Raw genomic sequence first — 229,825 nt, 5'->3', positions numbered from 1 at the left:
TCAAAGAGCCTTTCAATCAATAATGAATAAACAAAACAACCTAATGCTTAAAACAATTTTAGATGGCTGGCCAAATATTACTGAAGTTTTCTCTTTCCTTAAGTTAACTGGATACATACTTTCAAAACATATAAAATTAATAGTATACCATTTATAGAGAAGCTACACAAATATATATAGCAGAATCTTGGTTCTGCCATAAACGACAAGGAAAGTGAAAAAATGCTGATATATGAAACTCTCCTACCTAGGCTAGGTGCATTATAGCCTAAGCTGCTCTTGTGCCAATAGCTTTAAAAAAAAAACAACAATAATCCATCTTTGAATGGAAGGTTGTTCGAACATAGGGTGTAATGGATAATCCATCATTTTTTGTAGTTTGGTGCTTGCCCATATCTCACATCTGGCCGGGCAATATCAGCAAGGGTGTATATCTTGACTGGAGTAGCCTTTAAGTAGCTGGTTGTCAGAAGGTAACTGTCATTCATTGGTACTTTTACCTTTACATATGTGGAGTGGCACCAGACTGGGCTGGCACAATCAGCAGCTGAGTAGTATAATGCCAGGGCAGCTCTTCTTAAGGTATTAGGCTGTGCACCCCATTTTGAATTTGTTAGTTTTTTTAGAAGATTATTGCATGTTGCGACCCCTTCTGTTTAATGTTTTTACGGTGTTTCTTTATGTTAAGGCTCGGTCTAGCGAGATGACCAGATTCTTTGGGGCATCACAATGTTCCAAGGCAATACTATGCCACTTAATGTCCAACCTATTTTTGAGAGCTTCAAGAAAGGTTGTTTGTTGTTTGGTTTTCAGGAGCATTAGCAACTAAGGCCATATTGCTCCAGGGATATGCGGTGGTCATTCCCTGACCTTTCCGCATCCTCTGTATTTGGTGGTGACAGGCTTGAACCCCGGTCTAATCAAGAAGCGTGTGCTACACACTGCTGCTCCTTCTCACCTGGCTATGGAGGCGCCTTGAAGAAAGGAGTTGTAGTTATATGGAATTGAGTCGATTATAGTAATTGCATTATCCAACAGGGTGGCAAATTTTTCCTGATTTGCTTTTGAAAAAATGCCTTATTTCATGGTTTATCTATAAAACCTTCAGTACTTATATAGACTTTCAGAATAACAGCAACTTCGGGGATTCACAATGCCATTATTTTGATTTTTCAGTTATCTAGAAAGCCTTATTTTTAATATATATTTAATGCAGAAATAATGAGGATAAATAAGAAATAGATTGAGAATGCAATTTTATTAACTGCACATAAAAAACATAAACATGTTGAAGATCCAGTGTTGTATTCTGCATTAATAGACTCTTACTTACACCCGTTCTATTTTATACCATTATATCAAGTTTGTCACTAAGCTTTAATGTTCCCTAATTATTCTTCTTTTCTTCTCTATAGGAGGTTTATTAATTTTAGCAGCCATAGTGGTTTTTAATTTAAAATAAATGTAAAACAGCGGTATAATCCATAATATCAGTACATAATTCACTTTCAAAATGGCGAATTTAACAAATAAAGTAATCACGTGACTTGGTGTTTTCTTTTTTTAGGCGCTGCAAGAGAGCTGCGCTGTATGTAAACATCCGATCCCAATGTGCCATTATTTGGGATCCGTTATTTCAAAAATCTACCATATTTCATTTTTGTTTGTTTTGTTATTTGGTTTTTAGGAGCATTAGCAACTAAGGCCATATTGCTCTGGGAATATGCAGTGGTCATTCCCTTGACCTTTCCGCATCCTCCATATTTGGTGGTGATGGGCACGAACCCCGGTCTAATCAAGAAGCATGTGCTACGCACTGCTGCTCCTTCCCACCTGGCTACGGAGGCGCCTCCATATTTCATTAGTTGCTTTCTTTGTTGAAGCATTTTCAGTTTCATCCCTACATTCAGGTGATGGAATGTTTGATTCAGTTATGTTCTCATTGATAACAGGAATCAAAAACTTCATTTGATTGTAGTACATGTAATGTTTTCTTTTTATTGCAAGTTGTCCACTTGTGGTTTTGTTTCGAAGTTTAATGTTCTTACAGAATTATTTCAAATAGATTTCCAATATTTAATTAATTAGGTCTTTTCCTAAATCAAAACATAATTAAGAAATTAATTATGTATGAAACTATATATTGCATTAATTTTACTTTGGTTACAGATATTTAGCACCAGCAATTATGTTTATGGACTTGGAGTGTGATTTCCACATTTTGAGGAAAACCATACCATTCATGACAAAAGCAATTTGGGAAATTTTATTACCTCTAGAAATGCTAGTTCCAAATGAAGAATTATGGATAAAAATTGCACAACAATTTTTTGATACCACCCAATTTCCAAACGGCATTGGAGCAATTGATGGGAAACACTCAGAATTAATTGCTTTCCCAACTCAGGGATCAGTTCAATTTTAAAAAACTTTTGTTCTATTATGTTGTTGGGGGTTCACTGCAATAGATACTGGTGCTCGTGGATGTTATGGTGATTTGAACATTTTTTAAAATTAAAATTTTGGAAGAAGACTGCTAATGAAACAACTTAATTTGCCATTAAATAGAGCTCTTCCTGGTATCAGTGAGCCAGTAATGCCATTTGCTTTTGTAGTGGATGAAACATTTGGACTGACTGAAAATTTAATGCAACCATACCTATCAAAAAATCAGAGAAATGAGAAAATAATTTTCAATTATAGATTAACTTGAGCAAGGCGACTTGTAGAATGCACATTTGGAATACAGAGCATGTGGTGGCACATTTTTCACTCTGGCATATTATTGACTTCCCATTTTGCTATTGACAATAAAAAGTTGTGTGTTGCATAATTTTGTGAGAAGAAGAAATGGATATGTTTTTGAAGACATTAATTTGTGACATGGAAGAGGGAATGGAAACAGCAGCAATTGGGAGGGCAGTCTTCAGGAGTGTCAGTAAGGGATTATTTTTCTATATATTTCAACAGTGTTGGTACCCTTTTGCATAGCACACGTTTCTTGATTAGACTGGGTTCAAGCCCGTGACCACCAAATACGGAAGATACGGAAAGGTCAGGGAATGACCACCACATATCCCCGAAGCAATATGGCCTTAGTTGCTAATGCTCCTAGAAAAAAAAAAAACCCTTTCATGGCAAAATAATATAGTTACAATAAAATTTATATTTTTTAAATAAATCTATTTAGTAGAAAATTATGAAACTATGTACAACGAATTTGAATTTAAACGTATGTGGAAATCACAATATTTTTAAAATTATTACTTTCCCTCGCACATTAGCAAAGGCACATGATGCAAGAAAGCAAGCTTATATAGCATCAGCCAAAAAAAAAAACCCTTATTTCACTCATCCACTTGCTCCAAATGTTTGTCACGTTCTGCCTTGAATCTATTTAAGCAATCATCTTCTACGACAGATGGAAGTTTGTTCCAGCAATCAACCACCCGCTGGCTAAAGGCAAACTTCTGCACATCTATCCTGCAACTGTCTTTCCTCAATTTGAATTTATGCCCTCTCAGGCGATTATTCTGAGCAAGAGGAAGAATCCAATCAGCATTGAGCATGCTCAAACCATTCATACACCTCAATGAGATCACCTTGCAGGTGCCTAGTCTCCAGACACTGTAATTTGCAAAACTTAAGCCTTTCTTTGTAAGAGCAACCCTTTGTTCCATTCACTTATCTTGTTGCCCTTCTCTGTACTTGTTCCAACAGCTCTACATCCTTCTTAAAATAGGCGGCTCCGTAGCCAGGTGGGAAGGAGCAGCAGTGCGTAGCACACGCTTCTTGATTAGACCGGGGTTCGAGCCCGTCACCACCAAATATGGAGGATGCGGAAAGGTCAGAAAATGACCACCGCATATCCCGGAGCAATATGGCCTTAGTTGCTAATGCTCCTAAAAAAAAAAAAACCAAATAACCAAAATAACCTTCTTAAAATGAGGCCTCCAGACCTGTATACAGTAATCAAGGTGTGGCCTGACCATTGCCTTATACAAAGGGATAATCACCTCCTTATCCCTGCTAAAAAAAATTCATTCCTGTATATCACTGACAAGACACCATGGGCTACTCATGACAAGAATGTTAGCTACTAATGAAACTGGTTGCTTGTTACTTGCAACCTGTCAGCCTACAATCTTTGTATCACCCTCTGTTGGAGGAAGTTTAACTGCAGCATACTACCACTTCCATTTATTTCAAAACATGACCACAACAGCACCAATCTGGGAACTTTATTGCCATACAGTCCTGTAAGGGAATTCTTACTTGCAACTTAACACATTTCCTCCCAAAATTATCATTAACAAAGGCTTTATGAATATTATGCTGACTTTTAAATACTTAGTTAATACAAAAATAAAATAGTCTATCTGAGATTATAACATTTTCAGAGTACTTTTATGAAGTAACTCCAAAACTATATAAACTCATTATTACATGTGGGATGTTTAAATTAAAAGGCACCAGGTCCCTGCTTATTTTTAGGTTATTTTGTTGTCTGTATCTTTTTCATATTTGAGCTAAAATTTTTAAATTTGATTTAGTGAGGTTATGGAAGGCCTCCGTAGCCGAGTGGGCAGGAGCGGGAGTGCAGTAGCACACGCTCTTTGAGTAGACCGGGGTTCAAGCCCCTGCCTGCTGAATACGGTCTATCTGCCAACCCGCACTGGACCAGCGTGGCAGATTATGGTCCATTTCCCTCAGCATGAATCGTTGAGGAGGCTTCCACCCTGCAGTGGGTTGATAATGGCTGCACTTTACTTTACTTTTTATGCAACAAACTGCCCTCTTTTAGCCAGTCCTACAACTGAATGTGCATACTGAAGAGTGAACATCGTATACAAACATTTTTCTCCCTTCAAATAAAATCAATTTGTTTCGGAAGATATTTTTTGACTAAACAGATGAGTGAACATCGTATACAAACATTTTTCTCCCTTCAAATAAAATCAATTTGTTTCGGAAGATATTTTTTGACTAAACAGAGGATGTGAAATAACTTTTCCCATTCAGCTGCTTTGAGAACCAAGCAGCTGAATAGGAAAAATTTTAAATTTAAAAATCATAAAATCTAAATAATATTTAGTGCAATATTGACACATAATTCAATAATTTCACTCCAAATGACAAAGAAAAAAAAGTCAAGACAACAACCTAAACCTAAGGTGGACTCTGTGCCTTTTTAACTGAAATATCCCACCCTTGTAGTACCAAGTGTTTTCTTTTAGGCTTGTTTTCCTAGGTCCACACACAGATGTAATCATATATGTTTTCAGGTTTAATGCTGTTTATGAAATGTGAAAATGTGTACGATTTCTCTTTTTATTTTATTTTAGCTTTTAGGTATATTATAGTTGAAACTGATAATGCATATTTATGTATAATTTGTGTTTGTATATGCCAACACCACAGTATTGACATTTTTGTTTGGTATTAAAATAATGGTCAATTGGAATCAAAAACAGTGCAAACTGTTTTGCCATTTTAAAGTTGTTACCATAAAGAATATCATTTGTGTTAAAGTTTAAAAAATTTCAAGATTAGTTTTGTATTTCAAATTGTATAAGATGCAGGGTTATTGAAAGATACATACCATTCATAAAAGTAAAATTTTATTGTAGCTGCACAGAATCTGATTATCCCATGAGTTACATTGCATTAGTGTCATTTTTCTGAAATTTTCTCTGTTAAGTGTTATCTGAAATATCAAATCCATCAAAGATTTGTAGTAGTGGGGCAATTTTTTTTAAAAAAATGAATTAAGTTTCCTCTCTCTTATATTAAAATGTGAATAATGAATGTAAATTAAACAATTTTACATTAATAACATACTTCTGTGATACATTATTTTTTATATAAACAGGAATAAAAGTTACATATACTATAAATTCTTGTTGTTAATATAATATGAGTATAAAAAGATGGTGTATATTCTGTATTTGAATATTCAAACAAAATAAAGGTTTGTACAGTTACACAATTTTTCAGTCCATGTTCTGATACAATTGATTTACAAGTGAAACAGCACTCGAAAACATTATTCAGCACTTTACAGATATTGTTTATGATGGAAAAATAAACTAGTATTATGAATGGCAGAGAGGATTGAAGTTTATCTAGAAGTGACTGAGGGCTGCAAGGCCTTATCTACTGTATGCTACTATTAGGGGAGGTATACTGCTTTTTGTTTGATAAGCTTTATTTCAGCTATTCATCATTTTCCAAGAAAAATGGCCTTTTAATATTCAAATACATATCTATTTTTTTATTTGGAATGGCTATAGGAAATTATGGCTTCATTGTAAGTTTTATTGGCCACACACCAGAATAACGTATTAACTACCATTTGTAACAAAATCCACAATTTATTCATGTTACAATAAAAACATTCTCTCTCTCTCTCCATGCTTTTCCACTATAGTATTGTGGTTTCACCACCTGTCACTCATTTAGAGAGGTCTGGTTTGAATCCCATTGATGACTGAAATTTATAATGGCTTCCTCAATCAAGGCTGTAGTTTACTGATCTAAGGCAGAGAGAGTAGAATTTTTCAGCCCACAATGTGCAAATTGGCCCAGTGAATATAATGACACAATATGATAAAACTTTCTGGACTAGGACAATAATCAAATTAATTTATACTTATGGTAGTTACATGTTGGTATTGTTCCCTTTACAATAGTTCCTTCCAGAGTTTATACATTGATTCCAGTGCTTTTCCCACTGAAACATCTGTAGTTCTCCTTGTTTGGTGCATTGTTATGATGTAGAAGCCAATCCTGATTGTGCCATTTATCTAGGGTTTTTTCCTCCTAATATCATCCCTCAAATGCTTTAGGATCCCAGTGTAGTACTGGCAATTTACAGTTTGGCCTGATGGAAGCAGGAACTCCTGATGAACATTTCCGTCATTGTCAAAGAAGTTCAGCATGCTCTTGACATTTGATGTGACCTACCTTGTCTTTTTTTTGGATGTGGATGCAATGTGGTTTTTCACTGGAGGACTATTGCTTTGTTTCTAGGTCATAACCACAAACCCAACATTCATCCCATTATGATTGTTTGTTTGGGAATTTTTTAGGTGCATGGGCATAGTGCGACATCCCATTATGATCTCGGAAAGCAAGTTTCTGTCCTTTCCAGCCTGTGCTTGCAGTTCCCTGCACCCAGATAGTTCAGTTTCTGTTTTCTCACCAGCAAATGAGGGACAAATTTTTCAGCAATATGCCTCGTTTAAATTTTCAGTTAAAATGCATTGCCACATACCAAAAGATAAGCCAAGAATGTCAAAAATATTAATTGTACACTGTCCTCATAGATGACTTGACGGACAACCAAAATCCTCAACCAAAGTTTAGCTGCCTTGGAAATGAAAATACCATTGAAAAGTTTGTGTTCTACCCATAACATCACCAAAGCATAGGTCTCATAGGGATTCATATAAAAAAAAAAAAAAAAAAATTAGCATCACATGTTCAATCTCACAATCATACCCATTATCAAATTAAAATCCAGTTTTAAAGTTTTCCGATATGAAGCCCTAGTCACAGAATGGTTCTGCTGCCATTCCAATCTCCAAGTATTAAATACCAAACTATCGTACAACATTGCTCCTGCTTGGAATCTCATGCACCTGAGATTTCCACATGTAACCAGCATCACGGGAACTTAGCTTTCTTAAATACATGCGTTTACTCTAAACCTATTATTGCCAATTGAAGACATGGATAACGAAGGCCACTTGTTATGGCTATTGGCCTCCAGTATTAACCATTTATTTTCAACTTTAATATTGACAACCAAGGACGAAGATGTGCATTTCTACTTCCTTGCGCATATTTTAACTTCTGTTTTTAAAACCCCAACTTACTCCCAATTTAAATTATCATCCATCCTATTCAAACATCAATTGCATATTATAAAAAAAGGTGAGTACCATAATAATTAAGCTATGCTATCATATTGAGTCAATTATAAATGGTATTTTAAGAAATCTATAATTATCGAATTGTACAGCTCTTGTTAAAAAACAGTCGTGTCCAACCTTTTCCTGTACAGGGGTCATATTCAAAGTTAGATTTGTTGTGCGAGCCACACTGAGTGATTTGAGAAAAATTAAGTGTGCAATATTTTCCATATCTTGTTACACGTAAACAGAAGTTTCTATTTTCATGTTATCATTTTTTTTATTTTCAGGCTATATATAAAAAATGTAAATTCCTGACAATTGTATGTGCAAAAACCTGTCAGTCAGTGATTTATTTTTAAGATTTTATTACAATTGTAAAAAAATACTTTACTTTTGACTTTTTAAAAAATATCTTGCTTTTAAATGCTCTCTTTAGAAAATTTACAACCTGGAAAGGATCACTGCTTTTCAATATTGAGGTGAATAAATAAATATGATACACCTAAAATTGAAAATATTCGAAAATTTTATTATACACAACATTTACTGAACAAAACTTAACATTTAATGAGATGATTGAGGCTGGATATTTTTAAATAACTGTTGAAAATTTGTGACACCAATTCTCAATACGGAATGAAGATGCTCATCTGTTATTGTTTATTTTTAATTTTTTCATGCGTGAAAAAATTTGCTTGCAAATATACATTGGTCCAAACAAATTAGCCATTTTCATGGCATTTTTTTTTATTAGAGGAAAATCTTCAGATGGGAAAGCCTTGTAGAATTTGAGTAGTTTACTTTCAGTCCATATACAGTACTTATTTTTGAACCATTTTTTGGCTTGAAGATCAATAATTTCAAGTTGCAAGCTGGGATTACAGTTTTCAGCTACAGAAGTAAATGTCTTTTTCATGGGATCTTATATCAGAAAATCGACTTTCAAACTCGTCAAAAAGAGTTTCTCAATCCAATACTTTCCCACAGAAAGCTTCCTGGTGCAGTGAACTTCATTCGGAGGTTCAGCTCCGATTGAAATTCTACCTATAAAGTCCAATGTTTTTACCAGTTATTTTTTTGTCACCATCAGTTGCAATTCCTACAAGATTTTTAAAAAATATTTAATCCTAACTTTTCAATAGATTGAAAAAAATTTTCAAAAAGATTTTCTCCTGTAGTTGTTCTGTGCATACTTTGTAGATCAGCTAAATCTTCAACTGGTACAAAATTATATTCCATGTATGCAAATAAGTAGTTGGGCTGTGTCATTTACATCAGCACTGTCATCCAGTGCCACACTAAAATATTTCATTTGTTTTATGTTTTACAAAAGTTGTTCGAACAAATTCTTTCTAATATCTTCTACTATTCGCATAATTGTTTGATGAGACAAACTAATGTCTTGTATAATCTTTCGTTTCTCCAGACAAATTTCTTCCACAACTTTTAACAAATTCACCCACCATCACTGAAACACTCACTTTGCACATCACTTAGCAAATGTGCAACTTGATAACTGGCACTTACAGAAGGTAAATTTATTGGCTGATATTACATTTTCAGCATGTTTTGTTTTCTTAATTTATTTTGTAACTTTGAACACTTTTCTTTTTGCAACACTCCTTTATATTGATCATAAGATTTATGCTTGGAATCATAGTGTCATTTTAAATTATATTCTTTAAAAACTGACAGTCTCCTTACATGCCAAACACACCGCTTTTTCATCATACTCAATGAAGAACTTGTCTGCAGACTACATTTGATTAAAAACACGACACTCCAAATCGACTTTCCTCTTTTGGAACATTTTTAAGGATGATTTTTTAATTCAATGCAAATTACTAATAATTCAATACAATGAACAAGTTATATCAAAATAGTAGAATTTCACAATATGAACAGATTGATACATACATAACTGTATGTAGTGTACATATGACTGCATTGGACATGTACACGTTTGATACAGTTGAGCCTGACACATGTATGTACACGCAGTGGTGTGACTCTCTAAAATGCTATTTTAGTTCACTTTCCGTGCAGGCTGTATAAAATTTAATCACGGGCTGTAGGTTGGGCACCGCTGGTCTAAAAGAAACTCTCCCACACCAAAATATACTATGTGGAAGGTAAATACAGAGTACAGTAAAAATAAAATTATCTCCCTTTCCAAAACATATCACAAATGTATTCTGGAAGGGGAAAAAGAGAAATTGGTCTAACAATCGGTTTGCTGAAGTCCCAGTTTCAGGCATCTTGAACAATACCTTTTCTAACACAGATAAGGACTTGCATATTTGTTTTGAAAGTACACAATTCTCTGGTATAAATAGTGCAGAAGCATCATTTTAATAAACAGTAAAACAAAAAGTTTGCAAAAATGTTGTTACCTCAGTGAAATGCTTTATGTATGAACTGCCATTCCAAGCAAAGAGTTCTTTACCTATGTAAACCCTAGAAGGAAAGGGATGAATCAGATTGGTCCACTGGATATTGATGGTTCAATTGTTGATGATCCTGCTCAGGTGACTAACAAACTGAGTATTTTGTATTTACATTCACACATGAAGAGTTATTCAGGTAGGGTAATGCCAGAGGTGAATTAAGCTCTGGCAGTGAGCTAGATGATTTGGTAATAACTGAGAGGAAAGTGGAGGAGAAATTGTTGAAGATAAACATAAAAAAGGCACATGGGGCGGATGGGATCTATCCAGTTATATTAAAGGATGCAGCAAAGGAAGTAAGCAAACCCTTAGCCATAATTATGAGGGCTTCTTTGGACTCAGGGGAGGTACCCATGGACTGGAGATGTGCAAATTTGATCCCAATTCACAAAGGAGGATCAAAGGGCGACACATGTAATTATAGACCTGTTAGTTTAACTTCTGTTCCAGGAAAATTAATGGAGGCACTGCAGGATCATCTAGACAAGACTTGTTATAGCTCGGACACAACATGGTTTTGTTAAGGGAACAACATGGTCTTGCCGGCCAATTTGATTGGATACTATGATGTGGTCACAAAGGAACTGGATGCAGGGAATAACTTTGATGTCATATATTTGGATCTTAGAAAGGCTTTTGATACTGTTGCACATGGAAGACTGCTGAACAAATTGGAGAAGTGTGGCATTGGAGGCAAATTGATGCTATGGATAAAGGGATGGTTGAGTGGGAGAAGACAGAGAGTGGTAATCAATGGACACTGTTCATCGTGGACTAATGTTACTAGGGGAGTCCCTCAGGGTTCAGTGTTGGGTCCATTGCTGTTTTCTGTATTTATAAATGATATTGATGATGGTATATCAAGCTTAATGTCCAAGTTTGCAGACGATACAAAGGTTGGCAGGGTTGCTAAGGACACTAATGACAGTACGCTGCTGCAACAGGATCTAGAAAAGTTGAGCAGATGGGCTGACAGGTGGCAAATGAGGTTTAACATTGACAAATGTAAAGTACTACATATGAGAAGCAAGCAGTAAACCCAGAGTAATGTATCAACTTTGTGGCACTACACTGACAGTGGTAGAGAACAAAAAGGACCTGGGGGTAATTGTGCAGGCAGATATGAAGTTTTCTGGGTAGTGCAGATGGTCTGCAAGAACATCTGCACTGTTCAGAAAACTCGTGGTGTCGTGTCAATGATATACAGGAATTTTTCTAGCAGGGATGAGGTGATTTATCCCCCTGTATAAGGCAATGGTTAAGCCACACCTTGAGTACTGTATACAGGTCTGGAGGCCTCATTTTAAGAAGGATGTAGAGCTGTTGGATCGAGTACCGAGAAGGGCAAGAAGATTAGTGAATGGAACAAAGAGTTGCTCTTACGAAGAAAGGCTTAAGTTTTGCAAATACAGTGTCTGGAGACTAGGCACCTGCGAGGTGATCTGATTGATAAAGCCTTGAAAGACAGATATAGGATAGATGTCCAGAAGTTTGCCTTTAGCCAGCAGGTGGTTGGTGGAACAGACTTCCATCCTTTGTTATGGAAGTTGATAGCCTAAATAAATTTGAGCTGGACAGGTATTTGGAAACAATGGAGGGGTGAAATGGGAGTGGTTTTTTTTTTTTGGCTGATGCTGCATAAGCTTGCTTTCTTGCATCATCTGCCTTTACTAATGCTAATGCTAACTGTGAAACAATAAGTAATCCACTGTTTATTATCTTGTTCACAAAAGGTGGTTAGAGCAGGGGTCCAACCAGTGGTCTAACCCAGGGGTGCCCAACCCCTTTGGGGGTCACGGAAGAAGTAAGCGTAAGCGGGATCGCCAATTAAGGAACATTGAAAAAGAAATCGTATTCAAACAATACTTTTATCATTCAGCCTGACACAATATGATAACAATATTATTATTATTATTAGCTATATGGTGCAAGGAAGCCTGAGGCTTATACAGCACCAGTCAAAAAAAAAAATTCCCCAGTTACCCTAAGAGAGAGAGAGATATGTTTGGGTATGATTTCTTTCCAAAATTCCTTAATTGGCAACACTCCCTCACAATCACATTGTAGCAAAAAAAAAAAAAAAAAAAAAAAAAGAGCAGTTTTTTTTTTTGTTTCAGTCAGTAAAATCATGACAAAGCAATATTGTTCAGCTTTGAGGCAAAACCAGATTTACGATTGGAAATTTCAGATATATTACCAAATATCGATGAAATTACACCAAATACCCAGGTTCCACAGCAAATGTAATCATTTCATTAATGTTATATATTGTGTCCTTACTGTTTTTCTATTCTTTATACTTGATATCTTCATTGTATAAATATAATAAGCACTATTCAAAACCTATAAATGACATATTTTTCGTATTGTTCCTAGGCAAATAGATGGGGGTCACTCATCACTGTCATCTAAATTTAGGGATCATGAGTAGGAAAAGGTTGCGCACTCCTGGTCTAACTACATAGGCAGATCTAAGTGTATGTTTCTCAGTTTAAAACTGGCATGTCACAAATTATAGTTTCATGTTGACTTTTCAATATTAAAATGTAAATATTGATAATAAAAATTAAATTCTATTTCCAAAAATGTATAATTAGTAGCAAGAAACTATTCTTGCAACCTAAAAACTTCATCAGCCTATCTGTTTTAGCATTCCTAGCCTAAGATTGGAATTCCCTCGACATAAGTGAAGCACATTAAAAACTTAACGGCTCTGAAGTGAAATCTTTACCCTGCACAATCATCTCTACCATACATGTTAATGGATTTTATGGTTAATGTTAAGGTGTTTAAGGATTTTAAGGCTTTGAATGGATTGAGCTTACTCAATCCATTAGCCTTAAACACACCTTGATCATATCTCCTCACAGGTGCCTAGTTACACATGCTGCAGTGTACACAACTGAAGTATTTCTTGTTAAAGAAATACTTCTGTTGTTGCTCTTTTCCACACCTGTTCCAACAAATCCATAACATTCCTAAAATGAGGATTCCAGACCTATATGCAGTGCCTAAAAGATGGTCTAACCATTACCTTATACAGCAGAATAATTACCTCCTGATGGCAAAACCACATGACCTATTCTAGCAACCTTTCTGCACTGCTCAGAGAGCATGTCTTATCTGCACAGTTACTCCTAGGTCTTTTGTCCTCTAGTACCTTGAGTGTGATACCAGTTATGTTATTCTAGGATTATTGCTACCCATATGCAGTACCTGGCATTTGTCATTGTTAAACTTCAATTGCCTCTTCTCAGCCAATCTGCTGCATTTTTCTACATCTTGTTGCAGTAGCATACCATGATTGCTGTTGCTAACCACCCTGCCAAGCTTTGTATCACTGCAAACTTTGATGTTAAACTTAATATGCTTTTCATTAATAAATAATGAAAAAAAAACAAAAAAAAAAAAACAATGACCCTGGGGAACTCCACTAACATTAGTATGTACCCATTAATAACTACTCTCTTATCCCACTCAACCTTCCTTTAAAATCCACAGCATTTACCTGCCCCTAATATGATTGCTGTATAACTGGATTCCTCTCTAGATGTTCCTGCTTTACTTCTTTAACTAGCGACTCCATTTTCCCTGGAACAAAAGTAAAGCTTTCAGGTCTGTAATTTATTCACTTCACACTTTTGATCGACCTTTGTGAACTGGGAAGACCTTTGCATATCTCAAGTCTGTAGGGATTTTCCTGGAATCCAAGGATGCACTCATAATTATGTCTAAAGGTTTGCTTACCTTTCTTAATATAATATGGCCTAAGTCACTGATGCACCTTGGATGGATCCCAGATACCTTTACTTTTAGCTTAAACAAGTTCTCCACTTTCTTCTCAGTTATCACAAAATCATCAGGTCCCTCTTAGAATTTGATATTTCTGGCATCACCATCCCAAAAAAATTCCTCACATATGAATGTAGATACAAAATATCTATTTAGTTTGTAAGTAATCTGAACAGGAGCATCAACAGTTATACCATCCATATCTAGTGAACCAATGTGATTCATCTCTTTTCTTCTGGTGTTAATGTAAGTAGTTTTTGCTACTTCTCTTTCTATCCTTTGCCAGAGACTGCTCATAACTCTTTCTTCTTCTTTTTTTGGCTGATGCTATGTAAGCTTGCTTTCTTGCAATTATTAATACTAATAATCTGCCTTACTGTGTCTAACCCCCTTTGCAACATGACTGGACTATTGTTTATACTTACTGTAGTTTTCTGTGTCACTTGATAAGTTATACATATCCTATGTATTTTTCTTCTCTGTCACTATTCTTGTCAGTTCATCTGATATCTATTTAGGTCTCGGCCTTGAACAGTAATATCACCAGTTGGTCCCACTGAATAAAATTTAATAATTGCTGCTGTAGTTACCTTTACAAAAGCAAAATCTCTTCTCTTTACCTTTTGACATTATTCATATCTTTAAGTAGATCTTAAATAATTACATATTATGAACGTTGCTCTTGGATGGAGCTGTTGTATAATCCAGTAAATCCACAAAATGTGACTACTGTGTGAGTGACTAAGCCACAAGCTCCAGTCAATAGCTGGAAAGTTAAAATCATCTGTCACTTTGATTTAATGGCCCACTGTATTTGTCTATGGAATGGGCAAGTAAGCATCAATGCCCTGTTATGGGTGATTTCAATTTGCCTCTAATAGATTGGAGTAAATGGGAAGGAAACTCGACATGGGGAACAAAATTTTTAAATCAACTAGATGACTGTTATTTGTATCAACATGTCAAGGAAAGTACTACAGAAAAGAATATCCTAGACCTCATCATCACACATGAATCAGATGACATAACAGGGCTGACAGTAGAGGAACCAGTAGCAGGAAGTGATCACGGAGTTCTATGGTGGATGATGACGAGAGAGGTAGCAGAAGTAAAAGGCAAAGGAATGGGTTTTAATTTCAGAAAAGGAAATTACGATGCCTTAAGGTACTACATGGCCTCTATTAACTGGGTAGATATCGTGCAGAAAATGAATACATTTGAACTGTGGTACGCTTTTAAAACATTAATCACAGATGCCTTGAATGCGTATATACCATTAAAAAAATACTCCACGAGGAGGGTTCCAAGTTGGATGAATAGTGAAGTTGCCACATTACTTGAGCAGAAAAAGATGGCATGGAAAGGTTACAGAGCAATAAAAAGTACTGAAGCCTATAACAGCTACAAGGTGATGTGTAATAGAGCCACAGAAAAGGTTCTACAGGCAAAGGCAGTTTATGAGAAATCACTAGCAAACAGTGCAAAGAGGGGGGGGGATAAAGAATTCTTCACATATATAAATGCCAAGAAGAGCAGGACAAACCATATCGGACCTTTACGTAAGGGAAAGGGGATAGTATTAAACACACCAGCTGCCGTTGCAGATGAACTCAACAGTTATATTGCACCGATATTTACAAATGAAAAGCCTTTTGTGGCAATGGGAAATTGTGGGAGTGAAGTTAAAAATATGTAATTAATGATATTGAAATTCCACAAGATTATTTAATGAAAAAACTTTCGAGTCTACAGACCAGTAAGGCTCCTGGAGTTGATGGAATATACCCTATAATCTTAAGAGAGGCGGCAAGCGAGTGCATTGAACCATTGAAGCTAATTATGCGAGCATCACTAGACTCTGGGGAGATTCCCTTGGATTGGAAAAGTGCAAATGTATCTCCCATACATAAGGGTGGCTCTAAAAGTGAATCTGGAAATTATCGACCTGTCAGTCTGACTTCAGTAGTAGGGAAAATCATGGAGGCAATGAGCAAGGGTGGAATTCAGGATCATTTTGGATCGAATTGAAATTCTCAAGGATACTCAGCATGGTTTTGTAAAGGGAAAATCATGTTTAACAAATCTGGTTCGCTATTTCGAAAGGGTCACTCACGAGCTGGATTTAGGGAATAATTTCGACATTGTTTATTTAGATTTCAGCAAAGCTTTTGACTCAGTCCCACACGAGCAGTTGCTTTATAAGCTGGAACAGGTTGGAATCACTGGGAAAATCCTTAGATGAATAGAAGGATGGCTTCAGGGCAGGAGGCAGAGGGTTGTGATAAATGGCTATTCCTCAGATTGGGTTGATGTAAGAAGTGGGGTTCCCCTAGGATCAGTATTAGGACCGCTGTTGTTTTTAATTTTCATAAACGACATCGATGAAGGGATAGAGAGCGTGATGTCTAAATTTGCAGATGATGTTAAAATTGGTAGAGTAGTTAATGATCACTGTCAAGCTGAGCTTCTTTAGAGAGACCTAGATAGACTTCAGGAATGGTCAGAAAAATGGCAGCTATGCTTTAATCCAACAAAGTGTAAGGTATTACACCTGGGAAACAGTAATCCCAAAATAACTTATTCACTTGGTGGAGTTCAACTAAACCCAGTACTGGAGGAAAGGGACTTGGGTGTTACGATATGGTCAGACATGAAATTCTCTGAGCATTGTAAACAAGTTGCAAGGAAGGCCCATGGTGTCCTATCGATGATCTATCGAACTTTTGCAAGTAGGGATGTGATAATCCCATTATATAAGGCTTTTGTTAGACCACACTTGGAATACTGTGTTCAAGTATGGAGGCCGCACCTAAAGAAAGACATCGAGCTTCTTGAAAGGGTGCAAAGATGGTAACTTGCCTGGTGAGATCGGAAAAAGGGCGTCCTTATGAAGAAAGACTTCGAATATGTGTTGCAGAGTTTGGAAACTAGACACCTTAGAGGAGATTTGATTGAGGTGTTTAAGGCTCTGAGAGGCATCAGTAAAATGAATGAGGACGAAATTTTCAAGATTATAAATGATGCTAGAACTAGGGGACATAAATTCAAGTTATGGGGGGGAGTTTTATTTTAGCCAGCGAGTTATAAATTACTGGAATAAGTTGCCTTCATGGGTGGTAGAGGCAGACAGTTTGGGGAAATTCAAAGGTCATCTGGATAGTACTTTCGGGTAAGGGAAGCGCATAGGATGATAGGTTTAATTTCCTTTTTTTTTTATTAATTATTATTTTTATCATTGTGTGTGTTTTTTTTTTTTTTTTGGCTGGTGCAGCATAAGCCATAGGCTTTCTTGCACCATGCGATCATTACTAATACTATATACAGCTGTTATACTCATCCCAGTCATTTGGCCTATAACACTCCTACTCTCATTTTTGTTTTCTCAGTGCTTATCTCACTCCTAACTCAACACTGCACTGGCTACTCATGTCAACTGGGTGCACTGTCTTGGATTCTATGTTCTCCTTAACCAAGATCATAACTTCTACCCTCATCCTTTCCATACATATTGTCTCCAACATACCTATGTCTGCATTTGATGACTTAACCAGAACTTCAAATTCATCAATTTTTTTTATTATACTTCTAGTAGTTATTGGTGTGGATGCAAATATACATGCACCTCTGCTTTTGCTCTTAGTAACCAAATACAACCCGTGTATTTGCTTGTTCCATGAGGACCATCATCAGGCCTCGTGATCCCTGACACCTTGATTTCCAGACTGCTGCGTGTACCAATAGAAGTGCAAGCATCACTTTCATTTCTGTCTGCATATCCCATGCCAAGCTAGCAGTTTTCCAACCCATCTGGCACTTCCTTGATAGCATCAGGAAATATATTCTTGCACTCTTATTTAAGTGTATCCATTCAGTAAAAATAAACACTCTCTCCTGTTACCAAGCACACACACCATGCTAAGAAAAATTCCACTCTAAGAGCCTTGCAATCTCTTTAGGGCTGAACTAAGGTGCTCATCATATACTCCCTCCTATCGTGTCTGGGCAGAATTACAGACATTTTTCAAATTTTATTGTAACTCATGATTTTTTTTCTCAATAATGTACAATGTGTGGCAAGATACTTCTGCTTTTTCATAGAACTTGAATGACTGGGATGGGAGTTAACACGTTAATGTGTTGGGCACATTTTTTTGCAATGTGCATACCTCATGACATTCTTTAACATTTGTATGACATAAATAATTTCTTATTATAATTTGCTTGATTTTAAAGGCTATGTTTTCATTTCTTTGGATAAATAAATCATTGTTTAAGCATAAACTATTGTTTTTTGACCTTTATTTAACATTAATGTTTTTAACATTATGTCTATGGGAAATAAATTCCCGCTTTACAAGCTTGTACTAGGAACAAATTAACTTGTAAAATCAGGAACTACCTGCACTTTTTTTTTTTTTTTTGGAAGTGGATAAGTTAAATAATGGGTTTCACTAGAATCCATTTCACAGCCAACTAATATTTATAAGTGAATTACAGTTTAAAGAAAGTTTTTTCTTTAGATATGTGAAATGAATTTTGAACAAGCAAACATCAAGGAAAAAGTTTTTCTCTTAAAAAATTGCATTCTTTTACAATTCAGATAACAAAAAACAAGAGCACCTCATTTTGGTGGGTTCACAGTTATAGTTATGTATAAACCATGTTATAAGAACACAAAATTTCACACAACTCTTCTTAACATTTTTGCATATAATATCTTTAAGCAAAGATAAAAACACCACTGAATACCATACACATATCATACTTCAAAGAAAAGTGAGTAATTAACTTTTAAGAGGAATGAGGGTTGGCTTTATTACAGAGGGCAAGCATGCATGTTTCAACTGGAAAAGTCTGAATAATTTTCAAAATTTAAAAGCTCTGTTATAAGCAGTTTCCTGGTTACATCAGTGGGAACATTCCAAATAATTAAAAGATTGAGACAGTGGGTACAGATAAGAATTTAGCTGTTCCAGAAATAATATATCTTGCTTATGCAAGTTCTGTAGAGCTGCCACTATATACTAAGAACACCAGGAATAAACTACAAAGAGCTTTGCAAGATTTTGCAGACATAGCCACTGACAACTAGTAAGCAGAAGCAACTCCTGAAGAACAGATGTCACTGAAATAATGTATGCCTACCAAAAAAGTAACAATTATATATTTGCCTCTTCATTCATTATAAGTGAAGGTATCAAAAATCCATATTATTTCTACCACTGCAAGGTACTAGACCATAATCTTCCAGAAAAGTTGGATTGAAATTCACTGGTTTGTAGAGTGTCTAAACTTTATATTTGGCTATTTTAATATTTCATTCTCCTACCCTGATAATCAAAACTCAGCTGTTCTGCTGTAAATGTAAGAAAATAATAGAATTCATGCCCTTAAGGCCCTTGCAAAAAGTAGTGAAATTATGTAATTCATACTCCATTACTCTCCCATGAAATATATAATCTTGTCTGGAGAGGTCTGGATTCAAAGACTAGAGGTATTCTTCAAATCAGAGCTGTAGCCAGCTGATCTCAGGCAGTTACAGCTCTGACTGCAGATGAAATTCTGATCTCAGCTAGGAGCAGAATTCTCCTTCCATGAGTTATTCTGGGTGTTTCAGCCTGTGCAACACTGACTTAAGATGCTGATGCACACCATAAAATAAAAAATTACATAAAAACAGAGCCACTATGAACAAAGAGGTAAATCAATAACTAAAATTGTTACTATGCCAAAAAAAAAAATAAATAAATAAACAACTTCCCTTACCTCTAAAGTATGATGCATATATCACTGTATAACTTGTCTGCAATAAATGTTTATATTCAGTGATGACTTTGACACCCATAACTTCATATTTTCTAAATAGATCCTTTAGATTAAGAGAAATTCATCCAAGAAATGTGCATCTAATGCTTAGGTTTTCAGGAAAGTAGCAAATAAATATGTTTTATCGCAATATGCATTTTAGATCAAAATTTTTTGCATAACTGGCCTGGCTTTAGCCCTAACAAGTTCACCGAACATATATTAAACACTAAGTGCTTCATATTTCTATGTGAAACAGCAGTACTGTTTTCAAATTACATAAAGTTACTTAAATCAAATAGCTTTATATATAAATTTATAATTTAGGCAGCAAATTGAGAAATTTAATGTGAAAAGAGCATTCATCTGAGAAATTTACAACTGCACACATTAAAAATATTAAAGCTTAGAACACTTATGTTAACCGATATTAACTATGTATTCTTTGCTAATTTCATCTAATAAAAGTCAACAGCATAATGTTTCTATATGGTTAACAAAATCAGAAGATAATTTAAAAATGCAAGAGCAAAATTGAAGGGAGTACAATGTCAAGTTGCATTTAACCACAGATCACTTTACCAAACTGTACAATTTATACAACAGCAAAAATATACATGAAATTTTAAAAATATGATGACAGCTGCAATTACAAACCAAAATTTCTCCACAAAACACACAACATATTGTAATTTTTTTTTTATTGTGAGAGAGAAAGAGTCATTTCCTTTAAATTGTGGATGATCAGTCAGTATTAAGATGCTGCTATTAAAAAGACATCAAAACACCAAGTAAGATCCAGTTTTATTTGTTAATGTAAATATGACTACCTTTAATTATTTTGGATGCATAAAATGTTTAATATAGTTAAAAGTTGTAAATTTATTCCAAACTTTTAACTATTGTATTAAACTTTTATAGTCTTTGTGATGCTTATGATTGTAACAATCTAAATTTCAGTAGTGCCATTTGTGAAAAGTTTATGGGAGAAAAAAAAAATAATATAAAAAAATCCTTGTTCTTCTTTCCAAATTAAATTTGATATGCTTAAAGCTTCAAGACCACTTACACAAACAGCAGATCGATCTTAATAACTGGTAGTGTATATGATAATCCTTGGTAGTTCTGCTTTACATATGTTATGTTAGGGATCAGACAACAATCAAACATATTTTAACTTTTCATCGTATCCAAAATTTATGATGATAATCCTAAATAGTTAAATCATCTAATTTCAGTAGTGCAGATAGCTTATAGGAGGGAAAAGAAAAAAAAAAATCCTTGTTCTTTCCAATTTACATTTGATATGCTTAAAGTTTCAAGACCACTTAACACAAACAGTAGATCAATATTAATAATTAGTAGTGTATGTGATAATCCTTAGTAGTTATGCATTGTGTATGTGAAGTTATAATTTAAACATGTATGCATATTTAAGCTTTAAAAAGAGACTTCAAAAAGTCACATGATAATGCTATGTATATGATGGATTATACATAGTTTTGGATGGGTGACAGTCATCCTTTCCTATTATCCAAGCTAAAAACTAAGTTTCAAAATTCAGCAAAACATCCTGAAACAGCCAACTAAATCATTTGTTCTGTTTGTGCTAGGTAGGAGGTATTTGTAACATTTACGTAGATAGCAACAACTAAACTTTCATATTTAAAATCGCTATTTTCCTTATTAGAATATTATTTAAAATCGCTATTTTCCTTATTAGAATATTATTAACCTTTTGTCATTCATACTCCTAAATGGACCAACTACTCATATGGTATGCATATTTTTGTTTTATTATAAAATTTAATTTTTAACTTTTTTTTTGTTGTTGAATTGTAACTGTCTTTTCTTCATTAGAATTTCTGTAATTTATCCCATTCCTCATTGGGTGCATACACACAGAAAGCATTGACCAGTGCATATTGTAGGCCCCAAGAAGCTGCATGCACGGTGACCAGCGTCTGTCATCAGTTCTGGGAATTTGTGTTACCAGAAGCTGTCACACATGCCAGTCTGTATGTGTAAAGTGAGCGGTATGTACACATACATGTAGGGCTGCCGACTATGAAAAACTTTTAATTGCATTTTTAAAAAGGCTGATTGTTGACTGACAAAAACATGGAACTAACTACCAAAAGTTATTAGAATAAAGCTTTGCACAACCAATGAACATTTCGTTTCTGCTGAATTTTCCATACTGCTAAATAATTCCTCCAATCAGCACATAGCAACAACACAATATTATACTGCTTTAGCAGAATAATATTGTGTTGTTGCTATGTGCTAACCAGTTCTGACATGCTGTTATTATGTGCAATCCAATTGACTTATTTGATTCATTTAAGCTGCATGAAGGTGCTGGTTCTCAGAAAGCAGTCCACCTGCATTTTATGTGGATATACCCATTGCTTGAAACTTCTTGTGCTGTATCTGTTTTTTAACTTATATCCCACTTCTGTCAATTATATGTTCTTTTGTCCCACTAATGTGCATGCCAAAATACAATGGATGAAATTATAGAGTATTCTATGTATAGGGGATACTCCCCATAATTCCTCCATCTACCCACCATTTTTGGTTAGTAGATGGAGCAGTTGCTAAGGGTGAGGGATGTTCACATACCCCAACTAATTAAAAAAAAAAATACAGGACATCTATTAGACAAGAACTAAACAAATAACTTAATTCATAGTAAATAAAAAAAATACTGCATCATCATTTAAAAAAATGTTGGGGAAAGTTATGTAGGAGAATGATTCCGCCAAATTCGGAAAAATAATAGATTAAAAAATCTGCATCCATTTAGATGCCATGGAAGGGTAACAAAGGTTTTTACTTCTGAAACAGAGGTTTTACTCCTTGGATGTCCTCTTACACTAAAAGGGCCTTTGCAGTTTTGATGTTCATTACATCTTATCTGAATGAGAGGGTTTCCTCAGCAAATATAAACTAGAGGAGGTGGGAGGGAATACTCTCATATGAAGAAATGAAAAAAAAATCTTTACTGAACAGGTCTGATCTTCATAGTACAATATCAAGGAACCCATCATAGAGTGCATAGTTTGCACTCTAGCTTTAAGAGTGCAAATCATTGCATGCTTTTAGCTTGGAAATGGTAAGGGATTTGTCTCCAGTGAATGGCTACAGTGTTCAACCTATATTTATAGTTTGAACTTGGTATTTTTTTCATGCACTTTGAAATTTCTGCATATTATTATGTAAATATAGCAAATAATCTCCAAATTCAGGAAACATCTCATAATTTAATTTGTATTTTCATCATAACTTATATTTCAGTATAAAATACAATAAATACTAATACTTTATAATTTGAAATGTAAAAGTAAATCAAATATAAACACCCATCTATACAAAGAAACTACAAATATAATGGTGTAAAAAGAGCTAGCCAAACCATGACTAATTGTAGTACATGATAAGCCCATATAAAATGGTATTAATTAAAGTTAAAATCTCAAAATGACATTTTGACAAATGTACAAGGACAAAATATACTGATAATAAGAACATTTTGTTTCTATAATATTAAAAATTTACATATTTTAATAAAAGTGATTATAAATTATGTAATGGAAAAAGAAATGTCAAACAAAGGTTACTAAAATGGGATAAGAATAATCTCTTTAATTTTTATACAATGAATACCTTCCATAAACAATAAAATACTGGTTACATTTATGGACAAATAAAATTTAACAGCAATAATGATGGAGTAAACTTTTTCTCTAATACAGTGTGATACAAATAAGACTAGTCTGGCTGCTACTATTTCTTTTCAGATTGAATGACCCCCATGATGATCACTTACTATAGAAATTCTAAAAGAATAAGCATTAATTAACAATAAACAATGTCTTGCTGAAAAGGTCCATCATATTAAGTAACAGCCAGAACCACATTTGTGTCACTCTGTATAATGACAGGTTTTGTTCTATCACATTTTGTTCTAAAAATTCTAAAATCAGGGTAAAGCTGAAGTACAATTACAAGAAAAAAGTTTGAATGCAACAAATTAAAGCATTTCTACACAGTGGATATATTAACATTTACTGCTGTTAACTGTTTATTATAACTGGGTTGTATGGTTATAATCATAATATATTTAATATATTGAAACCATTTAGACTGAGCAGCAGATTAATCCCAAATTATATCACTGAAGATAATTATATATTAAATGACTAACTAAATTTATAGGTTTTCTGGAAAGGAAATGATAACAGAATGCTATTACATATAAGTGAATTATCAAATTGAGGTGGAAAAACAAACTGCTTCCAGTTATAATTTAACTGGAAGCAATTCTTTCATCTTATAATTAAACTGAATATTAGTTATGAATACATTACATAAATTAATTTGATGTTAATTCAATTCTAACAAGTATATCATTACCAGAGGATAAGAAATTGAATATATATATATATTTTTTTTTTTGAAATCCCTTGCTACCTTGTACACTTAACTCTAAATCAACCTCAATTTTTCAGGATAAAGAGGGAAAAAATGCTGCATTAGTATGCTCTAATGCAGCATTTCTTAACCTTTTTTAAAAAGGTGCAACTACAAATTATGTTTCTGCTCCCCCAACAAGATTTTCAAATAATTATCATGCTCTTTCACAACCATAGCAAATTATGGTACTCCCCATGATGATGGACTTGATGGTATGGTAGTTTCCTCAATGCTTTATAATAGCACTGCCCACCTACAAATCATAAATTCACATACAACCGTACATGATATTGGGGGAAAAAAATTACCATTAAAATTTTGTAGAGTCCACCTAAAATTCTTCCACAGCACAAGCTAAGAAAAATTACCTAATGTATAAATTTTTACTGAACAATATGTCATAATTCACATTTTTACAATATAAACCACTACATGATCTGATTGTGCTTTTCAATATTTCACAGGTTTTGCATTTCGATTATTCAGAAAACACAAAGAACTAAGCAACGTCACAAACAAGAAAATTACTACTAGAAATATATCTATGCCATTACTTCACACACAAAAGTGCACACCTGCACAGCAGGTATCATTAATAGATCTCTTCAGCAAAGGCTGCCACAATGAAATTTCTTTTGTATTTATATACATGTAATTTAAGGCTTCATGACAGCCTACTCAGATATATCAAACATATTTTCACACTTTAACAATGTCAAACTGCTATAATGCACCTGAATATTATTATGAGGAATTATTTACAAAAATTTAAATGAAAGCCACACAATTTTCCAATATCTGGAAAATTAAAAGCAATCTCTCTCCTTTTTTTTTAAACAGCTGTTTCAATTTTTTATATTATCATTTAGGATATATGAAAAACTTAACAGCCGTTTACTGATAAAATACATTTTTATCTCTGTCATGAGTTAGGTTTAAAGTCAAGTCCACGGACAGAATGAAAATATTAAACTATGTGCTAAAACTTGAACACACAATAAGAGGTGTCACACTTGATGAAAACTGTTTACAGCTAAAAAGGATTATGTGATTTTCAAATAAAATCCATTCAAAAAAAAAAAAAAAAATGAAAATGCCTACACTTGACAAAGAATAGAAAAATTTATATAAATTAGCTTGAAGTTAATTCAATTCTAACAAGTATATAATTACTAGAGGTAGAGGGTAAAAAAATTTGTATATATATTTTTTGAAATCCCTCAATTATTTCTACACTTAACTGGCAAAATTTAAATCAACATCAAGTTTTCAGGATAAAGAGAAAATATTTCTGCTCACAGGTCATTAAATTTAAATTAGCTACACCATCTTCAAAGGATCAACTGCTCTGAAAGACATGTCTGTAACTATGCTATATAAAGCAGGAAATCAGACAGAAAGGATAGTGTGCATGCAATTTAGTGAGAGAATGGGCACCATCACTGCTTAAGTGACTTTTAAATAGTGCCACCCTTCAGGAGTGTTTGAGCTTAACTGTATCTATATTATACCAATAATGAGGTGGCAATGAGAAAACATTGAGCCGGTAGGTCCTGTGGTAGGAAATAGCTCATTAATGCATTATGAGAGGCCAAATGAAGGTGAACAGAATTGTGAAGTCTAACAGATGGACCAAAATAGGTTAAATGACGGTGTGGTACAACAGTGATAAACACAGATGAGTATATCAGAACACACAATGCACTGGACCCTTTCACGGTGACTTTATGGGTTTCACGCAGATGACTTTACTGGGTTTCACTCTTGTCAGCTTTATGAAAGTAAGCAGCTACAATGGGCACAAGAACAAATAATGCTGGTCATTTGAGAAATGGAAATTTTACGTAGTCAGACAAATCCTGGTTTTAACTTCCATGCTGACAGCAGGACCAGAGTATGATAACAGAAATATAAATCAATGAACTCATCATTCCATGCATCAACTGCAAGCTGGTGGTAGGATATGAATGCAGGGAGTGCTTTTGGGGCACATACTGAAACTGGTTGATCAGTGTCTGACCACTGTCTACTTGAAAAATGTTACCAATGGGCTGCATCCCTTCATGTTTGAAGTTTTATCCATTTGGTAATCTCCAGCAGAATGACGTTACCATGTCACAAGGCAAGAATCAGTCAGAAATGGTTCCAGGAGTGTCAGGGTGACTTTATCATATGTCACTGGCCTGTTCAATCACTGGAACTCAGCATGATTGAGCATAAGTGGGATGAGATAGAATGAGGTATCCAAACTAAAGCAACTGCAAAATGTGATTGACCTTCATGGGCCAGCAACACTTTGGACTGCGTGAAATTGATGCCCCAATGACAAGGCTAAAATGGGTTAGAGGGTTAAATGGATTAAAACTGAGGGTTAAAGGAGGTGCTGCTATTTGCTATTAGGTCTGTGAACCTAATAAACTTGCTACTCAGTGCATACTACTTCTGCGATATGCACCAATACTGTGTTTTTTCACCAGTGAATGAATACATTCACTTGGAGAAGAAATTAGATTTAATTTGAACAAGTATAAAGAGAAATTAAAAATTAATGTACTTATAAGTGCATTCTAAAGTGCAATAAATGCATTAATTTACTCTATACCAAACAGATTACACTGCACATTATGTATTACACTGCACATCTAATTATGTTGTAAAATATGTAAGTAACAAAATATATAAAAAGAAATTAGAAATCATTTAATATTAATAACATTTTTTAATAATTAATCAGAAAAAAATTAAATGATAAACATTTTAAAAATACTGCTGAAATTAATTCATAAAGGAACTCTTAGCTTCTTTCAAGTATATTAAAAATCTGAATGAACTGCAAACTGAGTCATATCATTTGTAACAAATATTTTTCCACAATGCAAGGAATATTCTAAATGGTTAGAAATACCTGAATGATCCTTCAAATTTAACGTTCAGACTCAATTTTACTTTGTTAAAATGCTTGGAATTTTATTGTTTGATTCTGGACTGAGGAGAAAGTGAGATTAATTTGCAACAGCGAATTCAGTTGTCAAAAATAAAGATAAAATCAGAAGTAGAATAAAGAAAACTGGGATGGCTGAAATGCAAAATAAATCATAAGTAAATGGAGAGAGTATTACAGATGGGATACACTGTAAGATCAACTTTTCTATAAAGTATCTGTCCCACCCAAACATCTAATATTTTTTTCTACATCCTGAAAAACTTCATGTGTAACAATGACATTACAATTACCGTGCAAAAAAAAAAAAAAAAAAATGCAATGATATAATACAGCTACTTTCAGTCAGAAAGAGTTCAAAGTATGAAGTATTCTGGAACTGAAGTCAACAGAATGCTCTAGCTAGGCTGGAAGACTACATCAATTCGTCCGATAAAATATTTCCTGACAATGTAAGTTTCAGTTCTTTTAAGAATATTTACACCATTATGATGATTCAGTCAACTCGAAAATGCCATATATCACTGCTTTTATTTGACAGGAAGAAGACAGGGTATTAAAGAACACTTGCATCCATTTTTAGTTTATTACAGAAAATATTTTTTTTTTCTAAAATGAAAAAATAAAAAAATTAGTATCACAATAATTTCATATGTGCTATATGATGAAATTATGTAGTCTAGTGTATATAATTTCATATAATACTGTATGAAAGAGGTGTACAAAGCACAATCAACAAAAACTACAAAGTGTAAATGATTTTGTAGAATAAATTTTATCAAAAAAAAAAAAAAAAAAAAAAAAAAAATCGATCCATATATATTTTTCTTAAATTCCAAGAAGTTTTCATATTTTCAAACTTTAAAATTATACTGAATCTATTATAAATATTTTTATGGACTTGATTATAAAATTTTAAACAGTAATTTTATTAAAAGCTGACAACTTGCAAATGTAACAGTGTACTGGCTCAATTTAAGTTTGCTTTTCGTGACCATTTCTTTATTCTTATTTTATCTTGATAATGATGGCTAACCAATAACTAATTATGAATTAACACCAGGATATATCACAGCTATGCATGTCTGCACATAATTAATTCTCCTTAATTTGCTAAGTATTACACCAGTAATTGCCTCATCCAAGTTTAAATTACCAATGGGAAAGTTGGATTGCAAATTAATTTACAATTCTGTTTGAGACAATGGTACTGAAGCTGAAAGAATGTTAGCATACCGATTTTTAAAACTATTTGGGTGTTAGAAACATGCGTGAGCAGATTTAGCAGCAAACAAAAGCAGTACTGCCAACAGTTAGAATGAATAGTGTAAACTGGGATGAGTGTAAACTGCTTAATAAATAAATAAACAAAAACATAAAACTATCAGTTATAATGATACAAATATTTGTAACTATTCTAATTATATTTTTAAATTATGAATGATATTTTTAATTAAAATAAAAACTTAAATAGTTACTATAATTACTGGATTTATTAAATATAATAACCGTTAATCTAAAATAGCAGAACTGCAGACAAAATTTAAGGGAGGCTGCCTAGTTAATATTTTAATGGTACAGTTTTCTCAGAATAAACTTTAAGGTATATTTATAATCACTAGAAATAAAAATAAAGTGGTCACAAATTATAGCCAGGCTTAATTAGTAGAACTGAAGGGGAATGATTATACTTATATAAGAATATCCAACCATAACTACTACAAATTCACAGAAGGAAAAAAAAAAAAATCTCTTTTGTCAAGTAAGAAGGAAAAACAGATCATAACACAATGAGAAGATTCATGGTTGGGTCAATAGTAAGTATGGAAGGCAAGGAACTGAGACCTCAGAAAGAAATACAAGGAGAGGGATACACAAGAACTAATGGATAAGCCTTCATGAACTTTATTCAAGACAAGGGTGTAATGTTCCAAAAGCATTAAAATATATGGGACATATTAACAGATGTAAGTTGGATTAAACCACTTGTATAGTTGAGCCAAAGTTAGCATTCTGAGAAGTCAATGAATAGGACAAGATAAGCTACTGCACTACAACTTGGGAAATAACAAGTTACAAATTCATGATAAGTTGATTTAATTTCCTAAAACAATGCTTGACTGCATTAGGCAATTGACTGTCTGCAGACTACTTGCATTGAAATAGTACTCTATTTCTTATCACATGAAAAATATGTTTTATTGGCAACAGCAACCAACCACAAGTCATCAATGGGGACTACAGAAAGAATCAATGTCATTTGCACGAGTTTAGTAGAGAAAGTTTTATAAATTGAAAAGTAAACATGCCTGAAGTTTACTATCTCAAATTTTTATTTTAATAATGTCATACAAATAAAAGACTTGTGAAAAACAATAATTTTATTTAAATAATAGTAGTGATAGTGCATTTACTGTCACTGTGGACACAAATAAATAATGTGTGCAAGAAGAAAAAAAGTGCCACAGAAATAAAACAGTCAATGACAACTGATATTCTGAGCATAAACAAGAACCCAGCTAAATGAATTATAAATGAAATTTAAAAAAAAAAAAGCAAAAAGAAATATAAATACTCTGCTAAGGCTAAAGATCTAACAGGAAACAGGACAGCATGAGGAAAATTGTGAATGGAAGGCCAACAGTTTAGAATGACTAGTTGGTTTTATCATACTGACCTGTACATCCACTGGATATAACACATTTGGATGATGATGATGTTATGTACACAGGATGATTTAGAAGTCTGTCATAAATTCTACAGCAGGATCTCAATAACAAAAGAAATCAAAAATGTTCTTAACAGTTTTTTTTGAAAACAGCATAGTATTCAAGAAAAACAATATTCAAGTTTCACGATATGATTACACCGAAATACAGTAAATAAAACACACTTATGACATAATCAACGTGAATCCTAAAAAAACAAACATGAAATGCCTATTGATTTACAGAGTTAAAAATTCCTAACAACATTTAATTTCCTTTTTGTTAGGAACTCCCTATAGAATTTGTAACATGTAGTTCTGAATCACTATTTCTCTGTCTTTTGAAATTTTTAACTTTTTTCAATGTTTGAAACAGGAATTTGCCCCCCCTCTCACCCCCATTACATTAGTAAGGAGTGAAAAGCAAAACCCTGAGCTGCCTATTATTTTTTTCTCTGTTATAGACACTGCTTGCAACTCATCTTCCTAGTTGTCTAACAATATCAATTGTGTGACCACACTCCCATGAAATAACAGAATTTATTTATTTCTAATATTTATTATTTCTTTGCTTTTTTTTCCTTATTTACCTTCTTTCTTATAATACACATTATATGTATTAGATATAAAGATGCATAAGCAAAATGCTAAGAAATAATAAATATGCTATATATGAGAAAATGAATAAAAAATGAAATAAATTTTTATTATTGTAGAAAAGATGTGCTAAACATGACCTACAATAATATTCAAAACAGTGTCCAGGCCAAGAGAATAAAATCAGTAAGTTAATTTAGATTTTTGCTAAAGCAAACTACAAACATAAATTTGTAGTTTGCTTTAGCAAAAAAGGACACCAACTGTTTAAAATATTATGCTCATTTCAAATAGGGCACACAAATTTTATAGCATGTCAGTTACAGTACGTAAGGTCCATCGTTCATGACTATTGGCCTTATCCCCCATTTTAATATACCATAACTTTTTCAGTACTCTAATTGACAACTAGAGGATGATGTGGTACACCTTTCCTTCCTATGGGCTTAATTCTTTAATTTACAATTTCTGGTTTATAATTCTTAACTTCTGGTTTTAATTTTTTAATTAGAGTACTTCCATCCCCTTTTCACAATTCATGTAACTATAACGGATCACTGATGTGAATGTCATTTTTATTAAGTCTTGACTAAAGCATATATTTTCTGAAATAGTGAAAGTTAATGGTACCACTCCTATGCGATTTCATTGTATCATTCACCAACAGGCTTGATGTGGAAAAATTTTTAAATTTGAAGATGTGATGAATGTTGTTAATTAATTAATTAAATAATGCATTAATTTCAACAGGCACTATGGACTGATTCACAGGCAATTTAGAAATATTCTGTCTGAGATAAATGCAAAATATGAGGATGTGCTGTACCACACTGAAGTTAGGTAGCTTAGTAGAGGAAATATCCTTAAATGGTATTTTTCTCTTCATCATGAAATTAATGTATTTCTAACAGAAAAGGGAAGAACCCAAAAGGAATTTTCTGACTCAGAATGGATTTGGGCTTTGACTTTCTTAACTGATACTGTGTATCTGTATATCTGAATAATTTAAATTTAAGATTATAAGGCAAAGGAAAGTTTTTATCAGATATGTTCAGTGTGGTGAAAGCATTTGAAGGTAAACTGAATATTTTGGTGAAACAATTTTGTGAATGAAATTTTATGCATTTCTCTTGCTGTAAAGAACTACAATCTAATGGAGAAACAATTTTTCAGTCTTCTCTAGAAAGATACATAGACGCACTAAAACTTTTTCAGGAGGAATTCAAAAACAGATTCAAAGATTTCCATACGCATGCAAAGGAAATACGAATGTTTCAGAATCCATTTGGTGTATCCCTAGAGGAATCATCTGAAATTTATCAGATTGAATTAATTGACCTACAAGCAACAGATGTTTTGAAGGACACATATAAGGAAAACAGTCACTTGGATTTTTACTCAAGACTTTCTACAGATAGGTACACCAACTTAAAGGCATTTGCAGCAGGAATGTTCTCCACTTTTGGAAGTACATATATTTGTGAGTCAATGTTTTCTAAAATGAAAATGATCAAATCTAAATACAGGTCTCGAATTTCTGATGAACATTTACAAAAAATCTTAAGGTTATGTGTAACAAGCATTGAATTAGATATTGAGAAACTTATAAATAAATTGCAGCCTCAAGTGTCTCATTGAACATATGTAAAAATAAATGTAATTTTATGACATGGAAGAAGATAAGTTATTCAAAAATAAATATGTATATATCATGAATTTATTTTATGTTTGTCATTGACTAATTGTTATTTATCTTTCAAGCAATATATCCATTCTTCACACTTAATTATAGATGGGCACAATGTTTATCTTTAGGTTAACATTACTGTATGTGAGTAATTTTTAGTGGTTGCCCTGCACTCTATTCTAAAGCTCAGAAAATAAATACATAGAATTGTTTTTAGTAAGATCTGCGAAGAAATGCTAGAAGTGGTTTTTGTTGAGGCCCTAGATTGCAAATGCGGCCCATTGAAAGCAAAAGGCTGGGGACCCCTGGTATACAGGATTCTCACTATGTGGCCCTAGATATAAATGGAGTGATGGAAGAAACGGGATTTGAACACAAAGCTGAACAGCAGCAGCTATTCATCAATTCACTTGACATAAGTTTAAAGGCATTTGAAAAGAATGTAGGTGAAACAAAGGAGTAGAAAATCACTTGTTTAGCCCAGGTGTAATCAGTGGTCAGCTATAGTGGGCTCGTGAAAGCCCATTGTTATTATTTTTTTTTAAATTTGCGAGCCCATTGTTGAGACGATCATTTATTTTTCAAATGAAATCCTAAATGCGCAATTATTGAGTATCCAGAGCCAAAACTACGGTGGGGTGACCAGGGTCCCATTCCCAGCATTTTAATGGCGCAATCGATCGGTTATGTATTTTATAATTGCTTCATTTTTGATTTAAATACAGTCGGACCTCTGTTTAACCAACTTCTTTATAGCGAATTTTTTAAAATTCCCCTTGGCAATTACATTTAAAATACAGTAGTTTCCGTAGACCGAAAATTATTTCCATGTAACGAACAGATTAGGAGAGAACTTTGTATGCATTGTTCTCACGCCTGGCTTTTAGGTAATTAGAAAGCGCAAATTAAGGGTGAAAGGATTACCGTTCCACAATGTTAGTGGTGTTCGTAAAACTTATGCAGCCACATTCCGAGAAGTTGCGCTCGTCAATCTGCTTTCCATAGCCAGTCAGAGAATTAAGAAGATTCCAGACACGGATAATAGCCTCTGGTCAACCTGTGTTGTGGTTCCCCTTTACTCCGACAAACGGGCGGCGTATGTTTTTCGGAGAAGTGAGTGATCCATGCCTTCCACTAAATTTCTCTTGTCTATATTTACATGTTCACAGTAGCTGAATATCTGAATGATTCCGATATTTTGCACAGTATTCAAAGAACTAGTGACAGTACCAACGTAGGGGGGGGATGAGGAAACTAAGATATTATATAAACTTTAAGAAGATGAAACTTTGTTGAGCCTTTCACTGCGTAGAAAATGTTCTAAAATATAATGGCATACAGGCAATAATTTAAAAAAAAAAAAACTGTATTACCAATCTCCAAAAAACTAGCGCGAATTAAGGATGACTGCTAAAGAACTTGATGTGGAAACTACAAAGATCGGTTGTGTGTTTGGGCTACGAAGAGCAGCTTGTAGCTTGCGAATGGTAATTGCAGGTTAAGGGAATTATCCTGCATTGTGCAAACAGTTTGGATCGGATGGTGCCGTAGCCCAGTGTTCAGGCGCGCGAGTGCATAAGTACACGTGCCTTGAGTGACTCGGGTTCAAGCACCCTAACTGCTGAATACGGTGCCGTTTCTTGTATTCTCTCTACCTTGTGAACTCCTCTGACGGTATGGTCACCCTGGAGTATAAACAGGAAATTTATTTTTATTTGGGATTGTTAAAGTGATTTTTAAATCTGGAATTTCTTAACCATTTAGCACTAATGATCGACATCCTGCAGGAGCTCTCTTACATTTCGGAAGCTTTACAGATTCACTATGGCAAAAGCAGATAAATTAATTATTTGAACTGTCAATGCTATTGCTAATTTGAAAAATTCTGAAGGAAAATATGAAGCTAAAATTGAGAGCATGTTGAAGTGGAAAGAATTTGAAGGAATCAAAATTGAAAGTAAGAACAGTAAAATTACTTGTGACAAGTTATTAAATGCATCGTTTTATCCTTAAAGGATAAGTTATTAATGTAACAGGGTGATTTTAAATTAAATAAAGAATATAATCATACCATTGAAAGAAATTTTAAACAAATTCTACCGGAAATCGTGGAATTTGAAAGAACTTTCGTCTCGGTGGCAAGACTGTGAAAACCGAATAAGAAATTTGTTTTTTGATAAAATATGAAATAAAAATTAATGATTTTAGTGATTTTGTCGAAGACAGTTTATTTTTAAAATCGAGTGAAATTCCCTTTAAAATTAAGAAAGCCAGAAATATTTTTGAAACCATTGTGATTAGCAGTGCTGAAACTGAGCAAGCTTTCAGCGTAATGAATAATATCGTGTGAATGAATGAATAATGTTGAAAATTAAACACGTTGCAGATTATGATGACCATACATCTAAATGGAAAACCATTGCTTCAATTTGATCCGGATCGTTATGTCAATATTAATAAAGAAGTAAATTTCATATGGCAATTTTTAAAAGAAAATTTTCTTGAATATTTGTGCAATATTTTTCTCATGTAATCTGTGATTCTTGTGTACCTTTTCTAGAACAGTTTGTTTTTTATGTAATATTTGTTTTTATATTCTACAATGTTTTGTGATAATTCGTTATTTGTTATGTGGGAAATATTTTTGTTATTTTTTATTCGCAATATTAAAATTTTATCATGAAAAAAATGTATCCATTATATTTCCCTAGTTGTAAAAAAAAAATAAAAAAGTCGCGCGTCTGCCGAGCATGAGTGGCAGATGGTTTTATGTGAAACATCCTTCGCATCACAATATTATGTCACATGGTTGTGACGTCATACTATTCAAAAATTCCAAACAGTTAGAACTCGAGATATTGTACTGGTCACGAAAAATGCATCACGCGCTCTAATCTAATCATACTACTAGTGAGTGTCCCACACAGACTAGTTTTTTTTTTTAGGAGCATTAGCAACTAAGGCCATATTGCTCCGGGATATGCGGTGGTCATTCCCTGACCTTTCCGCATCCTCCGTATTTGGTGGTGACGGGCTCGAACCCCGGTCCAATCAAGAAGCGTGTGCTACGCACTGCTGCTCCTTCCCACCTGGCTATGGAGGCGCCCAGACTAGTTGTCTAAGCGTGGGAAGCACCTCTGACAGATGCCGCAAGTGACTTCCTTGACCGATCAGATTTACTCGGTAGGTACTCCCCCCCCCAAAGGATGTTTCACATCAAAAAGTCGGCAAAAGTGCGAGCCCATTATTAAAATATTCACAGCTCACCACTGGGTGTAATGAATTATAAAAACAGGTATTTGGATACTCTTTCGAAGAAAGGGTAATGTATGTAAAACACTGAATTTTGTAACTATAAATGTCTATTAATATTCAAAGTAGAAAAATATTTTGGATGAACATAAATAGGTATACCATAAAAAATTTCCAATAAACTCCTGTTGACTTCATAACTGACATGAAATTTTTATTTTGACAGTTTTTATTTAGATTGTATTGCTTATTGTTAAATAATTCAAGAAAACAATCTTAATGTCCAAAGTTTTGGCTTCCAACTTAATTTTTTTATTCTGCTTAAGCCAATATTTTTGAAAATAATTGTAATTTAGTTTTTTTTCCCTTTTTGCTCTTATATATAGAAAAATTAAAAGAAATTAAAAAAAAAATTTTACCCACTAAAACTAATGATATTTATATTTGGTGTACTTTGTATAAATAAGCAGTAAAATAATTTTATCCTCCCCCCAGAATCTTTAATATTCGTTAACAATTTTATAGTCTTTTTGATCAGCATTCCTAATGTGTTTACATATAACATTAGCAGACGATATGATCAGTGTTGTGACATCATCAAATTGAGGCCTGTAATGCTTACAAAGGACCCTGCCTCTACACCCATTGGGTATAACAGATTTGTATGATGATGATATAATTTCAGTTCAAGGATATTGAAGATACTATCAACTTGAATGAATGTTGCTACATAAAACTTACCTAAATGCAGTGTTTGGCAAAGTTCTATTTTTACATTTGTTAATTTATCAGTGTTGCTTGGGCTGAATGGACAAACAGAAAATTTGTAGAAGGGGCTAGGGTGGGAGATGTCATCTTAGTTTTTCTATAAATGGTTCATTTTAATTCTTCTTTTAGAGATAGTAAAGTATAGCAACAATTGCACTTTTGTAAATTGTTTAACAACTAGTTCTACCAAACCATTTTTTTTCAATATAGATAAGGATTCCTTATTTGAGAAAAGGAATAATGTCCTAGAATAGATGATTTGGATACTTTAATATCATCAATGGCTTAGTTTTGGAGGCAGTGGATCAGAAAGCTCACTTTGTACAGTAGGCCCCCGTTATAACGTGGTTCACTATAATGCCATTCATATATGAGAACATATAACGCTGTTCTTATATATATATATATATATATATATATATATATATTTTTTTTTTTTATGTAAACTCCAAACATGAAAGGTATTAGAACCTATAGTACTTGGTACCGTGCTTGGGTTGGAGGTTGAGAAGACGAAAGAAGATATTTGTTGACATTGGACTTGAACTTCTGTAGACTGTAATTTTTAGGAAATAGGTATGAAGGAAAGTTGTTCCAGAAAACAGCAGTTGAATGAATAAATGAGGAAGATGAAAAGTTGGTTCTTTGAGTTTGAAGTTGGACAGTAAATGGATGTTGGCTGGTGGTGGCACGTGTTCGGACTGTTTTGAAAGAGAGAGCGGGAATTATAGAAGCCAATTCAGAAGAACAGTGCCCATGGAAATATCTGTAGAGGAGGCATGCAGCAGAAACAGTACGTCTATGAGACAGCAAGTGGAGAGACTGTTAGGGATGAATCATTAATTAACTTAACTGCCCTCTTCTAAATGGAATCAAGAAGCCTGAGAGAGGTTTTGGGGGCACCACCCCAGATGTGGGAACAACATTCCACGGTAGGGCAGATTTGCGATTTGTACAGAGTGAACAGATGTTTGGAAGAAAAGTAACGCCGAGAGCGAAAAAGAAAACCAAGTTTTTTAGATGTAGAGGAAGAAATATTTGTAATGTGCTTGTGCCAAGAGAGACTACAAGTCAGGGTAATCCCCAAAAGAGATATATCATTTTGCCTAGAAATCAGAGTGTCACCAAAGATAAGCTAGGAGCAGAAGAATCCTTTTTGTGAGATATAAGACAAGACTGAGTTCTGAAAGGATTGAAATCAACTAAGTTGTCTTTTCCCCACTGGAGAATTACCTGGAGATCAGAATTTAAGGAATTGGTAGCAGATTTTCGAGAAGTTAAAGCTGATTGAGCAGGGCAAGGTTTCTCAAAACGGAAAGTGGAATGCAATGTGCTATCATCGGCAAAACTATGGATAGGACTTCCAGTCAATGGAAGAAGGTCATTAATATACAAGAGGAAAAGAGTGGGGGAAAGAACTGAACCTTGGGGGAAACCGGCATTAGTGGAGAAGTTAGAAGACATAGAGCCATCTACCATCACCCTCAGTGAGCGATCAGAGAGAAAACTAGATAACCAATTACAAAAAACAGTTGGCAAACCACAAGATGGAAGCTTGTTTAGAAGACCTTTATGCCAAACACGATAGAAAGCCTTTGAGATGTCATGAGCAACTGCTTGTGTTTCACCAAACTTTTCCATTGAATTAGTCCATAAATGGGTAACACAAGCCAGAATATCAACAGTGGATTGGCACTGACGGAATCCATACTGGCGATAGTTGATCAGACGAAAGGTTTCTGGGTAGTTTAAGAGTTGGCGGTTAATTGATTTCTCCATTACTTTAGAAAGAGTAGAAGTAATTTCAATAGGACAATAATTGGATGGGAGGGATTTGTCACCCTTTTTAGGAACTGGCTGTATATGAGCAAATTTCCAAGCAGAAGGAAAAACATCTTTGGAATAAAAAAGTGAAAAAAGGCGGCAAAGAACAGGAGTAAGTTCAGGAGCACAGGTTTTGAGAACAAGTGGAAAAATACCATCGGGACCTGGAGCTTTCTTAGCATCAAGATTCAACAAAATCTTTTTGACGGAAGACCACAGGAGGCATTGAATGGAGCGTGTTGGGAATGGTGGTAGGTGTTTTACCAAGATCATTAGTACATGAGTTGGAAATAGCATTATAGTGAGATATGACCCATATCTCACTATACCGCATTCACAACTTATTATAATGATGCTCTTTTACCAGTGTACAGATTGAATTTTTGGCACATTTAACGAAAACGTTTCATCTGATGTAGTAGTAGTGGCATGTGATGCAAGAAAGGAAATGTATGAGCTTATGCAGCATCAGCCAAAAAAAAAAAAAAAAAATTTACAAAACAATCCCCTCTAAATATTTGTCCAGTTCCTCCTTAAATTTATTTAACCTATCAACTTCCACAACAACAGATGGAAGTTTGTTCCAGCAATTAACCACCCGCTGGCTAAAGGCAAATTTCCGCACATCTATTCTTCATCTGTTTTCCTCAATTTCAATTTATGTTCCCTTAGGTTCGTAATCTGAACAAGTGGAAGAATCCCATCAGAATTCAGCGTGCTCAACCCATTCAAGACCTTATACACCTCAATAAGATCACCTCGCAGGTGCCTCGTCTCCAGCTGCTGCAATTTGCAGAACTTAAGCCTCTCATGGTAAGAGGATCCATTCATTCCCCTCACCAATCTTGTTCCCTTCTCTGTACATGCTCAAGAAAATCTACATCCTTCCTATGAAAATTTCTTACCTTTGTAGAAAATCTACAAAGGTAAGAAAAAGATTGAGTTTGAAAGTTAAATTAGACGTTTAGAAGCAAATCGATTCTGGTCAACAAAAAGTGGATGTGTGCAATAATTTAGGACTGGCAGGTTCAACTGTAAGAACAATTAAAAAAAAAAATAAAGAATTAATTTTAGTAGCGGGAGAAACAGCTATTCCACTACAGGCAACTAAATTGACTAAGGCCAGGCCGGATATTATGATTTAATTGGAGAGACTTATAAATAATTTTATTGAAGGTAATAGACAATGCAGAATGATCATTTGACTTTATTGCTGGGTGGTACGTGGATTTTAAATTAAAACTCCCTTTAGTTCACCATTTGGAAACTTCAAGGACTCTTAAAGGTTTCACTAAATCAAACCTACCTGTAATTTGGAAGGCTAATAAAAAAGCTTGGGTAACCAGGCCTCAAAAAAGAACTTGTTAAAGTTATTGAAGAGGGGTATTATATTGCTCTAGTTTTTAACATAGATGAAACAGGACCTTTTTTGGAAATGAATGCCTAAAAGACGTTTCATATCAGAAGGAAAAAAAAGCATACCAGGCTTCAAAGCAGTGAAGGGTAAGTTGACTTTACTGGTGGGTAGTAATGCTGTGGGGGATTTTAAATTAAAGCTTCACTAAATCAAACCTACCTGTAATTTGGAAGGCTAATGAAAAAGGTTTGGGTAACCAGGCTTCTTTTCGTTGATTGGTACTCTGAATTCTTCTGTCCCACAGTGAAAAGATATTGTGTGAAAAATAACCTTGATTATAAAGCAATTCTGATCATGGAAAACATGCCACGACATCCAAGCAAAGTGAGCTTAGAAGACTTGAACAATCTTGGCACACCCAGGGTCCTGAGCTGGATATCATCATTCTTCTCTTTCTTTCTTGGTGATTCCCTTCTACTTTTGACTCTCTCTCTCTCTCTCTCTCAGGGTTACTCGGGAACTTTTTATTTTTTCCTGGTGCAGCATAAGCCTCAGGCTTCCTTGCATCATATGGATATTAATAATAATAATAATAATCATATAAAATTTTTTTACATGCCTCCAAACACTACATCTCTGATCCAATCAATGGACCAAGGTGTTATTGCCACATTTAAAGCTTACTACATAAGGAACATCTTTTCCCAAGCTATTAAAGCCATCAACACTGGTGAAAATGTACCGAGACTAAAGGAGTTTTGGAAATCCTACAACATTTCAAGTGCCTGAGATAAAGTGATTCAGAAAACCATGAATGGAGTGTGGAGGAAAGTTTGGAAGGATTGCATAAAGGATTCCCAAGAACCTGATGATTCGGTTGAGAATGTTCAAGCTCAAATTGCAGAGCTTGGAAAAGAAGCAGGATTGGACGAAACTGACGATGATGATGTACAAGAGATGATCAACAATGACAGGTATGGCCTCTCTAATCAAGAACTCATGAAAATGACAAAAAATAAGAGCATGAAATTGAGGGAGAAAATGATCAAGATCCTACAGATGAAGAACTGACAAAGTCGCTGACTGCAAAAGGACTTTAAAGCTTTCAAACACTTTGAAAAAATGTGTGATTATTTTTGGGAGAACAACCCTGACATGGAACAAAGTTCCAAGGTAATAAGAAATTTAAAGAAAGAAATGAATCCCTACATGATTTTGTACAATGCGAGAAAGAGGGACAAAGTACAACAAAAAATCGACACATTTTTCAGTCCAAAGATATGAAAACTCGATACCCTAGGGCCATCAGATTAATAAATTCATGATTTTAATTGCCATTTTAAGTTCAATTTTGGTACGTAATGTAGTTACTTACCATATATGCATAAGTAATATAGAATATTTTATATGTACAAATTTTTGTGTATTCAATATTTTAGTAGTAGTAGTAATAGTGGCATGCGATGCAAAAAAGCAAGCGTATAAGCTTATGCAGCATCAGCCAAAAAAAAAAAAAAAAAAAAATTTTTACACAACCATTCCCTCTAAATGTTTGTCCAGTTCCTCCTCAATTTATTTAACTTTTCAACTTCCACAACGACAGATGGAAGATTGTTCCAGTAATTAACCACCCGCTGGCTAAAGGCAAATTTCTGCACATCTATTCTACACCTGTCTTTCCTCAATTTGAATTTATGTCCACTTAGGTTCGTAATCTGAACAAGTGGAAGAATCCCATCAGAATTCAGCGTGCTCAACCCATTCAAGGCCTTATACACCCCGATCAGATCATCACCTTGCAGGTGCCTAGTCTCCAGCCGCTGTAATTTGCAGAACTTAAGCCTCTCTTGGTAAAAGTACCCCTTTGTCCCCCCTCAAAAATCTTGTTGCCCTTCTCTATACACGCTCAAGCAAATCTACATCCTTCCTAAAATGAGGCCTCCAGACCTGTATGCAGTACTCAAGGCCTGGCCTGATCATTGCCTTATACAGAGGGACAATCACCTCCTTTTCCCTGCTAGCAAAATTCCTGTATATCATTGACAAAAGCCCATGACCTGCCCTGGCAGCCTGTCTGCATTGCTCAGAAAACTTCATATCTGACCGCACAATTTACTCCCATTTTGACAGACGTTTGTGCATCCTTTCACTACTGTTTATTATTGATTAGGAAATATCCTATGGCATAGACCGCAACTCACAACTACATATGTTGCCTTATGGGAATATGGTGCTTGCTTAGCACTGATTCACCCAGCATTGTTTTTCGGGATTGAATTATCAGCGTTAAGCAGGGGATGCTTGTACTTCCATCTGAAGAGACTCATTGGTGGGAATCCTGACATGCTAAAAAAAAGGAGAGTATGATCCTCCTCCTAGAAATGGGCTTGAATTTTGATTTTGAGATCACTCCTGTGTTGTTCTTTTTAATTTGATGCTACCTGACTGACCAATATGTGTGTGTACTGCTGAACTCATAAATGATCTGGGAGATGGTACCTTCTGGATCTATCCTGACTGATTATGGAATTTTAATGAGTTGTTTTAGGTTATAGTCAAAATATGATTTCCTCCTTGCAGTGGGTAGAAAGGAGAATACATGATCACTATTCATTATCCAACAAGCCAGGATTATCACCAAAGACTTTTTGCCTTCTAAAAGGAAATTAGTTTTCTATCCCACTCTCTCCAAAACTGAACTGTCAACAAAAACTTATCCCACTTCAGTCAGAATTTTGAACTAATTTTTGTTTGTAACCAGTTATGCTGTTACAAACAAAAAGAATGACATTAGGTATTAATTTAGTTGATGGTTTGTCTGAGTTGTAAAACTTTTGAAATATATTATGTTAATAAAACCCAGCTATTCAAGTTTTATTAACTCTTTAAAACTATTACAAGAGATCAACACCTAATAATATTATAAATGTGTTAAAAGTAGGATTATTAAAAAAAGTGAGGACCTCCACAACTTATTATCACTATACTACAAATTAATTTGATAACTTATATGCAAATTTGTAATAAGATAATTTTTTTTTATTATCGTTATTTTCTGATGAAGAACAGGAACTAAACAGTTTCAGACATTTCTTAGCCTTAATCAACAGGTTCACAATTTTTAGCTGTCAAAAGACAAAACAAAATTCACGATAAATGTACTTTCTCAACAGAAAGGAGGACACAGCTACAACCACAGTAGTTCAAGAGAAAGAACAGAAAGAATATAAGGAAACAGAAATTGACAATAACAAAAAAAATAAAATAACAATAACAAATAAATTAAAGAGAAAATGCAAATGAAAAACAAAATATAAAAGAACTTATTTAAACAATCCTTATGCATAATCTAAAAATAAGAAGCAGTAAGACAAAACTATCTGATGCACAAATTTGATATTTGGTTTTTCCCAATAATAGAAACTATCAGAAAGACTGATGTAAGAAAAGAAATTCCAAAAAAAAAAAAAAACCCAACAACTGAAATACAGGTTATATTTATATTGTGAATCATATTATAATTAATTTTAATTTATTTGAAAAAAAATTAACATATGATATAACAGCAATTGTGAAAATCCAGTTTTTCTATAATATTTTACTTCTTAAAAAATGGAACAGCTAATTATCAATAAGCTTGTATAGATAAATGATTTTTATCTTTCCAATGCAGATGTACTGAAAAGTTTAAGAATATGGACCACCTTTGAAATGAACAAATTTTATGCAGACCACCAATATCTTTTATTAAAATAAGAAAAATACTATTAATGTAAAACTAAACAGTATAAGCTCAGTTATTCACCACCTAGTTACCCAGTTCCTTTTTTAAGGTCAACATAAGATGTTTATGTTTCCCACCAGCTTTCTGATCTTTTTTTTGGATAGTGTAATTGATGGACAGATTATGGATATAATGAAATACACTTTTGCTGGTTTGATTTTGGTTTTTTTATGGTGCAGCTTTTGCTGATAACTGATACTTTAATGGTGATGTGCAGGCAAAGGAAGGCACACTTCAGAGCCTCTGATGGTCACTTTTGATGTAATATAAACAATACAATATTTCACAATTTTCTAAACAATTTTTTTTTCAAGTTACTTTTACAACACAAATTGTCTTATTAGTGTTTTTATTTAATGCATTTTTGCAATGTTTAATTATTCAATTCATAGTCTTATTGTTATTGGGTAGACAGATGTCCCTTTTTTAATATATTATTTTTAAAACATGCTAGGTGCATGAGCTTTCAGATAAGTGGGCTTTTGCTGCATTTACATTTTTTTTTTCTTTTTTTTTTTTTTTTTTTTTCATATTCTATCATGGAATTAAATGTCTTATGTGAAGTAAAGTGCACTCTTTTCTACTTTTAAATAGTTTCAGCCTACTTATGCCCTATAGAACATATTTTAAATTCATACATTATTATGGAAGTATTATTGGAATGAATTTGCACAGATCTAACCAAAGAAATACGTCTGTTATAAAAATAAATAAAACACACCTTCTATTTTTAAAAAAAATAAAATCAGCTTACTGATCTTAGATAAATGCATAGACTACCCATTTGCTAAGTGTTAGTGAACTACTGGGGGTCCACAGACCACGTGTTAAGAAATGCTATTATATAGATAACCACAAAAACTGAGTTTATTACATAAAAAAAGTAATGATTTATCTAGTACAATTCTGTATATCTGAAGTGTGATTAAAAAACTTCTGGACAGGCTTAAAATTTTGTACTAACCGTAGTTAGAAAAAAATGCATTTGATAAGTGCCAATAGAACGCAATGTGCTGAATCATTTGTGTTTATTTCAAACCAGTGGATGTGTAAGTCACCATCATTTAGTCATTTGTTCTCTATGATTTGTTTTTCAAATGACTGATTTAAAGAACAGTGAGTGAGTGTATCAAGTTTTTCTCAAATTAGGAAAAATTGCTACAGGAACCTACATGTTAAAACTCACTTTAGAAAAGGAAACAATGAGCAAAATTGAAACATTTAGGTGGTTTTTCAAAGTTCAAAATTGGAATGACTTCTGTTAACAATTCTCAATGTTCAGGATGTCTATCCCAAGAAAAACAAAAATGCGTTATGAATTAAAGAACTTTTTCATGAAAGCAGATGTTTTTCAATGAGACTGGAATCTAATTTTGAAGGCACCGAAACATTCAAAAATTTGAATATGCAATGGAGTGGCAAATTCATGTCTCATTTGCTAACTGATGAGTGAAAGCAGAACTGGATCAATGCACAATGAACTTTCAGGAAACATTTCAGAGGGACTCACTTCCTTTTCTAAGGTCATCATAAATAACAAATTGTGGGTTTATGGATATGGCCCCCTAAAAAGAAACAGTCTTTGCAATGGAAGAGTAAACTCAATTGAGTCTGAAGAAGTCTGGACAAGTTTGCTGGTGATTGCGCTTTTCTGACACTGATGGAATTGTGCATTAGGAATTTGTCTCACAGACCCAAGCTGCGGAACAAAGATGTTTTGCAGTCATCAGGAAGATGTTGTTATTTGGTTTTTAGGAGCATTAGCAACTAAGGCCATATTGCTCCGGGATATGTGGTGGTCATTCCCTGACCTTTCCGCATCCTCCGTATTTGGTGGTGACAGGCTCGAACCCTGGTCTAATCAAGAAGCGTGTGCTATGCACTGCAGCTTCAGGAAGATGTGTGATGAATACTTCCAGAAAAGTGCTAGTGGAGATTGTTTCTCCACACAACAATGTTCCTGCTCACTATGCTTTGATCATGCAGGAATTTCTGACCAAAAACTGACTGTGAACTCCCATGTAATTCTAGATCTAGCACTGTGTGACTTTTTTATTCTCTTTTCGAAAACTGAAATCCATACTGAAGGGGATGACATTTTATATCATATAGGTTCAAGAATAATCACAGATTACACTTGCATAGTTCAAAACCCAGGATCTCTACATATGAGATTTGATATCATCCAGATCCAAGAATAATTATAGATTATACTTGCAGAGTTCAAAACCCAGGATTTCCACAGATGCTTCAAAACAATGTCAGAATTACTAAATTTTTGGTATCAGCTTGCAAGAGAACTTATTTTAGGGTGAAGGAAAAAACCCAACATAATCCAGAAACTTCTGATTCCCTCTTTTGAATATAAGTATGAGGAGGGATGCCCATCCTTCATATTTTCTCATATACCAGAATTCATTATTTTATTCAATTCCTCTACAACAGAAATGTGCAATTAGGTTTTCTTGTAACATTTTTCTTGAAATTATGGAGTTTGAGGATGCTTAAAAAATGATAAAAAGATACAAAAAAAGTAAGATTTATAAGATTTTATGTATTTATGGGATAAACATACATATATACTAATTAGGCATATGTCTGTGACTGTTCTTGGATCAAGATGATATAATTAAATAGCTGCATCTACAATAATACTGAGGAGGACATCACTGCAGCCAAGTGAGCCATTTACAAAACAAGATTTCTAAAGAATATAAAGCTTCTTATAAAATGATAATTAATCAAGTGAAGAGGAAAAGGGGAGATTGAATTTTTTTTTTTTTAATGCTGTTAATCAAAATCTCACACTTCTCTAATGTCCTGTTCTCATCACTTAAGCTTTATTCTAATTTCCAGTATTGAATTCCACAAATTATTCTCTAATTATTATTCTGAGATCTCTGGAACTCCATTATAAGCATCCAAATTTTCAAACAATAATTTTTCTTCTTATACATATCTTCTATTCATATAATTATGTCTCTCTTTGTGTAAATATGTATACTTTCTGTGTTTAAGCTTATGTATCTAAATTTATTACAGAACTGCCAGTGTACAGGCAGTTCTCGCTTTATGAGTTCCCGGGTTTACGAGTCCCCCCCCCCCAAGTATCACATATCAACAAAATCGAAAATATGAACATTAATTGCAAAAAAATGAATGTTAAACATTCATAAATACCGCATTCCAAACCACGTGTGTAGCTATACAATACAGTGTATCCCACTTACAATATTAATCAGTTCCAGAGACACCATCGTATCGTTAAAATATCGTAATTTGAATCCAATAACACATTGTTTTTTGGTAATTTGTTTCAAGATCTCGGAAGTTGAAATTTTCACTGAGCTATTTATCTCTTTAAAATGTCATTTTTATGGTCACGAGCGTGACCTTAAGGTCATATAAAAGGTCGTGAGTGTGGTTTGTAAATGTATTAGTTACCAATTAAAATCATCGAAATGCACTACACTTTCATCGTTATCATATGTTCCGTTATAAGAATCAATTTTAAAAGCCTTTGTGATATTTTTCTAAAGCACATTTCTGGAGGTCATGACCATAAAACAATAAAACAATTTGCACTTTCCGATTTATTGGGCTTTTCTGTTACTGCAAGCAATTATACCGATAGCTAGAATTGTGTGGTTTTTTATGTTATTATGGCGAAATGTGTTTCCCCTTTACTGAAATCTTCAATTGTATAAAAACATAAATAAAATTTCAGAATCTTCTCTTCATTCCCTTTTTTTTTTTTTTTTTAAAGCTTTGTGAACTTGTTACTCTGCGCAAATTGTGTTAATTGCAATTTGTGCGTCCCGTTAAAAAATGCTTATGCATGCTATTGAAATTTATAAAGAAAAGAGAAGATTATCATGGAAACAGCTGCCTCTTGAAGCATTTCGGAAGAAAACGACTCCTTGTGCAACAAACCAATGAGTGCTGAGCCAATAATGAGTGATCAATGAGTGTGCATTTAGTCAATGATGATGATGAAGAATAAACATTGTTTAACATTTGTAAGTCGTAAATAATTTCTCTATTATTATAATTTGCTTGATTTTACAGGTTACGTTTTCATTTCTTTCGATAAATCAATCATTGTTTAAACAAACTAATTAGCTAACTAATTTCATTGTTGAGAACATAACCCCTATTTTTAACATTATGTCTATGGGAAATGAATTCCCGCTTTACGAGCGTGCGCTAGGAACGAATTAACTCGTAAAGTCGAGAATTACAACAGTAGTGTAAAAGGCACTGATTTATTACCATGATATTGCACTACCTCGAATAAGTAACGCTTCACCAACGGAGAAGACTATTATTACTTATTCTCAGAGGATACCACCACCCAGACAGCACCGTTTCAGGGCTTAGTGGCCTATTGTCGGTGGGTGGGTAGGTACTCCGGTGTTGCAATCATGTCAACCCAGTTGTGAAGTATAATTCCACAATATGAGAGATGCCAAATGGTGTATTATGCCTTGTATGTTTATTTTTCTAGTACACCATTTGGCATCTCTCATATTGTGGAATTATACTTCGCAACTGGGTTGGCATGATTGCAACATCGGGGTACCTATCCACCTACCGACGATAGGCCAATAAGCCTTGAAATGGTGCTGTCTGGGTGGTGATATCCTCTGAGAATAAGTAATAATAGTCTTCTCCATTGGTAAAGCATTACTTATTCGATGTAATGCAATATCGTGGTAACTCATTGTGAAGGTAGTCACAATATGAGTTTCAATTAAATAAATGCCTTTTACACTATTGTTGTAGTTCACTATTACAAAGAAATTATTGTGCACAGCCAGGCCTCGCATAACGTGAGTTCGATTAATGCGTTTTTCAGTTACCGCTATTTGAAAAAATTATACCACTTTTCACTTTACATGATGCAAGTTTCAGTTAATGCGATTTTTTTTATGTGATAGTTGAAAAAGATTTGAATTGCACACTACGCTTACAGCACGTCGGACGGGCAATAAACAAGCGTTTGCCCACTGCCTGTTTCAGTGTGTTCCATCAACCATTGAAAGCAGACATGTTACTTGTTTGTCTCCTGCTAATAAAGTCATGTGCAGATTACATTTAAAAATTAGAATTTTTAAATGTAAAAAAAAAAATTTTAATTTTTAAATGTAAAAAAAAAAAATTTTAATTTTTAAATGTAAAAAAAAAAAATTTTAATTTTTAAATGAGCCAGATGAAAATGTTACTGCAAAGAATATAACAGTAAAAGAACTAGACGAAATCTTTCGTATTGCAGAGAACCTCAAAACTTTTGTTTGAGGTTCTCTGCAATATTTATTTCGCCACGGCTTAGAGAACATTGTTGTCAGCTATCAGAAATTGATTGATGAAAAAAAAGAAAGCCAACACTGTTCAACTGACCCTGTTCAAATATTTCCACAATAAATAGTTTCTTCATTGTGTATTTTATGCAATAAACATTTAATTCTATAATTATTTTCATTATCTTTTACATGGTATACAGTTAAAAAGTAATTTAAAAGGTACTTTTAAAATTCTGTATGGACATTCCTGAAGGTCACGGACCAATTATAATTTTTCCTATCGATTAATGCATTTCTGTTTTGGGCGATGCACTCATGGAACAAATTAATCGAGGTCAGCCTGTATATACACTGGCAGCTCTGTAGTGAATTTTAAATTCGTGATTTATTACGCCTTGTGTATTTATTTTTCTAGTATCTAAATTTATGTATTCAATCTTTGCGCCTAACAAATTTCACTATTACATATATTCATCTACATTCGTTTTGACTGCAGTATTAATCGATAAACATGTTTAGGATAAAGGTTATAGCATAATATAAATACTCTTTCTTTCCCCACTTTTAAAATTCCAAAAAGTATGTTCCTAACCAATGCACTTCTGAATGCAAAGTGACAATCACATGGTAACAAAATCACTGTCCTGAAATATAATTGGTTGGTTGATATTATTATCAATGAATTTTTCTTTTAGTTTTCACTCCCTTTTTTGAATCTATAGCAAGTCTTATGTTTTCAAGAAGGAAATATAATGAATTGAATACTTTTTAATTTTTTTCTGGGTTGCCCATAAAACATGAATAACAATATATGTAGTAAACAACTATAAAAAATGGCTTATTCCTTTCTTACAAGTACAGTAAACCCTTGCCTTAATGAACCTCAATTTAATGCCTTTCATAAACAATGGACAGCATCCAATAAAAGCTTTCCACCTGCACAGGATCTGGTGATGTGATCCTCAGCCTGATGGTATTTAATAAGTTAAAATATTTTAACAATAAAGTAAATTTAATTCACAGCTAATGAGAGGGCTGGCCTTGCTTCCATTTATTCCAGTTTCAGCCAATACCAGATAAAAAAAAACCAAAAACCAAAATATCACACAAAGCAGTTTTCTTCTCTTTTATGACAACTAAAGTAACTTAGCATTAGTAGTAGCATATGATGCAAGAAAGCAAGCTAGTAACGAATGGGCCTGGTGTACTGGGGTCCATGGTTTTTTTAATAACATACACGTATAAGTTATAAATCCAGTTTAATGTAAGAATACAAATATATACTAACAGACAAATATATACTGTTAGTATATATTTGTCTGTTAGTATATATTTGTATTCTTACATTAAACTGGATTTATAACTTTATAACAGACAAATATATACTAACAGTATATATTTTATATATATATATACTGTTAGTATATATTTGTCTGTTAGTATATATTTGTATTCTTACATTAAACTGGATTTATAACTTATACGTGTATGTTATTAGAAAGCAAGCTTATACAGCATCAGTCAAAAGAGAGAGAAAAAAAAAAAAAAACACTTCCCATTTCACCTATCCATTCCCTCCAAAAGTCTGTCTAGTTCTTCCTTGAATTTATTTAAACTATCAACTTCCACAACGACAAATGGAAGTTGGTTTCAGCAATCAACCACATGCTGGCTAAAAATAAAAATTTTTGCACATCTGTTCCGCAACCATCTTGTTGAAATACTGTACCTAACTTATGTTTGCAGTTCCTTCTATTATAAAGAAACTGTAAACAAGTAAAACTCATATGATGGAAAAATTTTCAGTATAAAAACAAAATTGTGCAAATTGTGCATTGGATGAGGAATTTTGTTCTTGTTAGTGTAGTGTCAAGTTCCTCCATCATCATAATACTGTCTTCAAGATAAAGCTGCCCAAGGTCAGAGAGTCAAATCATAAACTTCATTACTTTGGTTTCACACTCTGAAACGCAGCCTTATTACCACCACTTGAGGACTCTCAGGGAGACAGTTATCTGGAGGTATTATCAGAAAACCACCAGCTAAAGTGTGCAAATTCTTCAAGCCTATGCTCTTTACAAGATTCACTTTATTAGAGCACAGCTAGGTAGGATTATCTATACCATCACCCTCCATCAGCCTACTGAGCATGTCAAAGAAACATCAGTAGGATGTTATGTGCATCTCCAGAGAGGGTATTGAAGAGCTCCTCAGACTGAATATGCTTTTGTCGGTTATTACTCTGCAACACAGCAAAATCTCAAGCTGTCCTACTCCACAAAAGTGGCTAATGCAGTAAGTTATAGTATTATAACATTAAAAATGTTGTAATACTGTTGTAATTTTTTATCATACAGTAAAGCAGTTTTTCATAACACTTTACTAAATGGTGACATTTTCATTTCTTTTGAGTTTAAAATGAACAATTAGACAATGATATATTTTTAATGGACAATTGGCTTCAGTGGATAGTTCTTACCTTTGTACAGTCCCTTAAATTGAGGTTTTGATATATTTAAGTTCTAACTTCCTACAGCTAAATATTTTGGACACACAGTCAAAGGAAGAAATTAATATTTTCTATAAAAACCTTCTACAGCATTAATATATTTACTGTAAAAACCATGAACGATTGACAGACCCTTAGTGTGCAATCACAGACTGCAGAAATATACACTATTCTCAGAAGGCCATATCCATTTCAAAATGGATACTTAACAAATATTTCATAGAAATTGATTTCTAATATTTTCACCATTATAAAGCACTGCATCCTTTTAACAATTTTTATAGTCCAAACACAACACACAAAGACACAATGATATTTTTACTCTCTAGATGCTTTTAAAACATAATCAAAGAAAGGTACTTTGATGATGGAATATGTGTTATAACACTATTCATATTACATTCTACAATATACTTCTATTTCCTAACTATTGAGTTATGCATATTTAGTTAGGAAAAAAATGGTACAAAGCCATTTTTAATGGACCCATTTGGAAAATCAAATAAGTTAACAACTGACAAATGCCACATATGTATTAAGTTTTCACTACTTATGGGAGAAACAAAAACTATACACAGCATTTCTTATTTTTCTTGTAATTTGTGGCTTTTATGTGCTTACTTTTTTTTCTTTGGTCTTGATTTTCTACGTCTGTCTGGTTTCTTTGTCTTGTGCAACCTTCCCACCCTTATCCCTTGCCGACGTCTTACCAACAGTTGTTGTTCTACAAGATCAGCTAATTTGCCTTGCTCAGCAAGCATTGATAAAAAAGTGCAAATAAATTGATCATAGTTGTGAGTTCTTCTGCAATCATCAACCTAAGAAAAAAAAATTGTGAGCAGTGTTACTCTGTTAATATTTGACATTAATGAGAACAATATGAAAACACATATATAATCTTAAAAGTATTTGGACACCTGACACATTACCAAAGTTGGTCCAGTTGGCCACGTGCAAAATATAAGCAGCTATAAAAGTGTAACGGGAATACCACAGTTATCAGCAGAGACAGTATAGGCTATAGTGTATGTTAATGGAGTTGCAATGAAGCCTGTTGTTGGATCACCTGTCTTTGCATGATACAGCAATTTTTTTGAACCAAACTTTAGCCAAGAAAAGATGGAACAATAAAGATGAATAAAGATGATAACATCAATGAGTCTCCTCTAGAAGACTAAGATCATTTACAGGGAAGAATCATGAACCCTGAACTATTCATATTACATTCTACAACACACTATTTCCTAGTTATCAAGTTATGTATATTTATTTAAGAAAAAAATGATACAAAGGCATTTTAATGGATTCATTTGGAAAATTGAATAAGTAAACAAATGCCAAATGACATGTGCCAGTCTAAGTTTTCACTACTTATTGGAGAAACAAAAAAACATACAAAGCATTTCTTATATTTTCCCCTCCCTTTATTTTGTGGCTTTTATATGCTTACTCTTGGTTATGTTATTCCTGAAGACAGTCAGTTCATAGATCTTAACCATTTGATCACTTTCTTTAATCATTTGTACAATACCTGCTAGTTTCCTCCCAGTAACAGAAGCTCAATTTCCTATAATTTTGAAATCTTTTTGATCTTCTGTGGCTTAATATCTCTCTCTCTCTCTCTCTCTCTCTCTCTCTCTCTCTCTCTCTCTCTCTCTCTCTATCCCACTTTGTCAAATTCATCTGTTGCACTATTATTCTCCCAACTCCACTAATCACTTGGAACTCTCTGACTGCCTTTCTTTGAAACCTGACTTTCTCCAGTACAACTTTATACTTCCATTTAACAGAAAATTAATATTTAAGTAATTTCAACCTCCACCTTTTAATAAATTTTCATCACTTAATTTATTAATCAATTGTTTACCTTTATCAATTAACATCTCTGTAGCTTTATCTTTAATTACTATTTTAAGTCCTTTCTTACCAAGCATTATTAATCCTTTAATTGTATCAAATATAATACCACTTCCAGTAATATGTTTATAGATAAATTTGTAATATAACTGTTTGTTTCTGTTAAGAATAATTTATTTTAATTAAATTTATTTAAAATCAGGTTAACCTTCTTAATCAGCTCATATAACAGGTCATCATACTTTCTATGCATATGTAATATATAAAAAATATCTACTCCATTTAAGTTAATTGATCTTCCATATTCATCTGTTAGTGAAATAATTATTTCATTAAATGTTGTTTTATTGAGAGGAAAATATACTGGTGGGTTAGGTTTTTCAATTATAGCAGCAATTGTAGTTTTTAAATTACAGCAACTTGTAGGTTTAAAGTTATATATTACACCAGATTGAATGCAATTATCATTAGCTCCTTTTACAACTGAATAATGTACTAATATATTATCTACTCCAAAAGTAATATTAGATGTATACTTACCTTCATTTAATCTATCTTTATATATCATTTGTTCAAAACCCTAATACAATATATAACTTCCATTCTGAAAAGTCAATTTCATGACCTTCATCTAATTTAATTAAAAATCTCTCCGCGGGCAAATTACTGTCAAAAACAATAGGTGGTTTTTCTGCAGCAAAATGAAGTTTCAAATAATCATTAAAGAAATCTAATTCATAAACGCCACTAGGAAACTTTATTAATTTCAATTTCAAGACTATCAAAATAATTGAAGTGATTATTATCATACTGATTACTCACATTAAACCACGAATAATATGTATTTAACTTGGTTAATGCAATTTCATAAGAATTATGAAATATATCATTCAGATATATCTTTTAAGGTATGTCTGAATATAATTTCAAACATTCTGATGTTTATTTTAGAATCGTAGAACTAATTAGAATTTCACCTATTTACTTCTATAAAAATTTAGTAACTATTGTCTATAAATGCACTCTAAGAGATAACACTGTTTCTACCTAGTCATTACAGTATAGTGAGATGCCAACATGCAGTAGCTTATATAAAGAATATTGTCACATCCGAAAGAGGAGGCACTAAAATATTTAATAGATTGGATACAAAATATTCTGTTTGTTTATATAATTTGTATATTTTGTATCCTACCTATTAAATATTTTAGTTCCTGCTCTTTCGGATGTGACAATATTCTTTATATATTATGGAAGCCGAATCAAAAGGCCTATTTCTAAGTATGTAGTAGTTTTTTTTCAGTGCTTAAGTAAACAGGGTAGCTATCTGACTGAGTTTTATCAGTTGCAATACTATCAAGTGCATACTGTAATATAAGTACATATCATAAAGACTATTACACTTGTATTGAAAAACTTTTTTGTGAAAAAATCTTTCAGAAACTTTTATATTTTAGACTTAAGAAAGATAACATTGTTTTATACCTAGTATTGCAGTAAGGAGAGATAACACATAGTAGTTTTTATCAGTACTTAAGTAAACAGAGCAGCTACCTGACTGCATTTCATCAGTTGACAGTTCAAAGTAACAGCTAGAGAGCTATATATATATATATAACTCTAACATGGTGAAACCTATGATTTTAAAAAAGTACAGTCATTTTAATTCCAGTTAATTCTAGTAATTTGAAGATATGGGGGGTACATAGCCTAAAGGTGATGCAGCTTCAATTTTCGACATGTCATTCTTCTTTGCTGTTATAAAAAGTCTTTTCTTTGCTTACTTCTATTAATTTAATTCAAATATTTGTTCTCCAATAAATATTTTAAATGTAATGAAAGGGAATTTCTCCCCACTGAAAATAAATTGTTATCCATGTCATCAGTTAACTTCATATCTTTATCTAATAAAACATCACTATGCATTTCAAATTTAATTACTTGGAAATCTTTTCATAAACAATAAATTCTTGAGTAGATGCAGAGAATGGGATAGAATATGTTTTCAGGTATTGTAGATTTACTGCATTTTTATCAGACTTAGAATCGGATATGTTAATTATGCATTTCCCCCTTGCATCATAAGACCCATTGGAAACACATAATGCAGCATTTTGTGTACTAAATTTTATCTGGTCAACATAAACTTTATTAACAGCATCATCATGAGGGTTAGCTACTTTAATTATTCTTTTATTCTTTGCATTATTGGGATCCTTAGGAGGACATTTACCATTTTTAATTTTAGAGTCTTATCTAAAGTTTCTTTATCACTCTTCTTGTTGTCTAATGCTTTTATGTTGTTCTCAAGGTTATTACTTTTATTTTGTAGTTCATCGCTTAACATCGGTACTTTTTTTTTTTTTTATTGATATCAGTATCTAGGTGAATGTACTTTTTTGCTGTTTGATTCAATATAAGTTTTAAGATTCAATTGCACATTGTCAATTTCTTTTGTAAGAGATTCTTTATTACTTTTTATGTCATTACTTAAAATTTCTAATTTCTTGCTGTCTTCTCTAATATGTCAATCAATACTCAATTTTATACTATCGATGTTTTTATTTGTATTTGATTTGTAGCTCTTTAGTTCACTTTTCAGTGAACTAAAGTGGAGACATTTAGTAGTATACCACAGTTAGTGGTATACTACTAAATATCTTCCTAAAGTGTTTGAAAAAATCATTCAAAAGAGACCCAAAAAACAAATTAAAGGGATCTTGCTTCACACTTCAGCTCTGACATCAGACTTGTTAGCCACTTCTGGCATTCAATTAGTCACCTTATTCTCTGGTGGTGGTTGTTGTTATTTGGTTTTTAGGAGCATTAGCAACTAAGGCCATATTGCTCTTGGGATATGCGGTGGTCATTCCCTGACCTTTCCGCATCCTCCGTATTTGGTGGTCACGGGCTCGAACCCCGGTCTAATCAAGAAGCATGTGCTACGCACTGCTGCTCCTGCCCACCTGGCTATGGAGGCGCCTTATTCTCTGGACTTAGCATCTTGTGATTTCTTTTTATTCCCAAAATTCAAAATTCTACTCAGAGAGATGAAGAAGCTTTTCAAGCTTTTACTTTGAGAGGGATGAAGAAGCTTTTCAAGTCTTCATCAATGGAATAAGTATAATCTCCAAAGAATTCTGGTCAAACTGCTTTGATAGCTGGTTTAGAAGGAAAGGATGAAAACTTGTATAGATGCTAAGGGTGATTACTTTAAGAAACCAAAAATTTGAAGTAACTTTAATAAAATTATAACTGTAAAAACCTTTGGATTCACCCTTGTATATAGATATATGTGTGGGTAAAAATATATACAGGCAATTCAAAAAGAATGGTACACTTTCATATATTTATTGTGAAGTAACCAATGAGTCTACAATCATGTAATGTGCAGTAATCATTAGAAAACGCTCCAAGTTTATCCTGTTATAAACTTTCAAAGTGGGCACCCCATGTCACATTGTATACATCAAGTCAATAATCGAATTCCTGCTATACTTTTTCCAGCACGTCTCTGTTTATGGCTACCACTGTGATGATCAGTTGTCTTAGATGACAGATCATCACCACAGATTACTTACTGACTCCTGAAGATCACATGACAGGTGGTCTATAATATAAGTGGTATCCTTCACATACCCCACAGAAAAAGAAGTCACACAAGGTAAGGTCTGGAAACCTGGGAGAACAACTGCAGAAGGAGATGTCAGCAGCAGTAGCATGTCCAATCCAGTGTGGAAGAGTTCTACTGAGGTAATGATGGACTTTTCAATGAAAATAAAGCAGAGTGCCATCCTTTTGGAAAATGTAGTCATCCAGGTCTTCCTTTAATTGAAGTAAAAACCAGTTCATCAGCAAATCCTGTTCATATGATGCAGATTTTCAGTGGCCCAGATGTGCACATCATGGCAATTCATTTTAGTACTTAAGTAAAATGTTACTTTATCACTGATGATACATGGTTGCAAATTTGTTCTCTTCTGTCAGCTTGCTTCTGTACACAGAAATTTTATCGTTTAACTTTGCCATTGGGTTTTAGGAGTTGTACTAACTACAACATGTAACCTTTCATGGATAATCATTTGTACAGAGCGTGGCATATGGTTGTCTCAAACAGCTTCAACTTGTAAATGTTTTGGTTCATGAATTTCTGTGGGCTTTGCTGGAAGACCTGTTGAATTCAGTCCATATTCTCTTCTGATACACAAGGATGACCACAGCTTTTCCTTTTACAGATATAGCCATCTTCTTAAAACTCTTTAGGCCAAACAACAAATGTTTCTTCTAGCTGGAGTTTTCCATTTTTGTAACCTTGTTACAAAAATGGCGACCTTCATCCTTGTGGCAAAAGAGTGAAACATTTTCCTGCAATTTGAATCAAACTTTGAGAGTTTTTGTAGCAATTGGTGCATATTACATGATTGTGGGTTCACTGTTACTTCACAATAAACATATGAAACTGTATAAATTTTTTTTTAATGTCTGTGAGCATTTTTTTAAATGAGGAATAAAATCATTGCAGGCAACCCCCGTATAACACAGTACTTGTACAACACGGTTTTGCTCTAACAGGACTGATAAATTGTGGCAATTCTCACACAACACGGTTAAAGAATTTCAGTAAACCTCGCATAACAGGGTATTTTTGAACTTTTGTGCGGGGAAACCCTGCTATTATGTTGGATGTAATTTTTCAACATTTTCACTCTTTTTGAATCCCTGCTGTTGACTTGCTGGTCAAAACAAAAATTATTGAGAAATCCCTGTACTTTATTTTGTTGGGAAATCCCCATGTTACATTCTGTGCTTTTGAACTTTTGGAAAAATCTAGATTTCAAAGTTTTATTCCTATTGGATAGCACACCAGGCCATCCAAACATTGAAGTTATGTTCCTATCAACACAGTTGTACTAGGTTAATACAACTTGTTTCATTCAGTCATTAGATCAAGGCATTATATCCACCTTTAAAACTCATTCCATCATAAAATTGTTACAATGGATTTTGGAAAAAAATAATTCTGAATCTATTGAAGTAATGGAGGCATGGAAACATTTCTCAATTGTGGACTGTATCAGAATCATAGCTTTATTGCTGAAAGAAGTAAAGCCGTCAATGTTAAATGCCTGTGGAAAAATGTATGGCCAGAGCCAGTTCATTCAGGAAATATGATTGAACGGGCAGAAAACGGAATTGGCGTGATAGTATAACTTGCTATGTCGGTAGGAGGGGAAGGTTTTGATGATACGACTACCAAAGCCCTCATGGGGTAGCACTGTTTTGATAGAATCGCCCTCCTCCCCACACCAGCTAGAAAATATCCAAGTTCGAATCCTGTTGATGAAGAGAGGATTTTTTATGGGTCTTTTTCATAACGTGGCTAAGTTAGTCAGGCGAGGGCAACATGGTTTTTTTCTCACGGAAACGCGAGTTTTTCATCTAGCAAAACAGAAAATCGACCCCAGGACACACACAATTTATAGACAATATACACAGAGTAACATGGACTTAGTTGCCAATGCTCCTAAAAATATAAAAAAAGATATGAATACTGAAGATGTTCAAGAATTACTAGTACAAAAAAGAAGCCGGCATAGCGGATTTGGAGCAAATGGCATCAGAGGTAAAATCAAATCAATTCAGATGACGATATCGCAGATGAAAATTCGAAACTTCTAAATTTTACTCTAAAAAGTATAGGGGAAGGCATAAAGCCGAGTAATTAGAATCTTATTTTTTGAATGCAGATTTTTGAATGAGAAAGAAGCCCAAAGTTCAAAAGGAAGCTTCAAATGTGCTTAGTTCCATACGATGAAATTTACAAAGATTTATCAAGCAAAAGCAAACAAACCCAGTTTACCGATTTTTTAAAGAGAGCAGAAGACATATGAAATCAAGAATGGTGTATTTTTGTTAGTTTTGTTAACAAAATAGCATATTTTTGTTAGCTTTTGGAATGCAATCCCCCTTCTTGTACTTTTTCTTAGTCCCGTATAACATGACATTTTACAGGAACCTAACAACCGTGTTATACGAGGGTTACCTGTATTTATAATCACAAGAGAACTAATCATTAGAGTAGGGTGGAGTTACTCTACCCTCTAATGATCAGTTACTGGGCTTCTCTAATATACCAGTCAGGGGGCCATTCATTCTCTTATGATATCATCTGCCTTCGCTTATTTTCCTGAATGTCCTAATCACTAGAGTGGTGCACTGACCAAGGAAATGTTCCAGAATATGATGCTTTTAACAAAGGTAATAATCATGGTGTGATAATTTGTAGTTATCTCTTCATGGGAGTCTTATTCAGTAAATATCACTGGTAGTTCACCCAGTATATTCATTTACTAGTGGGGCAAACTGCCGAGACCACAAATAATACTTTGAAAAAGGGATTTTTCAGTATATGGGAGTTCAACATACAGAGCAGAGGTCCCCCAAACACAAAGAGGACATAAATTTAAATTTATGTCCTCCTTGTGTGTATCATCTGAGAATTTCCACAAAAACTTAATACACATCAGCATAACCATAAATAATAAATACAGATGACCCCCGCTTAACGCTGATAATTCATTCCAGAAAAACAGAGTGCTAAGTGAATCCATGCTAAGCGAGCACCGCATTCCCATAAGGTAACAAATATATTTGTGAGTTGCTGTCAGTGCCATAGGATATTTCCTAATCAATAATAAACGGTAGTGAAAAGATGTATAAATGTCGGTCAAAATATTTAATATTCAAATATTTGTACATATAAAATATTCTGCATTACATATGTATATAATTATGTGGTAACTACTTACGTATCAAAATTAAACTTAAAATTCCAATTAAATTTATGAATTGAATTTATCTAAATTGATTTAATTTAATTGATGAATTTAATCATGAAAAATGTGTCAATTTTGGGTTGTACTTTGGTCCTCTTCCTGGTAAACTAAAAGGGGTTTTAATTTTAAATCCCCCGCAGTGTTACCACCCAACAATAAAGTCAACCGATCCTTCACCGCTTTGAAACCTGGCATGTTTTTCTTCTTCTTCTTTTAATATGAAACTTCTTTTAGGCATTCGTTTCCAAAAAAGTCCTGTTTCATCTATGTTAAAAACTTGTTGAGAAGTATAACACATAATATACCTCTTCAATAATTTTAACAAGTTCTTTTTTGAAAGTTTCAGCTCCTTGATCTGCAATTGCAGCTTCTTCCTGGATTTTAAATCTATTCAACCATCCCTTACTAGTTTTAAATGGTTCCACATTTTTTTTTTTTTAGGTGAGTTTTTTCCAGATCATCATATAGGCTAATATCTCTCTCTCTCTCTCTCTCTCTCTCTCTCTCTCTCTCTCTCTCTCTCTCTCTCTCTCTCTTTTATTATTTTTTTAATAATATTTAACTTAACTGAATTTTGCACTGGATATTATCTTCAATAAAATTAGTTAAAGTCTCTCCATTTCAATCCTAATAGCCGGCCTAGCCCTAGTTGCTTGAAGTGGAACAGCTGTCTTTCCCACTGCTAAAATTAATTCTTTATTTTTTATAATTGTTCTTACAGTTAAACTTGCCAGTCCTAAATTATGGCACACATCTGTTTGTCATTGACCAGAATCAATTCACTTCAAAACATCTAATTTAATTTTCAAATTCAGTCTTTTTCTTACATTTATAGACTTTGTACTGTGTCCAAACATTGTTGCTTTTTCATTCTTATCAGCCATTATTAACTCTTCAAAAATGTAACTGCGTTGGTTGCATTAATTATGATACAATGTTCGAGTAAACTGTCTGTTATGCACAATGTCTAATACTGTACTGAGTGATGACTAGACTTCGGATAAATGCACATAACGCAAATATTACAAGCAATATACTTGATCATTTTTTAAAATTTTGATCTTGGAACTACATAACAAGTCACTGTACTGCAATTAAATTAGCATGCGAGAAAATTTCACTGAGTGTGGGAAAATTTCTCAAGTCAGTGTGGGAAACATTTTAATGCTGTTTTGCTATTCGTTTTCAAGCTATTGACTCCATCAAATGAAACAATTTCGTTAAATATGCCAAAAATGCATGTAAAAGAGCGTTATAGTGATTTGTGACAGCATTATAGTCCGATATGGATTATAATATAAGAACAGCGTTGTAGCGAATCAGCGTAAAGCAAACCGCATTATAACAATGGCCTGCTGTACATCATTTAATAATCAATTAAGCTGTTAGGAATTGGTAATTGTCATTTCATTGAATGAGCAGTAATGTCCTTTTCTGTAGACTGAAGTACTGTTGGTTTCACCAATTCAATCACAAAAATCAGAAGTCAATATCTGGATCATTAAAATAACATAATTTTGGAAGTTCCATTAAAATAAACATGGCAAAACTTTCTATAACAAAGATGCACTCAAATATGATGAGGTCATTACAAAGAAATGGATTTACCAAATATATGCAAAACAATGTCTATAAAGAATTTTTAATATTTACAGTCAAAATTTCTTGGCTAACTATTAAAAAATTAGCAAATCTTTTTTCTCACCTTATATTTTTTCCTTTTTTCAATTTCATCATGTAGGTTACTCTCACAAATAGCTATTTCATTCTCAACAGTTTTAAGAAGAGCTAGTAAATCCTGTATAAGTGAAAAATATACCCTTTTATTAAAATTTCTAAAACACTAAGCAGTAAAATTTCTATAGAAAAATATACATTTAAATGCAGACAATGCAAAGCTTTTTTGAAATAAAACAAGAGAAAATTAGTGGGGTGGAATACAGTTTTGCAGCAGTATTACCAAAAAAATGATACAAGAAAGCAAGCTGATTTTTTGGTTACATTTGTAACCAAAAAATCAGCAAAAAAAAAAAAAATAAATAAAATAAAATAAAATCCTAATTTCTTCTCATTTTTCAAATCGTTTAAATTTATTAAAATTACCTACATCTGCAACACTAGGTATAAGTTTATTCCACCAATCAACTACTCTTTGGCTGAAGACCAATTTCTGCACAGCTATTTGGCAAACATCTTTTTTCGATTAAATTTGATCCCTTGTATGTTTCACCTAATAAAGAGTAACGATGACATTAGCATTTATTTTACTCAACCCTATTAATGCCTTTAACATTTCAATTACGCCTCCATGCAGACACCTAGTTTCAAAAGTACAGTCAGTCCTCATATAGTACGATAGTTGTGTTCCTAGAAACCAGCGTGCAGTGCAAAATCGTGCAATAAAAATAACTGGCCCTATGGAAAAAATAGGGTTAGGTGCCGACCACCCAAGATTGAGCACACATTTGTAACCAAAAAATTACTAAACACAATAAATAATCATAATAAAATACGTAAGTATTTTATTATGACTATTACGTAATAAAATATTGCTAATGCTTTTGCTTCTATCATAAGCAAACTTGTTCTTTGATTTTCTATCCAAACAGATGACAGCCGTTCCATCTCTTCCAATTCTTTGTGTCTTGATCTAATGGATTTTATTACACTTTGAGTTGTTCCTGCTATGAAAGTTGTTTTTATTTTCTCTGCATTCTTTCTAATTCTCAGCGTTGCCTCATTTAGGCCTGTAGCATGTGAAATATCACATGGTCTTTCATTTCGCTCAAAGTGTTTCACAATTTCATATTTTTCTCTATCGACAGAGGCTGACTGACCATAAGCCTTACCAGGGAAACCCAGGTAGGCTGAAGGCCAGTGTGATTTTGGCTATAAAAGCTAGTATTAGGCCGCTACAAATTTTCCCAGGTAAGAATTTTTGACTCAGTTCGCCTGTCTATCGATATTGCTTTTCTTTTTCTCTCTGAATCTGTAGTGTCTTCACCAAGATGCTTCCTTTTCACACCTTTTAAGTATTTTACTCATTTTTAGGGAATAAAGCACAATTACAAAATGAGGTTTTGTTATATCAGTGTTTCCCCTTCACTGATATAAAAAACATAAATACATTTTCAGAATCTTCTCTTCATTCCTATCGTGTTGCATTCAGTTGAGGTGATTCCACGTTCGACTGCTCTTTCTTGTAAACACAGGCGAATTGTGCATAAGCAAATTCGGTTCATGTTATACATGATGTCATTCCCCTATTTATAAATCTTGTATGATCGAATTCGTGTAGTGTAAACACGTGGTATACGAGGACTGACTGTATTCACTTAACAAAACACCAGTCTTTCTTGGTAAAAATATACTTTTGTGTCGTCCAACTAATCTTGTTCTTCTCTGCACCCTTTCCGACAGATGCACATTCTCCCTAAAATGTGGTTTCCAAACTTGTATGCTGTATTCAAGGTGTAGTCTAACTACTGCTATAAATCAATGGTTAGGCTATATCAATGAGATAATCATTGCTTTATCTTTGCTGGAAAAGGTTCTTGTATGTAGTCCTGACGTAGCTAAGTGGTCAGGAGTGCGAGTGCAGTAGCAGATGCTCTTTGAGAGGACTGGGGTTCAAGCCCCCGACTGCTAAATACGATTAATATTTTTAACCCCAGGGGCTCACATCTGGTGAGTATGTGCTTGGCACACCAGAGTTGGATATCATCATTCTTCTCTTCCTTGGTGATTCCCTTTTATTTCTCTTTCTTTCTCTCAGGGTAGTTCAGAAATTTTTTTTTTGGTTGGTGCAGCATAAGCCTCAGACTTCCTTGCACCATATGGCTAATAATAATAATAACAATAATAATATTGAGAGAACCCCATGAGCTGTTCAGGCAAGCGTTTGTACTTCTCAGAAAACTTTATGTTGGGAAGCACAATTATTCTAGGTCTTTTCATTATTAACTAACATGAATTTGGTGCTAACCAAACAATATATTATTCTCAGATAGCAATAGGCAGTGAAGTTTTGTATAGTAGCATACAGACTCAATTATACAATGTACAAAGTTGCATCTATATATATTATCATCCCAGGACCACAGCTAGCCCAGTAGCATAACCTGATTACTATTAAACGCCCTGCAAATATCTAGTAGTAGTAGTGGCATGTGATGCAAGAAAGCAAGTGTATGAGCTTATGCAGCATCAGCCAAAAAAAAAAAAAAAAAAAATCACACCATTCCCTCCAAATGCCTGTCCAGTTCCTCCTTAAATTTATTTAACCTATCAACTTCCACAACGACAGATGGAAGTTTGTTCCAGCAATTAACCACCCGCTGGCTAAAGGCAAATTTCCGCACATCTATTCTACATCTGTCTTTTCTTAATTTGAATTTATGCCCCCTTAGGGTCGTAATCTGAACAAGTGGAAGGATCCCATCAGAATTCAGCGTGCTCAATCCATTCACGGCCTTATACACCTCAATCAGATCACCACGCAGGTGCCTAGTCTCCAGCCACTGCAATTTGCAGAACTTAAGCCTCTCTTGGTAAGAGTTTCCCTTCATCTGTAAGCATATTTAAATTATTCTTGAAACCAGGGCTTTTTTTTTTTTTTTTTTTTTTTTTTTTTGTAAAATATAAACTTACAGAATGCTAAGGAAGTTCCTCTAGAAAAGAGGTGGGGGGGTCTTGGCATTTTGGTTGTTAAAATTAAGTTTTTTCCGAAATAAGCTCCTGGGAATATAGATGGCCAAAATCTTCAAGAAAATTTGGATAATTGAGCACACCAAGATCATCTATATGTCTAAATGGAAGATTGTCCTGTGGGAAAGAGATTTCAAACAAGTTATCAAAGATACATGAAGCAGGACTGCCTATAGGTGTTACCAGGATTTGCAGATAAACCAAATTACCACTGAAGGCAAAGTTATTGAAAACACAAAGATTAACAAAATTGTTCCAATATGTGGCATTACATTTAATTTCAAGTTTAAACTTTGATATATTTCCTGAAGAACTGTTTTTAAATTAAGCAGATTAATACTGGTGAACACGCTATGAAAGTCAAAGAAACAATACCTTCAATGTTACTGGCAGATTCAATGTTGACTAATAATGGTAACACTGAAGATATCAAACCTATGACTTTCGTAGCCTTTTCATCAGTATTGATCTGTTTAATTTAAAAACAGTTCTTCAGGAATTATATCAGAAGTATAAACTTGAAATTAAACATAATGCTATATACTGGAATAATCTTGTTAATCTTTGTATTTTCAATAACTTTGTCTTCGATGGTAATTTGGTTTACCAGAAAATCCAGGTAGCACCCCTGGGCAGTCCTGCTTCATGTATCATTGCTAACTTTTATCTCTACTAGTTTGAAATCTCTTTCCCACAGGACACTCTTCTATTTAGATACGTAGATGATCTTTGTGTGCTCAAGTGTCCAGATTTTCTTGAAGATTAGGGAAATCTATATTCCCAGGACCTATCTTGGAAAAAAACTAATTTTAGCAACCAAAATGCCAATTACTTACACCTGAATATTAGTATTAATAATGGACATACTACTAGTAATCTAATAAATGTGATGCCTTCAACTCTGAGGTGGTTAATTTTTCTCTCTGGTCATCTATTATCTCAAAAAGTGTTCATTCCAATACCATCCTCTCTCGGTGTATCAGGATTGCCACCATTTGTAATGATTCCAATATTGCTATTTCTAACATGAGAAAATTCTACCTTAAACTCACTGGCAATTCTTTTCCTTTGTCTTATTTACAATATCACTTTCACAAAGCTCTTAATATTATCGATTTAAAAAAAAAAAAAAAATTTCCAGATCATATTGATTTAAAGCAGATTTATTTCTAAATTTCCATAACATTTTGTGCAATTACATCTTAATTTTGGCATGCTGTTTCAGTTAATTTTATTCACCATTTCTCATTTTTTAGGTTTGTACATTCTGTAAATATCATACAGTATGACTATGTGTGATGCCTCAATATGCAATATAAGTCCCCCTCCTCCTCTTTTTTTTTTTTTTTTTTTACTTATTATATATAAACTTGAAACCCTACTTTCACATTATTTTAAATTTGTGATTCTCAGTTCAAGGTCCTTTCTACAGGAACAGGATTTGTGACCACAGACTAACTGGGCGTTAATATTTTGCTACATTTCCTTTATCTTTTCTTTTATTTCATGAGCCATTAGTTTTATGAACGCGTATCAAGAAATTATTTTCTTCCTATATTTAACTTTTTTCTGCACGAAGTTTTCAGCAGTTTTCCTTGCTGCTTTGTTTGTTAATTACATACTTATCTATGCTGAGCTGTGTTTATCACAAATTTAATTTCTCGTTTTTTCCACTAGAAGTGGCTAGTCCGTGCTGTATATATATTAAGTCATTTCCAGTTTTGCTTTCATTTTTGCACCTGTACCACTGACATTTGCAGTGAATTTATCTGTTGTATATGCTTTTTTTGTAGTTGTATATGTAAACTACATGCCTACTACAAAATATTCCCCTCTCCTTTTTACATCCAATTTTGGCCTAAACTACCTTATTGCTGATTTCAGTAAATTTAATCTAAATTTTCTCCAAATTTTCACTATTTATAAACTTTGGTTTTGACAACTTTTTTGGCATCTATTTTGCATCCAAAACAAATGATACTGTCATTTTCTCTTACAGTCTTGATGGTTGACACCCTGATGAATAAACTTAGGTTGCAAGTTATGTGACAATATTCTTTTCCAGTGTGCATATATATATATATTATATATATATATATTTTACATATACTTTGATTTATTTCATTTCCTTACTCCTTTAATCCTTTTCTATTTATTCACTCTTCTATTTCTCTTTCTCTCCATTACTTTTATTTGCTAAAATATATAGATCGTAGATATAGCTTAGCTTAATTATCAGCACGCAACTCATAGTAATCCGCTTGGTGTGATGAAACTTATAACAGGTACATAGTAGTTATAAAACTTTTAAATTCCAATTAGTAGCTATTTGTAACTTAAAGTAATTATGAATTTTAAAAAAAATTAAAAATTACTAGATTATGAGTTTTTAAAAATGTTAAAATTTGCCTAGAAAAGGAAAGTGCATATTCCATTCTATAGTTGTCTTATTAAAATCATGTATTAAAATAAAATAAAAAAATGAGATAAAAGCTAATAGCCGCGCGCGAGCGACTTTCAAAACCGTCCTCAGTTAGCTATAGTGGGAAGAGAAGAACACGCGAAGTATGTTATATACTGGTAAGGTTCCCAAAATGCATTTCAGTGCACGTGGAAACTTTATACGTGCTAAATTCCAGATAGGGGAGAAGTTGATTAGAACCTTCATGTTTAATATGTTGAACAATGTGTGGCGCTTAAACCACTCAATGACGAGAGCCTCATTTTGAAGAATTTTATAACTGGAATTCAGTTTAACTACTGTAATAGCCGAATTGATGCGTGGGTTATGATTATGAGATCGAACATGTTGTGTTAATTCTGTACCCGATAAATTAGATTTGAAGCTATTAAAGTGGTAGTAGCCACGTGAGTTAGAAATTTTTGAAGTCCCAAATTTAGCTGTTGTACTACCAATGTAACATGCTTGACAAATGACAAATGCTTGACAAATGACAAATGCTTGACAAATTGAGGGCCCATCAAGCTCTCATATGCCCACATCAACGCCAGAGCTTGCACTTGGTCATCGTGCAACACACGGGCAACCCCCAAGGCAGAATGCACTGGTCCCACAGGAACTAGTAGTTGTTGGTGACTATTGTCAGGGAAACGGGGAACATGCTTTGTAAAAAGGATAGGTGGAACGGGACCAGGGTATGTCTGCCAGGGGCAAAGGTTGATGATGTTGTAGAGCGGATATCATCTTTTAAGGGCACAAAAGGTGATATAGTTGAACACGTTGGCTCTAATGATATTAAGAGTAGGAGGCCGGCAGAATTACTTAACAAGTACAGGTCACTTTTGAAAAAAAGCCGTGAATTAGGGTTGAATTTGAAAGTGTCTGCAATTCTGCCCAGACACGATAGGGGGAGTATGTGATGAGAGCCTTGTCGATCAATTCGGCCCTGGAAAGATTGTGCAAGGCTCAAGGGGTAGAATTTTTTTCAGCCTGATCTGTACTTGTTAACAGGAGAGACTGCTTCTACAGGGATGGGATACACTTAAATAGAAAGGGTGCAAGAATGTTTGCTGATGCTATTGAGACAGTGTTAGGTAGGTCAGAAAACTGCTAGATTGGGGGGATACAAGGACTAAAAGATTAACAGCAGCCACTGGCAGAGGTGAAAGTGATTCTTGCACTGCTTCTATTGGAATGAGCAGAAGCCTGGAAAACAAGATACAGGATATTTCAGAGATTGCTGGGAGTCATTATGGTACAAGTAAACGTTGTGTTAGGGTAGCTAAGAATAGGAACAGGTGCATGTATACTTGAGTGTACACCAATGCTAGGAGTTTGGTAAATAAATTTGATGAATTTGAGGTATTGCTCAAAGCATCAAAGGCGGATATTGTTGGGATATCAGAGACGTGGTGTCACACAGATATAAGGAATGCAAAACTGAGATTTGGGGAGCACAATGTGTGCAAAAAGGATAGACAGGATAGTAAGGGAGGAGGGGTTATGCTATTAGTTAAGAAACATAAAATCCAAGGAAGTGAAGCCAGTCGACATCGATGGACAGTGCAATGTCGAGTCAGTTTCGTGTGACATAAGCATAGGGAAATCAAAATTGAGAGTAGGAGCGTGCTATAGGCCTCATGACTCTGATGAGTATAATAAGATACTGTACAGGGAAATAGAGTGGGCCAGTAAATCAGAGAGTCTTATAATGGGGCATTTTAATTTCCCAGATATTGACTGGAATTTGTGGGTTGGTCACTCACACACTAGCAAGGCTTTTGTGGATTTACTGGATGATTGTTTTCTACATCAGCATGTTCGGGACGCAACCAGAGGGAGCAATACTCTTGATCTGATTATCAGTAGTGATTCTTCATGCATTAAGAATCTGCAGATAAAGGAGCCACTAGGTGGCAGTGATCACAGTGTGTTGCACTGGGATTTACTCAAGGAGGTAACTACCATCAGGGATAAAGGAAAAGGGTTTTTGCTTTCGTAAAGGTGACTACGATGGTCTGAGACAGTATTTAAATTCTATACAGTGGGACCAACTGATGATGTTACCAACAGCAAATTCAAAATGGGAAGCATTCAAAGAACTTATCTTGGAAGATACTAGGCTTTAAATACCAACTAAGAAATATTGTTCAAGGTTTAGGCCTAAATGGATGTCAGATGAACTAATGAGAGACATATGGCACAGAAGAAAAATACATTGGATACATATAAATTAACATGTGACACAGAAGCCTATGATAGATACAAGTCAATCTGTACCCAAGTTACAAAGGAGGTTAGGCAGGCGAAGGCAGATTATGAGAAATCTTTGGCAAAGAATGCAAAGAAAAACAGCAAAGAGTTCTTTACTTATGTAAACTCTAGAAGGAAGGGGATGAATCTGATTGGTCCACTTAATATTGATGGTTCAACTGTTGATGATCCTGCTCAGATAACTAACAAACTAAATGAATATTCTGCATGAACCATAATGCCAGAGGTGTATTCAACTCTGGCAGTAAGCTATATAATCTTGTAATAACTGAGAGCAAAGTGGAGGAGAAATTGCTGAAGATAAACACAAGAAAGGCACCTGTGATGGATGGGATCTATCCAGTTATACTAAAGGAGGCAGCAAAGGAAGTAAGCAAACCCTTAGCCATAATTATGAGAGCTTCCTTGGACACGGGAGGTACCCATAGAATGGAGATGTGCAAATGTGACCCCAATTCACAAAGGAGTATCAAAGGCTGACACAAGTAATTACAGACGTGTTAGTTTAACTTCTGTTCCAGGAAAATTAATGGAAGCACTGGTTAAAGAAGCACTGCAGGATCATCTAGACAAGACTTCAGTTATAGCTCGGACACAACATGGTTTTGTTAAGGGATACTATGATGATTGGATACTATGATGCAGTCACAAAAGAACTGGATGCAGGGAATAACTTTGATATTATATACTTGGATCTTAGAAAGGCTTTTGATACTGTTGCACATGGAAGACTGCTGCACAAATTGGAGCAGTGTGGCATTGGAGGCAAATTGCTGCTATGGATAAAGGGGTAGTTGAAGGGGAGAAGACAGAGAGTGGTAATCAATGGACACTGCTCATCGTGGACTAATGTTATTAGTGGAGTCACTTAGGGTTCATGTTGGGTCCATTATTGTTCTCTGTATTTATATATAATATTGATGATGGTATATTAAGCTTAATGTCCAAGTTTGCAGATGATATAAAGGTTGGCAGGGTTGTTAAAGACACTACTGACGCTATGCTGCTGCTGCAACAGGATCTGGAAAGGTTGAGCAGATGGGCTGAGAGGTGGCAAATGAAGTTTAACATTGACAAATGTAAGGTACTACATATGGGAAACAGCAATCCCAGAGCAACATATCAACTCTGTGGTACTACACTGACAGTGGTAGAGAATGAAAAGAACCTGGGGGTAATTATGCAGGCAGATATGAAGGCAGATATATCTGACAGTGCAGACGGGCTGCAAGAGCTCATGGTGTCTTGTCAATGATATACAGGAATTTTTCTAGCAGGGTTAAGGAGGTGATTATTCCCTTGTATAAGGCAATGGTCAGGCCACACCCTGAGTACTGTATACAGGTCTGGAGGCCTCATTTCAAGAAGGATGTAGAGCTGCTGGAATGAGTAGAAGGGCAACAAGATTAGTGAATGGAGCAAAGGGTTGCTCTTATGAGGAAAGGCTTAAGTTTTGCAAATTACAGTGTCTGGAGACTAGGCACCGGTGAGGTGATCTGATAGAGGTGTATATAGCCTTGAATGGTTTGAGCATACTCAATGCTGATTCGATTCCTCCTCTTGCTCAGAATAATCACCTGAGAGGGCATAAAATTCAAATTGAGGAAAGACAGATGTAGGATAGATTTGCAGAAATTTGCCTTTAGCCAGCGGGTAGTTGGTTGGTGGAACAGACTTCCACCCCTCGTTGTGGAAGTTGATAGTCTAAATAAATTTAAGGCAGCTGGACATGTATTTCAAACAAACAGAGGGGTGAAGTGGACTTTTTTTTTTTTTTTTTTTTTTTGGCTGATGCTGCATAAGCTTGCTTTCTTGCATCATATGCCTCTACTAATGCTAATGTTATTATAATCCTGTATCGCATACTCATATGTTGTCCTGTTTGAATTAAATTTAGAACCTAATTTATTATAAGATGTAAATATTAACTTTATATCTGTATTCTTAAAAATCTGTCGAAGTCGTCTAGCATATTGTTGATGGTATGGAAGGATGTAAGGGGTTTGTGTATCTTATTCAAATGGTTATTAATGTTGTCAGGGTTGTTAATACTATTATGGACTTTAGTAATGGTTTCTTTTATTAGTTGTAATGAGTATTTCCTGTCTTTAATTTTTTTAGTGAGTTATTGCAATTCTGTGGATATATCTGCTTGTGTGTGACTATATTTAATAGCATTACATATCTGATTATAAAGAACTGCCTTTTTGATGTATAGAAGGTGGTGTGAGCAGTAAGGCATGAACTTACCTGTATGTGTGTTCTTTCTGTATATTTTGGTGCCTAAAATTGTACTGATTTTATATATAGTGAGATTTAGAAAATTAATTTTATTATCGATTTCTACTTCAAGGGTAAATTTGAGTCTCTCATGCATTGTATTAAATGTATTAAATAAAGTGTCAATAGTTGTTTTATTACCTATTAAAAGGAAGTCGTCCGCGTACCTCATATACAATTTGATACCTAGAGGAAAAGGTTGAAGTATTTTTTCTTCAATGGAAGTGAGGCAGATTTCAGATAAAGGGGCTGAGATAACGAGGCTCATAGGAAGCTCAAAAATTTGTTCATAAATATTATTTTGAAATCTAAATTGCTTGGCATTAAGTAACAGTGACGAGAGCTTTAAAATGTCATTAATATTTAAATCAGTACGTTTTGTTAAAGTGTTGTCTTTAATTAATAGTTCTTTAAGATTTAGTAGCATGGTTTATTTGTATATTTGAAATATTTGTTTATTTGAAATATTTGTATATTTCAGACCACATCTGAAAATGATATTCTTGTTTCTTTTCGACGATATGGTCACGGAAGTTATATGTTCATGTGCCTGTTTAGTGTTGTATACCCTGAACCGAGAAAATCTCATTAAAGGTGAAATAATTTTGACAAGGAATATGGATAGAATAGCATAAGCGGACTGTTTAAAGGAAACAATATGTCTCAAAGGGAAATCTTGTTTATGGAGTTTAACTATTCCAAAAATATGTGGAAGAATATTACTGTGAAATAACTATTTGTTGGAGGGTGTATAAATTAATTTGTTTATTAGCTCTAAGTTTCCTTAGGATCCCATCAAGTTTATTTTTAAGTTTGTTAATGTTAAATGTGTTGTAAACTCTGTATGTCGAGTCTGACAGAATGTGTAACATTTTTTCTATATATGTATTTTTGTCCATGATTGCGATGGTGTGGCCTTTATCTGCCTTTTGTATTATAACGTTGGGATTTTTCATTAACAAACATAAAAATAAACTTGATGGGATGCTAAGGAAACTTAAGAGCTAATAAACAAATTAATTTACCCACCCTCCAACAAATAGGCATTTGCAGTAATATTCTTCCACATATTTTTGGAACAGTTAAACTCCATAAACAAGATTACCCTTTGAGACCTATTGTTTCCTTTAAACATTCCACTTATGCTAATCCATCCATATTCCTCGTCAAAATTATTTCACCTTTAATGAGATTTAAATGAGATGCTAGACGACTTCAACAGATTTTTAAGAATACAGATATCAAGTTAATATTCACATCTTATAATAAATTAGGTTCTAAATTTAATTCATACAGGACAACATATGAGTATGCGACACAGGATTATAATAACATTATATATTTGATTAGATGACAATAAGATTGTCAAGCATGTTACATTTGTAGTACAACAGCTAAATCTGGGACTTCAAAAATTTCTAACACACGTGCCTATACCACTTTAATAGCTTCAAATCTAATTTATTGGGTACAGAATTAACACAACATGTTCGATCTCATAATCATAACCCACACATCGATTCGGCTATTACAGTAGTTAAACTGAATTCCAGTTATAAAATTCTTCAAAATGAGGCTCTCGTCATTGAGTGGTTTAAGCGCCACACACTGTTCAATATATTAAACATGAAGGTTCTAATCAACTTCTCCCCTATCTGGAATTTAGCACGTATAAAGTTTCCACGTGCACTGAAATGCATTTTGGGAACTTAACCAGTATATAACATACTTCCCATGTTCTTCTCCTCCCACTATAGCTAACTGAGGACGGTTTTGAAAGTCGCTCGTGCGTGGCTATTAGCTTTCATCTCACTTTTATTTTATTTTAATACATGATTTTAATAAGACAACTATAGAATGGAATGTGCACTTTCCTTTCTTAGGCAAATTTTAACATTTTTTAAAGCTCATAATCTAGTAATTTTTTTAAAATTCAAAATTACTTTAAATTACAAATAACTACTAATTGGAATTTAAAAGTTTTATAACTTCTATGTACCTGTTATAAGTTTCATCAAACCAAGCGGATTACTATGAGGTGAGTTCTCATAATTAAGCTATGCTATACCTGCGATCTAGTTGTTACATCACAGCACATAAGGATTCCTTAATATATCATCAGTGCTAAACTATATATAATATATAGTATACTGAATGGAAAAATTTGTCTGACTGGTCAGGCACAGTATTATGATGTAATTAAAAAGTGGGATAATATTCAAATGCAGGTCATAAATGTTATAAACATTATAAATATTTCTTGTAATATTGGATTTGTGCAATCTACCTAATAAGGGTTTAATAGATGCATTGCACAAGTTACATTTCCAATTTCAGAAATAGTGTAATTCAGCTAGGTTACATTCTGGATCAGACCCACCTCCATCAAAGGATATACTGCTTTGGGTTATAAATGGCACTTCAATTTTGCATAACTGCAGTAAAATTATAGAGAAACTGCAGTTAGTAGTTGCAACTTATAAATACTGTGGATTCCAGGTATTTGGGACACACTAGGATAGTGAATTTTTGCCCGATTAAGCAGCTGCCCCAATTATGCAGAGTTTCAGGTAAATAGTTAAAAATACAGTGGACCCAAGTTTTACGAATGATTCTCTGTATGATCAAATCACGTTACAATGTACTCACCATAGTAAAGTACATTCACTGTATGATACGTAGTGAGAGCCAGTCATTGTGATCAAGTTTGTGAATCGAATTTTAATTCTATTAAACAGCGATTCTAATAAGCAAAAATAGGAGGAATATTATCCACAGGCTATAAAAGTAAAGATATATTAAGCACAAATTTACACTTTATTACCTTACCAATTAAATAATTAAATGATATGTGAAAATTGGAAGAATATTTTCAATGGATTAGCAAAATAAAAATAAATTTATGCTTACGTGCATAGCTTAATTAATATGTACTGTAATATATATGTGCTAACTAGTTGATATATCTATTCACTGACATTTTGGAGGGTTTAAAATTTAAAACAGTAAAAAAGATAAGCAATCAATAACAAAACATGGCACGCACAAATTGCAACTAACACGACATGTGCAAGTGAGAAAGAAGTAACAAGTTATGAAGCTTAAAAAATAGGAATGAAGAGAAGATTCTGAAAATTTATTTGTTTTTTCTATGATTGAAGATTTCACGGAAGGGGAAACACATTTCACCATAATAATGTAACACCACAGAATTCCAGGTGTCGGTATTATCACAAATTCAATAGGATCAAGTTTACTATCCGTTTATAATAGATTGCACTAACAGAAAAGTACTACATATGGGAAGCAGTAACCCCAGAGTAACGTATCAACTCTGTGGTACTACACTGACAGTGGTAGAGAATGAAAAGGACCTGGGGGGGTAATTTTACAGGCAGATATGAAGTTTTCTGAGCAGTGCAGACGGTCTGCAAGAGTAGCTCATGGTGTCTTGTCAATGATATACAGGAATTTTTCTAGCAGGGATAGGGAGGTGATTATCCCCTTGTATAAGGCAATGGTCAGGCCACACCTTGAGTACTGTATACAGGTCTGGAGGCCTCGTTTTAAGAAGGATGTAGAGCTGTTGGAACAAGTACAGAGAAGGGCAACAAAATTAGTGAATGGAACGAAGGGTTTTTCTTAAGAAGAAAGGCTTAAGTTTTGCAGATTAGTGTCTGGAGACTAGGTGACTGTAAGGTGATCTGATTGAGGTGTATAAAGCCTTGAATGGTTTGGGCATGCTCAATGCTGATGGGATTCTTCTTCTTGCTCAGAATAATCACCTGAGAGGGCATAAATTCAAACCGAGGAAAGATAGTTGTAGGATAGATGTGCGGAAGTTTGCTTTTAGCCAACGGGGTAGTTGATTGGTGGAACAGACTTCCATCTTTTGTTGTGGAAGTTGATAGCCTAAATAAATTTAAGGCTGAGCTGGACAGATATTTGGAATGAACGGAGCGGTGAAATGGGAGCAGTTTTTTTTTTTTTTTTTTTTATGGCTGATGCTACATAAACTTGCTTTCTTGCATCGTATGCCTCTACTAATGCTAATGCTAAAAGCCCAATAAACCGGAAACTGCTAATTTTTTTTATTGTTTTATGGTTGTGACCTCCAGAAATCCAACTGGACCATGTGGTATGGTTGGAGACAATCATAAATAAATCTTGAGTGCTGCAGTCTCCTGCCCTAATTAAACGGCATGTTGTCCCAATTAAGTGAAGAAAGCCCTGGCTATTTTCTTGATTAGGTTCTGTTCTTTAAGATTTGCCTGAAATTAACCCGATGGCACCGATTAACTAGTGGCCCAAATAACCGGAATCCACTATATACATACTAACCGTTCATAAATTCTTGCATACTCTGTATTATGCCTTTCACATTTTTGCCATTCCAAATGTGATTTCATCTTTGAAATGAATGTCGCATGCTGTTTAAAAAATTTATAACTAAATACATTGCAACTGATAAATATGGTAGCTAGCTCACAGCCGAATTCATAATTTTGTAAGTGTTCCGTGAGCAATTTGTTTCATTTATGTATTTTTTATTGTATCTCTAATTGAGGTGAGACGGGAGAAACTGAACATCTAAAGTTCTCTAAAGTTTCTCTCATAACTAAAAGTGTTTATAAAAATTTACTCACCTAACTGAGGGAATATCCCACAGAAGAGAATACAATAGTTCAGTAGTTTACAGTTTGGAAACCATTGCAGTAGTTGGTTCCACTCTGTAAGGTACAGTTTGCTTCCATTAGTGTCTATTGTGAAATTCATGTTCTGCCATAAACTACATTTTTATATCTTTCTTGGCAGACATGGTCACACTTGCATTATAACTGAAATCATGATATATCAAGGCTGCACTGTATTTAACTTATGAATTCCATCCTTACACATTACATATATATATATATAATGTGTATATATATATATAAACTGATTATGACATTAAGAAATTATAAATATAGTAATAACAATTTTTCACTGGGAATGAAGTTTATGAATTAAACAAATTAACCAATGAAGTAAAAGTAACTTTTTAACAAGTAAGAAATAAATTATGTGAATAATTTATGCAAAAAAACACTAGACTAAGTGTAGATTTGAAATACTGCTTGCCATCTAATAATCAACTTTCCCATCAGGATGCAGAGGTCTATTTATATAAAATATGTAAACTTAGTAATTTATCTATTTCAACTGCAAAAATCCAAAATTTTCAAGAACAAAATATATCTAACTTACTTTAGGGGCAAATTTATGAGGTTCTGTCAAGTGAGGATGTTTAGAAGATGCTTTATTTTTGGACTTTGTCGCAGTATCATGGCCATTTTCACTTTGAGGTTGTAGCTGACCACTGTCAGCTTCTGCTGTCTTATTTCCAGTACAACAACTATTACTGCTTGTTTCAGAGCTCTCTTCTTGATGTATTTGGTTATCAGATATAGCTGAATCTGTGGAAACTTCTAAACTGGGAGGTATATCTTCATTTTTTTCTTCCATACGAGGCCGCTTAGTAGGAAGTTCAATGTTTTCACTGAGTATTGGCTCTGAATTATGGGACTTTTTTGATACTTCAATGACAGATTCTGAGTTAACAGGGATATTACTTTTAAGTTTTTCACTTGATGAATATGTTTCCAACTTATCAACCTTTTGTCCTGGATCCAATTTATCTGATTCCTCCTTATTAACAGAAGAAGATTCACTACTAGATGTTACTCGAATAACAACAAACCTTTTGATATCACGTACATCGTCCAGTAGAGCATTTTCTCCATGTTTAGTCATCTTACCCAAAGAATTTGGACTGCTCTGGGTAAAGCTACAAGCTACTGACCTCACTGGTGAATTGAATGCACTTCCAGCTTCAGAAGAAGTGTCAGTACTAGATGCACTGGGAGTGGGAGAAGGCTGAAATTTTGTTTGTATTGTGAGAGGTTTCATGATATCAGATGAAGTATTGATGGTCAGAAGCCCCATAGATGAATGTTTGGTAGTTGGCACTGTTATCTGAGATGTTGACTGAGATTCACTTTTTTGGTGGCAACTTGACACATCACTCACTGGTTGAATTTCACTGTTTTCTTTGGATTGCACAGTACCATTTTCTGGTTTAGGTTTATGTCGTTGAACTGTTGAAGGAATTTCATCATCTGAATAATCAGAATCACTATAATCTTCATAATGTGGCTGGTTTCCAGAAGAGTCAGGCTGAACTCCTTCCATCAAAGGACTCTTGGCATAATTATGATTATCGAGGGCTGGAATAGACTTAGGATAGGAAGATGTTCCACTCTGAGCTTGAGATAGTATGCTTACACTCTTTGACTTGCCTTGGTTGCTACAACATATGTTCAAGAAAAAGTTGTAAGGCAAACATTACACATATATTTAATCATTTAATCAAGCAAAAATATTTCACTTATAAAAAAAAAAATTTAGTTTATTAGTATTGATAAAGGCATAAAGAAACTAAATTTATTTAACTTCAGAATTTAAAAAAAAGCTGTCACCTGATTTTTATCTAAAGTCCTTTCTTAAATATACTACTTTTGTAGCATATAAAAATTCAGCTGTATAGCATGTAAGTTTGTTGTCACATATGTAAGGAACACAACAATATATCATATCAGTTAAGAAAAATTATGGTGTTAATCAACTTTGATTTGAAACTTGTAAAGGTCAAAGATATAATCCTTTTATTAATTATAAAAAAAATTACCCATGTCATTTGCTAATCCGTTCTAATAATTTGTCCAATCCTCTCTTGTACATATTATTAGGAGGGAGGGCAAATGAACGTAAGACTTTCCTTCATGCTCTGTGAGAACTAATTTGGCATTAAATTAGCTACCAATTACCTACAAAAAAAAAAATAAATAAATAATAACAACAATAAAAAGAACTCTAATGGTAGGTAACATTTTGTTTCAGTGATGTACAGGTTCACTACTAGTAACATTTACTGGCAGAATCCTTTCAAGCTTACAGATCAAATCTAATATCGCACATTGTAACAACAAATAAGATTATAAGAGCTTACATGACTAAAAATCATTTAGAAGTATAATCAATTGACAGGCATTTCCAGATCAATACAGATATAGCTACAGCAAAACTCCCCATGGATATGTATAACTATCAATTGCCAAGCAAGTTTAATTGCCTGTAGCCAAGTGGCCTGTACACTGTACAGAGTTAAAACTGTCACGTTTGAATCCACAAAATATCATAAAATATGATAATATTCTCGTATTCACTATCTTGACTACCTTGTAAACTTCTCTGATCCTATTTGGCCACCCCCAGAGTATAAACAGAAATTTGTTTTATTTTATTTGGTGAATGATTAAGTGTACAACACATGATAGGTGAAGAATGATTAAATCACAACTTGCAAATAATGAAAGATGCCTGTGGTCCAGAAAAGTCTCAAATAAGCAAATCAATAAATGGCAGAGCTGTGCATTTCAGGGTTCACTATATTTGTATAGATAAATTCTACTGGTTCAATTTTAGTAAAATTTTGGATGGCATAACAAATGTTTCTAAAAGACCCAAATGTGAAATTTCCCAAAATTATTTCCCCACTGGGAGTAGAGTTGTTACATGGAGATGCATGGACGTGATGAAACAAATAAGAACCTTATGTATTTGTGAATACTCCCAAAATAAATCAAGGTAAAACATTGAATGGTGTGCCCATAGCCTTAAAAGGCACCCCAATCAGCAGTGGAGGCTATCTATTGTTATTATAACTACACCTCTATTAAAATAAATAATTAATTATGTATAGTAAAAATATCAACTTCAAAACTATCTAAGAGATATTGCAGAATAACTTACATTAAAAGAGAAATAACAAATGCCATCATCTGTTATAAAAATAATTAAGCAATTAAAAAATATAAATATACAGGAACTCTCTGACTTACGTAATACTCGACTTACACAAATTTGACTTTACGAAAGTTTTTACTGGCCAGTGCAAACTGAAAAATATGTGGAAACATATTTTGCATTTGTAGGGATAAATGGAAGTATTGTGAAAATATCATAATGTGAACCCAATAACATTGTTTTTTTTTCTAATTCGTTCCAAGTCTTTGGAAGTTGAAAATTTTGCTATATTACTAAGCTGTTTATCTCTCTAAAAGGCCATATTTATAATGGAAATTGCACTACCCTTTCATTGTTATCATATGTTCCCATTATAACTATATAATGTTGGTGTAAATACACCATAGTTGACCCATAAATTTAACAATCTGGGTAGTGTAAAGGCATCGTTTGATTTTATCTCATATTGTGGCTACCTTCACAACAAGATACCAGGTATTGTACTACTTCGAATAAACAATGCTTCTCTAGTAGAGAAGACTACTGTTATTTATTCTCAGTGGGCACCACCACCCAGACGCATTTCGGAGTTTGTTAGCTCACTCACCAGTGAGCGGGCAGGTACCCTGACAATGCAGACATGCCATCATGGTTGCGAAGTTAATTCCACAATATGAGATAAAATCAAACAGTGCCTTTACACTATTCAGGTAGTTAAATTTATGGGTAAACTATGGTATATTTACACCGATAATATATAGTTAATTTTGACCCATAACATATTATGCCTTGTGCATTTAATCTTCAAGTTCCAGTTATAAGAATCGATTTTGAATGACTTTGCGATATATTTCTAAAGCATGTTTCTGGAGGTCATGACCATAAAACAATAAAAACAATTTGCACTTTCTGGTATATTGGGCTTTTCTGTTAGTGCATCTAATTATAAAAAGGTAGTATACTCGATCTTATTGCATTTGCGATAATACCAATAACTGTAATTGTGTGGGTTTTTAGGTTATTATGGTAAAATGTGTTCCCCTTCACTGAAATCTTCAATCATATAAAAAACAAATTTTCAGAAACTTCTCTATATTCCTATTTATGTATTGCAATGATGAAGGGAAAGCGACCAACGAAAAGTGCAAGTGGTGGTTGTGCCAGGAAATGAAACAAAATTGATTTAGAAATGAAGATGAAAATGATTAAGAAGTACGAAGCAGGACAAAGTTTTTCATCTATTGCACGGGAATTAGGTCTTGTTGCTTCAATTGTGAATACTATTTTAAGGGACAGTGCACGTATAAAAGAATATGTCAAAGGATCAACGCACTTAAGATCAACAGTCACTATATCGAATGTCACTACTTCGATGCTATATCGAAGATGGAACATCTATTAATAATATGGATGGAAAATAAGATTCAGAAGCGAGTGTCCCTGAGTCTAATGACCATTCAAGCTAAAGCAAGAAGTATTTATGAAGATATTAAGGATAAGTATGCTGAATCCCAAGCCAAGTTCATGGCAAGAAATGGGTGGCTTAATAGGTTCAAACATCGCACTGGTTTCCACTACGTTAAAGTATGGGGTGAAGTCGCCAGTGCCGATTCTGCAGCTGCAGAGAAATTTTGTGATGCGTTGGAAAAAATTATTGATGAAATTATTCAATGCAACAAATTTTTAACATTGACGAGACTTCTCTGCATTGGAAAAAAATGCTGGATCGAACATACATTGCCAAAGAGGAAAATACAATGGTATCACGGCGTCAAAAAGATAGGGTCACGCTCTCACTTGGGGCTAATGCAGCGGGTGATTACAGATTAAAACTACTGCTTGCGTACCATTCTGGAAATCCTTGTGCATTTAACAACATCAATAAAGCCACCCTACCCATGCATTTCTGATGAAACCAGAGAGCATGGATAACAATATCTCTCTTTGAGGATTGGTTTAAATGCTGCTTCATTTCCAAGGTTGAAAAATATTGTAAAGACAACGACGTTCCGTTCAAGATTTTGCTTCTATTAGATAATGCTCCTGGGCATCCTATGCATCTAGATGATTTCAATTCAAAAGTGAGAATCATATCTCTACCGCCAAACACGACTTCACTCATCCAACCTATGGATCAGGGTGTTATTTCAAATTTAAAAGAATACTATTTAAGCACAACATTTGTTCAGGCATTGTCTGCAGCAGACCGCGAGAAACATTTTACGTTAAGACTTTTGGAAATCTTATAATACAGGTAACCCTCGTATAACACGGTAGTTTGGTTCTTACAAAATCTTGTGTAATGCAAAACCACGTTTTACGGGACTAAGAACCAGTACAAAAAAGAGGGTTATGTTCCAAAAAGCTAATAAAAATATGCCATTTATTTTTTATAACTATTGGAAACATAATTTTTATATTAGTAATAACTTAATATTTTAACTTTATTTTTATAATAGTAGTAACTTAAATAGTAATAACTGAACAAACATCTTACCTTACAAACTGTGATACTTATATGTGAGATAATGTACGTTCATTTAATTTTCTTCATCGCCGCTAAGCACAATCTCTTCTGCAACATCTAGATTTCATGTACCTTCTGCTCTCTTTAAAAGTCACAATTATTTTTTATGGTCTCAAACAAGCACAAGTTCAATAGCATTAGTAGAGGCATACGATGCAACAAAGCAAGCATATGGCAGCATCAGCCAAAAAAAACCATCCCATTTGTTCTAAATGCCTGTCCAGTTCAGCCTTAAATTTATTTAGGCTATCAACTTCCACAACAAAAGTTGGAAGTCTGTTCCACCAATCAATTACTCGCTGGCTAAAGGCAAATTTCCGCACATCTATTCTACTGTCTTTCATCAATTTGAATCTGTGTCCCCTCAGGTTCTTAATCTGAGCAAGAGGAAGAATCCCAACAGCATTCAGCTTGCTCAGTTCATTCAAGGCCTTATACACCTCAATCAAATCACCTCACAGGTGCTGCAATCTGCAGAACTTAAGCCTTTCTTGGTAAGAGCACTCCTTTGTTCCTCTCACCAATCTTGTTGCCCTTCTTTGTACTCATTCTAGCAACTCCCTCCAGGGGCTCACATCTGGTGAGTATGGGCTTGGCACACCCAGGGTCCTGAGCTGGATATCATCATTCTTCTCTTTCTTGGTGATTTCCTTCTACATCTCTCTCTCTCTCTCTCTCTCTCTCTCTCTCTTCTCTCTCTCTCTCTCTCTCTCTCTGGGTCCTAGGGTAAATTAACTTTTTTTTGGCTGGTGCAGTATAAGCCTCAGGCTTCCTTGCACCATATGGCTAATAATAATAATAATAATAATAATAACTCAACATCCTCCCTAAAATGAGGGCCCCCAGACCTGTACACAGTACTCTAGGTGTGGCGCCTTGTATAACGGGATAATCGCCTCCCAGTCCCTGCTAGCAAAACACCTATATATCATTGACAAGACTCCGTGACTTGCCCTGGCAGCCTCTGCACTGCTCAGTGAACTTCATATTTGACTGCGCAATTACCCCCAGATCTTTTTCACTTTCCACTTCCTTGAGCGTAGTACCACACAGCTGGTACGTTTCTGTTCTGTTGTTGCTACCTATATGCAGCACTTTGCATTTGTCAATGTTAAACTTCAGTTGTCACTTCTCAGCTCATTTGCCCAACATATCTAGATCCAGTTGGAGTACCATATTGTCTTTACTGTCGTTAACAACTCTGCCAACCTTTGTATCATCTGCAAACTTAGACATTAAACCTGATATACTTTCATCAATATCATTGATAAATATACAAAACAACAACTGGTCCAACACTGAACCCTGGGGAACTACACTAATAACATTTGTCTACGAAGAGCAGTGTCCTTTGATTACCACTCTCTGTCATCTTCCAGTCAACCATCCCTTTATCCATTGTAGCAACTTACCCTTAATGGCATACCTCTCCAATTTGTACAGCAGTCTTCCATGTGCAACAGTATCAAAAGCTTTCCTGAAATCCAAGTATATGATATCAAAATTATTTTTGGCATTCAGTTCCTTTGTGACCACATCATAGTATCCAATCAAATTGGTTAGAAAAGACCCCCCCTTTAACAAACCTATGCTGTGTCTTAACTATAACTGCAATGCTTCTTTAAACAGTGATTCCATTATTTTTCCCGGAACACAAGTTAAACTAATAGGTCTATAGTTACTTGTGTCACCTTTTGAACCTGCTTTGTGAATTGGTGATACATTTGCATACCTCCAGTCCATGGGGTCCCCCCTGACTCCAAGGAAGCTATCATTATTATGGCTAAGAGTTCACTATATTTGTATAGATAAATTCTATTGGTTCAATTTCAGTAAAATTTCGGATGGCATAACAAATGTTTCTAAAAGACAATCGTGTCTGGGCAATTCTGCCTAGACACGATAGGAGGGAGTATATGATGAGAGCCCTGTCGATCAATTTGTCCCTGGAAGGATTGTGAAAGGCTCAAGGGCTAGAATTTTTTTCAACCTGGTCTGTACTTGTTAACAGGAGAGACTGCTTCTACAGGGATGGGATACACTTAAATAGAAAGGGTGCAAGAATATTTGGTGATGCTATCGAGGCAGTGTTAGGTGGGTCAGAAAACTGCTAGCTTGGGGGAATATAAGGACTAATAGATTAACAGTAGCCACTGGCAGAGGTGAAAGTGATTCTTGCACTGCTTCTATTGGAATGAGCCACAGCCTGGAAAATAAGATGCAGGATATTTCAGAGACTGCTGGGAATCATTGGGGTACAAAAAAACACATAGGTTGTGTTAGGCTAGCTACGAAAAAGAACAGGTGCATGTATACTTGTGTGTACACCAATGCTAGGAGTTTAGTAAATAAATTTGATGAATTTGAGGTATTCCTAAAAACATCAAAGGTAGATATTGTGAGGATTTCAGAGACGTGGTGTCACACAGATATAAGGAATGCAGAACTGGAATTTGGGGAGTACAATGTCTACAGAAAGGATAGACAGGATAGGAAGGGAGGAGGGGTTATGCTATTAGTTAAGAAATACATAAAATCCAAGGAAGTGAAGTCAGTCGACATTGCTGGACAGTGCAGTGTCGAGTCAGTTTGGTGTGACATAAGCATTGGGAGATCAAAATTGAGAGTAGGAGTGTGCTATAGGCCTAATGACTCTGGTGAGTATAATAAGAAACTGTACGGGGAAATAGAGTGGGCCAGTAAATCAGAGAGTCTTATAATGGGAGATTTTAATTTCCCAGATATTGACTGGAATTTGGGGGCTGGTCACTCACACACTAGCAAGGCGTTTGTGGATTTATTGAATGATTGTTTTCTACATCAGCATGTTCAGGAGGCAACTAGAGGGAGTAATACTCTTGATTTGATTATCAGTAGTGATTCTTCATGCATTAAGAATCTGCAGATAAATGAACCACTAGGTGGCAGTGATCACAGTGTGCTGAAGTGGGATTTACTCAAAGAGGTAACTACCATTAGGGGTAAAGGGAAGGGTTATTGCTTTGGTAAAGGTGACTACGATGGACTGAGACAGTATTTAAATTCTATACAATGGGACCAACTGATGATGTTACCAACAGCAAATTCAAAATGGGAATCATTCAAAGAACTTATCTTGGAAGCTACTAGGCTTTACATACCAACTAAAAATATTGTTCAAGGTTTAGGCCTAAGTGGATGTCAGATGAACTAATGAGACATATGGCAGAGAAGAAAAATGCATGGGATACATACAAATTAACACATGACACAGAAGCCTATGATAGATACAAGTTGATCTGTAACCAAGTTACAAAGCAGGTTAGGCAGGCAAAGGCAGATTACGAGAAATCTTTGGCAAGGGATGCAAAGAAAAACAGCAAAGAGTTCTTTACTTATGTAAACTCTAGAAGGAAGGGGATGAATCAGATTGGTCCACTTGATATTGATGGGTCAACTGTTGATGATCCTGCTCAGGTAGCTAACAAACTGAATGAATATTTTGCATCGACATTCACACATGAGGAGTTATTCAGCGAGGGGAATGCCAGAGGTGTATTCAACTCTGGCAGTAAGCTAGAGAATATTGTAATAACTGAGAGTAAAGTGGAGGACAAATTGTTGAAGATAAATACAAGAAAGGCACCTGGGGTGAATGGGATCTATCCAGTTATATTAACGGAAGCAGCAAAGGAAGTAAGCAAACCTTTAGCCATAATTATGAGAGCTTCCTTGAACTCAGGGGAGGTACCCATGGACTGGAGATGTGCAAATGTGACCCCAATTCACAAAGGAGGATCACAGGGCGACACAAGTAATTATAGACCTGTTGGTTTAACTTCTGTTCCTGGAAAATTAATGGAGGCACTAGTTAAAGAAGCACTGCAGGATCATCTAGACAAGACTTCAGTTATAGCTCAGACACAGCATGGTTTTGTTAAGGGGAAGTCTTGCCTGACCAATTTGATTGGATACTATGATGCAGTCACAAAAGAACTGGATGCAGGGAATAACTTTGATATTATATACTTGGATCTTAGAAAGGCTTTTGATACTGTTGCACATGGAGGACTGCTGCATAAATTGGAGCAGTGTGGCATTGGAGGCAAATTGCTGCTATGGATAAAGGGGTGGTTGAGGGGGAGAAGACAGAGAGTGGTAATCAATGGACACTGCTCATCGTGGACTAATGTTATTAGTGGAGTCCCTCAGGGTTCAGTATTGGGTCCATTATTGTTTTCTGTATTTATAAATGATATTGATGATGGTATATCAAGCTTAATGTCTAAGTTTGCAGACGATACGAAGGTTGGCAGGGTTGTCAAGGACACTACTGACACTATGCTACTGCAACAGGATCTGGAAAGGTTGAGCAGATGGGCTGAGATGTGGCAAATGAAGTTTAACATTGACAAATGTAAAGTACTACATATGGGAAACGGCAACCCCAGAGCAACGTATCAACTCTGTGGTACTACACTGACAGTGGTAGAGAATGAAAGGGACCTGGGGGTGTTTGTGCAGGCAGATATGAAGTTTTCTGAGCAGTGCAGACGGGCTGCAAGAGTAGCTCATGGTGTATTGTCGATGATATATATAGGAATTTTTCTAGCAGGGATAAGGAGGTGATTATTCCCTTGTATAAGGCAATGGTCAGGCCACACCTAGAGTACTGTATACAGGTCTGGAGGTCTCATTTCAAGAAGGATGTAGAGATGCTGGAACGAGTACAGAGAAGGGCAACAAGATTAGTGAATGGAACAAGGGGGTGCTCTTACAAAGAAAGGCATAAGTTTTGCAAATTACAGAGTCTGGAGACTAGGCACCAGCGAAGTGATCTGATAGAGGTATATAAAGCCTTGAATGGTTTGAGCATGCTCAATGCGGATGGGATTCTTCCTCTTGCTCAGAATAATCACCTGAGATGGCATAAATTCAAATTCAGGAAGGACAGATGTAGGATAGATGTGCAGAAATTTGCCTTTAGCCAGCGGGTGGTTGGTAGGTGGAACAGACTTCCATCCCTTGTCGTGGAAGTTGATAGCCTAAATAAGTTTAAGGCTCGGCTGGACAGGTATTTCGAACGATTTGGATTGGATTTGGATTTGGTAGTTGTTGGCGCATCTGCTTCTGTGGCCATATTGCACCTCCCAAGGTTTTTGCAGTACTCTGATCCAAGCCCGAGGCGGGAATCGAACCCGCGACCTTTGGGTTGCCGGGCAGGTACTTGACCCACTCGGCTAGTATTTCGAACGAACAGAGGGGTGAAGTGGAAGTGGTTATTTTTTATTTATTTATTTTACTTTAATTTTTTTGGCTGATGCTGCATAAGCTTGCTTTCTTGCATCAAATGCCTCTACTAATGCTAATGCTAATGCTAAGACCCAATTGTGAAATTTCCCAAAATTATTTGCCCACTGGGAGTAGAGTTGTTACATGGAGATGCACGGATGTGATGAAACAAATAAGAACCTTATGCATTTGTGAATACTCCCAAAATAAATCAAGTTAAAACAATGAATGGTGTGCCCACAGCCTTAAAAGGCACTCCAATCAGCAGTGGAGGTTATCTATTGTTATTACAACTGCACCTCTATTGAAATAAATCCTTTGCTGCCTCCTTTAATATAACTGGATAAATCCTGTCCACCCCAGTTGCCTTTTTTATGCTTAACTTCAACAATTTCTCCTCCACTTTGCTCTCAGTTATTACAAAATCACTTAGCTCCCTGTTAGGGTTTGATAAACCTCTGGCATTCCCCTCATTGAATAACTCCTCATATGTGAATGTAGAGGCAAAATACTCATTCAGTTTATGAGATACCTGAGCATGATCATCAATAGTCAAGCCATCTATGTTAAGTGGTCCAATCTGATTCATCTCTTTCCTTCTAGAATTTACATAAGTAAAGAATTCTTCGCTGTTTTACTTTGCATCCTTTGCCAAAGATTTCTTGAAATCTGCCTTCGCCTGCCTAACCTCCTTTGTGACTTGATTACAGACTAGTTTATATCTGCCATAGGCTTCTGTGTCACCTGATACTTTATATGCATCCCATACATTTTTCTTCTCTACCACGAGCCTCATTAGTTCATCTGACATCCATTTAGGCCTAAACCTTGAACAATATTTCTTATTTGGAATGAAAAGCCAAGTATCCTCCAAAATTAAGTCCCTGAAGGCTTCCCATTTAGAATTCGATGATGGTAACATCATCAGTTTATCCCACTGTACAGAATTTAAAAATTGTCTGAGACCCCTGTAGTCACCTTTATAAAGCAAAAGCCCTTCCCTTTAGCCTTGATGGTAGTTATATCTTTAAGTAATTCCCACATCAGTACATTGTGATCACTGTCACCCAGTGGTTCCTTTATCTGTAAATTCTTAATGCATGAATAATAACTGATGATAATCAGATCAAGAGTATTACTCCCTCTGGTTGCCTTTTGAACATGTTCCTGAAGAAAACAATTATCCAATAAATCCACAAAAGTCTTGCTAGTTTGCGAGGACCAACCCACAAGTTCCAGTCAATATGTGGAAAGTTAAAATCCCCCATTATAAGACATTCTGATTTACTGGCCCACTCTATTTCTCTGCACAATTCCTCATTATACTCATCAGATTCAGTAGGCCTATAACACACACCTACTCTCATTTTTTCTTTCCCTATGCTTATGTCACACCAAACAGACTCAACATTGATTTGTCGACCAACATCAATTGGATGCACTTCTTTAGATTTTGTGTGTTTCTTAACTAACAACATAACTCCTCGTCACTTCCTGTCCTGTCTATCCTGTACACATTGTACTCGCCAAATTCCAATTCTGCACTGCTTATGTCTGTGTGACACCATGTCTCTGATATCCCAACAATATCTACCTTTGATATCTTGACTAGCACTTCAAGCTAATCAAATTTATTAACTATACTCCTAGCACTGGTGTACATGCAAGTATACATACACCTGTTTCTACTCTTAGTTACCTTAACACAACCCATGTATTTATTTATTCCTCTATGACTCCCAGCAGTCCTGGAAATCTCCATTGCCTTGCATTTTCAGGCTGCTGCTCATTCTAATAGAAGTAGTGCAAGAATCAATTTTGCTTTTGCCTGGGACCACTTTTAACCTTTTAGTCTGTGTATCCTCCCCCAAGCTAGCAGTTTTACTACCCACCTAACACTGCCTCGATAGCATCACCAAATATTCTTGCACCCTTCCTATTTAAGTGTACCCCATCCCTGTAGAAGTGGTCTTTCCTGTCAACAAGCACAGACCAGGCTGAAAAAAATTCTATCCCTTGAGCCTTGCACAATCTCTGCAGGGCCGAATTGATCGACAAGGCTCTCATCATATACTCCCCCCCCTCCTATCGTGTCTGGGCAGAATTGCAGACACTTTCACATTCAACCGTAACCCGCAACCTTTTTTTTTTCAACATTGACCTGTACTTGTTGAGTAAATCTGCAGATCTCTTACTCTTAAGGTCATTAATGCCAATGTGTACAACAATATCACCTTTTGTGCCCTTAAAAGATGATATCTGCTCTCCAACATCATCAACTTTTGCAACTGGCAGACTTGGTCCTGTTCCACCTATCCTTCTTGCATAGTATATTCCCCATCTCCCTGACAATAGAGTCACCAACAATAACTAGTTCCTGTGGGACCAGCACATTCTGCCTTGGAGAATGCCTCTGTTTTACCTGATGGGCACCTTATATTAATTTCTTCGAGGGCATTTACCCTACACCTCAAGCTCTCATAGACGCCCATCAGAACGCTGAGTTGGACCTAATTTCTTGACCCTCTAGACACCTAGCACAGACAAAGGCATCCTCCTTGCAGAACCTAATCCAGGGATCTTCCAACAAAATATAGTGGACCCCAGCTTTAAACGATATGTGAAGATCGTAAGAATATTTTACAGTTAGCAAAATAAAAATAAATTTACGCTTACATACATAGCTTAATTAATACGTACTGTAAAATGTACATACTAATTGATATTTCTGTTCGCTGACTTTTATTTTTTGGTTGTAAAATTTAAAACAGTAAAAATGATAAGCATTTAATAACAAAGAACACAGCATACACAAGTTGCAACAAACACGATACGGAGTAATGAGTTTCTGAAAATTTATTTGTTTTTATATTACTAAATATTTCATGGAAGGGGAAACACACTTCACCATAATAACATGAAAACTCACATTATTCAAGCTATCGGTACTATAGCAAATGCAAGAAGATTGAGTTTACTACCCGTTTATAATTCATTATACTAATAGAAAAGACCAATAAATCAAAAATTGCAAATTGTTTTTATTGTTTTATGGTAGTGACCTCTAGAAATGTGTTTTAGAAAAATATCATGAAGGCGATAACGACTAGTGAGTCAACAGTAGGATTCACAAAGAGGAATAGAAACGTTAAAAAATTACATCCAACATAATAGAAGAGTTTTCCCAGCACAAAAGTGAGAAAATAGTGTTATGCGAGATTTCCAGCAATTCTCAAACAGTGTCAGAGCAAAACCTTGTTGCAGAAGTACTGTGTTATGCAAGGGTTTTCCACAATTTATCAATTGTGTTAGAGCGAAACTGTGTTGTAGAAGTACAGTGTTATACGGGGGCTCCCTGTATTTACCATGCCATCTTAAACATTAATAAGGCTTGGGCAGAAATTACTAAAAGTTGTTTACATGGTACATGGAAGAAAATATGCCCATGGCATGTAAAAGGCTTAGAAGGATTTGAAAAAGATGAATCAAATGAAGAGGTTACAGATAAGATTGTAAAGGTTGCAGAGCTACTTAAGTTGGAAGTTGAGGCTAAAGACGTGGAGGAGTTAACAGAGGAAGAAGAAAAGGAATTATCTAACGATGAACTTATTGACTTGCAGGCAGTGATAGTAAAAGAAGAAAATGCTGACGAAACTCAAGATGAACCAAATGAGGAGCCGAGATGCTTCATCACCAGAGAGATGGCAATGGCATTTCACGAAACTGCAGCGGCAATAGTGAGGTTTGAGAAGATGGATCCTGACAGCGAACGATTCTTAAAAGTTAACAGAGGGGTGAATGATATGCTTGCTTGCTACAAAGAAATCTACGATGAAAAGAAAAAAGCCACCATCCAGTCATCCATTAATATGTTCTTTCATAAGGTTGAACGGCCAACCCCTTCTAGATCTCCATAGCCCTCAACCTCCGCAGTGGCGTACTTATCAGCTGAAGGCGTCGATAATGGCAACGATGCTCGAGAGGTAAAACTTACTGTGTTATGCCTGTCTTCCCTCTTTTTTTGTAATTTTATAATTTTGTAATTTTTTAAATTGCACGTTTTGTAATTTTTCCTGAGCATGAGATAAAAAATTTAATAAATACAATAAATAATTCTATTTACACATTCGCCGCATTTCTTTTTTGATTCAGTCAATTCAGCGAGCACAGTTGCGAGTGCTGCACAAGCATGAGGGAAATTCTGACTTGCGTAAAATGTGACTTACGTAGAGTTCTACGGAACGCAACCCTTACGTAAGTCAGGGAGTGGCTGTATATATATATATATATATATATATATAAAAAATGTATATATATATATACAGTAGGTCTTCGTTATAACAAAGTTCTTATATTATAACCCATATCTCATTATAACGCTATCACAACTCACTATAACACTCTTTTACCAGCATACAGATTGAATTTTTGGCATGTTTAATGAAAATGTTTCATCTCATGTAGTCGTTAGCATGAGAATGAATAGCAAAACAGCATTAAAACGTTTCCCATGCTCAGTAAAAATTTCTCCCACACTGAATTGATTGCCACCCAGTGATTTGTTATGTAGTTCCGAAATCAACATTTGAAAAAATGATCGAGTTAAGGAATATGCAGTATTGCTTGTAATATTTGCGTTATAGGCATTTATCCAAAGTCTAGTCATCACTCAATATAGTGTTAAACATTGTCCGTAATGGACAGTTGTTTGTTATTTGGTTTTTAGGAGCATTAGCAACTAAGGCCATATTGCTCCGGGATATGCGGTGGTCATTCCCTGACCTTTCCGCATTCTCCGTATTTGGTGGTGACGGGCTCGAACCCCGGTCTAATCAAGAAGCGTGTGCTATGCACTGCTGCTCCTTCCCACCTGGCTACAGAGGCGCCGCGTAATGGACAGTGTACTTGAACATTGTATCATAATTAATGAAAAATTAACTTCTGGTCACGGTAAGAAAAAGACAGGAGTTTGAAAATTAAATGAGATGTTGTGTAGCAAATCAATTCCACTCAACAACAAGTGGATGTGTGCAATAATTTAGGACTGGCAGGTTCGACTGTAAGAACAATTATGAAAAATAAAGAATTAATTTCAGCAGCAGGAAAGAAATCTGTTCCATTGCAGGCAACTAAATTGACTAGAACCAGGCTGGCTATTATGATTGAAATGGAGAAACCTTTAAATAATTTTATTGAAGATAATATCCCATGCACAATTCTGTTAAGTTCAATTATTATTAAATAAAAAGCAATTAGTCTATACGAAGATCTGAAGAAAGCTCCCCCTCGACAAAAATGTGAAGCCATTTAATGCTAGTAAGGGCTAGTTTGATAGATTTAAAAAGTGTTATAACCTACACAACATAGCAAATCCTGGGAGAAGCTGCAAGTGCAGAAACTTTCAAAAAATAACTTGTTAAAGTTATTGAAGAGGGGTGTTATATTGCTCAACAAGTTTCTAACATAGATGAAACAGGACTTTTTTGGAAACAAATGCCAGAAGAAAAAAAAAAAAAAAAGCATGCTAGGCTTCAAAGCGGTGAAGGGTCGGTTGACTTTACTACTGGGTGGTAATGCTGTGGGAGATTTTAAATTAAAGCCCCTTTTAGTTTACCATTGGAAAATCCAAGGGCTCTTAAAGGTTTCACTAAATCAAACCTACCTGTAATTTGGAAGGCTAATGAAAAAGATTTGGGTAACTAGGCTTCTTTTCGTTGATTGGTACTCTGAATTCTTCTGTCCCACAGTGGAAAGATGTGTGAAAAATAACCTTGATTATAAAGCAATTCTGATCATGGACAACATGCCACAACATCCAAGCAAAGTGAGCTTAGAAGACTTGAAAAATCATATAAATTTTTTTTTATATGCCTCCAAACACTACATCTCTGATCCAACCAATGGACCAAGGTGTTATTGCCACATTTAAAACTTACTACATAAGGAACACATTTTCCCCCAAGCTATTAAAACCATTAACATTGGTAAAAATGTACCAAGCCTAAAGGAGTTTTGGAAATCCTACAACATTTTAAGTGCCTGAGATGAAGTGACTCAGAAAACATGAATGGAGTGTGGAGGAAAATTTGGAAGAATTGAATCAAGGATTCCCAAGAACTTGATGATTCGGTTGAGAAAGTTAAAGCGCAAATTGTTGAACTTGGAAAAGAAGCAGAATTGGACGATATTGACGATTACAATGTACAAGAGATGATCGATAATAACAGGGATGGCCTCGCTAATGAAGAACTCGTGGAAATGACAAAAGAGCAAGAGCTTACTATTGAGGGAGATGGTAAAGATCCAACAGATGAAGAACTGATAAGGCCGCTGACTGCAAAAGGACTTAGTAAAGCTTTTGAACACTGAAAAAATGTGCGATTATTTCCGTGGGAATGACCCTGCCATGAAACAAAGTTTCAAGGTAATAAGAAATTTAAAGAAAGAAATGAATCCCTACATGATTTTGTACAATGAGAGGAAGAGGGAGACAAAGTACAACCCAAAATCGATACATTTTTCAGTCCAAAGGTATGAAAACCTGACAGCACAGGGCCATCAGATTAATAAATTCATGATTTTAATTGGCAGTTTAAGTTTAATTTTGACTTCGGTGTGTAAGTAATATAGAATAATTTATATGTAAAAATGTTCATATATTAAATATTTTCACTGACATTTGTGCATCTTTTCACTAGCACTTATTATTGATTAGGAACTATCCCATGGCAGTGTTTCCCAAACCGGGGTCCGCAGACCAGTTCCAGGGGGTCTGTGAAATGTTCAGAAGGTATCAAGTAATATGTGTTTATTTTCTTAAAAAATATACTGATAGAATCACAATGAACTTCATTACAGAACATTACTTATTTTCAATAAGATTAGTGTATATAATTGTATACATATTTCAAATTATTTGTTCTATGTACAACAAATTGATGATAAATAAAGTTATTATTACGTATCTGTATAAAAATAAGAATAAAGTTGAGTTGTTTCACACATTAAACTTTGAAATTTCTTTTCAGAAAACCCAGTGTTCATACTGGGTTTCTTTTTTGAAGGGGGTCTGCAAACTTGTTTTGATTTTTGAAGGGGTCCGTAAATCTCAGTAGTTTGGGAACCACTGTCCTACGACATAGACTGCAACTCACAAATACATGTGTTACTTTATGGGAATATGGCACTTGCTTAGCGCTCTGTTTCTCGGGAACAAATTATTAGCGTTAAGTGGGGATTGCCTGTATGTATGTGTATATACATTTTTCGCCTTTGTGGAGTTCAGGTTCTATTATTCCTACTCCTTTAGTTTTTCTTCTTACTATCTCCATGTTTCTCTATGCGTTAATTTAATTTAATTATTTATTTTTACCGTATCCATCACATAGGGGGCACCACATATTATTTTGACGACTATTACATTATGTCCTAGATACGGTCAATATGTAGTATGTATTATATATTTAATCTTATTTTAATCATTAAATTACGTTCTCTGTCGGGTCAATGATGATTAATATATGCTTACATTTATATTTTACTTATATTTCTTACCTTTGATTCTAATATTTCTAAATTTTATTATCATCTTTTGATTTATTTAAATTCTATTTATTTTCGGCCTATACCGGTTTATATTTGGTTTAGATTTAAATTACTTAGCATATATTGATCATCACAGAAACAGAGAACCTTGTCGTTTTTTGCCTTCATTCTGGGTGGTTGGCCCCAGTTGATGTCATCTAGATTGTCGGTAAAAAGCGATAATAATTATTTTATTTTTTTTTTTTTGCGTTGTCTTAGGTCCCCGATGGTATTATTGTTGGATTTATTTTCTTTATATTATCTAATATTATAGACATTATGGGTGCATTTCATGATTGCTTGCAACTGCATTGACTCATAAATATTATTTACATATTAGTTACAGTTACTTTCGTTTTAACTTTCTTTACTTTTTTATCAATAATTATAATTATATACAAAAGCTTTGCTTGGGTTAAGTACACGCTACCTAAGATTGCTTTTTCTTCTTTTCCTATTTTCTTAACTGCGTCGATCCTTCTTAATTTTACCTTCATGGATTTATGATTGCGCATCTTGATTTTATTTTATATTAACTTTGCTTTTACCTTATTATGTCACTTAAATATAATAATATACTACATCAGCAGAGTAGGATAAAAGTGACCGAGGATACTATTGTTGCCCTGGATAGTAATCCTAACCATGTTAATACATCGACACATACACAAATATCACACACTTTACAGAGCAGTTTAGCATATAATGCTTCTGGCACTAATATCCGATCACCATCTCTTAAATTTCAACCTTGTAACAACAAATTATGTCTTACTTGCCCCTATATGCATCCAAATCATGCTACAATTAATACGAATTCACATATATTCTGTAAAATGAATAACGTCATATATATGATCACATGTCGTACTTGCAATGTTAAATATATTGGTCAAACTAGCAATAAACTAAATATTAGAATGAACCTTCATCGTTCCGATATTAAAACTTATAATAACAAATCCAGCAAGAAAACAGGTAATTTGGAACATGATATTGAATTCAGACATTTCCAAAAACATACTTTTGGTAATATTTTTATTTCTATACTTAACGTAATTAATAACGCAAATGATAGATTATTGCAAGAAGATATTAACATGTTACAATATAAAACACTATATCCATATGGTCTAAATAATAAATTTAATCAAAAACATTTGACGAATAATTTAAAAGATATTTGCGTTTATAATATGTTTCAAATTGCCAAACTTCGTAAATATAATCGCAATAGGAAATATAGTAAATCCAACACATATAATAGCAACCGAGAACATCTAGGAGACTTCATAGATTTATTCAAAATGTGGGACACGGATCCTATAAATATTAGTAAAATACACAACACACTTTTCAGTATTAAACTTAGTGTACTCAAAGCACTAAATAGGAAAACCAATGATTACGTCTTTGTATCTTCTCATCTTATGCACATCATATCAGACATTGTCAAATTCAGATGTCATATTTTGAATGTTAGCAAGCAGCCGGAAAATTCTGTCCTCATCTTATACTTTCAAAATAAATTAATGGATGATTTAGATATACATAAAACTATAAATTTACGTAATGACTTGCTGCCTATTAATAACTTACATATTAATATCAGATTTAGATATTCTAGACCATTTGGTCTTAAAGCGTGTAACTATAAAACAATAGCTACAAACCTTCACAATATTAACATCGAACAGGATACATGTGTTTGCCACAAACCTTCATTTCATAGATACGTGGATCCTAACCATAATCACATTATAACCGGCAATTTAGATATAATCCCATATCCTGAACTTAGAGATATTTTATCACTGGGTTTTAAATTTCGACCTAATTTACCTATTAATAAATCTAATTTTAAAAAATTGTTATATCTAGATTTACTTAAATATTGCATAAGATCAGCATACAACCATAACATACCGGTTGAAGCATACCACATGTGGCTATTTACAATGCTTAATATCATATCTAGCAAATATAATCAATTGAAATTCATACAAAATAATCTATATAATACCAAATTAATAAATAGGCAGCTCAAAGATATACATGAATATTTTGTGATTACTCCCGTTGACAAAGCTGCTTGTAATTATGCAATCATATGTAAATCATATTATATAGAAATCATTAAAAATGAACTACAGTCTAGCCATACATATAAACAGATAGCATCTTCCCATAATATAATAATCAAAAAATTAATTGCATTGCATAAAAAATTAAAGTTAAAGTATAATAACCTAAAATTTCCATTTATATATGGCATACCCAAATTTCACAAAACACCAATTGCTTTTAGATTCATAACATCATGCAGAGATAGTTATGCTAAATTTCCCGGAAAAACGTTAGAAAAGTTACTTAAAATTATATTAAATAACTTAAATAAAACTATTATAATAAATAATAACTTACCTATTATAAATGCTCTAAAAAATAACAATATTCATCAAATACAAACATTTGACTTTAACAGTCTATTTACGAGCATTAATCTTGATAACTTAGAAGTCGTCCTCCAGAAACTATATTTAGAAAATAAAAATGCTATAAAGGTTGATTTAACCTATTGGGATTCTCTAATAAAATTATGCATCTTTAATAATTATATATATGACGGAACATCGTTATACCTACAAGTGACTGGCACCCCTATGGGAAGTCCAGCATCAAGCATAATCGCAAACCTTTATCTACATTATACAGAAAGAGAATTCCAAGATAACCTACTTATATATAGATATGTAGATGATATATGTGTTTTTAATTGTCCACATTTTGTCCAGGATTACAGTAAATTATATCCAGTAGAACTTGTATTAGAAAAAACTAATAGTTCTGATACTATAGCAAATTATCTGGATCTTCATATAGAAATATTGCATAATAATAATATAGACGTAAACGTATATAATAAAAGAGATGCATTCAATTTTAACGTAGTAAGCCTTACAAATTGGAAATCTAATATATCAAAATCAGCGCATGCTAATACAATTTTATCACAATGTCTAAGGATTGCTTATATCTGCAATAGTAATAAAAATTGTTCAGCGGGCTTAACAGTGTTGTACAGCAGGTTTATCAATAATAATTTCCCTATCGCTTACCTGAAATATCATTTCAGGAAAGCGATAAACATTATTAATTTCAAAAATTTGTTTTCTGAACCTATTGTTTTAATATAATTTTCAATATAATCGTTATATTTAGTGCCATGTATATATGTAAATAGGATACACTTTGCATTCTTGGTGTCTTACGGCGTAGAAAACTTGTACCCACCGGCTTGCAAATTACAGTGTATCATTTTTTTTTTTTTTTTTAAATATATAGTTAATATATAGTTAAATTCATTTAAATTTACTTAAATTCACGCTGAGATAACATGCAAATTCAGCTCACGGTCCTACTATAGGAACGGGTTTGCGATCCCGGGTATACCCGAGCCACAACTTATATCTTGTAATGTCTTTAAACTGTCCTACACTCTTTATTTTTATTTCTCCGAAATTATTAGGGCAATCCGAGGACGTAGGAGAAACTATTTCTTATCCATACCACTATTTTTCGCCTTTGTGGAGTTCAGGTTCTATTATTCCTACTCCTTTAGTTTTTCTTCTTACTATCTCCATGTTTCTCTATGCGTTAATTTAATTTAATTATTTATTTTTACCGTATCCATCACATAGGGAGCACCACATATTATTTTGACGACTATTACATTATGTCCTAGATACGGTCAATATGTAGTATGTATTATATATTTAATCTTATTTTAATCATTAAATTACATTCTCTGTCGGGTCAACGATGATTAATATATGCTTACATTTATATTTTACTTATATTTCTTACCTTTGATTCTAATATTTCTAAATTTTATTATCATCTTTCGATTTATTTAAATTCGATTTATTTTCGGCCTATACCGGTTTATATTTGGTTTAGATTTAAATTACTTAGCATATATTGATCATCACAGAAACAGAGAACCTTGTCGTTTTTTGCCTTCATTCTGGGTGGTTGGCCCCAGTTGACGTCATCTAGATTGTCAGTAAAAAGCGATAATAATTATTATTATTTTTTTTTTTTTTTGCGTTGTCTTAGGTCCCTGATGGTATTATTGTTGGATTTATTTTCTTTATATTATCCGTAATATTATAGACATTATGTGTGCATTGCATGATTGCTTGCAACTGCATTGACTCATAAATATTATTTACATATTAGTTACAGTTACTTTCGTTTTAACTTTCTTTACTTTTTTATCAATAATTATAATTATGTGTATATATATATATATATATAAATTTTGTCTACATTACAAAATATAAAAATACTCTGGACTTATTTTGGATGCTAGATGAAATTATTTTTTAACTTTACCACAGGAGATGTAAAGTTACTAAAACAGTGAGGATAGCTAAATGACATAAACCTCTCATAAACCTCAGAATTTAACATAAGTGAGATTGTAATATTTACTGCTCTAAGCAATTTAAGCACACAAAAAGCAAAAACATACCTCTGGGCAGGGGTGACTTCTGATTCAGATTTACCATTTGTTTCAGAATCTTTCTGTTTTTTACCTTTATTCATTGCAGCAATATATGCTGCATGATCATCTGATGTGAGTTCAGGGTGGGTTAATTTTACTAACTGTAAAAAAATAAAAATAAAATATTTCAAATTACACCATAATTTGAATTACAAAATATCGTGAGTTATGTACACAGGGCACCTACAAATCTTTGAAAAGAGAAATTCATTACTTTTCATTAACTTTTAATGCCCTTTCACAAAAAATTTCATGATAACCTTAACTGGTTGAAAAAACACAAGGATAAAAGAAAGAATGACACATCAAACTGCCCCAATTGCATTCCTTCTTTAATCTTTCTATTTACAAAAATATGTAGTATGCATCATACAATTTTGATGCTATAACAAATAACTGCAATTCTATAACAAATAACTGCAATTCTGCCCAGACACGATAGGAGGGAGTATATGATGAGAGCCCTGTCGATCAATTCGGCCCTGGAAAGATTGTGCAAGGCTCAAGGGCTAGAATTTTTTTCAGCCTGGTCTGTACTTGTTAACAGGAGAGACTGCTTCTACAGGGATGGGATACACTTAAATAGAAAGGGTGCAAGAATGTTTGCTGATGCTACTGAGGCAGTGTTAGGTAGGTCGGAAAACTGCTAGATTGGGGGGATACAAGGACTAATAGATTAACAGTAGCCACTGGCAGAGGTGAAAGTGATTCTTGCACTGCTTCTATTGGAATGAGCAGCAGCCTGGAAAATAAGATGCAGGATATTTCAGAAACTGCTGGGAATCATTGGGGTACAAGTAAACACATGGGTTGTGTTAGGGTAGCTAAGAAAAAGAACAGGTGCATGTATACTTGCGTGTACACCAATGCTAGGAGTTTAGTAAATAAATTTGATGAATTTGAGGTATTGCTCAAAACATCAAAGGCAGATATTGTTGGGATTTCAGAGACATGGTGTCACACAGATATAAGGAATGCAGAACTGGAATTTGGGGAATGCAATGTCTACAGAAAGGATAGACAGGATAGGAAGGGAGGAGGGGTTATGCTATTAGTTAAGAAATACATAAAATTTTATTTTATGTATTTCTTAACTAATAGCATAACCACTGCACTGTCCAGTCGACATCGCTGGACAGTGCAGTGTCGAGTCAGTTTGGTGTGACATAAGCATTGGGAGATCAAAATTGAGAGTAGGAGTGTGCTATAGGCCTAATGACTCTAATGAGTATAATAAGAAACTCTACAGGGAAATAGAGTGGGCCAGTAAATCAGTGAGTCTTATAATGGAGGATTTTAATTTCCCAGATATTGACTGGAATTTGGGGGCTGGTCACTCACACACTAGCAAGGCTTTTGTGGATTTATTGGATGATTGTTTTCTACATCAGCATGTTCGGGAGGCAACTAGAGGGAGTAATACTCTTGATTTGATTATCAGTAGTGATTCTTCATGCATTAAGAATCTGCAGAGAAATGAACCACTAGGTGGCAGTGATCACAGTATGCTGAAGTGGGATTTACTCAAAGAGGTAACTACCATTAGGGGTAAAGGGAAGGGTTATTGCTTTGGTAAAGGTGACTACGATGGACTGAGACAGTATTTAAATTCTATACATTGGGACCAACTGATGATGTTATCAACAGCAAATTCAAAATGGGAAGCATTCAAAGAACTTATCTTGGAAGCTACTAGGCTTTAACCAACTAAGAAATATTGTTCAAGGTTTAGGCCTAAATGGATGTCAGATGAACTAATGAGACATATGGCAGAGAAGAAAAATGCATGGGATACATACAAATTAACACGTGACACAAAAGCTGTAGTTGTTGTTGTTGTTGTTATTTGGAGCATTAGCAACTAAGGCCATATTGCTCACGGATATGCAGTGGTCATTCTCTGACCTTTCCGCATCCTCCATATTTGGTGGTGACGGGCTCGAACCCCGGTCTAATCAAGCATCGTGTGCTACGCACGGCTGCTCCTTCCCACCTGGCTACGCAGGGGCCTGACACAGAAGCCTATGATAGATACAAGTGGATCTGTAACCAAGTTACAAAGGAGGTTAGGCAGGTGAAGGCAGATTACGAGATATCTTTGGCAAAGAATGCAAAGAAAAACAGCAAAGTGTTCTTTACTTATGTAAACTCTAGAAGGAAGGGGATGAATCAGATTGGTCAACTGTTGATGATCCTGCTCAGGTAGCTAACAAACTAAATGAATATTTTGCATCGACATTCACACATGAGGAGTTATTCAGCGAGGGGAATGCCAGAGGTGTATTCAACTCTGGCAGTAAGTTAGAGAATCTTGTAATCTCTGAGAGTAAAGTGGAGGAGAAATTGTTGAAGATAAACACAAGAAAGGCACCTGGGGTGGATGGGATCTATCCAGTTATATTAAAGGAGGCAGCAAAGGACGTAAGCAAACCCTCAGCCATAATTATGAGAGCTTCCTTGGACTCAGGGGAGGTACCCATGGACTGGAGATGTGCAAATGTGACCCCAATTCACAAAGGAGGATCAAAGGCTGACACAAGTAATTATAGACCTGTGAGTTTAACTTCTGTTCCCGGAAAATTAATGGAGGCAATGGTTAAAGAAGCACTGCAGGATCATCTTGACAAGACTTCAGTTATAACTCGGACACGGCATGGTTTTGTTAAGGGGAAGTCTTGCCTGACCAATTTGATTGGATACTATGATGCAGTCACAAAAGAACTGGATGCAGGGAGTAACTTTGATATTATATACTTGGATCTTAGAAAGGCTTTTGATACTGTTGCACATGGAAGACTGCTGCACAAATTGGAGCAGTGTGGCATTGGAGGCAAATTGCTGCTATGGATAAAGGGGTGGTTGAGGGGGGAGAAGGCAGAGAGTGGTAATCAATGGACACTGCTCATCGTGGACTAATGTTATTAGTGGAGTCACTCAGGGTTCATGTTGGGTCCATTATTGTTCTCTGTATTTATATATAATATTGATGGTGGTATATCAAGCTTAATGTCCAAGTTTGCAGACGATATAAAGGTTGGCAGGGTTGTTAAGGACACTACTAACGCTATGCTGCTGCTGCAACAGGATCTGGAAAGGTTGAGCAGATGGGCTGAGAGGTGGCAAATGAAGTTTAACATTGACAAATGTAAAGTACTACATATGGGAAACAGCAACCCCGGAGCAATGTATCAACTCTGTGGTACTACACTGACAGTAGAGAATGAAAAGGACCTGGAGGTGATTGTGCAGGCAGATATGAAGTTCTCTGAGCAGTGCAGATGGGCTGCAAGAGTAGCTCATGGTGTATTGTCAATGATATATAGGAAATTTTCTAGCAGGGATAAGGAGGTGATTATTCCCTTGTATAAGGCAATGGTCAGACCACACATAGAGTACTTTATACAGGCCTGGAGGCCTCATTTCAAGAAGGATGTAGAGCTGCTGGAACGAGTACAGAGAAGGGCAACAAAAGTAGTGAATGGAACAAAGGGGTGCTCTTACGAAGAAAGGTTTAAGTTTTGCAAATTACGGTGTCTGGAGACTAGGCACCAGCGAGGTGATCTGATAGAGGTGTATAAAGCCTTGAATGGTTTGAGCATGCTCAATGCTGATGGGATTCTCCCTCTTGCTCAGAATAATCACCTGAGAGGGCATAAATTCAAATTGAGGAAAGACAGATGTAGGATAGACATGCGGAAATTCGCCTTTAGCCAGCGGGTGGTTGGTTGGTGGAACAGGCTTCCATCCCTTGTTGTGGAAGTTGATAGCCTAAATAAGTTTAAGGCTCAGCTGGACAGGTATTTCAAACAAACAGATGGGTGAAGTGGAAGTGGTTATTTATTTTTTTTATTTATTTATTTTATTTTATTTTATTATTTTTTTTTTGGCTGATGCTGCATAAGCTTGCTTTCTTGCATCAAATGCCTCTACTAATGCTAATGCTAACTGCTAGGTTGGAGGGATACACAGACTAATAAAGGTTAACAGTGGCTGCAGACAGAGGCAAAAGTTATTTTTGCACAGTGATTCTTCATTCTTGCATTGGAATGAACAGCAGCATGAAAGCACGGCAATGGAGATTTCCAGGAGTCAGTGGAACAAATAAATACATGGGCTGTGTCAGGGTAACTAAGAGAAGAAACAGGTACAAGTATATTTGCATGTACACCAATGCTAGTCAAGATATCAAATGCAGATATTGTTGGGATATCAGAGATGTGGTGTCACACAGATATAAACAGTGCAGAATTGGAATTGGACGGGACGGGAGGAGGAGTTAGATTGTTAGTTAAACACACACAAAATCTAAGGAAGTGCATCCAACTGATGTTGGTGGACAATGCAATGTTGGGTCTGTTTGGTGTGACATAAGCACCAGGAAAGGAAAAATGAGAGTGGGTGCATGTTATAGGCCTAATGAATCTGATGAGTATAATGAGGAATTGTGCAGAGAAATAGAGTGGGCCAGTAAATCAGAATGTCTGATAATGCGCGATTTTAACTTTCCAGATATTGACTGGAACTTGTGGATTGGTCACTCACACACTAGCAAGACTTTTTTGTGACTGTTTTCTACAGCAGCATGTTTGAGAGTCAATCAGAGGAAGTAATACTCTTGATCTGATTATCAGCAGTGATTATTCATGCATTAAGAATTTGCAGATAAAGGGATCACTGGGTGACAGTGATCACAATGTGCTGATATGAGAATTACTTAAAGATGTAACTACCATCAAGGCTAAAGGGAAGGGCTTTTGCTTTGGTAAAGGTGACTACACAGGTCTCAGACAGTTTTTAAATTCTGTACAGTGGGATCAACTGAAGATGTTACCAAAGTTGAATTCTAAATGGGAAGGCTTCAGGAACTTAATCTTGGAGGCTACTAGGCTTTTCATTCCAACTAAGAAATACTGTTCAAGGTTCCGGCTTAAATGGATGTCAGATGAATTAATGAGGCTCGTGGCAGAGAAGAAAAATGTATGGGATGCATATAAATTATCAGGTGGCATAGAAGCCTACGGCAGAGATAAGCTTTTCTATAATCACGTCACAAAGGAGGTTAGGCAGGCGAAGGCCTATTACAAGAAATCTTTGGCAAAGGATGCAAAGAGTTTTTTACTTATGTAAACTCTAGAAGGAAAGGGATGAAGCAGATTGGAACACTTAATATAGATGGGTTGACTATTGATGACCATGCTCAGGTAGCTGATAAACTGAATGAGTGTTTTGCATCTACATTCACACATGAGGAGTTATTCAATGAGGGGAATGCCAGACGTTTATCAAACTCTAACAGGGAGCTAAGTGATTTTGTAATAACTGGGAGCAAAGTGGAGGAGAAATTGTTGAAGTTAAACATAAGGAAGCTTGCTTTCTTGCATCATATGCCTCTACTAATGCTAAGTCACCTGGGGTGGACCGGATCTATGCAGTTATATTAAAGGAGTCAGCAAAGGAAGTAAGCAAACCCTTAGCCATCATTATGAGAGCTTCCTTGGAGTCAGGGGATGTCCCCATGGACTGGAGGTGTTCAAATTTTAATAATCTGCATTAATGTTAGAATAAAATGGATGATAATTTTAAATTTAAGTTAGTGTGAATAAGTTAGGATTTAAAAACAGAATTAAAATATGCGCAATGAAGTAGAAGTGCATGTCTTCGTCCTTGGTTGTCAATGTTGAAATTGGAACAATTGAAGTTATATGGTTGAAAACAGAAGGCCAATAGCCATAACAAGTGGCTTTCGTTTTACACATCTTCAGTTGGCAATGGTAGAATTAGAGTGAATGCATGTATTTAAGAAGACTAAGTTCCCGTGATGCTCCTGGATACACGTGGGAATCTCAGGTGCATGAGATTCCAGACCGGTGCTATGTTAGGGGTAGTTTGGAATTTAATACTTGGAGAGTGGAATGGCGGCGAAACCATTCTATAACTAGGGCTTCGTATTGGAAAATTTTAAAACTGGATTTTAATTTGATAATAGGAATGGCTGAATCTACTAAGGGGATGTGGTTGTGGGATTTAACATGTGTTGCTAATTCGGTATTGGACTGTCCCGTCCTAAAGCTATTGTAGTGGTAGTACGCACGTGTGTTTGATGTTTTGATAGAACCGTATTTTGTGGTGGTGCTACCAATGTAGCAAGCATTACAGTTATGTTGACATTTTATTAAGTAGACAATATTATTCATGTCACTAACGTGGTAATTTTGTGTGTCTTTATATGAGTTGAATAATGAACCTTGTTTATTATAAGATGAGAATGTAAGGGTGATATCGGTACCTTTGAATAAATGGCGGAATTGATTGGCAAAATTACTATGGTAAGGGAGTATAATACGTGAATTATAATTGGAAACGTTTTGGGTGGGTTGTTAATATTATTTTGGACTGTGATAATAGTTTGTTTGATTAATTGAATAGGATATTTCCTAGATATGAATTTACTTGTAAGATATTGAAGTTCATTATTAAGGTCGTAATGTGTGGAACTGTATTTTATAGCATTGTAAATTTGATTATAAAGGACTGCTTTTTTTCATGTTAAGGGGATGATGCGATTCAAAGTGTAAGTATTTGCCCGTGTGAGTATTTTTTCCGAAAATTCTTGTTCCTAGTTTTGTATCGCTTCTGTATATAGTAAGGTTTAGAAAATTACTTTAAGAGATCTACAATTTTCGAATTGGAATCACTAGTTAAAGAAGCATTGCAATATCAGCTAGACAAGACTGCAGTAATAGTTATGACGCAGCATGGGTTTGTTAAAGGGAGGTCTTGCCTGACCAATTTCATTCGATACTATGATGTGGTCACAAAAGAAGTGAATGTCAAAAATAATTTTGATATCATACACTTGGATTTCAGGAAAGCTTTTGATACTGTTGCACATAGAAGATTGCTGTATAAATTGGAGAGGTATGGCATTAAGGGTAAGTTGCACTGCTCTTCATGGCCAAATTTATTAGTGGAGTTCCTCAGGGTTCAGTGCTGGTCCCATTGTTGTTTTGTGTATTCATCAATGATATTGATGAAGGTATATCAGGATTAATGTTCAAGTTTGCAGATGATACAAAGGTTGGCAGGGTTGTTAACAACAGTAAAGACAGTATTCTACTCCAACTGGATCTAGACAAGTTGGGCAAATGGGCTGAGAAGTGGAAGCTGAAGTTTAACATTGACAAATACAAAGTACTGCATATGGGTAGCAATAACCGAAGAGTAACGTACCAACTGTGTGGTACTTCACTCAGGGAAGTGGAAAGTGGAAAAGACTTGGGGGTAATTGTGCAGTCAAAGTTGCTGAGCAGTGCAGACGGGCTTCCAGGGCAGGTCACAGAGTCTTGTCAATGATATATAGGAATTTTGTTGGCAGGGAGAGGGAGGCGATTATCCCGTTGTACAAGGCAATGGTCAGGCCACACCTAGAGTACCGTGTACGGGTCTGGAGGCCTCATTTTAAGAAAGATGTAGGGTTACTAGAACAAGTACGAAGAAGGTAACCACACTGGTTAGGGGAACAAAGGGGCGCTCTTACCAAAAAAGGTTTAAATTCTGCAAATTGCAGCACCTGGAGAGTAGGCACCTGCAAGGTGATCTGATTGAGGTGTATAAGGCCTTGAATGGGTTGAGCAAGCTGAATGCTGATGGGATTCTTCCTCTTCCTCAGATTAAGAACCTGAGTGGGCATAGATTCAAACTGAAGAAATGCAATTGTAGAATAGATGTGTGGAAGTTTGCCTTTAGCCAGTGGGCGGTTGATTGGTGGAACAAACTTCCATTTGTCATTGTGGAAGTTGATAGCTTAATAAATTCAAGGAGGAGCTGGACAAACTTTTAGAGAGAATGGTTGCGTGAAATGAAATTGTTTTTTCTTTTTTTTTTTTCTTGGCTGATGCTGCATAATAAGCTTACTTTCTTGCATCGTATGCCAATGCTAATGCTAACTGCTATGATAGCTCACTTCAATCTCAAAATTGCATCATCTAATAACTACATTTTTTCTTTTGTGTTCCTCCTCTCCATTTTTCATTAAATATAACTCTCTTGTTGTTTTCTTATGTTCATTCACCTGTTCATCTTCATCTGTTTTTGCTTTATGTATATAGCTTCTTTCCTGATAATTGAAGAATTTCTTACATCCTGTAACAGATTTTTAGTAATTTCCAAAGTTTCTAAGCCACCAGCAATTGGAAATTTTCAGGGCAATGAGACAGCATATTCACCAATTTTTCCACCAAACATAGTCTGTTGACTGAAAAACTTCAATCAACTGATGCATTTATCTTAAAATAAAATTAAAATCTTGCAGATTAAACCTACAAGAACTGTACTGTTTGCAGTATTTTCACTCAAAACCTTCATCAGAGATATATTAAGTTTGTCAGTTGATGAATTACAACTATGCAACAGAGAATGAATAAATACAGATTCATAAATCTGTAAATAATCAGATTTTATTTGATCTAAAACTCCTGGTAAAGTGAAGTTCCTCAATGAAATATTCTGATGCTGCAGTTAGTCAAAAAAGAGGACAATGTAAATCAACACAATATCATGTGAAATGCATATAGCTCGTGACACTATTTTATACTTTAAAGTATACTTCTGAATAAGTTTTAAATATAAAGTTTTCAGAGACTCTGCATATTATTTTTTAAAAACAGGCATTTCTTCCTTGTTCAAGCATTTAAGATGTGTAGAAGCTCCAGTACCAATGTTAGTAAGATGAAGTGGCTTAAAATTATTTGCATCAGTAATGTTTTACTGTATAATACCTTTCTTTACAAATTGATTAGCCTGCTTTGCAATATTAGCATTAGTAGAGGCATAAACAGTATCAGGCAAAAAAAAAAAAAAAACCTCTTTCCATTTCACCCATCCATTTGCTCCAAATGTTAGTCGCTCTTCTTCCTTGAATTTATTTAAGCTATCAACTTCGACCATGACAGATAGATTGCTGTTCCAGCAATCCATCTGTCATGCTAGCTAGAAGTAATTTTCCACACATCTATTCTACAACTGTCTTTCCTCAATTTGAATTTATTTCCCTTAGATGCGTAATCTGAGCAAGAGCAATCCCATTAGCATTCAGCTTGCTCAAATCATTCAAGGCCTTATACAACTCAATCAGGTCACCTAGTCTCCAAATGTTGTAATTTGCAGAACTTAAGCATTTCTTGGTAACAGCAATCCTTTTTTCCCTTCACCAATCTCACTGCCATTCTCTGTACTCATTTCGGCAGCTCTACATCCTTCCTAAAATGAGGCCTCGAGACCTGTATGCAGTACTCAAGGTGTGGCCTGACCAGTGCCTTAGAGGGGATATTACCTCCTTATCCCTGCTAGCAAAATTCGTGTATATCATTGACAAGACCCCATGAGCTGCTCTTGCATCCTATTTGCACTGATCTGATAACTTCATATCTGACTGCACAATTACACCCAACAAATATTTTTCATTCTATACTACTCTGAATGTAGTACTGCAAAGTTAGTACATTACTCTGGGGTTACTGCTACCCATATGCAGTACTTTGCATTTGTCAACGTTAAACTTCAGTTGACACTTTTCAGCCCATCTGCCAAACTTTTCTAGATCCTGTTGCAGTAGCTTACTGTCATAAATGTCATTAACAATCTTGCCAATCTTCATATTGTCTGCAAACTTGGACATTAAGCCTAATATACCTTCATCAATATCATTGATAAATATAGAAAACAAACAATGGCCCAACACCAAACCCTAGGAGACTACTAATAACATTAGTCTAGGAATAGCAGTGTCCATTGATTACCATTCTCTGTCTTCTCCCACAAAATCATCCCTTTATCCATAGCAGCAACTTGCCTTAATACTATACTGCTCCTATTTGTACAGTAGTCTTCCATGTGCAACAGTATCAAAAGATTTTCTAAAATTCAAGTATATGACATCAAAATTATTTTTTTTGCATCCAGTTCCTTTGTGACCACATCATAGTATATCAATCAAATTGGTCAGACAACACTTCCCCTTAACAAACTCATGCTGTGTCTGAACTATAACTGCAGTCTTGTCTATATGACCCTGCAATAGTTCTTTAACCAGTGACTCCATTATTTTTCCGGGAACACAAGTTAAACTAACAGGTCTATAGCTACTTGTGTCACCTTTTGAACCCCCCTTTGTGAATTGGTGATACATTTGCACACATCCAGTCCATGGGAATCTCCCATGACTCCAAGGAAGCTCTCATAATTATGGCTAAGAGTTTGCTTACTTCTTTTGCTGCCTTCGTTAATATAACTGGATAGATCCCTTCCACCCAAGGTGCTTTCCTTATGTTTAACTTCAACTATTTCTCCTCTGCTTTGCTCTCATTTATTACAAAATCACTTAGCTCCCTGTTAGAGTTTGATAAACCTCTGGCATTCCCCTCAATGAATAACTCTTCATGTGTGAATGTAGATGCAAAATACTCTTTCATTTTATCAGCTACTTGAGCATGATCATCAATAGTCAACCCATCAATGTTAAGTGGTCCAATCTGATTCATCCTATTCCTTCTAGAGTTTACATAAGTAAAGAACTCTTTTTTTTTTTTGCATCCATTGTCAAAGATTTCTCATAATCTGCTTTCGCCTGCCTAACCTCCTTTGTGACTTGATTACAGACAAGCTTATATCTGCCATAGTCTTTTGTGTCACCTGATAATTTATACGCATTCCATACATTTTTCTTCTCTACCACGAACCTCATTAATTCATTTGACATCAATTGAACAGTATTTCTTAGTTGGAATGAAAAGATTAGTAGCCTCCGAGGTTAAGTCCCAGAAGGATTCCTATTTAGAATTCAACATTGGTAACATCATCAGTTGATCTCACTGTACAGAATTTAATAACTCTCTGAGCCCTCTGTACCTTGACGAAAGCAAAAGCCCTTCCCTTTAGTCTTGACATTAGGTACATCTTTAAATAATTCCCATATCAGTACATTGTGATCAGTGTCACCCAAAGGTTCCTTTATCTGCAAATTCTTAATGCATGAATAATCACTGCTGACAACACTAGTTTACAAATTTAAGTTTGTTCACTGGGGTTTGATTTCAATAGGTCTTACTGCCGAAATAAGTTGCTGTGATTTCAAATATAACTTAGATTTTTTTCTATCACATCCAGATACATCACAATTTAAGAAATAAAAAAGTATTGTTTTTTACAAAAGTATATAACTTTATTGTATTTAGTAATGACAAATTGATAGGATTACATTTTTGTATATCAAAAAATACGTAAATACTAACAAGTATTAATCAAAATTCTGAAACTTTCATTAATCAGACCTTTCATCTCTTGTTTGAAAAGAACGTTTAATCGTTTTTCCTTTATGTACATTGCCCGGTTTCTTTATTTTTATGGTATGGTGCGAGTCAGTAAGCCATGCCGAATGTTACTTTTGTGTGTGTGACGTTAAAGGTTACAATTCAAAAAATAAAAAGGACATCAAATATCCAGATCTACCGTCAGCCATAAGACTGGTTCCAGCAGTAGTCAGTCATCATGCTTGTATTCCACCTTCCCTGGTACCTCTGCTCCATGTCCTGATGGAATCTCTCCCCTTGTTCTTCGCTCATCTGTGCAAGATTTTCAGGGGAAAAATCAAGATGGGCATGCAAAAAGTGAATTTTGATGCTCATATTGCAACCTAAATTGCAAATCTTTTCGAGCATATTTTGAACAATTTTCTCATAATCCTGTGATTTATGATTTCCTAGAAAGTTTTCCATTACACTTTTAAAAGCAATCCAGGCTTCCCTTTCAATGCCAGTCACAGTAGTTTCAAACTGACCGTCTAAAACCAATTTTCTAATTTGGAGACCAATAAAGATACCCTCCTTAAGTTTTGCGTCAGATAAACCGGGAAATTTACTGCAAAGGTACTTAAAGCGGTTGCCATCCTTATTCAATGCTTTAACAAATTGCTTCATTATGCCTAACTTGATATCCAGTGGAGGTAAAAGTATCTGGCTTCACCAAACTTTCGTGCACAATATTTTTTGACCCCAGTGTAAGATTGTGCCTCCGAGGCCATTGCTTCTTTGTCCAATGCAGCACTTTAGCTCTGCTATCCCATTCACAAATAAAGCATGGCATTTTGGTGTACCCACCCTGTTGCCCCAACAACATACATAAAACATTTTTAAGTCTCCACACAGTTGCCATTCTTGATATTTAATTTTCTCCAAAAGCAACTTTAGATTGTCATAAGTTTCTTTTAAATAGACTGAATGAGCAACTGGCACAGATGTGTATTTACCTCCATTATACAAGAGAACATATTTTAAACTAGTCTTAGAAGAGACTATAAATAGTCTCCATTCACTAGGAACATATGATGGAGCTCCTAAGTTAAACCAGCGATATCACTGCAATATACAAAGGGTACTAGGAAAGTTTTGCAATACAGCTTTGTTTATTTAATTTTTTCAAAGTAATTTCCTCTACATTCAATACACCTCTCCATCCTCCGAAACCAATCTTTAAACCAGTTCTGCCAAGTTTCACTAGGGAGTAAAGCATACTCGTTGTCCCAAGCCCGTAAAAGGTCCTCATCACTGGAAAACCGCCTCCCTTTTAGCTTCATTTTCACATGCGGGAACAGTGCAAAGTCGCAGGGAGCAAGGTCTGGACTGTAGGGAGGGTGCTCGAGAAGTTTCAGTCCTGTCGTGGTCAAATATTCGGTGCAGGCTTTGGCGCGGTGAGCTGGAGCATTATCGTAATCGAGGTACCAGGTGTCCATTCTTGACTTTGGCCGCAGGTTCTTCATAGATCCAATGACTTTAGGCAGGCATTGTTCAGTATACCACTTAGCTGTGACTGTCTTCTGCGTGTCCAAAACAAGACGTTCCACAATTCCACTCGATTTGAAAAATACAGCTATCATTTTCTTCTTTACAGATCGGGATTTTCTGACAATTACGGGTGTGTCGTCATCATCAAAGACCCAAACTTTGTTTTGAGCCTTGGTCGGCAGATCGTAATAGTACAGCCAAGTCTCGTCACCTGTCACGATGTTGTTCACATACCGAGATTGTCCCTTATCAAACTTTTTTAACATCTCCCGGCACCAAGTCACACGTCGTGTCATCTGCTCTTCAGTCAGTTGATGCGGCACCCAGAGAGAACAAAGTTTCTTCACGTGCAAATGATCTTGCAGAATCAAACGAATTGCTGGTGCATTTAGGCCCAAAGTATCCTCTATCTGTTGGTAGGTCACTCGCCTGTTTTCGTCAAGCATTTTCCTCACAGCAGTAACGTTTTCCTCCGTAACTGACGTTCGTGGCCTTCCCGGCCTCTCAGAATCCTCCAGAGTGAAATTTCCCCTTTGGAATTCTCTCTACCACCTGAATATCGTTGTACGATGTGGACAATCATCATCTAGTGCAAGAGTCATTTCTTCTAAGCACTGGTCTATGGTTAAACCACGCACGAAATTATACCGCAAAACTGTCCTTATCTCATTTCGTGACCACGATGCCATCGCAAGCACTTTACACTCTCACTACTAATGAATAACTGAGCCCATCGACTTGGCGTGGCGGCTACTATGCACGTATGAACATGTCTCAACATGCAGCAACAAGCAGCTTCCTGTGATTCATTGTTGCCTCATATTGCAAAACTTTCCTAGTACCCTTTGTACAAGAACCTTCTCGTGAAAAATATTGTATAAACTTCCTCTAACTATTTCTGTACCAGGAAAATGATGTACCTGGAGCAAGTAAGTTCTTTGCTTTAAGTCCGGATCCCAGAATTTCAGCAGCATACTTTGGAAGACCTAAGTCCCTTACTAAATCGTTCAGTTTGACTTGCGTGAATTGCCGAGGCGTTAAATATTTTCTGATTGATAACACTCCTCTTCACTAACCTCTTTACTTCTGCTTCGGTGGAAGAAGACGTGGACTCCAAAGTTTCTGGTGGAGGTTTTACAGGCAGATCAAGTCCATGTGGAACCGGTCTTATGGCTGACGGTAGATCTGGATATTTGATGTCCTTTTTATTTTTTGAATTGTAACCTTTAACGTCACACACACAAAAGTAACATTCAGCATGGCTTACTGGCTCGCGCCATACCATAAGAATAGCAAATGGCAAGCTCATCTTTTTTTCTTGACTCCATTTTCTAAGATGTTCGACACACGTATGACATATTTTATGCGGTGCCCACAATTTATCCTGATCGCCTAGTTTTATGTCAAACTATGCATAATATGATTTTTTTACAAAATCGTTAATATTTCGCCTCTGCTTTACAGGAACAAAACAACCACATATGTAACAAAATTGTCGGGACTGTTTATACACTTTATAGTTGCCATACTAAAAGGAAACTAACACACAATGAGAGCTCACGACAGTTTTTACAGGAGTACTGTGACCACATAAGGGATGTGCCACTTATATAGGCTCTGTGGTTGAGTGGACTGTACATGTAAGTGAGTGCATGCTCAGACAAGTTTAACCCATAACTACACACAGGAGTCTTTCAGACTCCACTCAGAAAATCAAATTCTGGGAATCACAGATGGGCTGGAAGAGTGGGGTTGGGGGCCATCTACCTTCCCAAGGTTGGCTACCTTGCAGTATGACCTTGCAGTGTGTGTAGTTACGGGTTAAACATGCACAATCTGTTGTATTTGAGGCATATATTTGATACTGATTACGAATATAGGCGTATAAAACTTGTAAACCATTGCAGAAACTATAGTTATGTACACATTTGTGTATAATACCTAGGTAACATTTTGTTAATGAATTGTGAAAAATCTTTATGTGATAGAAACGAACGGACTTCGGTTTAGTAATCAGTAAACATGCACTCAGCATGAATTGTTGAGGAGGCTTCCATCCTGCAGTGGGTTGATAATGGCTGCACCTTACCTTAAACTTGCATCAATAACTGCCACACACTTTTACTTAAACCCCAGATACACTGTAAACCAGTGTAATCAGATCAAGAGTATAACTCCCTCTGGTTGCCTCTCGAACATGCTGCTGTAGAAAATAGTCATCCAATAAATCCAAAAAAAGTTTTGCTAGTGTGCAAGTGACCAACCCACAAGTTTCAGTCAATATATGGAAAGGTAAAATCAACCATTATAAGACATTCTGATTTACTGGCCCACTATTTCTCTGCACAATTGCTCATTATACTCATCAGATTCATTAGGCCTATAACACACACCTACTCTCATTTTTTCTCTCCCAGTGCTTATGTCACACCAAACAGACTCAACATTGCACTGTCGACCAACGTCAATTGGATGTACTTCCTTACATTTTATGTGTTTCTTAACTAAAAGCATAACCCCTCCTCCCTTCCTGTACACATTGTACTCCCCAAATTCCAACTCTACAGTGCTTATATATATATCTGTGTGACACCACGTCTCTGATATACCACAATATCTGCCTTTGATGTCTTGTCTAGCACTTCAAGCTCATCAAATTTATTAACTATACTTCTAGCACTGGTGTCCGTGCAAGTATACATGCACCTGTTTCTACTCTTAGTTACCCTAACACAGCCCATGTATCTATTTGTTCCACTATGACCCCCAGCAGTCCTGGAAATCTCCACTGCTTTGCATTTTCAGGTTGCTGCTCATTCTAATAGAAGCAGTGCAAGAATCACTTTTGCCTCTGCCTGCGGCCACTGTTAACCTTTTAGTCTGTGTATTCCCCCAAGCTAGCAGTTTTCTGACCCACCTAACACTGCCTCGATAGCATCACCAAATATTCTTGCACCCTTTCTATTTAAGCGTCCCCCATCCCTGTAGAAGCAGTCTCTCCTGTCAACAAGCACAGACCAGGCTGAAAAAAAATTTTAGCCATTGAGCCTTGCACAATCTCTCCAGGGCCGAATTGATCGACAAGGCTCTCATCATATACTCCCTCCTATTGTTTCTGGGCAGAATTGGAGACACTTTCACATTCAACCCTAACTTACGACTTTTTTTCAACATTGACCTGTACTTGTTGAGTAAATCTGCAGATCTCTTACTCTTAATGTCATTAGTTCCAACATGTACAACAATATCACCTTTGTGCTCTTAAAAGATAATATCTGCTCTACAACATCATCAAATTTTGCCTCTGGCAGACATACACTGGTCCTGTTCCACCTATTCTTCTTGCATAGTATATTCCCCGTCTCCCTGATAATAGTCACCAACAATAACTAGTTCCTGTGGAATCAGCGCATTCTGGCTTAGAGATTGCCTCTGTGTTGCCTGATGCACAGGAGTGAGCTCTGCCGTTGAGCTGAGATCTTGATGGGCCCCTCATATTAATTTCTTTGAGGGCATTTACCTTACACCTCAAGCTCTCATAGATGCCCATTAGAATGCTGAGTTGGCACCTAATTTCTTGACACTCTAGACACCTAGCACACGCAAAGGCATCCTCCTTGGCTAGATCATGTCCTATTTTAGAAAGGTCGGCAAATATTTCACATTTTTTGAGACTGTGATGTGTTGGAGAATCGCCCCCTTTGTTTCTCCCCCAAGGCACAGTACTTTCGCTAGTCTGTGATCTTTGCTTTACGGCTCTAGTCTAGGTTATGATTTCCATTTAAATACAATTTAATTAACAATGAAATTTAATAAGATTAATAATATTTTTGATTAATTGATAATACTATAATGAGCTAACACATTCTTAATACAGTGTTTCGTACTACGCTATCTAGTTTTATACCTTGCACTATCAGTTCGAGATATATATGTTACGCTATTTCTTATCAACTAGTTCAACGATATTGGCACCAACACTGGGAGTCGTAACTTCCAAAAATCTCTAGTTAAATTCAAAATAAGAAGCTAACGAATGCTACTAAACCTATTTAATATCTCTGTAAAATACAATGTAGTATGTTAATTAATGAAGAATACGGTAAAAATTAAAAATACTTATCCCTTTACAGCAGCCAAAAATCCACCGACTGCTCTGTTCCACGACCAGAGTGCCCTCCATGAGTATACTGTGATCACTGTTGCCTAGTGGTTCCTTTATCTGCAGATTCTTAATGTATGAATAATCATTGCTGATAATCAGATCAAGAGTATTACTCCCTCTTGTTGCCTCTCAAACAAGCTGCTGTAGAAAACATCCAATAAATCCACAGAAGTCTTGTGCAAGTGACCAATCCACAAGTTCCAGCCACATGTACAGATCTTTACAGAGATGGAGCAAATGTTTATCTGATTGGTATTTACTTCAGTAAAGGTTTCAGCTATTTTTTATTTTTTATTAGAACCTATGGTATTTAGCACTGTGTATGGGTTGAAAGCTGAGAAGACAGAAGGTAACTGTTGACAGTAGAGCTGAATTTTTGTAGATTGTAAATTTTGGAAATACAAGGGAAGGAAAATTTGTTCCAGAAAACAGAAGTTGAAGAGGCATGTGAGGAAAAGTTGGTTCTGTGAGCTGGGAGTTGGATGATGAATGTAAGACGACTGGTTGCGGCATGTGTTCAGATTGGTTCAAAGGACAGTAAGGGAATTACACATGCCAATTCAAAAGAACAGTGCCCATTGAAGTGTCTACAGAAATGCATGCAGCAGCAGAATCTGAAAGTCTATAAGATACAGAGTGGAGAAATTGGAAAAGACAAGTCATAATGACTTGTCTTTTCCTTGACTTAACTTGACCGTCCTTTTCTGAATGGAGTCTGGAAGCTTGAGAGAGGTTTTAAGGCATAACTCAGATGTGGGAACGATGTTCCATGATCATGTACAGATTTCTACAGAGTGAGTAGATGTTTAAAAGAAAAATAAGGCAGAGAGAGAGGGGTCAGAAGTTAAAGTAAATCCTAATAAACATACGTAACCTTGCCTAGAAATTTGCCATACTGGAGAATTATTCAGAGATTAGCATTTAAAGAACTGGTGGTAGGTATTCAAGAAGATGATGCAGTTTGTGTAGGGCAATATTTCTCAAACTGGAGGTGAAATGCAATGTACTATCATCAGCAAAATTGTGTAGGATTTTCAGTCAGTGAAAGAAGGTCGATAATATACAAGAGGAAAAGGGTGGGAGAAAGAACTGAACCTTATGGAACACTAGCATCAGGGGAGAAGTTAGAATACGAAGAGCCATCTATCATCACCCATAGTTAGCAGTCACAGGAAACTGAATACCCAATTACAAAATACAGTTGACAATCCATAAGATGGGAGCTTATTTAGAAGACCTTTATGCCAAACATGATTAAAAGCTTTAGATATATCAAGAGCAATTGCTTGAGTTTCACGAAACTCTACACTGATAGTAATGGAATCCATATTGGCGATTCATACTAATGGAATTCATATTGACAATCTCTAATTAGATTGAAGGTTAAGATAGTTTAACAGTTGGTGGTTGATGGATTCCTCCATTACTTTGGAAAGAGTAGAGTTAAATGCAATAGGATGCTAACTGAATGGGAGGGATTTGTAATCCTATTTGGGAACTAGCTTTATATGATGATATTTCTAAACAGAAGGAAAAACATCAGTGAAATAAGAAAGTGTAAAAAAAAAAAAAAAAGACACAGAACAGAGGCCAGCTCAGAAGCACAGGCTTTTGAGAACAAGTGGTGAAATGCTATCAGGCCCAGGAGCATTCTTGATATACCAAGATTGTTCAGATGTGGTTTATCACGATCATCAATACAAGAGGTAGAAGAAAAGTCTGATGATAGTAAGTCTGCTTCTATACTGTCAGGTGACAGTATAGATGGGCAAAAACTGCAGCCAGTAGCTCTGGAAAGAGGCAAGAATATTGTCATTTGGACAAGAATTTTTCTGTTTTCAACAAGTTAACTACTCTTACTCTGTTCAAAATAAGTTATGGATTGATTAACAACTGCTTTATAAATGTTAAGCTTTTGTGTAGGTAGAAAATGAACCTGGTGATATGGATGGAAGCCAACTGTGATATGCAACAATCTTATCTTGACCAGTCTTAGCACATCTATTGGAAAACCAAGATACAAATAAAGGATGAGATTTTAAGTGGAATGTGGAATACAAGATTTCATCAATACAAGAATTATTTCATTGAAACAATGTGAGCAAACATTTGCATCAGAAGATTTAAAACAATAATCCAACCAAGGAAAAGGAAAATACAAATCTCACAGATGATCCTATTTTGTATTCATGAAATGCTAAACAACACAAGGCTGAGAATGGCCATGAGAGAAAGTCTCCAGTGGAGAAGAGACTGTCACCAAGTTATGATCCTAAGTGCCTAGAGGATTATTAATATTGACTGTACTTTCAAGGGTTATTTGTGAGAAAAAGATCAAGAGTATTGGATGTATGGTTAGCACTGTCCGGTATTCTGGTAGGTAAATGAACAAGCTGAGTGAGGCCACTAGTAATTGCAAAAGCCTCAAAATTTTTACCAGCTGGAGTTGTGAACATTATAATGACCCAGACAAATTACCTCACTGTTGAAAAGTTGGACTGTAGAACACAGAGTTTCAAAGACAAAAAGTCAAAGGGTTCCAAGTGATTACTGGATTGGGAGAATGATAGAGGCAACAGATGAATCTAACAGAATGCAGCAGAGAGATGTTAACCAAGAGGAGGTTCCAAATCAGTAAGTCTATGACAAGGAATATCAGAAAGTACATAAGCACAAATACCATCTTTGAAACAAAAGGAATCACAGAGCAAATAATTAGGAAGACTAAGATGAGCTGTAGTTGAGGAAACAAATCATTGGGATTCTGTCAGAAAAAATAAATGGGGCTCAGCTGCAGGTGGATGTGGACATCACTGAGACTGGAACTGAGACCACATGTTTGTAAAATGAATGATAAAGTTTTAGGGAGGTTTAGATCTTTTTGCAGATGAATTTGGTCTATTAGTTTGACTGTTCATGATACATTCAGTAAATAAATTAAATGGGGAGGGCCTACGACTTAATGAAATTTTTGTATGTGGCATATATATAGCAAGAATATACCTAGCCTCTTGACAAAGTGGCCCTAATGATGCCTCCCACATATGCACTACTCTGACTCCCTCCAGTCACTAGACGACAGAGTAGACAGAGTAAAATTACATACTATTTGACTGAGATGCCTCCTAAACAGTTAAAAGTAGGTTTGGTCTGGTGGACTATCCAGTGGCCAGCCTGAATACCATCTGCATAAAAGCTGTATCCTCAAAATTAACTTGAATTAGATTAAGTGAATTAGCATTGGTTATCCACTTTATAAGTTGTAATATGCCACTACATTATAAGTAGTGGCATATTACTAGTGACATGATGCAACATAATCATGTGCCACTGTGGTTTGGATAAAACTCTTGAAATGTAAGAAAGGTGTCAAGATGTGGTACACCACATGCTACAGCCAACAAGCCTGACTGATGGTAGATGTCTCCTATCCAGCTACAATAACTACTGCCTTGCTTAATGGAGGCCAGGAGCCATCAAAACCATGTCTGAACTCCAGAGCAAAAACATCAGCTTTCTCCCCATCTCTTCTGCTATGTAGTATAAGTCGTGCCCTTTGAGGTAATGGTGAACATTGTAGTGGGTCTAACAATCCTGGAGTTTTCAGAGTATAGCATTAAAACTGCAAAACAATAACAAAAACATTTTATAAGGCTTCCTAATTGTCATTACTCAGCTGATTAGAAGCAGTCATGTAGTGATAACTGGATATGTGTGGGAGGGGGACACAGTGAGGCATTCTATGTCGAGGAGTTAGGTAAAACTGAAATCATACACACAGCATATCTAAAAATTTCATCACATCATACTTCACACTCTGCAAATTTCTCTGAAACTCTCTGAAATTTCTTTGATAGGTGAAACTTATTACAACAACTAATTGCTAGTACACAAAACAACCCACCTTGCTCTGGTGTGGGCACTGATAAGTGATCTTAAGATCGCTATTTCAGCATAAAGTGAAAGAAGTTAGTGAGAATAAATAAATATATAATTTGTATCCTTGCTTTAACAAATCAGAGATATACTCTGACTCTGAATTATGATCTTATTTCGAATTATTATAGTATCAAAGTACACTGGTGTGCAAAACTTAAGGACCAACACTATTTCTAAAGGTTACAACCACAAAATCTTCACTTAAGGTACTCTTTACTGATGAGAGTAGATTCAGTCTCAGCAGAAATTCTGGATGTCAGCTAATCTGGCAAGAGGTTGGCACACAGTATCAACCGAAAAACATCACTGAAAGAGGCCGATATGGCAGTCAAGGTGTTCTCAACTGGGGAGGCATTATCTTGGATGGACATGCCCAACTCCAGATATTGGAAGGTGGTACTGTAACCAGTGCACGCTACTGTACTGAAGTAATACTTCCCCATGTGTGTCTGTTCCAAGATGCCATTGGCCCCGAGTTCATGTTTATTATTATTATTACTAGACGTATAGTGCATGGAAGCCTGAGGCTTATGCTGTACCAGCCAAAAAAAATTTTCGAGTTACCTTGAGAGAGAGAGAGTCAGAAGTAGAAGGGAATCACAAAGAAAGAGAAGAATGATCATAACCAGCTCAGGACCCTGGGTGTGCTAAGCCCATACTCACCAGATGTGAGCTCTTGGGATCAATGGATGATGATAATGGATGCTTTTGGAAAATGAGGACATTGTTTGTATGGATTGGCCTGTCCATTTTCCCCATCTAAATCCCATCGAACACATATGGGACGCTCTGGGGAGACACCTAGAGGCACGCCCACACCCACCAGAAAATGTTCACCAGCTGAAGATGGCACTGACAGAGGAATCGATGATGTTACCGCAAGAACTTATCAACGACATTGTTCTACGTATGGACAGGTGGTGCAAAGCCTGCATCGACATTAGGGGTGGCCATATCTCCTACTGAGGACCACCTCTTCCCTTTGTTCCACCTTTGGCAGTGATGCATCTATATCATGGCAGCCAGTGCTATGTTGCCATTTTTGAATAAAGTTCCTCTGTACCATTTTGTTTCCGTTGTTGTGTCGGTGTTGTTTCCTACATCATTTCTGTACCTTACGAGGTTTCTTTGGTATGCTTTTCCCCATATCTAGACCACTGCTATGAGAAGATACAGGTGAAAACCTGACTGGTCCTTAAATTCTGCACACCAGTGTATTTCAAAGTATAATAAATCATACAAGCTACACTATCCTCAAAAGTCATGATAGACTTGTAATTGTTCAGTATAAGGTAAAAAGAAATTTTCAGAATAAATTAATGCGCTTGTTTTAATAAATCTATTTTACTATGAATTACAGAGTATAATAAATAATACATCATTAGTTATGAATGGAACGTTGATTTATTCAAAGAAGTGAACAGTATCTGGCCCACTTTAGTCCAAGTGACCTTCAATGCGCAATGGAAGAATTTCTACTAATATCTAATAGAAAGCTAGTGGTATTATGCTCCAATCCTCCTTTAAAGTATTTGTTAGTTCCAATAACAAAGAGGACCATCTCTGCTTTGCCCTAATTCTGCATTTCAATTCATCCCAAAGATATTTGACTAGGTTAAGAACAGGGCACTGTGCTAACCACTGCAATGTTCCAAGTGTAGGATGCAGCATTCATGGTTCAAAGCACTGCAACAAGCAGACCTACCCCATATCATGGGAAACGTCTGTAGATCATGACATGCCCCTTCCCAACTTCACAGTTGGGCCAATCAACTCAGTTTGTAACCACTCTCTGGGAATCCTCCAAACTAACATATCTATCAGACTGGAAAAGCAAGTAGAATGACTTGTCACTCCAGTGTGTTGATTTCCATTGATCTGCAGCCCAAGTTCAGAATGTCTTCACTATGTTAGTTGATGCTGTAAATTTGTTTTTGTTATCAAGGATTTTGGGCTACAGCTTGTCCACCAAAATTCATATGCAGCTCTCTATGAGTTGCAGAAACAATTCAGAGGTTTGCTTGTGGGCACTCACAGTTCCAAATTTGGATTCTCCAGGCTCTGGTGGGTGATATGACGTAACCAACTCATCTCAAAGGACACTAGTTCCTATCAGTCAGTCAGTATTTTATATATCTGCTTGGTTGTTTCTTGGGTTCAGTGTCACCCTGGACTTCCATTTCTTCAGCATATTATTAATTCTACACCTCTAATGCATTAAGGGCTTATGCCTCAAGCTGCAAAAGAGTTAGTTGTTTGTTATTTGGTTTTTAGGAGCATTAGCAACTAAGGCCATATTGCTCCGGGATATGCGGTGGTCATTCCTTGACCTTTCCGCATACTCCGTATTTGGTGGTGACGGGCTCGAACCCCGGTCTAATCAAGAAGCATGTGCTACGCACTGCTGCTCCTTCCCACCTGGCTACGGAGGCGCCCCAAAAGAGTTAGACTAAGTATATCTTAGTGCACTTGCATCATTTATACATAGTCTAATTCTACACCTTAAAATATTTAATTCCTGAGTAATAGCATCAGACATTTTCCCCACATGACAACCAAATATCATATCCATTTGAAGCTCTGTTAGCTCTTTCAAGGTGCTCACCATTTGACAAACATGTTTTAAATGAATTCTGGGATAACTACCTTTATAGGTAAAAATATTGGCATATTTTGCAATCATAATTTACTGAAGTCAGTATCATGACTGCGAACAGCTTTAAAATACATGTTATTGAAGTAATGAAGTTTTATTATATAACAAAAAAAAAAAAAAAAAAAAAAGCAAGACTATATAACAAGCTTACTTGCTGAAGAGCTTCTAGAACTATTTGACGGTTTGTCTTTAATGTCCTTAGTTTTTGTTCATATGCAATTCTACGATCAGGAACTACTGCCATCAGATTAAAGCGAATATCATGATATGGTTCTTCACCTGTTGCTATACCTAATCGCTCAGTTATTACTCTTCTAAACTTTTCTGTCCAATCTTCTACTTCTGCCCATGGCCCTATAATGAGAAAGAGAGGAGGAAAGAAAAAAAAAAATCTTTAAGTACCTTAAACATGGCATAAAAGAAGGAGGTGGTAAAGGAAGACATAAAACATTAGGGTGGTGAATGTGGCATCTCAATACCTTATACACCTCAATCAGATCCTCTACATGAACAAGTACCAAAAATAAGAGGTACAGAAAAAAAAAAAAAAAAAGGATTAAAATGGATAAAATCTAAAAACTCAAAATTCTCTATCGAAATTTATATGGTATTCCTGATGTTAATAGGACTTTACATGAAGAATGGCAAAAATGTAGAGAATGTAGCTGAAGTTGAAGGAGGTATGTGTAGAGATCTATAAAGATAAGAAATTCATAGTGCCAAAGATGGACCAAAGAAGTTAAATTTGCAGTTAGAAAAAATAAGTTTTTTTTAGTAAATAAAAATAATAAATCCTTATTGGAATATCAAGAAAAGTCTTGGTGGGCTAAGGTATGGCTGGACTAAAGAAAAATCTTGAGAAGATTTTGGGAAAAAAAAAACAAAAAAACAAGAATCAGAAAGATGGAAAAGTTTTTTGCATTAATTTAAAAACCATCATAAAAGAAGAAAAACCACAAATAACATAATCAAATGATAAGGCTGAAGGCAATCAAAAATGATACAACTGAAGAAAAGATTATTGAAGGAGTATGGAGTAAATACTTGACAAACTGCTAAATGAAGAAGATTCAGACATCACTGAAGAGGAGGATAAGATTTAAATGGAGGAAATTATGGATACCAGCTCTAGTGCTGAGTTTTAAAAAGGCTGTGAAAATATATCATACATGGAAGAGAAAATAGTCAGGTCATATTATACAGCAGTTGTTTCTGAAGGATAAGTTCCAGAAGATTACAAGGTACAAATTGCACCTATACATATAAAGGTTAATAAAGCTGAAATTGCACACCTTAATGTACTAGGTAAAATCTATGCAAGTATCTTAGAGAAAAGGATCAGAAGTATTGTGAAGAATTTCACTTGAAATGTGTGTAACAGTGCTTGGTTTACATATTAGGCATCACTGCGTTAGTCCTTGTATAACACGGTAGTTGTGTTCGTAGAAACCCTCATGCAACCAGGGGCTCACATCTGGTGAGTATGGGCTTGGCACACCCAGGGTCCTGAGCTGGATATCATCATTCTTCTTTTTCTTGGTGATTCCTTTCTATTTCTGACTCTCTCTCTCTCTCTCTCTCTCTCTCTCTCTCTCTCTCTCTCTCTCTCTCTCTCTCTCTCTCTCTCTCAGGGTAATTCAGAAATTTTCTTTTTTTTTTAACTGGTGCAGCATAAGCCTCAGGCTTCCTTGCACCATATGGCTAATAATAATAATAATATAAATAAGAGGCCTTATGGGAAAAATAGGGTTAGGTGCTGACCACCGCAGATTGAACACACATTTGTAACCGAAACGTTACCAAACACAATAATCATAATAAAATACTAACATACTTTTGTATTTTATTACGATTATTATGCAATAAAATTTTGCTAATACTTTTGCTTCTATCATTAGCAAACTCGTTCCTCATCTCTTTGTTTGATCTATCCAAACAGAAACGAGTACAGAGAAGGGCAACAAGATTAGTGAATGGAACAAAGGGTTGCTCTTACGAAGAAAGGCTTAAGTTTTGCAAATTACAGTGTCTGGAGACTAGGCACCTGCGAGGTGTGATTGAGGTGTATAGTCTTGAATGGTTTGAGCATGCTCAATGCTGATGGGATTCTTCCTCTTGCTCAGAATAATCACCTGAGAGGGTATAAATTCAAATTGAGGAAAGACAGATGTAGGATAGATGTGCGGAAGTTTGCCTTTAACCAGCGGGTAGTTGGTTGGTGGAACAGACTCCCATCCTTTGTTGTGGAAGTTGATAGCCTAAATAAATTTAAGGCTGAGCTGGACAGATATTTGGAACAAATGGAGGGGTGAAATGGGAGCGTGTTTTTTTTGGCTGATGCTGCATAAGCTTGCTTTCTTGCATCATATGCCTCTACCGTTATTATTATTTTTTTGTTATTTTTTGGTTTTTAGGAGCATTAGCAACCAAGGCCATATTGCTCCAGGATATGCGGTGGTCATTCCCTGACCTTTCCGCATTCTCCATATTTGGTGGTGACGGGCTCGAACCACGGTCTAATCAAGAAGCGTGTGCTGCGCACTGCTGCTCTTTCCCACCTGGCTATGGAGGTGCTATGCCTCTGCTAATGCTAATAACAGATGTTGCATCTCATCCAATTCTTTATGTCTTGATCTAATGGATTTTGTTATACTTTGAGTTGTTCCTGCTATGAAAGTTACTTTTATTTTCTCTGCATTCTCTCTAATTGTTCTCAGCGTTGCCTCATTTAGACCGGAAGCATGCATAATATCACATTTCAATTCTTTCATTTCACTCAAAGTTTCGAAATTTTGCATTTATCCTCTATCGATATTGCTTTTCTTTTTCTCTCTGAACCTGTAGTATCTTCACCAGGACACTTCCTTTTCATACCTTTTTCAAGTAATTTACCCATTCTTAGGGAATAAAGCACAATTGCAGTATAAAAAGAACAAAAACGAGGAAGTATGCTTTATACTCATAAACAAAGTAGTGCATGTAGCAACTGAATAAACATGGCAGTAAAGGCAGAAAGACACTATCACCTCATGCTAGCTCACATTTTACTAAAGCATATTTCTGGAGGTCGCTACCATAAAACAATAAAAATAATTTGCAGTTTCTGGTTTATTGGGCATTTCTTCTAGTGGAATCTGTTATAAAAGGGTAGTAAACTCAATCTAATTGCATTTTCAATAATACCAATAGCTGGAATTCTGTGCGTTTTTGCGTTATTATGATATACAAAAAAAAAAAAATAATAATAATAAAATAATAAAATAAATAAATTTTCAGAATCTTCTCTTCATTCCTATTATGTTGTGTTCGGTTGGGTTGATTCCCGGTTTGACTGCTATTTCTTGTAAACACAAAGGCGAATCGTGCATAAGCAAATTCGGTTTGTGTTATATGCGACATTGTTCCCCTATTCATAAATCATGTATGATTGAATTTGTGTGGTGTAAACACGTATTACACGAGGGTGGACTGGCTTGGTTTTAAGTCAATTGCATATAGACAATAATGCAGTCTGTAGTCTGAATTTTTTTTTTTTTTTTTTTTTTTGCAGTTTGAGATGTTACAGCCATATAATTCTGCGTAAAGTCCAACAGTAGTACTGTTGGCCCTTACGGAAATACAACTGGCAAAACAAGAATTGTCAAAACCAAATATTTGAAATAAGCCAAATTATAGAATAGTCATGCAAACATAACAAACAAGAACTCATTTAGAATTTGTTATTCATGATAAAACTTATGACAAAATACCTAGAAATGTGCTCTATCAAATTTTTGGAAAAAGTATGGCATTAAGGATGATCTTTTAATGTTTTAAGTGTGTAAAGTGGCAAATCTGCAGAGAGGATTGAAGAAAGCATTAAGAAATGGTTTAAAGTTAAACTTCAAATGAAGCAATGATGCTCCTTATTAGCACTTCTTTCTATAATATTCATGGGCCACTTAATAAAAGAAGGTAAGTTACTGACAAAGTTTTGTGTGGGAAATGTAAATATTTGATCACTGTTATCTGCAGATCACAGAATGCATTAAACAGTGACTTGCAAGACAATCAGGAATCTCTGAATAAATCAGATAATGGTTGTAGACAATTTGGCATGAAAATTATTCATTTTGGGCATACAGGGAATAGTTTTTAATGAATATATTAGATTAGACATCAAGATAAACAACAGAATAAGCAAAGTATGACGTCAGGTAGTCAATTAAACATAATCATTTGGACCAAAAGAGAAATTAGCTATTTCTAACTTGGTTTTTAAGCCTATTTTCACCTATGGAATAAAGAGCTAGGTAGGAAAGGAATGAACTCACTTAAAAATTAGAATCTTTGGAAGTGTTTAAAATATTATAATAAAGACACGTGTGGAATAAACAATCAATTCTAGAAATAATTACTAAATAAAAGACACTTAGCTCCAGTGTCAGCTAAAATTCTTAGTTCGTTGGGTATTGATCTGTGTCCTCATACACTTCAGTTGATTAAAATAAAAAAAGTGATATTAACATCATACTCAACCACCTGACAATCCTGCCATATTTCAAAGATGCTTCAATGCCAAATTTAGATCAATTTTAAGTTAATGTACCAGAACGTCCAGAGTAATCCTGTAAAGAAACTGTATCACCAACATCTGATTACAGTGACACTCAGTCAATCTAATTCGGAAACTGACTTTTCAGCCTGATGGTAGTTAAGTACAGGAACTCCCCAACTTATGTAAGGGCTGCGTTCCATGGAATGCTACATAAGTCGGGAATTCAGCACTCACAACTGTGCTTGCGGAATTGATTGAATCAAAAAAGAAATGTGCTACGAACATGTAAATGGAATTATTTATTGTATTTATTCAATTTTTTATCTCATGCGCAGGAAAAATTATAAAAAAAGAGAGGAAACAGGCATAACACAGTAAGTTTTACCTCTCGAGCATCGTTGCCAGAATCAACATTTTCAGCTGATAAGTAAGCTACTGCTGAGGTTGAGGGCTGTGGAGATTTAGAAGGGGTCGGCCGCTCAACCTTATGAATGAACATATTAATGGATGAGTGGACAATGGTTTTTTTTCTTTTCATCGTAAATTTCTTTGTAGCAAGCAAGCATATCATTCACCCCTCTGTTAACTTTTAAGAATCATTCACTGTCACGATCAATCTTCTCAAACCTCACTATTGCTGATGCAATAGTGAGGTTTCACGAAAGGCCATTGCCACCTCTCTGGTGATGAAACGTCTAGGCTCCTCATTTGGTTCATCTTGAGCTTCATCAGCATTTTCTTCTTTCACTATTGCTGCCCGCAAGTCAAGAAGTTCTTTGTTAGATAATTCCTTCTCTTCTTCCTCTATTTACGCCTCGTCTTTAGCATCAACTTCCAACCAAAGCAGCTCTGCAATCTTTATAATCTTATCTGTAACCTCTTTGTATGATTCATCTTTTTCAAATCCTTCGAAGCCTTTTACATGCTGTGGGCATATTTTCTTCCTTGTGCCATTTAAACAACTTTTAGTAATTTCTGCCTAGGCCTTATTAATATTTAAGATGGCATGGTAAATATCTTTTGATGCCTTGATACCATTGTATTTTCCTCTTTGGCAATGTATGTTTGATCCAGCATTTTTTTCCAATGCAGAGAAGTCTCATCGATGTTAAAAATTTACTGCGTTGAATAATTTCATCAATAATTTTTTCCAACACATCACAAAATTTCTCTGCAGCTGCAGAATCAGCACTGGCGACTTCACTCCATACTTTAACGTTGTGGAAACCAGCACGATGCTTGAACCTATTAAACCACTCGTTGCTTGCCATGAATTTGGGTTGGGGTTCGCCGTACTTTTCCTTAATATCTTTATAAATACTTGTTGCTTTTGCTTGGAATAGTCATTATACTCAGGGGCACTTGCTTCTGAATCTGATTTTTCATCCATATTATTAAAAGCTGTTCCACTTCGATATAGCACCTGAATGCTGTTTTGTGATCACTGTTGATCTTAAGTGCATTGATCCTTTGACATGTTCTTTTATACGCGCACTGTCCTATAAAATAGTATTCACCGTTGAAGCAGCAAGACCTAATTCCCTTGCAATAGATGACAAACTTTGTCCTGCTTCGTACTTCTTAATCATTCTCATCTTCATTTCTAAATGAATTTTGTTTCGTTTCCTGGCACTATCACCACTTGGACTTTTTGTTAGTCGCTTTCCTTTTCATCATTGTAATAAGTAAATAGGAATGAAGAGAAGTTTCTGAAAATTTGTTTTTTATGTGATTGAAGATTTCAGTGAAGGGAAACACATTTTGCCATAATAGCGTAAAAACCCACATATTTGCAGTTATTGGTATTATTGCAAATGCAATAAGATCGAGTTTACTACCCGTTTATAATTAGATGCACTAACAGAAAAGCCCAATAAATCGGAAAGTGCAAATTGTTTTTATTGTTGTCTAGTCGTGACCTCTAGTAACATGCTTTAGAAAAATATCACAAAAGGGTTCTTATAACAGGAACATATGATAAATATAACCTTTTAGAGAGATAAATAGCATAGTAATATAGCAAATTTTTCAACTTCCAAGGACTTGAAACGAATTACAAAAAAAAAAAAAAAAAAAAAAAGAAAGAAAAAACAATGTGCTATTGGGTTCACATTACGATATTTTCACGATACCTCCATTTATTCCTAATTCCTACATGATGCAAAATACGCGTTTTCATGATTTTTTAAAGTTTGCACCGGCCAGCAAAAACTTACGTAAAGTTGAATTTCCATAAGTAGAGTCAGGGAGTTCCTGTACTCCTAGCCATGTTTCCCCAATGAGTAATACTGTTTGAGTAATACTGTTTTTAGTATTACATTCTATTTGTGCCTTTCTTAATGATAATAAATATAATTTATTTTTTTAAGGGCCCTGGGGTATGTTGCATGTACCCCATTATTTTAAAGGAAGTGGCACAGGAATGCATCAAACCATTACAACAGTTAATAATGAGCGCTCAATTACCTCAGTGATAAGCCTCTTGAACCAACATGTCACCAATACATAACATTTGGTTCAAAAATAAAGTAGGTAACTACAGACCAGTCAGTGTGATCAGTGGTAGATGAAATCATGGTTTTCAGACAAATGCTTTTCTCAAGGTAACATAGCATGGTTCTGTAAAGGGAAAATTTTGTTTAACTAACTTATGAAATGACTTTGATATTGTTCATTTGACTTTAGCAAAGTATTTGATTCAGTCCACCGAAAAAAAATTGCTATATGAGTTCAAATGTACCAAGATCACATGTAAGATCCTAAGATGGACTACAGGATGGCTACAAAATAGGAGACAAAGGGCTGTAATAAATGGTTACTATTCAGAATGAGCTAAAGTCAAGAGTGGGACCCTTGGGATGCTTAGCCCACTGCTGTTTCAGATTTTAAATGGCAGTGACATAGGGATACAAAATGTAATGTCAAAATTTGCAGGTGATGTGAATATTGGGATAGAGGCAGTGCTTCTTCAGGATGATTTAAAAAGACTTCAGGGATAATCAGACAAGGTGGCAAATATATTTTAATGCAGCCAAATGAAAGATTTTACACTTGGAAAATAACTCCAAAATAACTTAACTCGTGGACTTAATCCCTTTCTTCCACAACTGTTTTAAATTCAACGCACTCCAAGGGATCAATTAAAAATGGTAGAGGAAAAAAGGGGTTTGGGAATTATGAAGGTGGCAAGAATGGCTCATGGTGTCACACTGATGATTAATCAAACAACTGCTTGTAGGGATAGAGAGATAAATCTACTGTATAAGGCAAACTGTGCAATCAGATTTGGAACACTATGTCAAGGCACAAAGGCCTGAACTTCTTGAAAATGGTTTAAACGCTAGCAACATACCCAGTGAGATTGGTAAATAGGGTGCCCATATGAGGAAGAAACTTGGAATTTGTGGGCTAAGGAGCCTAGTGACCTCAATTAGATATCCTGTAAGGTAAACAGGTACCTCAGAGGATATCTGATTGAGGTTCACGTGAGGGTTACATCCATTAGCTTAATTTTAAATTTAGCTAGTGATTTCAATTATGGCTTATTATTCCTACTGCTATTGTATTGGTGTTTTGGTGTGAATATCGTGGCACGTAACTAGTAGTGGAGTGGAATAGTAGGGTTTTAATTGTGATAAATAAGTAGCTCGAAGGTTCTAATCACTTGTTAGGCATATATATTTTTATTTTAAGGTAAGAAATTTTACTTTTAGTAAGGATGTAACTAATTTTAAACTCCGCGATCATAATGGCATAGGGTAACATATACCGTTAAACTTGATAATGTAATATGTATCACTGCATTTAGGAATCTATTAGCTTAGTGTAGTATTGTCAATTAATCGATTAATTTGTATTTATATGGAAATCATGCCCCAGATTACAGCAACAAAGCAACGGGCACAAAGTAGCAGGAATGCTGTGGCTCAGAGGAGAACCGAAGGGAGTGATTCTCCTACGAATCATGGCTTAACAAAATGTGAAACTTGTGCAATGTTTGCAGATTTTCCTGGAAATAGAACATGAAACAATCAAGGATGTTTTTGTGTGTGTTCAAGTGCAGGGAGTGTGAAGAAATTAGGTGCCAACTGAGCATTCTGATGGGTGCTTATGACAGTTTGAAGACTGGGGTAGATGCTCTCAAAGGAATTAAAATTGGAAGGCAATCAAGATCTCAGCTGCACAACTCAACGCCAGAGCTGACAAGTGTGCATCAGGCAATGCAGTGGCAATCTCCAAAAGGCAAAATATGCTGGTCCCACATGGGGTTGTTTGTTATTTGGTTTTTAGGAGCATTAGCAACTAAGGCCATATTGCTCCGGGGATATGCGGTGGTCATTCCCTGACCTTTCCGCATCCTCCATATTTGGTGGTCACGGGCTCGAACCCCGGTCTAATCAAGAAGCGTGTGCTATGCACTGCCACTCCTGCCCACCTGGATATGGAGGCGCCCCCACACGGGGTAGTTATTGTTGGTGACTCTATTGTCAGGGAAACAGGAAATATGTTGTGCAAGAAGGATAGGTTGAATAGGACCAGGGTATGTCTGCCAAGAGCATGTAGATGACATTGTAGAGCAGATATCTTTTAAGGGCACAAAAGGTGATATTGTTGTACATGTTGGCACTGATGATATTAAGAGTAGGAGATCTGAGGACTTACTTAACAAGTACAGAGCAATATTGGAAAAAGTCATAAGTTAGGAATGAATTTTAAAGTGTATGCAATTCTGCCTTGATACAACAGAAGGGAATACATGTTGAGAGTCTTGTCAATCAATTCAGCCCTGGAAAGAATGTTTTCTCAGTGTGGCCTGTGCTTGTTAATAGGTTTGTTTGTTATTTGGTTTTTAGGAGCATTGGCAACTAAAGCCATATTGCTCTGGCTTGTTGATAGGAGACTGTTTTTAAAGGGACAGGATACTGTTAAATAGGAGTGCAAGGATATTTGCTGATGCTATCAAGGCAGTGATAGGTAGGAAATGTGTATCCCCCAAGCTAGCAACCAAAAAACTGCTAGCTCGGGGATGATACACAGAGTAACAGATTAACTACAGACACAGGACAGAAATTAGTGGAGTCCCACAGAGTTTGGTGTTGGTCCCACTGTCGTTTTGTATATTTATCAATGATATTGATAAAGGTTATATCAAGCTTAGTGTCGAAGTTTGCAGATGATACAAAGGTTGACAGGGTTGTTAATGACAGTAATGGCAGTGTGCTACTGCAACAGGATTTAGAAAATTTGGGCATATTGGCTGAGAAGTGGTAACTGAAGTTAAACATTGACAAATGCAAAGTACTGCATATGGGTAGAAGTAACCCCAGAGGAACCTACCAACTGCGTGGTACTACACTTAAGGTGGTAGAAAATGAAAAAGACCTGGGAGTAATTGTACAGTCAGATATGAAGTTTTCTGAGCAATGCACACAGGCTGCCAGAGCAGGTCATGGGGTATTGCCAATGATATACAGGAATTTTGCTAGCAGGGAAAAGGAGGTGTTATCCCTTTGTATAAGGCAATGGTCAGGCCACACCTTGAGTACTGTGTAAGTCTGGAGGCCTCATTTTAGGAAGGATGTCGATTTGCTTAAGCGTGTACAGAGAAGGGCAACAAGATTAGTGAGGGGAATGAAGGGGTCCTCTTACCAAGAGAGGCTTAAGTTCTGCAAATTGCAGCACCTGGAGAGTAGGCACCTGTGAGGTGATCTGATTGAGGTGTATAAGGCCTTGAATGGGTTGAGAACGTTGAATTCTGATGGGATTCTTCCGCTTGCTCAGATTATGAACCTAAGGGGGCATAAATTCAAACTGAGGAAAGACAGTTGTATAATAGATGAGCGGAAATTTGCCTTTAGCCAGCGGGTGGTTAATTGCTGAAACAAACTTCCATCTGTCGTTGTGGAAGTTGATAGCTTAAATAAATTCTAGGAGGAACTGGACAAACTTTTAGAGGGAATGGTTGTGTGATTTTTTTTTTTTTTTGGCTGATGCTACATAAGCTCATACGCTAGCTTTCTTGCATCAACATACCTCTATTACTATTACTACTAATACTATAAATGAAAGTGATTCTTGCACTGCTTCTATTGGAACATGCAGCAGCATGAAAAGCAAGGTGTCTGTGAATTCAGGCCCTGCTGTGGTTCATCATGGAACAAGTAAATACATGGGCTGTGTTAGGGTAACTAAGAGTAAGGCATGTGCATCTATACCTGCATGTACACACTAATGCTTAGGAGTATCATTAATTTTTTTTTTTGGCCGATTCTGTATAAGCTTGCTTTCTTGCACCATTTTCCACTACAGTAATATTAACCTCTTCCAGGAACATTTTTTTCTGTAAAATGTGCAGTAACGGATCGATTTTTTTTTTATTTTACAGATTAAAAGTATGCATCAGGCGAATACTCATTGTATAGTTTTGTATTTTTTATTAATTTTTTTTGTAGAAAATACATGGGAGTAATTAATTGATTTGGGCTATTCTGAGTTATCTTGTGTATGCCAAAGAGTGCAAATTAGACAGATTTTTTTAATAAATTAGCACTTGAGCTAAAAGAAAGGAACAGAAAAACTCTTCATTACTCATTATATAAATAAATTTAAAAAATCAAGTGGAATGCACAAGCAATAATCGCGAACTAACTACATTCTGACACATGGCCACCCCAAGTGGATAGGCAAGATAAGCGTCACTTACAGGCAGCAGTTCAAGAGGGCACTGAAATATTTTTTGATATTGTTTTTGTAAATTATTTTTGTGGGTTCAGTATTCTGCACTTAGGACGGCAAATTATATGTTGCTTACTGGTGGCACAGGAACGCACGCTACTGTTCTTACATTGCTGTACAATATAAGTAAAACGAAAGCCAGTCGTCTGCTGCCAGGCGTAAGAAAATTCTGAGAAATCTCAGGATTTACCTGGCTAATGCAAAATTAGCCAGATAAATACCCGAGAAAATACGGTTCAGTTCCAAATTTGGAGGTATTATTGTTTGCTTCGGGTATTATTGTATCCCGAGATATTTCGTGTAGTTCCAAATAACTTTTTAAACTAAAAACGAGATATTTCGGGACAATCCATGAAGGGGTTAATAAAGATGAAGCCGTCATGATTTTAAATGATACCACAAATAGGGAAGCATAAATTCAAACTAAGAAGAGAGAATTATAGACTGGATTATGAGAAAAATTATTTTGCCTCCATGGGTAGTCGAGGCTGGGATTTTGAAGAAATTCAAAGGCATGCTACTTCCGTACCTACAGCAAGATGATAAACACTTGGGGGGATTTTTTTTTTCAAGTCACTGGCTCTTCTTTGCACTGTATGGCCAATACTAATATTATTAATGTGTCAATTTTTTTAATTTCAGATTGTTACACTCCTTGGATCTAGAACACAGAAGTGAGTGATCAGTTCTGCTATGACTACTTGCAAGAGTGAACTTGGAATACACAGTAATAAGCAGATGAGACTGACTCACAAGGGGGATCATCCACATCATTTTCACTGTAAATTATGACATGCTGTGCAAAAGTATCTTGGATGTGTTCATATATTAACCATAGTTGGCCCAGATGCCAAGGTTCTTGATTAGTTAGGTCTGGTGTGTCTTCATCAGTGTTACTGGTAAATACAGAAAACAACAATTGACTCAATGCTGAACCCTGAGAGACTCCAGTAATAACAGAAGACCAAGGAGAGCAGTGCCCATTGTAACCACTCTGTCTTTTCCAATCAGTCATCACCTATACTGCCCCAATTTGTAGAGCATTCTTATTGCAAACCTTTTATTTCATATATATATAGGTATTGAGGTAAATTTCTCTTATTCTTCTACAAATAAATATAGGTAAATAAACTCATCGCACTCCAGCCATTATCTAGAGAGCCTAGAGATTCGACAAATACGAACGACACCAGCCACGAGAATGCAGGAACTGATATAAACACAATGACAATATGAGGGGAGTTTCAGTTCATAGTATTTTAAGGAATAAAATATTGTAATAGTCTCCTGGGGTGTTTGAAAGCTGTTACGGTGTGATGAGTTATATATGATTAAACAATCTTCTCACAGTGTTTTGGTCAGCTGGATGCCCAGAGATGCTGCCACCACGTAAGTTTTTTCTGGAACGATGAATATCATGTGGTACATTGACACTGTGGAAAATTCAACCTCTTATACTGTGTAGCAGTATGGGACTGGCTGTTTTCTGTTTCACGTGATATTATAGTGAATTGGGTTGAAGACAGGGTATAAAAGATTCAAAATTAATATCACTGATATATATTGAAAACAACGATGGACCCAGAGCTAAACCCCGGGGAGCTCCACTAATAACATTAGTCCATGCTGATGCTATCGAAGTAATGTTAGGTGGGCCAGAAAACTGCTAGCTTGTTGGGGGGAGGGATTCACAGACTAATAGGTTAACAGTAGCCACAGGCAGAAGTGGAAATAATTCTTGCACTGCTTATACTGGAATGAGCAGCAGTCCAGAAAGCCAGTTGCTAGGGATTTCAGGAACTGCTGGGGGTCATGAAACAAGTAAATATATAGAATGTGTTAGAGTAACTAAGAGTAAGAACAGGTGCAAGTATACCAATGCTAGGAGTATAGTAAACAAATTTGACGAATTTGAAGTGCTGATTAAGACATCCAAGGTGGATAATGTTGGGATATCAGAGACTTGGTGCCACTGAGATACAAAAAAAATTTGTATAAGGGATGTAGAATTGGAATTTGGAAAGTACAACATGTACAGAAAATTATAGACAGGATAGGAAGGGAGAAGTGGTTATGCTGTTAGTTAAGAAACAAAATCTAAGGAAGTGCACCCAGCTGACATAGATGGGCAGTGCAATGTTGAGTCAGTTTGGTGTAAGCACTGGAAAAGCAAAAAGGGTAGAAATTTGTTATAGGCCTAATGACTCTGATGAGTACAATGAACAATTATACAGAGAAATAGAGTAGGCCAGTAAATCAGAGTGTCTTATAATGGGGGATTTTAACTTCCCAGATATAAACTGGAAATTGTGAGTTGGTCACTTGCACACTAGCAAGGCTTTTGTGGATTTATTGGATGATTGTTTTCTACAGCAACATGTCAGAGAGGCAACAAATGGGAGTAACACACTTGATCTAATTATCAGCAGTGATTATTCAGGCATTAAGAATTTACAGATAAAAGAACCACTAGGTAGCAGTGATCACAGTGTACTGATGTGGGATTTACTTAAAGATGTAACTACCATCAGGGGTAAAGGGAAGGGTTTTTGCTTTCGTAAAGGCAACTACAGTGGCCTCAGAGATTTTTTAGGTTCTATACAGTGGGACCAACTGATGATGTTACCAACAGCAAATACTAAATGGGAAGCATTCAAGGAAGTAATCTTGGAAGCTACTAAGCTTTTTGTTCGACTTGTTGCTCTAGGCGAAAGCCCAAATAGATGTCAGATGAACTAATGAGACTCGGGGCAGAGAAGAAAAATGCATGGCGACATAGAAGTCTGTGGTAGATACAAGCTAGTCTGTAATCAAGTCACAAAGGAAGTTAGGAAAGTGAAGGCAGATTATGAAAAATATTTGGCAAAGGATGCAAAGAAAAACAGCAAAGACTTCTTTACTTATATAAACTCTAAAAGGAGAGGATGAATCAGATTAGTCCACGTGATATCAATGGTTTGACTGTAGATAATCATTCTCAGATAGCTGACAAACTAAATGAGTATTTTGCATCTACATTCACACATAAGAAGTTACTCAAGGAGGAGAGATCCAGATGTTTATCAAACTCTAACATGGAGTAAAATGATTTTTTAATAACTGAGAGCAAAGTGAAGTTGTTGAAGATAAACATAAAAAAGGCACCTAGGGCGGATGTGATCTATCCATTTATATCAAAGGAGGCAGCAAAGGAAGTAAATAAACCCTTAGTCATAATTATGAGAGCATCCATGGACTCGGGGAAAGTTCCCACGGACTGGAGATGTGCAAATGTATCTCCAATTCACAAAGGGGGATCATCAAAGGGTGACACAAGTAATTACTGACCTGTTAGTTTGACTCCTGTTCCAGGGAAAATAATGGAGTCACTGGATAAAGAAGCATTGCAGGATCATTTACACAAGATTGCAGCAATAATTCAGACACAGCACGGGTTTGTCAAGGGGAATTCTTGTCTGACAAATCTGATTGAATACTATGATGTGGTCACAAAAGAACTGGATGCAAAAAATAATTTTGATATCATATACTTGGATTTCAGGAAAGCTTTTGATACTGTTGCACATGAAAGACTACTGTACAAATTGGAGCAGTATGGCATTAAGGGCGAGTTGCTACAATGGATAAAAGGATGGTTGAGTGGGAGAAGATAGAGAGTGGCGATCAATGGATACTGCTCTACGTGGACTAATTTTATTAGCGGTATCCTTCAGGGTTTGGTGTTGGGCCCATTGCTGTTTTGTATATTTATCAATGATATATATTTTTTTTTTGGATAATGCTATATAAGCTTGCTTTCTTGCATAATGTGCCTTTGCTAGTGCTAATATTGATGAAGGTATATCAAGCTTAATGTCAAACTTTGCAGATGATAAAATGTTTTGCAGAGTTGTTAAATAACAGTAATGACAGTAGCAACAGGATCTGGAAAAGTTGGGTAGATGGGCTGTGAAGTGGCAACTGAAGTTTAACATTGATAAATGCAAAGTACTGCATATGGGTAGCAGTAACCCCAGAGAAATGTACCAACTATGTGGTGTTACACTCAGGGTAGTGGAGAATGAAAGAGACCTTGGGTAACTGTGTAGTCAGATATATAGTGTTATGAGCAGTGCAGACACTGCCAAAGTAGGTCATGGGATCTTGTCAATGATATACAGGAATTTTGCACAGGGATAAGGAGGTGATTATCCCCTTGTATAAGACAATGGTCAGTCATACCTTGAGTACTGCATATAGGTCTGCAATCTTCATTTTAGGAAGGATGTAGAGTTGCTCGAACGAGTACAGAGAAGTGCAACAAGACTGGTGTAGGGAACAAAGGGGTGCTCTTATGAAGAAAGGCAAAGGCTAAGTTCTGCAAATTGCAGCTTCTGGAGACTAGGCACCTGCAAGGCGATCTGATTGAGGCGTATAAGGCCTTGAATGGATTGAGCAGGCTTAATGCTGAGGGGATTCTTCCTCTTGCTCAGATTACAAACCTGAGGGGGCATAGATTCAAACTGAGGAAAGACAGTTGTAGAATAGATGTGCAGAAGTTTTCCTTTAGTCAGCGGGTAGTTGAACGCTGGAACAAACTTCCATCTGTTGTTGTGGAAGTTGATAGCTCAAACAAGTTCAAGGCAGAACTAGACAAACATTTGGAATGAACAGATCAGTGCAATGACAAGGGTTTTTTTTTTTTTTTGGCTGATGCTGTATAAGCTTGCTTTCTTGCATCATGTGCCTCTACTAATGCTAAAAGAGCAGTGCCCATCGATAACAATTCTCTGTCTTTTTTCACTTAATTTTAATTGTGACTCATAAAAATCTTTTGATTCAATCACCATATCTTTGAATTATCTTTGATATTTTATTAATGCAAACAAAAAAAAAAATAAACATTTAAAATTTAACTTCTGTCATAACATCACTGATAACAAGATTTAATTCTACAACTGCAAATGCAGGCCACTGATATCCTCAAACTACATGCATGTAAGCATGCACATGAATTGCCCAAATGTTGCACACTATTTGAGGAGGCGCTTCCGTAGCCAGGTGGGAAGGAGCAGCAGTGCGTAGCACACGCTTCTTGATTAAACCGGGGTTCGAGCCCATCACCACCAAATACGGAAAGGTCAGGGAATGACCACCGCATATTCACGGAGCAATATGGCCTTAGTTGCTAATGCTCCTAAAAACCAAACAACAACACTATTTGAGGAAGGGAGCAGTGTACAGTGGGCAAGATTTGGTTGTGAAGATTCTGCCACTATTTACATTCTATGCGCTATCGTGAGTAGTACAGTTAACAAAATTGCTGTCCTCCACACAATGAGTGGAAAAAAACCTGTGTTCCTGGCTGAGTTGGTTAGTCTCAGGTGAGGGTGGCATGGGTTTTTCTCCCGGAGACTCGGATTTTTCGTCCAGCATGCGGGGGATCAACTGCAAAGCGTGCAGTTTGCAGACATATATACAGCGCAACATGGCCTCAGGTGCCCTTCAACAACATTTTATGCATTTGTAACTTTGTTGAAAATAAACTGAACCACAAATTATAAAATTTATGACATATTATAAAATGTAATAAATATTTATACATTAAAAAAAAATAATAATAATTGCCATAGGGCTTTTGGATTTTGCAGCTGTGGTGCATTACTTCACTCATAGCATGGCATAACCTGTCACCTAGTACAATGCAGGTACAATAAGACCAATCTCCACATAGACTATGCTCTGGATATTAGCTCGTAGAGACTATGGCAAGCAACTGCCTTCACAGGTAATTTTTACTGTGAGATGCAAGAAACTGCCTCTTTAATGTTGCACATTAAAGAGGCATCAGCATGAACTGAACCACTGACATGTGGAAGTCTGTCGCCTTGTATGATGAATCCTGTTTACAACTGTATCATGTTTATGGGTGTATCCACACTTGGAGAATCCAATATGAGGCCATGTAACCTGGATGCACCATTCGTGTTCAGCAGGCTGGAGGCAGTGGTGTTTTAATGTTTGGGGACTGTTTTCATGGCATGCTCTTGGTACTCTGATTACCGTTAACCAACAGCTCAATGGGAATGCTTACACTGTTATTGTACTGACCAAGGATGCTCCTTCAGAATGACAGTTATTGTCGTTTCAGGGTTTTTGGAGAATCGGCGACTAATGCCATATTGCTCTGCGTATATTTTTTGTGAGTTGTGCGTGTTCTGTGGTCGATTTTCTGTTTGCTGGACGAGGAACCAGTTTCCAGAGGAGGGGACAGTGCTACTCCGTGAGAGTGACTAACTCAGCCACATTGTGAAAAAGGCCCATAAAAAATTCTCCCATCATTGATGGGACTTGGGATCAGATCTTTTCCACCTGGTGTGGGGAGGAAAGCGATTCAGGATGATAGTGTATCCAGAAAACATGGTCATCGATCAACAAGACAATGCCCCATGCCAGTAGGTTGTTAATGGTTTCAGGAACATAAGAATAAATTCCCTCTCCTCCTGCAGTCACCCAACTGCCGATCTAAACCGAACTGAGCATGTTTGGGACCTATTGGAAAAAAACATTCCATGCTTACACCACCCACGTCACAATGTGCAGGTATTACTGGACACATTCTGAATGAATGGGTAGCACTACCACAGGAAACCCTGCAGCACTTTGGCTTCTATGCCAAGACATATATGACTGTATTACAGGCAAAAGGTAGCCACAAAAGATATTAGACAGGTGTTGCTACTGCAAAGTCAACTCAGTGTATAAGTACAGTATACAGGTAGGTCCCATTTTACGATGGTCCATTTTACGACTTTTCACATTAACGACTGTTTCAAAATATTACCTGAAAAATTGAAAATAAAAAAAAAATCAAAACTCAGTAACACGTTGCAGCAACACCTGCAAGTCCAAACAGGCACTAGGCGTTTTTTTTGTTTTTCATGGTGCATTGTGGGTGGAATAATAGCTACGCCAAGAGTTATTATTATTAACAGCCATATGGAGCAAGGAAGCCTGAGGCTTATGATGTACCAGGAAAAAAAAAAAATTCCCAAGTTACCCTGAGAGAGAGAGTCAAAAGTAGAAGGGAATCACCAAGAAAGAGAAGAATGATGATATCCAGCTCAGCACCCTGGGTGTGCCAAGCCCATGTTCGTTTCATTGTGAATTTTCCCTCAATTGTTAACGGGTAAACCATGAGCTCTAAGCATAGGGCAGTTTCTGTGCCGGGGGGGGGGGGGGCAAAAAGAGTGTAAAACACTAACAATTAAGGAGAAAATGGATGTGATTGCATGGAGTCTGGTGAGCATCGGTCGGATGTGTGTAAGGCGTTGAGTTTAGCACGGGTCCTACATTCAACTGTTGAGTTTTAAAACAGGTCCTACCTTCAACTGTATCAATGTTGATAAAATAAAGCGCCACAGGGATAACAAGTGTGTCATCCTCCAGAACAACTTATTCACGCAGTGAGACAATGGAAAAAATGGAGAAATTGTTAGTGTTGTGGGTTGATGATATGAACCAAAATAACATTCCTGTTACACAGGGACAAGGCAAAGTCATTATCTGACGAAATATGTGAGGAGTCTGGTAGCACCGAAACATTTATGGCCAGCAAAGGGTGGTTTCATCGGTTTAAAAACTGTTGTAAAATTCACAATGTGAAAGCGTCTGGTGAGGCTGCTAGTGCTGATGTTGCAGTGGTGGAAGAGTATCCTTCCGAATTTAAACGCTTAATAGATGAAGGCAACTACCACCCTGATTTAGTTTTTAATGTGGACGAAACGGGAAGTGGAGTCATCACTTGAGTAAATATGTACTCAAGTGATGACTCCACAGGACCAAAGTAAAATTTTATTTTATTAATTATTTTATATATAAGTATAAATTAAACATGTGCATTAAATGTTTAAAATAATTAATCATTTATAAAGAACAGAAATATTAGTGCATACTTGGAAAAATTTTGGGAATTTTGGAACCTATCTCATTCAATTACATTATAATTTGGTCTTGTTTAACAACTTTTCATTTACCAACCCTGCTTTGCTGGAACCTAACCATGTCGTAAAACGGGTCCTACCTGTATATAATTAGGAAATTTATTAGAGAATCAATACCCAAAAAGTTTCAAATTTGAAATGAAGTTGGAAACAATATCTTTCTGATAAATAACTTCCTTACACAAATAGAAAAATATTCAGATCTATGGGCCTCATGAATCATCTAGTAATATCAGGCCAGCTCTGTTTAAAGGTAAGTTTATTTATCCATTTCTAAGTGACGGGGGTTTACATCTGGTGAGTATGGGCTTGGCACACCCAGGGTCCTGAGCTGGATATCACCATTCTTCTTCCTTGGTGATTCCCTACTACTTTTGACTCATGTTTTCTCTCTCTCTCCCAGGGTAACTCAGAAATTTTTTGTTTTGGCTGGTGTAGCAAAAGCCTCAGGCTTCCTTGCACTATATGGCTAATGATAAAGAGTATCTTGGACGTGTTGATATATTAACCATAGTTGGCCCAGATGCCAAGGTTCTTGATTAATGGTTGGTTGGTTTTTGCATTTATTAGTGCTATATCTGGCTGCTTCTATTATACTATATCCATATTTGTTTTTCCCCACTCATCAACTGCCTTGAAGAGACCTTCCTGTGGTCTTCGCCAGGCAGTTGGGGGAAACCTCAGCTAGTAGAGTGAGCTTTTTTTGTTGTTACTGTTCATCTTGCTGAAAGTGGGATTCCCAAAGAACAACTGAATTCTGGAATGACTGTTGTGACTAAAAATATGGTCAGAGGGTCCTCTGGCTATAATTTTCTGCTTGAACTCACAGGCATGATCAGGAGATTCCTGATCATAAGGACAAGAGTCTATGTTGATTGCAGCTCGCATCGGGAGAGGAACCGCCTGATACCAACCCAAAGCTACAAATGCATGTCCTACAGGCATGTGGCTAAGTACTGTCATAGTGATGACTACTGTGGACTGACTGTGCCCTGAATATGCTTGAGCACTAGATATACTTAAACGTCATACAAATTATGGCGACTAGATCCAAATACAGGCGTATCTTGCTTTAAGGTGCTTCGCTAATACGGCACTTTTGAATTATATTCATGTTTTATTATTTTCGGTGCTTGCCTTGCTCTTAAGGAAGGGGGGGGGGGTTCATCAGTGATGTGCACATCAGCTGACTCTGAGCTGAATCGAGTGAGTCAACTTCCACCATTTTTTTATCCGAGCTCAGTCTGTTTACAGCATTTGTGACTTCATGTCTCAGTGTCGTATTCTGGCAGTTTTCAAACTTTTTACTTGTGTTATTGTTATTGTAATTATTAATTACAGTACAATGGCCCCTAAGTGTAGTGCTGGTGAAAAGAAGAGCCGCAAGCCTCTTACTTTAAATCAAAAGCTAGAAACGATTAAGCTTAATGAGAAAGGCATGTCAAACACCGAGATAGGCCATAAGCTAGGTTTGGCGTGCCAAACAGTTAGCACAGTAGTGAACTCAAAAGGAGAAGTCCTTGAAAGAAATTAAAAGCGCTACTTCAGTGAACACAAAAGTGATAAGAAAGTGAGACAGCCTTATTGCCGATATGGAGAAAGTTTTAGTGGTCTGGATAGAAGATTAAACCAGCCACAACGTTCCTTTAAACCAAAGCTTAATCCAGAGCAAAGGCTGAGAGAAGCAAGGCAGCTGCAGAAGAGAGGTTTGAAGCTAGCAGAAGTTGGTTCATGAGGTTTAAGGAAAGAAGCCATCTCCACAACATAAAAGTGCAAGGTGAAGTAGCTAGTGCTGATGTAGAAGCTGCAGAAAGCTATGCAGATGAACTAGCTAAGGTAGTAGTAGTAGTAGTAGTAGTGGCATGTGATGCAAGAAAGCAAGTGTATGAGCTTATGCAGCATCAGCCAAAAAAAAAAAAAAAAAATCACACCATTCCCTCCAAATGCCTGTCCAGTTCCTCCTTAAATTTATTTAACCTAACAACTTCCACAACGACAGATGGAAGTTTGTTCCAGCAATTAACCACCTGCTGGCTAAAGACAAATTTCCGCACATCTATTCTACATCTGTCTTTTCTTAATTTGAATTTATGCCCCCTTAGGTTCGTAATCTGAACAAGTGGAAGGATCCCATCAGAATTCAGCGTGCTCAACCCATCCAAGGCCTTATACACCTCAATCAGATCACCACGCAGGTGCCTAGTCTCCAGCCACTGCAATTTGCAGAACTTAAGCCTCTCTTGGTAAGAGGATCCCTTCATTCCCCTCACCAATCTTGTTGCCCTTCTCTGTACACGCTCAAGCAAATCTACATCCTTCCTAAAATGAGGCCTCCAGACCTGTAAGCAGTACTGAAGGCGTGGCCTGACCATTGCCTTATACAGAGGGACAATCACCTCCTTTTCCCTGCTAGAAAAATTCCTATATATCATTGACAAAACCCCATGACCTGCCCTGGCAGCCTGTCTGCATTGCTCAGAAAACTTCATATATGACTGCACAATTACTCCCAGGTCTTTTTGATGAAGGTGGCTACACTAAGCAGCAGATTTTCAAAGTCAACGAAACAGCCCTGTATTGGAAGAAGATGCTGTCTAGGACTTTCATAGCTAGAGAGGAGAAGTCAATGCCGGGCTTCAAAGCTGCAAAGGATAGGCTGACTATCTTGTTAGGGGCTAATTCAGCTGGTGACTGCAAGTTGGAGCCAATGCTCATCTACCATTCTGAAAACCGTAGGGCCCTCAAGAGATCTGCTGTCTCCCTGGGAGACAGCAGATCTGTTTACTATGTGGTTTACCGAATAGTTTAAGCCCACTGTTGAGGCCTATGGCTTAGTAAAAAAAATTCCTTTCAAGATATTACTGATTAGTGACAATGCACCTGGTAACCCAAGAGCTCTAATGGAGATGTATGAAGAAATTAATGTTGTTTTTCTGCCTGCTAACACAACATCTATTCTGCAGCCCATGGATCAAGGAGTAATTGCTGCTTTCAAGTCCTATTATTTAAAATGGACAATTGTTAAAGCTATAGCTACCTTAGACAGTGATACCTCTGATGGGCCTAGGCAAAATAAACTAAAAGCCTTCTGGAAAGGATTTACCATTCTAGATGCCATTAAGAACATTCGTGATTCATGGGAGGTCAAAATATCAACATTAAAAGGAGTTTGGAAGAAGTTGATTCCCACCCACATGGATGACTTTGAAAGGCTTGAGATTTCAGTGGAGGAAGTGACTGCAAATATGGTGGAAATCACAAGAGAACTGGAAGTGGAGCCTGAAGATATGGCTGAATTGCTGGCATCTCATGATCAGCCTTTAACGGATGACGACTTGCTTTTGGTAGATGAGCAAAGAATGTTACTTCTTGAGATGGCATCTACTCCTGATGAATATCCAGTGAGTATTGCTGAAATGACAACAAAAGATTTAGAATACTACGTTTGCTTACTTGATACAGTAGTGGCAGGCTTTGAGAGGATTGATGGCAATTTTGAAAGAAGTTCTACAGTGGGTAAAATACTATCAAATGGTACAGCATACTATAGACAAATCCTTTGCGAAAGGAAGCATCAGTCAATGAGGCAAACTTACTTGTTGTCTTATTTTAAAAAAGTGCCACAGCTACCCTAACCTTCAACAGCCATCAACATCAAGGCAAGACTGTCCACCAGCAAAGAGAATAACATTTGGTGAAGGCTCAGATGATGAAGCTCCACTAGGTCCTACAGCCTTCCTTCCACAATTATTTCTTCTAAAATGTTCATTTGTCAGTCACCATAAGTAAAGGACAAAAATATTTTAAGGTTAGCAATACAGTACTGTAGCATTTTTTAAAATTTATTATTTTTACTTTTGCATTGTTTTTTTTAGGCCTAGTGCTATTGTGCACTTAATAAATGATAATGTAAATATGTTTTTAGACTTTTATATGCACTAGCAAGTTAAAAAAGGCTGTGATTCACTTTATGGAGGTGGCCACTATATTAGTGAGGTATGCCTGTACACTATAATGCAGATCAATGGATAGAAATTTTGTAGCCTTGCAGAGTTAACACTTGCCATTCATGGGACAAAGGCTGACCTAGTGATGTTGCAGGAGCCTTATGTATTGAGTGGCCATGTTTTTGACTATCCTAAGCTGTACAGAGTGGAGGAAGCCTCGGAGTCCCCTACACGAAAATTTTGATAACGAACCCATATTTAACTGTAACTGTAGTTGTATCACTGCACGATGAACATGATGTTTGTGACAAGGTCATGGGGGCTCTGGGTACCATTTACTTTAAATCGCTGTATCTGGAGTGAGCCCTGCACAAGCTGGGTTCAGCAAACATAGTGCAGATGGGCTCTACTCCAATCAACTCTCTGGCTCTCTGGGGAGGAATGGATTCTGACGATAGAGGTCAGGATCTTGAAGAGTTCCTAACTTCCTCAGGGATGATGATACGAAGGGTACTAGGAAAGTTTTGCAATATGATGCAACAATGAATCACAGGAAGCTGCTTGTTGCTGCATGTTGAGACATGTTCATACGTGCATAGTAGCCTCCGCGCCAAGTTGATGGGCTCAGCTATTCATTAGTAGTGAGAGTGTAAAGTGCTTGTGATGGCATCGTGGTCACGAAATGAGATAAGGACAGTTTTGCGGTATAATTTCGTGCGTGGTTTAACCATAGACCAGTGCTTAGAAGAAATGACTCTTGCACTAGATGATGATTGTCCACATCGTACAACGATATTCAGGTGGTATAGAGAATTCCAAAGGGGAAATTTCACTCTGGAGGATTCTGAGAGGCCGGGAAGGCCACGAACGTCAGTTACGGAGGAAAACGTTACTGCTGTGAGGAAAATGCTTGACGAAAACAGGCGAGTGACCTACCAACAGATAGAGGATACTTTGGGCCTAAATGCACCAGCAATTCGTTCGATTCTGCAAGATCATTTGCATGTGAAGAAACTTTGTTCTCTCTGGGTGCCGCATCAACTGACTGAAGAGCAGATGACACGACGTGTGACTTGGTGCCGGGAAATGTTAAAAAAGTTTGATAAGGGACAATCTCGGTATGTGAACAACATTGTGACAGGTGACGAGACTTGGCTGTACTATTACGATCTGCCGACCAAGGCTCAAAACAAAGTTTGGGTCTTTGATGATGACGACACACCCGTAATTGTCAGAAAATCCCGATCTGTAAAGGAGAAAATGATAGCTGTATTTTTCAAATCGAGTGGAATTGTGGACCATGTCGTTTTGGACACGCAGAAGACAGTCATAGCTAAGTGGTATACTGAACAATGCCTGCCTTAAGTCATTGGATCTATGAGGAACCTGCGGCCAAAGTCAAGAATGGACACCTGGTACCTCCATCACGATAATGTTCCAGCTCACCGCGCCAAAGCCTGCACCAAATATTTGACCACGACAGGACTGAAACTTCTCGAGCACCCTCCCTACAGTCCAGACCTTGCTCCCTGCGACTTTGCACTGTTCCCGCATGTGAAAATGAAGCTAAAAGGGAGGTGGTTTTCCAGTGATGAGGACCTTCTACGGGCTTGGGACAACGAGTGTGCTTTACTCCCTAGTGAAACTTGGCAGAACTGGTTTAAAGATTGGTTTCGGAGGATGGAGAGGTGTATTGAATGTAGAGGAAATTACTTTGAAAAAATTAAATAAACAAAGCTGTATTGCAAAACTTTCCTAGTACCCTTTGTATTAAATGATCTAGAACAGCTCCTCATTTTCTCCTCTTTGGCTGGGGAGTCTTTTATTGATATAACACAGCACCAGCTCTTGTTAAGACTTGTTAAGAACTAGAGGGTACACGAGGGCCTGTCCACCAGTGACCAGTCATTACTTTTGACTCGATAAGTGATGTACCAGCAAGGCAGTGAACAGATACTAGAAGGTATTCCATCAAGAATGTACATTCACAAATGACCTGCAGGGAAGTAGAGACCAGAAGTTTATCAAACTCTAACAGGGAGTTAAATGATTTTGTAATAACTTTATTATTGTTATTATTATTACTAGCTATATGGTGCAAGGAAGCCTGAGGCTTATGCTGCACCAGCCAAAAAAAAATTCCCAAGTTACCCTGAGAGAGTGTGTGTCAAAAGGGAATCACCAAGAAAGAGAAGACTGATGATATCCAACTCAGCACTCTGGGTGTGCCAAACTCATACTCACCAGATGTGAGCCCCTGGGGTTAGTTCACAAAGAGCAGCGTCCATTGATTACTACCCTCTGTCTTCTCCCACTCAACCACCCTTTTATCCATTGTTGCAACTTACCCTTAATACCATTCTGCTCCAATTTGTACAGTGGTCTTTCCTGTGCAACAGTGTCAAAAGCTTTCCATCCAGTTATATTAAGGGAGGCAGCAAAGGAAGAAAGTAAACCTTTAGCCATAATTATGAGAGCAACCTTGGATTTGGGGGGAGGGGGGGGCGACGACAACGACACGGACTACAGTGTGTAAATGTATTCCCAATTCACAAAGGGGGGCAAGAGTAATTACAGACCTGTTATTTTAACTTCTGTTCCAGAGAAAATAATGGAATCACTAGTTAAAGAAGCAATGCAGGTTCATCTACACAAGACTGCAGCTATAGTTCAGAAAGCATGGGTTTGTTAAGGGGAAATCTTGCCTGACCAATTTGATCGGATACTATGATGTGGTTACAAAGGAGCTGGATGCAAAAAATAATAATTTTGATATCATATCTTGGATTTCAAGAAAGCTTTTGATACTGTTGCACATGGAAGGCTGCTGTACAAATTGGAGCAGCATGGCATTAAGGGCAAGTTGATGCTATGGATAAATGGCTGTCTGAGCAAGAGAAGACAGAGAGTGGTAATCAACGGACACTGCTCGCCGTGGAGTAATATTATTAGTGGAGCCCCACAGAGTTTGGTGTTGGGCCCATTGTTGTTTTCTATATTTATCAATGATACTAAAAAAGGCATATCAGACTTAATATCCAAGTTTGCAGATGATACAAAGATTGGCAGTGTGGTTAATGATAGTATGATACTGCAACAGGATCTAGAAAAGTTAGGCAGATAGGCTGAGAAATGGCAATTGAAGTTAACACATGTAAAGTATTGCATATGGGTAACAGTAACCTCAGAGTAATGTACCAACTGTGTGGTACTACACTCAGGGTAGTGGAACTGAAAAAGACCTGTGGGTAATTGTGCAGTCACATAAGAAGTTCTTTGAGCAGTGCAGACAGACTGCCAAGGATAGCTCATGTGGCTTTGTCAATGATATACAGGAATTATGCTATCAGGGATAAGGAAGTAATTATCCCTCTTGTATAAGGGTCAGGTCAAATCTTGAAAACTGCAAACAAGTCCGGAGGTCTAATTTTAGGAAGGATGTAGATCTGCTGAAACGGGTGCAGAGAAGGGTAACCAGATTGGTAAAGGAAAGAAAAGGGTGTCCTTACCTAGAAAGGCTTCAATTATGCAAACTGCAGCATCTGGACCCTAGGCACCTACGGGAAGGTCTGATTGAGGTGTTTAAGGCTTTGAACAGATTGAGCAAGCTCAATGCTGAAGGGATTCTTTCTCTTGCTTGGACTAAGCACATGAGGAGGCACAAATTCAAACTGAGGAAGGGCAGTTGCAGACTAGATGTGCTGAAGTTTGCCTTTAGCCAATGGGTGGGAGATTGCTAGAATAAACTTCCATCTGTTGTTGTGGAAGTTGATAGCTAAATAAATTCAAGGAAGAACTAAACAAACTTTTGGAGGGGATGGAAAAGTGAAATGGGATTTTTTTTTTTTTTTTGGCTGATGCTCAATAAGCTTGCCTTCTTGCATCATTTGCCACTAATAAACAGCATTAGAAGAAAATAACATTTGTGGGATGACATTGAAGAGAACTACCTATACTTCTTTGTCACTGTGTAATATTTGGTGCAATTCTTATCTGCTCTTTCTCTTTAATACATTAGCTGCATCATGATACCCATGTGCCCAATGAGATTTTTAATCCACTTAGAGAGATTAAACCACCTGACTCTAATAAAACAATTTGCTTCCGATTTGACAGAAGAAAAATTGTATATTTTTTCAAGCAACCTTCACAACTGTCTGACTAATTCAGCCACAGTGGGAATCAAGCCAAAAAAGTCTCTGCCCTTCCCAATCAAGATCAACTCAATCCTGTAGTTTTAAATCCTGAGTCAAAAAGGTCTCTGGAAAAAGCATGCAGTGAAAGTGTTAAACTATATTCTCATGTACCTTTTGTCAATAACAAATTTTCCACATTCAGAGGTATACTAAATGATCTCCAGTTAAGACCACGAATACAGTATGTTTCCATCTTGCTCTGCGTTATAGCTCGTATCACAGATTTTGATGTGGATATTACATGAAAATTTATTTTAAATTCTTAAAATTATTAAGGTGTGGAGTTTAGTGACATACAGATAACAGATGCATAACCAGTGTTGCTTTAGAATTATTATGAGGTGGGGGGCCTTGGAGAATAGGAATGCAAGGTTAATTGATAAATAGATTTTATCTTTCATCATATTCTTGAAAGATGGGAATTTTGTAGGAAGTCTCTAGAATTCAGTAACACTTACTGAAACCAACACTAAAGGAATAACTAAAAGAGATTTATAAGAAGAAACAACTTCTACTTTTATAAATCTTACCATGATCAATAGGAAATGGTTTGAGACCATCAAGTTCAAACAGTCGACCATTAATAGGAACATAACTGACAAAGTGAAATGCCTCCATTGTACGTCCAGTTGAGATTCCGTGAGACTTCTCATGTAAGTGACGAGGTTCTGGCCTAAAAAAAAAAAAATAATAATAATAATAATAATAAAAAACACTTACTTATTTTAGGCCTAAAACAAATATATCATGATATAAAGATCAAACTTCATATGTAATTTTACATTTTCTTTGGATGTTCAAAGGCCTATTTGCTAACTGGAAGAGATTTGGAAATTTAATTATTTTAGTTTGATTTATTAAATGAGACAATGTAATGAAGTAAATTTGAACTGGTTTTCCATCAGGTACTGCTTCAATTTAAAATAAATAAATAAATATTCTGTTTGTACTCCAATCACATGGCTCAGACCATGATCAATTGAAATGTGTATTCCACTGTAGCCTCATGTTCTGCTCAGCTAGCCAGGCTCCCACATGAGTTTAGCAATGAATATATTTAATTACTATAATTTAACCAATTTTATGGAAACTGATGAAAGATGTAGAAAATACAGTATATATATGAAAGATAAAAAAAAAAAAAACATGCAATATTACAAATATACTCAAATTTACACTATGCTGTACTAAGATTGGTAACTGCAGGTGAACTACGGCGCATGTGCAGGTCTGGGACATGGTATAAAAACCACCTGATACTGAGCTCCGTTAATCAGTGTTACTCTTGTTTTTCAGATGGGAAAGGCAGCGAAATTAAGCAGTTTGACAAAGGCCAAATTTAATGGCCAAACGACTGGGTCAGAGCATATCCGAAACTGCACGACTGGTGGGGTGTTCACAGTCAGTTGTGGTTAGTACCTACCGAAAGTGGTCTGAGCAGAGAAAACTCACGAACCGCTGGCAAGATGGTGAACGACCACGGCTCATCGATGATCAAGGTGAGCGAAAGCTCTCCTGGATGGTACGTGGCAACAGAAGGGCAACTGTGGCGCAACTCGCCAGTAATTGGAATGCTGGTGATGGGAATAATGTGTAACAACACACAGTACATCAAACCCTGCTGAAAATGGGACTGCATAGTCGCAGGCCACTCTGAGTGCCCATGCTAACCACAGTTCACCAGCGACAGTGCCTACAATGGGCACGCAAGCATCGAAACTGAACCTTGAGTGATTGGAAGAAGGTCGTTTGGCCTGATGAATCATGTTTCCTATTGCACCATGTGGATGACCGAGTATGTGTGCGTTATTTATCTGGGGAAGTGATGGCGCCTGGATGCACCGTGAGATGAAAACAAGTCGGTGGCGGAGGCGTCGTGCTTTGGGCGATGTTCTGCGGGGATACTCTGGGTCCAGTCATCCATGTACTGGGTACTCTGACATCTACCACCTACCTAAACATCATTGCTGACCAGGTACACCCTTTCATGGCAACAGTCTTCCCCTCTGGTGGTGCTGTCTTTCAGCAGGATAATGTGCCGTGCTACACTGCCCCGATTGTTGAGGACTGGTTCACGGAACATGAGGAAGACTTCCAGGTATTGCCCTGGCCTCCAAATTCCCCAGACATCAATTCCATCTAGCATCTGTGGTTTGTGTTGGAACAGCAACTCCGATCTGTGGCGTTTAATGACCTTACAGGAGTTAAAGCATCTGCTGGTTATGTGTTGTTACCAGATACCACAAGACACATTTAGAAATCTTGTTGCATGCAAGTCTTGCCAGGTATGAGCTGTTTTGGCTGCACGTGGAGGACGTGCAGCCAAAACATTATGATCCCCCACCATCATATTAGGTGGGGGATCATAATGTTTTGGCTCATCAGTGTATGTACCATTATAAAGGTTTTCGGGATTATCAGTTAATCAATTTCACGCACCAACTCCCTGATGATATTCAAAGAAGAGCAAGATCGAGCTTTTGAACTGGTTTTCCATCAGGTACTGCTTCAATTTAAAATAAATAAATAAATATTCTGTTTGTACTCCAATCACATGGCTCAGACCATGATCAATTGAAATGTGTGTTCCACTGTAGCCTCATGTTCTGCTCAGCTAGCCAGGCCTTGCATTATATCATTTGGCCTGGAATTTTACTTTGATTCATCTTCTTCTTCTTCCTGTCCAGTATTAGGCCTAGTGGCCTGTTATAGCCTTTCTCCATCTTTCCAGGGGTCTACCTCTGTCTCTCCTTCCTCAGGGTTTGTAGTTTAGAATCTCTTTCAGATAGCATCCGTCTTCCATTCTCTCTACATGCTGGATCCATCTGTTTCTGTATGAGTCGATAAAATTCAGTACTAACTTTGTCTGCAGTTCTGACAGGATGTCTTGATTTCTTTTCATATTAAGTCTGGTATAGCCTGTGGTTCTGTGCAAGAAGTGCATTTCTGCACCAGTCAACCTCCTCCTATCCCCTTTGCTCACTGTCCATGCCTCAGAGTCATAGGTTAGGATTGGTCTGGTGAGGGTGTTATGTATCCATGTCCTTGGTTTTCTTATGCACCAGATTAGATTTGAATATATGATTTATAGTTTTAGTAATTCCTATGTAGTTATTTATTATTTGCTCAATATCTTTTTCTTTTTCATAGGACAGGTGGTATCCTAGGTATTTGAAAGTGTTAACTTGTTCGATAATATTACTGTCAATGCAGATCTTGCTTCCTGCAACGAGTTCTCATTTTCTTCTATTAGAACCTGGTCATCAGCAAAAAGCAGTGTGTCTATTTTTGCTTTGTGGCTAATTTTGATTCCTGTCATGGTGATTTTCCTCCATTCTCTTATAATATAATTTATATAAATGTCAAATAGAAGCGGGGACAGTCCACATCCCTGTCGCACCCTGTATTTATCGTCTCCAATTCAGTTGTTTGTGATTTGATCTTAATTTTTATTCTATTATTTTTATAAATATTGAGGATGCCTTGATCAACTGGTTCGGTGTATTGTATTTCGAATAATTTTGTTCAGCTCACCTTGTCAAAGGCTTTTTTCTAATCTATGAGGAGCTTCGTAGCATTTACTAAGTTTCAGTTTTAAAAGGCTTGGGTATATTTTATATCCTGATTTCAGGAGACTGATTCCTCTATAGTTGTTTCAGTCATTTATATTGCCTTTTTTAAAAATTGTCACTACAAGAGCATTTTGCCAGCTATCTGGTGGCAGGTGACCTGCAAAAATCATATTCATCAGTTCAAGTAGTTTAATTTCAAAATTTTTTCCTGAGTATTTGATGAGTTCTATGTTAATTCCATCGTCGCCGGGACATTGTTGGTTTTTACTATTTTTAAGCACTGTTTCCAGTTCTTCATTAGTGAAGGCTTCTATTATATTATTGTAAGATGTTGCTTTAGCCAGGGCAGGATCAGCTGTCATCCATAGGTTTTTATAATAGTTGAGCTAGTTTTCTAATGGTATTGTGTTAATTTTGACTGTTTCCTTGAGGTTATTGCTCATTTGTCTCATTACTTTGTATATGCTAGTAAGTGACTTATTAATGACTGTTTCTACGTTAGTTACAAAATTGTTCCATTGATCTCTTTGTCTTTTTTGTGTTTCTCTTTTGGCTATGGCTCTTTTTCGTTTATATTCCACTTCATCTTCTAGTTTTTTTGTGGTTATCTATTTTTTATATGCATTCTTTTTCTCCTGAATTATAGTGCTGATTTCTGCATCCCACTGTTGCAACTCCTTTTTTTCTCTGCCATCATTTTTTCACACCCAGTGTTGCCTCTGCTGATTCTTCCAAAATTTTGCAATGGCAGCTCCAGTTATCTTCTATATTTACTCCTGCAAGATAATTTAATTTCTTATCTATTTCTTGTTGGTATTTCTTCTGTATTTCAGGATTATTTAGGAGCTTACTTTATATAGACATTCTTGAGATGGTTTTTCCTTTTTATGCCTCAGCCATGGTGGAGGGAATCTCAAGGCAGTCAGAAATAAGAAGTGGTCTGATTCAATTTCATATCCTCTATGAAACTATTGTGTCGAGTATGAATTTTCCAACTTTGCTGTTTGCCAAGGTATAATCTATAATAGATTTTGTTCCTCTTGTGATCATGTATATTTGTGTGCACCTTTATGTTTAAATATTGTGTTCATTATTTTTAAATTATTATAGATCGAGAAATCCTTGGTCATTTCTATTTTTTTGGTTCCCCAAAGCTGCCTACGTGATTTTGGATTTTTATATTTCTTACTCTAGCATTCATGTCTCCCAGCAGGAGCAGCATGTTATTCTTGTTTACTTTTCCTATTATACTTTTAAGTTGGCTGTAAAATTCAGAGCTGTCTTCCTCTCTGCCTTCTTCCGGTGCATAAAAGCCTATCATTGTTAGATACCCTCTTTATATTTTTTGACGTATTTTTATTATTCATTCACTCCAATAGATATAATTATTTATTCTATCTTTAAGTGATTTATGAATCACAATTGATACTCCTGCTCTTGCTCGTTCTTTTCTAATGTCACTGCAGATATGGGTGTAGTTTTTGGTTTCCCTTGTTCTTTGAAGTTTCTTTTTTGGCTCTGTCAAATGCTATTTTAATTTTCTTTTTCATCAGAATATCATCAATTTGGTCTTCCTTGTGAGTTATACTTCTCACATTCCAAATAGCAAAGAATCGTTTTTCTTTTTTCCAGTCGTTATCCTTAGCCGGGCCAGGGTTGTTTCCATAAAAGGCAGTCCTGAACCTTTTCTTTTGAGACTTGAAAGTAAGTGAAGGAACAGCCCACTTTGATTCATTACTAGTTTTAATATTTAATATTTATTAACACTTCTCAAGAGCTGTTTAATTTTAGTTGTGCTATTAGTTCATTTTCCACAAAATTGCAAGTACAATTCAACAGGAAAAGACAAGTTAAATTAACCTAATGTATTTTTAATTTCTTTACTACACCAGCAATAAAAGAAGTTCTCCTTTAATTTCTTTTATTAAAAAGAATAGGTATAACAAATGACTACTATGAATGAATGAATGATAATGGGAGTTGGTGTAAATTAAATTTACTTACTTTGCATGACTGTTATGAGCTCTTGCTAGTTCTGGAGTATTGCCAATGGCATAGCCTTTGTTCTGAAGAAAATATGCAAAAAAAAACTTTTAAAAAATTATCACTACTTTATTGTAACATGACAACTACTTCCCAATTCAGTCAATATTTTTATAAATATTAAATGTCTATCTAAACAATAAAACTGTACAATAAAACTCAGTAGCTGATGAATTATAATTGATTACTTTTATTTTGATGGTAATAAATAAACTTTTACAACCTCTCAGAGAATGAATTTTCTATACATAATGATTTAGGTTAAAGTTTATCCATAATAGAAGCAGAATATGAATATGGAATATGACTAGACTTGCATATGTTATTTAAAAAAATAAACCACACTAATAATTCACTAACTTCACTTCCCCTTAAATGAAATATTAAAACAGTTGTGAATGAGCAGTCACCAGATCTCTATTCTAATTCAACAATACTGATCTAAAAAATAGATAAGAAAGATATCATTGTACAAACTAATTTGAAAAGGATTATTTGAATAAACTGCAGGAGATTGTTAGTGATACTAATATATATCTACTTCTAATGTTTAGAGGTATAAAATATTTCTTCAGTACAATAATCAATTAGCCTCATATCATCAAGCTGATTATAATATAAAAACACCTTAAACTTTTTACATTTGATGAAATTAAGCTATGTAGAGTAAGATTTTAAAATTTTTCCCATAATCATTTCCTCCTTTGATACTACAATATAACTTTTAGCAGAATTTGTTTATCATGTTTTCTTTTATTTTCCTTACATTACACTTGTTGCCTTGAAAATAAAATAAAGTTTCAAAATATCAAATAACTGAAAATAGGCCTACTGATTTTAGATTTGGTATTGTGCCCAAGTCCAGCAAATTAAAATTATTTTATAAAAATTGAAGAGTGTAAAAAAAAGTGGTTCAATTCATTAATTTCCAATTTATAACATGTATGTCATTTCACAGCATTTAAATTTTCATTTATTGTTTCATTATTCATAAAATAATGTGACTATATCATACCTTATCATAATTTTAATATACAAAGTACTGCTCCTTTACACCAATTCATGAGACAATTAAATTTACATTCATCTGATCAAATGAAATTTTGAATACTGTTTCCCCTGAACACCAATATGTATCATAATTTATGGATATTTTAAATAAATCTTTAAAAATGATTCCTCATTACAAAATTGCACTTGTTTATCATCATCACAGGTAATTCAATGAATATAATTAAATCAATTAACATTTTTACTACAGACAAATTTTACTCAGTTTCAAAACAATATACAGTAGAGCCCACTTATATGGAGGGTTCTGGACCCCCGCTGAAAAGCAAAAATCACTTTTTTTTTCAATTGCGAATACATATAAAAGCCTATATGTATGGATAATAACACGTTTACAATATCATATGCTGTAAACAGACTGAATCACCAACAATAAAATTATGCTGGATGCCCTTCTCAAACTTGGCTGATGAGCGTGTCATTCCGAAAAAGCGGAACTAGCACCGAACACAATGAACATGGATATAATTGAAAACCCCTATTAGCGGATCGCCGGGACGTGGAATGCCGAAAAGTGGGGTCCTACTGTATATGAATGAAGATCAATCAAAAGTCACCTACCTTGGTGATAAAGATACAACACAGACTATTTTTTTTATATATATATATATAGTACTTGGAAAAAGGGAAAAAAAGTTTGTTCTAGTCTATGAAAAAGACTGTAACCACTTTAAAATTGACGACCATGTGGGCATTTCTTCTGATTTCTGAAGAGGAACAATTACCACGGGCCACGTAGTTAACTCTTGGAATTTGCAATCTTTCTGAATGGCAATTACTTTATGGGTCTTGTGTACGGCAGCACTACTGTCATAAAGAAGCAAGACATCACATCAATTTCCCTCTTCTGTTCCTTTATGGCTCCCTACTATTCTCAAAATTTATATATTTTGAGAACAGTAGCATAGGCATTTCCAGTGACTGTTTCCTCATGTGGCATGTAATCTATGAAAAGAATTCCATATCCCAAAAAATGGCAGCCATGATCTTCCTGGAAAAAGGTTGAGTCAGAATTTTTTTGGGTTCCATTGCATGAACTCCTGTTTCATTTCTGGATCCCTGCAATAGGTCCACGTTTCATTTGAAACTTTTCTGAATATTTGTAGCTGAAACCAGAGCTCTGTCAAAAATTAAACACAGGACTAGACATGTGATTCACATTTTTCACAAATGTGGAGCCATAAAGAATTTCTTACAGCCATATTTCTCCAATTAAAAAATAATTAAGAATGCAAATTAAAAGTGAATGCCATATTTGAGAAATACTAAATTTACAGTAATGTAATTCTAACAGATATTTAAATTTCTAAATTTTTCTAGTTTTTTGTGTACAAAATGCAATAGCCTATTATATTTGTTTGTAATACTTTACTTCACTTACCACTGTTAAAACAGAGGCACCACTATCTCAATTCAAGGTGATCTTACTACAAGAAGTGCAGGAAATAAAGAAAACCTCCTTTATAAAAAATATTGTATGAGACTATATACACAAATAAATTTAAGAAAAAAAGTTATGATTATAAAAGACTATCATGCTCACCTCTGGATTCATATTTGCAGTATGTTCCTTCAATCTTGTAAGTGTTGGTCCCAAGTGAATTTTAGAACAATTTAACAGTACACTCAAAAGAGCATGTGTGGCACAAGAGTTGGGAACCATCTATGGAAAAGAGAGGAATAAAATATGCTCCTTGGTTATAAAATAAATGAAAACATTTATATTATGTAAAATAGTTACATAATTATTAATAATACTGCAGTTTGTTTGGTGTATTCGTGTTTCAGTAAAATAGGCCCACTACAGAAGCGTATCACTACTGCATAATACTACTACTACTATATTAATAACCCATGAGCCCCCTCTTTTGGCTACCACGTTCTTTAGAAACAGTGATACTGAGACACACCTTGACACTTTTTAAGTCCTGAAAATGGACTCATAACACAAAGATTGCATTGGTGATGAGGGCAATGTAATTCAGCTTGAAAGTCAAACCTTTAGTGAAGGAATACTAAAATTAGCATTAATATTACTATAAAGAATATTTTATTTTTTGGTGTTTGCATGCCAGCATGCTCAATGCAGGGAATAATATATTCTAACACACTTTCTTTACAAAAATTCATCTAAATAGCTTTGCACGAATTTTCTATGAATACCACTCATCCTTTTAAGTAGGCAGCAGTGGAACTGCTAATGTTTGACCTTTTACTAATGGATTGTAGTGCTTATTAAACATAATTTTTATCTGTTTTAATGAAAAATTTGAAAACTTAAAAGTGTGTTCCATTTTTTACACCTCTTATTTTCAGTGAAACAACTTTCAATTCTGCTAAAAAAAAATGAAAAGAAAAAACCATTATACACAAATTAATAACATGCAACTATTAGTCTCTTCCTAAATGCACAAAAATTCAGACTTACACATGCAACTCACTACTCCTGCTGCTATCATTGTGGTGTTTATGGCGGGAATATCGTAGCGTAACCAGTAGCTCAGAAAACAGTTGGGTATAAATTGTAATTAAGTATTGTGAAGGGTTTAATTGCATTTTTTGATTAGTTAACATATTAATTTGTGTTTTACAAATAGATTAAATAGGCTTAGTAGAGTTCATCAGCGTATTTTTTTAAAATTTAGCTAGTGACTTTATAAGTTACAATTCGTTATTCTTACCGCTATCATATTGGTGTTTTGGCTGGAATAACGTAGCATAATCAGTAGCATAGAAGAATAGTAGGGTTTTAATTGTAATAAATAAGTATTTTTTTGAAGGTTTTAATCACCTTTTGGGAATATATCTTTTGTATTTAGCTAAGGATATAACTAATTTAGCAATGTCATCGTTATGGTATAGCATAACTTGATAATGTAATCTCGAATTTGATAGCAGTAGTAGTTGTAATAGGGGCATGTGATTCAAGAAAGCAAGCGTATGAGCTTATGCAACATCAGCCAAAAAAAAAAAAAAAAAAACACAATTTCACACAACCTCTCCCACTAAACGTTTGTCCAATTTCTCCTTGATTTATTTAAGCTATCAACTTCCACAACGACAGATGGAAGTTTGTTTCAGCAATTAACCACCCGCTGGCTAAAGGCAAATTTCTGCACATCTATTCTACAATTGTCTTTGCTCAATTTGAATTTATGCCCCCTTAGGTTCATAATCTGAGCAAGCGGAAGAATTCCCATTCAAGGCCTTATACACCTCAATCGGGTCACCTCGCAGATGCCTAGTCTTCAGCTGCTGCCAATTGCAGAACTTAAGCCTTTCTTGGTAAGAGGACCCCTCGTTCCCCTCACCAATCTTAGTAAACTAAGATTGGAGTTTATTGACTGGAATTTGTGGGTTGGTCACTCACACACTAGCAAGGCTTTTGTGGATTTATTGGATGATTGTTTTCTACACCAGCATGTTCGTGAGGCAACAAGAGGGAGCAATACTCTTGATCTGATTATCAGTAGTGATTCTTCATGCATTAGGAATCTGCAGATAAATGAACCACTGGGTGGCAGTGATCACAGTGTGCTGAAGTGGGATTTACTCAAGGAGGTAACTACCATCAGAGGTAAAGGGAAGGGTTTTTGCTTTCGTAAAGGCGACTATGATGGTCTGAGACAGTATTTAAATTCTATACAGTGGGACCAACTGATGATGTTACCAACAGCAAATTCAAAATGGGAAGCATTCAAGGAACTAATCTTGGAAGCTACCAGGCTTTACATACCAACCAAGAAATATTGTTCAAGGTTCAGGCCTAAATGGTTGTCAGATGAACTAATGAGACATATGGCAGAGAAGAAAAATGCATGGGATACATACAAATTAATGGGTGACGTGGAAGCCTATGATAGATATAAGTTGGTCTGTAACCAAGTCACAAAGGAGATTAGGCAGGCAAAGGCAGATTATGAGAAATCCTTGGCAAAGGATGCAAAGAAAAACAGAAAAGAGTTCTTTACCTATTTAAACTCAAGAAGGAAAGGGATGAATCAGATTGGTCCACTGGATGTTGATGGTTCAACAGTTGAGGATCCAGCTCAGGTGGCTAACAATCTAAACGAGTATTTTGCATCTACATTCACACATGAGGAGTTATTCAGGAAGGGGAATGTCGTAGGTGAAGTAAACATTGGCAGTGAGCTAGATGATTTTCTAATAACTGAGAGGAAAGTGGAGGAGAAATTGTTGAGGATAAACATAAAAAAGGCACCCGGGGTGGATGGGATCTATCCAGTTATATTAAAGGAGGCAGCAAAGGAAGTAAGCAAACCCCTAGCCATAATTATGAGAGCTTCTTTGGACTCAGGGGAGGTACCCATGGACTGGAGATGTGCAAATGTAACCCCAATTCACAAAGGAGGATCAAAGGCTGACACAAGTAATTATAGACCTGTTAGTTTAACTTCGGTTCCAGGAAAATTAATGGAGGCACTGGTTAAAGAAGCACTGCAGGATCATCTGGACAAGAATTCAGTTATAGCTCAGACACAGCATGGGTTTGTTAAGGGCAGGTCTTGTCTGACCAATTTGATTGGATACTATGATGTAGTCACAAAAGAACTGGATGCAGGGAATAACTTTGATATTATATATTTGGATCTTAGAAAGGCTTTTGATACTGTTGCGCATGGAAGACTGCTGCACAAATTGGAGAAGTGTGGCATTCGAGGCAAATTGCTGCTATGGATAAAGGGATGGTTGAGTGGCAGAAGACAGAGAGTGGTAATCAATGGACACTGCTCAACGTGGACTAATGTTATTAGTGGAGTTCCTCAGGGTTCAGTGTTGGGTCCATTGTTGTTTTCTGTATTTATAAATGATATTGATGATGGTGTATCAGGCTTAATGTCCAAGTTTGCAGACGATACAAAGGTTGGAAGGGTTGTTAAGGACACTACTGATACTATGCTGCTGCAACAGGATCTGGAAAGGTTGAGCAGATGGGCTGAGAGGTGGCAAATGAAGTTTAACATTGACAAATGTAAAGTACTACATATGGGAAACAGTAACCCCAGATCAACGTATCAACTCTGTGGTACTACGCTGACAGTGGTAGAGAATGAAAAGGACCTGGGGGTAATTGTGCAGGCAGATATGAAGTTCTCTGAGCAGTGCAGACGAGCTGCAAGGGTAGCTCATGGTGTCTTGTCAATGATATACAGGAATTTTTCTAGCAGGGACAGGGATGTGATTATTCCCTTGTATAAGGCATTGGTCAGGCCACACCTTGAGTACTGTATACAGGTCTGGAGGCCTCATTTCAAGAAGGATGTAGGCTGATGGAACGAGTACAGAGAAGGGCAACAAGATTAGTGAATGGAACAAAGGGTTGCTCTTACGAAGAAAGGCTTAAGTTTTGCAAATTACAGAGCCTGGAGACTAGGCATCGCCGAGGTGATCTGATAGAGGTGTACAAGGCTTTGAATGGCTTGAGCATGCTCAATGCCGATGGGATTCTTCCTCTTGCTCAGAATAATCACCTGAGAGGGCATAAATTCAAATTGAGGAAGGACGGATGTCGGATAGATGTGCGGAAATTCGCCTTTAGCCAGCGGGCAGTTGGTTTGTGGAATAGACTTCCATCGCTTGTTGTTGAAGTTGATAGCCTAAATAAATTTAAGGCTCAGCTGGACAGGTATTCCGAATGAACGGAGGGGTGAAATGGGAGTAGTGGTTGTTGCTTTTTTTTTTTTTTTTTTGGCTGATGCTGAATAAGCTTGCTTTCTTGCATCATATGCCTCTACTAATGCTAATGCTAATGCTAAACACTCAAGCAGCTCTATATCTTTCCTAAAATGAGGCCTCCAGACCTGTATGCAGTACACAAGGCACGACCTGACTATTGCCTTATACAAAGGGATAATACCTCCTTTTCCCTGCTAGCAAAATTCCTGTATATCATAGACAATACTCCATGACCTGCTCTGGCAGCCTGTCTGCATTGCTCAGAAAACTTCATATCTGACTGCACAATCACTCCCAGGTGTTTTTCATTTTCTATCACCCTAAGTGCAGTACCACACAGTTGGTACGTTCCTCTGGGGTTATTTTCACCTATATGCAGTACTTTGCATTTGTCAATGTTAAACTTCAGTTGCCTCTTCTTAGCGCATCTGCCCAAATTTTCTAGATCCTGTTGCAGTAGCACACTGCCATTACTGTCATTAACAACCCTGCCAACCGTTGTATCATCTGCAAACTTCAACACTAAGCCTGATATACCTTCATCAATATCATTGATAAATATACAAAACAACAATGGGCCCAACACCAAACCCTGTGGGACTCCACTAATAACATTAGTCCACGAAGAGCAGCATCCACTGATTACCACTCTCTGTCTTCTGCCACTCAACCACCCTTTTATCCATTGTAGCAACTTACCCTTAATACCATACTGCTCCAATTTGTACAATAATCTTCCATGTGCAACAGTGTCAAAAGCTTTCCTGAAATCCAAGTATATGATATCAAAATTATTTTTTGCATTTGGTTCCTTTGTAACCACCACATCATAGTATCCAATCAAATTTGTCAGACAAGACTTTCTCTTAACAAACCCATGCTGTGTCTGAATTGTTGCTGCAGTCTTGTCTGGTTGATCTTACAATGCACCTTTAACCAGTAATAGTTATAGCTAAGGTATAATGTAAAACTATATAGCGGAATACGTATTACTGCATTAGGTTAGTATAGTATTGTATAGTCAAGTACAGTATAGTATATTAATCAATTAAATTTATTAACCTTATTAATTTTCATTGTTAATTAATTAAATTGTATTTAACTGGAAATCATGCCCCAGATTAGAGCAGCAAAGCAACAAGCACAAAGTAGCGGGAGTGCTGGGGCTCAAGAGAGAACTGAAGGGGATGATTCTTATTATAATAATAATGATGATGATGACCAAGAATTAAGAGTCACGATAGGCCAATTGACCCAGTACCAACAGGGCAATAGGAGTAAGAAATTAATTGGAAAAGTGAAGAACATGAGACAAAAAATCAGAGAATAGGAGAGTATTTTGACACATTGAAGTAGAACCTCCTTGCACTCAGCAAGAGACTAAGCCGATACAAAGAGCTTCCAGAGGAAAATAAACAACTGAATCTTCGATGAGGATCAAAGAGGCTTCTACAGGAATCTTGGAGAAGATGGGAAAGAAGGGAACGGACCACCTGAGAAGAAGACAATTGAGGAGTTCTGGGGAAACGTATGGAGCAGGGAAGTAAGACATAACAGCCAAGCCACCTGGATAGAACTAGAACGCAAGAAACCCAAGGACGTAAAAGAAATGAAAGGGTGGGAGATTCGGGAAGAAGAAGTAAAACAGACGATCATGAACTCTCACAACTCACGAACTCCAGGAATAGATAACGTCCATAACTACTGGTACAAGAAGCTGACTTGCACACACAAGCACCTGGCAGAGCAGTTCACCTGAATGATAAGGCACCCAGAGCCAATCCCAAAGTTTCTCACTCAAGGAATCACATATCTGAAGCCTAAAGACGAAGATACAAGAAACCCGGCAAAATATAGGCCAATCACCTGCCTCCCAACAATGTACAAGTTCCTCACCAGATGCATAACCAGAAGATATCAGACCACTTGGAGAATCAGAACATAATGGCCAAACAGCAGAAAGGATGCAAGTGGCTGAGCAAAGGATGTAAGGAGAAATTAACTACAGATGCCGCAGTTATGGAGCAAGCCTACAAGAAGCGCTGCAACGTGTACACAGCCTACATCGATTACCGCAAGGCCTTCGACTCCGAGCCTTACAGTTGGCTAATGGAGGCGCTGAACATCTACAAAGTCAATCTGATAGTGACAAACCTCCTAGGAGAAACAATGGCGAAATGGAGTACCGCCATTAAGGTCGAAAACATCACAACCATGCCAATCCCCATCAGGAGAGGAATCTTTCAGGGAGATGGCCTGAGCCCATTGTGGTTCTGACTAGCCTGCTATCCACCATGCTCAACAGTAGCAAGTATGGATATAACCTCAAAGAAGGAAGGAAGAACCTGTACACACTCACCCACCTGATGTACATGGATGACATCAAGCTCTACACAGGAACCGAGAAGCACCTCCAGCAACTACTCCAGATCACAGAACAATTCAGCAATGATATTAGGATGGAATTTGGTCTAGACAAATGCAAGACCCACAGATTGCACCAGGGAAAATTAGTCAACCAAAACTACCAGCTGCAGACTGGTAAAGAGATCAAAGCTATGGCAGAGGAATAGGCCTACAAATACTTGGGGATGATGCAGACTCAGCAGTTACAGCACAAGGAAATTAAGGCCTGCCTGACCGAAAAATACCATCAGAGACTCAGAAGCCTGCTGAAAGCAAAGCTGAACAGAGGGAACACAGTTAAAGCCATAAACACCTATGCAGTCCCAGTGCTAACATACTCTTTCGGGGTCATAGATTGAACTAACACCGAGCTGGAGGATATCATGACAAAGACAAGGACAATGATGACCAAGAGCCGCCAACACCATGCGAAATTTGCCGTGGAGAGACTGACAATTGCCCCGAAAAAGAAGGAGCCTAACAGATCTCATTGAGCAACAGAAGACAGCAATATTCAACCTGAAGGATTACTTCCAGAAACACACAGCAGCACTCCACCAGGCCATAAGGAAGATAGACAAGCAGTATACCCCACTCAACCTAAGCGAGGAGCCCCAACCAGGAGGTACAAACGAAGCTAGAAAGATGGGCAGAGAAGACACTCCATGGCAGACACTATATAATGATCTCCATCAAGATCACATAGATAAAACTGCGTCCAATGCATGGCTCATGAGCAGGATGCTCTTCCCCGAGACTGAAGGATTCATGCTCGCCATTCAAGACCAGGTAATCAACATCAGGAACTACAGAAAATACATCGCCAAGGAGCCCGGAGTGTTAGATGACACATATCGATCACTTGGCCTCAGAAACGATCCAACACATCATCGCGGGATGCAAGGTGATTGCCCAGACTGAGTACACTCATAGACACGACCAGGAAGCCGGGATAATACATCAGAAGCTAGCAAGAAAATGCCAGTTGATCGAAGAAAGTGTACTGTACTACAAGTACAAACCCCAGGCAGTACTAGAGACCCCAACCCACAAGCAGTACTGGGGCTGCACCATAATAACAGATAGGACAATCTTGCACAGCAGACCGGACATAACCCTTGAGGACAAGAAGGAAAAGTCTACTTATCTGATTGACATAGCGGTACCCAACACTGGCAATCTACAGAAAACTCATGGGGAAAAAATCAGGACGTACACGATCCTAAGACAGGAGATCAAAGAGTTGTGGCATATGCAACAAGTAATAACCATCCTGATCATTGTGTCAACCACAAGTATGATGCCAAAGACCCTACATAACAGCCTAGCAGCAATAGGTTTCCCAGCGAACACCTACAAGGAACTCCAGAAAGTCGCAATCCTGAACACCTGTAGAATAGTCAGAGTTCCTCGCCCAACAGTAACACCAGACATAACAACAACCACCCTGTGTAATTGGTAGCAATACCTGTCACGAGGTGGAAGCCCTAATCAGGGAGAAATAATATAAGAGCAATAATAATAATGCATCACAGCCTAAAGAAATTTGCAACTTGTGGAATGTTTGCAGCCTTTCTGGGACGGGACATGATTTTGCCAAGGGGGATGTCTTTGTGTGTGCTCGATGTAAGCAGTGTGAAGAAGTTAGGAGACTACTGTACAAATTGAAGCAGTATTGCATTAAGGGAAGGTTGCTACAATGAATAAAAGGATGGTTTAGTGGGAAAAGACAGAGTGGTTATCAATGGACACTGCTCTTTGTGGACTCATGTTATTAGTGGCATCCCCAAGGGTTTGGTGTTGGGCCCACTGTTGTTTTGTATATTTATTAATGATATTGATGAAGGTATATCAGGCTTAGTGTTTAAGTTTTCAGATGATACAAAGGTTAGCAGAGTTGTTAATAACAGTAATGGCAGTGTGCTACTGCAACAGGATTCAGAAAATTTGGGCAGATGGGCAGAGAAGTGGCAACTGAAGTTTAACTTTGACAAATGTAAAGTACTGCATATAGGTAGCAGTAACCCCAGAGTAAAGTATCAACTGGGTGGTACTACACTCAGGGTAGTGGAGAATGAAAAGGAACTGGGAGTAATTGTGTAGTCAGATATGAAGTTTTCTGAGCAGTGCAAAAAGGCTGCAAGAGTAGTTTGTGGTATCTTGTCAATGATGCACAGGAATTTTGCTAACAGGGATAAGGGAATGATTGTCCCCTTGTATAAGGCATTGGTCAGGCCACACCTTGAGTACTGTATACAGGTCTGGAGGCTTCATTTTAGGAAAGATGTAGAGCTGCTGGAACAAGTATAGAAGGGCAATGAGATTGGCAAGTGGAACAAAGGGTTTGTGTTACCAAGAAAGGTTTAAGTTCTGTAAATTGCAGCTTCTGGAGACTAGGCACCAGTGGGGTGATCTAATTGAGGTGTATAAGGCCTTGAATGGATTGAGCAAGCTCAATTCTAATGCAATTCTTCTCCTTGCTCAGGTTACTCACCTGAGGGGGCCTAAATTCAAATTGAGGAAAGACAAATGCAGAATAGATGTGCAGAAATTCGCCTTTAGCCCAGCAGGTGGTTGATAGTTGTTACAAACTGCCATCTGTTGTAGCAGAGGTGAGCAACTTAAATAAGTTCAAGGCAGAACTAGACAAACAACATTTGGAGTGAATGAATAGGTGAAATGGGAAGGGGTTTTTTTTTTTTTTTTTTTTTTGGCTGATGCAATATAAGCTTGCTTTCTTGCATCATATGCCTCTACTGATGCCTTATGCTAATGACATTTCTGTTTCCACTTAGAATATGTATTAAATGTGTACATATATATATATTTTTTTATACTACTAACCACATATTTCTTACTAAAAATTAATACTAAAAAAGGGTTGGGAGATGAAAGCCTCAGACTATAGGAAATTTACTAGACAAACAAGTTAGTGCATAGCATTATTTTAGTTCATAGTAAATCACTGAATTAGCTAAAATGGCATCGTCTTTATTACATCACATATTGTGATTGCCTTCACAATGAATTGCCCGGTATTACCCTAACAATGAGTGATACAACAAGTGATAACCCCTGGTAGGTGCTCTGGTGATACGATGAGTGACATCCCAGGATGTGTCACTCATTGCATCACCAGGGTACCTACCCACCCACTGATGAGAGGCCAACAAACTACAAAACAGCACCATCTAGGTGGTGGTATCTGTTAAGGATAAGTAAAATTAGTCTTCTCTACTGGTGAAGTGCTGCTTATTTGAGGTAGTGCAATACTAGGCAACTTGAAGGCATTCACAATATGAGATGTTACAAAAACAATGCCAGTTTACCTACTTCAGTGATTTTCTACAAACTAAAATGATGCTTTGCACTAATTTGTTAATCTAACAATTACTACTTAAATGCAAGACCTACATTTGGAGGTTGGATTCTTACACCCACAGTGCACCTGAGTACATATCTTTCTGCCTCTTTTCAACCAATTTTAGTTCGCAGCAACTTTTTTTCCTTTGCCATATTTTACCTTTACTGGTTTTTTTCCCTTTTGCCATAGTTCCAACATACTGTTTGATTTGTCTTATTTAACATTTTAATTATAATGACATATACTATGTATTTAAAATTACCTTGTTATATATTTATGTAAATTTTAATCATTATCTAATAAATTAAAATTATTATCATTCACACAGCATCAGAACTACCCATCTTATCTATGTTGATGACCTGCTATATTTTTTAACCTAGCCAACTGCTAACCAACTTTAGATCCACTACTGTCTACACTGATATATTAGATTAGGATTGGGGCAGTTCCCCGAAGATGTTGGCCACTATGATCTATTTTTGCAATTTTTGGTATCATGTACTTTAGAACTGGCAAATTCTTTACTTCCACAATTTTGGCCATCTTACATAAATGTTAACTCTCCTTGTACATTAATACATGTCCAACGGTATTTATACTTGATTTTGGCAATTTAATTATTAGAATTAGCAGCAGCCTGGAAAGCAAGGTAATGGAGATTTCCAGGACTGCTGGGAGTCATAGTGGAACAAGTAAATACATGGGCTATGTTAGGGTAACTAAGAGTAAGAATGGGTGCATGTATACTTGCACATACACCAATGCTAGGAGTATAGTTAATAAATTCGATGAGCTTGAAGTGCTAGTCAAGACATCAAAGGCAGATATTGTTTGGATATCAGAGACATGGTGTCACATAGATATAAGCAGTGCAGAATTGGAATTTGGGGAGTACAATGTGTACAGAAAGGATAGACAGGACAGGAAGGGAGGAGGGGTTATTCTGTTAGTTAAGAAACAAAATCTAAGGAAGTGCATCCAATTGATGTTGGTGGACAATGCAGTGTTGAGTCTGTTTGGTGTGAAATAAGCACTGGCAAAGGAAAAATAAGAGTAGGTGCGTGTTACAGGCCTAATGAATATGATGAGTATAATGAGCAGTTGTGCAGAGAAATAGAGTGGACCAGTAAATTGGAGAGTCTTATAATGGGAGATTTTAATTTCCCAGATATTGGCAGGAATTGGTGGGCTGTAACTCACACACTAGCAAGACTTTTGTGGATTTATTGGATGATTGTTTTCTATAGTAACATGTTGGAGAGGCAAACAGATGGAGTAATACCCTTGATCTGATTATCAGCAGTGATTATTCATGCATTAAGAATCTGCAGATAAAGGAACCACTGGGTGACAGTGATCACAATGTACTGATGTGGGAATTACTTAAAGATGTAACTACCATCAAGGCTAAAGGGAAGGGCTTTTGTTTTCATAAAGGTGACTACAGTGGTCTCAGACAGTTTTTAAATTCTGTACAGTAGGATCAACTGATGATGTTACCAACGTTGAATTCTATATGGGAAGCCTTCAGGGACTTAATTCTGGAGGCTACTAGGCTTTTCATTCCAACTAAGAAATAATGTTCAAGGTTTAGGCCTAAATGGATGTCAGATGAATTAATGAGGCTCGTGGCAGAGAAGAAATGTATGGAATGCATATAAAGTATCAGGTGATACAGAAGCCTATGGCAGGTATAAACTAGTCTGTAATCAAGTCACAAAGGAGGTTAGGCAGGTAAAGGCAGATTAGGAGAAATCTTTGGCAAAGGATGCAAAGAAAAACAGCAAAGATTTCTTCACTTATGTAAACTCTAGAAGGAAAGGGATGAATCAGATTGGACCACTTAACATAGATGGGTTGACTATTGATGATCATGCTCAGGTAGCTGATAAACTGAATGAGTATTTTGCATCTACATTCACAAATGAGGAGTAATTCAATGAGGGGAGTGCCAAAGTTTATCAAATGCTAACAGGGAGCTAAGTGATTTTGTAATAACTGAGAGCAAAGTGGAGGAGAAATTGTTGAAGTTAAACGTAAGGAAGGCACCTAGGGTGGACGAGATCTATCCAGTTATATTAAAGAAGGCAGCAAAGGAAGTAAGCAAACCGTTAGCCATAATTATGAGAGCTTCTCTGGACTCAGGGGAAGTTCCCATGAACTGGAGGTGTGGAAATGTATCACCAATTCACAAAGGGGATTCAAAAGGTGACACAAGTAACTACAGACCTGTTAGTTTAACTTGTGTTCCGGGGAAAATAATGGAATCACTGGTTAAAGATCATGTAGACAAGTTAGTTAGTTAGTTATTTGGTTTTTAGGAGCATTAGCAACTAAGGCGATATTGCTCCGGGATATGCTGTGGTCATTCCCTGACCTTTCCGCATCCTCCATATTTGGTGATGACGGGCTCGAACCCCGGTCTGATCAAGAAGCGTGTGCTACGCACTGCTGCTCCTTCCCACCTGGCTATGGAGGCGCCTCGTGTAGACAAGACTGCAGTAATATTAGTATTAGTAATGACCACATGGTGCAAGAAAGCCTATGGCTTATGCTGCACCAGCCAAAAAAAAAAAAAAAAAAATCCCCCAAATAAAAAAAATGATAAAAAAATAATAATAAAATAAAATAAATAAATAATAATAATTAATAAAAGAAAACGAAATTAAACTTATCATCCTATGCACTTCCCTGACACAAAGGAACTATCCAGATGACCTTTGAATTTCTCCAAACTGTCAGCCTCTACCACCCATGTAGGCAACTTATTCCAGTAATTTATAACTCACTGGCTAAAATAAAACTTCCTGCAGTCCAATCTAAACATTTCCCCCCATAACTTGAATTTATGTCCCCTAGTTCTAGCATCATTTATAATCTTGTAAATTTCGTCCTCATTCATTTTACTAATGCCTCTCAGAGCCTTAAACACCTCAATCAAATCTCCTCTAAGGTGCCTAGTTTCCAAACTCTGCAACCCACATATTCAAAGTCTTCCTTCATAAGGACGCCCTTTTGCCGATCTCACCAGGCGAGATACCCATCTTTGCACACTTTCAAGAAGTTCGATGTTTTTCTTTAGGTGTGGTCTCCATACTTGAACACAGTATTCCAAGTGTGGTCTAACAAAAGCCTTATACAGGGTGTTTCAGTTAAACGTTTCAGAACTTCTAAGAGGGGTAGGGTACATCCTGACAACTCGAAATCATATAGCAATGTGGGGTTGGAAATGCTTTCCTGAAGCGGTGTTGTACACAGAAGCACCATAAAGAAAAGAGACCGTAAGTGAGAAATCGTTTTAATAATACATGAAAAGAAGCAAAAGGTACATGGATTAAAGTATGTGTTCGAAGTTTCTTCCACGGGCTACAATGCACGCCTCACATTTCCGACGCATGGACATCCGAACATTCTGGAATACTCCAGGCGAATTTCGAATTTCTTCGGCAGCTACTGCGATTCTTGCAACCAGCTCCTCAGCATTGTCAACAGGGGTGTCATAAACTAGCGATTTCATATGACCCCAGAAATAAAAATCAAGACATGATAGGTCGGGTGACTGAGCAGGCCAACGCACGGGACCACCACGTCCGATCCACTGTTGACCAAATGTGACATCCAGGTAGTTACGAACATCTCCGCTATAATGGGCAGGGGCTCCATCGTGTTGGAACCACATTGTCTGTTGCGTCGATGCAGAAATCTGTTCATCTCTCAAAAGTTGTGGCAATACTTGCTGCAGAAAGATCAAGTAGATAGGTCCGGTTAGACGACACGGTAACAGGTAAGGTCCGATGAGATGATCTCCCATAATACCAGCCCATACATTGACCGAAAATCGAATCTGCGCTGCAATACTTCGTATTGCATGCGGGTTCTCGACCGCCCAGATATGGTCGTTATGCGTGTTGAAAATTCCTTCCCTTGTGAAGGATGCCACATCGGAAAACAACACTTCAGCAGGAAAAAGGGGATTTTTAGCACATTTTCCAAGGTACCACTGTGCGAAAGCAATACGAGGTGCATAATCCTCCGGTTGCTGTGTCTGGACACGCTGCACGTGAAACGGATGCATGTCTTTTTCTCGGAGAATCCTCCAGACGCTGCAATGGGAAACCCCGACTGCGTTTGCTAGAGTTCGTGTACTCGTTCTTGGAACCCTGTACATGCTGCAGCACATTCTGTTCGACGGCTGGAGTCCGTGCTGTTCTTACCCTGTCCCTGTCAGCTCTTTCAAATGAACCTCTCTCAGATAACCTCTGGTGCAGTCTTGCAAAGAAATTATGACTGGGAATACGCCTCGTTGGATATCGTTCCGCGTACAAACGCTGTGCGGCTGGCCCACTACAATTTGCAGCCCCGTACGTCAAATGCATATCGGCTAACTCTGCGTTCGTGTAATCATCCATCCTACTAACTTGGCGTTCTTGTTCAAGAAATTCGAAATTCGCCTGGAGTATTCCAGAATGTTCGGATGTCCATGCGTCGGAGATGTGAGGCGTGCATTGTAGCCCGTGGAAGAAACTTCGAACACTTACTTTAATCCATGTACCTTTTGCTTCTTTTCATGTATTATTAAAACGATTTCTCACTTACGGTCTCTTTTCTTTTTGGTGCTTCTGTGAACAACACCGCTTCAGGAAAGCATTTCCGACCCCACATTGCTATATGATTTCGAGTTGTCAGGATGTACCCTATCCCTCTTAGAAGTTCTGAAACGTTTAACTGAAACACCCTGTATAATGGGATTATCGCATCCCTATCTCTACTTGCAAAAGTTCAATAGATCATCGATAGGACACCATGGGCCTTCCTTGCAACCTGTTTACAATGCTCAGAGAATTTCATGTCTGACCGTATCGTAATACCCAAGTCCCTTTCCTCCAGTACTGGGTTTAGTTGAACTCCACCAAGTGAATAAGTTATTTTGGGATTACTGTTTCCCAGGTGTAATACCTTACACTTTGTTGGATTAAAGCATAGCTGCCATTTTTCTGACCATTCCTGAAGTCTATCTAGGTCTCTCTGAAGAAGCTCAGCTTGACATTGATCATTAACTACTCTACCAATTTTAACATCATCTGCAAATTTAGACATCACACCCTCTAACCCTTCATCGATGTCGTTTATGAAAATTAAAAACAACAGTGGTCCCAATACTGATCCTTGGGGAACCCCACTTCTTACACCAACCCAATCTGAGGAATAGCAATTTATCACAACCCTCTGCCTCCTGCTATCCATGTAAGGATTTTCCCAGTGATTCCAACCTGTTCCAGCTTATAAAGCAACTGCTCATGTGGGACTGAGTGAAAAGCTTTGCTAAAATCTAAATAAACAATGTCGAAATTATTCCCTAAATCCAGCTCGTAAGTGACCCTTTCAAAATAGCGAACCAGATTTGTTAAACATGATTTTCCCTTTACGAAACCATGCTGAGTATCCTTGAGAATTTCAATTTGATCCAAATGATCCTGAATTCGCCCCTTGATCATTGCCTCCATGATTTTCCCTACCACTGAAGTCAGACTGATAGGTCGATAATTTCCCACTTCACTCTTAGAGCCACCCTTATGTATGAGAGATACATTGGCACTTTTCCAAACAAAGGGAATCTCCCCAGAGTCTAGTGATGCTCACATAATTAGCCTCAGTGGTTTAATGCACTCACTTGCTGCCTCCCTTAAGATTATAGGGTATATTCCTTCAACTCTAGGAGCCTTACTGGCCTGTAGGCTCGAAAGTTTTTTCATTAAATAATCTTGCGAAATTTCAATATCATTAATTACATATAGTTCAACTTCGCTCCCACAATTTCCCACTGCCACAAAAGGTTTTTCATTTATAAATATCAATGCAAAATAACTGTTCAGTTCATCTGCAACGGCAGCTGGTGTATTTAATACTATCCCCTTTCCCTTATGTAAAGGTCCGATGTGGTTTGTCCTGCTCTTCTTGGCATTTATATATGTGAAGAATTCCTTATCCCCCCCCCTCTTTGCTCTGTTGGCTAGTGATTTCTCATAAACTGCCTTTGCCTGTCGAACCTTTTCTGTGCTCTATTACAGATCATCTTGTAGCTGTTATAGGCTTCAGTACTTTTTATTGCTCTGTAACCTTTCCATGCTACCTTTTTCCGCTCAAATAATGTGGCAACTTCACTATTCATCCAACTTGGAACCCTCCTCGTGGAGTATTTTTTTAATGGTAAATACGCATTCAAGGCATCTGTGATTAATGTTTTAAAAGCATACTACAGTTCAAATGTGTTCATTCTCTGTGTGATACCTACCCAGTTAACAGAGGCCATGTAGTACCTTAAGGCATCGTAATTTCCTTTTCTGAAATTAAAACCCATTCCTTTGCCTTTTACTGCTGCTACCTTTCTCATCATCATTCACCGTAGAACTCCGTGATCACTTCCTGCTACTGGTTCCTCTACTGTCAGCCCTGTTATGTCATCTGATTCATGGGTGATGATGAGGTCTAGGATATTCTTTTCTCTAGTACTTTCCCTGACATGTTGATACAAATAACAGTCATCTAGTTGATTTAAAAATTTTGTTCCCCATGTTGAGTTTCCTTCCCATTTACTCCAATCAATTAGAGGCAAATTGAAATCACCCATAATAAGACATTGACGCTTACTTGACCATTCCATTTGCAAGTAGAGGCTTTCGTCATAATCTTCACAATCACCTGGTCTGTAGATTATTCCTACTCGCATTATACCTTTGTTTCCAACTATCTCACACCATACAGATTCTATACTAGCATGTGAAACGTCTGAATCCGGGAAAGTTATCGTCGCACTCAGGCTGCTTCTGATAAGAAGCATTATTTCACCACCCCTTCTATCTACCCTATCCTTCCTAAATACATTATACAATCCATACTGAAACTCATCATCCCCAATTTCCGGGTGGCACCACGTCTCCATAAGCCCTATTATGTCCATGTTACTTTTTTAACCAGCAGTTCGAATTCGCTCATTTTATTAACGACACTTCTAACATTACTATATAAACAATTAAGACTTACTGTTCTTGTATATTTAACAACCCTAACACAACCCTTGAAGTTTTTTAGGCTCTCTTCCCTGGCATTAGCTACCCCTAGTTCTAGCAACAATGCTAATTATTACCTGTAATTTACTTTTAATTTTGGCATTAGAATTAATTTCCTATTCTATACACTTTTATTTCTTTTTTTTTTCATACTTTTATATTACCTTCTAGGCTTGGCAACCTATTTACTGAACACTGCACCCTTTTTCCAATGCATTCTTAAATTAACCCCTTTTTTTTTTTTTTTTGATAAATATAAAATTGAAAAAAAAAAAAAAAAACATAGTAAAGTTTACCATATACAAATCAAAACAGTGCCAGCTAGTTCCATAATAATGACAGTCAACACAAAATAACTACATGTTCCATGGAAAATCCTATGTACTAAAGTTAACATAAAAATAATTATAACAGTTGTAATGTGTTAACTCTAATTACCTGCTTAGCACATTGATATGCATATTGTCATGGCCAACACCCTTCAATATACAAAAGTAATTACAATATCACTATGCATTGCTGTGCTCCTATAACAATAGTGGTGTTCTTATAAAAAATAGTCTTACAGCCATAGAAACATTGTACCTACAATACCATTAAGGTCATGTCAACAATTAGTGACATCCCAGTAATCTTTACTTATTATCCTTTAATCTTAATTCTGATCATTATACTATGTGCACTACTGATTATTAGCAAAATTCAAATATTTTGGATGCATAAATGACATAGTACAAACTAATGCAGAGTGAACAAACATTGTTCAGTCAGTGTTAGTAATAATTATTTCATTATCATTATTAGCCATATGGTGAAAGGAAGCCTGAGGCTTTTGCTGCAACAGGCAAGGAAAAAAAAAAAAAAAAAAAAAATTCTGAGTTACCCTGAGAGAGAGAGAGAGAGAAGGAAATCACCAAGAAAGAGAAGAATGATGATATCCAGCTCAGGACCCTGGGTGTGCCAAACTCATACTCACCAGATGTAAGCCTCTGGGGTTAATGTAATGAGCATTTGTAATTATTACAAACTAACTCATTATTTGTAATAAGTTGGTTTGTAAGTGAACACAGAGGCAGCAAACAAGACAGTGAAGTGGTAGAGAATCATACTAAAAAAAAGTATGTTTGTATATACAGCAGACTTTCGATTTACCGGGATCAGATTAACCGGGACACTTCAAGACTCCAAATTAAAAAAAAAAAAAACAACCAGAAATCATAATAACTAGAATAGTTATAAACAGATATTTTGCAAGTCGTAAATAAGCGACAAGAAATGGCGTTATAAGTCATCATTGGGAGATTAGTGTACCTATTATCTTGCAACCCCTGCATACCTACCACTCAAAACAAATTAAAAAAAAAAAAAAAAAAAAAAAAGAGACCAAATGTTTAGTTTGTTTTAGTGCAAATCGCTGATTGTTGTGTTCTGTTGCACTGAAAATGGACAAATTTTGTTTTACTATTTATTTCAGGGATGTTGCAATTTTTTTTTTTATAGTAACCGTTTTTTTTTTTTTTGTTTAGAAATTGCAAAAATGATGGGCAAATGCAAGAGTTGTGCTTTCAATCAAACAAAAACTTGAAAATTATTCAAAAATTTGAAAAAGGTGCATCCGTTAAATCTCTAAAGAACCATAATAATAATGGTAACCAAACTATACGTGACATTGTAAAAAATAAAGGGAAGCATTGTATTGGGCATGCAAGTAGTGCATGGCAAGTTTTTTTGTATTGTTATCTGTCACCACACTTTTTACGTAGGTTGCTGAACATTTTTCGATACAGAAAGTCCCTGACTTATGTTACGTTATTTATATATTTTTTATGACTGTAGATTTCAGTTAAGGGGTCCCACATTTCACCATAATAACGTAAAAACTCACAGATTTCCAGCTATTGGTATTATTGTAAATGCAATAAGATTGAATTTACTTCCTGTTTATAATGAATTGCACTAACAGAAAAGCCCAATAACCTGTAAAGCGCAAATTGTTTTTATTGTTTTATGGCAGTGACCTCCAGAAATGTGCTTTAGTAAAATGTGATCTAGCATGAGGTGATAATAGTGCATTTTCGCCTTAACCCTGTGAAGTTCTTTTCAGAAAATTTAATTTTAACTGTAATCATGGTGCCGACTAAGAGAATAAGTGACAGCAGTACAATGGCAAGGGTGAACACAATAATAAAGGAGAAAGACAGAATACGAGAAGTGGCATATTAATAATGTTTAACAAATCTGGTTCGCTATTTCGAAAGGGTCACTCACGAGCTGGATTTAGGGAATAATTTCGACATTGTTTATTTAGATTTCAGCAAAGCTTTTGACTCAGTCCCACATGAGCGGTTGCTTTATAAGCTGGAACAGGTTGGAATCACTGTGAAAATTCTTAGATGGATATCAGGATGGCTTCAGGGCAGGAGGCAGAGGGTTGTGATAAATGGCTATTCCTCAGATTGGATTGATGTAAGAAGTGGGGTTCCCCAAGGATCAGTATTAGGACCACTGTTGTTTTTAATTTTCATAAACGACATTGATGAAGGGATAGAGGGCGCGATGTCTAAATTTGCAGATGATGTTAAAATTGGTAGAGTAGTTAATGATCAATGTCAAGCTGAACTTCTTCAGAGAGACCTAGATAGACTTCAGGAATGGTCAGAAAAATGGCAGCTATGCTTTAATCCAACAAAGTGTAAGGTATTACACCTGCGAAACAGTAATCCAAAATAACTTATTCACTTGGTGGACTTCAACTAAACCCAGTACTGGAGGAAAGGGACTTGGGTGTTACGATACGGTCAGACATGAAATTCTCTGAACATTGTAAACAGGTTGCAAGGAAGGCCCATGGTGTCCTATCGATGATCTATCAAACTTTTGCAAGTAAAGATAGGGACGTGATAATCCCATTATATAAGGCTTTTGTTAGACCACACTTGGAATACTATGTTCAAGTATGGAGACCGCACCTAAAGAAAGACATCGAGCTTCTTGAAAGGGTGCAAAGACGGGTAACTCGCCTGGTGAGATCGGCAAAAGGGCTTCCTTATGAAGAAAGACTTCGAATATGTGGGTTGCAGAGTTTGGAAACTAGACACCTTAGAGGAGATTTGATTGAGGTGTTTAAGGCTCTGAGAGGCATCAGTAAAATGAATGAGGATGAAATTTTCAAGATTATAAATGATGCTAGAACTAGGGGACATAAATTCAAGTTACGGGGGGAAATGTTTAGATTGGACTTCAGGAAGTTTTATTTTAGCCAGTGAGTTATAAATTACTGGAATAAGTTGCTTTCATGGGTGGTAGAGGCCGACAGTTTGGGGAAATTCAAAGGTCATCTGGATAGTACTTTCGAGTAAGGGAAGCACATAGGATGATAGGTTTAATTTCCTTTTTATTTATTTATTATTATTATTATTTATTTATTTTTTTTGTTTTTATCATTGTTTTGTTCGGATTTTTTTTTTTTTTTTTTTTTTTTGGCTGGTGCAGTATAAGCCATAGGCTTTCTTGCACCATGCGGCCATTACTAATACTAATACTAATGTAAAAACTGATATGTATTTTTCATAGCCTTGGCTTCGAAATACATATCAGTTTTTGCATTACAATAACATGCGTTTTTTCTTCCTTTTATGTTTTCTTTTCTTATGTGCCACTCCGGCTACTTGACTGCTGTATCCAGATAAAGTTTTTAATTGAACTAAATAAAAATATATAACTATTTTTCTTCATTCTTCTTAGGATATTATGTGGTTTTTGCAATTTTGGCCTATCAGGGATATAGTAGCAATATTTTATTAGTCTTTCCCGAGTTACGTAAAACCATGTTCCAAGTGGTAATTGTGATTCTTCATATGTCGGTTCTACTAGGTGGCTTTTAAATGCTCGTTTAAAGCAACATGTGGCGTCAGTTAGGGCAATGAGGGCCATGGCATCTGAATTGTCATTTCATGTGATAAACGAGGATCATGTCTTCTTTTTTAATGACGTTAAGGTTTTGAGTGTACAGCATGATTACACATGACTTTTAATAAAACCTTAGAAATGAAAATAAAAAACAATGCAATAAACATTCGGAGACCTTGCCTCATATCGGATTCATGGACCTTTTTGTGCATGCAGGCTAGTAAGTAACCTTGCAGTAATAAATAGCATGGGGGACACTTCACATTAATCAGTTTCTTACCTGTGATTACAACAAGTCGAAACATTTTGAATAATTTTTTCCAACACATCACAACATTTCTCTGAGCTGCAGAATCGGCATTGGCAACTTCACTGCATACTTTAATGTTTTGGAAACCAGTGCAATGCTTGAACCTATTAAACCATCCGTTGTTTGCCACAAACTTGGCTTGGGGTTTGCCGTACTTATCCTTAATATCTTCATAAATACTTCTTGCTTTTGCTGGAATGCCCATTGGACTCAGAGGTACTTGCTTCTGAATCTGATTTTCCACCCATATTATTAACAGCTGTTCCATCTTCAATATAGCACCTGAACACTGTTGATCTTAAGTGCGCTGACCTTTGACATGTTCTTTTATATGTGCAATGTCCTTTAAAATAGTATTCACTGTTGAAGCAGCAAGACCTAATTCCCTTGCAATAGATGACAAACTTTGTCCTGCTTCGTACCTCTTAATCATTTTCATCTTCATTTCTAAATCAATTTTGTTTCGTTTCCTGACACTGCCAGCACTTGCACTTTCCATTGGTCACTTTCCCTTCATCATTGTAATACGTATATAGAAATGAAGAGAAGATTCTGAAAATTCATTTATGTTTTTTATATGATTGAAGATTTCAGTGAAGGGGAACTCATTTCACAATAATACCGTAACGTAAAAACCCACACAAGTGCAGTTATCGGGATTATTGCAAATGCAAAAAGATCAAGTTTACTACCCTTTTATAATAGATTGCACTAACAGAAAAGCCCAATAAACCGGAAAGTGGATTTGTGTTTCTATTGTTTTATAGTCGTGACCTCCAGAAACGTGCTTTAGAAAAATATCACGAAGGCATTCAAAATTGATTCTAATAATGGAAACATATGATAACAATGAAAGTGTAGTGTAACTTTGATTATAAAAATTACTTTTTAGAGAGATAAATAGCTTAGTAACATAGCGAAATTTTAAACTTCCAAAGAACTTCGAACAAATTAAAAAAAAAAACAAAACAATGTGTTATTGGGTTCACATTACGATATTTTCACGATGCCTCCATTTATTCTTATGGGATGCAAAATGGGTTTCCACGATTTTTTAAGGTTGCACTGGCCAAAAACTTACGCAAAATCGAATTTCCGTAAGTCGGGGAGTTCCTGTATAGTTCATCACTAAGTGAACTGCTCATCTCTGGACCCTTTCAAAAAGGTCATGTTTGTTTTGCAAACTTTTCCCTGCAAAGTACCACATATTATGTTGGAAATGTGTAGCATGCCACCTAGAGGTGGATCCAAAAGCCATTCAAAAACTAATAGACTTTGGAAGCGAGGAGAAAAAATAATACAGCAGAGATTTTCCTACAGAAAAGCAAAAAAAAATCCTATACAAAAACTTTAAGGCTGGTTTCTTCAAGTGGAATTAATAAACTTTGCCTCCCCCTGTTGATCTACAACTGATAACCCGAAATATTTGCTAACTATATAAAGGAATTTCACACTAAGCACTTTATATAATAATAATAATAAACAATTTTAAATTTATAAACATAAAATTGTTCTTTAGAACAAATGATTATCCTCATAGAAATGATGTCATCAGCTTACTAGCACCCCTACCTACCTGCACTAAGATAATGCTACCAGACGGTAAATATGGACTGTAGGCTCCCATCACATTGAAAGTCATAATTTCAGACAATAAAAGTGGAATTTAAATTGTATATGTTTGTCTTCATTTCTGATTTTTCAAATTAATTTTATAATTTTTTATATTATTTTTGCCACACTGGGAATATGCCTAAGTGGACATGTGCTAAAGTTTGGCCACCTCTGTTAATGGTTTGAGCAAGCTCAATGCTGATGGGATTCTTCCTCTTCCCAAATTAATTGCCTGAGGGGACAAACTCATTTGGAGTGACTGGATGGGTGAAATAGGAAGTTTTTTTTTTTTCCTTTTTTGGTTGATGCTGTATAAGCTAGCTTTCTTGCATCATATGCCTCTACTAATGCTAATGTTAAAAAATGTAAGAAAATGGCATTTGCAATTATCAAATGGGTAAAGGGCACATGATCTAATTACATAAAATATGTTGTCCACAATAAAAAGTACCTGTTGGGCAAAAAATATAGAATTTACTATCTCTTCATCTTCCACAAAACTTTCTTCTGTAATAACCACTTTCCGTCTCGACCTCCTCTCTTCAATCCATTTAAACAGAAATATGAAGCCATAAACCGGCCTATAAAATAATCACAATTCAATTTTTTTTAAATCAAAAGTTTTGATGAAAATATAGTTTTACACATTTTGTGAAGTTTCTACTTCATTTTATGAAAAGGAGAAACAGGTTTTAAAAAAAAAACGCCTATTTATTTCAGTAGTACACAGAGAATGAATTACAAAGAAAAATATAATACATATTAAAAAAAATAATAATAAAATAAATATATATATATATATTATTCTTTTGTATTATCATTCTATTGTGTCTTAATCTGTCTTTTGTGCATCGTTAATGCCATTCAATTCAATTTTTTTTAAATCAAAAGTTTTGATGAAAATATAGTTTTATACATTTTGTGAAGTTTCTACTTCATTTTATGAAAAGGAGAAACAGGTTTTAAAAAAAAAAACGCCTATTTATTTCAGTAGTACACAGAGAATGAATTACAAAGAAAAATATAATACATATTAAAAAAAATAATAATAAAATAAATATATATATATATATATATTATTATTTTGTATTATCATTCTATTGTGTCTTAATCTGTCTTTTGTGCATCGTTAATGCCATTGTTATTGCCATGTTGGCCAATTGAACATTATACGTGCCAGTGTATATACGTTTACAATAGTTCGATTTTCTTATATACTGGTGTTTTTTTACATATAGGTATTGGCGTTAATACAATACTGGTCTTTAAGCTAGCCTTGTCTCGGTTATCTTAAATTCACATGGCCTATACATTTAGGATTTAGAAACTTATTGCGTATTGCTAAAGAAATTTTCATGAAAATTTCTTTAGCAATTGAAAATTTCTTTAGCAAATGAATGAAAATTTCTTTAGCAATACGCAATAAGTTTCTAAATCCTAAATGTATAGGCCATGTGAATTTAAGATAACCGAGACAAGGCTAGCTTCAAGACCAGTATTGTATTAACGCCAATACCTATATGTAAAAAAACACCAGTATTTAAGAAAATCGAACTATTGTAAACGTATATATATAGAAAGAGAGAGAGAGACTCAGAGAATATATACAGAATATGGAGAATAACAGATATGAGAAAAATGGAAAGCAGGCTAGTTAATACTGAAAGAAAAGGTATGCATACCCTAAACTATAGACAAAAGAGTAGCCTCAAAAGGGAAAAAAATAATAATAAGATATCAAGTACTGTATTATAAAAATTATTACAGCTAATTTTCACATAAAGATACATTGAATGGTATTAGCTATAATGATTTTTGTAATACTTAGTATTTTATTTTATTTTTTTTTTGAGGCTTCACTTTTGTCTGTAGCTCTGGACACATGTTTTCTTTCAGTATTAACTAGCCTGATTTCCATTTTTTTAAAATCTATTATTCTCCATATTCCGTAATCTCTAATATAACAGTCAGATGTTTTTCTTTACGTAATGGATGACATAAATCAGTTCTGTTAAGCTTAAATTTACTTTGCATAATATCAATTCTTCATTTATATTCCTTTGCTTTATTTCTTGAACTTCTGGTTCAATATTTATTTCAATTATGTATATATATATATATAGTGATAAAAAAGGAAAGAAAGAAAGTTAAAAAGACAATAACTAATATTTATGGGTTAATGCAGTTGCAAGCAATCATGCAATACACCCATAATGTCTATAGAATATTATTAGAAAAAGTAAATCAATCCAATAATAATACCATCAGGGACCTAAGAAAACGCAAAAAAAAAAAAAAAAAAAAATTATTATTATCACTTTTTACCGACAATCTAGATGACTTCAACTGGGGTCAACCACCCAGAATGAAGGCAAAAAACGACAAGAAGTTCTCTGTTTCTGTGATGATCAATATATGCTAAGTAATTTAAATCTAAACCAAATATAAACCAATAGGTCAAATATAAATCGAATATAAATAAATCAAATGATGATAAAAGTTAAGAAAAATTTTGAAATATTAGAATCAAAGGTAAGAAATATAAGTAAAATATAAATGTAAGCATATATTAATCATCGTTGATCCGACAGAGAACGTAATTTAATGATTAAAATAAGATTAAATATATAATACATACTACATTTGACCATATCTAGGACATAATGTAATAGTCGTCAAAATAATATGTGGTGCCCCCTATGTGATGGATACGGTAAAAATAAATAATAAAATTAACACAAAGAGAAACATGCAGATAGTAAGAAGAAAAACTAAAGGAGTAGGAATAATAGAACCTGAACTCCACAAAGGCAAAAAATAGTGGTATAGATAAGAAATAGTTTCTCCTACGAACTTATATCTTTAAACTGTCCTACACTCTTTATTTTTATTTCTCCGAAATTATTAGGGCAATCCGAGGACGTAGGAGAAACTATTTCTTATCTATACCACTATTTTTTGCCTTTGTGGAGTTCAGGTTCTATTATTCCTACTCCTTTAGTTTTTCTTCTTACTATCTGCATGTTTCTCTTTGCATTAATTTTATTATTTATTTTTACCATATCCATCACATAGGGGGCACCACATATTATTTTGACGACTATTACATTATGTCCTAGATACGGTCAAATGTAGTATGTATTATATATTTAATCTTATTTTAATCATTAAATTACGTTCTCTGTCGGGTCAACGATGATTAATATATGCTTACATTTATATTTTACTTATATTTCTTACCTTTGATTCTAATATTTCAAAATTTTTCTTAACTTTTATCATCATTCGATTTATTTATATTCGATTTATATTTGACCTATTGGTTTATATTTGGTTTAGATTTAAATTACTTAGCATATATTGATCATCACAGAAACAGAGAACTTCTTGTCGTTTTTTGCCTTCATTCTGGGTGGTTGGCCCCAGTTGAAGTCATCTAGATTGTCGGTAAAAAGCGATAATAATAAATTTTTTTTTTTTTTTTTTGGGTTTTCTTAGGTCCCTGATGGTATTATTATTGGATTGATTTACTTTTTCTAATAATATTCTACACACACACACACACACACACACACACACACACACACACACACACACACACACACACACACACACACACACACACACACACACACACACAAATTATGGCAGTTTCAGGAATGGTGCAAATAAAAAGAACAAAGTGAAGGAGCTCAAATATGGTTTTATTTTTATTCAAAGTAATCACCACCTGATTTAAAGGCACTTATTATACTGTTTTAAAACTTTCTGCAAAGAGTCAGCAAAGGCCTCCAAAGAGATGTTCAGTTCGGTGGTTATATTTTTCTTTATGTCCTCAAGATCTTGAAATCTCTTTCCTTTGAGAGCAGTTTTTACCTTGGAAAAGAGGAAGAGGTCTGCTGGTGCTATATCAGGAGAGTAGGGTGAATGGTTGATCTGTGCAATGCTAGGTTTTATCAGAAATGTCATCACAAGTGCAGAATGGGTAGGAGAATTGTCATGAAAAAAGAACCAGCTGCCTTTCTCATGAAATTGTGGAAATGCAATTTAATAGTCTTTGAACCTATGTATGTAGAATGCAGCATTCAATCATTCCCTTCAGGTACAAATTCCTTGTGAATCAAACCATTTGTCGAAAAACATGATCCACATCATCTTGAACCTGGACTTCTTTAAATTAAACTTTTTAAGTCTTGGTGAAGATTTCGAAGTCCACTGCATGCTTTGATACTTTGTCTCTGGGTTGTACTGAAACACCCAACACTCAATGTCTTATTGCATAATAGCCGTTGTTGCTAATGTGCCAAAAAATCTAAAACCTAACCCAATCCAACCCAACACTCATCCCCAGTGGTGGATACAGTTGTGGAAATTAAGACTGTCTTGACAAGTCTGTATAAAGCCTTTCATGATGACACTCTTACTTGCTTCTGCTTATCCGTGAGGCTGTGCAGCACAAATTTTGCAAGTACCATCCCTTTCCCTAAATCGTTGTGCAGAATTTGATGAATAGTCTCCTTATTCGTATCCAACTCATTAGCCATCATTTTGAGGGTCAAATGACAATCCCTTGCAAAATTTCCTGAACTTTTGCAACTCTGTCCTCATTTCAGAAGATTAATAGATGCCCACTTCTGAGGTCATCACAAACATCCTCACATCCTTCTTTGAACTGCTTATACCATTTAAACACTCTGAATGGTATAAGTTTGTTTAAGCATAACTGAATGTTAACAAAGTTTTAACATTTCATATTTTTCTGTTGCAGATTTTCCTAGTTGTTGAAAGCAAAATTTAATATTCATCCATTGATCCACTGTGAAATCGTGACATGGAACATTAATGCTACTAATGAAACTGGTTGTTACTTGCAACCTGTAAACCTACTAGAGATCTCTGTACCACCACGTGTTGGAGGAACTTTGAACTATAACATACCACTTCCATTTAATTTCAAGCTCATCAAACATGACGGCAACAGCACCAGTCCGAGAACTTTATTGCCACACCTCATATATACACTCAGTGGTCATTGAATTGTGACCTCCCCATTCATAATGGACTATGCTGCATAGCTCGCAGTATAAAAAGCTGAACAGCTTCATATGCTAGAGCAGTGATAATTTGCATCTTTAGTTCTGTCAGTGGGAGGCAGGGTGCAAGGTGGATTATGCAAGGTGGATGTTCGTGGTGAGCAAAGGGTGCAGTGCATTGTACAGGGTCAGCAACAGGTCATGGCGTGACAGCTGACATCACAACAGGCCACACACTTAGATGTATGACGTTCTGCAACAGATGACCCAAGAGACACCCTCTCCTCATAGTTGATCATCCTCGACAGCAAAAGATATGGTGTCAACAACATGCTAGTTGGACACTGAAGGACTGGAAATGAGTCTGCTGGTCAGATGAATCCAAATACATGAAGCAACACACCAACAGATGCCTTCATGGGTGGCACAAGCAACACAAATCGATGGACCCATCGTGCATGGTGCCCACCATCCAAGTAGGTGGTGGTGATTGCTGGCAAGAACTAGGGCCACTGGTGTGTATGGACCAATGTTTCACTGGGGAGGTCTGTCGGAAACTCTTAGAAGAATGCTGGTTGGTTGTTGGGTTTTATTGGCGCATTAGCAACTAAGGCTATAATGCGCCCAGAAGACTGCATGTACCCTGCCATGTTGCTTTTTTTTCCTTTTTTTTATATATATATATAAAAAAAAATATATATATATATATATATATATATTTTTTTTTTTTTTTTCCTATTCCAAGACGATAATGAGTCATGTCATGAGGCCCACACTGTGCAAGAGTGGTTCAAGGAACACAGTGAAGATATTATCCATCTTGATTGGTCTTGGAATAGGAAGTGAGTCATGTGGACATGAAAGCCTTGCAGGCAGCACGTCTGCAGATCCCTACAGATGTCTTCAGGCATCTAATGAAATCAATGCCTAAGCAAATAGCAGTTGTTATCCGTGCAAAAGGTGGCTCAACACGGTATTAAGTTTAGGTGGTCACAATTCACAAAGGAGAGATTCTTTGGTTTATGCAGAATGTTCACAGCCTGAAAAACAAGCTTCATTGTCTCCAGACTCTTCCATTGCTTAATGAGTTTGATGTCATCTGCCTTACAGAAATGTGGTTAATGGCAGATAGACATCTTGATCTTACCCCTTTTAACACCCCTAAACACATAGGGAATCACAGGATTAGCGGGCAGGGCGGAGGTGTTGAAATCCTGTTCAACAATCGATTCCAGTCAATAAGGACATGAGTGAGTCAGTCAAATAACTTTGAAGCAGTCTGCACGATGCTGAGGAGTCCTCTTCACCAAATCCAATGCTGCCTGGTTTACTTTCCTCCAGACCACAATGAAGACACTAGAGCTGAGCTGCTCATGTGGTTAGCAACCAACTTAGTGCCTAAAATTCCAACTGTTGTAGCAGGTGATTTTAACTTTCCACTGCCCAGGCATGGGGATGCCCTTGATGGCCTTGAGGCCACTCTTCGGGCCTTTAACCTTACACGGCTAGCAATGCAACCAACTAGAGAGCGAGTCAAGCTCTGGACCTAATCTTCTACAACTTGCAAGACATCAAACTCCCATCTAGCAATTTTCGATTCCAATCTGATCACTCGCCAATTGCATGTAAACTATCCTTACTGAGCAATTCCCTTGAGTTCCCTGACGAGTACTCTGCTGAATTGCCTAGGATAGCCTTCTCTACTAAATATTTGAAGCTAGAGATCATTCTCCAATGCTTGATTGGGTTTGACTGGGGGCGTCTCTATTCTGAGCCACTGAGGATGCCATTATGCTCTTGTCCGAACAACTGAAGTTAATTGCACTACGCGGTGCAGCCAGAATCACTAAGATTGGTAACAGATCGAATTGGGGTTTTAACAAGGAAACTAAGACGGCTTTCATCAAGAAGCAGAAGGCCTACTGGAAATGGCAGAAAAACCAACTTCTCTCAGACCTTTCCATTTTTAAGAAAGAAAGAGCATGCTGCTTGAAAAAGAAAAGACAGGTCCTTAACTAAGCTGTTCTCGATAGGTTGAAGAGTGGTAGAAGGATCCTTTCACATCATCATCATCTAGCCATTGACCAAAATCTTGTCCAGGAATGGGCACAGTTCAGCTTACAGCAAGCAGATTTTCCTGACTCTGATTCCTCTCTCCCGCAAGAGGACTGGTTACCTAGGGCACACTTGACTGAAATAGAAATAACTAGAGAGACCCTAATTGACGTCATTAATAAACTACCCAACAAATCTACTGTGGGTCCTGATGGTTTCCCACTCTTTATTATCAAAATTTGCAGCCCATATATAGTCGACCTTCACCTTTTCAGACAAATCCTGCAATCTGGAACAGTTCCTTCAATTTGGAGAACTTACCATGTTAAGCCCATTCTGAAGATCAAGAAATCCAAATCTCCTAAAGACCTGCGACCAATCTCCATCAGTTGTTCTTTACTCAAAATTTTTGAAAAAGTAATTCAGCGAACAATTGCCCAGCATTGCTTTGTACCTGCATACTGTTCTGCACAGGAGATCGACAACTACCAATCTTCTTGATACCCTCTTCAGAATTCAGTGCACCCTTAACACCAAATCACAGACTGATATCGTATTCCTCGACATTAAATTGGCTTATGACAGAATACACCTCCCAGCTCTGTTTACCATTCTGAAACACTACTTCGGCCTGGCAGAAACCTTACTTCAAATTTTGAAGTCTATTTTACTTCCTAGACACCTGTCTGTGACCCACAATAACTTTCAGGTAACTATTGACGTCTCAAGAGGCATCCTGCAAGGAAGCGTACCGTCAACTATTCTGTTTGCAGCGGTTTTGGAGCCTTTCCTAGCCCAGAATCCTAACTTTGTCTCTTATGCCTACGATCTGAAGTTCTGTGTTAGCTCAGATCATAATCATCAGATTCATATCAACCAACAAGCTTCTAGGCAGATATTGAGCTTGGAAAGTTATCTTGCCACAATTGGGCTGCATCTGAGCCCTTCCAAATCAGCGCAACTGACGATAACAAAGAAGAGGGTCAAAAATGATATCCAAATCTTTGTTAGTGGGGAGCCGGTGCAAAAAGTGACCTCTCATACTGACCTTGGTCTCACCTGGGATGATGGGCTCACCTTTCAGCCTCACTTTGTCAGGATGAGGCGGAAAACGTACACGGCTCTTTGGGCCATGCATCAGGAGCTCGGTGTTCAACAGCCAGCGCTGCTTGTTCGGCACATCCTGAGGTGTATTACGCCGATCCCTCTCTATGCATCAGAAATTTGGTCATCTGCCCCTGCCTCATACCTTCACAAGTATCTCAGTTTAGAGTACTAGTTGCTTAGATGGATGAACAGGATTGTAGGCTACCCCCGAAGTATCTCCAGATCGATCCTACAAGCAAATCTGGGCACCACTCCCTGGAGACATATCATCATGACAAAAAATGTCCTCATGCTTGCACGGCTTCTAATGGGGCGAATTGATGCTCCATCTGTATCCACATTAATCTCTGGCCTGAGGAGGGCAAGAGAGGAGCACCCAAACTCCTGTCTCCCTCTGCATCTTACGTTGTCAAGCATTGATTCCTCAAGGAACATGTTTCCAGCCAACTGTCTTTGGATCTTCAATAAATTTAGGATCCACCCTGATAGGTACTGTGAAGACAAGCCCTACAGTAAGGAAATCCTCAAGAACTGCTACCAGATAATGAATCTATGATACTCACCTGCTCCTGGACACGACTGACTTTTATTTAAACTTGCCTATTGGTATTTGACAAATATATTAAATATATTTTGTATATTTAATCCTGTATATGTCTCGGGTCGAGCACACATGTACTCTTGTTTATTGTATATGCGTTCCTTGCATCTTAGACTGTAAATATTCACACCCTTCTGGCACAGAGCCATCCCGGGGTGACCCAAGGTTTCTTGGGAAATTGATTTTAATAATAATAATAATTCCATGATCACTGAGTGTATATATTAGATGAACACATACAGAAAAATGTTAAACTACAGATTTTCCATCAAAATATTTAGTATATTAAAAAATACTTAGCATAATCTTACAAATATATCTTAAGTTAATCTCACTCTCATTAATCATCATGCCCCCTGAAATATAATAATGAAAAAATGTAATATTTAAAATAATTTATGAAATAAAGTTTAACTGATTTATTTATTGTTCTTATTTTATTAGTAAGGAAAATAAGTGAAATACATCAATGGAAGCTGGTGCTAAATTATACTTTCCAAGTATAAGTCCTCCATGACAGTTTAGTGAGTTTAAATCCTGTCAGAGACTAGGGGAATTCTTAAAGGCCTTTTCAATCGGGTAGTTAGCCAGCCAAGCTGGCAGTTGCAATGAGCAACTGTTGGCCAATACTGGTGAACTCTTCGTTGCTTTTGTGGATTTAAGATCATTGAGATTAATTATGAGGGCATCATTAGACAGTGTAGTACCACACGGTATGGTACTACACTTAAGGTGGTAGAAAATGAAAAAGACCTGGGAGTAATTGTGCAGTGAGATATGAAGTTTTCTGAGCAATGCAGACAGGCTGCCAGGGCAGGTCATGGGGTTTTGTCAATGATATATAGGAATTTTGCTAGCAGGGAAAAGGAGGTGATTGTCCTCCTGTATAAGGCAATGGTCAGGCCATGCCTTGAGTACTGCGTACAGGTCTGGAGACCTCATTTTAGGAAGGATGTAGATTTACTTGAGCGTGTACAGAGAAGGGCAACAAGATTGGTGAGGGGAATGAAGGGATCCTCTTACCAAGAGAAGCTTAAGTTCTGCAAATTGCAATGGCTGGAGACTAGGCACCTGCATGGTGATCTGATTGAGGTGTATAAGGCCTTGAATGGGTTGAGCACGCTGAATTCTGATGGGATCCTTCCACTTGTTCAGATTACGAACCTAAGGGGGCATAAATTCAAATTAAGAAAAGACAGATGTAGAATAGATGTGTGGAAATTTGCTTTTAGCCAGCGGGTGGTTAATTGATGGAACAAACTTCCATCTGTCATTGTGGAAGTTGACAGGTTAAATAAATTTAAGGAGGAACTGGACAGGCATTTGGAGGGAATGGTGTGATTTTTTTTTGGCTGATGCTGCATAAGCTCATACACTTACTTTCTTGCATCACATGCCACTACTACTACTAAGAAGGGATTCCTTTGGATTAGAGAAATGCCAGCCTATTACCAAACCACAAAGGCAGTTCTAAGAGCAGAGTGATTAACATCCAGTCAGTCTGACTTCAGCGACTGGGAAAATCATGAATTTCTTTTCTGTTTATACTCCGGGATGCCCAAACGGTCAGAGGAGTTCACAAGATAGACAGAAGACAGAGTAGAAGAAACAGCACCGCATTCAGCAGTCACGGGTTTGAACACCGGTCACTTAAGGCACGTGTACTTATGCACCCGCGCGCCTGACCACTAGGCTACGGCGGCCTTGGGAAAATCATGAAAGCAATGTTAAGAAAACAATACAGGAGTATAAAAATAAAAATGGTATTCTGAAGGAAACGCAAGCTGGTTCTTTTCTACTCAAAATATAAACAAGTTGGAGCATGCAGACACCTTAGTTAAGGGAAACGACTATGGCTAATATGTCCTTGACTGTGCCCTACCTCACAATCTTGAATAAAGTAACAAATGTGGTAGCCTCATTCAGAAGTAAGCTTTAGCGAGGGCAACTTGCACTTGGCTGCACCAGGAATAAAAACTAAAAAGGCTTAGTAGCATTTTTGGTCCTGTATTTATTGTCTTTTTTTTTTTTTTTTTATGTAAACCCCAAACACGAGAGGTATTAGAACCTACAGTACTTAGTACCGTGCTTGGGTTGGAGGTTGAGAAGACGAAAGAATATATATTTGTTGACATTGGACTTGAACTTCTGTAGACTGTAATTTTCAGGAAATACGTATGGAGGAAGGTTATTCCAGAAAATGGCAGTTGAATGAATAAACGAGGAAGATGAAAAGTTGGTTCTGTGAGTCTGAAGTTGGACAGTAAATGGATGTTGGCAGGTGGCTACACGTGTTCGAACTGTTTTGAAAGAGAGAGTGGGAATTACAGAAGCCAATTCAGAAGAATAGTGCTCATGGAAGTATCTGTAGAAGAGGCATGCAGCAGAAACAGTACATCTATGAGAAAGCGAGTGGAGAGACTCTGTTAGAGATGAATCATTAATTAACCTAACTGCCCTCTTCTGAATAGAATCAAGAAGCCTGAGAGAGGTTTTGGGGGCACCACTCCAGATGTGGGAACAATATTCCATGGTAGGGCGGATTTGCAATTTATACGTGAGCAGCCGTTTAGAAGAAAAGTAACGCCGAGAACGAAAGAGAAAACCAAGTTTTTTAGATGCAGAGGAAGCAATATTTGTAATGTGCTTGTGCAAAGAGAGATTAGAAGTCAGGGTAATCCCCAAAAGAGATATATCATTTTGCCTAGAAATCGGAGTGTCACCAAAAATAAGCATAGGAGCAGAAGAATCCTTTTTGCGAGATATAAGACAAGACTGAGTTTTAGAAGGGTTGAAATCAACTAAGTCGTCTTTGCCCCACTGGAGAATTACCTGAAGATCGGCATTTAAGGAATTGGTAGCAGATTTTTGAGTAGTTGAAGCTGATTGAGCAAGGCAAGGTTTCTCAAAATGGAAAGTGGAATGCAATGTGCTATCATCGGCAAAACTATGGATAGAATTTCCATTCAATGGAAGAAGGTCATTAATATACAAGAGGAAAAGAGTGGGGGAAAGAACTGAACCTTGGGGGAAACCGGCATTAGTGGAGAAGTTAGAAGACATAGAGCCATCTACCATCACCCTCAGTGAGCGATCAGAGAAAAAACTGGATAACCAATTACAAAAAACAGTTGGCAAACCATAAGATGGAAGTTTGTTTAGAAAACCTTTATGCCAGACACGATCGAAAGCCTTTGAGATGTCAAGAGCAACTACTTGTGTTTCACCGAACCTTTCCATTGAATTAGTCCATAAATGGGTAATATAAGCCAGAAGGTTTCTAGGTAGTTTAAGAGTTGGCAGTTAATTGATTTCTCCATTACTTTAGAAAGAGTAGAAGTAATTGCAATGGGATGATAATTGGATGGGAGGGATTTGTCACCCTTTTTGGGAACTAGCTGGATATGAGCAAATTTCCAAACAGAAGGAAAAACACCTTTGGAATAAGAAAATGAAAAAAGGCGACATAGAACAGGAGTAAGTTCAGAAGCACAGGTTTTGAGAACAAGTGGAGAAATACCATTGGGACCTAGAACTTTCTTAGCATCAAGATTCATCAAAATCCTTTTGACAGAAGACCGCAGGAGGCATTGAATGGAGAGTGCTGGGAATGGTGGGAGGTGTTTTACCAAGATCATTAATACATGAGTTGGAAGAAAAATGGAATTCTAGCAGGTTAGCTTTATCCTTGACTGAAGTGACAACAGAACCATTTGGTTTGGACAGAGGTGGGAGCAGAGATGGGCAAAAGTTGCGGCCAATAGCTTTGGCAAGAGACCACAATGCTCGGCTACCATTAGGGCAAGAAAGAAGCAAGTTTCCTACTCTTAGCCTATTCAAACTCTAGTTTGGACTGATTATTAACTGCTTTACAATTGTTGCGAGCTTTGGTGTAGGCAGAAAATGAATAACTAACAGAGATTTCTGAAATTTTCAATAGAAAAATAAAAGAAAAAAACTTTTCTTGAAACATACTATGATTTCCAGCTGAGTGGATGAAGGAGACAAAGAGAATAAAATCGCTAAAATATGTGTGGGGTCTAAAAGGTCACGTACATTCCTCCAAGTAAAGGACATTAGATAACAGAGATTTATGGGATGTGATCCACATAGATATGAAGTTCTCCATGCAGCATAATTCAATAAACATTTCCTCGTAGAACAGGGACACATATTCCTACTATATAAGTCAGTGGTCAGATTGCACATGGAATGCTGTCCAAGTTTTTTTAGACTACATCTAAAAAAATTTATTAAAAAAATTAAATTTATTTCTCAACAACACATTGTTAACAACACAAATCAAATCATATATTTTCTTAAATTATAAAAACAATTGTAAATAAAACTCTCTGTTACTTTTTTTGATATAATAATATTCTCTGCATCTATGTATAACCTATAAAACTGTTTCAGGTTTATCAAAACCTGATACAGTTTTTATCAAAATCTAGATCTTAATTCCACAGAAATTCTTCAACGATTCCAACTTTTTAAGTCCAATATGGTCAGCAGGTGCGACCTATTTTCTTGGTGCTATCTATTATAAAGTGAGTCTACAATTAGTTGGAAGCACACATAAGAGAAGACAGCATTAACTAAAAAAATTAAAGTCAATTTGTAGATTAATAGTCACATTGAAGCAACCTTCAAAATGTAGGTTAGTCTTCTACTTCAAACATCAGCCCTCTACGTGTCTACTTCTCAGAGTCCACATGTGAAACATATATCTACATGCATACTACTGGAAAAGTTAATGTATAAGCATAGAAATGTAATGGAAATCTGGTGAAAGTGTAGACCATTGGTTTCAACCAAGGTGCCATGTAATTTGAGTTTAAGTTACTTAAAGTTATTTTCATTTTTTGAAATTTATACATTTATTTCATTATAAAAAAGGGGTACAGTATCCATTGTACTGTATCTTTTCAACTTTGTGGTGATCTATAATTGATATTTATTTAGTACCTCTATATAAAGAATAAAATTATTATATAAGTATATATAATTTCTATTATGAATTATAATTTTGTTTTTAATTATATTATTATAATAACTATCATATTACATATATATTTTTTAATATTACACACACACACACACACACACACACACACACACACACACACACACACACACACACACACACACACACACACAGAATCAGATTATTAACAGGTCAAAAACCATCATGTTAGATATTTCTTTTGGCCTAGGAATGCTGTGAAAAAATTACTGGGACACTAAGGGTGCTGTGAACTGAGAAAGTTTGGGAACCGCTGGTGTAGACAAAAGGAAGGACATACACACATCCTACTGGAAGTATACAGTAATCTCTGAAGTGTTGGGCTGGTTATTATCCTGCTACAAAATACTCTCTGGTAGATCGATAAGGAATAATACAAGGCAATATATAGTAATACAAGTCATATACAGTACTGTTCTGAAATAGTACTATATACTGAGACAGGTATATAACATACCAAATACAAACTAGAGATGTGTTAAGTGCTATACACTATGACAGTTTCAGGTGGAAGTAGTAAACTATTATTTCTGTTATTAGGCACATTCAACAGTAATAATGCATTTAATCAAGCTTCTCATACGAAAGGAAGGATAAAGACAAAAACTCCTCTTTAAGGACTATTCTAAATTAATGATTTATTTATCATTCTATGCATTTTTAGAGTTAAAGTTTCAAGGTATGGAATTATACAACTAAGCATCGGTTTATGCATAGCTGTATAAATAAAACCAAACCAAAGTTTGCATAAAAAGCATCATTTCATAAGGTCTCAATATTATGAATCCCTTCACAAGTTGTCCTACTCATGCAATTCAAAGAAGCACTACTTCTCTTGAAAGAGAAGTACACTGTTACTTATTCTCAGATTAATGCAACCACATGGATGGCATCATATTGAAGATTACTTCCTCCTCCATTCAAGACAGATAGACAACCCAAATATTTCAACTTTCTGAGCCTTCTGCCATTTCACATATTGTTGAGTCAAGTCAAAAGTGGGGTGTGCTCTTGACATGGGGCCTACCCATCCACTGATGAGGAGAAAATCTCGAAAATAGTGCCATCTGGGTGACACTATTTTCGAGTGACACTACATTCACACAACTGAAAATAAGCAGCAATAATATTTATTCAGGAGAAGTGCTACTTCTTTGAGGTGTATGAGTAGAGAAACTTGTTGAGCTGGGATTCACAATATAAGATGTTGTAAAATGATGCCTTTTATGTAAACTTTAGTTTGCATTTTAGTTATACATCTATGCATCATGATGCCTAATGTATTAACTGTACATTAATTTAAAATTTATGTTAAATTTATACAAAGTCTTATATAGTGGCAACTTCTTTGCTCCCTCTTCAGAGACCAAAGTATCTATTAAGGACAGTGCTGGCAGCAGTGAAAGCCTGTTTGTGACTGGCTTAAGCTTTTGCAATACTCTGTATCATGCTTCTTATTATTACTATTATTAACTCAATCCAGTGCAGAATGCTTCACCCCTGAACAGCCTTCGGCTAGGGAGGTGCCTATATACATTTGTATGAGAAACTGGAGCAGCTGGGTATATTCTTACCACACATATGCCATATCCAAAAATTTCATTACTTCATACAGCATTTCCTCGCCACCTTTTCTTACTTCTGAATATACCATGAATTGTTAAAATAACAGAACAAACTTATCTGTGAAAAGATCTAAACCTCCCAAACACTTCCTTGTTCATTTCACAAATATATGTGGTCTCAGTTGTAATCTCAATGATGTCCATTTCCACTTACAGTCTGCCAAACCCCATGTACATTTTCTGACAGAATCCCAGTTATTGGATGATTCAACCACTGCTCATCTCAGTTATTCGAATTATTTGCCGTATGATTCCATTTGCTTCAAAGGTGGTACTTATGCATATGTCTGTTCTGATATTCTTTGTTAGAGACTTAATAATTTGGAATCTTCTCTTTTCGGCCTTCTCTGGCTTAAAATCTCTACCACATTCTGTCAAATTCATCTGTTGTCTCTACCGTTCTCCCAACTCCACTAATCACCTGGAAGTCTTTCACTTCCTCTCTTTGAAATTTGACTTTCCCCAACCAAACTTTCCTAACAGTGAGGTAATTTTCCTTGGTGATTTTAATGTTCACAATGCCAGCTGGCTTCTGTTTTCTAGTCACGCAGACCCAGCTGGTCGAGACGCTAAGGTGTTTGCAATTACTACTGCTGAACTCATACAGATAATTCATTTACCTACCAGAATACCAGGCAATCCTAACCACACAGCCAACATGTTTGCTCTTTTTCTCACAAAAAAACCCTTCTAAGTACACAGTTGAGGTGAGTGGTCCTCTAGGCACAACTTGATGATGGTCTCTTCTCCAATGAAACCTTTCTCTAGTGGCCATGCTTAACCTCATGTTGTTTGGCATTATAATAATGCAAAATGGGATGATCTGAGAGATTTCTTTCCTTTTTTTTTTCCTTGGTCAGATCACTGTTTCAAACCTTCTGATGTCAACCTTTGCACAGATCGTGCCAGTGAAAATATTCTTGTAGGGATGAAACCCTTCATTCCACACTCTACCTTAAAATCTTGTCCTTTACCTACACCTTGGTTTTTCCAATAAATGTGCTAAGGCTGTCCACGAGAAGAATGTTGCATACTGTAATTGGCTTGTATCCAAATCTCCAGGTTTATTTTCTGCATATGCCAGAGCTCGCAACAATTGTAAAGCAGTTATTAATCAGACCAAACTAGATTTCAAACTGGCTAAGAGTAGAATACTTGTTTGTTTCTTGTCCAAATGGTAGTCAAGCATTCTGGTTTCTTGCCAAAGTTATTGGTCACAACTTTTACTCATCTCTGTTCCCATCTCTGTCAAAACCAGATGGTTCTATTGCCACTTCAGCCAAAGATAAAGCTGACCTGATAGCATCCTATTTTTCTTACAATTTGTATATTGATTATCTTGGCAAACCACCTCCCACCATTCTAAGTACACTCTGTTCAATGCCTCCTGTGGTCTTTCATCGAAAGTATGTCAGAAAGATTTTGAACAATCTTGATGCTAAGAAAGCTCCAGGTCCTGATGGTATTTCTCCACTTATTCTTAAAACCTGTGCTCCTGAACTTACTCCTGGCCCATGTCACCTTTTCCCACTTTCTTATTCTAAAGGTATTTTCTCTTCTGCTTGAAAATTTGCTCATATCCAGCCAGTTCCTAAAAAGGGTGACAAATCCCTCCAATCCAATTATTATCCCATTGCCTTACTTCTACTCTTTCTAAAGTAATGGAGTTATCAATTAACTGCCAACTCTTATTAAACTATATGGAAACCTTCCATCTGATCAATGTTCGTCAGTATGGATTATGTCAGTGTCGATCCACTGGTGATATCCTGGCTTATGTTACCCATAATTGGACAAATTCAATGGAAAAGTTTGGTGAAACTCAAGCAGTTGCTCTCGACATTTCAAGAGCAACTGTATAGGAGGAGATCATGTTTGAAATAAAGGTCTTCTAAATATGCATCCACCTTATGGTTTGCTAACTGTTTTTTGTACTTGGGTATCCAGTTTCTCTCTGACCGCTCACTGCGGGTAATAGTAGATGACTGTCAGTTTCTAACTTCTTCACTAATGCTGGTGTTCCTCAGGGTTCAGTTCTTTATCCCGCTCGTTTTCTCTTGTATATTAATGACCTTCTTCTATTGACCTCCATAGCCGAGTGGTCAGGAGCGGAAGTGCAGTAGCAAATGCTCTTTGAGTAGACTGGGGTTCAAGCCCCTGACTGCTGAATACGGTCGATCTGCCAACCCGCACTGGACCAGCATGGCAGATTATGGTCCATTTCCCTCAGCATGAATTGTTGAGGAGGCTTCCATCCTGCAGTGGGTTGATAATGGCTGCACTTTCTTTCTTTCTTTTTTTCTTTCTACTGACCAGAAACCTATCCTAGTTTTGCTGATGATAGCACATTGCATTCAACTTTCCAGTTTGAGAAAACTTGCCCTGCACAAAACAGTTTCAACTTCTCAAATATCCACTATCAATTCCTTAAATGCTGATCTCCAGGTAATTTTACAGTGGGACAAAGATAACTTAGTTGATTTCAATCCTTCTAAAACTCAATCCTGTCTTATATCTCACAAAAAGAATTTTTCTGCTCCTATGCTTATCTTCGATGACACTCTGATTTCTAGGCAAGATCATATATCTCTATTGAGGATTATCCTAACTTCTAATCTCTCTTACCATAAACACATCACAAACATTGCTTCCTCTGCATCTAAAAAACTGGGTTTTCTCTTTTGCTCTCAGCGTTACTTTTCTTCTGAACAGCTATTCACTCTGTACAAATCACAAATTTGTCCTACCATGGAGAATACTGTTCCCACATCTGGATCGATTCCCCCAAAACCTCTCTCATGCTTCTAGATTCCATTCAACACAGGGCAGTTAGATTAATTAATGACTCATCTCTAACAGAGTCTCTTCACTCTGTCTCATAGACATTTTGTTTCTACTGCATGCCTTTTCTATAGATACTTCCTTGAGCACTGTTCTGAATTGGCTTCTATAATTCCCATTCTCTCTTCCAAAGCAGTCCAAACATGCTGCAACCAGTCAACATTCTTTTACTGTTCAAACTCACACAACCAACTTTTCTTCTTCCTCATATATTCATTCAACTTCAGTTTTCTGGAACAACCTTCCTTCATATGTATTTCCTGAAAATTACAATCTACAGAAGTTCAAGTCTAATGTCAACAAGTATCTTCTTTCATCTTCTCAACTTTCAATGCATGCATGGTGCCAAGTACTATAGTTTTTCTAATACCTCTTGTGTTTGAGGTTTTCATAAAAATAAATAAATAAAATTAATTTAAAAAAATGAAGCACACATATATAAAGTGATACAAGCAAAAGGTAGAAACACATAAATACATAAGTATCATAATATACAGCAATACCCCTCATAGCACTGATAATTGGTACCGAAACTATTCCGTGTTATGTGAAACCGTGCTGATTGAGGTATAATTATAATGGGTTTTAATTGAATGTGTAGCAGAGAAACAGTCTACAAACAAATTATAATAAATCTATAAACAATTTTGCACTTGATAGCCAATTTGAAATTTAAAAAAATATTGCAAAAATTTTATTAATGAAAAGATAACATGAGAGATGAGAAAAAAGCTTTAAAAAAGCAGTTGTTTATTTAGGTATTTCAATAATGAAGTCTGGTGATATCGATGCTATGTTCAACATTCGGATCTCTATTCTTAATCGCCTCGCAGGCCATGTCAACCCCCCAAAAAACTTTCTCCAGTTCTTCTGTTGAAAATTGTTTTGGTGGCACTTCAGAATTGTTTTCCTCTTCTGCATATGCAGTTTGCTTGCTAATTTCAAGGAGAGCTGCATCATCTAAGTCATTTGCATGTGAGTCAATGCAGTCCCGTACATTGGCAGTGTCCAAAGTTTTGAATCATCCCAAGTCTTTTCCGACCTTCACAATGTCTTCGGAAATTATCTGAACTTGCGATTCAAAACCAGTGAAATCATTTACTAAATAGGGCAAAACATGCTGCCAAACAGAATGCATGTTGTTGGCAGTAATTTCTAGCCAAGATGCAGATATATTTTTGATCATATTTAAAGGGGTAAAAAATAAATTTTGAAATGAAAAGTTTGAAAAACTATTATGTCGTCTCGTCAGGATGGAATTAAGAATACTGAACACTGTTGCACATTGCAGCTGACTGCCTGAAGAGAGCTATTGTCACATGTGCATGGTACACAATAGAATTGGCACCGCAGCATATATGTATAGTACCTGTCTATAGGCTATTGAATAAATTTTAATATGTACAGTAAATTTTCGACTTAAACTTAATTGAAAACTGTGTTATAGTGAAACCTGTGCTGTTTGAAGCCGTGCTAAGCGAGGTATTGCTGTATACAACATTCATATATATAATAATACATAGTACTGCCATAAATACTGTCACATAGGTTACTGCATGTAGCCACAAAATAATGGAGTTATGGCAGTATGCCAGTAGAGGAACTCAAAACTTTGTGAGTTTATTCTTGAACATCCAACAAATGAAGCAACACAATACTCATTCAAAATGCCCTCACACTCTTGTTTTTTACACAAGACCTCAAATGTTACGGCCATTCATCAATAGAAGCATGCACAACATCCAGCAGGAAATTGGCCATAGCATGCTCCAGTAATCTCTTCAGACTCTCCAATGTGGTATGCCATTTACCACAGACAATCCCTTCCAAAATAGCCCACAAACGGTAATCAAGTGGATTAAGATCTGGGCTGGTGGGAGGCCATTCGTGATGACTGATGAACTCTGGCACATTCTCAGTCAGCTGTGTTTGCCTTGTGGGCAGGTGCTGAGTCCTGTTGGAAGATCCAGTGCTGACCACTAAAGAGAATCTGATTGAGGGGTCTCACATGCAACTCCAGAATATCATTCAGGTACACCTTGGCACTAGTTTTTGTTCCCTGAACACAAAAATGCATCTTTGTTACACCTTCGTAGGAGAGTCCCCCCAAACCATCACTGATGCTGGATGATGACTCCTTTCAGACCTTTTAACGGCCTGATATGTCTCTGCAGAGCTATGAGCATACATCTTGTCATTTTGATGGTTGTAACTCCTCAATAGTAAAAATCTTTTCAACTGTGAAGAGTATCTGTTGATGCTTACCATTCTCATGCCGATGCTGCAGTGCCTCTGATCTTTTGCACCTCTGTTCCATCAGAGCTGGAGTTAGGAACTGTCCTATTCTCCTGTGGGCACTCATCCCTAAATCACATTTGATTATGCGTGACCTCGATCTTGGTGGCATTCCCATTTCTTCGGACATGATTTTCTGTTTTCGTAGGGGATTCCTATGAATTCTGTTCTCCACTGCCTTGATAGCTGCAGGGGTCCTCACAGTTCTTGGGCAGCCAGACCGGGACCTGTCATCAGTTCTCTACTGTTCGTTGTACCTATCAATTGCCCTTCCGAAACCACTTTAAATAAGCCAAAGACAAATCTTCAGCTTATTCCAAGTGGTTTCAGAAGTTTGAAAATTGTAGGTGCATCATGTCCTGCCTTATGAAGACCTATGACAGCAGTCCTGTTTTCTTTATCTCCCCATTCCATTTTCACTGGCTTCCTTCACTAGTTGATATCTGTTAAAGAAAACCATACATTAGTACTACACATGATGCAAAACCCACATCGCTATGATATCATTTTCATTTTTAAAGGAGTCTTACTTTTGTGACAGCATTAATGGCAGTACTGTGTACACACAAACAAATTAATTCTCCTCAGCAGAGGAGCAAAGCAGGGTTGAACAGAGACTGCTTGTTTGTTTGTTTTATTTGGTTTTTAGGAGCATTAGCAACTAAGGTCATATTGCTCCAACAGAGACTGCATTCTGAAGGGGATAATCAGGAAACTGCTCCAGCTGTATGTGATAGTACACATCCTGTACCTTCTGAGATCTGTGCACTTTCTAATCACAGAAATTATGGGGTAAATCTTCAGGGTATCATAACATTTGGAGGGCATTAGCTAGAAAAAACCTTCTAAGCATGGTTAAATTCTGTAATTAGCTTATTTGGGGGAATCCACACATTACTGCAAAGAATGCTGGACAGCCTAGAGTTGCAACAAGAATGTGGACATTTGGGGGTGCCAAGACAATTGGTGAGAAGCAGAGAGAGGATGCATAAATTTCCCGTAATGAGCAACTGATTCCAAGGGGTGCAACCAAGATTTGCATACATTATAGATCTCAAGATGGTGAAAGGGTAGCTATTAATACGGTTCAATCACCTTAAAATGTAGTACTCAATACCCATGAATTTTTTGATTTTAGTGAGGGAAGTGGAGGACCAAACCATCAAGGCATACATGGGAATCAGAACAAGACACGTTTGTATATAGTGAGTGGCAAGTTTATGGTTGTTTACTCCAGTAATTTCCTGTCTTATCGCCCATTCACTCTTTCAACATGCTTGTAGAAATCATGTCACTACATCTGACTGGGTAATCAATTTTCTGTGTGTGAAAACCACATACAACCTATGGACCGGAAGTAGGAAGAATAGATTTTGAAGATACAATATTATGAAAATGAAATAACCATATTATTCCTTAACTTTTACTCACCCTTCAATTGGTTTTTGTAAATCATATATTTCTTCTACCTGTACACCTCTGACACCAAAATCTTCCAAAAGCAATGTAAACAAACCTTTAAAAAATGTTTATATTAAATATATTTAAATAATATGAATATGTTTCATTTACAAACCAATAAAAATTTTTACTCTTTTACGTATATCCAAATGTTAAGTACATGAAGATAGCATTTTTAATACTTAGAATCTTAATTTTTGAAATCTTAGCAAAATAAACACTTAAAATTCTAAAAATTATTTTCATAGTATAAGGTGGTACTGAATACGGTTTATTCAGTACTAGCACAAGTAGGCAGCAGTTCTTTAGACTTGTCAAGACCATTTGTCTTCCTCACTCCATACCCACAGGGGCTTGAACTCTTCTACCTAATATCCTCATTACTCCTTTGATAAGTAACTATTCTATTATTCAATTCTTTGAAATACAAAGGGATGATAAGTGGAGGAGAAGACGAGGCCCCTACAGGTGTGAAGTGGGAATGGCAAATGACTTTTTTGGACACTGGCAGGCCAACAGAGTTGCATGCTACCATTACAATCTAATGCAGCAAACTGATTAACCAAAGTTACTTTTTTTTTTACTGAAGTTTATTATTAAATAAACTTTTTTAATGCAAATTTGCTATTAACTGCAACAAGCTGTGTTTGTTATGCACTACTTTTACCTATAACAAAACTATAATTAAACAAACTAAACAAGTAGCTGACAAAGTGGTTATTGTGGTTCCTGCAAACTTTCTTTCGTGCTATTTTTTTTAACTTGATGTGGGTGTCAGATTTAGGGATTCATGCATGGGTGTGGAGTCTTACAAAGCATTCTTGCAGGATCCTATGCTGTTGTATATCACTGGGTGAGTATTAGCTCTGTCTGGTTAATTTCCTTTTTTGATATTTAATTATAGCTTGGTTGTAGATAGTAATAGCAACTCACAAGCATGACTTGTTGCTGTTAGCAGCAAATTCATGAGTAGGAAAAAAAGATGATTACCATATTAATTTAAAATGGTAACCATCAGTTGGTTATACTCTGTATAGTTGCACACTTTTTTATTTAATGAATGAAGCATGCAATGAACTCGTTTTCTGATATTTATACATAATTAATGCATAAAGTTATGATCCCATTGTAACTTACATTATATTACTTTCTTTTTACTGATAAAAGGCAAAATCATGATGGAAATTAAAAAATATATGCCAAATTATGCATCTTCCTATGCTAACCATGTAAAATAGTGACCACTATCAGCCACAGATATATGTAATTAAAGATTAATTCTCGTAACAACTTTGTAGGCATAATGATAGCACAAATCTCACTGTTAATTTTGTTTTACTCCCCTCCCAATACGATTTGTGGAATCATAGCTTTTGCAATGTTTGAGCCTTCTAGTGACATTCATCGAAAGTACATTCAAGAAAAATATCACTGAAAGCTAGAAGTTAACACTCTCAAAAAGCTACAATTTTAATTATATTAGGAATGGAAGGTGGGGGGAATTATTTATGGGAAACAGCAACCCCAGAGCAACGTACCAACTCTGTGGTACTACACTGACAGTGGTAGAGAATGAAAAGGACCTGGGGGTAATTGTGCAGGCAGATATGAAGTTCTCTGAGTAGTGCAGACAAGCTGCAAGAGTAGCTCATGGTGTCATATCAATGATATACAGAAATTTTTCTAGCAGGGATAAGGAGGTGATTATTCCCTTGTATAAGGCAATGGTCAGGCCACACCTTGAGTACTGTATACAGGTCTGGAGGCCTCATTTCAAGAAGGATGTAGAGCTGCTGGAACGAGTACAGAGAAGGGCAACAAGATTAGTGAATGGAACAAAGGGTTGCTCTTACGAAGAAAGGCTTAAGTTTTGAAAATTAGTGTCTGGAGACAAGGCACTGGAGAGGTGATCTGATAGAAGTGTATAAAGCCTTGAATGGTTTGAGCATGCTCAATGCTGATGGGATTCTGCCTCTTGCTCAGAATAATCACCTGAGAGGGCATAAATTCAAATTGGGGAAAGACAGATGTAGGATAGATGTGCGGAAATTTGCCTTTGGCCAGCGGGTGGTTAGTTGGTGGAACAGACTTCCATCCCTTGTTGTGGAAGTCGATAGCCTAAATAAATTTAAGGCTCAGCTGGACAGGTATTTTGAACGAACGGAGGGGTGAAGTGGAAGTTTTTTTTTTTTGGCTAATGCTGTATAAGCTTGCTTTCTTGCATCATATGCCTCTGCTAATGCTAATAGCCTAATTAAAGATATTCTCCTGACAAGAGGGTCTTTTCCGGCAGTTATAAATCTGTATTTCCACAACTGCTGAAAATCAAGTTTTATCTACATATTTTGGAGCAGTCTTTGAAACTTTTTCAAAATGATTCATTTAAAAATTTAACAGACACATATTCCTATTTATTAACATAAGTCCAAGATATAAATGTTTATCACTTTTAAAAACTCAACTTACAGTAATAATTTAATGAATATTTCTCATTAGTTTTTTGTTTTCCTAAGTGATTGAACTGGTTCATTTTTCACATCTCAATTTTTTGAAGTTAACAACCTTATAGTGGGCACATCACAACTGTTAGAGCAGTAAACATACTGGTGTACAGATTTCGTAAATAAAGCTTTTGGGAAAAAAAGCAAGAAATATTTGAAAATGAGAAATTTTAAAAATCTATTCTTAACTCTGATACAGTATTAGATAATAAAATCAAAAATTATTTTTAAAAACAAAAGTTTTGTTATGGAAAAAAAAAAAATATATATATATATAATACGAATAAAATAATAATTTTTCCCTAACTTCCTTAACATGCTTTGCTGCTGCTTATATCTGCAAGAATTCTTTATGTGTACCTTGGTGTGTTTCTGTGTGGCACTTCACTTGGGTGCTGGAAATACTGTTCAAGGTTTAGGCTTAAATGGATGTCAGATGAACTAATGAGACTCGTGGCAGAGAAGAAAAATGCATGGGATGAATACAGATTATCAGGAGACATAGAAGCTAGGCCATGACGCCAGGTAGTATCAAATGCCTTCTCTATGTCTATGGAAACCATAACAAGATGTTCATTTTTTACAAAGGCATTACGAATTGCAGACTCAGCTTTGATCATGAGATCTAAGGAGGACCTGTTCTTATGAAACCCATGCTGATGATTACTCATTAGGTGTTCTGTTTCGATGATCCAAACAAGTCGATTATGGATAATTTTTTCAAGTAATTTACCGAGGCAACCAGAGAGGGAAATTGGTCTGTAACTGTATGGACTGGTAGGATCTTTTCCAGGTTTCAAAAAGGCAAGAACTACGGCATGATGCCAAGAGCTGGGATAAATGTTTTCCAGAAATATTCAGTTATAGTAGACCAGCAGTATTTGCAAACTTTTGTCACCAAGCTTTTGTAACATGATATAAGATATTACATCTGGCCCAGTGGCACTGTTGCATGTTGTTTTAATGGTAGTAGAAGTTCAGAATATTGAAGAGGCTGGTTATACGGAAGGGAAACTGAGGTGCGAAAGTTGATGGCACGTTGTTCAGTCATGATCTTTATTTTCTGGAAATCTGGAGAATGATTTGATGCTGCAGAAATTTGGGCAAAGGTTTTGCCCAAGGCATTTGCTATGTCCTCAGGAGCAGAGAGTTCTTCCACGAAAGAATTGGTGAAGGGGTGGTTCGAAATTTGCTGGAAATCTGCCTAATTTTCTTCCATATTAACTTGGAGTTAGTGTTTCTATTTATGGTAGATGCAAACAGAATCCAAGAATTCTTCTTGGCTTGTCTCTGAATGAGACGTGTTTTTTGCCCTTAATTTCTTGTAGTTGATAAGATTAACTGTGGTTGGGGATTTACGAAATAAATTCCATGCTTTATTTTTTAACTTCTTTGCTTTTGTGCATTCTTCATTCCACTAATAGTTGAGGTGCCATCGGGACTGGGAATTCGACAGTGGAATTGAACAGTTAGCTGCAGATAGTAGGTGTGAAGTGATATAATCCATGGCTTCATCTATCGACTGTTTTTTTTTTTTTTTTTTTTGGTAGTTGTTGGCGCATCGGCATCTGTGGCCATAATGCATCTCCCAAGGTTTTTGCAGTACTTTGATCCAAGCCCGAGGCGGGATTCGAACCCGCGACCTTTGGGTTGCCAGGCAGGTACTTTACCCACCTGGCTAGCCCGGTCAGCGACTGTGTTTGTATAAATTTCTCATCCAGAGTGACAGCTGACTGAAATCTTGACCCAGTTGACTCAAGAGAATTCTATTTCTTGCAGGGTTTGACTAATGGTGGTTGTGCAGTGAGCAAATCACAAATAATCGGAAAATGATCACTGCCCACGGGATTGTCCAAAACAGACCATTCCACGATTGGAAACAGAATCAGGGAGCATATCGAGAGATTTATTTCAGAAGTTTGTCCAGTTGGTAATTGCATGTGAGCAGGTGCATCGGTATTACGAATGGTAAGGTTTTGCTTATCTACAAAGGTTTCAATCAGCCGGCCATGCCTATCCAATTTAGTAGATCACCATAAGGGGTGGTGGCCATTGAAATCCCCCAAGAGACAGACAGGGGAAGGTAGCTGTATTAGCAGGTTTTCAAGATCTTGGTAAGAGACGGTATGACTTGGTGGGAGATAAATTGATAGTAATGTTAACTCAATTTGGGTTATCAAACGTAACGTAACGCAACAACTTCAGTTTTCAAAACAATTTGCTTGGTTGGGATCTTTGAGCTGACCAAGGTGGCCACACCTCCATGGGCGGAAGATGAAATATTACGATCATGTCAATAGATAGAATAGTTCTTTATGCTGGCAGAAATTTGAGAAGTTAGATAGGTTTGCTGTATACAGAAACCAACTGGAGAGTAGTGGTTAATTAAGTCTTGAATATTGTTAAAGTTGCTACGAAATCCTCTACAATTCCATCGAAGAATATAAGGCATTACTGGTGTTTAGTAAAAGAAGCTATATCTGACTGTTTTTTTGATGTGACTGGTTTATGGCATTCAGGTTTCGGTTTGTCTTTTTTGAAGAAGAATGGCCGACCAGTGTCCATATCTTCTTCCACATGTATTTTTAAGACTGGGTCTTCTTGTCTGGATGAGTCAATTGTATCCATGGATGTGTCCTGAATATTCGTTTTTATGTTTGAGCCTCGATTATTTGATGCAGTATTATTCATTGGAGGAGGCGGCGAAGGAGATTTCGCCGGTACTGTAAGAGCAGTATTGCTTGCCTGGTTCAACTGTTTGGGGATATTGGACTGTTGCTGGGAGAGAACGGTTTGTGCCCAGTCAGAGATTGAGGTGTTTGAAGGGACTGTAACATCAGTCTGGGTGGCCACTGATCGATATTTTTGTGCAACACTGGCATATGTACGTTTAGCAATACTGGAGCAATTAATTTTCTCGCTTCTTGAAAGCTTACTTTATTTTCAATTTTATACTTCACAGTTTTCTTTCAGTTTTCCACCTGTTGCATGTCCTAGAATAAGTGGGATGGTTGCCTTTACAGTTAGGGCAGATCATTTCTGTTGCTAAACAATCATTTTGAGTATGATCGGAGGACCCGCAGTTGGGACAAACTGGGTTTCCTCTACATGCCGTTTGAGAGTGGCCATTTGGCACTCTCAAAACTTTTGGCACTTATACCATCTCAAGGGATTAGGAATGTATGGTCGAATGCAGCAAAGAAGATAACCTGCTTTTATGGACGAAGGTAGGTTTGGGGTATTAAAAGTGAGAATAATATTCCTTGTAGGTGTGAGTGTACTGTCCTTTTTAATCATGATTCTTTTCACTACAATTACATTTTGCTCATGAAGCTCTTGACTTATCTCTTCCTCTGAGACATTCATTAGATCCCAGGTGATATAACTCCCTTAGATGTGTTTAGCATTTCATGGGGAGAAACTTTAACTGGAATTCCAGCAAAATTTGTAATTTTCAGTAGATGCTCTGAATGTTTCTGGCTGTTCGTTTCTATTAGTAGGTCCCCTGATTGTAGTCTCTTGATTGTCTTAGGAGATCCTGCTAGACTTTCCAGGTGTTCCTGGATAAGAAATGGAGACAGTTTAGTCATGCAGTAAGAGAGTGCATTATGAGAAATGCAGGCAAATCTGTGGCCGAGGAGTTTGTTTTAAACCTCTTGGGTTGCGACATGTCGTGTTCAGTTTCTATGTCCGACCAAGAGCTTGTCGGCTCTAGAGAAGGAAACACATTATGTTCCATCCATAATTTCTCCTTTTGGCCCTTGGCAGATTAACTGTTCTGCCAAGGTTTCTGGCCCCGCCACGGGGAGGAAGGAACAGTGCCCGGTGTGACCAAGCGTAGAAATATGAAAAATAAAGAAAGGTAGCTTTTCTTTCTTGTTCTGTACAAGTACTTTTGTAACAGTAACTGATATTAAATAAATAAATTTCTTAAGGACAGGAACTTAAAAGAACTATAATTCACTTTTATACATCACACTTTAAGCACAGAGAAAATGCTTGATCACAATCGCTTGGCATCCCGGGACATAAATTTAAGGAAGAATTAGATGAATTATTAGAAGAGATGGCTAGGTAATGTAGGAAGTTTTTATTTCCTTTTTGGCTGATGTTGTATAAGCTTGCTTTCTTACATCATTTGCCACTACTAATATTAATATTAGATAACAATATCAAAAATCATCAAAAAAAAAAAAAAAAAAACTTTGGCTACCTTAAAGCCAAATCTCAGGATAGCAAAGTGGGTAGTTAAAAAAAAAAGAAACCAAACCTCTGGAAAACATAGGAATGAGTGTTTTCGGACAAACATAGTGTCATAAATATTTTTTTTTATGATTACACTTTTCCAGTTAAAAAATAATTAATGATGCAGATTAGAAGTGAATACTAAAATTCACACTGATGTAATTCAAATTGATATTTAAATATTTAAGTTTCTTGTGTACAGAAGAAGGGTAACAGCTAATGAGTTAAGGCTTTAAATAGGCTGAATAAACTAAATGCAAAAAACACACGTAAGGAAATAAATTTAAATTGGAAAAGTTTGCATGTAGAACTGATGGGTGGGAATCTGTTTTCAGTTGGAGAAGAGGTAAGTAACCTTTTCCCTTGTCAGTGGCATTTTTATTCATTAAAACTAATAATTTTGTCACAAGTGCCCCTTGAACTGGTGTATGAACATAGAAATAAGCAATTCGTATAAGTATTATGCAATCAGCATGGTACAGAAAATCTTCCCACATGGCTAGGACTATTGATACCTGAGTCAGAGAATACTTGATTATTGAATAAAGTTCTACCTGGTGTTTTGGAAGTGGGTAGTTTGAATAAATTTAAAGGACTAGACAAATTATTTGAGGGGATAGGTAAATGATGTGGGTAATTTTTTTTTTTTGGTTGATGCTGTTTAATCTTGCTTTCTTACATCATTTGGCTGCTACTGATACTAATTTACAGGTCTCTTAAGATTTTCAATCAGATACAAATCATACATAATGAATTCAACAACAAACAATACACACTAGCTTAGATGGGAAAACAATCCACAAAAGGATGCAGCTTTCATAACATAAGCTTAAAGAAGTGTATGGCAGAGCTCAACAAACATGGTCGACTAGTGCATGGCAACTAAGCAATCCAGATTGACAACTAGTATTTTACAGGTCATTCTGAGGCTGTGAGGTCAAATTGACAATTCTATGTTTTACGATTGTTGTGGTCTGTACCTTGCAAGGACTGACATGATTCAACAAATGTACAGTACAATGGACTCTCGGTAGGAACACTAAACTATTAACAGCATTATTTTACAGAACAAATTAGCATTAGTAGAAGCACATGATGCAAAAAAACTTTGAATTTCACCACTCCATTTGCTCGAAAAGTTTGTCCAGTTCTTCCTTGAATTTATTTCAGCTATCAACTTCCACAAAGACAGGTAGAAGTTTGTTCCAGCAATCAACCACTCGCTGGCTAAAGACAAATTTCTGCACATCTATTTTACAACTGTCTTTCCTCAATTTGAATTTACGTCCCCTCGGGTGAGTAATCTGAGCAAGGGGAAGAATCTCATTAGCATTGCACCTGCAGGTGCCTAGTCTCCAGAAGCTGCAATTTACAGAATTTAAGCCTTTCTTGGTAACAGCAACTCTTTGTTCCCCTCACCAATCTCATTACTTTTCTTTGTACTCATTCCAGCAGCACTATATCCTTAGTGTAATCTGACCATTGCTTTTTCAAAGGAATAATCACCTCCTTATCCCTGCTAGCAAAATTCCTGTATATCATTGACAAGAACCCATGAGCTGCTCTAGCAGCCTATCTGCACTGGTCAGAAAACTTCATATCTGACTGTAAATTAGCCAAAGTCTTTTTCATTCTTCACTACCCTCAGTGTAGTAGGCACATCTGATATGATACTCTGGGATTACAGCTGCCCATATGCAGTATTTTATATTTGTCAATGTTAAATTCAGTTGACACTTCTTAGCCCACTGCCCAACTTTTCTGGATCCTGTTGCAGCAGCATACTGTCATTACTGTTATTAACAACTCTGCCAACCTTCATATTGTCTGGAAACTTGGAAAATAAGCCAGACAGACCTTCATCAATATCATTGATAAATATAGAAAACAACAATGGTCCCAAAACTGAAATCTGAGAAACTCCACTAATAACATTAGTCCACGAAGAGCAGTCCATTAATTACCACTCTCTGTCTTCTCGCACTTAACCATCCCTTTATCCATAGCAGCAACTTGCCCTTAATGCCATACTGCTCAAATTTGTACAGCAGCCTTCCATGTGCAAGGGTATCAAAAGCTTTCCTGAAATCCAAGTATATGATATCAAAATTATTTTTTGCATCCTGTTCCTTTGTGACCACATCATAGTATCCAATAAGATTAGTCAGACAAGACTTTCCTTTAACAAATCCATGCTGTGTCTGAACTATAACCGCAATCTTGCCTATATGATTCTGCAATGCTTCTGTAATCAATGATGTCATTATTTTCTCCAGAACAGAAGTTAAACTAATAGGGCTGTAATTACTCATGCCACCATTTGATCCCCCTCTGTGAATAAGGGATACATTTGACCATCTCAGTCTGTAAAGACCTCCCCTAATCCAAGGATGCTCTCATAATTATGGCTAAGGGTTTGCTTACCTCCTCTGCTGCCCCCTTTAATATAAGTGAATAGATCCCATCCATCCCAAGTGCTTTCTGATGTTTAGTTTCAACAATTTCTCCTCCACTTTGCTCTCAGTTATTACAAAATCATTTAGCTCCCTGTTAGAGTTTGGGAAGCTTCTGGACTCCACTTCCCTATAGAATTCCTCATGTGTAGATACAAAATACAGGAACTCCCCGACTTACGTAATACTCGACTTATGGAAATTCGATGTTAAGTAAGTTTCCATGAAACTTATGTAATGTTGTTTAATCGTGGAAACGTATTTTGCACCCCATAGGAAAAAATGGAGGTATTGTGAAAATATCGTAATGTGAAAACCCAATAACAGAGGTTTTTTTTTTTTTTTTTTTTGATAATTCGTTCCAAGACCTCGGAAACAGAAAATTTCGCTATATTACTAAGCTATTTATCTCTCTCTAAAAGGTCATATTTATAATGGAAATTGCACTACCCTTTCATCGTTATCATATGTTCCCGTTATTAAGAATCAATTTTGAACGCCTTTGTGATATTTTTTTAAAACACATTTCTGGAGGTCACTACCAAAAAACAATAAAAACAATTTACACTTTCTGGTTTATTGGACTTTTCTATTAGCGCAGTCTATTTTAAACAGATAGTAAATTCAATCTTATTGGATTTGCAATATTCTCAATAACTGGAATTCTGTGGGTTTTTAAGTTACGGTATTATGGTGAAATGAGTTCCCCTTCACTGAAATCTTCAATCATATAAAAAACATAAATAAATTTTCAGAATCTTCTCTTCATTCCTATTTACTTATTACAATGGTGAAGGGAAAGGGACCAAAGGAAAGTGAAAGTGCTGGCAGTGCTAGGAAATGAAAGAAATTTAGAAATTAAGATGAAAATGATTAAGAAGTACGAAGCAGGACAAAGTTTGTCATCTACTGCATGGGAATTAGGTCTCGCTGCTTCAACAGTGAATACTATTTTAAAGGACAATGTACATATAAAAGAACATGTCAAAGGATCAACGCATTTTAGATCAAAAGTGATCACAAAACAGCATTCAGGTGCTATATCGAAGATGGAAAAGCTATTAAGGGAAAATCAGATTCAGAAGCAAATGCCCATGAATCTAATGGCCACTCAAGCAAGAATATTCAGGCTTGACGTAGCCGAGTGGTCAGGAGTGTGAGTGAAATAGTACACGCTCTTTGAGAGGACCGGGGTTCAAGCCCGTGACTGCTAAATACGATTAACATTTGTATTGATTGATTTGATGTAAACTCCACTGACTTGGTGGTCGTGCCAGAGTATAAACAAAAACATTTTTTATTCATAAAGATAACGATAAGTACGACAAACCACAAGCCAAGTTCGTGGCAAGCAACGGGTGGTTTAATAGGTTCAAGCATCACACTGGTTTCCACAATGTTAAAGTATGGGGTGAAGTCGCCAGTGCCCATTCTGCAGCTGAAGAGAAATTTTATGATGTGCTGGAAAAAATTATCGATGCAGCTATTCAATGCAGCAAATTTTTAAAATTGACAAGACTGCTCTGTAAAAAAAAAAAAAAAAAAAATGCTGGATCGAACATACATTGTCAAAGAGGAAAAGACAATGCCAGGTTTCAATGTTTCAAAAGAAGATAGGGCCACACTCTTGCTTGGGGCTAATGCAGCAGGAGATTACAGACTAAAACTACTGCTTGCGTACCATTTTGGAAATCATCGTGCATTTAACGACATCAATAAAGCCACCCTACCCATGTATTTCTGATGGAACCAGAGAGCATGGATAACAATATCTCTCTTTGAGGATTGATTTAAATTCCCGAGGTTGAAAAATATTGTAAAGACAATGCGTTCCTTTCAAGATTTTGCTTCTATTAGATAATGTTCCTGGACATCCTACGCATATAGATGATTTCACATGAGTCATATTTCTACTGCCAAACACGCCTTCACTCATCCAACCTATGGATCAGGGTGTTATTTCGAATTTAAAAGCATACTATTTACGCAGAACATTTGTTCAGGCATTGTCTGCAGTAGATAGTGAGAAAAATTTTACATTAAGAGACTTTTGGGAATCTTACAATATTTACCACAGCATTTTAAACATTAATAAGGCTTGGGCAGTCATTACTAAAAGTTGTTTAAATGGCACATGGAAGAAAATATGCCCAAGGCACATAAAAGGCTTTGAAGGATTTCAAAAAGATGAATCATATGAAAAGGTTACAGAGCTACTTCAGTTGGAGGTTGATGACAAAGACGTGGAGGAGTTAATAGAGTAAGAAGAAAAGGAATCATCTAACGAAGAACTTATTGACTTGCAGGCAGGGATAGTGAAAGAAGAAAATGTTGACGAAGCTCAAGATGAACCAAATGAGGAGCCGAGAAGTTTCATTACCAGAGAGATGGCAATGGCATTTTGTGAAATTGCATCATGATAGCGAGGTTTGAGAAGATGGGTCCTGACAGCGAATGATTCTTAAAAGTTAACAGAGGGGTGAATGATATGCTTGCATGCTACAAAGAAATCTACAATGAAAAGAAAAAAGCCATCGTCCAGTCATCCATTAATATGTTCTTTTGTAAGGTTGGAAGGCTGACCCCTTCTAAATCTCCACAGCCCTCAACCTCCGCAGCGGCGTACTTATCAGCTGAAGACATCGATTCTGGCAACGATGCTTGAGAGGTAAAACTTACTGAAGTTATGCCTGTCTCCTCTCTTTTTTTGTAATTTTATAATTTTGAAATTTTTTTAAAATTGCATGCTTTTGTAATTTTTCCTGCGCAATGAGATAAAAAATTGAATAAATACAATAAATAATTCTATTCACATGTTCATCGTTTCTTTTTTTGATTCAATCAATTCAGTGAGCACAGTTGCGAGAGCTGCACAAGCATGGAGGAAATTCCGACTTACACAGCATTCCGTGGAACAAAACCCTTATGTAAGTCAGGGAGTTCCTGTACTCAATTCAGTTTGTCAAATTCCTAAGCAGGATCATCGACAGTCAAACCATCAATACCAAGTGGACTAATCTGATTCATCCCTTTCCTTCTGGAGTTTCCATAAGTAAAGAAATCTTTGCTGTTTTTCTTTTCATTCTTTGCCCAAGTTTTCTATTAATCTGTCTTTGCTTGCCTAACCACCTTTGTAGCTTGATTACAGACCAGTTTATATCTATCATAGCTTGTCTCCTGATAACTTATATGCATTTTTCTTTCCTGCCACGAGTCTCATTAGTTCATCTGACATCCATTTAGGCCTAAACCTTGAACAGTATTTCTTAGTTGGTATGAAAAGCCTATAGCATCCAAGATTAATTCCTTGAATGCTTCCCATTTAGAATTTGCTCTTGGTAACATCATCAGTTGGTCTCACTGTATAGAATTTAAAAACTGTCTAAGATGATTGTAGTCACCTTTACGAAAGCAAAAACTCTCCCCTTTACCCATGATGGGAGTTACATCTTTAAGTAAATCCCACATCAGTACACTGTGATCACTGCTACCAAGTGGTTCCTTTATCCACGGATTCTTAATGCATGAATAATCACGGCAGATAGTCGAATCAAGAGTACTACTCCTTCTGTTTACCTCTCGAACATGCTAGTGTTGAAAACAATCATTCAATAAATCCACAAATGTCTTGCTAGTGTGCGACTGACCAACCGATAAGTTCCACTCAATATCTGGGAAGTTAAATTCCCCCGTTATAAGACATTCTGATTTATTGGCCCACTGTATTTCTCAGTACAGTTGTCTGTTGTACTCATCAATCATTAGGCCTATAACACACTCCTACTCTCAGTTTTGCTTTTGAAGTGCTTATGTCACACCAAACTGACTCAACGTGGCACTGTAAACCCATGAAAACTGGATACACTGCCTTAGATTTTGTGTTTCTGCTTTTGATGTCTTGACCAGCACCTCAAATTCCATCAAATTTATTTACTATACTCCTAGCATTAGTGTACATTCAAGTATACATGCACCTGTTCATACTCTTAGTTACCCTAACACAGCCCATGTATTTACTTGTTCCATGATGACTCCCAGCACCTTGCTTGCTTGTATGTATCTATGTATTACTCGATTTAGTTTTATTTCTGAATTCCACAGAAATTCTTCAATTTCAGCTTTTCTAAGTCCAAAATGGACTACTGGGGTCAGCAGCTGCAATTCTCTCCGATTTTTAAAGGTGTGTTTGCACTGCCACATCTATCATAAATTGTTTCTACAATTAGTTGGAAACACAGATAAAAGATGGCAGCATATACTGGAACATGTTCATCAAAATTTGTATAATGACAGATAGAATTCAAGTGAGCTTCAAACACATCTGTGTACATACTTCCCAACTTCCCAGAGCCCACATAAGAAAAACATATTAATGTGTGCATTCCTAAAAGAGTTAAGTTGCTTTTACTCTGTATTTAACATGCCCTACAGTGCCCATATTGTTCCCAGATTGCCACATTTCATTGCTATGGATTGTTGGTTTTTAGTTCATCAGCAACACATGACACATCATGCCATTATGTATTACATAAACAGATCTTTATTTGTCCTACCAAAATAAACAAAAGAAGATAAATATCCAGTGGTAGGGGACAAATTTCCTTCATGGCAGTAGATGTCTGTATAAGTGTAGATTCAAGGGGCTAATTTTGCATGTTGTGTGGACCAAAAAAAAACAAAATAATTCACCTACCCTAATCCCTCTGCCCGAGAATTTCTAATCACAGCCCTGATTGAAGGGGCTTTAGAAATTATGGGATGTAAGCCGAGATCAGTGAAATGTGCTGAAACCACTATACTGTCAAGGAGGGTGTTGGAGTCAGCTTCTTATTCATACTGCATGTCTCTTCCCCATGATTATAAACTTTCTTAGGATTACATTACTCATAGCAACTTGATAACTGCATATAAATACAGTACAAATACTATGTGAAAACAATTTTCATATCCAGTGAATCACAGATATTTGTTCAAATCATAATAATGCAAATCCCACATAAGCAACATCTTTCATATAGCATTAGCATTAGTAGAGGCATATGATGCAAGAAAGCAAGCTTATGTAGCATCAGCCAAAAAAAAAAAAAAAAAAACCCCTCCATTCGTTCGAAATACCTGTCCAGCTGAGCCTTAAATTTATTTAGGCTATCAACTTCCACAACAAGGGATGGAAGTCTGTTCCACCAACCAACTACCCGCTGGCTAAAGGCAAATTTCCGCACATCTATCCTACATCTGTCTTTCCTCAATTTGAATTTATGCCCTCTCAGGGCATAATATAATAAAGAAAATATAATTTTCTTTTAATGCTCATCTAACTAGTTAATTAATAAAAACTGAAAATGTATAACACATGATATATATTATAATATATCATCTTCAGCCATTATCGATCCACAGCAGTATGAAGGCTTCCTCAACATGTTTCCAGCAACTGCTGTCTTGTGCTTTCTGTTGTCATTGTACACCAGTAAATTTCACAATTTCATCGATCCACCTCATCTTTGGTCTTTTTCTTGGTTGTTTAGAGTCAAGCGGTATCCATTCAAAAATTCATTTTGGAATGGACACCATTTGACTCTAAAAGCCTTTGGTTTGTTGGTGAATCCATGCACATGTTTTTCGGTCTCTTTTGGTCTTTGTAAAGCTTTGGCATTCAATGTCCATGCTTCACAACCATATGTTAGAACAGGGAGGATACATTGGTCAAAAACTTTTTCTTTGAGACAGAGCTGCAAGTTTGTCTTGAAGACTTTCTTTCCAAATGCTTGCAATCACAATGTTATGCACTGTTCAAATCTCATCATGATATTTCCATCTGTTGAAATTTCTTGTCCAAGGTAAACATACCTTTCTACTTCTTCTAGTTCATCAGCCATGATTTTCTTTGGTCTGGTAAATTTGTTGAGCATAACATGTGTTTTCTTGATAACCATCTTTAAACTTCTTGCTTTCATGTTCCAGTTCTTGAACGTTTTGCTGCAATTCTTTCAGACCATTGGCACTTACGATTTGCAGCTGATTGACATCAGCTGCAAATCGTAAGTGATTTAGGTAATCTCCATTTATCTTGAGTCCTTTATTATTCCAATTTAGCTTGCAAAAAATTTCTTCTAAACAAACAGAAAATACTTTTGGGGAGATTGTCTTCCCTTGTTGGATGCCTCCTTTTTCTATGCTAATCTGAACTTCATCATTTTTGACCCATATTGATGGTCACCTTTTCATACATTGATTGGAGAATACTGATGTAAGCTCTAACTACACTTAGGATGATTAGAGCATTGATTATTGCTTGTTTTATGTTGAATGCTTTCTCATAGTCAATGAAGGCCATACATAATGGAAATTTATATTCATTGTGCCACTCTATAACCTGCTGCAATGTTCAAATGTGATCCACTGTACTAAAATCACTTCTGAAACCTGCTTACTCTTTGGGTTGTGCTGCATCAAGTATTGTGCCTATTCTTCTTGAAAGTATCTTTGTGAAAACCTTGTAGATAACTGTCAATATGCTTATTGGTCGGTAGTTTTTAAATCTGCTTTGTCACCTTTCTTGTGCAGTAGCATTAGCAAAGGCATATGATGCAAGAAAGCAAGCTTATATAGCATCAGCCAAAAAAAAAAAAAACTTCCCATTTCACCTATACATTAACTCCAAATGTTTGTCTAGTTCCACCTTGAATTTATTTAAGCTATCAACTTCTACAACAACAGATGGAAGTTTGTTCCAGTAATCAGCCACCCGTTGGCAAAAGGCAAATTTCCACACATCTATTCTACAACTGTCTTTCCTCAATTTGAATTTATCTCCCCTCAGGCGACTAATTTGGGCAAGAGGAAGAATCCCATCAGCATTGAGCATGCTCAAACCATTCAAGGCTTTATACACCTCAAACAGATCACCTTGCAGGTGCCTAGTCTCCAGACACTGTAATTTGCAAAACTTAAGCCTTTCTTTGTTAAAAGCAACCCCTTGTTCCATTCACCAATCTCGCTGCCCTTCTCTGCACTCGCAAGTTACTGTAGAGTTGTTAAAATTAGGAGGAAGAGACATGATACAAAAACTGGAAAGACTTCACAAAATGCATTAGAAAAGGTGTGATGCCTAAGGAGTGGAATAATGCAATCACAGTTTTGCTGCATAAGAAAGGAGGTAAATCAGAAATTGGAAATTATAGACCAATTAGCTTGTTATCCCACATCTACAAGTTGTTCACAAGGGTCATTACTAACAGATTAGAAAGAATACTTGATGAGAATCAACCAAAAGAGCAAGCTGGCTTTAAGACAGGATTCTCAACTATGGATCACCTTCACGTAATGTCACAGCTAATGGAGAAAGCATATGAATATAAAACACCATTATGCCTGGAATTTGTGGATTATGAAAGGGCATTTGACTCCATACAGCATAAGGCAATGTTTCGGGCACTGGAAAGACAAGGCATAGATACTCCATATATTATGATTTTGAAGAAAATATATGAGAACGCTACCTCCTTTATTAAACTAGACAAAGACAGTAGCAAATTTAAAATTGAGAAAGGAGTTCGACAAGGAGACACAATATCTCCAAAGTTGTTTACTGCTCCCCTGAGGAAGCTTTCAGAAGATTACACTGGTCGTAGAAAGGAGTCAATGTGAATGGAGAGTACCTAAACCATTTACGATTTGCAGATGACATTGTGGTCATAAGCCATGATCCCAAAGAATTAGAGGAAAATCTTAATCAGTTATGCACAGTTAGTAAGGATTTTGAACTAAAGATGAATATGGCTAAAACAAAAGTAATGATGAACAAGTATGCCATAAAAAGGGATATAATGATTGAAGGAGCAGTAATTGAAAAGGTGGAGTCATATACTTATCTGGGACAAGTTATTAGTTATGATAATGATAAATGGCTCAAAGTCAAGAGAAGAATAAATTTTGGATGGATAGCATTCAGGAAATATAGTCACATACTGAGGAGCAATATCCCAGTTTGTCTGAAACGTAAAATAATGAACCAATGTGTACTCCTCACCATGACTTATGGAAGTGAAACTTGGGCACTCACCAAAAGAATGGAAGAGAAGATGAGAACTACACAGCAAAGAATGGAACGAATTATATTGGGAATCAGACTGTTAGATAAGAAGAGAAACACATGGATTAAGCAGCAAACTCAAGTAAAGGACATTCTTATCAAAACTAAAGAACTAAAATGGTCTTGGGCAGGATACATAGCTCGAAGACATGATGACAGACGGACTAAGAAAATAAAAGAATGGTACTCAAGAGGAACTTGAAGGAAACCTGGAAGACAATGGATAGATGAAATTCATGAGTTTGTGGGTAGTAAATGGATGGCCATTGCACAAAACAGAAGGAACTGGAAAGTTGCTGGAGAGGCCTTCATCCTGCAGTGGATTGAAAATGGCTGATGATGATGATCCTTATAAACATTTTAAAAAAATTCTTCCACTCATCTTAGTATTTGTTATTGGGTTTTTATTGTTGTGTCATCCTCAAGCTTGAAAGCAAACATCTGGCTTTTGTGTGTAATCATTTTTTTGTTTTGCTTTCTTTAGCCCTTGATTTTCTTCTAGTGTTCTTATGATGAGATCAAAATTGAACTTACACATTCCTTCTTTTAATGCACCTTTCTATGGACTTGCACATTTCTACATATTCTACCTTGTTCCTTATGTTACCACTTTGCTTCATTTCTCATCTTTTTCATCATGGCAATTGTTTCTTTTGATATTCTGGTTGGTTTTTCTCGTTTTCTTTTTTAGTAGATGCAAGAGCATAGGCAGTGTCTCCAATAATCTCAATGACTGTCATTATCGGTTGAAGTGTCAGGAAGGTCTTGCAGCACATGAAAACGATTGGACAGTTCTAGGTCAAAGTTTTGATAATTTTTCAATAGTTGGTTAGATCTCAGTTGGTTTTTCTCTTGTTAACCAACTATCGGTTACTGTGAGCAAAAATCAATTTAGATTTTTGGTCTCAGTAAACGACGGTCGCTTCCAACATTAAAATGGATCAAGACTGAGCAGACAGTGAATATCGTTTTACTGTTTGTCAGTATGAAGTAAATTTCATTAGCAATTCCATGAGAGCTCTTCCACATCCATTTTCGTTGGGCCTTTTTCTTGAAGAATGAGTTCATGATGAACATTTTGTTCCTCTGCAAATTCAATTGCTAGACTGCCTCAATCATCTCTTTTTCTGGTTTCATATGGGCCAACAGATCATTCCCCATTTTGGATCTTACCAATTCTCGCACTGAAATCTCCCATTACAATTTTATAGTGGTAGTCACCCTACTTGTAAAGGTGCAATACATCTTCATGAAATTCTTCAACTTCATCATCACTATGGCTACTTGTAGGATCATAAGCTGGAATAATTTGAAAAGAACAGTGTATATTTAACTTAATAGCACATATCAATTCTTTCAGTAATACTTTCCAGTTTTATGGTTGAGTCTCTTAGTATTTTTTGTTGAATATAATAATTATTAAATAACAATATATATAATAATAATATACTATATATAATAATAATATAATATATATAATAATATATTTCCAGCATAAAAACATTGGAAATATATTATAGATGCTCTTATATTACTAATTTATATTACTTGTATATTATATTTTATATTACTCTTATATTACTAATAATTACTAATAATTACTAATTATTGCTAGACTCTCATACATCACATAAAACAACACAAAAAAAAAAAAAAAAAAAATTAAAGCATGTGTACCCTGTACGCACAAAAGATGTTTTATGTGAAAGCGTCCTTGGCTTGGAAGAGGTTAGCGAAATCCATTGGCAGCATAGTATGGCATCACAATCATAATTCCTGCAGTAGTAACTGCAGGTAGTATGATTGTGACATTGTGACTAACAACGCACACCGATGTAGTCTCGATGTCATGATTGTGAAAGTATGGAAGAACTAAGGAAGTATGATTGTGATATCACAATCATACTTCCTTAATACGATTGCAAGAATACAAATATTTGACCACAACTATTTGCATTTCCGTTACATTCCATTGTTAGGTGTTGCTATAGATGTTTTCGCATAAAAAAAAATCCCACAGCCAGTCTCTGGTTGAATATCCTTTCTGCTGAATCATAGAACTTCCTTTATTAGCAGTGCCTCCGTAGCCAGGAAGCAGTGCGTAGCACACACTTCTTGATTAGACCGGGGTTCAAGCCCGTGCCCACCAAATACGGAGGATGCGGATAGGTCAGGGAATGAAAACCGCACATCCCTGGAGCAATATGGCCTTAGTTGTTAATGCTCCTAAAAAACAAATAACAAACAAACAATCCTTTATTAGCATTTAAGAAAATAAGAGCTTTTCTGTTATTACAGGAAAGATGTACATTAAAGAAGTAACTATAACTATTTGTTTGTGACAGCATATGCCATAAAATGCAATGAAATTGTTATTCTTGTAAATTCCCCTCATTTTTTTATCAACTTTTCACACAATCCCAGCTCAATATTATCGCATTCTTCCTTCATTATATTCTTTACTTCATGTTTATTTGTAATATGTTTATCCATGTGCACATCAAGATGGTGCCATAAAGTTTCAATGAGATTTGTATCTGGTGACTGGGGAGGAGTATCTAAATACTTCAGGAAACTGTAAAGGAGCCATTCCCTCACAATGCTTTGTAATTGGGATCATTGTCCTGATATAAAACTATTTTAAGTTTTCATATTTACAGCCTTTCTTTTAAATTTTGGTTCAATGTATCAAGGTATAAATATCAATGGTTATTTTGATAAAATCCAGACTCCTCACATCACTTTGCTGGCACTGAACTCCAAACCATGTTTGACAGCTGGTCTAAGCTTTTCTTTGTTTAGCTCCTAGTTTGTTTTCCTCCTCACCATTATTCTCCCATTTGTTCTGATAACATTAAATTTACTTTCACCTACAAAAATTTTTATTCATTTTTCTGAAATTCAAAAGTTTTGCTAAAGTAACTTTTGGCAAAACCTTTTCCTTTTATTTACCTGGATGGTGTACAGTTTTCTTTTGGCTGCTGAAACACTATTTCTTTGAAGAATTCTTCTAATAGTTTCAGGATTGGCTTCTTTTTTTCCAAATTGAATGATTTTTTTTTTTTTTTAAGTGCTTTGGAGCACTTATTTTAGCGTTTTCGTGCACTTTTCTTAACACACATCATTTGTCATATGCATATACTTATTCATATATAAATGGAAACATTTTGGTTCCATTTATGGCTTTTCAGCAATATGATTTTCTTAAATTGCTTTACAATATATTGCATGGCAGATTGACTTCTGCAGAGAAATTTTCTATCTCTCAGTAAGTTTTTCCTTCTTTATAACAAAATTTATTAACTCAATAAACATATTTTTCTGGCCATTTCGGAAATTGTATCTTCAATATACACTTGCAAACTAACAGTTTGACTAATCTCAACTAACACACATGTGGCAATTATGAAATATGCATTAATTTGATTGGATATTTTATGTACAATAATAAGGAACCCTGACATTTGCAGTTTGTTTATTTAATAGCATTGATATTTCATTCTGAGATATGTTTTTTTTTGTATTAATTAAACAATAAGATATTGAAGAAAATATTATTAAAGCTTAAATTGAAAAAAAGTATTTTCTTGTATTTTTTGCTTTTAATATTATAATTGGGTGACCTACTGTGTATTCATTTTGAATGTGTATAAAGCCTTGAATGGTTTGAGCATGCTCAATGCTGATGGGATTCTTCCTCTTGCTCAGAATAATCACCTGAGAGAGCATAAATTCAAATTGAGGAAAGACAGATGTAGGATAGACGTGCGGAAATTTGCCTTTAGCCACCGGGTGGTTGGTTGGTGGAACAGACTTCCATCCCTTGTCGTGGAAGTTGATAGCCTAAATAAGTTTAAGGCTCAGCTGGACAGGTATTTCGAACGAACAGAGGGGTGAAGTGGAAGTGGTTATTATTTTTTTTTATTTATTTATTTATTTTATTTTTTTTTTTTTTTTTGGGCTGATGTTGCATAAGCTTGCTTTCTTGCATCAAATGCCTCTACTAATACTAATGTTTTGCAAAGCAAATATTAAACCTACACTGGTGTTCAAAGAAAGTGCACCACCTAGGAATTTCACATTATAACCCTTTTTCAAGATGGTATGTTGCATTAATGACTAGCATCACAAATAGAAATATAAACAAAAGACAGTTATTAATAGTTAAGGCAAAGCTAAGTAATATTTGACAGGTGCTCTGAAATATTCCAAAATGAGCATTTGCAACCTTTATACAACAGTTTTGGTAAACATGACAATTATGGCTGAAATGTTATCAGAAGCCCTCAGTTTATCATTTTAAATGGAAAACAAAATAAAAAGTTCACCAGGTGCAAACTAATATTTAGTTGAACCGCCTCTGGCCCTGATGACAGCAGCACACCATTGAGGCACTGACAAGATCAATTTTTTGAAGATAATCAACTGATAGTTTGTGGTTCCAAACACGAAATATGGCTTCCTGAAGTTCACGAAGGGTCTTTGGTTTCTTTCTGGCAACTGCAGATTCCACACGATGCCAAAAGTTCTCTATAGGATTCAGGTCCGAGCTGTTTCCTGGCCAGCTAAGAGTTGTAACGGACCATTCTTCCAACCAATTTTTCACCTGTAACAAAAGTAAACACATTACTGTCGAACCTTTAATGCAGAAATGAAGCTAAAATAACTAAAGAAGTGCCTACTTACACTTTTCGCCCAATGACAAGGAACAGAGTCATCCGGAAAGATGCAGTTACTTGGCAGGTTGAAATGGTCTCTAATGGTTGGCAGCAATTTGCCTTCCAATATAGCCAGTTATTCAGTGGAATTTATGTAACCTTTATAAACTACAGGTGACCTACTCCACGATACGAAATGCGCCGCCATATCATTTGGCTGGTAGGGAATTTCATTGTAGACACCATACAGTCTGGATGGTATTCTTCGCTATGTCTACAGCGAATCATCTGTCTCCCATCAGAGCCATGCAGGTTGAATTTCTTCTCATCTGAGAAAATAACTGACTTCCACTGCTCGGGGGTCCATTTGACATGCTCCTTACACCAAATTAATCAGGTGTTTTTCATTTTTTGTGTGAAGAAGGGCTTCTTCTTAGGACGACGGGCTAAAAGTCCATTTTTGAAGAGGAGTCTTCTGACTGTTACTGCACTTGCTACCACTCCTGTATGTTCTTCCCATTCTCTTTTCAGCTCAGACGAAGAAGTTTTACGGGTTTTTAAGGCATAAGCGCTTCAAAACGCGGTCCTGTTTTGGCATAGAGACTCGTTTTCATCCGGTTCGTTTTTTCCTATCAGCAGAACCAGTATTGTTGAGTTTGGAAAGAAATTTACTCACTGTCAACTGATAACAAGACACTCTATAAGCAATATGATGGGAAGAAAATCTTTCCTCACGTAAAGCAACAATAGCACTCTTTCTTCGTGACATCAACTGCACGTAACTCGCCATCCAGACACATGCAAGGAATGACTTCAACTCTTGCAGGGCGTGCTTATATAGCTGAAAGTAACAGCTTATGCAATGTTACATCATCACCTAGCATGTCAATCTTATCTGATGCAATCCGTAAGAAATATTACCATATACTTACGTTATTTGGACGACAATTACAATTTTAAGGGGTGATGCACTTTCTTTGAACACCAGTGTATAAGAGATGACGACACAGTAAGAGGTAGTTATCATTAAATGGTACTAATTAATCATTACACCAAAGAAAACTGGTATATTATTTTCCAGTTTTTTTTAAATAACTTTTTTAAAAAGTTATTTCAGTATTTTTTTTTTTTTCTTTTAGTAATATGGACCATTTATAATTTAGCTATTTCACTTAATTGAGGATAGACGGTTATTTTTCAATATTACTGATTTCGGCATTAATTTTATTCAATAATCCTACAATTGTGATACTATGTATATCATGAATATTACAAGGATTTACCTTTAACATGAATTCAGCTACCCATTGCCTGTCTAGAGTGCGATCGGTATCATAAGAGACACTTCAAAAGAAAAGTTGCATGAATGTTTTAAACAGTAGCAATATAAATGGTTCACTGACGGATATAAAAGTTCATTGACATAACCGCTAAACACATGTTTATTACAAAATTATTCAAATTACTCTGCTGTTGCGCGTCGTATGCTTCATCAAATGATACTCTATTATGAATTTTCCTCAACTCACTTTAATTTAAATAATCTCAAATATAATTATATAACAATCACAGCAGAGCCTCTTCTAAACATTGCTCTGCTTTCATAGTAAACTATGACCCAAAAATAGACATTATTTATAATGTTTCTGTTGATATGAACACTTAGCAACATGTAAACAGATAAAAAGCAATTCTTCAAAAGACAGAGCAACACAACTTGACTCTATGAAACGAACTAATTCACACTTGTACTGCCGAATGCTATCATTATTTAATTTTTCTGAATATCAAAAATGCCAACTCATGCGTGAGATATGATTAAAAATTCTGTCTTTGCTCTCCATGAGAGTGTGTATGCTAAATGCAACTGGTTAATTTTTGATTATTATAACTTTAAAATAAACCAATAACGCTTTTAGGTTAATTCCCTCAACATAATGAAGAATAAGATTCGCAACAAAGGCTAAAAAAAATTAGCTAGTCATTATTACGATATGTGCAGTATTTCTGAAACATCAATATTCTATCTATAAGTTCAGGTAACTAGGACAAGGCCAAGGCCGAACTCAAGGGCAACATACTAACCTGGATCACTTTCTAGTTCTAACCACCCTTCCGTTAACTTATTTAGATGAAGGGGCATCGCGAAATAAGATCCACTTTCGTATGACACAAAGGTATATTAGGATCCATGAATTTAACAAGTTGCTGTTTTTGGGAATTCTGATGTATATAAATTCAATATTTATTTTTCCAAACACTAAACAAGACGATGACAACATGGCACGTACATTATGAAAAAAACATAATGACACGTCGCCATCTTTGTTTTAGTTCACAGTCAATTCACTAGGTGGCAGAAAATTATAACTAATCCAATTTAAAAACAAATCTAAAATTTGTTGCATCCCTGTCACAAAGCAGGGAAAAACCAGACAACATGGCATGCTGCACAAGAGGATCGCAAGGGCACTTTGCAAAATAAAAAGTGGAGTAATATTGTTTGAACTGTAGTCGTTTAGAAGATATTACGGAATTATAGGGTTATCAAACATGACAAAAAAAGGAGAGAATCCTAACAATATAGAAATAACGAATTGGATCGACAACTAATTTTTTTGCAAGCTAGTCGTTTGTTTTCCTCAATATGCAGAAAGGAGCGACCTTATTTTATTTTATTATAGGGTTTGGGGAGCATCAGCGACTTAGACCATACTGTGCTGTATATGTTATTGTCTCTAAATTGCGTGTGCTCTGAGTCAATTTGCCTGTTTTGCTGGACGAAAAACTCGAGTTTCCAGGAGAAAAAACCATGCTACCTTCTCCTGAGACCAACTAATGTATTTATGGAAAAGGTCCCAAAATTCCTCACTTCATCAATGAATTTCGAACTGACGTTTGTTTCCTCTCGTCGTCGACGGGATTCGAACCTGGGCCTTTTCGGCCCAGACGGCGAGTTGTGCCACAGTCGCCCTTCTGTTGCCACGTACCATCCGGGAGAGCATTCGCCCACCTCGAGCATCGATGAGACATAGTCGTCCAAAACCCACTAATCCGAGGTTAGTGGGTTTCCCTCCTCGGACCACTTTCAGTAGGTACTAACCACGGCTGACCGTGAGCATCCCACTAGCCGTGCCCTTTTGGATATTCTCTGAGTCTGCGCGGGTAGTATAGTGGTATCATCACGGTCCTCCCCACACCGGGTGAAAAGACCCGGGTTCGATTTCCCGGTCGATGACGCGAGGCACTTTAGTGGGCTTTTTTCACTCCGTGGCTGACTTAGTCGGTCTCAGGCGTAGATAGCAAGGTTATCCCCCACCCCTAGGAACTGAGATTTTTTTGTCCAGCAAACATGCAAATCGAGCACAGAATACGTTCAATTTACAGACAAATAAATATGGGTAGATGTAATCATTTACAGGGGACCCTATTATCAAAATTTTTTTTTTTTTATATGCTCTGACCCAGTCATCTGGCCATTACAATTTGGCCTTTGTCAAACTCGCTTAAGTCCGCTGCTTTTCCCGTCTGAAGAACAAGAGTAACACTGATTAACGGAGCTCAGTATCAGATGTTTTTCATACCGCGTCCCGACCCGCGCACGCGCCGTAGTTCACCTGCAGTCGCTTCGATTTGCATTACGACTCGCTTGGTCATAATGTTTTGGCTCATCTGTGTATTTGTAAATTCAATGGGCTTTACGATAGGTTTACCTGTGTTTCGGGAAGAAAATAAAATGAGTTTACAATGAAGAACGTTGCTGTCCACACCTGAGACGAATAGTAGTAGTAGTAATGGCAAATGATGCAAGAAAGCAAGCTTATATAGCATCAACCAAAATAAAACACTGTTCACCCGTCCATACCGTCCAAGAATTTGTATAGTTCTCCTTTGAATTCATTCAACCTATTCACTTCAGCAACAACAGAGGGAAGCCTGTTCCAACAATCTACCACCCGCTGACGGAAGGCAAACTTCCACACAATAGAGTGTACAGTGTGTTTAGTGTCAAACGGCACGAGGGATTGATTTCCCCCATTTTTTTTAACATTTGTATGCTGTATTTTGTATCCTTTTTTTTTGTAACCTGTCTTGTATTTGTATGCCGTATAGTATTCTGATTGTCTCAATCTACTACATGTGAACCCCTGGCGCTCGTCGCCGTGATGGGACATTGTGCTGTTACTCTGTACTTCACAATAAAGATTTATTTATTTATTGTGAGTGTGAAACAGAACACTGCTAATGGCAGAGGTTTAAAGGTGTATAGAGTTTGTATATGTGTAGTGTTGTGTACCATTGTTCTTCTGGTCATTTAGCCACAGGGCCCCTAATAGGAGTCAACGTTGCCCACACTCAGCCCCGTGGAGGGAGATCAAGTACACCAATATTATAGT

At 36.2% G+C, this 229,825-nt stretch overlaps 2 protein-coding genes across 2 annotated transcripts; one reads left to right on the top strand and one right to left on the bottom strand.

The window, feature by feature from the left end:
* The first annotated feature begins 31,956 nt into the window (after nucleotides 1-31,956).
* On the top strand, nucleotides 31,957-32,325 carry LOC150090270 (general transcription factor II-I repeat domain-containing protein 2-like). The gene has a single exon (XM_090390240.1). It carries the CDS (start codon nucleotides 31,957-31,959, stop codon nucleotides 32,323-32,325), a length of 369 nt encoding a protein of 122 aa, XP_090246366.1.
* A 19,463-nt stretch (nucleotides 32,326-51,788) lies between these two features.
* Nucleotides 51,789-227,585, bottom strand: caly (ubiquitin carboxyl-terminal hydrolase calypso). Its single transcript, XM_090390239.1, has 11 exons — nucleotides 227,514-227,585; nucleotides 203,447-203,531; nucleotides 181,884-182,013; nucleotides 158,606-158,725; nucleotides 155,953-156,014; nucleotides 150,907-151,049; nucleotides 123,131-123,333; nucleotides 99,351-99,484; nucleotides 76,834-77,932; nucleotides 61,570-61,662; nucleotides 51,789-51,989 (listed from the first exon to the last, which is right to left on the bottom strand). Exons 1-11 carry the CDS (start codon nucleotides 227,569-227,571, stop codon nucleotides 51,789-51,791), a joined length of 2,328 nt encoding a protein of 775 aa, XP_090246365.1. The 5' UTR covers nucleotides 227,572-227,585.
* Between the last annotated feature and the right edge of the window lie 2,240 nt (nucleotides 227,586-229,825).

This window comes from Mastigoproctus giganteus, chromosome 2, assembly GCF_048544385.1.
Source record: "Mastigoproctus giganteus isolate SK-2022 chromosome 2, ASM4854438v1, whole genome shotgun sequence".
Classification (NCBI taxonomy): domain Eukaryota; kingdom Metazoa; phylum Arthropoda; class Arachnida; order Uropygi; family Thelyphonidae; genus Mastigoproctus; species Mastigoproctus giganteus.
This window is presented reverse-complemented; position numbering and strand designations above follow the sequence as displayed.

What these genes read in the sequence shown, in the direction of transcription:
- caly (XM_090390239.1), bottom strand. Translation starts at nt 227,571, where the DNA reads ATGCCCCTTCATCTAAATAAGTTAACGGAAGGGTGGTTAGAACTAGAA. An exon ending in CTATATTTTTTGCCCAACAG is followed by an intron (nt 158,726 to 181,883) that starts GTACTTTTTATT and finishes TCTTTTCCATAG; the next exon opens with ATGGTTCCCAACTCTTGTGC. An exon ending in TTCTAGAAGCTCTTCAGCAA is followed by an intron (nt 99,485 to 123,130) that starts GTAAGCTTGTTA and finishes ATTTTTTTACAG; the next exon opens with TTAGTAAAATTAACCCACCC.
- LOC150090270 (XM_090390240.1), top strand. Translation starts at nt 31,957, where the DNA reads ATGTTTCAGAATCCATTTGGTGTATCCCTAGAGGAATCATCTGAAATT.